General features: G+C 43.1%; 2 protein-coding genes across 2 annotated transcripts; one reads left to right on the top strand and one right to left on the bottom strand.

Moving 5' to 3' along the window:
• Nucleotides 1-64,885: 64,885 nt before the first annotated feature.
• LOC309415227 (F-BAR domain only protein 2-like) lies at nt 64,886-157,365 on the bottom strand (the record flags this gene model as incomplete). Its single annotated transcript, XM_082012678.1, is given in 23 exon segments — nt 64,886-64,908; nt 65,146-65,310; nt 69,047-69,111; nt 80,162-80,361; nt 83,351-83,483; nt 85,793-85,948; nt 86,559-86,670; nt 90,537-90,666; nt 92,175-92,278; nt 94,323-94,344; nt 94,346-94,764; nt 94,767-94,853; nt 102,043-102,137; nt 102,773-102,815; nt 103,635-103,659; nt 104,674-104,841; nt 109,050-109,124; nt 117,540-117,564; nt 126,478-126,550; nt 126,875-126,919; nt 138,857-138,953; nt 140,342-140,440; nt 157,306-157,365. Coding segments are annotated over 23 exon segments (2,421 nt in total).
• Nucleotides 157,366-157,745: 380 nt separating this feature from the next.
• LOC309415226 (transportin-1-like) lies at nt 157,746-217,040 on the top strand (the record flags this gene model as incomplete). Its single annotated transcript, XM_082012677.1, has 22 exons — nt 157,746-157,779; nt 159,428-159,577; nt 167,049-167,155; nt 175,140-175,273; nt 186,254-186,335; nt 187,063-187,185; nt 190,803-190,921; nt 194,752-194,812; nt 195,508-195,676; nt 197,818-197,970; nt 199,122-199,347; nt 200,284-200,455; nt 201,960-202,046; nt 202,814-202,921; nt 203,156-203,314; nt 203,410-203,497; nt 204,487-204,585; nt 204,795-204,890; nt 207,743-207,818; nt 208,598-208,697; nt 213,852-213,926; nt 216,933-217,040. The coding sequence occupies 22 exons, from the start codon at nt 157,746-157,748 to the stop codon at nt 217,038-217,040; spliced, it is 2,526 nt and encodes an 841-aa protein (XP_081868803.1).
• Between the last annotated feature and the right edge of the window lie 71,318 nt (nt 217,041-288,358).

Below are 288,358 nucleotides of genomic sequence, written 5' to 3'. Positions count from 1 at the left end.
GTGGCTGCATCTTTCCGTGGGAGCTCTGTCTGGGTTGCCACATCCATTCTGGCGAGTGCAGAGGGCATGGCTTTCTGCTGGGTGGCTACCATAGCTAAGCTCCTTCTGAGAGTGTGATGACCACCAACTGAACTCACCTCTTGAGCTGGTGGGGCGACTATGCCCTCCCTGCGCACCCCTCCACGCAAACTGCCACACAAACTGCCGCGCCACGCCCTGGCTGATATGCCATGGTTTGTTTGCCCGCTCTGTTCACAGCGCTCCTGTTACCCTGTTTCAGAAAAGATCCGAAACCTAGAGATTTGTGACAGAGTGTTTATTTATGATCTCTGCTGGGTGCATATTCCTAGCCGCATATATCCACAGACTATTTGTAAGCCGAACGAAGAACTACGCACTCTTTCCATTTCACTTAAGGACCGAACAGAGAACTGCAGTGCTGGGTGTAAAAGTAGCTGCCTGCTCAACTACACCTTTCCTCTGCACCATCCTATGAGTCCATGCCACTATCCACAACAATGCAGCATGACTGCAGGCCATGGAGACAATTTTGCAGTGCCCTGGGCTCCACTCTGACTTGATGGAGGCAGCAGTGGGCACTTGTGCTCTCCGCTGCTGCTTTCAGCAGCACTAATCCTGCTGCTTTCACCTGTGAATCAGTGGCAACATGAAGGGGTTGAGACTACATTATTCTCCCTGGCTCCTTTCCCACCCAACCTTGGCCCCGTGCAGGTGCTCCAGGTGGCCTCAGGGACACAGCACTACTTTGAGTAGAGCATGAAGGGGAAAAGGTGAAGTTGCAGAGGACATCGTTGTTCCTCCTCACATCTGTCCAGTAGGATAATACTGCACTGTTCTGCCTATTTGCACAAGACTGTGAGGATATAAAATTTTTTGTTTAAAATGCAGGAAAGAGATGATTTCCCAAGCAGCAGCTGACATAAAATTTTGCATTATTGTACTTACTTATATATGCTTTTCAAAAGCATTTACTTTATTATAAACAGCAGTATAATTTTATACAAAATGCTCCATGTTTTTGTAAGAACTTCACACTGCCTCCCAGTTTATAAAACTTGCAGCATGGATTAGGTATACATAGGTCCCTCTGCTCAGATTCTGAATCATTAGACAAGAGAATTTAACTCAATTCACTTACAATGCTATCTTATTCCTTCACAGAGGTTTTTCCAAAGAGTTGTCAGACTACTCTTCAGAGAGATATGTGCCATTAAACTCACTTTTCATACCCCAAACTGATGGGATTTGTCTGAAATCACTGCCTAAGTCAGCTGAAGAGCTGGGGTGAAACCTCTTTCTTCTCACTCCCAATATGAAAAATTACAATACCTCACTGTATCAAACAGCTGTGGCTGTGCAGCCTCTTTATTTAGACTGGGGCAGAAGCAGCTAAACAAGGAAAAGAAAAATTAGGAGAGCACCCTATATCAATGTGCTCACAGAATACATTTCAATAACCAGCACATGAACAACACTCATAACTGTCTGTCGTACAAGAAGAATGACAGATAATTGACCTTATGATTATGCAGGACATGGGAGGGGTGAGGACAAAGTCATGAGAAGTTCTAGATAGTCCTGAATTTAGGGCAATGTCAGACTTTCTGACCATGATGATTGAGATAAATGATTGAGTCCCAAACAGGATTCCAATTTAAGTTTACAATTTATTAAGCGAATAGAGGCAAGCAAACAGCGCTGGGTGCGCCGGGAGTCTCCGCTCCACCAAGACGCACGCGGTACAGTTCCTGTTCTTGGTTTATATCCTGTCTGCTAATACATATTCATGAATAGGCGTGTCTTCTTTGGCGCATGCCCTCTTCTCCTTCTAGAGTCTTCTCGAATCTTCCTCAGCGTGATCCTGTCTGCTAATACATATTCATGAATAGGCGTGTCTTCTTCAGCACATGCCCTCTTCTCCTTCTAGAGTCTTCTCGAATCTTCCTCGGTGTGCCCCCAGGATGACCCCAAACTTTATGCATGCACTTTACAAGTTTCTCTTTACACAATACTATGCGGTCAGTGGTCAAACTGGTTTGAGCTGATATACCAGCAAAGTAGTTTAAGTTTCTCCTGTAAAATACCCCTTTTTATGGTGCAGGAGAAATCCATAAAAGTACAGAAGGTTACACTTCATCACACGAATCAGATGAACATATTTCACAATGATCAATGGAATAGAGGCAAAAATGGCTTGCCTTTTTTTGAACCATCTTTCAAGAACATATAGTAGGACACTGACTATATGAAATCATAGAATGTTTGAATCATAGAATCATAAAATAGTTTGGGTTGGAAGGGACCTTTTAAGGACATCTAGTCCAACCCCCCTGGGGTTCATGCAGCACGGTGGCTTCCAACTCCTCCTGTTTGTTGCCTATGCTGCATGCATTGGTGTAGAGGCACTTCAGCTGGGCTGTCAGCCATGTCACCCTCTTAGAGGAACACCCCTTAGTTCCTTTGAGGTCTTTCGCTGGTGTTTCCCTGTTTTGCTCCTATTACCTCAGGAACACCTGGCTCAGCTCCTTAAGACTGCAAGCGTGCTGCAGTGTAACCAGCATGTCTCAGAGCAACAGATGAGGGGCCTTGCTAGCACCCCGTCCCTCTAACCTTGGTGTGTCATCCCACAGCTTATCATGCATGAGCCTGATATTATCCCCCTCTCCCTTCGAGTCTAGTTTAAATCCCTGTCAATAAGTCCCGCCAGCTTGCGAGCAAAGACCCTCTTCCCCTTTTAAGAAAGGTTAATCCCATCTGATGCCAGCAAGTCAGGTGCCATGTAGGCTGTCTCATTATCAAAAAAACGTGAAATTGTGGCGGTGGCACCAGTCATGGAGCCATACATTAATAGACCGTGCCCGTCTGTTTCTTCCTATGTTGCTGCTTGTGGGCCTGTTTAAAAAGCCGTGCTAGCTTCCTAATGAAGTCCTTAACCTGGGCCCCAGGGAGGCAGCAGACTTCCCTAAGAGGAGGGTCTGTCTGGCATATTGGACCTTCTGTTCCCCTCAGAAGGGAGTCGCCTACAACTATAATCCATCCCTTCTTCCTCGTGGAGGTGGTTGTGATACAGGGGGTAGGCCTTTCTGTCCATGGCAACACCTCTGGTGTAGCTGGATGGTCATCCACATCATCCATGAACTGGCTTTCCACATCTAGTACCTTAGTACTAGATGGCCTCCCAGTACAGTTCAGGAAGAGAGGAGTGCTGCTTGCTGAATCTCTCATTAACAGCTTAGTGTAACCCAGTAACTTTAATATCTTTATCGATGATCTGGATGAGGGGATTGAGTGCTCCTTCAGTAAGTTTGCAGATGACACCAAATTAGGCGGGAGTGTTGATCTGCTCGAGGGTAGGAAGGCTCTGCAGAGGGATCTGGACAGGCTGGATCAATGGGCCGAGGTCAACTGTATGAGGATTAATAAGGCCAAGTGCAGGGTCCTGCACTTTGGCCACAACAACCCCATGCAACGCTACAGGCTTGGGGAGGAGTGGCTGGAGAACTGCTCGGCGGAAAAGGACCTGGGGGTGCTGGTTGACAGCCGGCTGAACATGAGCCAGCAGTGTGCCCAGGTGGCCAAGAAGGCCAACAGCGTCGTGGCCTGTATCAGAAATAGTGTGGCCAGCAGGAGTAGGGAAGTGATTGTGCCCCTGTACTCGGCACTGGTGAGGCCGCAGCTTGAATACTGTGTCCAGTTTTGGGCCCCTCACTACAAGAAGGACATTGAGTTGCTGGAGCGTGTCCAGAGAAGGGCAACGAAGCTGGTGAGTGGTCTGGAGAACAAGTCTTCTGAGGAGCAGCTGAGGGAACTGGGGTTGTTTAGTCTGGAGAAGAGGAGGCTGAGGGGAGACCTTATCGCTCTCTACAACTAGATATTAGGAAAAATTTCTTTACTGAGAGAGTGGTCAGACATTGGAATAGGCTGCCCAGGTTGGTGGTGGAGTCACCATCACTGGAAGTGTTCAAAAAACGTGTAGACGTGGCACTTCGGGACATGGCTTAGTGGGCATGGTGGTGTTGGGTTGACGGTTGGACTTGATGTTCTTAGAGGTCTTTTCCAACCTTAATGATTCTATGATTCTGTGATTCTATGAACTCTTCACTGCAATATTTCCCAACCAGACACTGCTCCACACTAAATCCATTTAAAGTTGAGACTAACAAGACCGCAGTCCAGATTTCTGTATTTGCCTGTTTCAATACACAGTGTGATCAGCATCTTTCTGTGTTATTTCAAGAAACATGGCAATATGTAAAAAGATCAAAAACTGTTCACCCTGCACCTGATATATTCAGAAACCATACCAGTGGCAAGGTATAAAACTGAAAGCTAAGTACAATTTTACCAAGATGGTGAGTTTTATTGTAGGCTACACTTAGAGACACTTTTAACCTGCAGTCAATTTGCTGTCCCTGTTTGCTCTCCCTGTTCTAAACAGTTTTGTAAAGTAAAAAAGAAAAGATGGAAAGACCATTGTCTCTATCTTCAGTGTGAAGTAAAGTTCCCTGTCCATGATACCTGCAAATATTTCCAGTTAATGTAATCAATGATAGAGAGACTGACAGATATATTTGATTCTTGGAATGAGAGAGTGAAACATAATTAGTTGCCTCAAATAACAGTTTCAACAGATGGGTAGGAGAGTAATGCTTCTAATGAGCCTTCTTTTGACCCGGGGAGGTTGGCAATTGCTTTTGCTCAGTATTGAGGGCATCCTGGAGATGAGCTTTTGATAAATGTGTTTATGCAGTTTGTCAAATAAGCACATTGTTGTGGTTTAGCCCCAGCTGGCAACTAAGCACCATGCAGCCGCTCACTCACTCCCCCTCCCCCAGTGGGATGGGGGAGAGAATTAGAAAAAAAAACTCGTGGGTTGAGATAAACACAGTTTAATAGGACAGAAAGAGAGAAAGAAACAACAATGATAACAACAATAATAATACTGACAAAGGAATGTACAAGAACAAGTGATGCCCAATACAGCAATTGCTCACCACCTGGTGATCGATAGCCCGTCCCCGAGCAGCGATTCCCACCCCCCGGCTAACTCCAGTTTATGTACTGGGCATGACTTCCTATGGTAGGGAATATCTCTTTGGCCAGTCTGGGTCAGCTGTCCTGGCTGTGTCCCCTCCCAGCTCCCCGTGCACCCCCAGCCTGCTTGCTGGCAGGCCAGCACAAGAAGCTGGACTGTCCTTGACTGCTTAGCAACAACCCAAAACACCAGCACATTATCAACAGTTTCTCATCCCAAATCCAAAACACAGTCTCACACTAGCTTCTGTGAAGAAAACCAGCTCTATCCTGGCTGAAACCAGGACACACATTTATGACCAGCGCTTTTGTGGTCATTCCCAGAAAAGAATCACAACAATCAACTAATTGCTATGAGCCACCTCTCACATTTCGCCTAAGACACAGGTGTATGGCATCTTTAATTCCCAAATAAATGCTGTACACCACCTCCTGTGTATAGAGGTTTAGCTGTCACCTTCCTCCTCTCTCTTCTCTGTGCTCTTTCCCCTCCTCCCTTTGTTCCAGTTAGACTACCATTTTTTTAGAGGATCCCTTGTCATTTCAGAGATGCATTTACAAAAATTCCTTACTTTTTCCATATCTTACAACTTTCTTTTTGCTACTTGTCTCAAAGGCTTCACAGGGTCCAAGCAACATTTAAAGCCAGTTGGCACTCAGAATTTTCATTTTACAGGCTGTAGTGAGACGTCAAATTTTGTTTCCACAGAATTAGTAAAAATATATGTTTAAAATTCCCTGAGAAACAGAAATGTAAAAATATTTTAATTAAAATTTAAAAATTTTAAATTAAAAAATTAAAAAAATTGTTGATTCTGTATTATTTTGAGTGTCCTATCACTTTCTTTATTTTGCTTTATTTCATACTTGTCATATTTTTACAGAATAATAATAAAAATATTTTATTGTATCTTATTTTTAAATACACTAAGTGAAGCTGCTACATAATGCAGACTGAACCATCTTATCTTATCTTATCTTTAGATCAAAGTGTCTCCAGTTCATGCAGTAATGGTAAATTTTGACACTGATATTTTGACATCTAGAACAAGAAGATAAGCATCCGGTGCACTAACAGGAGAAACAGCTGGTTTCAATGTCTTTGAATAGTTTTCTCTAGGACACCAAAAACTAACATAGCAACATCTATCAATTGAACATGCCTGCAATAATCTGCTTTCTAGGTTCTAATCTACAGCACATCATCACTGCAGGTGATCATAAATGACTTCAAATTCAACAATTATTTCAGAAGACATGCTCAACCACTTCTAACAACTGCATTTAAAATGCTGACATCTGCTAAAATGATTCCAATAGGATTGAGATAAAAGGGCAAAAGTCATCATATGAACTATTTTTTGTGATTTTTCATGCAGTTAGCTATATCTTCGGGTTCCTTTGTCATGCTTCTACAAAAACATTTGCTGGACACTGAAGTCAAAGACTGAAAATGTAAATAGAAATAATGCAACTGTGTGAATAATTTCCTATTGTCTACTGGAAGAAGTTTTGCTTTCCCAGTCCTGTAGGTCAATTGGCACTGGTTTTGCAGTCTTGAAACTATTGTTATCAGTACAGTTGGGCATTTCTTTCTGGATTATGGACTATTAGAAACAGGGAAAGTGTTCTCTCATCTTGAGATAAATGAAACATGACACACATAAATGACAGATATGCAACTTAGCTAAAATTCAAGCATACAAATATTGCTTTTTCATATTAACTGTGTCCTTGACCTTAAGTTATATCACTCTCCAGTGTTTCAAGTGAAAGTGTCTGAAATATACAATTCATTGAAAAGATTTGCCCAAACTCAACTGAAGACAAACATGTCATGCTATGGCTTCAGCTAGGAGCCTGCAAAGGGAAAATAAGGTATTTTCCCCCTAGCGCATTCTACAGAATATATATTCTATTTGGGAGGGTTGTCTTTTTCACTTGTCTCTGAGATGATTGGTCACAGCTGGAGGCTGGAGTAAAGTCTGGGCTGGTGCTCTCAAGTAGCACAGAGAATGTTTTTCCTTTGAGCTGTTTGCTATCGGATGTTTATTGTATGCCACCATTTCAGATCCAGAGGAAACTGTCCTCAGGTTAATTTGGCAGGCATATTAAAACTCTATCCCTTGCTTTTCTGCAGGGAGTACGAATTGCCAGGTCTATGTAAGAAAGTCAAAGCTCAAGTTATGGCTTGTGACAGACCCCCCAAGCCTGTGCTCCAGCCTTTAGGCCAGGGGTGAGCACCATCCCATATGACAAGCTGTATGTCAGGATCTTCAGGGGCTGAGAGCCTGTGGTGGACTAAGGCAGACTTGTGCAGACTTGTTTTCTCAAACACCACCCGTGCAACACACATTTTCACTCGTATCCTGTTTTGGAGATAGCTTTCTGCCACCAACGCACCCAGCGCCAGTCGCGTGTGGTGGGAGGGGACAGAGGCGCGTGCTACCCAGGGCACATTGCGATCGTTGCATGGACACTGAGGAACGTGTGAGACGTGCCATTTCCCTGGGCAACTTGAGTAAAAAGGCGGGACTGAAAAGGTATAAAAGGTGGTGTTTACCGTGGCTGGGTGAAATTCCCCCCCACCAAGAGAAGACTGCACAGGACCCTGCGAGATGTCCCTCAGATCCATGGTGGTGACTATCCTCTGCTTAACATCTATCTTTGCTATCTTTTTCCTTTCTACCTCTCTCTCGCTCTCTCTCTCTCACTCCTTTTTTCGACAATAAAGCTTGGAGCCTTCCAAACGGATATATAACCTCGTTTGTGTTTTAATCTCCACCTGGGTGTTCATATTGAACTCTAAAGGTCCAGGCTCTTCCGGATCCTTACAGAGCCGAAAGACATATATCACATGCTTCTGAAGAGAGGGGAACAGAGAGCACCTGAGATATGGCAAAGGCTACCTGAGGTCCCACTGCTCCACTGGGAGACATGGCTAGGCCTCATATGAAGCTGTATAACAAAATGACCTGATGTTTTTATACTCTTCAACCCCTATTGTCTTGCAGTTCATGGGTGTCCTGGTTTCAGCCAGGATAGAGCTGGTTTTCTTCACAGAAGCTAGTGTGAGGCTGTGTTTTGGATTTGGGATGAGAAAATGTTGATAACGTGCTGATGTTTTGGGTTGTTGCTAAGCAGTCAAGGACAGTCCAGCTTCTCGTATTGGCCTGCTAGCAAGGAGGCTGGGGGTGCACAGGGAGCTGGGAGGGGACACAGCCAGGACAGCTGACCCAGGCTGACCAAAGGGATATTCCCTACCATAGGAAGTCATGCCCAGTACATAAACTGGAGTTAGCCGGGGGGTGGGAATCGCTGCTCGGGGACGGGCTATCGATCACCAGGTGGTGAGCAATTGCTGTATTGGGCATCACTCGTTCTTGTACATTCCTTTGTCGGTATTATTATTGTTGTTATCATTGTTGTTTCTTTCTCTCTTTCTGTCCTATTAAACTGTGCTTATCTCAACCCACGAGTTTTTTTTTCTAATTCTCTCCCTCATCCCACTGTGGGAGGGGGAGTGAGTGAGCAGCTGCATGGTGCTTAGTTGCCAGCTGGGGCTAAACCACGACAATGAGGGATTTGGGATAGCCACAGCTAGCCACTGATCATGAGGCATGGGAGCTGCACTCACTGCTTACAAACTGCACAGAGTTTGAGCGCCACAGATTCCTCACTGATAGAAAGCCATTAGTTTCCAAGGTGTCTCTCGGTGGTTCAGGCTATGTAATAATCTTAGACAATTTGATGACTGTGACCTCCTCCCTTGCTTCTAAGTTCTCATACCTGTGGGTATGGAAGACTTGGTGCAAACATTATCTTGATTTCAAAGCTGCACCAGGATAATTGTGTGCTCAAACGTATTTCTTTGCCTAATCCAGCTAGCTGCACAAGCTTGCAAAGTCCAGCCCCACTTGCTCTTATTCAGACAATCACTCAGCACTTGCCAGGGCTGCGTTCTCAGGCAAGGCATCCCATTCTGCTCCCACATGTGCCCAGGGAAATTTGCACAGGTGTGTTTCGAAGATGTGGGGTGAGGGGAGAACAAGGTGTACTATAAAAGAAAAAGTAAGGATGGAAATAAAATGTCAGAATTCAGACAAACAGTTCAATAAATATTGCATCCATTAAAAAAAAAAAAAGGAAAAATGTCTCCTACAGTCCTGGTGATTTTAAACTTAAAGTGTATGTCATCCTCCCAGCTTTTAAAAAGGAAAAGTCTGCTTAGCGCTGTTAATCACTGAACAGGTTAGAATGCATCTCTAAGAAAGCAAAGGCCCTCGTGGTGACAAGTTATTCAAAACATCAGCCAACGAGTAAGATTCCTTTAAAGAAATCCTTTAAACATGTGTTCTTGTTTGTGTCTGTGTCCATCTGTGTATGGCCACTTAATCCAAGCTTCTGCCTCTGCAAAGAATACCTGATCCTGTACACATTACTCAGCACATTAGCAAGATAACACGCAGTGTGCCAGAATGAACTAAGTACCCAACATAATATCAGTAAAGGATCTTTTAGCCACTGAGTGATGTCTGAGACCATTAATTGTTGTGCATCTTAACTTGCCTTTGCCTATATTTTTTTAACTTCATTAAACTCTACTGGCCAGCATTTCTTTCCCTTACAGTATTTGTATGCAATTACTCTTTGTGATTTCTTCTCTGTGACTTGCGGCACCTGCTACAGGCTGGAGCATTTTTGCTTTTGGCTCTCATAAGCCATAAAAAATGGTCTGCTATAGAAGTCCACTCTTAAGTGTTTGCAGTTTTCCTTGAGCTGATTTTTTTTCAATTCCTGCTACAGTGTATCAAGATATACAGAAACATAATTATCTTCCCTGGCAAAACTTTTGTTAAACAAGTAATAACACTCCCAATCTTTATTTAAAAAAATAAAATTGTTATTAAAAAACAAATGTAAGTTGAAAAACAGAATTAACTTCTAGCTAAAAAAGATTTAATGCTTGGCAACTAGGTTCCAGATACCAACAGCTTGCTCTCTCTCCAACATCATATAGTAAGTACTTGACACAGCATGTATGGTAACTATTACCACTATTTTTCATCCTTTGATGGTAATAAATGTTGAAAATAATTACAGGGACCAATGGAAATATTCACAAGTAAGTAGCATGTATAAAAATAAGGACTGTGGGATTTGGCCCATATAGTACTTTCACATAAGAGCTCCCCTTTATTCCTGCTGAGCAACAATCGAAGTCTAATTCTACATGGTCTAGTTATTGCTTTGAAGAATTAAGCATTTGTTAACCTATGACAAAGAATAATGCAGTGGAGGGGACTGGACTATATACCTATGTGTATTGTGATTAGATGGCAAATTTGTATGAGAGAAAATAGTTATAGTGATGTTGGTTCCTGCTACTTAAGAGTTGGACAGAAATACGCTGGAACTCTTTGGGTTGGTTAATCAACCTCTGTGACCAACAGTGATCCTGTGATGTGTGGAGTTTATCTGGGAAATATCTGAATAGGAAATATTAATACAATCTCCTTGCTCTAGGGAACAAGGACTCTTTTGCTGAGTCTGGAGAGTGAGAAGTAAGACTCTGGAAGTCCTGGTATGAATGGTATGGAGGTGCATAAATGGGAAAGTTATTTTTATGTCATAAATTTTGGCCAGAGGCTGCTAGAGCCAAAACTCTTCCACATATCAAGACCACAGAAGCTGCTGAGCCAAAATACCTTTCTGATCCCAAGAACCTCAGAAGCTCCATCAGTATATTGGATACTGGGGGTCTCTCTCATTTGGTGAAAGACAACATCTGCCTCAGATGTTAGTCTGTGACCATGGCTGAGAGTTGGTGTGCAGCAGCTGCCGTTGGGACTGATAAAGATGTTGCTTTTATACCATGTTTCCACCACATGCTTGTTGGATCCAAGTGCTGCTTCTCACTGAGTATATAAATTTGTAGGTCTTTGGGGCTGAAACCATCCCTTTAATTTTATAAATTGGACACACGCTATTTTATGTGGCAAACTCTAACTGTTTGGGACTTGCAGGCATTTCTGAAGTAGCAATGACTAATGAAACAGCCTTGGCCCCAGGTGCCTCTTCAGAGTTGTCAAATATATATAAAGTCACTCTATTCTATACACTCTAACTATTGCAGGTTTCTTTCATCCTATGTAAGCTATAAAATCCACATTGCAGCTGTTTGCTTCTACAGAGAGTATAAACTCTACAAGTACATTCTTCCTGACAAGCTTTGCAACAGTTTAGTGATGACTGAGGCACTTCACCAAAGAAGAAGAGATCTTGTACATTGTATAAATTCTACTGAGATCCTGCACAGCCTGTGAACTCTCTAGGATCCCTTGCAGAACACTCCAGCAATCAAAACAGTCAGAACAAGTAGAGCTATTATTATTATTCCCAGCTTCTTCACAATACTCACAGGCCCAGGCAACAGTAAGAACTGAATAAGCCAAAACATGCATTTTGCAATTCCAGTTGTTGTTGAGATACTGTTTAACAAAAACAAACAAAAACCCTACCAATTTTCAACTTAAAAACATATTTTCCAATTACTATCAAGCCTCCCACTAAACGATTTGCTGGCAAGAAACATGATATGATACAAGCTGAACGGATCCCAAACAACTTGGATTTTTGTGGCAATTTAATTTCACTTCAAAAGTAAAGGTTACTGTTCTGGCACATATACTGTCTGTGCAATTGTACGGGCAATTGAAGTTTAATCATAACATTTTAATAATTATACCTCAAACTTCTAAATAATAATAATTTTTTTAAAAGATTACATATTTGTGTTCTGGCAAACACTTGTAGGCATTAAAAATTACTGAGTTCAAGGTCATGGAGGTTTCAGTAAATTACATTGGCTCGAGCTTGGATCAGGAGCTGGGAACGCAAGGCATACCAGCAGAACATACTAAAACCAGCAATGTTTCCTCACATGTAAAGACTTTAAACAAAGGACTTCAAATACATGGAACATTATTGGAGAGAAAAGGCAAATGTAATAAAATAGCAATTTGAAAAACTGACAGTCCAAGTAGTGTGACTACCAGCACTCAGTGAACACTTCCAACAGTCCTGTACCCAGGCCTCCTCCTACAACTGGAGCATTGGCCAAGGCAGCTAGCTGCAATGCCTCCATAGGTTGTTGTCTAGGCTTATGACAATCCAACTCCTGGCCAGGCTGATCTCTTCCCTCTAAGGCAAGTTTCCAGGTGTTTTCCCATCAAGCCGTTTGCCTATTACCATATTGCTGCTACTTCCACTGCTGCTTCATTACCACTGCAGGCTACAGTGTTGGAGAGGGTGATCTTTTACTGTTGGCAACTCTAACAAAATCCTTTTATTCATATATTTCATTTATTCATATAGCTCCTGTTTAAAGAGATCTCATCAAGATTTCTGCTGGTCTTAAATATTACCTAGCTTTTCTCACACACACACACATATTCATGGCTGAAAGATCCATATAGCCCTTAGCTTTTCTGTGCATCTCCTCTCTTAATTATTTTTTTATATATGTAAGGGGGTGAATTATTGAGGAAATAACATTGAAGCATGGGTCCTTGGATTGCTATTGCAACCCCCACAAAAGCAAGAAGCAGATACACGAAAGGAGACTGCAGAAGAACAGGATTTATCTTGTACTGACCTGAGTGTTTATGGAGTTATCCTCTGTGGGATTAAGAAAATTTTCCTCTGGCTTCCCTGTAGTTGTCTGGCCAATGTTGCTCATCACCCCTGTGTGCATGGGTGTGTATCTCAGAGAGGATTTTCTGTTTTCCTTCTCCCATCCCTGCCAGTAATTAACAACACATAGTACCAGGGAATGAAGAAGGAGGGAGAGCTCTAAAGGGGCCTACCACCAATTCAGTAGTACTTTAACAGCTCCAAGTCCTTTGAAAACATTTTGCCAAGAAAAGCTTGCTATCAACATGTATAATCTCTTATCAGAGGCCATTGAAAGCCCGGGCTCCGAGGTTAATTCTCCCATCCTAACGAGTTTCAGTCAGTTTAAAACTCACATCGAGATGAAAGCCACGAAGCCTTCACGCCTGGTTTGCCCCGCAAAACCCACTGAGATAACTGACTGTGGAGGATTAGGGCATGCTCATTTTAGCCTTCCACAGTTAAAAACAGAACCACATCTATTGTCCCAAAACTGTCTCTAAACAAATGCGCATTCATTTATAAAATCCAGGGTGGACCAGTGCACAGAGATCCCCTAAGTCATAAGAGCAGTGGGAGCAGACAACTTTTACTTTCACACTCGGGTTTTTTCAAAGTCCTCATTCTGAGACAGAGGAAGAGAAAGTATTCATCCAAATGTCGCCCAAATTCTGTAACTACGATGACTCTTCACTGAGATGTGTAATTCCAGAGTCCAGGACACAGGCTCGAGCAGGTCGAGCAGGTTCAAAAGAAAAACAATAATTATGGATAATTGCTTGTGTCCAAACACAGGCATTAAAGCCCTTTTCCCCTTCGGTACTTTGTGAGCTGGAATGAAAAAGACACCGCGTTTTGACAGCTGGGCAGGCGAGCTGAACTAGTGACAGATGAAGTGAGACGATTCCCAGGCATCCGCGGCGCAGCGGAGCAGGCCCGGGCGGGCTGAGGCCGGGCGGCTGGGGCGGCCCCGCCTTCACGCCCTCCCTTCCGTGGGTGGAGCCCTGGGATGGCCGCTGTCTTGGGCTGCCTCATCCCGAGGCGTCGCGCACCGTCCCGGTGGTGGTGCCGTTGCCCCAATGGCTGTAACGTCCGCAGGTCTCGGCGGCGCCGGGACCCCAGTACCTGGGCAGTCCCTGGGAGAAATTAAATTCCCGCTGCGTGTGGGGTGGCGGCCCTATAAAGGAGGAGACTAAAGCAGAAAACACGGGTTTAAGTATTCTGCGCCAGAGCAATGCTGCGCTGCCAGTCCGGCGGGACCGCAGGGCCGGGGACACTCGGCTCGGCTTCGGAGGGGCAGGGCTGACCGATCCGGGCAGGCGCTTGAGGGCTGCGGCAGGAGGTGAAGACGGGGCAAGGGAGGCCAAGGGGCTAAATTCTAGCCGAATGTCTCCGAGCGCCCGGGGAACGGCAGGTCCCACCTCCGGTCCCCGCTGCCACGGGAAGTGACGCCTGGCGGCCGTAGCCTGCCCGAGGTAGAAGCAGCACGTTGCACCTTTTCGCCGCAGGCTCTGCTCCGGGCGGGCTCGGCCCGGCCGGAGGGGGGCGCCCTGGCCGGTGGCGGGGGGCGGGCAGCCAGAGCCACACCAGGCGCCGGGAGGGGGATGTGCTCGGGGCCGTGGGGAGCCGGTTATCGGGACTCCTATCTTGTACGCTTAATCGACAAATGCAAATCAGATGGGAACAGTAAAGCACTTCAACTGACTAAAATCACGCTGTAATGTATACAGCGGCATGAGTGATTAATTAGGGAAACCCACATCCGAAAAAAAGATTTTTGAAAGGAATTTTGGAAAACACTGCAAGTACAGCTGGGATCCAGATTAATATACTTGACGTGCGGAAAACAGACTCCACAATCTGTAAGATTGTAAAGTAGGTATGTTTATTCAGCGCTGGGCAGCACGGGGGGGTAGTCCCACCAAAAACCGTGCGCACCCAACGCGGCACTTACTTCCAATATATACAGCAAAGTGTTGCATATACATAAAGTTTAGCAATATACCTATACGTATGCACGATCTGTCCCCGCTTCGTATTAAAATGAGTTCTCCTCCCATTTGCGCTTGCGTGTTGCCTCCTGGTGGTGGTCGTCGGGGGTCGTGGGGATGAAGGCCGGTGGTTCCTCTTCGTCACCGCTACTAACCTTTTGCCTTTGCCCAGGCTCCGTTGTTTTTTGGCTTCTATCCAATCCGCAGGGTCAGTTTTAGCTAGTTTCTTGAGGTAAGTTCTTAATTCTTATCAGGGACCGTCCTTGTGAGGAGCCACAAGTCTTCTTGCTCCTTTCAGTTTATCAGGACCTGTCTTTGGGAGGAACTACAGTTCTCCTGCTTTAACTACTTCACACAATAGCTAACAAGATTTCAAACCTTATCTACTAATTAACTGCTAAGATTCCCTTAACCCCTTCTCTCAGTCCCCCCTTTTCTAAAAAGTTAGTAAATTCTTTTACTATGCCTGTTTCTAATACAGTGTTTCCTTATCCAGCATCTTTTCAAAATACTTGTTGGACTCAAGCCTGCGTGGTAACTGGTTCCTCTTCCATTCGCTGTAGGAGTCCCCTGTGTTTCGAAAACACCACAGGGCACATTGAACTATAACACAAAGCGCTATGGATAGAACCACAATAATTATTAGAGTAACAAATAATCGTTTTAACCATGACAGGTTTGGTAACCAAGAGGTTAACCTTTCCCACAGCACAGAAAACCTTCAAAAGGTGTCATCTTGAGTTACTTCACGTAGGATTTTTGATTCACCCACTTTTGTCTACATACATGCAACAGCTGACATTGATTACTGTGCACACCCTTCCCTGTGAGGTTAATAATAAATCCAAAGCTCTACGATTTTGTGATACTATTTTCAATAAACTAGTAGTTTCTTCTTGGAGTGTCCTGATGGCATCTATAGTTTTATTCTCGATTAACTCTATTACAGCCGAGATGTTTATTATAGTCTTTTCTAACTCCCAGAAATGGGATTAGCCACCGCACAAAGCTATGATAGCTTGTCGGCTTTTCTATTAAGGGGTTACTCATCTTTCAGTTTCTGCTTAAAGTGGCCTTCCATTTTCTTCTCACGGGATTCTGTGTTGTTTTATCAATAATAGTGATGCTGGGGACCAGGGTGTCCAAAGTACATGTTCTCCGCCACTCCAGAGGTAAAGTTTTCCGAGCTGCTGTACCACACAACCAGTGTAGTTCCCTAGCGGAACCAGGAGGCTAGTATAATTAACTGAAATGCTGGATTAATAGAGACAAAATGTGGTCCTCTATTGGACTTCTATATGTCAGAGGATATAGTTGTTGGAATTCCAAAACGTGGTATTATCCCTTGTACCAATGCTTTAGCTACCTCCCGAGCTTTAGCTGTTCTGGTTGGGAATGCCTCTGGCCAACCTGAAAAGGTATCAGTTAACACCAATAAATATCGATACCCCCCTTTTCTTGGAAGTTCTGTAAAATCAATCTGCCATTGTTGCCCAGGCCCATTGCCTTTCCCAATCTGGCCCATTTCTGGCTTGGGGGTATTCTTGGGATTAGTTTGGAGGCAAAGATCACATTGTTGAGTAACCTGTCTCACCATAGTATATAAATTTCTGGCCAGAATTTCTCTAATTAAATGTTTATATAGAGCCTCCATCCCCCAATGCCTTTCCCTATGTTCTTCTCTTACCAAATGCCATATTAGGCAGGAGGGAATAACCAGTTTTCCTTGTGGGGTATAAGCCCACCCTTCTTCGTTATATGATCCTTCCAGATCTGTGATAAGTTTTTGATCTTCCTTGGTATATTTTGGCTTACCTTCTAGGGAAATTTGCCCGTCAGGGACTAAAGCCCCTTCTGTTTTTACCTCTGCTTTGGCTACCTGTTTTGCCTCTCTGTCCGCTAGCTCATTTCCTCTCTCCAATTCTGAGCTCACTTTCTGGTGTGCCTTAATATGTATAAACGCCACCTTCTCAGGAAGTTGGACTGCTTTCAACAGTCTCAAAATTTCTTCTGCATGCTTAATATTTTTTCCCTTGAGAGCTCAATAACCCTCTTTCTTTCCAAATTGCTCCATACGCATGTACAACTCCAAAAGCATATCTTGAATCTGTATAGATATTCACAACTTTGCCTTGGGCCCATTCCAAGGCACGGGTCAGAGCAATTATTTCTGCTTTTTGTGCAGAGGTATTTATGGGTAAAGGTCTTGACTCTATTATTTCTTGACTAGTGGTAATGGCATATCTCGCGTGTCTTTTACCACTTAGGACATAGCTGCTTTCATCTGTGAACCAGTTTTCTCCGCTTTCCATAGGGCTGTCTTTCAGATCTGGGCGGCTTGCATACATTGCTTCAATAGTCTCCAAGCAGTCATGATGCACTGGTTCCCCCGTGTTTCCACTGAGGAAAGAAGCTGGGTTGACAATGTTAGTAACTACGCATCTTGTTCTACCAGTATAGCTTGATATCTCAGGAATCTTTGTGGGGAAAGCCAATGCCCACCCTTCGCTTCCAGCACTGCGGATACTGTGTGAGACACTAAAACAGTCATCTTCTGGCCTAGAGTAAATTTTCAGGTTTCTTGTATATTCAATATTATAGCTGTAATTGCTCTCAAGTATCCAGGCCAACCCTTCGCAGTTGTGTCTAACTGTTTGGAAAAGTAGGCAACTGTTCGTCGATAGGGGCCCAGATCTTGTGCTAATATTCCCAGAGCAATTCCCTGTTTCTCGTGGGAAAAGAGAAAAAAAACGGTTTACTCACGTCTGGGAGCTCTAAGGCCGGAGCTGACATCAAAGCTTTCTTTAGTAGCTCAAAGGCTCATACGGTCTCCTTGTTCCATTCAAGGTGTTTCGTCCAGATCATACAATCGTCCTCTGTTTCAGTGGCGATCAGGATATCATCCACATATTGTAACAGTTTCCCTTTTTCAGACGGGGCTTCCCAAGATTCCAAATCTTTTGCGAGCTGATTACCAAAGATGGTAGGACTATTCTTGAATCCTTGTGGCAACACCGTCCAAGTGAGCTGAGTCTTGCGACTGGTTTTGGGTTTTTCCCATTCGAATGCAAATAATTTTTGGCTGGCTTCATGGAGAGGGAGGCAAAAGAAGGCATCCTTCAAATCTAAGACAGTGAACCAAGTTAGTTTAGGTGTCAATACAGTCAACAGGGTATATGGATTCGCTACTACGGGATAAAGGTCTTCAGTTATCTTATTTATAGCTCGTAGGTCCTGAACCACACGGTATGACCTGTCAGGCTTACGAACAGGTAATATAGGTGTGTTAAAATCAGATTCACACTCTTTTAATAATCCTAGTTGTAAAAACCTTTCAATTACTGGCCAAATTCCTTTCCTATCTTCTTTTTTTTAGGGGGTATTGCCTAACCCTTACCGGTTGTTGGCCTTCTTTGAGTCTAACTTCAACAGGTAGTGCATTCTTTGCTCTTCCAGGTACATCAGTGGCCCATAGCCCAGGATATACCTGATTTAAGATTTCTTCCCTAATCTTTCCTTCTACGGAAGGACTGGTTAAAATTAAACTTAGGATCTGAATAGATTGCTGATCTTTTACTTCTAAAATAATTTATCCTTTTTTAAATATAATTTTTGCACTTAATTGTTCCAACAAATCTCTTCCCAAAAGGGCCTTTGGGGAGTTGGGCATATACAGGAATTTGTGGATACCCCATTGTTTTCCCAATTTATATTTCAAAGGCTTACAAAAATATGCCTTTTCACTTTGGCCAGTCGCTCCTTTTACCATGATATAGTCATTTCCCAGGGGCATCAAGGCTTGATTTAAAACCGAGTATGTTGCCCCTGTGTCAACCAAAAATTCTACTTCTTGTTGTTCCTTCCCTACCTCATTATAACCAGTGAATCCGCTAGGGTAGATTCCCCAGGTCCCTGTCAATCCTTTTTCACATGGGCTACTATTCTTCCTGTCTGGTGGCTTCGCCTCTTTTCCTTGTTTCTTGGACATTCTCCTTTCCAATGACCAAATTTCTTACACAACGCACATTGATCCTTACCTAATCGAGACGGTTCTCGTCTAGGCCTCCTTTCCTCCTCTTCCCTGACAACTGCCATCATTCTTCTTTGCCCTTGTCTATATTCTTCCTCTCTATTACTAAATACTCTCCATGCTTCATCCAGCAACACTTCCAGATTTCTACCTTCTGTAGGGCGCAGCTTCTGGAGTTTGCGCCTAATGTCCCCCGTGGACTGACCCAAGAACAGGGAGACTATTTGTTGGATTCCTACCTCTGACCCAGGATCCAGCGGTGTGTTACGGCGCATTACATCTCTCAACCGATCTAGGAATTCAGATGGGGACTCGGAGGGGCCCTGTTTGACTGCATACAAAGCTGATCAATTTATTGTTTTGGGGATAGCTCTTTCCATTCCTCTCAAAATCCATTCCTGATACCCCTGCAATCTTTCCATATGTGAGGATCTGTTAGGATCCCATTTCGGATCTTGGAGAGGAAAATAATCTTTGACGTCCCTTCCTATAATCTTACAATGATCTTCGGCTAAATGCCCTGCCGTTTTTTTAATCGGTTGTTTTTCTGTCTCAGTCATATATTCTAATAATAACTGTATATCTTTCCAGTCAGGGTTGTGTTGTTTCACAATAAACTGAAAATGTTTAGTTACATTCACCGGGTCGTTTCTGTAATCCTTTGCAACCTTTTTCCATTCTCCCAAATCAACAGTAGAAAAGGGTACTTTAATTAACAACGTCCGCCTTCAGGACCTGCCGCCTCCCGAAGGGGTGCCTGTAAGATTGCTGGAGCCGATTTCTTTCTGGTGCGGGAGGATATGGGGCTATCTGGGGCAGTGGAAGCTCCATCCGAGCCCACATCCCGTTCCTGTGGTCGGGGGGGGAGATCTGAACAGATCCGCTAGATCTGGTTCTGGCGCCTGGTGAACTTTGTTTAATTTAGTACACCTTTGTCCAATACTACATGCCAAACAACGCCGCCTCAGTTTACCCTTAAGTTCCTTATTATTTTTTTTTCACTTAAGTGTGAGTACCATAGGGTCCTGTGGTGGCACCATTCCACAGTCCCTTTGCCACTCCGGATGGTTTCGGAGGGTAAAAAACATATCTGCATATGAAACTTCATCCCACTTCCCTTCTCTCCTTAAAAAAAATCAATTGTAAAAGAGTGTTATAATCTATAGATCCATTAAGTGGCCACTTATCTTCACTCTCCAATTTATACAACGGCCACCATTGGTTACAATACTTAATAAGGGTCTTTTCATTTTCTGTCCCTCCAGTTCCAACAATGTTTTTCCAATGAGCAAGCACACAGCCCAGGGGGCTTTTCTTCAAAACTCCTTTTTGAGTGTTACCCATTTTGCAAACCTCTCCTATTACTTTAGTTTCTGATATACTTTTCAATAAGTTTCCACATAAGTCGTTTCTTACACTTCTTTATGGTTTCTTCCCAGTTCTTTTCCCACACTTCCCAAATTTCCGGGATTAGATTTTCCTTTCCACACACAAAACAGGGAATTACTCCTATTTGTCCACCAACACTGGGATTTACAAAAAACGTCTGAAGGTTGTTCCCAATCTGAGGCCGCTTTCCACCCTGCAGGAGTCACATACGCTCCTCAGATAAAATTGTACATTTCCCCTTTTTATCCAATGTCTTCCTTCATTTAGATATCCCCAAGGTTCGAGCCCAAACCACTGAAGGAGTAATTCCCTTTGCCCCGCTTCTTCATTAACATATAAAGGTATTCACAATCTTTCTATACATTACACACATAAAGACAAAGACTTTTAACATAAAATTCCCGGGTACTTAATTTATACATTCATCGCTCCAGGTAACACCCATCCAGCAGCTGCAAATATATAAAATAATAACCCTACCGCAATTGCGAGGAGGTCCGCTTACCCTTCTCCTGCTTCTTATATACCAGTCATTAGCAGGTCCATCCTGGCTCCCGACACTGGGATGTAGCGGTGACCTCGGATTTGCTCGATCTACCCTCAAGATCGCTAGCGGCCGCCCTATCGGTCAGCAAATCCCCTTATTCCCATACAGGGTACCCTCCTCCTACGGGGTACCCTTCTCCCATACGGGGACTCTGCTGCACGCCAGACGTCTCTGCGCGATTTACCAGCTGCCCCGGCCACGCGTACTCATCTAGCAACTGCAAATATTGAAAGATGACCCTATCGCAATTGCGAGGAGGTCCGCTTACCCTTCTCCTGCTTCTTATATACCAGTCATTAGCAGGTCCATCCTGGCTCCCGACACTGGGATGCAGCGGTGACCTCGGATTCACTCGATCCCCTTATTCCCATACAGGGTACCCTCCTCCTATACAGGGACTCTGCTGCACGCCAGACGTCTCCGCGCGATTTACCAGCTGCCCCGGCCACGCGTACGACTTACAGGCTCCCCTCATAAAACATACCGTTTTCTTCCGCGGCTTCAGGAGGTTGTTGTCTGCTCCCGCGGCGAGCGGCTGGCAGCGGAGTCCCCTCCGAGGAAAGTGCTCGAGGCGCGCCCAGGGGCGTCCGCTCCACAGCTGGTCCCACGGTTAAGCAGAGAGCCTCCTGCCTGGCTCGCCAAAACTGACGTGCGGAAAACAGACTCCACAATCTGTAAGATTCTAAAATAGGTATGTTTATTCAGCGCTGGGCAGCACGGGGGGGTAGTCCCACCAAAAACCGTGCGCACCCAACGCGGCACTTACTTCCAATATATACAGCAAAGTGTTGCATATACATAAAGTTTAGCAATATACCTATACGTATGCACGATCTGTCCCCGCTTCGTATTAAAATGAGTTCTCCTCCCATTTGCGCTTGCGTGTTGCCTCCTGGTGGTGGTCGTCGGGGGTCGTGGGGATGAAGGCCGGTGGTTCCTCTTCGTCACGGCTACTAACCTTTTGCCTTTGCGCAGGCTCCGTTGTTTTTTGGCTTCTATCCAAACCGCAGGGTCAGTTTTAGCTAGTTTCTTGAGGCAAGTTCTTAATTCTTATCAGGGACCGTCCTTGTGAGGAGCCACAAGTCTTCTTGCTCCTTTCAGTTTATCAGGACCTGTCTTTGGGAGGAACTACAGTTCTCCTGCTTTAACTACTTCACACAATAGCTAACAAGATTTCAAGCCTTATCTACTAATTAACTGCTAAGATTCCCTTAACCCCTTCTCTCATACTTATCTAATAAAGCTGTTCCCAGTCGCTTGGTCCTGTCTCCTTCTGCCTCACATTAGGGTAGGCTTAGCCAGCACTCACTGCCTAACCAGACAAGATAAATTTTTTAACAAGAGATTATATTTGTATGTTAATGGTCAATATAGCGTTAAGACGTTGGACATTAAAAGTCCGTGAACAGGCAGTTGCTTTCATATGCTTTGCTTTTCTATTTGGGAGGTAAAGCAAGGTTATAATCTCTCCTCTGAAAGTGGAGATAAAAATGGAGCTATATTCCTCCAGAAAAATGTGACATAGCGAGTATGCTTCATAAATGAGATCTTTAGCAGCAGCATCACTACTGTGGCAGCAGCACTTGCTAAAATTAAAAAAAAAGATGTAATTTTGGAACTGTTCCAGGTTAGATGGTGTGATACTAATGCGGACTAAACTATAATAAAAATTATAATACAAAACTGGTCTGAAGGGTGATGGATAAAACGAGGCATGGAAAATGGTAACATATGTAATTCCAGCAGAGCAGACTCCACTGCTAGAGCTCACTTTGTTTAAAAAAAAATTTTAAAAAAATTATTTTTTTTTACATCTCTCTAAAATCCCAGACACCCAGAAGCTAGTTGACTTCAGAGTACACCAAGGAATAAAATGAATGGGAGTGTTTTAATCTCCCAATCTTATTTTATATTATTATGACAACCTTACAAACAATAGCAGCTTTTTTCACATTTATTCTGGACTTTAATAATTTTTAGCAGCTAATCTAAATCTACCTATAAAGTCAGACTGTCTATACTTTACATAGAGTTTTTTTAACATATATAAAAGTGTTAATGATATAGATATTTAAAAATTACAGTGTGTTTCCATAGCTCCAAAACATAGAACAAATAAGTTGCCTGTGTTAGTGCTCCAAGTTCCTCCAAGCCGAGACAGGCACAGCACTAGGCTGAGCAGGCTGTGTGTCTCTCCTGCATTTGGCTACGTAGTCCATGCCAGGAACGCCAGGAGACCCTACCCTGCCTCCCAGGACTCGGAGAAGTCTACCGAAATCTTTTATTATGTTGTTGTACTGTGGTGTTCTGTGGTGCTGGATCGATATATTTTATTGGTAGTAGTCACAATATTTGTGGTTGTAATCATCATCATTGTTGTCGTCGTCAGTGAGTTGATAAACATCGTAGTTCGTTCTGACAAATTCCTAGAATCACAGGTATAGTTATGAAAAACCCAAGAACAAATAATGTGCTAAACTACCTTTCTCCAGATACTCCTGGAGAACCTTCCTAACTACTGCAGGATCAAACCCAAAACAAGAAATGTTTAACTTCGGTGTGGACGGTAATCTGAAGTTTGAATGAGAGGTGCCATCTCAGTCTACTCCAAAGTAGCCTGCAAGCACGAATGAGAGGACACCATGGGTTTGTTCATTTAGCTCCTCTTTTCCTAAAAAACTCCTGAATCAATCAGTAACAAATTAAAAGCGTGGAGGACATACCATGTACGCTGGGATCAGATTTGTCTTGTGCAGGCATAATTCTCTTTCGATCTTGTTTTACACATTGCAAGTATAGAGAGGGGTGGAAAGAGTCCTTTAAAATGAAATTTGAATGGGTACTTTTACATTTTCTTTGAAAATGAGGTCACACATTCTTTGACTACAACTGCGTGACAACCTACCGACGCCAGACGCCTGCACACATTTGATTACAAATATGCGAATAGGAACCGTAGGCTGACTGCGACCAGCATTTTTTTACACACATTTTTTTACACACATTTATTATGTGTGTTACACTTTGAAGTTTACATTTCCATTTGTCTAATACAATTTATGCCTGGCGGTTTTCTTTCAAATTAAGCAAGAAACCCTGATCACTGCAAAAATTAGCTTGTGTCAAGTTTTAGGTGGAAAAGGGTATTTGACAATGCCACAGCTGAACATTTCAACAGCCATTTTCCACTAAAGAGAGAAGCTTCCAGAATTATATAACTTGTAGCACAGTTCATAAAGTTGATTTATGATGAAACAGTATTACTGGGTTTTACTGCTCTGGCCCTCCTAGCTGGTAAGAATTTGACTGCAACGTGTGGGATTTACAGTGAGCGAAAACAGCATTATATCGAAAGCTTCCTCTGTATATGTGATCCCAGTCAACAGGTAATGGAAAACTCTGTGTTGCAAAAATACACACGTATTCAGAACCAGATTTTTACGGTCAGGTGGAACAGACGAGGTCTGCATGCTCCTTCACTCTGGGATCTTCCTGGTGCCGCAAGTACAGCAAAAGTGCCCCGTCGATGCCTTTCAAGGACCAGAGGAAGCCCACACCAAGGATCCGACTTCCCGGGCCCGGGGGCTGCCGTGGGCGCTGCGACGGGAGCAGCAGAAATGAAGGCAGACAGTGGGGAGTCGAAATGGTGACTCTGCTCTCGGGTGCGCACACGTGGCAAGAGGCGGCCGAGGGGAAAGTGCAGGCGCTGAATTTTCAGGAACAAATCTTTTCCCGAGCATCTGTGGTTGTCTCGGTGCAGTCGCAGGGTTGCAGATCGGGGGGTGGGGATATTTGTGCCAGCTTGGCATGCTAATATTTGTGCTTGAAATAAACTGTCGATGCATTCACGTAACCTGGTGTGTTTTCATACAATAAGACACTGGACAATATGCACTATTTGGTATAAATCCTGATCTCCCGGCTCGGTCCCCTCATAAAATCATAGCCTGGTGCAATGACACCAGAAAGGACGAGCGTGCTGTAACGAAAGCATTATTTATCAAACGGTTGAGAAATCAAAATGCTGCCCCGTAGGGATACCTCCACAGTCCCGCACCCTCCTGGGGGGTGCACGGAGCTCTGTGGCGTTTGTAGTCGCTCTCCCTGTGGAGCCTCTCGCACCCTCAACCCCGCTGTTACCGGTTGCTCCGCCAGCCCTGGCGCGCCGCGGCAACTGCCACGGCCCTGCGGGGACACCGGTACCAGCGGCTGGCAGGGAAGGGAGCCCCCAGCCCGGTGCCCCTCTTCCCCACCCCACAGCAAGGGGAAGGGCCAGGGCGAGGAGTTCGGCTTTCCTCCAGCTTGACCCCGAGCTCTGGGACGGCAGATGCTTCAGGAGACCTCTCTGCTGCGGAGCTTTGGCTGCTCGTGGGCACACCCCTGCTTTTTTCCTCCTTGGACCCTCTCTTTTATTCCCACGGACCGCTCTGCAGCCCTCTCCAAAAATATGCTGCGTGTTACTGAGGCTCTTGGCAGAGGGCTACCTCTCCTCTCTCACCAGGCAGAAAAGTTTTCGAGCCTGTGTGGAGGACATGGAGTGGCCCAGGCGAGTGGCTTTCACTGCCCTCCGGAACGCTTGTACCCTGGAGGGGATGCGGCCTTGCGGTGGGACCGGGAGCCTCTGGCACAGCCCCATTCGCCCGCCAGCTCCAAGCACCACGAAGAGACACCCAGGGGCATTTTTGTGGGTGATTTCTACAAACCCATGGAAAGCTCAGGAGAGGGAGGGAGGGGAGTAGATTTGGGAGAGTGCAAAACCCATGCTGGAGAGGGAGAGCTCGGCTTTGGAAGTACGGAACTGTATCTTGCTAAGGTGATAACTAGAAAAATATCTCTGCAAGCCAGCATTTCTATAGGTTTGGCTTTTTTCTTTTTTTTTCTTTTTTTTTTTCCCCTGGTGCAGCACAAATTCACATAAGCTTTTGACAGCTAAAGTCATCAAAGTTTCCATCCCTCATCCAGAAAGCCACTAATCTGAGTTGCTTTTACAGTGGGTATTTACAGCCAACTAAAGGATAGGCATATGTTACCAAAAAGCAGGAACGAGTATGGTCTTTCATCCCCTTTCATGCTTTTATTTAAATAGTTCTCTCTGTTCGTGCACACTTAAACATTTTTATGTTTTACTTGCTTCCAAAGCCCCTTGCTTAAAAAGAATACTGCCATACTATAGGTCTTAAAGATTATTTTTTTTTACTGCAGTCCTCTCTGGGCTAAATGAAAGGTGATGGTTTCACTTTAGACCATTCAAACACTGGCAAGAAGAGTCAAATAATGATTAACTAGCGTATTTCACTGAAGGGGGTCCCAGGGAAGGGGAGGTTTTGCTGCATGGCCGGCCGCAGGCTGGGCTCCATGCGGCGGCCAGGTCTACACATCCCCCCCACCCCGGCCCGCTGGATGGGTGCTCATAGACCATGGGAATGTCGCAGGGGAGGAAGATACTGTGGAAATAAAAGGTGGCTTTATTATTATTATTATTAAATTTGCTGAGAAGCAGTAATGTAAACAGGCACTCCCAGATGGAATAGAGCAACTTCTAGTTTCAGTGGTTTTGTGGGATATATAGCTTCTCATTTGGTCTTGGTATTTTAATTGTTGCTCCTCTTGCTGTAGAGATTCGGTCTTGACACAGCTGAGTTGTTAAATCAAGAAGCCAGCAAGAGACAATCACAGACAGGGCTGTCTCCTTCGCTGAGAAATAATAACTGAACACATTGTAAACCGAACGTTATAAACTCAGCAGCATTTTAACTCGTGCTCACCAGTGCTCTTAGCATAGAGACCCTATTTATAAAAGTTTCTCTGTAGCGAAATCGTTCGTTTTCATTTGAGTTCTCTATGCGTGCCATTTCCTGATTTTCTGTGGTGTACATTCTTTGTTTGGAGTTCATAAAATTAACAAAACTGGATTTTAAAACTCCTTAATAATACCTTTCTGAGAATAAGTATTGTGTTCTCAGGCTAATACCTGTCTAGGGAACAGGATATCAGGCAGCTACTCTTTGTAGCGACATGGGGGAGAGGAGAATCCCCCTTGATAACACTACCGTGAATGATGAAGACATTCAGAAAGCCTGATGATGCATTTGTGTTTCATTTTTTATCCGAATCTCAGTAACTATCCCCTTCCCATCCCATTTCTCCACACCTCATTTTTTGCTCTTTTTCTCAGCCCAGCCTAGCTTTCCCTTCTCTAGACCCAAAAGTTCCTTTTCCCTTAAAGCTCTTGAAATCACCTCCCTCTTTTGCCTACACACCTTTAGGACCGTCTTCGTCATTCCTTAAACATGCTCAGTATTAGGAGACATTCCCCCAGGGCGGTGCATTCTGCCTTGACCGCAGACTGTGTGTCTCCAGTCTGACACATTGGCAAGTTCTTTAGTCAAGAGGCACACTGGATGAAGGTCCAGATCACAAAGTAGACAATCCAAACAACGCTGCAGTTTGAGCTGTATTGTTTCCCCCTTCTTTCTAGAATATTTAGTGAAGACAACAGTTCATTAATTGGAGTAAGTATAGCTCTATTTATGCCAGTGGTATACCACACTTTATAGCAATTACAGATCTGTATCACAGCCAAATGTCAACCTAACAGAGGCAAACACTTCAATAAAGAAGAAAGCCTGTTATGGGATTGGAGAGGAAGGGACTAGAACTGGAACTTTTTCAAAATCTAAAAAAGAAGGCAAATCTGATTCCATTTGAGGTTTGTGCCATTTCTTATTTTATCCTTGTGGTTCACCATTTCCTTGCTAAACAATAATAGATATTCCTACAGAATTTGATATTTAGCCATTAAAATGATTCAACATGTTCTATACATAATTTAATTAAGAACCCACCTTGAATCAAGTGCCCGTGTATAGCAAGCATAAGTCTAATGTGGGACAATTGTTCTGCTGCTTTGAAACCCTGGTGTGGTGTGTGCCCATGTAATGTGGGGCAATTCCTGGGATGTTTGCAGCTGGTCCCTGTGGATCTGGGCCTTTCCCTTTGTTAGACATCTGTCATGTGATCCCTGCAGAGGACTGAAAAGGGCAGCCTTGTAACAACATTATTTCATGAGGATAATAAGTAGCCATCATAAATTCCTTTTTTAATAGTTTATTGCCAGTTGCAGTCTATTGACAGTGCCTGTTTGATAGCATGGAGGAAAGCAGTTCCTTGTTGGTACTAGTCACTAAAACTGTTTGACAGCTCTGTCCCTTTTTAGTGCCTTCAGAGAAAACCTAGTGTCATGAAACGAATCATAAATAGCTGAGTTGAAGTTGAAAAAAAGACAAAAGGAGGGAGGAAAAAAAACAATCTTGCACTTAATGAAATATTTACTTTGAATGATAATCTATTAATTAAACAAAGATACTTTAAGACTTGACCTTGTTGTCTTAGCTGGAAAAAAAAATTCCATGAGGATTGTCTTGGACCTTTATAAGAAGACTGTTTAGCAAAGACTGTCTTTCTTTTATCTCACAGAGTAATACATACAAAACTGTAACTAGACTTCACCTTTTTGGAAGCAGAAGCAACATAGTCTAATGCTTAAAGCTGTCTTGTCATCACTGTCCTATTGTGTAACATTGGACAATTTATACAATCTCTTGGGGTAGGTGTCCTGGTTTCAGCCAGGATAGAGCTGGTTTTCTTCACAGAAGCTAGTGTGAGGCTGTGTTTTGGATTTGGGATGAGAAACTGTTGATAATGTGCTGATGTTTTGGGTTGTTGCTAAGCAGTCAAGGACAGTCCAGCTTCTCGTGGTGGCCTGCCAGCGAGCAGGCTGGGGGTGCACGGGAAGCTGGGAGGGGACACAGCCAGGACAGCTGACCCAGACTGGCCAAAGAGATATTCCATGCCATATAACGTCATGCCCAGTACATAAACTGGAGTTAGCCGGGGGGCAGGAATCGCTGCTCGGGGACGGGCTATCGATCGCCGGGTGGTGAGCAATTGCTGTATTGGGCATCACTTGTTCTTGTACATTCCTTTGTTGGTATTATTATTGTTGTTATCATTGTTGTTTCCTTCTCTCTTGCTGTCCTATTAAACTGTGTTTATCTCAACCCACGAGTTTTTTTTTCTAATTCTCTCCCCCGTCCCACTGTGGAAGGGGGAGTGAGCGAGCGGCTGCATGGTGCTTAGTTGCCAGCTGGGGCTAAACCACGACAGTAGGATACAATGAAATACATAGGGCTGAGAAAGAACTGAATGCCCACTGGGTCCCACAAAATCCCAAACTTGGCTGCTGTGTAACTCTCCAGATGTTTATATTTACAGTCCCTGCCCTGAATCATTTTACTCTGAACCCTAAGACCATCACTCTTATTTAAGTCTGTTCAAAATTCAGAAATCTAGGTGTCCCAGTCAATGATGGTCTTAGCCGGCCTTTCAGTCTTTATGGGCACCGTTGTATAATTTTGCTAGAGATTACTGCCCAGTCTTTCTCTCTTTCTTCCTTCCCTCCCCAAGGGTTGATGAGTGCAATGTGGATCATGAGACTCCAGTTTCAGCCTGAAATATTCATTTCATTTTTTGCCAGTTTTGTCCCTAACCAGTCCTTCCCTATGTGGCCTGACTGAGCAGGTGACTTTTAAGCTCACCTAGGAAACACCAGGAAGATCTGACTTTGGATCAAATTTACTTTGGATTAAATGTACTGCCAGCTGCCACCTTGAAAGACAGGACTAAATGATGGAACCCACTGTTTATATAACACTGAGATAGAAGTGAGAGACCTGGGTTCAATGTCCTCCTCAGCCTGAGAGGCTACAAGAGGAATGAGGAATGTCTATGCTTTTAGGGATCAGATAGATGCAGGTGTAAGCCACCAGCCACTGGGCTGAGAGGATAGGAAATGAAGCCATACTTCCCTCTTCCAGAGAAAATGCTGTAATCCACTTTTTTTTTTTTTTTTTAACTATATAGCTAATGGTAACATTTCCTTCACCCAAGATAAACCCCTTGCTCTGTGTGGACCATATGATCCAGAGTGGGTGCTGGGCTGTGTTACTCATGTTGGTGAAGACAGCTTCCTACACAGATATCCATCAGGTACTTAAATTGCAGGTCAGACAGGATTTCAGATGCTCCCCTGTGCCTAACATTCCTTGTTAGCCCATTCTGTACATCTCTGTGCTCCATCTCATAACTGTTTGGGACCTCTTCTCAGATGTGTATGCACTGTATAGGAAGCTTGGGCACTTTAGGCTGAATTCTGAATTCCAGTCCAAACCTAAATTAGGTGTTGCCTCTAATTTGTGACAGCTTTCGTTCCTTATTGTATTGCAGTCTCATGATTTTTTGAGGTAAGAATCTGTGATTTTTTTTCCAAGTAGGCTCATGTTGCTATAGTTATCCCTGCCTTGTTCATTTCGGGATTAGATTTCTCTTGAACTCTCTTTTTGGACACTCCTCCTGAACATCATCCATGTCCATGAGACAACATTGTGCCTGTGATTGGAGATTTGCAGTGGTTCTCAGTTTTGTCCTAGGGCCAACCTAAAGCATTGGCCTTGTTTGATGATCTGAAATCTTGTCCCAGTAAATGCCTCCCTCCTCATATGATCTCTTGACTGTTGGCATTGGCTGAGGAAGAAGATCTAACATCTAGTTTCGGTGGAGGGAGAGAGGTGCCTTTCTTTAAAAACATTTAGTGAAGAGACATGATGGTGGAAATTGCTTTACCCCCTGTGATATGATCTGGCGTAGACTTCTCTGAGGAGTATACAGAGTCTGATCTGTTACAGAATGTCTTGGAAACCTGAGGAAGGGATAGGGAAGTCCAAGCAAAAGTTAATAATAAATAACAGATCACTCCTTCATTTCTGGCACTAACATTTTTTATTTGTGTCATGATATGAGCCGGCAGTGTGCCCAGGTGGCCAAGAAGGCCAACAGCATCCTGGCCTGTATCAGAAATAGTGTGGCCAGCAGGAGTAGGGAAGTGATCGTGCCCCTGTACTCGGCACTGGTGAGGCTGCACCTTGAATACTGTGTTCACTTTTGGGCCCCTCACTACAAGAAGGATGCTGAGGTGCTGGAGCGTGTCCAGAGAAGGGCAACAAAGCTGGTGAGGGGGCTGGAGCACAAGTCTTCTGAGGAGCGGCTGAGGGAACTGGGGTTGTTTAGTCTGGGGGAGAGGAGGCCGAGGGGAGACCTCATTGCTCTCTACAACTACCTGAAAGGGGGTTGTGGCGATGAGGGCGCTGGTCTCTTCTCCCAAGTAACCAGCGATAGGACGAGAAGAAATGGCCTCAAGTTGCACCAGGGGAGGTTTAGATTGGATATTAGGAAAAATTTCTTCACCGAGAGGGTGGTCAGACATTGGAATAGGCTGCCCAGGGAGGTGGTGGAGTCGCCATCTCTGGAAGTGTTCAAAAAACGTGTGGATGTGGCGCTTCAAGACATGGTTTAGGGAACATGGTGGCGCTGGATTAATGGTTGGACTTGATGATCTTGAAGGTCCTTTCCAACCTAGTGATTCTGTAATTCTGTGATTTAGCCCCAGCCAGCAACTAAGCACCAAGCAGCTGCTTGCTTGCCTCCCCCCCAGGTGGGATGGGGGAGAGAATAGTGAAAAAAACTCATGAGTTGAGATAAAAACAGTTTAATAGGACAGCAAAGGAAGAGGAAACAACAATGATGATAATAATAATAATACTGATAAAGGAATATACAAAAAACAAGTGATGCCCAATGCAGCAAATGCTCACCACCCGATGATCGATAGCCTGTCCCTGAGCAGTGATTCCCGCCCCCCGGCTAACTCTAGTTTATATACTGAGCATGATGTTATATGGTAGGGAATATTGGTTAGTCACCGAGGGGAGCTGCTCCAGAGCCGGCCCGGCCCAGCCCGACCCGCAGCAGCAGCAGAAGATCCTGGCGCACAGGGGGATTCCTGAAGCAGGGAAACACCAGGGCAACGGAGAGACCCACCAGGAGCCGGCAGCTCTCGAGGGAGACGCTGACAAAGCCTGGGTGTTGCCAGAGCAACGGCGGCCCACCCCCACGCCTGTAAAAAGCAGTCGGAGGAGCACTAGCGACTAGAGTGTGGTGTGGCAGTTTGTGTAGGGAGGGCGTAGTGGCCCCACCAGCTCAAGAGGTGAGTTCAATTGGTGGTCATCATCCTCTCATCATCCTCTGTTTTGATTTTTTTGCATTCTTTATTCACGACACCGGGAACACGGGTGATAGCTCCTCCTAAATCGTGTTCGTCGATCAGTTCAAAAATCAAACATTTATAGGCAAGATTAATACATATTCATCAAGTGTCCATACAATGATTGGTTAAGTATTCCTCGCCTACCATGTAAATGACCACGCATGCTCACTCTAATTTCTTGGGATTTTACTTCCTTAATCTTTTGAGTCGGAGGGTTTCTTGAGTGGGTGGTCTCTGAGTCGGTGGTCGCGATCTCCCCCTGCCGGAATTACCTTTCCCTCTAAGTTCATTTAAACTTGGCAACACTAAATACATCTTCACGGGCTATCGGTCCAATATGCAATCATTCACCCCACAGGCCTTTGTTTTAAGACAAGACTATAGAATGAATAATTACCTACCCACCGGACCGTAGAACTGACCAAGGTGTTCCTTCTTTCTGACTACTTGTTATTAGAACAAAACATAATACCATGATCACAATGTTACACTTTAACTCCTTGATAATTAAATCAAGATGGGAAGGGTTAGGTGGGTTCTCGAGCAGCATTGCTGGTGCATAATGTTCTTATATTTACAACTTGCTACAAATTCATAAACCTATTTTCTAACCCTATTTTATTTTAATTCCCTACCAACTTGGTTACAATACTAAATCCAAAACACAGCACTATACCAGCCAAAACCAGGAGAATGGTCTGCTACACACAGCCCCAGTGAAACCAATGGGACTCAGTAACTATGCAACTGTTTGCATGCAACAGGCTGCAGGGTTAGGGTCACAAGTCCTGATTTGCACACAGTTACACACAGGTAACTTTGCATTGATGAATGGTTTCCTTTATTTTTACTGTCTCTGAGGCAGAGATAATTGTCTTCCTCATTTCATTTATGTTGTAAATGTGAAGTTGCTTGTTATCTTTCAGAGCTTGCAGGATCCTGGCCCACAGGAATAAAATAAATAATTTGGTTTATGTTGTGGGTTTTTTTAAGGATTCCAGTCACCTGTGAGCATCTGGTACAACAGCCCAGTTTTAATTAGTGTGCTCTACTTTTCTTTCACTTCGGTTTCAAAGTCCACTTTCTAGATAGAGTCAGCAAATCTCCTCTTTCCACTGTCATAGGGCAACTACAATTTTTAGAAGCCTGCAGAAATCTCTGTGCATGGAGAATGAGTATAGTCTCTTTTTTCCTGTGAGATACTCCCCTTGACATATTCCAATGTAACATTTTTTTCTTTCCTGATGGTTCATTCAGTATTTTATTTGATATAAAGTCTTAATCCTTTTCCCTCCAGCTTTTCCTCATGTCTGTGGGACATAATAAGTTGTGGAAATGCTGTGCGATATTGACACCTGCCAATATCTGTCTGGAGATCACTAAGCAACTTACCAGTGTCTCCTCATGACCTTACTCTTCTACAGGGAAGAAAATCCTCTTGATTTAAGCAACAGTTGGAGAAGACAGGCAGATATGTTGAGGTCTTCTGCCTTTTTCTCTTAAAAAGATTTTTTTTTTCTTCAAATGTGGAAGAGTACAGAAGTCCTCCAAAACAAAGAGAAACTAAGACTCATCGAAGCAAAATACATATGCATCTAATCATTTTAGTGATACATTACTTTACCTAATCATTAACTTAAAATGCCATATAAGAATTTGTAATCCACAGTAAATAATTTGGTAAGAATGATTTAAATGTACTGCTGACTAATATAAAACAGTCTAGTTTCCACACTCAGTTGGCTGCCAAACATTGTTTAAGAAAAAGGGGGTATGTGTGATCCAACTTGACATAAGTTATATCAGATATAATGTTCCAATACAGTGGTGGTTTGCAGATTATTTGGTTTAAGAGCTAGGAAGAAGATGACACATTAAGTACCATGAAGATTGCCAGACCTCTTTTGTGACTTAATTAGGATACTTTGCAACTCTACATTTAATTCTTCTCAAAGCCTGCTTGGAAATGCCTTTATAACCATCTTATCTGCTAGAGAAGTGAAATGCTGGTTAATTTACTAACAAAACAGCAAAATACAGAGGCTACTTCTATGGTAGATGCACAAGGTTGCTCTTCTTACTCTAATGACAGAATTTTTAAAAAACAATTAAATCAAGCATACTCTGCTGAAGTGCAGAAGGAAATAAGAAGCAGTGATATGAGACACTTCAAGTGGATACATTATTGAGGAGGGAGACTGGGAACGGCCTTGGGCTTAAAGAACGATGATATGAAATGCAGCAAGCAGTAGTAAGCAGCGAGTGTGAGGGAGACATCTTCTCTATCCCCAAGTTTTTTAATTTAGAGTTTTCTTTGAAATAAAGGAAAAACCAAAGATATACAAATACTGATTTTAATGTAGACACTCAACACTTGTTTCAGTAAAGTGCTTTCTATTCACTGTCTTGTAACAGATATATTATTTTTGCTGTCACAATCATAATCCTTTATAAAATGAGCCACTTCTGGATTGGCTGGCATGTTATATCTTTTCTCTTTCCTTAGACTAAGATTATATCAGCACTACAGCAGTGCAAGGAGGGTTGAGGAGGTCTGCTCCACAGTCACTGCAATGTCATGCAGCATAGCTGAAAATCAGCTTTGATACTCTTAGTAGTCTAGCTGTAGCATCATGGGTGAACTGTTTGAATATGTACTCAGCTTTTCAAACAGTTTGTTCAGCAGCATGCTGCCCCCGCTATATGATTGCCAGTACCCGAGGCAACTAGCTCTAGCCTCACTGGCACTTCTGCCTCTTGCATTGCGGCCACAGCAGTGCAGTAGATCCCAGCAATCTGGGCAGGGTGCCTATGATCTCACATCCTTTTGGAAAACATCTATGCCATGGCACCTGCCTGCAAATAACTGTCACATCTTTGCTGTTGTGTGAGGTATGAGAACATGTTCCCAGCAGAGAAATGACTGGAGAAATTAGCTCATTCTGCACAGTCACCATGCAGTTCCTGCTGACACCCCCCTAATGCTCTTTTTAAAAATACATCATGATCAAATGGGTATAAGTCTTCTAGACATTCTACAGAGAACAGCCTTTGCAAACTCAAGTGTTAATATGCCAGACAGAATCAATGGGTTTACAGAAAAGCAGAGATTAACATCAGGAACACTGCATATAGGAGTATGCAAAGCAAGGGTATTCCCTAGGAAGTTAAAAAAATCCTTTTAATTCATATATTTTATAGCCTAAATATCCATAGGTGACTAATGATTTCTGAATTCATTGGTTTTGGAGTACCTAGCTGTAACACCTTAAAGCTATGTGGATTTCTGAGTGTTATTAAGTATTTTCTGACAATTTGTCTGCTTTTAGGCAAAAGTACTCAAAAAGCAGAGGTATCTAAAATCAGCATTAGAAGGGAGACAGCGAAGAGGGGATGAGGCTTGTCAGAATATGTTCAAGAGTAGGTGATGTTGAAGGGGGAGGGAGGATTTTGTGCAGCAGGAAATAAGCCAGCCAGGCAATTACAGTGAAACTAAGAGAAAACAACAATTTCAACAGAACTATTTGAGCTGTTCGGACCTACTTTCTCCTGCTGCTAGCACCAATCAGCATTAATATGCACAGGTTAAGGGGTAGCTTACCTCACACATGGTGCAGCACTTAGTTTTGTGGAGCTCCCCCCCCCGCCGCAAGACTTGCTTAACATTAGGTTGGTTGTGGCCATGGATGAAGTAGCAGAGCCCTGTAAAAGCAGAAACAAACACAATGACCCCACCTGCAATATCAAGAGCTGTACCTGGACACAGGGAGGGAGCATTAGGTCAGGTCCAAAGGAGAAGACAGCAGAAGACAGCCACCCCTGCTTTTATGGCATTTATGTGTCAGGTCAGACCCACTGGTGTATGTGAGCACCAGTCTCGTTGAGTGGGAGAGCCAGTCACTTTTTCCTCTCCTTTGGGCACTGCACAGTCACCTGATCAGGAGCTGGGGGGTAAATGTCACCTGCAAAACTCCTGACTCGCATGTTAAAGTGTGAACTTGCTGGCAGAGTTTCGGTGCTATTGCCTCTCCTCTCTCTCTTCTACCCTCCACAGGTGATGATGCAGCAGAGCTCTGATCTTGGCTAGGCTAAAGCTGGCCAATGACATTTGATAGGACCTCGAAGGTCAGGAATTGGGCATCATCTCTGTATGCTCCTCATGACTGTAGAGAAATGGTGTTCAGTAGGCATGCCAGCTCTCCCTGAAGCAGAAGAGCAGAGAGCCTGTCTTCCACCCTGGAGCATCAGCTCGGGTCCCTTCAGGCATCTTGAGGTCAGGGTCTGCAGCTGCCTCCCACATCATCCCCTCAGTCCCTTTAAATCCTTTTTTTCAACACTTCTGCAGCTCCTGGCTCAAAATGAAGCCATCTACATATGACAGCTTCAAGGCTCCTCTGCTTGAAATTCTTACCTGTCCTTTTCTGCCATTTCCTTTCATCTCGTAGCTGAACCTGCTGTAACCTCTAGCAGCATTCCTGACTTTGCCCTTTGAGGTCCCCCTTCCAGCCCCCTATATCATACAAGTGCTTGGCCTGTCCCAATGGTCTGTATTCTTACCACTGAGGGGAGAAAGCCCATCAAAAATGGTACTCTGGGACACAGTTTTAGCTATGACAGAAAGTCTTGCCTACTCAACTGATAGCCTTGCTACCTATGACAAAATTAATGCATAAAAGAGTCATATCTGCATGTGTGTGCACATCACTATTTCATCTAAACAGCGACATCTCCTGACACCCGAGCTGCAGCTGTGTTAGTGGGTTACTACTTCAATAAAGTTGTTACACACAGTAAATGGCCTCCCAATGGCCACCCTTAACAAGAACCATGTCTGCTCCTGTGTTCCATTCACAGAATCACAGAATCACTAAGGTTGGAAAGGACCTTCAAGATCATCAAGTCCAACCATTAACCCAATGCCACCATGTCCCCTAAACCATGTCCTGAAGCACCACATCCACACGTTTTTTGAACACTTCCAGAGATGGCGACTCCACCACCTCCCTGGGCAGCCTGTTCCAATGCCTGACCACCCTCTCAGTGAAGAAATTCTTCCTAATATCCAATCTAAACCTCCCCTGGCATAACTTGAGGCCATTTCCTCTCGTCCTATCACTGGTTACTTGGGAGAAGAGACCAACACCCACCTCACCACAACCCCCTTTCAGGTAGTTGTAGAGAGCGATAAGGTCTCCCCTCAGCCTCCTCTTCTCCAGACTAAACAACCCCAGTTCCCTCAGCCGCTCCTCAGAAGACTTGTGCTCCAGACCCCTCACCAGCTTCGTTGCCCTTCTTTGGACATGCTCCAGCACCTCAGCATCCTTCTTGTAGTGAGGGGCCCAAAACTGGACACAGTATTCAAGCTGCGGCCTCACCAGTGCTGAGTACAGGGGCACAATCACTTCCCTACTCCTGCTGGCCACACTATTGCTGATACAGGCCAGGATGCTGTTGGCCTTCTTGGCCACCTGGGCACACTGCTGGCTCATATTCAGCTGGCTGTCAACCAGCACCCCCAGGTCCTTTTCTGCCGGGCAGCTCTCCAGCCACTCCTCCCCAAGCTTGTAGCGTTGAATGGGGTAGTTGTGACCCAAGTGCAGGACCCGGCACTTGGCCTTGTTAAACCTCATACAGTTGACCTCTGCCCATCGATCCAGCCTGTCCAGATCCCACTGCAGAGCCCTCCTACCCTCCAGCAGATCAACACTCCCACCCAACTTGGTGTCCTCTGCAAACTTACTGAGGGAGCATTCGATCCCCTCATCCAGATCATCAATGAAGATATTGAACAAGACCGGCCCCAGAACCGAGCCCTGGGGAACACCGCTTGTGACCGGCCGCCAGCCGGATTTAACTCCATTCACCACAACTCTCTGGGGTCAGCCATCCAGCCAGTTCTTTACCCAGCAAAGAGTGAACCTGTCTAAGCCACGAGCCGCCAGTTTCTGCAGGAGAATGCTGTGGGAGACGCTGTCAAAGGCTTTACTAAAGGCCAGGTAGACAACATCCACAGCCTTTCCCTCATCCACTAGGCGGGTCACCTGGTCATAGAAGGAGATCAGGTTGGTCAAGCAGGACCTGCCTTTCATGAACCCATGCTGGCTGGGCCTGATCCCTTGGTTGTCCTGCAGATGCCCTGTGAGCACTCTCAAGACCAACCGCTCCATGATCTTCCCCAGTATGGAGGTCAGGCTGACAGGCCTGTGGTTCCCTGGATCCTCCTTCCGGCCTTTCTTGTAGATGGGCATCACATTGGCAAGCCTCCAGTCTTCTGGGACCTCCCCTGTTAACCAGGACTGCTGATAAATGATGGAGAGTGGCTTGGAAAGCTCCTCCGCCAGCTCTCTCAGTACTCTTGGGTGGATCCCATCAGGCCCCATAGACTTGTGGGTGTCCAGGTGGCTTAGCATGTCCTTAACTGCTTCCTCCTGGATTATGGGCGGGTTATTCTGCTCTCCATCCCTGTCTTCCAGCTCAGGTGGCTGAATACCCTGTGGATACCTGGACTGGCTATTAAAGACTGAGGCAAAGAAGGCATTAAGTACCGCAGCCTTGTCCTCGTCCTTGGAGACAATGTTCCCCGCCATATCCAGTAAGGGTTGGAGATTCTCCTTGCCTCTCTTTTTGTTGTTAATATATTTGTAGAAGCATTTTTTATTATCCTTTACAACTGTGGCCAGACTGAGCTCTAGCTGGGCTTTTGCCTTTCTAATTTTGCCCCTGCTTGACCTAACGAGATCCTTGTACTTTTCTTGAGTTGCCTGCCCCTTCTTCCAGAGGTGATAAACTCTCCTCTTTTCCCTGAGTCCCAGCAAAATCTCCCTGTTCAGCCAGGCCGGTTGCCTTCCCCGCCAGCTCTTCTTACGGCACATGGGGACCGCCTGCTCCTGCGCCTTTAAGATTTCCTTCTTGAAGGCTGTCCAGCCTTCCTGGTCCCCTTTGTCCTTCAGGACTGTCTCCCAAGGGACTCTCTCAACCAGTGACCTGAACAGGCCAAAGTCTGCCCTCTGGAAGTCCATGATAGCAGTTTTGCTGACCCCTCTCCTTACTTCACCAAGAACTGAGAATTCTATCATGTCGTGATCACTAAGCCCAAGACGGCCTCCGACCACCACATCTCCCACCAGTCCTTCTCTGTTTGTAAACAGCAGGTCAAGTAAGGCACCTCCCCTGGTGGGCTCACTCACCAGCTGCGTCAGGAAGTTATCCTCCACACACTGCAGGAACCTCCCAGATTGTTTCCTCTCTGCCATGTTATACTTCCAGCAGATGTCCGGTAGATTGAAATCCCCCACAAGAACAAGGGCCAGTGAATGCGAGACTGCCGCCAGTCGCTTATAGAATGTCTCATCTGCTTCTTCGTCCTGGTTGGGTGGTCTGTAACAGACTCCCAGCAGGATATCTGTGTCATTGGCCTTCCCCCTCATCCTTACCCATAAGCACTCGTGTGGGTCTTCACAATCATTGAATTCTATGCAATCAAAACACTCCCTAACATACAGGGCCACCCCACCACCTCTCCTTCCTCGCCTATCCCTTTGGAAGTGCTTATAACCATCCATTGCAGCACTCCAGTCATGAGAAGCATCCCACCATGTTTCTGTGATGGCAGATATCCCAGGAGGAGGATTTCCAAATTTTAGATGCTATGCAAAAAGATCCCTAAGCAGGGAGTGGGTTCCACAGAAAGAGACTCTGCCCATATGGGTTGACAAAATGATTGTATCTGCTCACAGTATAAGAAGAGCAACACTATGCTTTTATTTATAACTGTTGCAGGTGGGGCAGGAATAAATGCCTGCAGAAGTGCTTGAAAACAGCTACAGTAGGAAGTTCTAGGAAACAGGATGTATCCTGCCAGTCTCCAGACACATGTGCGCCAGGGATCCTTCTCACCACAAAATGGCAGTGACAGGGTTTCTGACCTGTGTCAGACATAACTACACTCCTTAAAGAAGCTGCCAACTACTGTTCCTGCAGGCTACAACAGAAAAATGGCTAGAGTAAAAGCTGATCTACAAATGTTCCCCACTCCCTTTGTCAGGAAAGAGTCCTGACACTGATGCCATGGTTGGATGCGAGGACCCCAAAAGGCTGTCTGGCCACAGAGAAGAGCTTGCAAAGCACACTTTGGTAACCAATTGGTTGGGTGCCATGGAGACAACTAGAACAGGATCCCAGATTCAGCAACAGGCTCTGAAGGGTCCCAGGTGGGTGGGATGCTTTTTACACAACACAGTGCCAGCACACAAGAGCTGGGGCAAAGCAGCTCTCATTTTCTGGAGTACCTCAGGGAGACTGAGGAAAAGATGAGGCTCATGCACACAGTCAAAACCAGAGCTGACTTCTTCAAACAGGTGATGCAAGACAGCAATTTCTTGCAGGTTCTGGGAGGGTCTGTCCCACGGGGTTGATGTACTGCAAAGTGGCAAAAAGCGCAGGCAAAGAGACTTACAGATCTTTGAGAGGACACAACTGTGATCATCAGGAAGATGTAGGACACCAAAAGCTGCCCAGAGCCTTCCTGTCCCAGTTACTTGAGGTTGGCCTGGGGCATTAAAACACAGCCAACTCATAGACTATGGCAGACCAATATGCGGTTTCTGTCTTAAACATTTCAAGGTTCCGAGGAACTCACACCTTTTTCTTGGTACAAAAGCTTGAACATGCCTCCATACTGAGTGGACCCCAGAAAAGACCGAGATAAGGTGCCTTTGCCTGATTGAATACTGGGAGGAGACACCAAGAGGTGCCATTGCCTGATTGAATACCGGGAGGAGACACCAAGAGGTGCCATTGCCTGATTGAATCAGCCTGCACAATGACTGGGAGGAGACACCAAGAGGTGCCATTGCCTGATTGAATACTGGGAGGAGACACCAAGAGGTGCCATTGCCTGATTGAATCGGCCTGCACAATGACTGGGAGGAGACACCAAGAGGTGCCATTGCCTGATTGAATACTGGGAGGAGACACCAAGAGGTGCCATTGCCTGATTGAATCGGCCTGCACAATGACCGGGAGGAGACACCAAGGCCTGCAGAGGTGCCATTGCCTGCGGGAGAAGGATGGACTTCACAACTCTATGAGAGTTATATTCCGAAACCGTTTATTGTCCTGTCTGGCTCCAATATATATCATAATCTTTGTTTAGTCACTGCGCACACACTCATGATTGGTTACAGCTTGTTACACACATTATTGCAATTGGCTATATACAAAATATCACGCGCTGTCCACGCGCCTCTCAGACAGTCAGGATTCGCTGCTTGCAGGTGTTCCTGTTTTCCTCGCTTCTTCTTAGTTGTTTACCACAGCTCCTTCTCCTTAAGGTCGAGCTGTGCAGGGTGATCCCAACATCTCCCCCTTTTTGTTTATCTATAAACAAAACCTGATGGATCATTTGCAACCCAAGGACTGTGAGGAAGATGGACCATCTGTACATTCTTGTATCGTCCTGTGCCGTGAACTCAACCTAGCAGTCGGTAGGTGCCAGCTTTACGTGGGCGTCCCCACGGAGGCAACGGTGGCCTTGCCGTACACCGATCCCCCTGCTCTTCGGGAAATCCCGGTATTTATACGTTTGCCAAGGAACGAGTTTCGACACACGTGGCCAGTGAGCGTTGGAATATGCCTCGGTTGCCACCTCTCAACACAGGGAGCCTATGGCATATGTGCCCGCTGGCCAGACGTGCTGCACGTGCCACAGCCGCCCCGTCTGTTGGTTCGTAGGCTTTGTTCACATGGCATCTTACCATAATCCAGCAGTCACATATCAACTATGCTTAAATTAATAGCAGAATGTTACAAGGCAAACAATTCTAGCTGTACTACTCCTAGCGATAGAAGCTACTTCTAGTGATGGAAAAAGTGCTTGTATAAAGCTATGAAAACCAATATTATATCTTACCAAAGGATTTGTAGTTATAGAGCGGTTTGCCCTAAAAGCTTTCCATGTTTCTCTCATGATACCGCTAATTTCAGTGTGATTTACCCATACATTTTTTTTTGGCTGGGGTGGCATCCAGATTGCGATGACACCTGTCCTGGTTTCAGCCAGGATAGAGCTGGTTTTCTTCACAGAAGCTAGTGTGAGACTGTGTTTTGGATTTGGGATAAGGAACTGTTGATAATGTGCTGATGTTTTGGGTTGTTGCTGAGCAGTCAAGGACAGTCCAGCTTCTTGTGCTGGCCTGCCAGCAAGCAGGCTGGGGGTGCACAGGAAGCTGGGAGGGGACACAGCTGGGACAGCTGACCCAGACTGGCCAAAGAGATATTCCCTACCATCCGACGTCATGCCCAGTACATAAACTGGAGTTAGCCGGGGGGCGGAAATCGCTGCTCGGGGATGGGCTGTCGATCACGGGGTGGTGAGCAATTGCTGTATTGGGCATCACTTGTTCTTGTACATTCCTTTGTTGGTATTATCATTATTGTTCCCTTCTTTCTTTCTGTCCTATTAAACCGTGTTTATCTCAACCCACGAGGTTTTTCCTAATTCTCTCCCCCGTCCCACTGTGGGAGGGAGAGTGAGCGAGCGGCTGCGTGGTGCTTAGTTGCCAGCTGGGGCTAAACCACGACACACCTGATAGTGTCAAGATGTGTCCGACGACGACGATGGTGACTGTTTCACCCATGGTTTTACCCATTTTGCGGGTACCCAACAGGTTCCAGAATCTGTAATGACACAAGCATAACCTCGTCCCCAGGTTAGCAGTTGAAAAGGTCCTTCCCACATATCCTTTTCCAAATTTTTAACTTTTACTTGCACATTTTGTGTTAACTCAAACAGACTTCCTGTCATTCCTTTTACATGTTTCTCCTTCTGCTAGATGGAAATAATTTAACACATATAAGGCTTTATTCAAACATTCTTGGGGTGGTGTGGTAGCCTCTCCCCCTTTTTGTTTTTGCAATAAACACTTCAGGGAATGATTCATTCGTTCAACAATAGCTTGTCCAGTTGGGGGATGTGGTATTCCAGTAACATGCGTCACTCCCCATTGAGCAAAAAATTGTTGGGTTGACTGGGCTACATAACCAGGACCATTATCGGTTTTAATTTGTAGGGGTATACCATGGGCTGCGAATGCAGCTTTGAAATGCTTTTGTACATGCCTACTAGTTTCTCCTGTTTGTGCAGTGGCCCAAACTACTGCAGAATAGCAATCAATTGAAACATGAACATATTTAAATCTTCCAAAGTCAGCAACATGTGTCACATCCATCTGCCATAGTTGTAGCGAATGCAGTCCTCGGGGACTAACTGTAATTGCGACTCCTGGGCCTATTTGTTGACAATCAGCACAAGTCTGTATAATAGCTCTAGCGTCACCTGCACTTAGATTAAATTGTCTCGCTAAAACTTTGGCAGATTGATGGAAAAAGACATGAGAGCCTTGTGCTTGACCTAAACGGTCCGGAGCAGGTCCAGCCCATACTGCGGCAGTCAGCCGATCAGCTCTTGCGTTACCTTCCACCAATTCCCCTGGAAGGTTGGTATGGCTGCGTATATGCATAATGTAATAAGGTTGTCGTCTTTTCTGCATTAAAAACCAAAGCGTTCTAAATTGTTGATATAGCTGTTCCTGTTGTACTTGTCTGAGGATTGAACCTTCCAATCTTTGGAGTATTCCAACTACATATAAAGAATCAGTAATTATATTCACAGGTTCTTCAGACCATAATTTAAAGGCTTCAATTATTGCCTGTAGTTCTACCTTTTGAACTGATCCTGGCACGACAAGTACCCGTTCTTTCCATTCTCCGTGCTCTCGCCATACTATTGCTGCCTTGCCTGTTTTCCCACCACCATCCGTAAACACTGTAGCACCTTGAACTGGATATTGACTACACTTTGATTTTTCTTCTACTTCATGTTTTTTGTTTTGTGTTTATTTTTTTAAAGGTAAACATTTTGTGTGATGGATAATGAATCTAAATGTCACCCTCAAATTCTGCTAATGCAGTTTGCAAGGGAACAGAGTGCTGCAAAGCCCAAGTCAAATATTCTTGTTGTAATGGTATTAAAATCATTTTTGAGTCCTTTGCCGATATATCAATAATTCTGTTGCACCCTTTCATAATCAAATCTGCAAAACACTCTACTTTATACACCTTATTCAAAGCATCTCTCAGACGATCAACAAAAGACATATATGGTTCATCTCTCCCTTGTCTAATTTGAGTATAAGATGGTTGCCCCTTTCCCTCCTCAGGGACTGTTCGCAACGCATTCAATGCTAGTCGCCCAACTAATTGCAAGGCTTCTAAGGGCAGCCGAGCTTGCAATCTAACATCCACAAATGGTCCCTGGCCTGTCATTTGTTCCATAGTAATGTTCTGAAGTGCATCGCCGTCTTGACGCTCCAGGTTTCTCAGGGCTTCTTGCATACAGAGTTTATACCATCTGTCTGCCCACAATAACCTTTGGGTTGGTGTCAACAACATATCTATCATCTGCCGACAATCCCATGGTGTAAGAACCATTCCCGTGAATATGTTATCTAATAAAGCTTGCGTGAAAGGTGATTGCAAGCCATAATTTTGCACTGCCTTCCACACTTTCTTAATCAAGTCCCAATGAAATGGGTCCCAGCGATTGGGCCCGTGAGGCTGTACACTAACGGGAAATGCCATCAGTAACTCCGTTTCCTCGTCTTTCATTGCTCCTAAAAAAACATCTTCCCACCGCTCCCTAGGGTCGCCTTTCATCCTAGGCTCTTGCCTCCCTATAGTCTCTACAACAGGCTCTTCTTCATCGTCACTGCTATCAGGCAACGGGGGCCGTAAAGGTGGCAGGGGCTCGGCTGAGGGCTTCAAAACTACGGCTTTCGATCGATTAAGTCTGGGTGGTTTTGGGGGTGGTGAAGCCCGCCCCATCAATCTTTCACATGGGCACACAGGGGAACATTGAGTACATTGTTCTGGGCAGCTTTGTCCCGTCTTGCCCTCACATACATCATTGTAGATCTGTTTCTCTGACTTATCTAATGCAGCCGGTTCACCCGGTACATCTGGCACCTCAGGAGGTGCAGTCGGAGTCGCTGAAGGTCCTGGACCCTCTGACTCGGTTAAAAAGGGATTGGTTGAAGGCGGTTTAACAGCCTCCTCCATATCAGCTGCAGCTTTTCTCTCTGCCTTTAAGGCTTTTAATGTGGTTAATATCAACTTCCAAGCCGTCACTAACTCTGCGGCGGTTTTCTCAATATGTTCCCATAACATTTTTCCTATTCCTCCCACGTCTCTGCCTTAAACACCACAGACGGATCGGGGGGGTACCCTTTCTTTCGGCTCCAAATTAGAAGCCTTCTAAGTGTATATTCATCATATTTCAGTTCTCTCTTAGAGAGCATATGCAGCAGGAGTCTGACTATCGCCCCTTCTTCATGCGATGTGTTCTGCCCCATGCCGCCCCGGTTGCTCACCTCACCTCACTGGGTGCTTCTCCGTTGCAACGTATTCCTTTTTCTTTTTCCTTGCGTCAGTCCCGCTGACTGCAATTCTTCCAACCGGGCTTCTCCCGCGGCGTCCTCTGTGCTCGACCGGTGTTCAACGATGAGATCCCATAGATTGTATCACGTCGGGGTCACCAGTTGTGGGAGAAGGATGGACTTCACAACTCTATGAGAGTTATATTCCGAAACCGTTTATTGTCCTGTCTGGCTCCAATATATATCATAATCTTTGTTTAGTCACTGCGCACACACTCATGATTGGTTACAGCTTGTTACACACATTATTGCAATTGGCTATATACAAAATATCACGCGCTGTCCACGCGCCTCTCGGACAGTCAGGATTCGCTGCTTGCAGGTGTTCCTGTTTTCCTCGCTTCTTCTTAGTTGTTTACCACAGCTCCTTCTCCTCAAGGCCGAGCCGTGCAGATATCCAGCTGTTTACCAGCTTCTCAGTGCCACAGCTCCTTCTCCTTAAGGTCGAGCTGTGCAGGGTGATCCCAACAATTGCCTGATTGAATCAGCCTGTTCCATATGCATGCAGCCTGTTGTATATGCATGCAGACGGAGATTGTGGGACTCGGACTGTATAAAAAGGACACCATCAGAAGCAAAAAAAAAGAGGGACCCCCACCACCAAGGAACATCAAGAGGACCAACAGGATGCTGCTGGATCCACGGGTGGTGATATCTTCTTTGCTGCCTTTCTCTCTCTCTCCTCTCTCTCTGTCTCTCTTTCTCTCTCCTCTTTTTGTCAAAATGTAAAAGTTGTACTGTAGGGGACTTGTTTGTTTAGTTGAATTACTTAGAGTAGTTGCCATTGAGTCATTTTATGTAACCTCATGCCTTGCATTTTGTATTATTAAATTGTTAAACTGGTTGGCTGGTGTCGTTTCACCTTAATTCAGTCCAGGGGGATCACCAACTTGGTCGTTGGTCTCACGGGGAAGGAGGTCGTCCTAAACGACTCCTTTCGGGCCGCGACATAGACAAGCAATTAAGCTCTACTCAATTTGGAAAAAGCAACATCCCATGGAGTACCCCTCCTCATGCACCAGCCTGTCAGGCATGCTCTCTTCCAATTCACTGCAAGGCTTCACGTGATGGACAATGCCCCGAAAGCACGGCTCCCATACATTGTGCTAGAGCGAGGAGCAGGGCAGGGGAGCCCATCCACCAACTCCCTGTGAGACAGTGGCACCCAGACCATGCAGGGCCAAACCAACCTCCCCAGCAAGAGCCTCCTCACTAGTGCCTTCCCAGCCATACGCCACCAGCAGCAACTGGAGAATTAAACTGACGTGCGGAAAACAGACTCCACAATCTGTAAGATTGTAAAGTAGGTATGTTTATTCAGCACTGGGCAGCACGGGGGGGTAGTCCCACCAAAAACCGTGCACACTCCAACGCGGCACTTACTTCAAATATATACAGCAAAGTGTTGCATATACATAAAGTTTCGCAATATGCCTATACATATGCATGACCTGTCCCTGCTTCGTATTGAAATGAGTTCCAAGACGTTATTTCCATGAACTCCTCCCATCTGTGCTTGCGCAGTGCTTTCTGGTGGTGGTCACTGAGGGTCGTGAGGATGAAGGCCGGTGGCTCCTCTTCGTCACCAGTAGTAACCCCTTGTTCTTACGCAGACTCAGTTGCTCTTTGGTTTTTGTCCAAACCGCAAGGTCAGTTTCAGCCGGTTCTTGAGGCACTCTCCTGGTTCTTATCAGGGACCGTCCTTGTGAGGAGCCACAAGTCTTCTCACTCCTGTCTGGACAGCCAAGCTCAGAGAGTTGTGCTGAACAGAGTTAAATCCAGTTGGTGACCAGTCACAAGCGGTGTTCCCCAGGGCTCGGTTCTGGGGCCATTCTTTAATATCTTTATCAATGATCTGGATGAGGGGATCGGGTGCTCCCTCAGTAAGTTTTCAGATGACACCAATTTGGGTGGGAGTGTTGATCTGCTGGAGGGTAGGAGGGCTCTGCAGAGGGATCTGGACAGGCTGGATCGATGGGCAGAGGTCAACTGAATGAGGTTTAATAAGGCAAAGTGCCGGATCCTGCACTTGGGTCACAACAACCCCATGCAACGCTACAGGCTTGGGGAAGAGTGGCTGGAGAGCTGCCCGTCGGAAAAGGACCTTGGGGTGCTGGTTGACAGCCAGCTGAACATGAGCCGGCAGTGTGCCCAGGTGGCCAAGAAGGCCAACAGCATCCTGGCCTGTATCAGGAATAGTGTGGCCAGCAGGAGTAGGGAAGTGATCGTGCCCCTGTACTCGGCACTGGTGAGGCCACACCTCGAATACTGTGTTCAGTGTTGGGCCCCCTCACTACAAGAAGGACGTTGAGGTGCTGGAGCGTGTCCAGAGAAGGGCAATGAAACTGATGAGGGGTCTGGAGAACAAGTCTTATGAGGAGCGGCTGAGGGAACTGGGGTTGTTCAGTCTGGAGAAGAGGAGGCTGAGGGGAGACCTTATCGCTCTCTACAACTACCTGAAAGGGGGTTGTGGTGAGGTGGGTGTTGGTCTCTTCTCCCTGGTAACTAGTGATAGGACGAGAGGACGTGGCCTCAAGTTGCGCCAGGGGAAGTTTAGATTAGATATTTGGAAAAATTTCTTTACAGAGAGGGTGGTCAAGCATTGTAACAGGCTGCCCAGGGAGGTGGTGGAGTCACCATCACTGGAGGTGTTCAAAAAACATGTAGACGTGGCACTTTGGGACGTGGTTTAGTGGGCATGGTGGTTTTGGGTTAATGGTTGGACTTGATGATCTTTAGAGGTCTTTTCCAACCTTAATGGTTCTGTGATTCTGTGATTCTGTAATTTTCTTCATAGAAGCTAGTGTGAGGCTATGTTTTGGATTTGTGATGAGAAAATGTTGATAACATGCTGATGTTTCAAGTTGTTGCTAAGTAGTCAAGGACAGTCCAGCTTCTTATGCTGCCCTGCTGGCAAGAAGGCTGAGGGTGCACAGGAAGCTGGGAAGGGACACAGCCGGGACAGCTGACTCCAACTGACCGAAGGGATATTCCATACCATATGACATCATGCTCAGCATATAAAGCTGGGGGAAGAAAGAGGAAGAGGAGGATGTTCAGAGTTATGGTGTTTGTCTTCCCAAGTAACTGTTACGCATGATGGAGCCCTGCTTTCCTGGAGATGGCTGAACACCTGCCTGACAATGGGAAGTAGTGAATGAATTTCTTGTTTTTTCTTTGCGTGCATGCACAGCTTTTGCTTTCCCTATTCAACTGTCTTTATCTCAACCCATGAGTTTCCTCACTTTTACTCTTCTGATTCTCTCCCCCATCCCACTGTGGGGGAGTGAGCAAGCGGCTGCGTGGTGCTTAGTTGCCGGCTGGGGCTAAACCACGACAGAAGTGTAGAAGGAAGACCCTGGTAATTACAGGCCTGTCAGTCTCACTTCAGTGCCTGGTAAAATTATGGAGAAGGTCATTCTGGGAGTTATTGAGAAACACTTGAGAGACAGCACAGTCATTGGTCATAGCCAGCATGGGTTCACGAGGGGAAAGTCCTCCTTAACCAACTTCATTTCCTTTTGTGTCAAGGTCACCCATCTAGTTGACCAAGGGAAGCCAGGAGATGTGGGGTTTTTGGATTTTAGCAAAGCTTTTGATACTGTCTCTCACAGTATCCATCTGGACAAAATGTCCAGCACACAGTTAGACTAGTCCATAATACGTTGGGTGAGCAACTGGCTGACCGGTCGGGCTCAAAGAGTTATAGTTAATGGGGTTACATCAGACTGGTGGCCAGTCACCAGTGGGGTTCCCCAGGGCTTAGTTTTAGGGCCAACGCTCTTTAATGTTTTCATAAATGTTCTGGATGCAGGAATCAAATGTATGTTAAGTAAGTTTGCTGATGATGCTAAAATAGGAGCTGTGGACTCCCTCGAGGGTAGAGAGGCCTGACAGAGAGATCTGGATAGACTAGAGAGCTGGGCAATCACCAACTGTATGAAATTTAACAAGAGCAAGTGCCAGATTCTCCACCTGGGGCAGGGTAATCCTGGGTATATATAAAAACTGGGGGAGGAGGGGCTGGAGAGCAGCCCCGCAGAAAGAGATCTGGGGGGTTGGGTTGATGGCAAGTCAAATATGAGTCAACAGTGTGCCCTGGCAGCCAAAAGGGACAACCATGTCCTGGAGTGCATCAAGCACAACATAGCTAGCTGGTCGAGGGAGGTGATTGTCCCACTCTGCACTGCACCAGTGCGGCCCCACCTCAAGTACCGCGTGCAGTCTTGGGCACCTCAATATAAGAAGGACATCAAACTGTTGGAGTGTGTCCAGAGGAGGGCAACCAAGGTGGTGAAAGGTCTCAAGGGCAAGACTTATGAGGAGCGGCTGAGGTCACTTGGCTTGTTCAGCTTGGAGAAGAGAAGGCCGAGGGGTGACCTCATCGCAGTCTACAACTTCCTCAAGAGGGGCAGAAGAGGAGGAGGTGCTGATCTCCTCTCTCTGGTGACCAGCAATAGGACACGAGGAAATGGGATGAAGCTGCATCAGGGGAAGTTCAGACTGGACATTAGGAAAAGGTTCTTCACTGAGAGGGTGGTCGGTCACTGGAGCAGACTCCCCAGGGAAGTGGTCATGGCACCAAGCCTGTCAGAGTTCAAGGAGCATCTAGATGACACTCTTAGTCATATGGTTTAGTTTTAGGTAGTCCTGCGAGGAGCAGGGAGTTGGACTTGATGATCCTTATGGGTCCCTTCCAACCTGAGATATTCTATGATTCTATATATTCTCTCTCTTTTCCTGTTATGTAAATGCTTTTTTTCCTTTTATGCAAATAATTCTTGTACCAAACCTAACACGTCTTAAGAATGTCACTTTTCCTTTTCTTTTTTTTTTCTTTAATTTACAAAAAAAAGTCAGTTTTCTTGACAGAAGTTGCCACATTTGTTGGTTAGCATCTATATGCAAATGCTTTCTCTCTCCAAAGCTTGGGTTTCTTGTAGTGTTGGGCTTCAGGATTTGACACCAATGATGGAAGAAGGGATTGTAGGGATATCATTCTTCAGTTTGTGAGATTCTGAACCCAGAACTACCAGAAAGTCATTGCTTTTGAAATTATTTCTGGGGTCAGTCAGTAAGACTGTGAAGACACTGACAAGACATATTGCCATTTGGAATGAGCAGAGAATATAGTTGTTGATATTTTATTGGTTGGGCATTAGTCAAGGCTGTTGTGATGGAAGCTACTGTTGTCTGAAAAGGCGGATTCGTTACCTGGTGTGCAATAAGCCAATTTCACACACAGAGACAAGATATTGGTTTATAAAAAATCTGCGCAGAGCTGGGTGCTAGTTGGGTAGTAGGTCCACAAAGCTAGCACACCTAGGGTCTTTTCATGACGCTGCTTATACACATTCTTATCTATAGCCACTACCTTAACTCAGCCCCCTTTCACACTGATTGGTCAGTAAATTTACATATGGTTACATAAACTTTTCTACATACTACGCATGCTTGGGGGTGGGAGTCTGACCCGGGATGGGATCTTCTTGACCTATGGGTGTGATTTTTAGTATTATAATGAGGATAGTTCGCTTAAGGATACAGTTCAATCACGCATTTGGCTAACAATTCTAAACTTACTGAATAACCACAGAGTTAGTTCACTCATGCTTTGGGATGTTCCCATCTTGATGGACAAATTTGAGGCAAAACTGAGATTAGAAATTCCTTCACTATCCAGTCCTGAGAAATTCAAGGACTGAAGCTTGTTCCCAGGCAAAGAACACACCTCAGCTACGTCCACATTTACACATATACAGATTAACTCTTGGTTGCCTTATAACACTACTACTTAAAGCAATAAACTGATCAAATATAAATGAAAATTAATAACTTTGTACTTGGTTGGGGTGTTTTTGGGGGTGTTTTGTTTGTTTGCTTGTTTTAAATTAGTAAACATGATTATAAATAGTAAAGCCATTTACGGGGTGTGGATTGTTTGCCTAATCACAGAATCACAGAATCACTAGGTTGGAAAGGACCTTCAAGATCATCAAGACCAACCATTAATCCAGCGCCACCATGTTCCCTAAACCATGTCCTGAAGTGCCACATCCACACGTTTTTTGAACACTTCCAGAGATGGCGACTCCACCACATCCCTGGGCAGCCTGTTCCAATGCCTGACCACCCTCGCAGTGAAGAAATTTTTCCTAACATCCAGCCTGTCCAGATCCCTCTGCAGAGCCCTCCTACCCTCCAGCAGATCAACACTCCCACCCAACTTGGTGTCATCTGAAAACTTACTGAGGGAGCACTCGATCCCCTCATCCAGATCATCAATGAAGATATTGAACAAGACCGGCCCCAGAACCGAGCCCTGGGGAACACCGCTTGTGACCGGCCGCCAGCCGGATTTAACTCCATTCACCACAACTCTCTGGGCTCGGCCATCCAGCCAGTTCTTCACCCAGCAAAGAGTAAACTTGTCTAAGCCACGAGCTGCCAGTTTCTCCAGGAGAATGCTGTGGGAGATGCTGTCAAAGGCTTTACTAAAGGCCAGGTAGACAACATCCACAGCCTTTCCCTCATCCACTAGGCGGGTCACCTGGTCATAGAAGGAGATCAGGTTGGTCAAGCAGGACCTGCCTTTCATGAACCCATGCTGGCTGGGCCTGATCCCTTGGTTGTCCTGCAGATGCCCTGTGAGCACTCTCAAGACCAACCGCTCCATGATCTTCCCTGATACGGAGGTCAGGCTGACAGGCCTGTAGTTCCCTGGGTCCTCCTTCCGGCCTTTCTTGTAGATGGGCATCACATTGGCAAGCCTCCAGTCTTCTGGGACCTCCCCTGTTAACCAGGACTGCTGATAAATGATGGAGAGTGGCTTGGCAAGCTCCTTCGCCAGCTCTCTCAGTACTCTCGGGTGGATCCCATCAGGCCCCATAGACTTGTGTGTGTCCAGGTGGCTTAGCTGGTCATTAACTGCTTCCTCCGAGATTATGGGAGGGTTATTGTGCTCTCCATCCCCATCTTCCAGCTCAGGGGGCTGAGTACCCTGCGGATACCCGGACTGGCTATTAAAGACTGAGGCAAAGAAGGCATTAAGTACCTCAACCTTGTCCTCGTCCTTGGAGACAATATTCCCCGCCATATCCAGTAGGGGATGGAGATTCTCCTTGCCTCTCTTTTTGTTGTTAATATATTTGTAGAAGCATTTTTTATTATCCTTTACAACTGTGGCCAGACTGAGCTCTAGCTGGGCTTTTGCCTTTCTAATTTTGTCCCTGCTTGACCTAACGAGATCCTTGTACTCTTTGTGAGTTGCCTGCCCCTTCTTACAGAGGTGATAAACTCTCCTCTTTTCCCTGAGTCCCAGCAAAATCTCCCTGTTTCAGCCAGGCCGGTCACCTTCCCCGCCAGCTCTTCTTACGGCACATGGGGACCGCCTGCTCCTGCGCCTTTAAGATTTCCTTCTTGAAGGCTGTCCAGCCTTCCTGGACCCCTTTGTCCTTCAGGACTGTCTCCCAAGGGACTCTCTCAACCAGTGACCTGAACAGGCCAAAGTCTGCCCTCTGGAAGTCCATGATAGCAGTTTTGCTGACCCCTTCCTTACTGCACCAAGAACTGAGAATTCTATCATGTCATAGTCGCTAAGCACAAGACGGCCTCCGACCACCACATCTCCCATCAGTCATTCTCTGTTTGTAAACAGCAGGTCAAGTGAGGCACCTCCCTTACCAGCTGTGTCAGGAAGTTATCCTCCACACACTCCAGAAACCTCCCAGATTGTTTCCTCTCTTCCGCGTTATACTTCCAGCAGATGTCTGGTAGGTTGATGTCCCCCACAAGAACAAGGGCCAGCGAATGCGAGACTGCCGCCAGTCGCTTATAGAATGTCTCATCTGTCTCTTCGTCCTGGTTGGGTGGTCTGTAACAGACTCCCAGCAGGATATCTGTGTCATTGGCCTTCCCCCTCATCCTTACCCATAAGCACTTGAATTGGTCTTCACAATCTTTGATTTCTATACAATCAGAACACTCCCTAAATATACACTATATTTATATAGTAATATATACATGTTGGGATCACCCTGCATGACTCGACCTTAAGGAGAAGGAGCTGTGGCATTGAGAAGCTGGTAAACAGCTGGATATCTGCACGGCTCGGCCTTGAGGAGACGGAGCTGTGGTAAACAACTAAGAGGAAGCAAGGAATACAGGAACACCTGCAAGCAGCGAATCCTGACTGTGTGAGGGGCGCGTGGACAGCGCGTGATATTTTGTATATAGCCAATTGCAATAATGTGTGTAACAAGCTGTAACCAATCATGAGTGTGTGCGCAGTGACTAAGAGAAAATTATGATATATATTGGAGTCAGACAAGACAATAAACGGCATTGACCTGATCATATTGGTCATATACGTCGTGTCCAAGACTTCTGTGTCAGGTGGTGCCCGAACAGGGACCCTCTAGTCGATGCTTCCCGGAGCAGGAGAGACAGCAAAGGGGGTGCGGAAGCCAGCCGTAGCAGGTACTGCCCCGGTGCCTGGAAGTCGCTAGCGTAACCGAGGAAACTGTTGGAATCTCGCCCTGATCAGGTGAGCGGCTGGGGAGGAGAAGGGGTCCACGCTAACAAAAGAGGAAGAAGCAGTGGTTAAGCTCCTCCAACTAATCCTCTCTAAGAGAGGTGTACAGTATGAGGAAGCCGGCCCAAAAAGATTATTGGTATGGGCGCGGCAAAAAGGACTAATCCCCTCAGTAAGTGCAGCTTTTGAGATCCCGATTTGGGAAGGAATTGGTGCAGCACTGAGGAATGAAGTCAGCACAGGCAACAAAGACAGTATAAAATTTACGACGCTCTGGAGGTTGATCCTAGAGACATTAAAAGAACTAAAGGCAGAACGCATCGCATGAAGAAGGGGCGATGATCAGACTCCTGCCGCATATGCTCTCTAAGAGAGGACTGAAATATGATGAATATACACTTAGAAGGCTTCTAATTTGGAGCCGAAAGAAAGGGTACCCCCCCGATCCGTCTGTGGCGTTTAAGGCAGAGACGTGGGAGGAGATAGGAAAAATGTTATAGGAACATATTAGGAACGGAGATAAAACTGCCGCAGAGTTAGTGACGGCGTGGAAGTTGATATTAACCACATTAAATGCCTTAAAGGCAGAGAGAAAAGCTGCAGCTGATATGGAGGAGGCTGTTAAACCGCCTTCAACCAATCCCTTCTTAACCGAGTCAGAGGGTCCAGGACCTTCAGCGACTCCGACTGCACCTCCTGAGGTGCCAGATGCACCGGGTGAACCGGCTGCATTAGATAAGTCAGAGAAACAGATCTATGATGATGTATGTGAGGGCAAGACGGGACAACGTTGCCCAGAACAATGTACTCAATGTTCCCCTGTGTGCCCGTGTGAAAGATCAATGGGACGAGTCTGGAAAGGAGATGGGCAAGCAGTGGAGCTAGCAACAACGTGGCGACTGCTATTTGAGACTGTTTTGAAGAGCCAGGGGCTAGCAGCAGACTCTGCAACAGCTTTTGAGTTACCTACCTGGGTGAAAGCAGGGAAATTGGTGTTTGAGGCAGCCTCTAAAGAGGATCATACGGCTGCGAAAGTGTTAACAACCTGGCGATTAGTCAGAGACTCTATAAAGGCGATAAAATCAGAGCGGACAGCGGCGGCAGCAGCTGCCGTTGCCACAGCCTTGGGAGAGAAGGGAGGCCAAGCTGGGAATGATGAGAACGAGCGACCCCCGCCTGCGCCCCCCACCCGCTCCCCAATCCCACCCCTAACGCAACCAACGGAGGTGGCGAGTCCTCCTTGGCCCCCGCCTCCTGACCCGGAACATGAGCGCTGGTCGCCCGTGCCGCAACAGGAGGGGGCTGCCTGGGGTTATCCTTCCCCCAAGTCGAGATACGACCCTGCCCAACATTGGCGAGGCATGAGACAAGAGGCCTCGGCAGAGGGGGAGGGGACGGAGCGAAGTGGGTACCAGCCAGGTCGGTACGGCCGGCAGTAAGACCAGAAGATCCCGTCACACATCCCACGGACGCAGTCAACTCCGACGTACCACCAGCTGACGCTTTCACTCTTTTGTATGCGGAATGATGGCTCATTGACCGTTTCAGCGGCACTCCCTGGACGGTCAAGAGCAGGAACTTCAATATGCCATATTTGTAAAACGGTGTTGTGGGTTTGTTCTATGTCGTTGTAATTATTGTCACAAATGTATCATTTCTTTTGCAGGGAATCAAAGAGTATATTTCAATTGCTTTTTTACCATTCCCTTAGCAGCTGAGGATGCAGAGAAGTTTGCCTTTACGGTACCATCGGTAAATAAAGGAGAGCCAGCAAAGAGGTATCATTGGGTAGTGTTACCACAAGGAATGAAAAATTCACCTACGATGTGTCAGACATTTGTGGCATGGGCTCTAGAGTCGGTGCGGAGAAAGTATCCAGATTTAATAATGTATCATTATATGGATGATATAATAATAGCAGGGACACAATTGAATGCAGACCACATTTTACAACACTTAGGGCATGATTTAGAAAAATGGGGTTTAAACATAGCGCCGGAAAAAATTCAGAAGAAGGGACCATGGCAATATTTGGGCTGGATTATTACCAGTGGAGCGGTCCGCCCACAAAAGGTAAAGATTAATTCGAAAATAGAAAATCTTTCTGATGTCCAAAAATTAATGGGGGACATACAGTGGGTTCGAAATATTTGTGGAATTACTAATGATGATCTGAGGCCGTTGATGCCGCTCCTGTGGTCTTCGGTGGAGGCTCCAGAGCGCCGTCAACTGGACGAGGATCAACACCAAGCTTTGCAGAAAATTACTGAGAAGATAGCAACAGCCTATGCTCACAGATGTTCACCTACTGAGAGTATCTCACTTATGATAGTTAATTCAGGAGGGGAACGGAAACATCCACTAGGACTGATCGTGCAGTTAGGAAAGATGGCGGACAGTTTGAAAGTGTTGCAATGGGTTTTTCCTCTCCTATCAACCCAGAAAAACCGTGGTCACCAGATATGAATTATTTGCACAACTCATTATTAAGAGAAGACAAAGAATTGTAGAAATATCTGGGTTAGAACCTGTAATAATTTATGTTCCTGTATCTCAAAAGTACTTAGATTGGTTGTTGGCCAGTTCTCTGGAGTTTCAGATCACAATCTCAGATTTTTTAGCACGCGTTACAAATAGCTATCCGTCCGATAGATTATTGTCACTGTTGGCTAGTCAACAGTTTGAAGAAATGCCTATGTGATCGGAGACCCCAGTGAACGGGGTGACAGTCTTTCCTGATGCAGGACGCAAATTCCGTAGAGCGGCTGTCACTTGGCAGGAAAATGACAAATGGAAGCATCAACTGTTACCTGGGGTGCGTGGAGATTCTTTACAAACTATGGAACTTCAGGCAGTTCTTTGGGTATTCGAAACATGGTCTCAAGAGGCTGTTAACATTGTGTCGGATTTGCAATATGTGGTGGGCACGGTACAGCAACTTGAACATGGCATGGTTAAAGCAGCCAAAAATCCGATATTATATTCCTTACTGCTGCAGCTGTTGAGATATTTAAACCAACGACAGCAACCATATTTTATTACGCACGTTCGTAGCCATCAGCACTGTGGGGGCTTAGCCATAGGAAATGCCCGCGCTGATCACCTCGTAGCTTCAGCCTGGACTGCACCTGCGGTAAAGACATTTGAACAAGCTAGGCTATCAATCACATGAGTTTTTCCATCAGTCAGCAAAGGCGTTGGCAAAACAGTTCCATATTCCCGTAACAGATGCTAGGGGCACTGTTCAGTCTTGTCCCAGCTGTCAGAAAGCAGGAATGGGCATTGGTATAGGGGTTAATCCCAGAGGGCTATAGTCGTTACAGTTATGGCAGATGGATGTGACACATGTTCCGGAATTTGGAATAATGAAATATGTCCATGTCTCGATAGACACCTTTTTGCATGCCATTTGGGCTACCGCACAAGGCGGAGAAACAGCACGACGTTATCAAGCATATGCATGCTGCTATTATGGCCTTAGGAGTACCTTTACAGGTAAAAACAGGGCCTGCGTATGTGTCTCGAAAATTTTCCCACTTCTGTCAGCTTTGGGGGATTTGACATATTACAGGGATTCCTCATTCCCCTACAGGGCAAGCTATCGTGGAACGGGCGCATCAAACGTTGAAAGCGCTTTTGCAAAAACAAAAAGGGGAAAGCGTGCTTGACACGACAGAACGACTTGCAAAGGCGGTGTATGTGCTAAATTATTTGCGTTTTACGGGAGACAGGGAAGACCCTCCAATGGTGATTCATGCTTCAAGTCTACAATCTGGGGTATCCCAGATTGGGAAAAGAATTTTAGTACAGTACAAAGATGTGGTCACTGGAGAATGGAAAGGACCAGCGGAGTTAAAAATGACTGGTCGAGGCTATGCTTGTATTCTTACAGATAGCGGAGTGAGATGGGTTCCAAGTCGATGGCTTCGACCATGGCGAGCGCACTTCTCTCCACAAGCGGAAGAAAGTTGTTCGTGAGTCTGATAGTCACGTGTTTGATATGCCAGGGTCAGGCATGGGTTTCTGTTCAACCAAGAAAAAATATCTGGGTTACACTAGCCAATCAAACGGGCCAAGGCCACCTTTGCTTATCTATATCCACCGCTGAGAATCCGTTTACAACATGCTTGGTTGGTCTGCCATTAGGGGACTATGATTCGGCAATGGTAGTAAATAAGACCGCCCCTGATCTAGCCTTGTTTTTAAACATAACAAACACCTCTGCAGCTATGGATAAGTGGGACGGATGGATGGCACACAGACCACAGGAGTTGTTGGAACCACAGGAGTTGGATATTTTAGGAAGCATTACAGCCCCTACCTGTTTATATTTTAATTATACAGGACAGGACGATACGAGGTCACAGGATGTAAGCCCCACGTTGGCCGTTTTTCAGAATGCTACCAATTGGTGTAATTATACGGTGAGCAACACCTCGCGCTCAAGTATTGTCCCAATAAGACTCCCTAAAGGAATATTCTTGATTTGTGGTGATCGTGCATGGCAAGGCATTCCCTCCCGTTTGAGAGGTGGTCCTTGCACATTGGGGTGTCTGACATTGTTAACTCCCAACACTTCTATGATATTAAACCTTACCTGACGGCATAGAATAAAACGACAGATTCAAAAATATCAGGAAGGGTGCAATGACCAATTGGATTTTTGGAACGCGGACAAAACCATACTAGCCTCTTTCCTTGCCCCGGGCTCGCTGCTGCTCAAGGCTTAACCACCTTAAATAGATTGGGATGTTGGCTAGCGAAACAAACCAATGCTAATTCTGCAACACTCAGTGCTTTGTTAATGGAAACTGACTCAATAAGGCATGCAACGTTGCAAAATAGGGCGGCCATCGACTTCCTACTTTTGGCCCAAGGGCACGGGTGTGAGGAGTTTGAAGGCATGTGTTGTATGAATTTAACAGATACCTCACAGACGGTAACTCAACAATTGCGAAAACTGAAGGCGTTAATGGACAAGTTAAAGACAAGTTCGCTAGGCCTCGAATCATGGCTGTCAAGTTTGGGCCTAAGCAGATGGTTACAAGACTTAGTTAAAGGGGCAGTTGTTATATTACTTGTTATCTTAATAATAATGCTTATTATACCATGTTTATTACACTGTCTACAAGGCATGGTTCAAAAGGTATACAAGGAATGGTTCAAAAGGTAATAAGGAATGTTTGGCTAGCTAATAATTCAAACGAGTGTCTTACACACCCAATGAATGAGCTTTGTTAGATAATCACGCTCAAAACAAAAAGGGGGGGAAGCTACCACACTACGCCAAGAACGTTTGAATAAAGCCTTATATGTGTTAAATTATTTGCGGAAGGAGAAACATGTAAAAGGAATGACAGGAAGTCTGGTTGAGTTAACACAAAATGTGCAAGTAAAAGTTAAAAATTTGGAAAAGAATGTGTGGGAAGGACCTTTTCAACTGCTAACCTGGGGACGAGGTTATGCTTGTGTCATTACAGATTCTGGAACTCGTTAGGTACCCACAAAATGGGTAAAACCATGGGTGAAACAGTCACCATCGTCGTCGTCGGACACATCTTGACACTATCAGGTGTCATCACAACCTGGATGCCACCTCAGCCAAAAGAAAATGTATGGGTAAATCACACTGAAATTAGCGGTATCATGAGAGGAACATGGAAAGCTTTTAGGGCAAAGTGCTCTATAACTACAAATCCTTTGGTAAGATATAATATTGGTTTTCATAGCTTTGTGCAGGCACTTTTTCCATCACTAGGAGTAGTTTCCATCGCTAGGAGTAGTACAGCTAGAATTGTTTGCCTTGTAACATTCTGCTATTGATTTAAGCATAGTTGATATGTGACTGCTGGATTATGGTAAGATGCCGTGTGAACAAAGCCTACAAACCAATAGACGGGGTGGCTGTGGCGCGTGCAGCACGTCTGGCCAGCGGGCGCATGCGCCATAGGCTCCCTGTGTTAAAAGATGACAACCGAGGCGTGTTCCGACACTCACTGGCCACATGTGTTGAAACTTGTTCCTCTGCAAATGTATAAATACCGGGATTTCCCGAAGGGCAGTGGGCCGGTGTACGGCAAGGCCACCGTTGCCTCTGTGGGAACGCCCACGTAAAGCTGACACCTACCAACTGCTGGGCTGAGCTCGCGGCACAGGACGATACAAGAATGTACAGATGGTCCATCTTCCTCACAGTCCTCGGGTTGTGAATGATCCATCAGGTTTTGTTTATAGATAAACAAAAAGGGGGAGATGTTGGGATCACCCTGCATGGCTCGGCCTTGAGGAGAAGGAGCTGTGGTAAACAACTAAGAAGAAGCAAGGAATACAGGAACACCTGCAAGCAGCGAATCCTGACTGTGTCAGGGGCACGTGGACAGCGCATGATATTTTGTATATAGCCAATTGCAATAATGTATGTAACAAGCTGTAACCAATCATGAGTGTGTGCGCAGTGACTAAGTGAAAATTATGATATATATTGGAGTCAGACAAGACAATAAACGGCATTGACCTGATCATATTGGTCGTATGCGTCGTGTCCGAGACTTCCGCATCATATACACACTTAAGAATATACAGAATATACACTTAAGAAGGAGAAAATACATGTTGACAGCGTGTCCTTGACTGAGTTCAATTAACTTTTTAATGTAAATGAATAAGTGGCCCCAATCCAGGGGAAAGGACTCCAAGGGTTGAGTGTTCATTTCTAGGCCACAAGGTCAGACTGCTTGCTTTCTGTGACCTGGAATTCTTGTGTTTTGGTTTGCCAGAGGTCTGCATCCATGTGGTTTTGTCCTCCCATCCTATTATACTCTCCAGAGCTGTAGGTGCTGGTTTTGTATTCACGTGAATTACAGTAGAGTTTGAGTAGAAGAGAAACCTTGAACTTCTCAGACTGAGGGCAGGTCTCAGATGGGAAGTTATTCGCAGGTGAGGATGCATTTGGATGTACACAATGAGATCTGCCATTTTGAGGTTTGAACTGCTGAAAAGTCTACTTGTGTTGGGTGGTCAGAATGTGGTGTTTGACATCTTGGTGAAAGGATCAATATTTATACAAGAGAGATGGCTGTATCATCAGTGTGTGATATCAGAGCTAAGGATGCTATACTTAGCCCTTTTGGATTGACACATGAATGAGAAATAACATCTCTTTTAAGGTTATAGGGCAACACTTTACCAGGTTGTGTGCCAAATATTATTGGCTTGATAAATATTTTGAGCACTCCTTTAATCTTCCTTGGTTAGTATTAACCAAAATTACTTTCTGAGTACAGTTTTGGAAAATACTTTTTGCATTCAAACGTTCAAGTGGTGATGCATAGCTGGTGATATCGTACTCTGTTTCTTCTTCTGTCATTAGAACGTTGAAATTATACCTATTGACTAGATAAAATTGCCTCTGTAACATATACCTGTACAGCTTTCTGGCTAGAAAACCATTTGCAAAGGTAAAATTTTGTGTTGTGGTATGAAAAGTGTAGGACTTATTGTTTGTAACGCATTGGAGGCTTTCTGCTCATCTGATGCATTTTCTTTAGCTAAGAATATATCACAGAATCATAGAAACTTTGGCTTGAAAGGGACCTTTTAAGGTCATCTAGTCCAACCCCCCTGCAATGAACAGTGACATCTATCTTCAACTAGATCTATTGGACACAAAAAAATAGTGCATTTAATATGATGATTTGATACTGCAACTTGAGGAAAGACAAGCTTCCTGGAATGTAAAAACTTTTTCCTGGGGGAGGGGAATAACAAGTCTTAATGAATTGTGCTTAGTTCAGCAGTCTTTTTTTCTTAATATTTGTAATGAAGTCGCATTTCTTTTTAGATGGAAGTTGCCAGGCTATTAGATCATCAGCTTTTATTAATTTTACCATAGCTGCCTGTACATTTTCCATCTATATTCTCATTATTTCAGTGTCTAATCAGTTCTTTCACTTTCTAAACAACTTTTGTGTTCTAAGCATCCTAGGTGATACTTAGCTTTGTTTAGATAGTTTCATTCATATGGTGGAGGGGAAATCCCTTTGAATTTGGTTTCACTTCTCTTGAAGACTGGGACTTGTATATATTTGAAAAGATGAAACTAGCTAACACTGAACTGTGGATGGGCGAAGTAATCAGGTTGTTGTTACTGTTGAAGTTGTGTCATAGAAACATAGAATCTTTCGGTTAGAAGGGACCTTTAAAGGTCATCTAGTCCAACCCCCCTGCAATGAGCAGGGACCTCTTCAAGTGGATCAGCTTGCTCAGAGCCCCGTCCAGCCTGACCTTGAACGTTTCCAGGGATGGGGCGTCTACCACCTCCCTGGGCAACTTGTGCCAGGGTTTCACCACCCTCATTGTGAAAAATTTCTTATATCTAGTCAAAATCTGCCCTCTGTTAGTTTAAAACCATTACCCCTCATCCTATCGCAACAGGCCCTGCTAAAAAGTCTGTCCCCATCTTTCTTATAGGCCCCCTTTAAGTCCTGGCAGGCTGCAATAAGGTCTCCCCGGAGTCTTCTCTTCTCCAGGCTGAACAACCCCAACTCTCTCAGCTTGTCCTCATAGGAGAGGTGTTCCAGCCCTCGGAGCATCTTCATGGCCCTCCTCTGGACATGCTCCAACAGGTCCATGTCTTTCCTGTACTGATTATCTCTACTACTTATCACTTACAAACCAATTAACACTTTAAAAATGTTCAATACAGGGATAGTTTTGTTCTATTATTGCTTAGAAGCTCTGTGGGACTAACTGCGAAAGTATAAGCAATATAAATCAGTGTTTAATGTATATATTATGTGTTTATTACAGATGCAAAATGTTTTTGAAATTTATATTTTATGAAAAATCAGAAGTACTTACAATTTTTGTTAGGTAAACTTGCATGCTCTAATTTACAGTCTGATTTAGTAACAAACCATAAAAATTCAGATCCTTTAGAGTTGTGTTTACAAATTACTTTTCTTAGGAGGCAGCTACAAAGGATAGTGCTGTATACATAAGCAAGAACCAGCTTGCTACATATGGTTTTCTTATCAGACACATGTACTTTTTACATTGCTTTTTAATTTCTTTACAAAAAGTCTATATAAACTTGTATGGCTTCAAAGCTGTAACCTGCACCCAATGCAAATGTATTTATCATCACCTAGTTTAAAAGTGCTGAAACAGAACCACTTAATTGAACTAAGAAATTAAAATAATACTTGATTAAATACAGCAATACAGTTTTGGGTTTTCATTAATAAAATATTGTCATGTTAAACAGTTTGATTGTAAAGCAGATTACAATTAAGATTCTAGTAAAAAGACTGTACCATTTTATATGAGTTAGAAATTTATCATTCAATAAAATTAGCAAGTTAAGAACCAAATATACTCTTCCAATCAAATCTACAGTAGAGTATATGCTTAGTGCTAATAATGGAACTCTTATCTGCAAGTGTGTAGTATACATTAGAATTTATGTAGCCTCTACAAAGCTTAATTTATTGTAAAGCTTCAGCAGTCCAATTCATTACTGTTTTTTCATTAATTAGTTCAAGCAAGTTTTATTTTTTTAATAGAGAATTTAAAATAGATACTGGTATTCAAAATGGTCATATAAAATTCCCACTTGTAGGTTATTGAATTATTTTGCCCCAATACTTTTGATTTCAGCATTGAAAAAACACTTGATAATACAAATACATAAAAGAATTTCTAAAATAGTGACTTGCTTTAAAAAACATTACTAATGTGTCACTTCCCTGTGCTAAGGCTGTGGCAAGCAGATTAGATGACAATATAAATATTAAAATTGGTGAGTTTAGATAAAATTTAAACAAATAAAAATGGCAGTACTTGTCAACCCGCTGCTATAAAATACCCTTCTAAAATGCTATTCCTCCCAAAGTACTATGTTTACATTTACATCACACAACCCTCAAAGTACTTAAATTCCAAAAACTTGCAGTCAAAGTGAAAGGAAATGCTGTTTGCTTTTACCAACTTCTGTGATTTTTCAGGATTTTCATCTTTGGTGAGGTTAAAGTTACTATCTGAAACAAAGTTTTGAAGTCCTGCATGATGCATCTCCCTTTACTACAGCTGCATTTATTGCAATTACCCCATGAAGAAATAACCAGTATTTTAAACCTCTTTTAAAACAATCTCCAGTTTTGCAAATCTGCCTTCTAAATCCCAGTCAAAGGAATTTTTATAAAGTTGTATGTAATATACAATCACCATGCTTTCTTGATGAAGAGCCAAACTTTGAAAAAGGAATTGAGGCATGTGAATAACAAAGTGAGTAGGCACAGTTGTTTTTTTTTAAAAGGCACAAATGTTATGCAATTCATATAAAAATATATTAAATCTACAGCATTGATTCAAACAATCACAACACCCATAACATTTACTAACTGCAGAAGTAAATATTTTCTGTCTTTTGCAATTTTGTAACACATTGCACTTAGAAAAAAAAATATAAAACAACTTACATGTTAATAATATATGATACACAGGCATCAAGTTACATTTTTTTTTACATCTCTAACTCATCTGGTTTTATGGCACAAGTGGATGGAAGAACTACATGACACTGTCTCTGTTTTCTTTAAAAACTGGCAATTAAAGAATCTGAAAAATTAATATTACTTATGGAAAGCTCAAATATTTCTTACTTGCTTTCCTACATTTTTAGGTTTAATGGTTTAAAGGTTTAAACAGTATAACATAAAATTTCATACTTTCATTGCAACTATTGATTATTATTTTGACTTAATCTACTAAAATTTCAACAAATTTTTCCAAATATTGCAGATGATCATTTACAGTGTTGAAGTTAACTTCAGTGCTATTATAAAGTAATAAGAGTTTGCAAAATGACTTTTAAAAGTGCATTTTCTGTTCTGTAGTTCAGCCTCAAAGTAGGTCAACGTTTTAATGAATGCATGTTAAAAAAGTATTTGAAAACTAGAGAGGGCAGAGTGAGTTTCTTGCACTCCTTTGATCCAATGACTTCCACAGGTTCATCAGCAGTCTGCCATATACCGTCCTGAAAAATAAAGGTAGTTTTTTTTGCATTCAGTAGATACAACAGATTTTGTCAGTATTTTCCTGGGAGCAGTGACTAACTGTGTAAGAACAAATAAACAGTGAAACATTTTTCAGCCATGTTTTTGAGAAAAAGTAATTATTTATGCATCACTTATTTAACAGTTTCATATTTTATAATTTAGCACTATAGAATATATCATATTAATTTGAATATATAAGCATGTTGGTGTCTTACCAGTAGCAAATCTCTTCTTAAGGAGGGAAAGTCGATAGCCAGTGCCTACTAGCTCTACATCTACTCCTGAAAGGGTGCTTCCTTCACTAATGAATTGCACTGCAAGTGTTGCTGGTTTACTGGGTCCTTCTGAAAGTTCAAATTTTGCCCTGAGGGATCCAGAACCTATAAAAATAACAAAACTGATAAGGCTGGTTGTTTTGCAAGACCAAGACGATTTCCCATAAGTTTTAGTAGTAAGGAGTAGAGCTAACATGGTGATGTTTAAGATCTATTCCTAGTGGCATTCCTATATAAGTTTTCAGAAGAGATGAGAGTACAACTCCCTTTTTTCCAATACTCTGTTTAAGACAGTGACTAGTGAATGATTTAGAGACAAGCAATACACATTTCTACAAGATTATACTCATAAAAGAATGCGTGTATCAGACAGCCTGGTAATTTCTTATTACATTAAATACCTGATTGTTCCCTATTATCATCATTTATGCTTGCTGGTCTGTCTTGTTGTCATGCTTTAACTCCAGATGACAACTAAGCCCCACGCAGCCACTCGCTCACTCCCCCACAGTGGGACAGGGGAGAGAATCAGAAGAGTAAAAGTGAAAAAACTCACGGTTTGAGATGAAGACAGTTTAATAGGGAAAGCAAAAGCCACGCATGCAAGCAAAGCAAAACAAGGAATCCATTCACTACTCCCCATGGGCAGGCAGGGGTTCAGCCATCTCCAGGGAAGCAGGGCTCCATCACACATAATGGTTTCTTGGGAAAACAGATGCCATCACTCCGAATGTGTCCCCCCCTTCTTCTTCAATCCAGCTTTATATATCGAGCATGATGTCATATGGTAGCGAATATTCCTTTGGCCAGCCTGGGTCAGCTGTCCCGGCTGTGTCCCCTCCCAGCTCCCCGTGCACCCCCAGCCTGCTCGCTGGCAGGCCAGCACGAGAAGCTGGACTGTCCTTGACTACTTAGCAACAACCCAAAACATCAGTGTGTTATCAACATTTTCTCATCCCAAATCCAAAACACAGCCTCACACTAGCTTCTGTGAAGAAAATTAACTCTATTCCAGCTGAAACCAGGACACTTGTATGTAGTACTTTTCATTAGCAGATTTGAAAGTACATCAGAATATTTAAATGTTGTCATGATCTGCCTGGATGAATGTACATGAACAAAACCATTGGAAGAAATGCAGCTGAACAGTAATGTACCCAGAGCAGAGAAATTCTTATTTTTCTAATAAAGACAAGGCCTGACTAAATAAATTTCCCCAAAAACTTAACTTGATTTTTCATAGACAGTGGTGAAGTCCACTTCAGTGTCATTATAAAGTAGTAATAGTTCAAAATTACTTTAAGTACACCTTCATAGTCAACGCAAGACATTTTAAAAAAAAACAACATTATTGCTGGTCTCTTTTTCTAGTTCTTAAACAAGTCTTTTCTTGTTCTTACAAAATATGCTGGGGAAAAAAGAGATTAAAATAATTAATTAATGGAATAGTGAAAGTCAAGTATTTTTTACTTATAAAACAACTAGTCAGTAGGAACTGCTAAATGAGGAGGAAAGTTAGTTACTGAAATGTTACTAGGGTAAAAGCAGGAATTGATGAATGAAACTGTTTTATGCAATGGCTTTCTTGTGTAAGAAACCTATAACTTTAGGACTATAGATTAGATTATGGTTTAAGACAAATTAGATTGATATTAGATTTTAGTTATCTTGACCAAATAATGTCAGAGCTGCTTCAACAGGCCCGGAGTATGCTCTCAGCCTGCTCCTTGTACAGCCCCAACCCAGGGCTGGTTTAAAACCCAGTCAAGCTAATCAAGTAGAGACAGTTTAAACAAAAGATGATTAATTAATAAAATGCAGGTGCTTTATTAGATAAAGAGACTGTAGAAATGGAAACTGTTTGTTTTAACTAAGTTTTTAATAGAACATCTTGAGGTCTTTCTCAGAATTATCCAAGGCAAAGATTAGTGGAAGAAGCAATAAAGACGACGATGACCCGAGGATGGCCCTGAAACTGAATTGGAACTAGAGGAGAAGAATTCAGCTGAGACAGGGGATTGTGGTGGACTGTAATAAATGATGAAGTTTGGAGAACTGAGAGGTTGAGTGCAAACTTACAAAGACTTTGGACTTTAGGTAATAAGTTAGGAAAGGTATATAAGCTGTATAGATGCTTTGATTATTTGCCATTCATTGCAGTGGTGGCCCAACTAAAGCAAATCTAGAGATACCCACATCTGGTAAATTCATTTCCTTGTACATTGTTCTTGATAAATTTGGCTTAAAGTCCATTTCATTTCTTTAGTAGATCTGTCACAGTTTGGGTAAATCAGAACTTCTTTCCACTATAAGTATGGAAAATCATATATTCAAGTGCTTTGAAAGTTTGTTCTGTGTTTTATCTCTGTCTGCAACTGACAGCTCACATAATGTGCTGGAACATAAAAACCCAAAACATTTTACCACCCTGTGCACCAGAATAAGGAGGACTTCAAGACATTTGTCCTAATATTTAAGAGTGTTTATGCAACTTCTCCCTTGTTTCCATAAGTGTAAGACTGGCATATTATTACTTCCTCTTAAACACTGAACTGTGAGTACTAAGTGTTTATACTCAAAGAAAAGGGGAAGATGGTGGGAAGAGAAGGGAACATAGCAGAAGCAGAGGGATATGTGCAAGTCTACTGAACACACACAAGACATGATCTGCATCACTGGCAGCCCATTTTATGCTGATCTGCAGGTGTGCAGTAGCTCTTTATCTGGTTGCATTTGTGTTTTAATATGATTTTTTCTTTTAAAAGAAGCTCTGCAGTTTGGTAAAGGAAAAAAGAGAAGGATATCCCTACATAATCATAATGGAAGACAGATGGCAAAGAACTGCGAGGACAGTGAATTATAAAGTACACCAGACTACAGCAATAACCTCTATCAGATTATCTCTGTTATCAAATTATCAAATTATTAATTATCTGTTATTAATTATCAAATTATCTCTGATTTTGTTTGAATGACTACCATAGCTTTGCAGCCTTTGCAGCAATAGAAGAGGTTTTCCCTTCCCAGGCTTGTGGTTCCTATATGAATCCAGTCATATTTATAAGCAAATCTGTGCTTTCATAATTCTCTTCACTAAATTCTTAACAGGGCCAAAAGCTTTTCTGTTACACTGCAAATCCATTTCTCCACAGAGGCTTTGTGGATGAGATGCCTCCCTTTGGCTTCTGTTTTTCTGCTTCAGAAAAACATTGCATCTGCAAAGGCTGCAAGGGCTGTGACATCAACTGGACCTCAGGGAAAGGCAGCTGGGCAGAGGACAACTATTGGAACCTTACAAAATGCTATATAAATTACCACTCTGAGCAGATGTGAATAGATTTTTTTTTTCCTGGAGTCATATATGGTCAAAACAAAAACTGTCAAAATGTTTGTCAAGAATCATCTATATTTGAGCCTATCTCAGCACAGGACTTCTGGATATTTTTTTTTCTTTCCCCCAGTTCTTCCACTTACCTCTTTCTACTTCATCTCAATTGCCAGTGTGTGGAAAAACAGAACACAGCTATTAAACGTATTTTCCTTTGAATAACTGCTCATTTCCAAATAGCACTGATGTAATAATTTCCTTGCCCAGTCTAAACTCTATTTTAGTGGTACTAGCTGCTTTCAAGGGGCTTCACTATTTTTCTTTTTATAATTAGTTAATATTTTTACATCTCACTATTAATGGAATCTCTCAGGAGGAATTTAATTGAGAAGAAGGTGAACTGATAAACAGGATACAGCAAGTGTCAACAGACATGAGGACAGAGAGGCTAAAATGATTACCTTTTTACTGTTATCATTTTTCTGTACAAGAAAACAAAAGAGTTCAACTTGCCTCCATTCTCAGACTTCTCTGAAATGCTAGATATTTTCCAATAAGCTTTCATCTGGTCTGCATTCCTGTAAGAGAATGGTAGGTTAGTTATAAGCACCAATTTTTAGAATATTATTTACCTAGATTTACACTGGTACCTTGCAGATCATGCACATATAAACTACACCTCTCAATGGAGCTTTGTAAAAATAATTGATCATTTTAAGGTGAGTTTGTGGAAAAACTGTAGAAAGCAAACAGGAAAACAGAAGCGTGTGGCTGCATTGCCCCGAGCTTGCAGCAGAGCTCAGATGTACATACCACCTTTTTATACAGTTAACACTGTCCTATGCCCAGGTTATGGCTCCACTTCACAACTCAAAACCCTCTGTGGTCCCACAGGGTAAGGAAAGGCCAAACATATTGGAAGCAGTTTGAAAGCTGGTCTTTATGCTTCATGACGATGGTATGAGGGGGAGCAATACTGATTGCTCTCCCCTATATGAGACTCCTGGCTGTGTGAATTTTATTCCATTTCCATTCTAGTAAATCTAGTTGGCAGAAGTGATTCAGGGTTTAACCTGACTTCTGATGTTGTAAAGGGGCAGAAAAGCAAAGGGAACCGAGCACCATAGTCTCTAAGCTGACAGGGCATTTTAACTCTTCGAGCACTTTGCAGCTGTTCCACCAAAGGAAAGTCAACAACTTGGCAGGCCTCATTGAGAGGGCTTTAAACTAGATTTGGAGGGGGGAGGGGATAAAACCAGGCTCACTAGAGTTGAGCCTAGGGGTGGCGTGCCAGAGGTGAAATCGATAGCCTAGCTCAGGTGCATCTACACCAATGCACGCAGCATGGGCACCAAACAGGAGGAGCTGGAAGCCATTGTGCAGTGGGACAGCTATGATGTAGTTGCCATCACAGAAACATGGTGGGATGCTTCTCATGACTGGAGTGCTGCAATGGATGGCTATAAGCTCTTCCGAAGGGATAGGCAAGGAAGGAGAGGTGGTGGGGTGGCTCTGTATGTTAGGGAGTGTTTTGATTGCATAGAAATCAATGATTGTGAAGACCAAGTAGAGTGCTTATGGGTAAGGATGAGGGGGAAGGCCAATGAGGCAGATATCCTGCTGGGAGTCTGTTACAGACCACCCAACCAGGATGAAGAGACAGATGAGGCATTCTATAAGCGACTGGCAGAAGTCTCGCATTCGCTGGCCCTTGTTCTTGTGGGGGACTTCAATCTACCGGACATCTGCTGGAAGTATAACACAGCAGAGAGGAAACAATCTGGGGGGTTCCTGGAGTGTGTGTAGGATAACTTCCTGACGCAGCTGGTGAGTGAGCCCACCAGGGGAGGTGCCTTGCTGGACCTGCTGTTTACAAACAGAGAAGGACTGGTGAGAGATGTGGTGGTCGGAGGCCGTCTTGGGCTTAGCGACCACGACATGATAGAATTCTCAGTTGTGAGCGAAGTAAGGAGAGGGGTCAGCAAAACTGCTATCATGGACTTCCGGAGGACAGACTTTGGCCTGTTCAGGTCACTGGTTGAGAGAGTCCCTTGGGAGACAGTCCGGAAGGACAAAGGGGTCCAGGAAGGCTGGACAGCCTTCAAGAAGGAAATCTTAAAGGCTCAGGAGCAGGCGGTCCCCATGTGCCGTAAGAAGAGCTGGCGGGGAAGGCGACCGGCCTGGCTGAACAGGGAGCTTTTGCTGGGACTCAGGGAAAAGAGGAGAGTTTATCACCTCTGGAAGAAGGGGCAGGCAACTCACGAAGAGTACAAGGACCTCGTTAGGTAAAGCAGGGACAAAATTAGAAAGGCAAAAGTCCAGCTAGAGCTGAGTCTGGCCACAGTCATAAAGGAAAACAAAAAATGTTTTTACAAATATATTAACAACAAAAAGAGAGGCAAGGAGAATCTCCATCCCCTACTGGATATGGCGGGGAACATTGTCTCCAAGGACGAGGACAAGGTTGAGGTACTTAATGCCTTCTTTGCCTCAGTCTTTAATAGCCAGTCCAGGTATCCGCAGGTTATTCAGCCCCCTGATCTGGAAGACGGGGATGGAGAGCACAATAACCCTCCCATAATCCAGGAGGAAGCAGTTAAGGACATGTTAAACCACCTGGACACCCACAAGTCTATGGGATCCACCCGAGAGTACTGAGAGAGCTGGCGGAGGAGCTTGCCAAGCCACTCTCCATCATTTATCAGCAGTGCTGGTTAACAGGGGAGATCCCAGAAGACTGGAGGCTTGCCAATGTGATGCCTGCCTACAAGAAAGGCCGGAAGGAGGATCCTGGGAACTACAGGCCTGTCAGCCTGACCTCTGTATTGGGGAAGATCATGGAGCGGTTCGTCTTGAGAGTGCTCACAGGGCATGTGCAGGACAACCAAGGGATCAGGCCCAGCCAGCATGGGTTCATGAAAGGCAGGTCCTGCTTGACCAACCTGATCTCCTTCTATGACCAGGTGACCCGCCTAGTGGATGAGGGAAAGGCTGTGGATGTTGTCTACCTGGCCTTTAGTAAAGCCTTTGACAGCGTCTCCCACAGCATTCTCCTGGAGAAACTGGCGGCTCGTGACTTAGACAGGTTTACTCTTCGCTGGGTGAGGAACTGGCTGGATGGCCGAGCCCAGAGAGTTGTGGTGAACGGCGTTAAATCCGGCTGGCGGCCAGTCACAAGCGGTGTTCCCCAGGGCTCGGTTCTGGGGCCGTTCTTGTTCAATATCTTTATAGATGATCTGGATGAGGGGATTGGGTGCTCCCTCAGTAAGTTTGCAGATGACACCAAGGTGCGTGGGAGTGTTGATCTGCTGGAGGGTAGGAGGGCTCTGCAGAGGGATCTGGACAGGCTGGATCGATGGGCGGAGGTCAACTGCATGAGGTTTAATAAGGCCAAGTGCAGGGTCCTGCACTTTGGCCACAACAACCCCATGCAACGCTACAGGCTTGGGGAGGAGTGGCTGGAGAGCAGCCCGTCGGAAAGGGACCTGGGGGTGCTGGTTGACAGCCAGCTGAATATGAGCTGGCAGTGTGCCCAGGTGGCCAAGAAGGCCAACAGCATCCTGGCCTGTATCAGAAATAGTGTGGCCAGCAGGAGTAGGGAAGTGATCGTGCCCCTGTACTCGGCACTGGTGAGGCCGCAGCTTGAATACTGTGTTCACTTTTGGGCCCCTCACTCCAAGAAGGATGCTGAGGTGCTGGAGCGTGTCCAGAGAAAGGTAACGAAGCTGGTGAGGGGGCTGGAGCACAAGTCTTATGAGGAGCGGCTGTGGGAACTGGGGTTGTTCAGTCTGGAGAAGAGGAGGCTGAGGGGAGACCTTATCGCTCTCTACAACTACCTGAAAGGGGGTTGTGGTGAGATGGGTGTTGGCCTCTTCTCCCAAGTAACTAGTGATAGGACGAGAGGAAATGGCCTCAAGTTGCGCCAGGGGAGGTTTAGATTGGATATTAGGAAAAATTTCTTCACTGAGAGGGTGGTCAGGCATTGGAACAGGCTGCCCAGGGAGGTGGTGGAGTCACCATCTCTGGAAGTGTTCAAAGAACGTGTGGATGTGGCGCTTCAGGACATGGTTTAGGGAACATGGTGGCGCTGGATTAATGGTTGGACTTGATGATCTTGAAGGTCCTTTCCAACCTAGTGATTCTGTGATTCTGTGAACTTAAAGCTGTGAGAGGCATGAAGTGCTGATAAGTTTGAAACTGTCTTTGGCAGTGGTGTAGCAGGAGTGAAATGCTCACACTATTAGCGTAGATGGTAGTGGTTACTTGCAGGAGGTCGAATTATAAAACATTTATCCTTAAAAAAACCCAAAAACCCACCACCCAACCCACTAGACCAAACATATAGCAGGAGACACATACTAGAGCTGCCTGGGCCATGACTGTATTTTTTTGTCAGCTTTCAAGGCTCAAAATTCTGGCTTTGGGTAGTTGCCTAGGTGAAAGAGAGAATACCTGGGGCTTGAGTCCCTTACTCTGATGAATCTGTGATGAAACTGTCACTGTTTTGAGTCTTCCTACCTAACACTGGGTGTTCTGGGTGGGCATTCCTGCTCTCACTCAGGTTTCATTACTGAGGGGTTTGTGGAAGAAGCCTGAGCAGGGAGGGGGGAGACTGGCTTCACCAAAAGTTCTAGTCAAGTTGTGCAGGCAGGATACCAAACCTGCCCTTGCTCAGAATAAGCTTGAGGAGATTTGGTTAAAAGTATTGCTCCCTTGAAACACCAAGTCAAGAAAGATTCAGTCTTGCCAGGATTTTTTCCACTTAAAATGATACTGTATTACCACTTTGTCCAAATAACACATTTAAATGTCTTGCCTCCAGAAAAATCAGAACCCTTCTGATGAATACAAAAGGTTTATTTTATTTCTGAACCTTGCTTTATAAACTGATCTATAAGTAATAAGGTTAACAAAGCCTGACTTCCCTCAACTTGGTGTTCTTTGCCCTCTTAACCTTCATGTTAAAAAGACCCTCTTGTCCCTCTTGGAAATAAACAGTCACAGAGTCATAGAATCATAGAATAGTTTGGGTTGGAAGGGACCTTTAAAGGTCATCTAGTCCAACCCCCCTGCAATGAGCAGGGACATCTTCAACAAGACCAGGTTGCTCAGAGCCCTGTCCAACCTGACCTTGACTGTTTCCAGGGATGGGGCATCTACCACCTCTCTGGGCAACTTGTTCCAGTGGTTCACCACCCTCACTGTAAAAAATTTCTTCCTTATATCTAGTCTGAATCTACCCTCTTTTAGTTTAAAATCGTTACTCCTTGTCCTATCCTTGTCCACCTGGGGTACTGCATCCAACTCACTCTGGAGCCCTCAGCACAACAAAGACCTGTTGGAGAGGGTCCAGACGAGGGCCACAACAATGCTGAGAGGGCTGGAACACCTCTCCTATGAGAACAGGCTGAGACAATTGGGGTTGTTCAGCCTGGAGAAGAGAAGGCTCCAGGGAGACCTTATTGCAACCTTCCAGAACTTAAAAGGGGCCTATGAGAAAGATGGGTACAGACTTTTTAGCAGGGCCTGTTGCAGTAGGACAAGGGCTTCTTTTGCTGCAGCCCAGGACACGGTTGGCCTTCTGGGTTGCGAGCGTACATTGCTGGCTCATGTCCAGCTTTTCATCCACCAGTACCCGCAAGTCCTTCTCGGCAGGGCTGCTCTCCATCCCTTCATCTCCCAGCTTGTATTGATACTGGGGGTTGCCCGACCCAGGTGCAGGACCCTGCGCTTGCCCTTGTTGAACCTCATAAGGTTCACTCGGGCCCATTCCTCGAGCTTGTCCAGGTCCCTCTGGATGGCATCCCACCCCTCAGGTGTGTCAACCGCACCACTCACCTTGGTGTCATCTGCAAACTTGCTGAGGGTGCCCTCGATCCCACTGTCTATCTCACTGATAAAGATATGAAACAGGACTGGTCCCAATACAGGCCCCTGAGGGAAACCATTCGTCACCAGTCTCCATCTGGACATTGAGCCATTGAACACTGTCCTCTGGATGTGACCATCCAACCCATTCCTCATCCACCCAACAGTCCACCCATCAAATCCATATCTCTCCAATTTAGAGAGAAGGATGTTGTGGGGGACGGTGTCAAAGGCCTTACTACAGAAGTCCAGATAGACTACCCACTACTGATTTTCCATATGGGTGGAGAAAAAGCAGCAATTTGTAGTACACAATCAATTAAGAGAGAGTTTAGGGGACGGTTAGTGAGAGAATCTGGGGCACAGGTTATTTTTTAGTCCCTCCTTCCAGTTGAAAGCAGTGACGTTGGAAGGTACAGAAAGATCCGGGTGCGGTCACAGGGCCATGATATCATTGCAATCACGGAGACATGGTGGGATAACTCGCATGACTGGAACGTTGTCATGGATGGCTACGTCCTGTTTAGGAAAGATAGGCCAGGAAGGCGAGGTGGTGGTGTTGCCCTTTATGTACGTAAACAACTGGAATGTATTGAGCTCTGCCTAGGAGGGGATGAAGTACCTGTTGAAAATTTATGGGTAAGAATCAAGGGGCAGACTAATACGGCCGATATTGTTGTGGGTGTTCACTATAGACCACCAGACCAGGAAGAAGAAGTAGATGAAGCCTTCTACAAACAACTAGAAGTAGCCTCAAAATCACATGCCCTGGTGCTTATGGGTGACTTCAATCACCCAGATATTTGTTGGAAAGGCCACACAGCTAGGCACACACAATCCAGAAGGTTCCTGCAATACACTGATGACAACTTTCTGACGCAGGTGGTGGAGGAGCCAACGAGGAGAGGTGTGCTGCTGGACCTTGTATTAACAAACAAGGAGGACTGGTTGGAGATGTAAAGGTTGGGGGTAGCCTTGGCTGTAGTGATCATGACATGGTGGAGTTCAGTATCGTACGAGGAAGAAGCAGGGCGATAAGTAAGATTGCGACCCTGGACTTCAGGAGGGCTAACTTTGTCCTCTTCAAAGACCTACTTGGAGGTATCCCGTGGGCTAGGACTCTAGAAGGTAGGGGAGCCCAAGAGAGTTGGTTAATATTCAAGCACCACTTCCTCAAAGCTCAAGATCGGTGCATTCCTCTAAGTAAGAAATCAAGTAGAGGAGGCAGGAGACCCCCATGGATGAGCAAGGAACTGTTGGAAAAACTTGTATGGAAGAAAAGAGTTTACAGTAGGTGGAAAAAGGGACTGGTCACTTGGGAGGACTATAGGAATGTTGTCAGGATATGCAGGGATGCAACAAGGAAGGCCAAGGCCCTCTTGGAACTAAATCTGGCGAAGGGAGTAAAAGAGAACAAGAAGGGCTTCTTCAAGTATATCAGTGGTAAAAGGAAGACTAGGGAAAATGTGGGACCTTTGGTGATAAAGTGGGAGCCCTGGTGACAGAGGAGGCAGAGAAGGCAGAGTTCCTGAGTGCCTTTTTCACTTCAGTCTTTACTGCTAAGTCTACTCCGCAGGAATCCCAGACCCTGGAGATAAGCGAAAAAGCCTGGAGGGAGGAAGACTCTCCACTGGTCAATGAGGTCTGGGTTAGAGATCTTTTGGCTGAACTGAACACTCACAAATCCATGGGCCCTGATGGGATGCACCCGCGAGTGCTGAGGGAGCTGGCTGATGTTGTTGCAACATCTCTTTCATTTTTGAAAAATCATGGAGAACGGGAGAGGTGCCTGAGGACTGCAGGAAAGCCAATGTCACCCCAGTCTTCAAAAAGGGCAAGAAGGAAGAGCTGGGAAATTATAGACCGGTCAGCCTCACCTCCATCCCTGGGAATGTGATGGAACAGCTCCTTCTGGAGGCCATCTCTAGGCACATGGATGAAAAGAAAGTTATCAGGAGTAGCCAGCATGGATTCACCAAGGGGAGATTGTGCTTGGCCAACCTGATAGCCTTCTATGATGGAGTGACTAGCTGGGTAGATGAAGGGAGAGCAGTGGATGTGGTTTACCTTGACTTCAATAAGGCTTTGACACTGTCTCCCATAACATCCTCATAGTGAAGCTCAGGAAGTATGGGTTGGATGAGTGGACTGTGAGATGGATCAAGAACTGGCTAAGCAACAGAGCTCAAAGGATCAGCGACGCAGAGTCCAGTTGGAGGCCTGTAGCTAGTGGTGTTCCCCAGGGATCAGTACTGGGTCCGGTTTTGTTCAACATCTTCATCAGTGACCTAGATGAAGGGTTGGAATGTACCCTCAGCAAGTTTGCTGCTGATACAAAACTGGGAGGAGTGGCTGATACACCGGGAGGCTGTGCTGCCATTCAACGGGATCTGGACAGACTGGAGAGTTGGGCGGAGGGGAACCCCATGAAATTTAACAAGGACAAGTGTAGAGTTCTGCACCTGAGGAGGAACAACCCCACGCACCAGTACAGGTCAGGGGTTGACCTGCTGGAAAGCAGCTCCATGGAGAAGGACCTTGGAGTCCTGGTAGACAATAAGTTCTCCATGGGACAGCAATGTGCCCTGGTGGCCAAGAGGGCCAATGATATCCTGGGGTGCATTAAGAAGAGTGTGACCAGCAGGTCGAGAGAGGTTATCCTCCCCCTCTACTCTGTTCTGGTGAGGCCTCATCTGGAGTATTGTGTCCAGTTCTGGGCTCCCCAGTTCAAGAGAGACAGGGAACTTTTCGAGAGGGTTAGGGTTAGGGTTAGGTTACTGTCCCTTTTCAGTAGTGCCCAGTGATAGGACGAGGGTCAATGGGCACAAACTGGAGCACAGGAAGTTCCACCTCAACATGAGGAAAAACTTCTTTACTGTGAGGGTGACAGAGCACTGGAACAGGCTGCCCAGAGAGGTTGTGGAGTCTCCTTCTCTGGAGACCTTCAAAACCTGACTGGACACGTTCCTGTGCAACCTGCCCTAGGTGACCCTGCCTTGGCAGGTGGGTTGGACCAGATGATCTTCAGAGGTCTCTTTCAACTCCTGCCATTCTGTGATTCTGTGATTCTGTGACATCCGTAGCTCTTGCCTTGTCCACTGATGTGGTCGCTCCATCAGAGAAGGCCACTAGGTTGGTCAGGCAGGACTTGCCCTTGGTGAAGCCATGCTCGCTGTGTCAAATCACCTCCCTGTCCTCCATGTGCCTTAGCATAGCTTCTAGGAGGATCTGCTCCATGGTCTTCCCAGGCACATGTGCTGCCAAACCACAGGCACAGTGATTGAGGCTCCAGGGATGTCCCGCTCTGCCTATCCCTGCTACCCTCTGCTTGTTTTCACAAACTTGTAGAAACATAATTATTTGAGACGTGTCACACTTTCAAGTGCTGTTGCAAATGGTCTGCAGGATTAGAAGGTGGCAGCAGGTAGCTGTGAGTCAAGAAATAATCAGCACGACGCTTGAATTGAGAGACAATGCTACCTGGCTTATGAAGAGCTCCTCAGTTACTGAAGTTTGTTTTAAAACCATTTCACTTTTCAATTTCAATTTTCATTTGCTTGACCAACCTGATCTTGCTTGATGAAACTGATCTCCTTCTATGACCAAGTGACCCGCCTAGTGGATGAGGGAAAGGCTGTGGATGTTGTCTACCTGGACTTCAGTAAAGCCTTTGACAGCGTCTCCCACAGCATTCTCCTGGAGAAACTGGCGGCTCGTGGCTTAGACAGGTTTACTCTTCGCTGGGTGAGGAACTGGCTGGATGGCCGAGCCCAGAGAGTTGTGGTGAACGGCGTTAAATCCGGCTGGCGGCCGGTCACAAGTGGTGTTCCCCAGGGCTCGATTCTGGGGCTGATCTTGTTCAATATCTTTATTGATGACTTGTATGAGGGGATCGAGTGCTCCCTCACTAAGTTTGCAGATGACACCAAGGTGCGTGGGAGTGTTGATCTGCTGGAGGGTAGGAGGGCTCTGCAGAGGGATCTGGACAGGCTGGATTGATGGGACGAGGTGAATTGTATGAGGTTTAACAAGGCCAAGTGCTGGGTCCTGCACTTGGGTCACAACAACCTGTCCTGGTTTCAGCCAGGATAGAGTTAATTTTCTTCACAGAAGCTAGTGTGAGGCTGTGTTTTGGATTTGGGTTGAAAAAATGTTGCTAACATGCTGATATTTTGAGTTGCTGCTAAGTGGTCAAGGACAGTCCAGCTTCTCGTGGTGGCCTGCCAGCGAGAAGGCTGGGGGTGCACGGGAAGCTGGGAGGGGACACAGCTGGGATAGCTGACCCAGGCTGGCCAAAGGGATATTTCATACCATACGACATCATGCTTGGTATATAAAGCTGGATTGAAGAAGAAGGAGGGGGTGGAGGGAGGTTCAGAGTTATGGCGTCTGTCTTCCTAAGAAACCATTACGCGTGATGGAGCCCTGCTTTCCCGCAGATGGCTGAACACCTGCCTGCCCATGGGGAGTGGTGAATAAATTCCTCTGCTTGTGTGCGTGGCTTTTGCTTTACCTATTAAACTGTCTTTATCTCAACCCATGAGTTTCCTCACTTTTACTCTTCCAATTCTCTTCCCCGTCCCACCGTGGGGGAGTGAGCGAGCGGCTGCGTGTGGCATAGTTGCCAGCTGGGGCTAAACCACGACACAGTCCCATGCAAAGCTACAGGCTTTGGGAAGAGTGGCTGGAAATCTGTCCGGAGGGAAAGGACCTGGGGGTGCTGGTTCACAGCCAGCTGAACATTAGCCAGCAGTGTGCTCAGGTGGCCAAGGCCAACAGCATCCTGGCCTGTATCAGCAATAGTGTGGCCAGCAGGAGTAGGGAAGTGATTGTGCCCCTGTACTTGGCACTGGTGAGGCCGTACCTTGAATACTGTGTTCAGCTTTGGGCCCCTCACTACAAGAACGATGTTGAGGTGCTGGAGCGTGTCCAAAGAAGAGCAACGAAGCTGGTGAGGGGTCTGGAGCACAAGTCTTATGAGGAGCGGCTGAGGGAACTGGAGTTGTTTAGTCTGGAGAAGAGGAGGCTGAGGGGAGACCTTATCGCTCTCTACAACTACCTGAAAGGGGGTTGTGGTGAGATGGGTGTTGGTCTCTGCTTCCAAGTAACAAGCGATAGGATGAGAGGAAATGGCCTCAAGTTGCGCCAGGGGAGGTTTAGATTGGATATTAGGAGAAAATTTCTTCACCGAAAGGGTTGCCAAGCATTGGAACAGGCTGCCCAGGGAGGTGGTGGAGTCACCATCTCTGGAAGTGTTCAAAAAACATGTGGGTGTGGCGCTTCAGGACATGGTTTAGGGGTCATGGTGGTGTTGGGTTAATGGTTGGACTTGATGATCTTGAAGGTCCTTTCCAACCTTAATGATTCTGTGATATATATGGATATATTTTTACACACACACACCCTCCCCCAATGTCTTTTAACCATTAAGATAATTTGGTGTCCAATCATGTTATTAAAAATATCTATTCTGTGTATTGGCCAAAAGAAAGCAAACATTGGAAATTTCAGAAAGGCTTGTGTTCAGAAAGGTTTGTATTATTGCACAGTTGGAATGGGTGCATATAGTCTCATTTTAGTTTATGTGATTTGGCTTTATATGATCTGTTTTGAACGAGAAAGTGTCCTAAACATCTGATACCACGCATTTTATCAAGACGAAAAAAGTGATCTGTTTCTTCCAGTGAAATGTTTTAGGCTGACACTAATGAATACACTGAAATGAATTTGAAATAATAAAAAGAAATGTGTTAATATTACCATTTTGCAGGTGGAAGTGATTGCATGTTTGTTACTCCTCCATCTACTGGTACCACAACCTGGACATTAGACAGCATACTAGGCACATTCATAGACTCTGGATTGTACTTATAATCAACTCTCACATCAGTAGTGCTAGCATTACATTTCCAGTAAGTTGCAAGATTCAAGGGAGTGGACTGGATGCCATTTGAAGATACCTGTAAAAGAATAAACCATTGAAAGAAGCTTAATTAAAATATTCCCCTTTTGGGCAGAATTAGAGAATGATGGTAATGAGTATAACTCTAAATCCTGACAAAAGACCAAAAGAACAATTTACCTCTGAGCCCTTAATCTCAGAATCCTAAAGACTGTTGTAACCTAAAATAATTCCTGTTCTTTTAATTATAAATTAAAATAATTTAAAAAAGGTTTAAACTGGCCCATGAGGCTCCTTCCTGTTCTGGCTTTCAAAGGGGGCTTATAAGAAAGATGGGGACAGACTTTAGCAGGGCCTGTTGCGATAGGACAAGGTGTAGCGGTTTTAAACTAGATGAGAGTAGATTCAGACTAGATATAAGGAAGAAATTTTTCACAATGAGGGTGGTGAAACACTGGCACAGGTTGCCCAGAGAGGTGGTAGATGCCCCATCCCTGGAAACATTTCAGGTCAGGTTGGACGGGGCTCTGAGCAACCTGCTCTAGTTGAAGATATCCCTGCTCATTGCAGGGGGGTTGGACTAGATGACCTTTAAAGGTCCCTTCCAACCCAAAGATTCTATGATTCTATGATTCTATGAAAACATTTTTGTTTGAGTCTTATGTTCTGCCTCACACAAGAAACATGCTTGCAGCACAATGACTTTATCCTTAGCAGTTGTGTGCCATACCAATTCAGCTGCCCAAACAGCCAGCAGCAGAGGGCAATACCTGTCATTGGACATCAAAACAGTTCTTACCTATTAAATGCATTATTTTCTTTCTGCAGGATGGTTGGATGCTGCTGCTTCTGTAGCTGAGCTTGTGCTATTGCCCTGATGCACCTCTACCACCTTCTGTCTGCTTGAGGAATCTTATATGCCCTGGTCTCCCCTCTCGCCTTTCTTGGCAGCCTAGATACCTTTCTATCTGCCAGGGCTTCCGCATGCCACTGCCTCATTTTTCCCCAACAGTAAAGTTCTTAAATAGATCTCATTCTTCCACAGTACTCATTTCTGCAATCCAAAGATATATTTTGTTCCTTCCATCTTTCTCAGGAATTATCTGTGTACCTAACATGCTTTTTATAGATTAAGTATGCCAAGATTTTAAACTATATTGGGAGGATGTGGAAAGCTACAATGATATTAATAGCTGCACTGATAGGTTCTTTTGTTTTTTGATGTAGAGACAGTTAGCTCCAGATGTTCAACCATCTCAATGCAGGCCTAGCAAATCCCTGTTCTCCCTTTTGAGGAGAGTCTGTCTGTCTTGAATTTTCATTAAGAATTTTTTGTTGACAGCCAGAACATCTTCTCACAGATTCACAGAATGATTGATGTTGGAAGGGACCTCTGGAGGTCATCTTGTCCAACCCCCCTGCTCAAGCAGGGCCACCTAGAGCTGGCTGCCCAGACAGCTTTTGAAGATCTCCAAGGCGGAAGACTCTATCACCTCTCTGGACAACCTGTTCCAGTGCTCAGTCACCCTCACAGTAAAAAAGTGCTTCCCAATGTTCAGAGGGAACCTCCTGTGTTTCAGTTTGTGCCCTTTCCCTCTGGTGCTGTCACCAGGCACCACAGAAAAGAGCCTGGCTCAGTCTTCTTTGCATCCTCCCTTCAGGTATTTATACACATGGATGAGATCCCCCCCCGAGCCTTCTCTTCTCCAGACTGAACAGTCCCAGCTCTTTCAGCCTTTCCTCATAGGAGAGAAGCTCCAGTTCCTTCATCATCTTTGTGATAATTTGCTGAACTCTCTCTAGTATGTCCATGTCTCTCTTGTACTGATGAGCCCAGAACTGGACACAGGACTCCAGGTGTGGCTTCACCAGCACTGAGTAGAGGGGAAGGATCACCTCCCTTGACCTACTGGCAATACTTATTTATGCAGCCCAGGGTACCATTAGCTTTCTTTGCTGCAAGGGCACATTGCTGGCTCATGTTCAACTCGGTGTCCACCAGGACCCTCAGGGCCTTTTCTGCAAAGCTGCTTTCCAGCTGAGTGGCCCCCAGCATATACTGGTGCCTGGGGTTGTTCCTCCCCAGGTGCGGGACTTTGCACTCCCCCTTGTTGAACTTCATGAGGTTCCTGTCAGCCCATTTCTCCAGCCTGTTGAGGTCCCTCTGGATGGCAGCATGACCCTCTGGTGTATCAACCACTCCTCCCAGTTTGGCATCATTAGCAAACATGCTGAGGGTACAGTCTGCCCCCTCATCCAGATCTTTAATGGTGTTAAACAGGATTGGACACAGTATTGACCCTGGGGTACACTGGCTAGTTACTGGCCTCCAACTAGACCTCATGCCACTGACCATCACCCTCTGGGCCTGGCTGTTGAGCCAGTTTTCAATCCACCTCACTCTCTGCTCATCCAGCCCGCACTTCATCAGCTTCTCTATGAGGATGCTATGGGAGACAGTGTCAAAAGTCTAGGTAGACAATAGCTACTGCTCTCCCCTCATCTACCAGGCTAGTCATTTCATCATAGGAGTTTATCAAGTTGGTCAAGCATGACTTCCCCTTGGTGAATCCATGCTGACTACTCCCGATGACCTTCTCCGTCCTTCATGTGCCTGTAAATGGTTTCCAGGATGAGTTGTTCCATGCGTTCTCATATATTACAGTTGATTAGCTACAGCATCCAAAAATTATGCAATTACAAAATCAAAATACAATATAATTACAAACTCAAACCAACCCCCTAAATTCAAGGAAAACTTAACTAAAGAAACAGTGTTTGAAGCTTGCACACATGAATTGGACTGAAATGTGAGCAAGCTGAAACAGGTCATGAATGAACAGGGAATGACATGAAGGCGTAACGTGAATGCACTCAGCCTGGGCAGAGCCTATGCATTGGAAACAGTGACATACCCAGAACTGGCCTAGATGAGGGATGACAGTTCATCTGCATGCAAGCAGGCAAAGAACAATTCTTATAATTTCTGTATAGATATGAAATCTGCCAGAGTTCGTTAAAAAATTCCAAAGGAAAAAAGTGTTTACCTGATACTTTAAAACATCCACATTATAATAGGATGCAGATGGATTCTGCTCTGATAATTTCTTGAGGTAGACAGTTATAGCTTGCATATTCATGCAAAAATCCTTAGTACTGGAGTCACTTTGTGACTGATCACTACAAAGAAAAAGAAAGGTAGGAATCAGAAGGCAACACTGAGTTTTATTATTTTGTATCTCTAAAAATTAAGACTAGATCTTTCCCCTTCACTATTTCAAGCAAGAATTTGTTCTAATGCTTTATAACACATAATCGTACCTTCCTAAATATTAAGACAAATTAACTGCTTGTTGTATCTGGTAAAAATTCTCCTTCCAGGTTGTGGAGCAATGAGTTTCCTCGACTGATGATCTGCATCACGAGATGAAGTTAATGCTGAACTTGGATTTTACATTTAATAAAACACAATTTTAATACAATCAGGTGCTGTGAGAATGTGTGGGAGGTGGGGATGAAAGTGGTCTTTGAAAAGGAATCTTATCCAATTTGGAATAAATACTAAAATCATAATTAGTTTTTGTTATGACATAGCTTCACTAATGCACTGAATTAAGATTTGTGCTGTATGTGTTACCACACTTTCACATATTTATAGAGAGTGCAAGCTTTCAAAATTTTTTTCAATTAAAAGTGATTTTCAAATTATTATAAAAAATGTTTCTCAGATACTTATAGATGCATTCAATCTTAGTAACAATTTATTATACCATTTCTATATGTAGGTAAGAGTGCACATGAATGCAGAAGCAAAATCCTGGTTGGGAGCTACTGGAGCATGGAAAGGTGTTTTGCAGATCAAGAATATTTTCAGCTCTGGTTGCATCAGGTTTATTTTTTAATAAGGATGAAGCTTTTAAGAAAACTGATTCAGAAACAAAATTCAAATCACTTAAGAATCAAAGAGCTCCATGGATCATCTGTGGCTAAATAGAGGAACTGCATCCATCCCTAAGGAGGCATGCAGAGTGTGCATGCAGAGTGAAAGCTGAAAATGAGCACCTGGAACACAGTAAATATGACTGCAATGGGTTGAATGTCCTAGAACAATGACTTACATACCAGTAGCCTGTCCAATTTACTTAGAATTTGGTTCTCAATACAGTGTTGTCATTCATGTAATTTCCATTTTCAGTAAAATATATAGATAAACATTTATCACAGAAGCCTTCCAAAATTTAAACAAATGAAACCAGCAGCAAAATCCTTCTGCTGCTCCACAACCAAGTATAATTCAAAACAGAAATTCTGTCATCTCCACAAATATCACTCACATTAAAAAGTTCCATCTCTATAAATACTAAGGAAAAGATAGTCGTTGCAGTGTATGATGAAAAGTCATATGATTACCATACAGGTTTAACTTAATAAATATCCAGTACATGCATCTTTTCTAATTAGAGGTGAAGTGTTACAGCACTCAGACAAGAATTTTCACTTTTTTCCAAAATATAATTTTTCAGTATAATTCACTGTCAGATATGGCTCTGCTAACATTTCAGTTATAAACTGTCATGTCAAAGAATGATAAATTTAATTTTGTATGAATCATTCATTACATTAAGTATGAATGATCAAAATGAAATTAAATACAAAAGAATGGATGCCTGTGGTTTGATTGTTTTAAGTTATTTCAGTAATTTAAAAAATGTAGCATCTAGAAGTGTTTAATTGGTTTTCAAATAATTCCTCCAATAAATGAAATAGCAACTGTTCAGCTGAAAGAGATATCAGCTTTTACAATTGTTTTCTTTTTTTTTTCAAGATGTCCAAATACTGCGATTTCAACAGTTATCCTACTCAACCAGCAGCTTTTTTTCTTAAGAATTCTCCTAAGCATGCTGCTATACACTTGAGAGATACAGTTATGTAATGGATCTGAGCTACCATAGAAATGATACAGCTTAAAAAATACACTAATAACTGACAAATGAGATTAGGTATAGCTCCTACTACTTGTTTTCTATTTAAGGCTACTGTTTCATAATTTAATCTTACCATTTTTATTACTGTATAAAGAAATCCATATGACAATATGAGTGTCCTATTTTTGACATCTAATTTTTCTCCATATCTGTAATTAGTCATATTGTTCACGTAGTTTGATTAGAAAAAAATGTTTGTTTGTTTTTTAAAATAATTTAAAAAACATTTTATTTATAAAATGTGTGTAAAAAACACAGGTACATTTGCAAACTATCTTTTATGGCTCCTGTTATATTCAGCATAAGTTCCAAGTCCAGTAATCACTGAAATTTTTAATGGTGGCAGTGGAGAGAAACTGAGCTAAACAAGATTAGTTCAGGAAATTAAATTATGTATAAGCAAATCAACAAATACTGTAGAGAATTCTGATTTACATATACAACAATTCACATTTTACAAATCATGTAGTTTACTAATATATTTAAAAAACTAAAATACAAAACCTGTATACAAGTTGTGCATTTGGAAGAATCTGCTCTAGTTTGCTTGTGTTTTTCACCCTGAAGCAGAGCACAGCTGGAGATGGGTTGCTGGTGAAGACTTTAATAATCCCACTTGGGAATGATACTGTCATATCACCAGTGATCTTCACAATACATCTAGAAGAGAATGAAAACATCAGTTTTATTGCAACTCATTAACTGCCTAGTTTTAATACAAATTTTAAAGCAATCTTTGTACTTTTACAATCTGATGAGCTTAATTCAAAACAAAATCAATTTCAAATGAGGGTAATGTGGCACTATGACAATGTACTATCACTTTCAACTGGGAAGTCAGATGAAATAAATAAGAAAAAAAGTTTAGCTGCTTAAGCATACAGTAGTATGGGTGGATATTTTTCAGGCTTTGAAAACATGGCACAACTATGCTTAGGCAAGGCCTCAGTAGCATAGCAAGCAATGTGACAGAGGGAATGAGGTGCTTTTAAGCTGCCCAAATTTATACATAGCACCTACCTGACTATAATAAAACCCCTTCTCATTTTCAATGTTCTCATTGAACACATTTTTGTAAAGCAGGGATATATGAACTCCTAGCAGGATGCAGGCCAATAGAGTGATAAGCCACTGCTGTCACTTATATCAGGGGGAAAAAAAACAGTGAATCCCCCTTCTAATGTATATATGTTTTACCCAAAAATATTAAAAACAGTGTGTTTTCTTATTGTAACTTATTACATTCAAAACAATTCACTATTTAACTAACTTTGTGGGATCTGCTCCTTTAAAGTAGGCGTTAACAGATTCAGTAAGGGCTACTGCAACAGGCAAGATGTCCTGGTTTCCAAGTCTGACAGGGCTGGGACCACGTGAAACACCTAGAATACATACAGTGTATAGGTTTAATTTTCAAAAAGCTTAGCAATAGATTTCAGAACAGTTGACTACACCTGTCATTTTTATAAGAGGTTACTACCATTAAGGTCACAGCAGAGTCTGAATAATTACTTGAAAAGCATGTAGAAAAATATAAACATAGTACAGTACAATCACACCATCAAAATACTGCTTAGAAGCCAAAAAAACCAGGACTATCAGTATGAAATTTTGTAAATGGACACAAGGAAATACACATGAGACAGAGGAACACTGCATTAAAATGGCTACTGATTAAACTGAAGTCAACAGATCCAAAGGAAATTAGATGTTAACTACAATACTTTAAAAAAGTCCCTCTTCTATGCTTATAGGATGGAAAAATGTATGATAAAATAGTCACAGAAATGCAAAGAATTCAGTTATGGTATGTATGAACATAAATGCACATACATTAATATTCCCCCACATAAATGAACTGTTGAACATTCTTTTAACTATTTCAGACAACAAAGATTACAGTTCCCAACCAGAAATTGTTGGAGAAATATTTTGCAAAGTTTTCTGTTTATATAGTAAAGATTCTGGGAGTTCCTTGGAGGTACCTGGAAATACATACCTGTTTAGAAGAAAAATAATTACCAGGCCTACATCAGCCTTCTCAGATGCCTGTGCCTACACAACAAAGTTCCAATGCATAGCTATAAAAATCAACTCAGACCTCAGCTAAGGCTTTTTGAAATGTATGCATATAACTAACAAAACCAGCTGTCATGGGATTTTACTTTTCAGTAGTGTTTTATATGTGTACTGAATATAAAAGACAATACTAGAAGTTCTATCTTTTTATTAGTGTGGTAGTGTAGTCGAGACCATCTTACTAATTTTTTGTACCACCGCTGAAACAGCCTGTATTACATGCTTGCTGTGAGCTCTCAGAGGGACGGGATGTGCCAAGGTGGACTCACTGTATCTCAGTCTGCAGTCCAGCTCACGGGTCCAGTTCTAGGACCTTCAGCAGCACCAGCAAATATGTCTTTGATGCCCTGCCACCTGCCTCAGTCCCAACCACTGCTAACAGCCCTTCATCTGTGCTGACTCAAGAGCTAATGACACAACCATTGAGGCCGCACCTTGAATACTGTGTTCAGTTTTGGGCCCCTCACTACAAGAAGGATGCTGAGGTGCTGGAGCGTGTCCAGAGAAGGGAAACGAAGCTGGTGAGGGGGCTGGAGCACAAGTCTTATGAGGAGCGGCTGAGGGAACTGGGGTTGTTTAGTCTGGAGAAGAGGAGGCTGAGGGGAGACCTTATCGCTCTCTACAACTACCTGAAAGGGGGTTGTGGCGACGAGGGTGTTGGCCTCTTCTCCCAAGTAACTAGTGATAGGACAAGAGGAAATGGCCTCAAGTTGCGCCAGGGGAGGTTTAGATTGGACATTAGGAAAAATTTCTTCACCGAGAGGGTGGTCAGGTATTGGAACAGGCTGCCCAGGGAGGTGGTGGAGTCGCCATCTCTGGAAGTGTTCAAAAAACGTGTGGATGTGGTGCTTCAGGACATGGTTTAGGGGACATGGTGGCGCTGGATTAATGGTTGGACTTGATGATCTTGAAGGTCCTTTCCAACCTAGTGATTCTGTGATTCTGTAACCATGCAAACAGTTGCATTGACACACTCAAGGAAGTTGCTAAACTGCAGAATAAAAGACCACATCATTGGCCATAAAAAGGGCAAATAAATAAGTCTGACCAAATGGTTTTAGTTCAGTTTAAGAACAACAATTCAGGCAATTTTAATATTAGCTAATCTGCTGTCATAAAAATAAAATGTATTTAAAATACTATCTTTATTATCTGTATCTTCAAAGCTTTGTGTTATTTAGAAATATAGAAACAATTTTATCTACTTGTCTCATGAGAATAAGGATTGTCACAGTAAAAATATATTCCCTTTTCTTCCAAGAAACTGAAGAAACAAGACCAATTTTCAGCTTGTTTGGGGAGGGAATAGATGGAAGATTATGTTGTATAAAAGTGGTTATATCAAGTTTTGGTGACTTCAGCAACATATAACTTGTTAAGTAGTTGAGCTTTCAAGCTACTTGTATCTGCCAGACACCAGAAATAGCTGGAGAAATTTGTACAACATTATTAGCTGTAGTGCATTAGGATGATTAGTTAACATGTAAATCTGCTTCTAGTACAATACCTGGTGGTGTCTCACAAAGCTTTTCAATTGTAGGAAGTGTTCCAATCAAAAGATCATCTTCTATTATGTTTAAATGAAACAAAACATTGCAAGAAAACAACACATTTCAAGCAAAAATAGATGTTAAATAATTTAATATATAAAAATACTTTGCAAATTAAAACAAGGCTAAAGCATAAAAGAAATTCAGTTATGCATGCCTACAAGTTCACTTGGAACAATATAACTATAGTCAATTCTCCATTATTCAGAACAAATGGGATAAGGGAAACACTGGGTTGTGCAAAAGCCAAAAGAATACAGACAGTAGTGCAGAGTATATCCTCGTGCCCCAAAATCATTCAGCCATCTGCACTGCCCTTCCCAGCTCTCCAGGGCTATTTAATTCATATAATCAGCAGATGGAAGTGGCCTTGTTTATTTTTGCTAGGCCAGATTAATAACCATGTCAAACCTCGGTGTCAGCACACACCTCCTCCCTCACCTCATGATTTCACTCTGTCACTGTCTCAAATAACACACACACAGACAGCTGGGGCTATTGATGCTGCTGTCACCAACTTCTGGTTCCTTGGCACCAGTGCTGAGGCCTGAGGAAGTGAGCCTGGATGGACTCTGGCAACCAAAATATCAGTTATCTTTCTATGGTGTTTCTCAGCATTTGGGAAACTGGTGGACACTGAACTGTGCCAGCACTGCAGCAGCTGAGGCTAGGCAGACCTTACTATCTTTGGTCCTGCACAGGGTGGAAACAGCTGCATTGCTTTCAATGCAGAACTCCTGCTAGAAGCTGTGCAGATGCTCTTCTGAGGTGCTGAGCCTGGGTGACGAATCCTTGGCATCAGTAACATTCATAGATAACTGAGTGTTAACTCAAGAGTCTGATTTAACTTGGGACTGAAGTGGTAATAGTGTTCAGGAATGAAATACTTCAATTCTGCTACAGAAACAAGTTAAAATGTCTTTAAAAAAAACCCCACAAATACCCCCTCCAAGTCTCCTTGCTATTTTGTTATTTGTTATAATCAAATATCATAAGTGAAGGACTTGACTTTAAAAACACAAGAGAACCTTCTGAAATTAGTGGCAGCACAGGAAGATTGATTTGCTTTTCATCTTCATCTTGTTTGGTTGGTTTTGCTTTTACTAAATACCTCTGTTTAGCTTATATACTTCACTAATTTGAAGAAAAAGATGCATTAGTTTAATTTTTTTGGGAAACTGCAATTACAGGATAACAAACAAAATAAAAATAACATAAAAAGAACTCAATTTTGTGAACATTTATATTAATTCAAATTTATCAGTATCCCAAAATATTTCTGTACATATACAATAACATCTTCTGAACAAATACATGATGATGTTGTGCTTGATGGATATACAAGCACACCAAATATGAATTAATGGAATATTTTAATTTTGAAAAATATTTCACTAAGGAACATGCCATAATTGGATCTATGTTCTAATCTAGTCAAATCCACTGTCCTGTCTCTCAGTGTCATTTAGAAGCAGATATTGCAAAGGATGCTTGAAGTACCTAGACTTGGACTCACATATGGAACAACTAACTCCAAGGAATGGTTTTCCTAACAGGTGGAACTCAGTGGCAGAATTATACCATTTCTAAAATGAGTTAAAATCGTTAATTTAACTTACCAAATGTAGGTGTGTTTGCTGCACTGAGGGAAGCAGAAGAGGATATTGAGGAAATGTTCTCTGCATGTGCCAAGGGAGCTGTAGGTGGCGGATTTGAGTTAGAGGTCAATGGAGGGCTGAACGGCCTAGGCTAAACACAAGAGATCACAAGAGTATTACAGACACAGAAAGTGGTTTTAAAAAGATGAAAAGAGACGGTAGAGTTTTCATTTCATTCCCCAATCAATTTCATAGTGTTTCTCAACATATTTCTTTTAATGCTTTATCTATCCTAGTTTTTAGTGTAAAACAGAGGACCCACATTTTCTATGGGGATCAATTCCATTATTTCATAGCTTATCATTATTAAATTTTTTGCTTGGGTAGTTAAGTCTAATGTATTTGATTATGTAACAGCCTGTCAATAATTGCGCTATAACACAGTAGCAGAACCTAAGCCTATAGCCCTGTGTATGTGTGCAGCAAATGTGGATTTTCAGAGCTAAAGGAGAGCTACTAACAAACTGGAAGTGAGTCCAGCAGAGGGCAACTAAAATAGTTGAGGACTGGAGGACATGAGAGAGAGGGAGAGGCTGAAAGACCTGTTTTTTTTCAGCCTGGAGAAGAGAAGCCTAAGGAGGGATCTACTAGCAGTCTTTCACTAGCTACAAAGAAGATGGAGTCAGGCTCTATTCAGAAATGCAAGAGCTATAACAAAGGTAATTTCAGTTGAACATAGGGAAAAAATTCCTTCTTGTAACCTTGTGGTTAAGTCCTGGGACAGGTTGCCCAAAGAGGTTGTGAGATCTCCCTCCCTGGAGATTTTCAAAACTCAGTATGTCCCTGAGCAACCTGATGCAATTTTGAAGTCGAAGTTTGAATTTTGAAGCATAAGCATTTTTTCCGTAATGAGAACATGGTGAAAGTATCTTGTTACTTTGAAAGACAGTAAGGGGATCTTACCATGGTAAAATTTTTCCAAGTCAGTAAGTCAAACAAAACCCAAAGAATCATAATATTCATAGAAGAGATTAAGCATGGTTTGGTCTGATATGCTGTCTGGGTATTTGCATTCTTTGCCACATTCCTTATCAGCAGGTGGACCTGCACTGCAAGCAGTGAGCAGAGATGCAGACAGCATGCAACATCTCATTATTACGATGGGCAGCTGCTGCAATCTGCCACCTCCTTTCTCCACCAACCAGCACCAAGGGCAGGGCGAAATCACAAGCAGGGCTAGTTGTGTCAACACACAACTGATAAAGATCTACTAAATACCACTCATTCCCCAAAGCTTTGATGATATCCCTGAATCAATGGAGTTTTGTTAATAACTTCACTAGTATTTCACATTTTGAAAACTTTAATCCCACACGTATGCTATCCTTTAATTTTCAAGTTATTGATTTTTTTCAATTAAAAACATTCAGCTGATGTAAAATTTATGTTTTGGACCTTTTTAGTTCAGTTAAGAATTATTTTGTTATAGTAACATGTTTATCATGAACAACTTCCTTGCCTATCCAGCAATGGTGCAAATCTGAGTATGTGATTCCTTGAACATTGGCTGGAAAGTAACTCCACTGTAACAGTGTAAATGATATATCTGAAATTGAGTTACAAAGGAGAATTAAAAAAACCACAACAATCAATACATACTATTTCATTAATTCCACTAAGTTTCCCTGTAGACAACTTTGGTCTTGAAGCAGGCCTTGGAGGGGGTACAATGGTGCCCACAGAAAGAGGAGTTGTGGGCCTTGCTGAAAGAAAGCAAATTTAAAGAAATCAGTATTAGAAAGGTCACACAGAAGATAAATATGTACTCACTTGAATAGAATAACTGGAAGTTATGCTTCTATTAGAAGTTCCTATTTTACAAGCTCCATTTTGTAAGATTTACCACTAATCATAAATGTGTTTAAAATAGGGCCATGTGATACACTGAAAAGTGACTCCAAAAATGGCATCATGGTCTTTCTCATTGCTCTCAAATGATTTTATACTAACTATTCTCAGAGGTTTGTATGTAAAAAGATGGTTTTATCTGAGTTCCCTTTTGTGTATAGTCTATATGGATTCAGCATATAGGACAGTCTTTCATGTCTCACCATGTCGTGGTTTAACCCCAGCCGGCAACTAAGCCCCACGCAGCCGCTCGCTCACTCCCCCACGGTGGGACGGGGAAGAGAATTGGAAGAGTAAAAGTGAGAAAAATCATGGGTTGAGATGAAGACAGTTTAATAGGGAAAGCAAAAGCCGTGCATGCAAGCAGAGCAAAACAAGGGATCCATTCACCACTCCCCATGGGTAGGCAGATGTTCAGCCATCCCCAGGGAAGCAGGGCTCGATCACGCGTAATGGTTTCTTGGGAAGACAGACACCATCACTCCGAACGTCCCTCCACCCCTTCCTTCTTCTTCGTCCCAGCTTTATATACCGAGCATGACGTCATATGGTATGGAATATCTCTGGCCAGACTGGCTCAGCTGTCCCGGCTGTGTCCCCTCCCAGCTTCCCGTGCACCCCCAGCCTTCTTGCTGGCAGGCCAGCACGAGAAGCTGGACTGTCCTTGACTACTTAGCAAAAACCCAAAACATCAGCACATTATCAACAGTTTCTCATCCCAAATACAAAACACAGCCTCACACTAGCATCTGTGAAGAAAATTAACTCTAGCCCAGCTGAAACCAGGACACACCACAAATGGAAAATTCAGTGGAAATTCATATTTGGTCCTGGCTGACAATGGCATAACTCTGTTTACATAAAATTATGCCCCCTGAAATCCCACTGACTTCAATAAGTATACACCAGTATAACAGATAAATTACTTTGTTGATTGCAAGAACATAGTAACTCCATATTATCTCTTAGCTGAGTTATCAGAAGCAAAAAGCAGTTAATACTGCCCTCGTGTCCTCCTAAACCTAACAGACACAATTAACAGATGGTGGCAGCAGTACAAAGATGCCACTTTTACATAGTCACTTTTCCGAATAGAACTATACTTCAAAATAAATGTTAGATGCCATCCAATGAGTATGCCAGATCTAAAATTAACTTCAAAATAGACTGAAAACCTAATATTTGACTGTGTCATTGCAGCACATCCTATCATCTCCCTCAAATGATTCTGGATGGTTCTTTTTTTATTAAATCAGTTAATGTTATTTAAAAATGTAACCTTTAAGTATGGAATTTTCTCAGGCATTCAGCATAACTCTGCCATCATTGAAGTATGGGAGTTTCATCACTGACCTGGGAAGAAAGAAATTAGGCTAATACTGACCACATCCACATATCAGTCATTCCTTTAAGACAGTGCATGCTAAACATTGTGTAGTCTGCTGCAATATCACAGGTATTCAGTGAGTCATGGCCCACTTGCCCAAATGCACTTTTCCTTTGCCCTCTTAGTATGTAGCATTACCACGATATTGTCCACACTTCAAAATACTGGGTGTTAAAAAGGAACAGTTTTAAATCAAATTTTTTTAACTTTATTTAATCTGAAAACATCTATACATTCCTATTTCTAGAAAAGCAAAGCCCTGCACAGTTAAGAAAATGCAATGCCTTTAATTAAATAATTTGAACTTTTCTTCTTATTTCAAGCTGAATATTTATTTCATTGTCCTAACTTTGAAGGAAGTTGGTGCTAACAAACAGTTTAGTACATTCTAAGAAGATGAGTTAATTTTAACATCAGGTGAGCAATAATAACAAAAAGAAAAATCAGTCTAAAGCTTGCTTTTTGGAGTCAGTTATTAGCAAAGAGCAGTACACAATGCATGCTTGCCATACCCTTATTTGTATGAACACAAGAAGGACACTAAACTATAATCCAGTAGTGATGAAGATGACGTGGAAGAAATTTCAGCAGCAGTACCAGTTTCTTCAATGAATAATTGTTCATGGCATAGAGTATTATTGAAAAGGTCACTTTGATCCTCAGAAGCACAGCTATTGGAAGAATTCCTGAGCAAAGCAGAAGAGGCAAGGCAGGCATTTTCAGTTTTAAAATGCAGTCTTCCTGCAATTCCTGCATTCCTGCAATGGGGCTCCTTCTTGTCTGTGCTTGTGTGTCTAATTGTAAGAAGTTCATCAGCAAAGGAAATCCACTGAATCTGAGACGATGAAACAGAGGATAAAGTAATAGTACTCCCTGATGGTGCTGCTGTAACACCAGATTTGCACAAAGTGCTAATGGTAAACTCTGGTGAAGATGGGCTTCTAGACCCAGAAACTGGTGTCCAAGCAAAGACTGAGATACTCTATAGGCAGGCAAATCAGTGGTAGATGAGGAGGAGCTCCTATTATGCTCTTTCAGCGTAGCTGAAGGAAAAAGGAAGAATTGAAACTAGGAGCAACACTAAAATGATAAAAATTTCAATATAAATTCAGACTTCAAAAACATATTCAACATCCACTGCATGAGGATTACTAGCCAGCATGAAAAATAACTGCTCTACTAGGCTAAAAATCACACCGCTTACAAATTAAAGAAAAAGCCCCAGCCACATATCACATGTACTTCATTCATACTGTCAACCATGTCATTGCTGGGGGAGGGGAATGTAAATCCATCCCACTCCTACCAGTTTGATGCCAGTGCCAGCAATAGATGCCCAGAGCCTGGAGAAGGATCACAGGTCAGCAGCAGAGCACCTGAAGAGCAGCACAAAGGAATTCCAGCCACTCCAGCCAGTAAGTCAGCTTCATTGGGGCCCAACTTAAATGCCTCTGTGCAAACGCATGTAGCATGGGGAATAAACAAGAGGAGTTAGAGATGTGCGCACGCCTGCAGGGCTATGATCTTATTGGCATCACGGAGACGTGGTGGGATCCGCTATGACTGGAGCGTTGGAATAGAAGGATACAGGCTCTTTAGGAAGGATGGGCAGGGGAGACGAGGAGGGGGTGTCGCCCTCTATGTCAGTGACATGCTGGAGTGCATGGAGCTCCACCTTGGGATAGATGAGGAGCCAACCAAGAGCTTATGGGTCAGGATTAAAGGTAGGGCAGGGACAGGTGACATTATAGTGGGAGTCTGCTACAGACCACCCAACCAGAAAGACTGAGCGGATGAGGCCCTCTATAGACAGATAGGAGCAGCCTCACATTCATGAGCCCTGGTCCTCATAGGGAACTTCAACCACCCCGATATCTGTTGGAGAGACAACACAGCAGGGCATAACCAACACACCTCTCCTGTGAGGACAAGCTGAGAGAGTTGGGGTTGTTCAGCCTGGAGAAGAGAAGGCTCTGGGGAGACCTTATTGCAGCCTTTCAGTACCTGAAGGGAGCCTACAAGAAAGCTGGAGAAGGAATTTTAACAAAGGCATGTAGTGATAGGACAAGGGGTAGTGGCTTTAAACTGAAAGAGGGTACATTTAGATTAGATAGAAGGAAGAAATTCTTCACTATGAGGGTGGTGAGGCACTGGCACAGGTTGCCCAAAGAACTTGTGGATGCCCCATCCCTGGAAGTGTTCAAGTCCAGGTTGGATGGGGCTTTGAGCAACCTGATCTAGTGGAAGGTGTCCCTGCCCATGACAGGGGTATTGGAACTAGATGATCTTTAAGGTCCCTTCCAACCCAAACCTTTCTATGATTCTCTGATTGTATGATTTTGCATTTTTTAAGTAAGCCAAGCAATTTATTGTGTTTCTCTCCCCTTTAGGCCCTACTTCTCATGACTTTCCTTACTCCTCTAACTTCTTCCCTGTCATGGTTTCACTTTCTTTCATCTTTGTCTTTTCCTTCTTGTGTCCTACTCCATGTTTGTTTCCTCTCCACAGCTTTCTGCTTTTAATTTCTTTCAGTTATTTAATCAAACCTACCTTTCTCTGTTCCTTCCAAACATTTTTATCCTCTCACCCTTAACATCTGTAATGGGAAGGCCCAACATAAATTGCTGTCCAGTAAATGAATGAAGACAATGCAGTCATGAGATCCTGTATGATATTCTTCTGTCTGTATCAATCTATATCTAGTAACTGTATGTATGAGGCATGTATGTATGTATGCCCTAGTTTTTTTCCTCTCTTACCCTAGAGTCTTCAGGCTGCTGGAAAACAGTTTTCCACAAGTATTCCCTGCACTCGGCTGTTGCCTGTTGCAGTAGATGACAACAGAAGCAGAAAACGCAAGGTTAGTCATTTCTCAACATCTTGCAGATTGGCAAAGCTAGGAACAACAGCAGAGTGGCATTCAGAATTAAAAAGATAGAAAAGATCAGATCAAAAGTATAGGTGTCCTCTCTATAGTTGTCCTTTTGTCATGAACAAGTATATTCTCCAAGCCCAAATAAACAGAGATTTAACACAGCTTTTCCTTTCTAACAGATATTTTAAATATCATTCAAAGGTTTTTAAATACTACTATGAATCCTAAACAAAAGCAATGTGGAAATGTACAAGACTATTTTAAAAATACACATGGATGAAAATGAGGAAGATAAAAGGAAGCTGTCCTTGTTTCAGCTGGGATAGAGTTAATTTTCTTCCTGATAGCTGGTATAGTGCTGTGTTTTGGATTTGGGATCAGAATAATGTTGATAACGTACTGATGTTTTCAGATATTCCATACCATATGACATCATGCTCAGTATATAAACTGGGGTAGTTGCTGGGGAGACTGCGACTTGGGAACTGAGCTGTGCATCACTTATTTGTATATTCTTTTATCATTATTATTATAATAATTATTATTCTTTTTTTTCCCATCCTATTAAACTGTCTTTATCTTAACCCACGAGTTCTACCTTTTTTTCCAATTCTCTCCCCCATCCTGCTGGGGGTGGTGGTGAGCAAACGGCTGTGTTTGTTTTAGCTACCTGCCAGGTTAAACCATAACAGAAGCATTTTTATAATATCAATAGCTGACTAAAAAACATTTGTTGTGCTTGTTCAAGATAACAAAGTTAGCTTAAACTTCTAATAAAGCAGGATTATTCACAGATGACCAAAGTTTACTTCTGTGCTGCATAAACCACTGTCTCCTCAAATACCATGATAGTTTAGGTGTTCAATGATTAACTCAGAGTTACAAAACAATATCTAAAGAAATGTTTTAACAGTAAAAAGAAAAAAGTATCTGTGCTAGATCATGATATGTATATATTCTGGATACAAAATAAGTAATTTAAGTAATTTTGGATTGAGATTTTCAAAAACTTTAAGCATCAGCTTACCTGTATTAGCCTTCAAGTTGAAGGTAAAACACTGATTTCAAGGAAAATACAATCAGATCAAAGCTGTCTATTTTTTAAAGTCTTCATAAGTAAGCTGCAGGTTAGTGTGCATCAGAAGCTAATTTGATTTAAACAACAGTATGAAATACCCCAATTCAGCATTTTTTTTTCCAAACATATTAGTAATTTGTTATACTTTAGAACATTTTACAACACTCAGATTCCATGGAGCATTTCACAAATGTACAGAGCTTAGTTAACTCCTAGAACAACAATGCTTTAAATAATTATTTAGCATATAAAGTTTGCCAAGGCACAGATATTTCATAACTAAAATCTACTTATGCCCACAGGGCACTATATTCCACCAATTTCAATGAAATATAGACCTCTGCATAAGTCACTTTCAGGTATGAGGCCTCAAGTAGATGACTCCCCCCCAGATATAGCTACAGAGGACGTTACAGATCCCAATTACCTGTCACTCCTCATCAGCCAGAGGCTACTATCTCCACAGTTCTGCTGACAGGAGGGACTGTATGAACATTTCCTAACCTGGTTTGGCCTCCTGTCCAGGCATAGTGCCCTGGTTTTGTCTGGGATAGAGTTAATTTTCTTCCTGGTACTTGCTATAGTACTGTGTTTTGGATTTGGTATGAGAATAATGTTGATAACAAAGTGATGCTTTAGTTGTTGCTAAGCAGTGTTTACACTAAGTCAAGGACTTTTCAGCTTCTCATGCTCTGCCAGCAGGGAAGTGCACAGGAAGCTGGGAGGGGACACAGCCAGGACAGCTGACCCAGGCTGGCCAAAGAGATATTCCATACCATATGACATCATGCTTGGTATATAAACTGAGGGAGTTGGCCGGGGACTGCTGCTCAGGAACTGGCTGGGCATTGGTCGGTGTGTGGTAAGCAATTGCATTGTGCATCACTTATTTTGTATATTATTTTATCATTATCATTACTGCTATTATTGTTATTATTATTATTTTCCCTTTGTTTTCTGTCCTATTAAACTGTCTTTATCTCAATCCACAGATTTTACTTTTTTTCCCTGATTGTCTTCCCCATCCCACTGGGGGGGAGTGAGCAAATGGCTGTGTGGTGTTTAGTTGCATGCCTGGTTAAACTACAACATGTAGCAATAAAGAAATGGATACATTAACAACCACCAGTACAACAAATTAAGTATCCTTTGCCTTCCTCTACAGACTCCAACACCAGATCAAAGCAATAATGCAGCTAGCAAAACAGATTATTTTGAGAAAGCACAACTTCTTTTCAGCATATTCATAGAATCACAGAATCATTTAGGTTGGAAAAGAGCTTTAAGACCATTGAGTCCAACCCTTAACCTAACACTGCCAAGTCCACCACTAAACCATGTCCCTAAGTACCACATCTACATGTCTTTTAAATCCCTCCAGGGATGGTGACTCAACCACTTCCCTGGGCAGCCTGTTCCAATACTTGGCAACCCTTTCAGTTGTCCTGGTTTCAGCCAGGATAGAGCTGGTTTTCCTCACAGAAGCTAGTGTGAGGCTGTGTTTTGGATTTGGGATGAGGAACTGTTGATAATGTGCTGATGTTTTGGGTTGTTGCTGAGCCGTCAAGGACAGTCCAGCTTCTTGTGCTGGCCTGCCAGCAAGCAGGCTGGGGGTGCACGGGGAGCTGGGAGGGGACACAGCCAGGACAGCTGACCCAGACTGGCCAAAGAGATATTCCCTACCATCCGACGTCATGCCCAGTACATAAACTGGAGTTGGCCGGGGGGCGGAAATCGCTGCTCGGGGACGGGCTGTCGATCACGGGGTGGTGAGCAATTTCTGTATTGGGCCTCACTTGTTCTTGTACATTCCTTTGTTGGTATTATCATTATTGTTCCCTTCTTTCTTTCTGTCCTATTAAACCGTGTTTATCTCAACCCACGAGGTTTTTCCTAATTCTCTCCCCCGTCCCACTGCGGGAGGGGGAGTGAGTGAGTGGCTGTGTGGTGCTTAGTTGCCAGCTGGGGCTAAACCACGACATCAGTGAAGAAATTTTTCCTAATATCCAATCATCTAATCTCTTATGGAGCAGATCACCTTGAGTGCCATCACATGGCACATACAGGACAACCAGGTGATCGGGCCTAAGTCAGCATGGGTTTATGAAAGGCAGGTCCTGATTGACTCACCTGATTTCCTATGGCAAGCTGACCTGCTTAGTGGATGATGGAAAGGCTGTGGATGTTGTCTATCTGGACTTCAGTAAAGCCTTTGACACTGTGTGCCACAGCATTCTCCTGGAGAAACTGGATGCTCATGGCTTGGACGGGCGTATTCTTCGCTGGGTAGAAAATTGGCTTGGATGGCTGAGCCCAAAGAGTTATGGTGCACAGGGTTAAATCCAGTTGGTGGCCGGTCACAAGTGGTGTGACCCCAGGGCTCAGTTTTGGGGCCAGTCTTCTTCAATACCTTTATTGATGATCTGGATGAGGGGATCGAGTGCTCCCTCAGTAAGTTTGCAGATGACACCAAGTTGGGTGGGAGTGTTGATCTGCTGGAGGGTAGGAGGGCTCTGCAGAGGGATCTGGACAGGCTGGATCGATGGGCAGAGGCCAACTGTATGAGGTTTAATAAGGCCAAGTGCCGGGTCCTGCACTTTGGCCACAACAACCCCATGCAACGCTACAGGCTTGGGGAGGAGTGGCTGGAGAGCAGCCTGGCGGAAAGGGACCTGGGGGTGCTGGTTGACAGCCGGCTGAACATGAGCCAGCAGTGTGCTCAGGTGGCCAAGAAGGCCAACAGCATCCTGGCCTGTATCAGAAATAGTGTGGCCAGCAGGAGTAGGGCAGTGATTGTGCCCCTGTACTCGGCACTGGTGAGGCCGCACCTTGAATACTGTGTTCACTTTTGGACCCCTCACTACAAGAAGGATGTTGAGGTGCTCGAGTGTGTCCAGATGTCCTGGTTTCAGCCAGGATAGAGCTGATTTTCTTCACAGAAGCTAGTGTGAGGCTGTGTTTTGGATTTGGGATGAGAAACTGTTGATAATGTGCCCATGTTTTGGATCGTTGCTAAGTAGTCAAGGACAGTCCAGCTTCTTGTGCTGGCCTGCTAGCAAGAAGGCTGGGGGTGCACAGGAAGCTGGGAGGGGACACGGCCAGGACAGCTGACCCAGGCTGGCCAAAGAGATATTCCCTACCATATAACATCATGCCCAGTACATAAACTGGAGTTAGCCGGGGGGGCGGGAATCGCTGCTCGGGGACGGGCTGTCGATCACCGGGTGCTGAGCAATTGCTGTATTGGGCATCACTTGTTCTTGTACATTCCTTTGTCGGTATTATTATTGTTGCTATCATTGTTGTTTCCTTCTCTCTTGCTGTCCTATTAAACTGTGTTTATCTCAACCCACGAGGTTTTTTTTCTAATTCTCTCCCCCGTCCCACTGTGGGAGGGGGAGTGAGCGAGCGGCTGCGTGGTGCTTAGTTGCCGGCTGGGGCTAAACCACGACAAACACACATACCCACTCACATGCTATTTTTCCTCCCTCTCCCTCACTGCCTTTTGAATGTAAAAATCAATATTGCCTATTTCTGCAGACTTCCCCCCCTCAAAGACCAAGTTTCAGGAAAGCTTGCCAGTGTCCTGCCCACATTAATATCCTCCAAAATCCTACACCCAAAGTTCCCACGCAGTATCTGCCCCCTCCACCTCCCATACTCCTTGGCCCACCCTCTTCCTCACAATATGCCTACTCTCAGGTGGTGCCAGGAACTCCCCCTTAATTCCAGTCTCAGTCCTGCCATTTTTCTTCTGCTCCCTTTGGATTATGCCACACATCTCCTAACAGTTTCATGGTTTCCTACAGGAATCAAGTTCCTCATAGCAAAGCTCCACAGTGGCTTTGTACTACATAGCTCAACAGGCTTTCCTGGAAAGAAGAAACCCATCCCTATTCACAGTGCAAGCTCAGCATCTCAGGTGCTGTGACAACCTCCATTTAATTTCCCAACTTTACCAACTGAAAAAATAGTGTTATATTCTTCCTCCAGCATAGATGATGACCATTTTATGTAAAGGGAGAGAAGGAGAGAAAAAAAGACAAAAGCAAGATGGAATTTTCCTAAGGTTTCTAGTGTTCCCTCTTCCCCCTTGCTCCCTAGCTTGAAAGCCTGACATACTGCACCCTGAGTTGTGTATTACTCATAACAGGATACTGCTTTACAAAATTCTTTCATTTCAATAGTCAAAGCACATCCCTTTGCAATGACTAAAAAAGCAACAAGAGAACATCCTGAATAATATGCAGAAAACATTGTCTACTATAAAATATTTTACCTGAGGAGGATGAGGATGCCAAGGAAGCTGAAGAGGAAGATTCAAGAGAACTGCTAAAGAGTGGATCCCATGCCAGAAGGTCACTGTTCCCCTTTCTATAGTAAGAGTTACAATTGGAATATTAACAAAAGATGTATATAATCATAAAAATAAAATTACAACTTTGGTAATTCATCTTCTGTATTAGTCTTTGCATCTAAAACTTAAAAGTACTTACAAATTGCAGGTCAAAGAACTGATTTACACATAAGGAAATTATCTGAACTGATACCTTGGTGCAAGTTTGTGTGTGGACATATTTCATAATGTCAGTAAATTATTTTAATTTTCAACAAGACATACGTCTACAAATCAATTTGTTTCAGTATATACATATATGAGCAATGTATATAGACCTGTCCAAATATGGGGCTTTTAATCTTAAACACTTTACAATGGAACACTATATGATGGAAACTAAATCCATCTTATTTAAAACATGACATTTTAATAAAAATATATTTTGTAATCACACAATTATAAATATCAATTGAGACAGATCACAATGAAGCAAATGCATTAGAAGAGGAAAACAAGTGAATAGAAATCTCCTTAACTCTTATGATATAATAGATGCCTGACTTAAACTAGCAGTCAACTGATATTTCCAATGAGTCTCGGATTCTTAGATCAAAATAAGACCAAATTCCTCGAAAACTACACTTGACATAACTTTAAAAGTTGAACTTACTCATTAGCTGGAGTAGAAAGCTTTGATTTTGTTAACTCTTCATCTAAGCAAAAGACACAGTATTATCACCACTCTAAAATAAAAATCTTTCAGCTTCATTATAAAAAGACAGTAAATGATAACAGTTGCAGTTCAAAACTAATTATGAATTATTAAAATGGAAAAGAGAAAATGCATTATCTCTGATAATATAAATTCAGATGCTCCTGAAATGCCTTCTGAAAGGAGAGGACTAAACAGAGCAATGCATTTCAGGAGGAAGTGTTCGTCACTTGAAATTTCTTCCTTAAATTATACTGTTTGCATCAGTATTACTCTTCAGGAAACCTGGCTTGGTTTCCTACTGAAAAAAAACCTAAAGGGTAGAGACTAATGCTCTGTCCTCTATCTCCATGGACATATTTTGTGGTTTTGACTATAAAACAGAGAGAGAGTGCTTTGCTGTTTTGTGGACAATACTTGAGTGGGTGGAAGGGTTTTAAGAACTTACACAAGAGTCATTTCCATGGGATTCCCCCCCCACCGCTGCCTTTGGCTCTTGGACTTGTTCCTCATCACTGTCACAGACTCATCTGTTTCCCAAAACAGGGAACAGCTGAGTATACAGAAAAAGAAGAGGTCTTTGGGTGGCTTCTACCAGCTGCACTGAAATGTTAACCAAATAACTTAATTTTGTCCTTTGAATTTACTGTGAGTAGTTCAAAGGTAAATATAAAGATACCTAGAACTGACAAGAGAAATATTTTTTTCTACTTAAATTACAAATACTTAATATGTTTTTTTCTTCAACAATAAAAAAAATATTTTCATGCTATGTTAAAAAACTAACATAATAGACTAAAAGTTAAATATTCACACTTACTGGATGAATTTTGATTCGTTTGTGCCTGAAACAGAAAAAAAACCAAACCCATAAGAATAAATTCTTTTAACAACTGTCAAATAAAACACTTAATAGTTGTAGGGTTCTTATTTCCACTCAACTTTCAATGCAATATTTTGCTTTCAATGCCAGGCAGAACATTCTGGAGCTTGCAGAAGACCAGAACATGAGCCAGAACAGAGCAACTAGTGCATGCCCGTCACACCGGTAAGAAAAGGCAGAAATGAAGACTGCAGAGCTGACAAAGGCAATGATATGACTAAATCCCTTGACAGGCTGGGCGAGTAAAATTAAACAGCTTTTATATCACATGGTATGCCTGACAGGTAATAACAGAAACATTCCTAAGGTTTTCCCAATAACTTCCTCACATACTACACTTACTTGGGTTTAATCTGAAAACGTGAATAAAAAACCATTCTGTACTTACAGAACTGTGTTTCTGCTTTCAAAACATGGGGGGGGAAAAGAGAAAAATCATTAATATTTTAATATGCATAATATTTTCCTTAAAATCAGAGCCATACATATTCTGATCTGAATACTGTACTAGCATACTTTAATACTATTTATTTGTAATATCATCCCACAGTATAAAGGATCATTCTGTGGTCTGGCAGAATACATACAATAAAGCTGCACTGTAAAAGTTATATGCATCCGCATTATATGTTCTGTTTTAAAGTTTTGTATATTATTGAATATGTATTAGTAAACTATGTTAAAAGCCATGCTCAGCTAACTCCACATGTATTCAAATGTTTTGTGGTGGCAACAGTAGAAAGACAAGGACTGAGCACTCCCAAGACTCAAAGTAAAGTTAAATCTGAGAAGGGAGAATTACTTAACATAACATTGCAATAAAGTGTATCAAAGATGACCTAGTGCATAAAAAAAAAAGAATCATTGAACTTGAACCTAGAATAAATTCTGAACAGTAAAATATATGTTAACACTAAAGATTCCTTACCACTTTTCTTCTCTACTCATTAAAAATACAAGGAACAAAATTACTCACAGATATTGCTGGAGAAAGAGCAATGTTCCCTATAGATACTTTTAATTCATCCAAGGAAGGCATGGTATATTGAGAGCTATTATTTGACTGGACAGGTTTTATTTCTACATGGAACCTCCTGGGTTCATCATCTTCAGAGTCAGAATCACTGGATGAATAGAAATGGTTCTCTTTGGTATGTTTTTCTCAGTTAAGGTGGAAATACTTCAAATTCATCTGTTTAATCTATTTCATAATTACTCTCTATAAAACGCTCATATTAAGTAGACACCACGGATAAACAATGCTAAGCTCTTTATGCACTTATACAGACACTTCAATTATATCCACTGTCCAAAATTCACAACTCAGAGTTAAAATTTAGTTTTTATATTCCATTCATCTTCATAATGGTATTCTGTTATCAGAGACATGATGTCATATAACTGAACAACTGCATATTTGAAAGGATCAGGATAAATGAAAGATTCTGCAGTAGCAACAATTCTGTATGTTAAATTTATGATTTGTAAGACTCAAGGAAGGATTCTAATGCATGTATGAAAAATGTATGCATTGTAGAAGTCCTTTTAAACCCAGTGAGGGAAAGTCCTAGCCTTTTTAATTAGCAATGAAATGCCCATGGTACCGGCACCAAGCATAACAGTAGAAGAAGCAGCAGCCACCATTACTTGCCCTTTTTGCAGAGGCACTGAAAATTTTGCAATAAAGGATGCTAGTTACACAGAAGGCTTCACAGTAAACTAAACCCCATCAGCTGCTTAAAGCACCGTCATCCTTGGCTAAAAAGGAATCACAATGACAACTCAGCCCTCAAAATAAGCAAAATATACAGATGAATTTAGCCTTGGTTCTTTAACTGCACTCAAAAAAAGCTCTGAAAGGCCTATTCTAAGTCTTAAAAGATGCAGTTGTTTTGACAAGAAACAAGTTGAAAATTTTCCTCTGCTGAAACATAGAAGTGTCTTGCCACCAAGGGGGAGCATACATATTCTATACCTCACTTCTGTTATTTTCACTTGGTAATATGCCAGCCATTTGAATGAAATGCAAAGAGTAAAGTCAGGACCCTGAATTTTAGGAAAGCAACCTTCCAGCTCTTCAGGGTGTTAGTCAATAGGACCCCCTGGGAAACTGCCCTCAGGGACAAGGGGGCAGAACAGAGCTGGCAGGTCTTTAAGGATGCTTTCCATAGAGCACAAGAGGTCTTGATGCCCAGCTGTAAGAAATCAGGCAAGGAAGGCAAGAGACCAGCATGGCTGAGTGGAGACCTGCTGGTCAAACTAAAGGGCAAGAAGGAAATGCACAGGCACTGGAAGCAGGGACAGGTATCCTGGGATGAGTACAGGGACACTGCCTGGTTGTGTAGGGATGGGGTCAGGAAGGCCAAGGCGCGTCTGGAGCTGAACTTGGCAAGGGATGCAAAGAATAACAAGAAGGGCTTCTACAGGTGTGTCAGCCAGAAAAGGAAGGTCAGAGAAAGCGTATCCCCCTTAATGAGCAAGACTGGCAGACTGGTAACAACAGGTGAGAAGGAGGCTGAGGTACTCAACAACTTCTTTGCCTCCGTCTTCACTGGCAGTGTCTCTTCCCACACCTCTCAAGGGGATGGACAGCAAGATGGGGACTGGAGGAGCCAAGTCCCTCCCGCTGTAAGAGAAGATCAGGTTCGAGACCACCTGAGGAACCTGAACATGCACAAGTCTATGGGACCTGACGAGATGCATCCCAGAGTCCTGAGGGAATGGGCTGATGTAGTTGCCAAGCCACTCCCCATGATATTTGAAAAGTCCTGGCAGTCAGGTGAAGTCCCTGGAGACTGGAAAAAGGGAAACATTGCACCCATTTTGAAAAAAAGGGTCGAAAGGAGGACCCTGGGAACTGCCAACCTGTCAGCCTCACCTCTGTGCCTGGGAAGATCATGGAACAGATCCTCCTAGAAGCTATGCTAAGGCACATGGAGGACAGGGAGGTGATTTGGGACTAGCCAGCATGGCTTCACCAAGGGCAAGTCCTGCCTGACCAACCTAGTGGCCTATGATGCAGGGACCACATCAGTGGACATGGGAAGAGCTACGGATGCCGTCTGTCTGGACTTCTGTAAGGCCTTTGACATGGTCCCCCACAACATCCTTCTCTCTAAATTGGAGAGAGATGGATCTGATGGGTGGACTGTTGGGTGGATGAGGAATGGGTTGGATGGTTGCATCCAGAGGGCAGTGGTCCATGCCTCAATGTCCAGATGTAGATTGGTGATGAGGGGTGTCCCTCAGGTGTCCATATTGGGACCAGTACTGTTTAATAACTCCATCAATGACATAGTGAGATCAAGTGCACCCTCAGCAAGTTTGCAGATGACACCAAGCTGAGTGGTGCGGTTGACACACCTGAGGGATGGGATGCCATCCAGAGGGACCTGGACAAGCTCGAGGAATGGACTCGTGTGGACCTCAGGAGGTTCAACAAGGCCAAGTGCAGGGTCCTGCACCTGGGTCGGGGCAACCCCCAGTATCAGTACAGGCTGGGGGATGAAGGGATTGAGAGCAGCCCTGCCGAGAAGGACTTGCGGGTACTGGTGGATGAAAAGCTGGACATGAGCCGGCAATGTGTGCTCGCAGCCCAGAAGGCCAACCGTGTCCTGGGCTGTATCAAAAGCAGCGTGGCCAGCATGTTGAGTGAGGTGATTCTGCCCCTCTACTCCGCTCTGGTGAGACCCCACCTGCAGTGCTGCGTCCAGCTCTGGAGCCCTCAGTGCAGGAAAGACATGGACCTGTTGGAGAGGGTCCAGAGGAGAGACACAGAATCACGGAATCACAGAACCATTAAGGTTCAAAAAGAGCTCTAAGATCATCAGGTCAAACCATCAACCCAACACCACCATGCCCACTAAACCATGTCTTGAAGTGCCACGTCCACACATTTTTTGAATACTTCCAGTGATGGTGACTCCACCACCTCCCTGGGCATCCTGTTCCAATGTTTGACCACTCTCTCAGTAAAGAAATTTTTCCTAATATCTAGTCTAAACCTCCCCTGGCACAACTTGAGGCCCTTTCCTCTCGTTCTATCGCTAGTTACTTGGGAGAAGAGACCAACACCCGCCTCACCACAACCCCCTTTCAGGTAGTTGTGGAGAGCGATAAAGTCTCCCCTCAGTCTCCTCTTTTCCAGACTGAAAAATGATCACACAGAAACGATCAGAGGGCTGGAACATCTCTCCTATGACAAAAGGCTGAGGGAGCTGGGGTTGTTCAGCCTGGAGAAGAGAAGGCTCTGCAGAGACCTTACTGCAGCCTTTCAGTACTTGAAGGGGGCTTATAAGAAAGATGGGGACACACTGTTTAGCAGGGCCTGTTGTGATAGGATAAGGAGTAATGGTTTTAAACTAAAAGAGGGCAGATTTCATCTAGATAGAAGGAAGAAATTTTTCACAGTGAGGGTGGTAAAACACTGGCACATGTTGCCTAGAGAGGTGGTAGATGCCCCATCCCTGGGAACATTCAAGGTCAGGTTGGACAGGGCTCTGAGCAACCTGATCTAGTTAAAGATGTCCCTGCTCATTGCAGAGGGGTTGGACTAGATGACCTTTAAAGTCCCTTTCAACCGAAAGATGCTATGATGCTATGATTCTATGATTTTATCTGTAGTCACCAGAAAAATCATTGAATACATTTCCAAAAATTAGCTATTGATAACATATTAGTCTTGCTTAGACCTACGGCAATTATTCCCAGGTCTTAAGTAGAGCTTCTCTCTATTTTTGATGGTAGAAAAAAAGAGGAAAGAATCTTTGTCTTCAAAGGAAGAACAGAGAATATAATGAAATCTGTAAAAAATGACTCATAACAAAAACGGATTCAGCATGTCAAAACTATCATTAAAAATACAATAAAAGCTAGAAGCACTAATTAGAAACAGCATGATACTTCATTAATTAACAGAAATTCTATTTCTAGACTGCTGGAGCTCCCAGTCTTTGTAATGGTGTTATTAAAAAGTGTGGAGGGCGCAGGTATAGAACAGAAAACCATTCAGTATGCTTAAAAGAGTTTAAACACTTTACAAACTCTCTGAATGCTTTTCATGGAGAAAGATCTGTATGGTTACCTAAAAGCTTTGTTCAGGCTTTCTTTTCTTTTTTACTTTCAGACAAAAAACATCTTCTTAAAGTTCCTAAGACATGTGATCTATCCTTTAACATTTACACACACACAAAATCTAAGCTAGACAATATTTTGTGCATTTTGCAGAAGCTATGAGCATAAGACTACAAGGTTGCAACATAAGCATGAATGTCATTCATCTTCCTTGACTTAACACTTTAATGAGTACTTCCCCTCCCCAAATAATTGTAATAACAGGAAATAACTTGGCACAATAATAGCAAAAAAGATATCCTGTGATGCTTCTGGTTTAATGCTGTATCCTTCATCATCTACATCAGGAATGTTCTAAAAAAAACAACAAAAAACATGGTATTGACAAATAACTAAAAAAAAAAAGTTGTTCTTACATCAGACTGAATTTTATATCAATGACAAATTAAAATTTGATTACAGCACCTCATGAAAGTCATTGTTATTCATTATTAATGATTACAGTTATCTCAAGTTATGTTCTATAGTTCAGAAGCAGTGTGACAGATAAGATACCTCAGGAACATAATGCAGCAAAATAACCTAATTTCCTACAAAAACTGGCAAGTTTTAATGCATCTGCTTTTACTGGTATTTTATCAAAAAGGTCAGAAACCAACAGAAGCATCTTAACTTTACTACTGAGTGTTAAATATGCCTACAATCCTCTTAGTCCCATATATTTTCCCAGTTTCTACTTCTAATTCTTTCATCTACGCCACTAGAGGCTCTGATGGTGCAGGAGCATAATCTTTCCTAAATACTAGTCAGTATTTTAATATGTGAGTAAAAGCATTCCAGGTCATACAGGCTGCAAATGCCTCTCTCCCCCTTGAAAAGACAGCAAGCCTGTACTGTTGCTTTAACAAAGGATATCCACATTAATTAAAACGCATGGATGAAACTTAAAATACAAGTGCTCAAAATTGGGTTCCAAAGTTTTCATTTATGCATCTCCAGCACCGTCCTGGATTTTTAAAGGTAATAAGCATCTGGGAACTTCAAACTAGTTCAGTTTTTCAGTTCTTGCAGGCAATTAAATATTAATTGAAGAGAATTATGTTTAAAATCGTTTAGAATTCTTAGCTAAGCACTTAGTTTCATATAAGTGCTTTGGGACAGAGAGAATCAAGTCTCTAATATGATCATCTAAATTTTAAAAATGTGCAAAAAAACAGTCATGTATATTATATATAAAGGGATAGACTTGGATACACAGATACTTTCCCCATTTAAAATAGAAAAAGAAAAGCCTGCTCATGACTTTGCATGCATAGTCTATGTGAACTGCTGAGATGCTACAGTAAGTTCATTACAAAAAACACAACCCAGATGTCTTCAAAATTTCACCAGTTATAAATTTCTTATAAAAATTATGAAGGGTGGAAGAGATACTTAATGTACTTTTGTATTGACAAATTGTGTCACATACAGGCAAAATGGTACCTCAAAATCTTACTTAAAGTAGTAATTTCAAAATATTGTTTTCAATATTTGGAACAGTTGGACAGTTCTGCTTTCTGAAACATCAGAATTTTATTTACTAATCTACATTTTGTAACAGCGGTAGAAGACATAGCCCTTCTGGTGAGATACATAATCACAGATCTCATGTTAATGAAGGCATTTACATTTACTTGACAATTCTTACTCCCTTCTCCACACTCCTACAAAGACAGAACTATATGCTATGTGGTGGATCACAGTGCATCTTCTAAGCACCAGGAAAACAATGCAGACAAGACCTGATTTGCGTACCACGCTGAACAGAGGAAAACCCCACAACCTTTCTGTATATATGTATCATTTTTGAACTCCAACACAGGGGAAGGTCTTTGCAAATTTTGGGTTTCCATAAGAAGTAGTTATTAATATGATTGGGGATGAAGGTCTAGCCCCCTACCCAAACATGTTATTTGTAGTATTTATTTGCAGTAAAAATAAGCTCAGTATGGATGTGACTTGAACTCTCTGGAAGTCACTGGAAAGGTGGACCTCCTTGGAAGAAGGTTTCACATTCTCAGAGGTTCTATCAAGCAATTAAACATATAATGATAAAACCCCACAGTTTTCCCTGTGTTTGCAGATGTAATACAACACATTATAGATTAAGGTATTATATAATTTTTAACTATACATTAAAAATGTAGGGTTTATAACTCTGCCTTTGCATTAGTATGTTCTACAAACTTTCTGGGGTGAATAATTTTTTAAAGAAATAAAACATAAGGACATAATAAATAATGAAGCAAAATTGCCTATACAAAAAGCACGAGGACTGAGCATTCTATTCCTACAACTTATCTTTAGAGTTTCAGGGAATACTTTGACTCTTTCATTGCCAGAGATGGAGAAAGAAAATCAGGTATTCAAAGTGCTCCTGTCTTGTACTGTGACTACAAAGCCTTGTACCCTGTATCAACAGCAGCTATTCATAATATCACAGAACTAAATATTACAAAATGCAAATTAAAAAAATATTTAATTTCACTAAAGGTTACACTTGCGTTCCACAAATTAGACTTTGAAAGTTCCAAGTTCAATCAGTCCTTAGCAATAAAAATAGTGTATAATTCCATATAACCTTAATTATGCTACACTCATATGTAGAGTGAAAAGCTTATGAAAAGTTTTGAATGCCTCAAGATATTTGTTTGCATTCCAGTTTCCTATGATGTTGTGGTTTAGCCCCAGCCAGCAATTAACCAGTTCGAAACCAGGACATATGACAAAAAGGTTCAGCACCTCTCTCAAAGTGGGAAGAGGGTCATTGCCCAAGAGATAGTGGGGCTGATTGACAGGGCTTTAAACTAGATGCAAAGGGGGAGGGTGATAATAATATCAAGATTGTCTGTGACAATCGATCGACTCCCTTCCTGAAATGCCTGTACACCAACGCATGCAGCATGGGGAATAAACAGGAAGAACTAGAGATCTGGGTGCGGTCACAGGGCCATGATATCATTGCAATCACGGAGACATGGTGGGATAACTCGCATGACTGGAACGTTGTCATGGATGGCTACGTCCTGTTTAGGAAAGATAGGCCAGGAAGGCGAGGTGGTGGTGTTGCCCTTTATGTATGTAAACAACTGGAATGTATTGAGCTCTGCCTAGGAGGGGATGAAGTACCTGTTGAAAATTTATGGGTAAGAATCAAGGGGCAGGCTAATACGGCCGATATTGTTGTGGGTGTTCACTATAGACCACCAGACCAGGAAGAAGAAGTAGATGAAGCCTTCTACAAACAACTAGAAGTAGCCTCAAAATCACATGCCCTGGTGCTTATGGGTGACTTCAATCACCCAGATATTTGTTGGAAAGGCCACACAGCTAGGCACACACAATCCAGAAGGTTCCTGCAATACACTGATGACAACTTTCTGACGCAGGTGGTGGAGGAGCCAACGAGGAGAGGTGTGCTGCTGGACCTTGTATTAACAAACAAGGAGGACTGGTTGGAGACGTAAAGGTTGGGGGTAGCCTTGGCTGTAGTGATCATGACATGGTGGAGTTCAGTATCGTACGAGGAAGAAGCAGGGCGATAAGTAAGATTGCGACCCTGGACTTCAGGAGGGCTAACTTTGTCCTCTTCAAAGACCTACTTGGAGGTATCCCGTGGGCTAGGACTCTAGAAGGTAGGGGAGCCCAAGAGAGCTGGTTAATATTCAAGCACCACTTCCTCAAAGCTCAAGATCGGTGCATTCCTCTAAGTAAGAAATCAAGTAGAGGAGGCAGGAGACCCCCATGGATGAGCAAGGAACTGTTGGAAAAACTTGTATGGAAGAAAAGAGTTTACAGTAGGTGGAAAAAGGGACTGGTCACTTGGGAGGACTATAGGAATGTTGTCAGGATATGCAGGGATGCAACAAGGAAGGCCAAGGCCCTCTTGGAAGACCCGGGAAATTATAGACCGGTCAGCCTCACCTCCATCCCTGAGAAGGTGATGGAACAGTTCCTTCTGGAGGCCATCTCTAGGCACATGGATGAAAAGAAAGTTATCAGGAGTAGTCGGCATGGATTCACCAAGGGGAGATCGTGCTTGACCAACCTGATAGCCTTCTATGATGGAGTGACTAGCTGGGTAGATGAAGGGAGAGCAGTGGATGTGGTTTACCTTGACTTCTGTAAGGCTTTGACACTGTCTCCCATAACATCCTCATAGTGAAGCTCAGGAAGTATGGGTTGGATGAGTGGACTGTGAGATGGATCAAGAACTGGCTAAGCAACAGAGCTCAAAGGATCAGCGATGCAGAGTCCAGTTGGAGGCCTGTAGCTAGTGGTGTTCCCCAGGGATCAGTACTGGGTCCGGTTTTGTTCAACATCTTCATCAGTGACCTAGATGAAGGGTTGGAATGTACCCTCAGCAAGTTTGCTGCTGATACAAAACTGGGAGGAGTGGCTGATACACTGGGAGGCTGTGCTGCCATTCAACGGGATCTGGACAGACTGGAGAGTTGGGCGGAGGGGAACCCCATGAAATTTAACAAGGACAAGTGTAGAGTTCTGCACCTGAGGAGGAACAACCCCACGCACCAGTACAGGTCAGGGGTTGACCTGCTGGAAAGCAGCTCCATGGAGAAGGACCTTGGAGTCCTGGTAGACAATAAGTTATCCATGGGACAGCAATGTGCCCTGGTGGCCAAGAGGGCCAATGGTGTCCTGGGGTACATTAAGAAGAGTTTGACCAGCAAGGTCGAGAGAGGTTATCCTCCCCCTCTACTCTGCGCTTGTGAGGCCTCATCTGGAGTATTGTGTCCAGTTCTGGGCTCCCCAGTTCAAGAGAGACAGGGAACTTTTGGAGAGGGTCCAACGAAAGGCTACAAAGATGATTAAGGGACTGGAACATCTCTCGTATGAGGAAAGGCTGAGAGACCTGGGGCTGTTTAGTCTGGAGAAGAGAAGGCTGAGAGGGGACCTTATCAATGCCTATAAATACCTGAAGGGTGGCTGTCAGGAGGATGGAGCCAGTCCCTTTTCAGTAGTGCCCAGTGATAGGACAAGGGTCAATGGGCACAAACTGGAGCACAGGAAGTTCCACCTCAACATGAGGAAAAACTTCTTTACTGTGAGGGTGACGGAGCACTGGAACAGGCTGCCCAGAGAGGTTGTGGAGTCTCCTTCTCTGGAGACCTTCAAAACCTGACTGGACACGTTCCTGTGCAACCTGCCCTAGGTGATCCTGCCTTGGCAGGGGGGTTGGACCAGATGATCTTCAGAGGTCCCTTCCAACCCCTACCATTCTGTGATTCTGTGATTATTTTCTTTGCATCTGTGGCTCCCTTCTTAATTACTTTTGGACTTACTGGACAATTTCAAATGGATTTGACAGACAAAACAGAGGACTCAAAGATAATAACATTACTACAGTCTTCATGAAAATAGGCAGTCAAGTAGAAGAGAGATCTGCAAGTATCCCAACGAAGGGAAGGGCTGCAATCCAAACTCAGATCTTACTGGATACAAGTGGAACCTTGTAAATGCTTCCCCAGAATAAAAGTTTCTACTAGAGCTCGTATCTTCCTAGAGACCATCCCTAGAGACATGGCAAACCCATGGGAAACAAGACAATTAGTTCTGCCCACAGAGCAACTTGCTAGGTAATAAACGTACACAAAGACAAACTTCAGTTGCTATCTCTTTCTAGTGTACACACAGTTAATTTTCTATTTTTCTTAATTATCAAGGCTTAACTTAATGGAAGTTACATGTGTAGACAGACATATAACAGCATAGGAATTTTGAATCTCATGACATACTATAATCTATATTTAAACAGAGACTGCTTATTCAGGCGGTCAACTTTTTTAACAAATACCATTTCTCAGTTCACATCTGCCTTCCTACTCATGATCACACAAGAACCCCTTCTTGACAGGAAATAGCAATTTATTCATATGCATTAAAACCCAATATATATAATCTGGTGGCTCCAAAAAAGAGATGAGCATAAGCAGATAGCTTGCCAAAGATAAATTTGAGAACTTCTATTTTGGTAAAAAAGACATTTCTTAGGACCATCTCACTGCTTTGTTTTCTGAAAACAGAGAATACAAGTTAGAACACACTGCATTGTACATTTTGGACAAGTGAGAAGGCCCTAATGGTATTGGCTACATACTATATGTTGAAAGATCCACAATATCACATAGAACTGGTAGATAAAGTATTGAATTAAGTTCTTACCAGATCCTTAATTTCTAAAATTTCAATATATTTACCTCAGTGCTTATAGCTATAAATAATTGTAGAGTGGTTTTCTCTTACATTCCTTTCACACAAGAGAACAACAATTAAAATTCTTGACAAATAAACAAAAGGCACATTTTAAAAAAAGATCATGTAATAATATAAAAGCCAGACATAGAGATTTTCTGTGAGTGACCACAGCTGACCAAAATCATAATTGGGACACCTTAAATAAGTTGAATTTTCTGAGGGCTGGTCCTTGATATTTTCTATCAATCAAACAAAAATGACAGTTGCTTTATTTTTTTTTTCAATAATACTTTACAGAGTTCAATTTCTTGAAATGTGTAATTTATTGCACAGATGCATACAAAATGAATCCTCATAGAGATAACAATATAGATGGCTATAACTATTAAGAACAAGTTTGAAAAATGAAAGGAAATCTTAAAGTAAAAGACAAGAAAAATGAAAAACATTTGAAATGGGACCTTCTAGAAGAGGATGCCAGCCTTAAAACGTAAAAGCACTCTAGGGTGCTTGTTTGTAAGGGATGAAATTAATCTCATCTATGGTATGCTGCATCATTTTTCATGAGGAGGACAGTAATACCTATTAAAGCATTCTACCATTTGGAATAATACTGTTGCTTGTGAAAAGCAGGAAGAAATGATAGACCACATTTTAAATTCCAAATGCATTCATAAAATGTTGGGCATAAAAAAAGAGAATGCAACAAAAGTATTAGTTTTGTTGTTAGACACTATGAAAGTTAGGTCTTTTTTTTTTAACCATATATAGATTACATCTGGACAGAACAATTAAATGATCATATGGTGTGCCTCATGCAGACAGAAAGAATGTCAGAGAGGTAATGGGCTGAGATACAAGCAGGCAGAGCTGGCTGGGGGGTTACCCAGAGGGCAGGAGCACCACGAGAAGTGGGATCCTACTGCTGTACCTGCCATGGCAAATGGTCAGTGTGGGGCTTGTTGGGGGCAAACAGCATTCTCGAGGTGTTTCTGTCCCTGTGGTAATCATTCCGCCAGCACCTGCTTCAGCCAACCTTGTGATGGTTTGATTTTTTCATACCACAACAACTTCCCATCCCAATGATTTCCCATCCTGCTGATGATCTCCTTTCCTCAATGATGATTTCCCATCCCCACGATGTTTTCCCATCCCATGACAGTTTCCCACCCCAATAATGAAGGGGAGCTGTCACGAAAATTTGGCAACTGGCCCGTGCCGACCGAGGAGAGAGGCTGGGATGCAAAGTATAGAATTACAAGAGGCATTATTTTATTCATATGCATGAGGTGCCCCATTCCAACTGGAGCACCCCAAATGTGGTTTTACACATGGTTCTTCTTTCTTTCAAGCATTGAGGTCCAACACAATTTGACCAATCACTACTTAACTCACATACACATGCTGCTGTTTTGCAAAGCAGCTCTAATTCTATGGCGTTGTCATCCATCTGCTGCTTTCTTGATCTAGATGTCCCTGGAGTCGGTCTTGCTGCAGTTCCTTATCTATGACGCCAGATAAAGGGAGGGTTTCACAGAGGTGCCAGAGGGGCTGGGATGCTGGTGTGATCTGGGTAGTTCAGGGGTAGCCTTTATTCTTCAGGGTGGGGGCTGTTGTCATCCTCCTTGCAATGAGCTGGGGTCCTTTAGTCATGCTGACTTAACCATGACTGTGCAGTATACAATGTAAACTATATGTATATCTATCTATTTGTCTTAAGAAACTTGATCCAATTTCATACTCTCACGACTAATTGGTACAATAGTTATGTATTATGAGATTTTTCATAACAGAGTCCCTGAGGTGTCCCATTGTGTGGGTCCCTGGGAGGTACTTGTGGGGGTTGCTCATAGAGGGATGGGAGATGCAGGTACTGGGGGTGATGGGTGATGGTAGCAGTGTGGGGTGGGGATGCTGTTCCTATGGATGCCAGTACCAGCCTGAGGTGGGGACGGTGGTGGTGGGGATGTCAGTAGCAGGATGGGGTAGAGATTGCAGGGGGGTTGGACTAGATGAGCTTTAAAGGTCCCTTCCAACACAAAGACTCTATGATCCTATGATATTTTAAAAAGTATATTCCTACACACTATTGCCAGCGATCACGCAGAACCCCATTATTATTAGAAGGCTTCTCCAAAGAGACAGTAATAAGCAGAGGAATGTGATGATGCAAAGTTGGGTCCTCTGAACCTTTTTTTTACTTAGAATCTATTAGTCAAGCAATTTAAACTATTAACTTGAAAAACACTGTAGCAAATAATTGCAGTAAAAATACCTTGTTTAAAACCTAAGCTTATTAGGAAATATAAATGTATTACTGATGCATATTTGTATATCCTGCAAAAGATTATGTTCTGAGCAAAATTAACACTTCAAATATGTTATCAAAACATTAAATCCTCTATCACATAAATAATACATTGCAGGTACAGTATATCAGTCAAGTTTCATCAGATTGTAGTGCTTGACCATGTTAGCATATACATTTGTGTTGAAAATAAGTCTACTTACAACTGAATCTATATCTGGACACTCCCTATAAAAAAAAGAAAGAAAATATACAATTATAAAATGCACAAATGATTTTATTCATACAGTTCTGGTACTTCCTTTAATATTTTCAATTAATTGGAAACATTGCATTTGACCCATTTGCCTTTCAAACTCTGTTAGAATTTTCATTGCAAATAAACCACATTCAACTGAATGAGATTTAAATAAAAGCAGCTGAAAGTTTATAAAAACACTGCAGAAGAAAAATTCATAGTAAATGCTGAAAAACCAAACTCACATCATAGTGAAAAAAGAAATTTTAAAAAATCAAGGGAAGTCTGGAGTATCACACTGTATTTTGGATGAATATACTTTAAGAGTCAGGTCTCTATGGATGATGTGTATAATAAATAAAAGTCACCAATCCTAATGAAATAGTCTACATGCAATTGCAAAACATTTTGCACAATAAGAAGTTCTTAAAGCAATTAAGAATATTCTTAAAGGAATTCAGAGCTTCTCTCTTGGAATTTCATTCTTTGAGTTTGTCAAGTACAGTTGCAGTCAAGCACCAGAAGATGCTAGAAAAATAATAGAATACCCTCTTAAGAAACACTTTAAAAAAAAAAAAGTTGTCAGCAGAAAGGCAGTGATCACAAGCACATTATTTACAAGTGTTAGATTTTTCTGCTATAACTTGAACTTAAGCAGTAATATTTTAAAAAATGAATGACGCTGAATCTCTGCAAAAAGCAGAAGCAATTACATTTACAGTATGTGGAAATACTTGAGTAGCATACAGGTCCTCTCTAATCTGCACCCTGACAAATAAAGCCATAAGTGCCAGTGTAACTGAACAACAGTGGTTTTATATAGTCAAACTGAACATCTTAAATGTGTACTTATTAAAAAAAGAAAAAAAATTAAATTTGTAGCACACTAAATCATCTTTTCTAAAAGGCTAAATGGGTTAAATGTAAAAACTACAATGTCTTTAAAAACAGATATGAAAACTTGCTAACATGGAAGCATCAATACAGAATCCAGTACAGGCTGTTAAGAAATTGACAGCGAGATGAAGGATCACCACACAAAAGAAAACACGTGTGACCAAGTTTCTAATTGACTTAGGTCTTATCTCCCTCTGCTGACTAAGCTGAATTCACAGCAATAGAAACAGCTATTTTAAAAGCTATTTTACAGAACAAAGAGACAACATATTAGATTTCTCTCAAAAGGTATAACAAACAGATGTTATGACATCTGCTTTTAAAAAGCATCTGTACTCAAGCAAGACAGCCTGAAGTCCATAAAAGTTAAGAAATGTGAAAGATGTGAGGCGAACTACAATGAAAGTAATTCAGCTCATATTGAAGGTTTTCAAAATTAGCAAGCTAATAGATCTCAAAAAGTAATAGCAGATCTAGCATCATTCAGAGGATTGACAGCACCTCACAGGATCCATTCTCAAGAAAGCAAGCAAAACTCAATAGTCTGCAAATGCTGGTGAAGTGAAAAATGAGGACATCAGGTTTTAGATGGATATGCTTTTACATCGCTAGATGCATCATCTTTCTTCTAAGATTAAAGAACTATGTCATGCTTCTACTATAAGGTAACATAGCTCAGCAAATGGGGACTCTGTAAGGGAATTTAAGCATTGTAGCTAAAAACTAAAACAACCAAATCATGCAAAGCGATGATTAGAAAAAGAAGTGAAATCCTTGACTGAACCTGTATAGCAATATGTAACAGAATACAGTGTAAGGTATTTCCCTGTGTAAAACCGTTACTAGACACAATATCCATTTCAGATGTCAACACTTTAAAAAACTGTATTGATAAACTGAAAAGCCTACAAAACATGAGTTTTTCTTGGTGTGGAAAGCCTGCCCTACACAAACTAAACAAGCTTACAGCCTAATTTAACAGGAGATTAAGAAAGGACTTGACCTTTATGTGTAGAGAAGTTTCTGATGATACGGAGTTCTATCATGTAAAGCCTATAACAAGATCATCAGCTGAAGATGAAGTCAGACAAAATTTAGACTAGCAATAAAATTTTTAGAGAGGTCATAAATAACTATTATAATATTTTACTTAAGCACACAATGGATCCTCTATTATTTGAAAACCCTACATTAAAATGTGATGTTCTAGTTAATTTAGAAGTTATGGATTAATGCAAGAATTTCTGTAAAAGCCTATGGCATGAGTTACATAGGAGATCAATATCATGCAGTCATACTTCATTTTTCTGACCTCAGCATCTATTAATTTTTGTATTGTGTATAAATATATAAAAAAATTATATAATATAAATCAACTTGTTGAAAGCAAGTCAAATTATTTTCCTGTTTCAGAGTGGCTGCACTGATTTATATTTTCTGATGACATCATTGTGCCATGAAAACCAAAATTTCTTCTAGAAAGAGACATCCATCCGGCTGAAACCAGGACACCATATTATCTTTCAACATTAAATAACATGTCTTTGGGAAAAGACAGCGTTTAGAAAAGTTTTCAGATCCAATAGACAAGCATACAAAGGTACAAAGTGTTTCACATAGTATAGAAGCCAGTTTTCAGCCCTCAGTGCCTGAGAAAATTTTCTTTCTCTTACAGGTCAATGAAAAACATGATCTCTGAGCAAGAATACATTGAGTGATACATCTGGGAAGAGTTAATTTGGACATTCCTGGCCTTTACTGTCTCCAGAAAACTACTATAAAGAGCCCTGAATCTTTGCTGGGACCAGATTGCATTTCATCATCTGCCAAAGAATGGATGGAAGGAGATGCCTGGTTTGCAAGCAGGTTAATACCATGACATGAGACTAGCTTGAGTAATAGCCCACGTGGTGGCAAAATATTTTTTTTGGCTGGACAAGAAAAGCTGACAGCTACAGAACTCAATGTGCCGCTTTTGACTAGGATAGAGCTAATGTTCTTTGTAGTAGTTAGTATGGGGCTGTGTTTTCAATTTTTGCTAAAACAGTGTTGATGATAATACAGGGATGTTTTCGTTGTGCTCAGCAGTGCTTACACAGTCAAGTGTAAGCACTTTGCTGCTTCTCACCCCACCACACCAGCGAGAAGGCTGGGGGTGCATGGGAAACTGGGAGGGGACACAGCCAGGACAACTGACCCAGGCTGGCCAAAGGGATATTCCCTACCATATAACATCATGCTCAGTATATAAAGTTGGGACTAAGAAGAAGAAGGAAGGGGAGACATTCAGAGTGATGGAGCCCTGCTTTCCTGGAGATGGCTGAACGCCTGCCTGCTGAAGGGGAGTAGTGAATGAATTCCTTGTTTTTCATTGCTTGCGTGCGCGGTTTTTACTTTCCCTATTAAACTGTCTTTATCTCAACCCATGAGTTTTCTCACTTTTACCCTTTCGATTCTCTCCCCCATCCCACTGTGAGGGGAGTGAGCAAGTGGCTGTGTGGGGCTTAGTTGCCAGCTGGGGCTAAACCACGACACTCAGTCATACAACAGTACTCAGTACTATCAAAATCACTACTTTGCAATTAAGTAAGTGCAAGAAACAAAAGGCAAATGATCGAACATACTTTTTTGCAGCTATTTTATACTGCAATAGCTTTGCATCACAAAAAAAAAGGTATAGTAAATAACTTTCCAGAGAGAATGGATCACTTTTCAAAAAGGGACTAAAACTATTTAAAATACTAATATCATCAAATATTTGTAACATTGTAATTTGAATATTTTAAACTACATCATCATCAGAAAAAATAATTCTTTGTAACAGAATACTACTCTGAGATTAATGCTCACGAAAATCACACTATATACATTCCTCTCACCATTTACTTCAGCATAATAAAGTACAGAAGAGAGAGTGGGGGAAAGATTAAATGACAGAAAGAACAGAAATAGAGAGGAATGAGAGGGCTTTAAACTAAATTTGAAGGGGGAAGGGGATAAAACCAGGCTCACTAGAGATGAGCCTAGGGGTGGCATGCCGATGTTGGGGGTGAAATCAATAGCCCAGCTCAGGTGCATCTACACCAATGCACGCAGCATGGGCACCAAACAGGAGGAGCTGGAAGCCATTGTGCAGCACGACAGCTATGATGTAGTTGCCATCACAGAAACATGGTGGGATGCTTCTCATGACTGGAGTGCTGCAATGGATGGCTATAAGCTCTTCCGAAGGGACAGGCAAGGAAGGAGAGGCGGTGGGGTGGCTCTGTATGTTAGGGAGTGTTTTGACTGTATAGAAATCAACAATTGTGAAGACCCACTCGAGTGCTTATGGGTGAGGATGAGGGGGAAGGCCAACGAGGCTGGGAGTCTGTTATAGACCACCCAACCAGGATGAAGAGGCAGATGAAGCATTCTACAAGCAGCTGGCAGAAATCTCATAATCACTAGCCCTTGTTCTTTTAGGGGGCTTCAATTTACTGAACATCTACTGGAAGTATAACACAGCAGAGAGGAAACAGTCTAGAAGGTTCCTGGAGTGTGTGGAAGGTAACTTCCTGACACAGCTGGTAAGGGAGCCTACCAGGGGAGGTGCCCTGCCTGACCTGCTGTTTACAAACAGAGAAGGACTGGTGGGGAGATGTGGTGGTCAGAGGCCGTCTTGGGCTTAGCGACCATGAAATGACAGAACTCTCAATTCTTGGTGAAGTAAGGAAGGGTGTCATCAAAACCGCTACCATGGACTTCCGGAGGGCAGACTTTGGCCTGTTCAGGTCACTGGTTGAGAGAATCCCTTGGGAGACAGTCCTGAAGGACAAAGGGGTCCAGGAAGGCTGGACAGTCTTCAAGAAGGAAATCTTAAAGGCGCAGGAGCAGGTGGTCCCCATGTGCCGTAAGAAGGGATGGCAGGGAAGACGACTGGCCTGGCTGAACAGGGAGATTTTGCTGGGGCTCAGGAAAAAAAGGAGAGTTTATCACCTTTGGAAGAAGGGGAAGGCAACTCAGGAAGAGTACAAGGATCTCATTAGGTCATGCAGAGGCAAAATTAGAAAGGCAAAAGCCCGGCCAGAACTCAATCTGGCCATGGTCATAAGGGACAACAAAAAATGTTTTTACAAACATATTAACAACAAAAAGAGAGCCAAGGAGAATCTCCATCCTTTACTGGATGTGGGGGGGAACATTGTCACCAAGGATGAGGAAAAGGCTGAGGTACTTAATGCCTTCTATACCTCAGTCTTTAATAGACAGACCAAGCATCCTCAGGGTATTCAGCTCCCTGAGCTGGAAGACAGGGATGGACAGCAGAATAAACTCCCCATAATCCAGGAGGAAGCAGTTAATGACCTGCTATGCCAGCTGGACACCCACAAGTCTATGGGGCCTGATGGGATCCACCCAAGAGTACTGAGGGAGCTGGCGGAGGAGCTTGCCAAGCCACTCTCCATCATTTATCAGCAGTCCTGGTTAACAGGGGAGGTCCCAGAAGACTGGAGGCTTGCCAATGTGATGCCTGCCTACAAGAAAGGATGGAAGGAGGATCCTGGGAACTACAGGCCTGTCAGCCTGACCTCGGTACTGGGGAAGATCATGGAGCGGTTCATCTTGAGGGCGCTCACAGGGCATGTGCTGGACAACCAAGGGATCAGGCCCAGCCAGCATGGGTTCATGAAAGGCAGGTCCTGCTTGACCAACCTGATCTCCTTCTATGACCAGGTGACCCGCCTAGTGGATGAGGGAAAGACTGTGGATGTTGTCTCCCTGGACTTTAGTAAAGCCTTTGACAGAATCTCCCACAGCATTCTCCTGGAGAAACTGGTGGCTCGTGGCTTAGGTGTACTCTTCGCTGGGTAAAGAACTGGCTGGATGGCCAAGCCCAGAGAGTTGTGGTGAAAGGAGTTAAATCCCGTTGGTGGCCGGTCACAAGCGGTGTTCCCCAGGGCTCAGTTTTGGGGCCAGTCTTGTTCAATATCTTTATAGATGATCTGGATGAGGGGATTGGGTGCTCCCTCAGTAAGTTTGCAGAGGACACCAAGGTGCGTGGGAGTGTTGATCTGCTGGAGGGTAGGAGGGCTCTGCAGAGGGATCTGGACAGGCTGGATCGATGGGCAGAGGTCAACTGTATGAGGTTTAACAAGGCCAAGTGCCGGGTCCTGCACTTGGGTCACAACTACCCCATGCAACGCTACAGGCTTGGGGAGGAGTGGCTGGAGAGCTGCCCAGCGGAAAAGGACCTTGGGGTGCTGGCTGACAGCTGGCTGAACATGAGCTGGCAGTGTGCCCAGGTGGCCAAGAAGGCCAACAGCATCCTGGCCTGTATCAGCAATAGTGTGGCCAGCAGGAGTAGGGAAGTGATTGTGCCCCTGTGCTTGGCACTGGTGAGGCCGCATCTCAAATACCGTATTCGGTGTTGGGCCCCTCACTACAAGAAGGACGTTGAGTTGCTGGAGCGTGTCCAAAGAAGGGCAACGAAGCTGGTGAGGGGTCTGGAGAACAAGTCTTATGAGGAGCTGTGGCGGACCGACGCGCAGACTTTGTCTTAAACATTTCTTGGTACGGAGGCCTGCAGAGCAGAGCCATGGCGCAGGCACAGTGGTAAATACGGCACTTGACGAGGGCGCCTGACAACTAATGACCCCCCCAAGCATGTGAGACACAACACGGTTGTCATGTGGGCGCCAAGGAACATGAGACGTGCTATTTCCTTGGGCAACCAGAGTGAAAAGGCGGGACTAAATAGTATAAAAGGCCGTGCTCACAGTGGCTGGGGGGGACCCCCACCACCAAGGAACAACAAGAATCAAGAGGACCAATGGGACACCGCTGGATCCGCGGGTGTTGATATCTTCGTTGTTTGTCTCTCTTTCTCTCTGTCTCTTTCTCCTCCTCTCTTTGTCAAATTGTGAAAGACATGTTGCCCGGGACTTGTTGGTCTAGTTGGATTGTTTAATTAGAGTAGTTGCCATTGAATTATTCCATGGAACCTCATGCCTTGCATTTTGTATTATTAAATTGTTAAATTGGTTGGCTGGTGTCATTTCACCTTAATTCAGTCCAGGGGGATCACGAACTTGGTCGTTGGTCCCAAGGGGAGGGAGGTCATCCTAAACGGCTCCTTTCGGGCCGCAACAGGAGCAGCTGAAGAAACTGGGATTGTTCAGTCTGGAGAAGAGGTGGCTGAGGGGAGACCTTATCGCTCTCTACAACTACCTGAAAGGGGGTTGTGGTGAGGCGGGTGTTGGTCTCTTCTCCCAAGTAACCAGCAATAGGACCAGAGGAAATGGCCTCAAGTTGCGCCAGGGGAGGTTTAGACTAGATATTAGGAAAAATTTCTTTACTGAGAGAGTGGTCAAACATTGGAACAGGCTGCCCAGGGAGGTGGTGGAGTCACCATCACTGGAAGTATTCAAAAAACGTGTGGACGTGGCACTTCGGGACATGGTTTAGTGGGCATGGTGGTGTTGGGTTGACAGTTGGACTTGATGATCTTAAAGGTCTTTTCCAACCTTAATGATTCTGTGACTTAAAAAAATAACACCTTGGAGCCCTAATGGTATCATGACAGAGAGAAGAAAAAGCATTGTTTAGAAGCATATCACTATTAAAATCAAACACCAAAAAAAAAAAATATATAAGGCACTTTGTACGTGCAAATAATTAGCATCTGCAGTTCTTAGGTCATTAATTTTTCAGCACTATATTAGAAAACTATGTCTGGCTAAAAAATTTAATCAAAAAACAATGTATACAGATGTTGCCACTGATAATATTTCTATATTGCTAAGTTTCTGTTAAATTTAAAGCTATTTTCTGTTAAATCAAATACTTCTACCGAGAAAACATGTCTAGAAATTATGAACAAAATATATTGAAATATAGTAACCATCATTACTAATACATAGAATGCTACCAATCCAGCTAAGACAGAGAGTGTGCAGTGAATAAGACAAAGGGTATAGGTAGGACATCAACCATGAGTTAGAATGATGGTCTTTCAGAAATGAATGTGCACATGATTTTCTGAAAAAAAAATCAAAATTTTTTTGGTGCTTCTATACAGTACAGAAAAGTTATTCTAACAAAAGAATAACTGAAGCTGCAGTTCTGCAAATGCAGACATACAGTACTTTTTCCACATACAGAGCTACTGTTTTGTTAGGAGTACACATGAGAATCAGATTTTCTACAATGTTCAAATGTAGAACGAGGGAGAACTACTTACCTATACAGAGGTGTCCTGGTTTCAGCCAGGATAGAGCTGGTTTTCTTCACAGACGCTAGTGTGAGGCTGTGTTTTGGATTTGGGATGAGAAAATGTTGACAATGTGGTGATGTTTTAGGTTGTTGCTAAGCAGTCAAGGACAGTCCAGCTTCTCGTGCTGGCCTGCTAGCAAGGAGGCTGGGGGTGCACAGGAAGCTGGGAGGGGACACAGCCGGGACAGCTGACCCAGACTGGCCAAAGAGATATTCCCTACCATCCGACGTCATGCTCAGTACATAAACTGGAGTTGGCCGGGGGGCGGGCATCGCTGCTCGGGGACGGGCTGTCGATCACTGGGTGGTGAGCAATCGCTGTATTGGGCATCACTTGTTCTTGTACATTCTTTTGTTGGTATTATTATTGTTGTTCCTTTCTCTCTTTCTGTCCTATTAAACTGTGTTTATCTCAACCCACGAGGGTTTTTTTTCTAATTCTCTCCCCCGTCCCACTGCGGGAGGGGGAGTGAGTGAGCGGCTGCGTGGTGCTTAGTTGCCGGCTGGGGCTAAACCATGACAAGAGGAAAGGATGAATAATGAGTAGACTACTATGAATACATTTATATTATTTCCTTAAAATCCTCAGTTACAAAAACCTTAAATATCTGTTTAAGATGTTTTTATATTCATGGCATTCATCCAAACTTCTGTTATAAAACCGTTCTTTTGTTAAACATCAGCTAATGTTCATCTCCATACATTTACTAGTTTTCATACAAGACAAGGCTTCAAGCTGGAAATATACTTACACAGACTCAGTATCTTTTTCTTTTTTCATTATTCCTGATAAACCAAAAGGCTTCCTCTTCCGTGGCTTTATCCCTATGAAACAAATACTTTTCATTTAAAGATCAGAGAGATGAGTATATATTTAGCAACATTAAACACTAGTGCATACCAATGCCAATACCTTTTAGATGCTGCCATGACAAGTGATACAAAAATCTAACAGTGGAGGTAGGTATGGAGCCAAACTAAGGGAAGATTATTCCAACATGTTGTTCAGTAACACAATGTGCTGATTTTGGCTGGGATAGAGTTAAATTTCTTCACAGTAGCTGGTATGGGGCTATGTTTTGGATCCTTCTCAGTTTCAGGTCCTATCCACAGGATTATTAGGTAAATAACTATGCTACAACAACTCACCTTCAACTGCACTGGATGCATTACATTCTTCAAATTCAATAGCGCCTTAAAGAAATGACAATGAAGATAAACATTAGGTTAAATGAAGGTCAAACCCTAAGATATTTTAACAACTATTAATATTTCCTGAAAATACTAAATAATCTAATTAAAAATTTGGGTGGTAACTCAAAACCACAATTACTCTGCCAGTGGTCAGATTGCAACATCATATGGCCCACCCCCATGTCTATAAAAAGCAGTCTAGGGAGTGCTAGGGACCAGGAGAGCTGTGAACAGAGCGGGCAAAAAGAGTGTGGCACATCAGCCAGGGAGTGGTGCGGCAGTTTGCGTGGAAGGGCACACAGGGAGGGCATAGTCACCCTACCAGCTCAGGAGGAGCTTAGCTATGGTAGCCACCTGGCGGAAAGCCCTGTCCTCTGCACTTGCCAGAATGGATGTGGCAACCCAGACAGAGCTCCCACAGAAACATGCAGCCACCCAGGTCTCAGGCTGCAGAGAGTGCCAGAGCCTCTCACTGGTAACGGATGGCAGTAGTGGGAACAGCTGTGTGAGGTGTGACCAGGTGGATGATCTGCTCAGCCTGGTGGCAGAGCTCCAAGAGGAGGTAGAGTTTAAGGAGCATCAGGGAGTCTGAGAAAGAGATGGACTCGTGGAACCATGCTCTGCCCTCCCTGAAACAGAAGCAGGAACAGCCACCAGAAAAAAACCAACAAGATCAAGGGGGTCCTGTATCCTCCCACGGCCAGGCTGAAGGCAGCTTAAAGGAAAGGAGTGAACGGAGGCAAGTAAATGCTCGGGGCGACTCCCTTCTGAGGGTAACAAAGGGTCCAATATGCCGGACAGACCCTTCTCTTAGGGAAATCTGCTGCCTCCCTGGGGCCTGGGTTAAGGACATCAACTAGGAAACTTCCTAACCTGGTATGGCCCTCAGACTATTACCCACTCCTGCTCTTCCATGTGGGTGGCGATGAAGCTGCAACTCATAGTCCAAGGGCGAACAAAAGAGACTTCAGGGCCTTGGGATGGTTGGTAAGGGAATCTGGAGCACAGCTTATTTTTTCCTCTCTCCTTCCAGTTGCGGGCAGCGACATAGGAAGACACAGACAGGCCCAGTCTCTTAATACATGGTTCCATGACTGGTGTCACCACCACAATTTTTTTTTTTGATAATGGGATGGCCTACATGGCACCTGGCTTGCTGGCATCAGATGGGATTAACCCTTCTAAAAGGGGGAAGAGGGTCTTTGCTTGTAAGCTAGTGGGACTTATTGACAGGGCTTTAAAACAGACTTGAAGGGGGAGGGGGATAATATCAGGCTCATCCGCAACAAGCTGTGGGATGACACACCAAGGTTAGAGGGACAGGATGCTAGTGAGGCCCCTCAGGCAGCTGCACCAGCAAAAGACCTCAAAGGAACTAAGTGGTGTTCCTCTAAGAGGGTGACATGGCCGACAGCCCAGCTGAAGTGCCTCTACACCACTGCACGCAGCATGGGCAACAAACAGGAAGAGTTGGAAGCCACCGTGCTGCTAGAAAACTACGACCTGGTTGCCATTACTGAAACTTGGTGGGACGAACCCCACAACTGGGGTGCGGCTATCGATGGCTACAGGCTGTTCAGAAGGGACAGGAGAGGAAGGAAGGGCGGAGGCATTGCCCTCCACGTCAGGAAATGGATAGAGTGGGAAGAGCTGTCTCTGAGGAAGAGCCACGAGCAGGTCAAAAGCTTATGGGTAAGAATCAGGGACCGAGGCAACAAAGGGAACCTTGTGGATGGTGTCTACTACAGGCCGCCTGATCAAGGGGAGTCTATTGACGAAGCCTTCTCACTCCAGCTACAGGACGCATTGCGCTCACAGGCTCTCGTCCTGCTGGGGGACTTCAACCACCCCGACATCTGATGGAGAAGTAGCACGGCAAGCTGTGGGCAATCCAGGAGACTCCTGGAGTGCATGGAGGATAACTTCTTAAGCCAGGTAATAGACAGCCCTAGCAGAGGGGATGCCATACTGGACCTGTTGGTCACCAACGCATGTGAGCTAATTGGTGACGTCAAGATTGGAGGCAGCCTGGGCTGCAGTGATCATGCACTGGTGGAGTTCGCAGTCCTGAGGGATATGGGGCAGGCAAAGAGTAAAGTCAGGACCCTGAATTTTAGGAAAGCAAACATCCAGCTCTTCAGGGTGTTAGTCAATAGGACCCCCTGGGAAACTGCCCTCGGGGACAAGGGAGCAGAACATAGCTGGCAGATCTTTAAGGACGCTTTCTATAGAGCACAAGAACTCTCAATCACCAGCTGTAAGAAATCAGGCAAGGAAGGCAAGAGACCAGCATGGCTGAGTGGAGACCTGCTGGGCAAACTAAAGGGCAAGAAGGAAATGCACAGGCAGTGGAAGCAGGGACAGGTGTCCTGGGATGAGTACAGGGACGCTGCCTGGTTGTGTAGGGATGGAGTCAGGAAGGCCAAGGCACAGCTGGAGCTGAACTTGGCAAGGGACACAAAGAATAATAAGAAGGGCTTCTACAGGTGTGTCAGCCAGAAAAGGAAGGTCAGAGAAAGCGTATCCCCCTTAATGAGCAAGACTGGCAGACTGGTAACAACGGATGAGGAGAAGGCTGAGGTACTCAACAACTTCTTTGCCTCCGTCTTCACTGGCAGTGTCTCTTCCCACACCTCTCGAGGGGATGGACTGCAAGAAGGGGACTGGAGGAGCAAAGTCCCTCCCACTGTAAGAGAAGATCAGGTTCAAGACCACCTGAGGAACCTGAACATGCACAAGTCTATGGGACCTGACGAGATGCATCCCAGAGTCCTGGGGGAATTGGCTGATGTAGTTGCCAAGCCACTCTCCATGATATTTGAAAAGTCCTGGCAGTCAGGTTGTTCAACCTGAAGAAGAGGAGGCTCCAGGGAGACCTTACTGAAGCCTTTCAGTACTTGAAGGGGGCTTATAAGAAAGATGGGGACAGACATTTTAGCAGGGCCTGTTGTGATAGGACAAGAGGTAATGGTTTTAAACTAAAAAAGGGCAGATTTCGACTAGATAGAAGGAAGAAATTTTTCCCAATGAGAGTGGTGAAACACTGGAACAGATTGCCCAGAGATGTGGTAGACGCCCCATCCCTGGAAGCATTCAAGGTCAGGCTGGACGGGGCTCTGAGCAACCTGATCTAATTGCAGATGTCCCTGCTCATTGCAGGGGGGTTGGACTAGATGACCTTTAAAGGTCCCTTCCAACCCAAACTATTCTATGATTCTGTGATTCCATAGAATCCACATGCACAGCAAATCATTAAATATTTTCACTCTTTCATACTGAAAAATTAAAATACTTGTGCACACTGTCTAAATACAATTGAATTGCCTATGTTATTACAACCAACATGAAACATTTTCAATTTGTTTCCTCTTCTAATTCAAAATTGTATCTATAATATAGTGTAAGGCTTTTGAGTTATCTTCTTTTAATGAACAAGAGATATCTAAAGAAAAATCAAAAAGGAAAAAAGCATAGCTGTAGCCCTAATTTTGAGATTCACACTTTTTCTTACTCTGTATTGTTAGTTCCCCTGTTTCCTCTTCATAGCCAATTACCTGGACAGTTAAAAGTGATGTGCAGCATATTAAATATAGTCATAAAGAAGATAAAAAGCTTTTTAAAAATCTTTAAGACTAAACAGGAAAAAAAAGCAGAGAGCACTGGTTAAGTGCCATATCTAAATAAATTCAGTATTATGGCTTCTCATTATAGTTGTGTGACGGATGCACTTGACTCCTTGACCAAACTAGCGGCAGTTTGGTGCAGGTTCCAAAGGAGGTAAAGACCTAAGTGGTAACCAGGCCAAGAGCTTCTCTAGTTCCAATCTGTCCTCTGAAAACCCACACAGGAACAGGGTTACACAGTGAGCATTGATGCATATGAGTTTGGAACACCGATCATGCAATTGACACATGAATAGCAGGTGGTTCTCCCAAGATTCATTTATCAATGAACGAAGGAAGTTGTGGGTACAAGGAGCCTCATGCATACCTTTTCCATCACATCTAATTTGACTACGAGCCAACCACTTTATTCCATAAATATGACAGCCTAAGTGAGCCGCCTTTGAGCTCTCCCTCCTAAGCAGCTGGCTGCATGGCAGTGATCTCCCCTTGAGCTGGGACACCCCTCAAGGTTGCTCCTCGAGGCAGAGAGACCTTTTACCAACGGTAGAACAATAAGTGACTGATATCACACATAACCTTGTATTATAGTGCACTAAGATCTTGTCTTGGTAACTTTGATTCTGTCTTGGTAACTTTGATTCTGTCTTGGTAACTGAATCATTTTTATATCCTTTGTGCAGTACAGTAATAGAGTGAACCTTGCCATCAAACTTTGTTAAGTCACACTTTTACAACATCATATTACAATAAAACCACTTTTGCCGATACCTTTGACAGTGGTTCTTTAAGCGGTCTAAATCACCCATTCACGACAAATTGGCATAGTCGGCAGTATCCTAAATCAGGATTCACGACAAGTTGACACAAGGTAACAGTCAGTTGTCATTGCAAAGGGCAGTCCTAACCCTCATTCTTTCAATTTGGCTAGGTCTAGAATTTATTTAACCGTGCTATGAGCTATTTTAGGGAGCAAGCTGGCAGAAAAACAGTGATTTTCCATAAGACCTTGTTCAGTGAGTTAAAATGGCAGAATCACACCAGCACTTGTACAAACACAAAGAAAGCAGAAAGCACATGCAAACAGGTACCATTACTTTCAGCCCCTACTAAGAATTAGCCCCTTGGCCCGTATTTGAAACGGTAACTTGCAACTGAACCAACAAAAGTAAAAACAAAGTTTAGCATGTTAGCACTGTGACACAGGGGTTATTACTTATCTTTCTGTAATCATTTTGATGGAATATACACAAGTGTCCTGGTTTCAGCCAGGATAGAGCTGGTTTTCTTCACAGACGCTAGTGGGATGAGAAAATGTTGATAACGTGCTGATGTTTTGACTTGTTGCTGAGCAGCCAAGGTCAGTCCAGCTTCTCATGCTGGCCTGCTAGCAAGGAGTCTGGGGGTGCACGGGAAGCTGGGAGGGGACACGGCCAGGACAGCTGACCCAGAGTGGCCAAAGAGATATTCCCTACCATACAACATCATGCCCAGTAGATAAACTGGAGTTAGCCGGGGGGTGGGAATCACTGCTCAGGGACAGGCTATCAATCACCAGGTGCTGAGCAATTGCTGTATTGGGCATCACTTGTTCTTGTACATTCCTTTGTCGGTATTATTATTGTTGCTATCATTGTTGTTTCCTTCTCTCTTGCTGTCCTATTAAACTGTGTTTATCTCAACCCACGAGTTTTTTTCCCAATTCTCTCCCCTGTCGCACTGGGGGAGGGGGGAGTGAGCGAGCAGCTGTGTGGTGCTTAGTTGCCGGCTGGGGCTAAACCACGACAACAAGTTTATATATACACACGTTAAAGATAAGACGGAGGAAAAAACCCCACAAAACTGTTCCCAGTTCTATACTCTAAGGTAGCCAAACTACCCCTCCCCCATTGCACCTTCTCCAACTACTTCATGTGAGAGATTGAAATCTTGAAAATTTCAATTACAAGCAACTGGAAGGAAATAGATTGTGGAAACCTCAAATACAGAAACTACTTTCACTCCTGCCCCAAAACACATGCGCTACTAAGTACTCTGATTTATCTTTATTATGAAATTACAATTATTCTAGAGCATCCACCATAAAACCAAGAGCTGTGCAATTTTCAGGGTGTTTTCACAGAAGATAAAAGGTGTACTTGCAAGCATTTTCCAGTGCTTTCACGTGTACTCTTTTCAAAATGAATATGTCATACTCGTAGTCTTAAAAGAACTAGGTGATATAAACAGATCTTAGATACATGGAGACTACAAGATTCAGTTTGTTTTTAAATAGTACAACATAGCAATCTGAATGCGACCATCCCACCAATACCTCATCCACACAACAGTCCACCCATCAAATCCATCACTCTCCAATTTCACAGAATCACAGAATCACTAAGGTTGGAAAGGACCTTCAAGATCATCAAGTCCAACAATTAATCCAGCCACCATGTTCCCTAAACCATGTCCTGAAGCGCCACATCCACACATTTTTTGAACACTTCCAGAGATGGTGACTCCACCACCTCCCTGGGCAGACTGTTCCAATGCTTAACCACCCTCTCAGTGAAGAAATTTTTCCTAATATCCAATCTAAACCTCCCCCGGCGCAACTTGAGGCCATTTCCTCTTGACCTATTGCTGGTTACTTGGGAGAAGAGACCAACACCCACCTCACCACAACCCCCTTTCAGGTAGTTGTAGAGAGGGATAAGGTCTCCCCTCAGCCTCCTCTTCTCCAGACTAAACAACCCCAGTTCCCTCAGCCGCTCCTCAGAAGACTTGTGCTCCAGCCCCCTCACCAGCTTCGTTTCCCTTCTCTGGACATGCTCCAGCACCTCAGCATCCTTCTTGTAGTGAGGGGCCCAAAAGTGAACACAGTATTCAAGGTGTGGCCTCACCAGTGCCGAGCACAGGGGCACAATCACTTCCCTACTCCTGCTGGCCACACTATTTCTGATACAGGCCAGGACGCTGTTGGCCTTCTTGGCCACCTGGGCACACTGCCAGCTCATATTCAGCCGGCTGTCAACCAGCACCCCCAGGTCCCTTTCCACCAGGCAGCTCTCCAGCCACTCCTCCCCAAGCCTGTAGCGTTGCATGGGGTTGTTGTGGCCGAAGTGCAGGACCCAGCACTTGGCCTTATTAAACCTCATACAGTTGGTCTCGGCCCATCGATCCAGCCTGTCCAGATCCCTCTGCAGAGCCCTCCTACCCTCCAGCAGATCAAAACTCCCACCCAGCTTGGTGTCACCTGCAAACTTACTGAGGGAGCACTCGATTCCCTCATCCAGATCAACAATAAAGATATTGAACAACACTGGCCCCAGAACCAAGCCCTGGGGAACACCGCTTGTGACTGGCCGCCAGCCGGATTTAACACCGTTCATCACAACTCTCTGGGCTCGGCCATCCAGCCAGTTCCTCACCCAGCGAAGAGTAAACCTGTCCAAGCAACAAGCCGCCAGTTTCTCCAGGAGAATGCTGTGGGAGACGCTGTCAAAGGCTTTACTAAAGTCCAGGTAGACAATAACCACAGCCTTTCCCTCATCCACTAGGCGGGTCACCTGGACATAGAAGGAGATCAGGTTGGTCAAGCAGGACCTGCCTTTCATGAACCCATGCTGTCTGGGCCTGATCCCTTGGTTGTCCTGCAGATGCCCTGTGAGAATTCTCAAGACGAACTGCTCCATGATCTTCCCCAATACAGAGGTCAGGCTGACAGGCCTGTAGTTCCCAGGATCCTCCTTCCGGCCTTTCTTGTAGGCGGGCGTCACATTGGCAAGCCTCCAGTCATCTGGGACCTCCCCTGTTAACCAGCACTGCTGATAAATGATGGAGAGTGGCTTGGCAAGCTCCTCTGCCAGCTCCCTCACTACTCTCGGGTGGATCCCATCAGGCCCCATAGACTTGTGGGTGTCCAGGTGGTTTAGCATGTCCTTAACTGCTTCCTCCTGGATTATGAGTGGGTTATGGTGCTCTCCATCCCCATCTTCCAGCTCAGGGGACTGAATACCCTGTGGATACCTGGACTGGCTATTAAAGACTGAGGCAAAGAAGGCATTAAGTACCTCAACCTTGTCCTCGTCCTTGGAGATAATGTTCCCCGCCATATCCAGTAGGGGATGGAGATTCTCCTTGCCTCTCTTTTTGTTGTTAATATATTTGTAAAAACATTTTTTATTATCCTTTACAACTGTGGCCAGACTGAGCTCTAGCTGGGCTTTTGCCTTTCTAATTTTGTCCCTGCTTGACCTAACGAGATCCTTGTACTTTTCTTGAGTTGCCTGCCCCTTCTTCCAGAGGTGATAAACTCTCCTCTTTTCCCTGAGTCCCAGCAAAAGCTCCCTGTTCAGCCAGGCCGGTCGCCTTCCCCTTCAGCTCTTCTTACAGCACATGGGGACTGCCTGCTCCTGCGCCTTTAAGATTTCCTTCTTGAAGGCTGTCCAGCCTTCCTGGACCCCTTTGTCTTTCAGGACTGTCTCCCAAGGGACTCTCTCAACCAGTGACCTGGACAGGCCGAAGTCTGCCCTCCAGAAGTCCACGGTAGCAGTTTTGCTGACCCCTCTCCTTACTTCGCTCACAGTTGAGAATTCTATCATGTCGTGATCGCTAAGCCCAAGACGGCCTCCGACCACCACATCTCTCACCAGTCCTTCTCTGTTTGTAAACAGCAGGTCCAGTAAGGCACCTCCCCTGGTGGGCTCACTCACCAGCTGTGTCAGGAAGTTATCCTCCACACACTCCAGGAACCCCCCAGATTGTTTCCTCTCTGCTGTGTTATACTTCCAATAGATGTTCAGTAGATTGAAATCCCCCACAAGAACAAGGGCCAGCGAATGCGAGACTTCTGCCAGTTGCTTATAGAATGTCTCATCTGTCTCTTCGTCCTAGTTGGGTGGTCTGTAACAGACTCCCAGCAAGATATCTGCCTCGTTGGTCTTCCCCCTCATCCTCACCCATAAGCACTCGAGTGGGTCTTCACAATCGTTGATTTCTATACAGTCAAAACACTCCCTAACATACAGAGCCACCCCACCGCCTCTCCTTCCCTGCCTATCCCTTCGGAAGAGCTTATAGCCATCCATTGCAGCACTCCAGTCATGAGAAGCATCCCACCATGTTTCTGTGATGGCAACTACGTCATAGCTGTCGTGCTGCACAATGGCTTCCAGCTCCTCCTGTTTGGTGCCCATGCTGCGTGCATTGGTCTAGATGCACCTGAGCTGGGCTATCGATTTCAACTCTGGTATGCCACCCCTAGGCTCATCTCTAGTGAGCCTGGTTTTATCCCCTCCCCCCTCCAAATCTAGTTTAAAGCCCTCTCGATGAGGCCTGCCAGTTCATAAGCAAGAATCTTTTTGCCCCTTGGAGTCAGTTGCACTCCATGTGCTGCGAGGAGGCCCGGTGCCGTGTAAACTGCCCCGTGGTCAAAAAACCCAAAATTCTGATGACGGCACCAGCCCCTGAGCCATGTGTTGATCCGGTGTGCTTTCCTGTTCCTTTCAGCGTTCTTCCCTGTCACTGAAGGGATTGATGAAAACACTACCTGTTAGAGAGAAGGATGTTGTGGGGGGCCATGTCAAAGGCCTTACAGAAGTCCAGACAGACAACATCTGTAGCTCTTCTCTTGTCCACTGATGTGGTCACTCCATCATACACCTGGGGATCAAGAGCTCTTGCACTCTGTGGAAAGCATCCTTAAAGACCTGCCAGCTTTCTTCTGCTCCCTTGTCCCTGAGGGCAGTTTCCCAGGGGGTCCTACTGACTAACACCCTGAAGAGCTGGAAGTTTGCCTTCCTAAAATTCAGGGCCCTGACTTTACTCTTCACCTGCCCCATATCCCTCAGGACTGCGAACTCCACCAGTGCATGGTCACTACAGCCCAGGCTGCCTCCAATCTTCACGTCACTCATTAGTTCACTTGCTTTGGTGACCAACATGTCCAGTATGGCATCCCCTCTGGTAGGGCTGTCTATTACCTGGCTTAAGAAGTTATCCTCAGTGCATTCCAGGCGTCTCCTGGATTGCCCACAGCTCACCGTGCTACTTCTCCATCAGATGTCGGGGTGGTTGAAGTCCCCCAGCAGGATGAGAGCCTGTGAGCGCAGTGCCTCCTGTATATACTGAAATAATCTAAAATACTTTGTTATCCATTATACTTTTAGTTTAAGTTTTTAGTTTATTTTTTTCTCAAAATTCAGTATTTCAGAACGCAGCCCACCAACTAATTCAATATATTAGCCCAGAAATAATACGGGAGGGAGAAAGCCTACATAGTTCTGGGGATCTTTTAAAGTATTTCCTTCAAATATATTTAGGACTGGACATCTTAAGCAACAGTGATGGTCGTAAGACATTCTTTCTACATTTGTCTTGTACACCAAGTCATTATCATTTTATATGCTGAATACTTAGATTTATTTGAGAAGCCATTTCCTTCTCCACCCTAATTAGTAAATTCACACCACAGAAAGACTTCTAACATTTGCTCCATGAGTTGAAATCTATTTTTATTAAGAACAGTTCTGAATTGCAGAAAGGTATTTTTTCCCTCCCACATTGGATGTTTCCATTTCATTCCTAGAAGACTGATACCTCACTTTGCCTTCCAAATCTTTGTAATTGTCAAAGCTGTATGATTAATATAATAAAATGAATATAATAGAAGCAGTAAACATAATTAACAGCACTAGCAGTCTGTGTTTCTAGTCTCCTATCTTTGACACTTTGTGACTTCTTGTGAATTTGTATTCTTTTGCTGCTGAATTTGTCTATGCTTTCCTCTGCACCATGACTGCTTTACAAAGTTGATATCAATACAATAATTTCACTCCGTAAAAAAAAATTCAAGGTGCATACATTTCCACACTAAAAATGTAATCTTTCCCTAAAATAGTTGTAGGATTGAAGAAATGAATGGCAAAAAGCTTTTATTTGACCCCAGAGAATACAAATGGGATTTGAAGAACTCTGTAAAGCAGCAAATAAGTACACAGTGTGTATAACTTTCCCACTAAATTAAAAAATATTATTTTTCTTATGATTACTATGTTGTCTAGCAAAAAAACACACTAATAATGTGGATGACCTGAAGTGCACAGTACTCTAGGATACATTAGCAAGGGTCTTTGTAACCTAGGGAGTCAGGATCCTAAATGCAAGATGGAGATCCCTAGGCATGACATCTCGGCAATAGCTAATCAAAGAAGTCTGAACACTGAATTTTCACATGTGAAATTTTTACCTGACTTTACCCTGACTTCAGATCAACTGAACTTGAACCCCTGAAGTTCATACTTTTTCTTTCTTACTCTTTATTGAAAAATTGTAGAATATACAGGAAACATTCGAAAATCGTTCCATATACAATCTTACCTCAGCCCACTCACGTATCAGCATTAGTGGATCACAGAGAGAACATGAAACAATGCTATGTTAAAAACACCTCACAGAGGCACTGTAAGACACCTAGTAACCATATTTAACAATTTAATGTAAATTCTCAAGATCTAGTCTGCTATATACATCCTTGCTCTGAAAAAAATTTTGTGCTTCTGTACTGGGAGGCAGAGGTGCTAGCCAGGACTCCCAATGCTCAAAGAAAAACGATACTACTGAATTCCTGTACTCACACACCTAGTGACCATGTACTCATGCCCAAATATTAAAGTAAACTCTACATTTTTCCTATAATGTTAGATACACGGTACTGTGAGACTCTCTTTTTATGCCAGCCCAGGAAAGTCTTATACACCACACCCAACAAGCAGTACTTTCAGAAAGTACTATTCAATTTGCTGCTTATTAAAGGAAACAATCTACATATAATCTATTAAAATGCATAATTTTGTAAGCTAACCAAATAAACTGATGCAACTGTTCCAACAGTTCTATAAGCAGCTTTATAGACATTTGTTCTGAATATATCCATAAATTTATATTAAATAAAGTTTGGAAATATCATTTACACAGAAGCACATGGCAGAGGTAAATCTGTGCAAGGAACTAACTAACTTCAGTTTCTTGACAAATTGCACTGATGTACCAAGGAGCAGTATAGTTTAAGAGCTTCCTCGAAGGTCTACATAGAGGGACTCAGAGCTATAAAATGCTATGCTTTATGAACACATATACTAAACTTACATAATAAATTGTGTTAAATTTATAATAACCATTTCATATCAAAGCTAATGACTTCTGAGAATTTAAAATTGTAAGCACATTACCACTATAACACATTAACAAATAGGGTTTGACCTTTTACTAGGAGTGGAAATCTACAGTTTTTAAATTAACATTTCCTACTGTGTTATTTTTAATCTCTTACCAGGTCTTTCCTTGCCAGTTCCTTTCGACTCAGCAAATTTCTGTATTAAACTCTCAACTGTAGTATTTGTCATGTTATTAATAAACTCTTCATGCACCTTCAAAAAAAACCACACCACATAAAAAGAATTTTAAAACCAGTAATTGAAAGAATGTAATTAACTTTAAAATGTGTTTTTCTCTAGAGTTAAGATTCAAAACACTTGCCTCTCAAATATATTACAGGGCTTCCAAATTTTACTAAGGAAATCCCTTCTTTGCTTTAGTATTACCAAGTGTATGTATGATACAGATACAAATGAGGAATGAAAAAATACAGCTTGATGACAGGTCTAGGATTTACTTCCATTTCTTCCATCTAAACCACTTTTGTAATCCATAATTTTCTGAATTTGTCAGCAACATGTCCCACTATAATGTCAGGAAGACAAGCAGTCTCTTAAGACAGCACTAGTTAAGGGTGTGAACTGTTACCACTGTATTATCACAGTTCCCACCTACTTGAGTAAAAGCATTACTGTTGTAATGTTTTTTTGTCTGACATAGGAACAACCACACATTGTTAATAAGAAGTTTTTCCAACAAGCCAGTATGCATATGCTTTAGAAATAAATAGCATGACCCTTGTGACCACCATTCATTAGCAGAAAACCTCAAAACCGAGGAAAAATAAAACTATATTTCAGAACATCAAAAAATTAAGGACTACTTATAAGGGTTATTATTTAAACAAACTTGCATCTAAAGAAAAGATACTATAAAAGCTTCTTTTAACGCTGTCACTGAAGGTCTTTTGCTCATAAAAACCAGAGTGTATAAAAAAATTGGAAGCTTTTCAGACTGATATAATTTCAAGTTTCAGTTAAAGAAAAGTACAACTATCCTGAAATGTGTGAAATGGGTGCCAAGTAATATCTAGGGAACAGAACTTTGAAATACACTAACAATTCTCCAAATTGTCAAAATATTTTGTTTTGTGTTAACACAAAATTTAACAATTATTCAGTCTTATTCTGTAAAATTTGTGATACTGAACTTATAAATACAACAGTAAAAAAATCAGCTTATGTTGAATTTAGATATAAAAAAGATTTCCAATACAATGAAAAAAATTAGAGGATGATCCATTTAGTAAAAAATTTCAGAGAGGCTTAAATAACAAAAGAGAATACACATACAGAAACATCACAAAAGACCAAAAATGCAATTTAGTAGATGTTCAAATCTCCTTCAAACAACTCATAAACAAGTTCAGTACTCGCATAACGTTTGATATCTGTGGTAAAAAGAACCACATCTGCTTGAAAGTCTTTTGAATTCTGTGGATCACTTCTGTTTATCTCCTTCTACTCATAGTGGTTTAAAAAGTTACCATCATTTGAAAGATGTGATCTTGTCATTCTCACAAACACAGTAAGAAATGTTTCATTTAATAGTTAAGAAAAATATGTAGCATGATCCAAACAAACAATAATATAAAAATTACCTCTCCTATTTGTAAATGAATTTCTTTTATGGTATTTGACAATGATTCTATAATCTCTTTCATATGAAGAAGGTGTGTTTCTTCAATGTCTTGAAAATTCTGTAAACCAATACAAGCAATTATTCCTAAAGAAAATAATATTTGAAATACTAAACTTTAAATTTTAATAATTATATAAACTAAACAGAAAAACACTATTTTTTGCAGACCTTGATCATTGTAATTACAGTGTTTAAGAAAGGAAGGTGCAGAATTCAGTTATGAAATAATGTACTTTATAATATCCTTTTAGAACCATTATCCAACTTTTTTACTTACTCTTTAAACCTTCATCTATCTTAATTTTTTAAAAAGTCTGACCTATTTCTACCAAAAGAAAATAGAGTTAGAAGGTGTTTAAAAAGACCACTTTTTTCACCCTTTTCACCCTCTCTTCCTGCTCACAATATACTCATGCTTTCTCTTTCTCTAGTTAAATCTATATCCTTTGCTTCTTTAAATGTGATTCATTTGTTTGATCTTTAAACTCACTGTATAAAAGCTTTGCAGTTTGTCTGGAATTTGTCCTCCTTTTCCATCTTACCCAGGCTTCCACCTGACACCGATTTAAAAAACATTTCCAATGTCTCTAATAACCCCTTCCTAGCCAAAGATGAGAACTAAAAATGTCCTCATCCTCCCCAACAGTCAGCCATAATCATGTTGAATCTTGACTCCTGCTCTGTCCTGGTTCTCTTCCTACTTCTGTAACTGTCCAAACTTTGGAGCACCACTTAATCCTCTCTCCAATTTTTTGCAGGGTTCTCTGAAGACCATTTCTCCACATTTCACACCTCCTGGTACTCTGATTCACAAACAAGTACAACTCCATACAGACAAGTCAAATATCTCTTAACTTTGAAACTCTCAATCTTTCTTTTGCCATACTTCTATGCCTCTCTAGCCATCAATCAAGCAGATTAAAATTAATTTTTTTTCCTCAAGCAGCCTCCCTCTTAATTACAGAGGATATGGTCATCCTCTGTAGCCTATCCTATGATGCTACTTCTTTTACTGACTCCCTGATTACATAAACTATATTATTTTGCTTTCAAAGCTACCTATGGTCCATCTCTATAATATCTGCTCTCAATCACTATCAGGGTGTCAACACCCGTACGCAATGTGATCTTCCAGCCTGTTTCCATTACCTAATTTTTATGTAAACTCAAAGTCAACTTTTGAGATTATGCCAATGCCATTTCCTTTGTGTTTGGTTTGAGCTCCCTATAAAACTCTGCAAAACTCTTCTCTATAATGGATATCAAAACAGCTGGCCATTCAGAGATATTTTTTTTTGGTCTCATGTCAGTGGACAGCAACCCCTTCCTCTCAATTGTTTCTTTATTTCTTGTTTAGTTTTATACTTAAGATTTAAGGTCTTTGAAGTAGAAGCCACCTTGGCCTTGTACAGTACATAACACAAAAGAGTCTGATCAAAGACTAAAGCTATCTCGGTACTATAATACAACCACATCATTCATATCACAGATATAATCATTAATCAAATTGTTTACTTTCACTTTTGAAAGATCAGTCCATTTTGAAAAGATGTACTGAAATTAATCTGTAATATTAATGACCCAACAAATGCAAGTCAATTCTTAGCACTTTAAGCTACAAAAAAAAAAAAAAAGAAAAATCACCAACAGGATCTTTATCTATCCAACTCAGCATACACAGTAAAGTAAGCTTTATTCCTTTTTATAAACATGTACATTTTCCTGTAAGTTTTAAAATGTGAAGAATTATTACTCATTCTTGAACTATATTTATATGCAGACTGCTCAACAGCACTTATCCAGTCAACTGCACTCAGGCTATCGATTTCGCCCCCAGCTCTGGCACGCCACCCCATGGCTCATCTCTAGTGAGCCTGGTTTTATCCCCTTCCTCCTTCAAATCTCGTTTAAAGTCATCTCAGTGAGCCCGGCCAACTCATGAGCCAGAATCCTTTTCCCCCTTGGAGATAGTTGCACTCCATCTGCTGCCAGCAGGCCCAGTGCCATGTAAACCTCCCCATGGTGAAAAAACCAAAATTTCGCCGATGTCACCAGCCTCTCAGCCACATGTTAACCAGGTGTGTTTTCCTGTTCTTTTCAGCGTTCCCCCTGCCACTGAAGGGATTGAGGAAAACACTACCTGTGCTCCTGATCCATCAACCAGTCGCCCCAGCGCTCTGAATTCCCTTTTAATTGCTTTTAGACTTCTTTGCACAACCTCGTCGCTGCCAACCTGCATAACCAACAGCGGGTAGTAATCAGTGGGCTGAACCAGACCAGGGAGTTTCCTGGTGACATCTCTCACCCGGGCCCCAGGGAGGCAGCAGACTTCCCTGTGAGTTGGGTCTGGTCGGCATATTGGGCCCTCTGTAGCCCTCAGAAGGGAGGCACCTACGACAATTACCCTCCTTTTTTTCTTAACAGAGGCAGTCGTAATGCGTGGGGTTGACTGACTCACCCTAGGCACCCCCCTGGATGGACTTTCATCAAGGTCCTCATGTGCCTGGCCCTCAAGTTCCAGAGCCCCATATCTGTTGTGTGAGGGCAGCTGGGAAGGTGAGGGAGGCCAGGAGGGGATTCGCCTGCTGCCCCGAGCAGGGACCTGCTTCCACTCTCCCCCATCTCTTAGGTTCCCTCCTTCTGCCTGATGGCAAGAGGACAGGGGATCCCCTGCTGCTTGTGGAGCCTCCACCAGCTGCCCCTGCCTCAGGGCCACCAGGGTGTGGCTCCACCAATCCATCTCCCTCTCACACTCCCTGATGCTCCTCAGCCTCTCCGCTCCCTCTTTCAGCTCTGCCCCCAGGCTGAGCAGGTCGCTCACCTGGTCGCACCGCACTCAGGTGGTGTCTCTGCTGCCCTCCGGCACAAGCGACAGGCTCAGGCACTCCCTGCAGCTGGACACCTGGACAGCTGCGTGCTTGAGTGGGAGCTTGGTCTGGGTCACCACATTCCTTCTGGCCACAGCTTGCAGCCGAGTGGAGACCATGGCTGGGCCTCTTCTGGAAGGGTGATGACTACTCGTTGAGAGAGCCTCTAGTGCCGTGGGGTGGGGCTGCGCCCTGACGAATGCCTTCCCTGCACACCCTGCCTGCGCGAACTGCCGCGCAAACTGACACTCTACGCCCTTCTGATGCGCCACGTCCTGTTTGCCTGCCGTGGTCGCCACGCTCTGGGTCGCTCGTGCTCCCTGGGGCTGCTCTTGTACATGAGGGGCTTTGGCCGCTGCTGCTCTTGTTCCCGCCCACGCTGAGCCAGAGCTGCCGCTCGTCAGGAGCCCGCTCTGCCGGCTCGGAGCAGGGGGGGCTGAGGCACCCTCTCTCTCCCTGCGCTTTCGCCTTCATGGTTTTGCCGCTTTAGGAAGGGTCCCCTGGCACAACTCTCCGCTCCGGAGCCCTTCGCCTTGGTGGCTTCGCCGAAAAAGATAACACACTGAAACTGTTCTGACATCATCCTAATGTGTCACAGCAAGTGTGCTTTTTGAAAAATCTGGAAAGAGGTGGTGATGTTGCTTCCTAGGAGCCATCACAGCCTAGATCAGACACCAGCACGTAACCTCATGAGTAGGAGATGCCATTTTTCAGCTGTTACTATATAAAGAGTAATAAACACTAATACCTAGCTGTGTGACATCTTGTCATCTCAGGTAGGATGCTACTCTAACATCATGGCACTCATGTCTCCTTCTATGGATATTTTACTGATCAGGATAAGAGACTATGCATTACTTTATACAGTGAAACACTTCATATGTTTTCTGTATTCTAGCCTTTTTTTCTTAGATCACCTGGACGTCTGGGTGAGCTACAAAAACCTTGTTGCTGTCGCATATGCACCCTATGTCATACAAGCCCTGATTAGGGGGAATATGGCTGAGGGCACACTCTAGTTCTGAAAAGCACTACAGTAGCCTTAGATAATTATCTGTTTAATACAGGTATGTGTCCTTTTGCTCTGTCTGTAAGCCATTAAAATCTGGAACTAGTATTAGTCTTGCAACAATTGAAAGCTTATTGAGGACCGAATGTTATTAGCATGATATGGTTTTATTATAAAGTGAGGCAATGCAAGAGGGGAATCTTCTACTGAACTTATTTGGCACCAAAGATGATATCAAATCCCAGAGGTCATCTTCACTTTCCTTCTTTTTCTTGCACTATATGTTCTTGTCAACTCTACTTCCAGGTTGACTGAGATAGGAGGCAAGACTGTGATCTCTTTTGATGGCTGAAGCATATGACTGTCAGAACTTATCACAAAATCTATGAAGACTAAAGAGTGTCTTGCCTCCTAGACCATCTGCCTGTAATCTTGGTGTTACAGCAAGGACTCCATCCAGACCTATATTACTTTTGACAGTGTAGCTGTTATGTTGTTAAACAGCCTAGATTCCATAAATATCTTTGCACAGTCAGAAAAATTTTTCTCAAACTAAGATCTTTGACTATGGTGTGTTTTTTAAAAAATGCCCGAGTATCAGATTCTGTGCTGCTTCTCAGGCTCAAATGGTTAGTGTTTGTTTAGCACTAAGTCCATCTTTGTGATATCTGCTTGTGTCGTAGTTTAACCCCAGCCAGCAACTAAGCACCACACAGCCACGCGCTCACTCCCCCTCGGTGGGACGGGGGAGAGAATTGTAAGAGTAAAAGTGAGAAAACTCTTGGTTTGAGATAAAGACAGTTTAATAGGTAAAGCAAAAGCCACGCACACAAGCAAAGCAAAACAGGGAGTTCATTAACTACTCCCCATCGGCAGGCAGGTGTTCAGCCATCTGCGGGAAAGCAGGGCTCCATCACGCGTAATGGTTTCTCGGGAAGATGGATGCCATCACTCCAAACGGCCCTCCAACCCTTCCTTCTTCTTCGTCCCAGCTTTATATACCGAGCATAACATCATATGGTATGGAATATCCCTTTGGTCAGCCTGGGTCAGCTGTCCTGGCTGCGTCCCCTCGCAGCTTCCTGTGCACCCCCAGCCTTCTCACTGGCCGGCCAGGATGAGAAGCTGGACTGTCCTTGACTACTTAGCAACAATGCTGAGGTCAGCTATATGAGGTTTAATAAGGCCAAGTGCCGGGTCCTGCACTTTGGCCACAACAACCCCATGCAACGCTACAGGCTTGGGGAGGAGTGGCTGGAGAGCTGCCCGGCGGAAAGGGACCTGGGGGTGCTGGTTGACAGCCGGCTGAACATGAGCTGGCAGTGTGCCCAGGTGGCCAAGAAGGCCAACAGCGTCCTGGCCTGTATCAGAAATAGTGTGGCCAGCAGGAGTAGGGAAGTGATTGTGCCCCTGTACTTGGCACTGGTGAGGCCACACCTCAAATACTGTGTTCACTTTTGGGCCCCTCACTACAAGAACTACTTTGAGGTGCTAGAGTGTGTCCAGAGAAGGGCAACGAAGCTGGTGAGGGGGCTGGAGCACAAGTCTTCTGAGGAGCGGCTGAGGGAACTGGGGTTGTTCAGTCTGGAGAAGAGGAGGCTGAGGGGAGACCTTATCGCTCTCTACAACTACCTGAAAGGGGGCTGTGGCGACGAGGGTGTTGGTCTCTTCTCCCAGGTAACCAGCGATAGGACGAGAGGAAACGGCCTCAAGTTGTGCCAGGGGAGGTTTAGAATGGATATCAGGAAAAATTTCTTTACTGAGAGAGTGATCAAGCATTGGAACAGGCTGCCCAGGGAGGTGGTGGAGTCACCATCACTGGAGGTGTTCAAAAAATGTGTAGAGATGGCACTTCAGGACATGGTTTAGGGGGCATGGTGGTGTTGGGTTGATGGTTGGACTTGATGATCTTAAAGGTCTTTTCCAATCTTAATGACTCTGTGATTCTGTGAACTCAAAACCTCAGCACATTATCAAAATTTTCTCATCCCAAATCCAAAACATAGTCTCACACTAGCTTCTATTGAGAAAATTAACTCTATCCTGGCTGAAGCCAGGACAGCTTGTCACCTCTCAATATGGTGATAATTGTTTTTGCTTTTTGTTTTTAATATTTCTCCTTTTTCTTGTTTCTTTACTTCTTTTTCGTTTGGCTGAGATGTGACTTTTACTATGAATCCCTTGGAAGCTTTGTTGCAACTCTGTGGGATAAACACTTACTATGATGAACAGTCTTTCTGTTTTTATTTTGGCTATAGGAATGGATTTAAGATGTTTCATGCCACAGTGTCCCATAGGATAGTCCATAAAGAAAAAACAGTGCTGAAGTTTCACCTTAATAAGCCCTTCACTTTTATCTAAACCAGCTGGCTAATCTGCCTATTTCTGACACGATGAGCTTAATAGTATCCGTATCTTTGCTTGGTTAAACTGAAGCTGTTGCTTTGTCTCTTTTGTGATCGTAGCTATGCGTTCTAAAGGTTTTGTACTAGATTTTATACTAATAATGGCTAATGATGTGCCATATTCTAATCAGACCTTGGTTGGAACTCTGACTTCCTTCACCCCCCACCCCAAGAAGATACTGCTGGCTGATACAGAATGAGTAACTTGTACTCTCAGTCGCCGAGGCGAGCAGCTCCGGTGCCGTCATGATCTGCAGCGAAGCACTCTAGCGTGGTGCACAGGGGGGTTTCCCGAAATGGGCGAACCTCAGGGGGAGCCGAGAGAGCCACCAGGAGCCCGCAGCTCGTGCGACAGTGGCTGACAAGACCTGGGCGGCGCCAGGAGCAACGGAGGCCAAGCCCCCCCATAAAAGAAGCCCCTGAGGAGCGCTAGTGACTAGGGCAGGCAAACAGGGCGTGGTAGGGCATGCAGAAAGACCGCTGAAGCTCTGCCAGCTCGACCAGGGAGCAATGGTTTCCACCCGGCAGAAAGCTATGGCCTCTCTAAGCTCTGCACCTGCCACAAGTGACGCAGCTTCCCAGACAGAGCTCCGGTGCTGGAACATGCTGCCACCCAGGTGTCAGGCTGCAGGGTGTCCCTACTCTTATGCAGCAGTGAGCACACCTGTGGGAGGTGTGCCCAGGGAGAGGAACTCCTCTGCTTAGTGACAGAGCTCTGGGAGGAGGTGAGTAGGTTGAGGAGTATCAGGGAGAGCGAGAGAGAGAGATAGACTACTGGAACCGCACCCTGCCTTCCCTGGGACAGGCCCAACAGGCAGACAGGATGCATCATATGGAGGATTCCCTATCCTCTCTCCACCTGGCTGAACACGGTGACTTGAGGGATAGGGGGGAATGGCGACAAGTTCCTGCCCGGCGCAGCAGGCGCGTTTCCTCTGTGGCTACCCCACCTTCCCAGGTGCCTTTGCATAATAGGTACAAGGCTCGGCAAGTGGAACTGAACAATGACGAGGACAATGGTTCATCTAGCTTGGAGGTGGCACCAAGGTTAAGTTGGCCTATGCTCTGCATCAAAACTGTTTGGTTTTAAATAGTACAACATAGCAAATCATTTGCTGCAATTAGAGATGCCACAATGAAAGTAAAAACTAATTTAGCTGTGAATTAGCATTACACAAGTGGGATTAACTGCATGAATCAAACACAAAGTACCTCAAATGTTTCTATTTGTAATGTAACCCCCAACATGTATATTTAACTCTTGCAGTGTAAATCTGTGCTCAATTCAGTATAAACGCTACATTTTGATAGCATTTCTTGAACTGCAAATGAAAAAAATTATGCTTACGTCAAACAAATAGAAAGATGATTGAGAATCTGATGATGTAACTTGATACTCACTGATGTTAAACAAATTTAATTATTTTAGACATTAGGTAAAATCTACCAAATATTTTCTTTGAAAATTTGCAGAGATCTAATGGTTTTTTTTTTAAAAAAAAGGTGTGCTCAAAGTAATGACTTGTATTTATTGTAATTAAGACCAAATCTGCAAAATTTTCCCTGCCAGTAGAAAAAACCCTGTGTGCTTGTAAAATCAGCAGCAGGATGAGAATCTAGGAATAGAACCCATCAATATCCCATTTAGCATAATGTAATTGTTTGGCCTCCAAATGAAGCTCTTGAGAGCAGAATATCAAAAGGCCAATCTCAAATGGCAGTCTTAAATGCCCTTTAAGTTTCAATTATTAAATGACTTCAAATGCAAGTCTAATTATTCAATATGACAAGATGAAATACAAATCCCTAACAGTGGTCCCATTCTACTACATATTGTAAATACATGGACATTTTAAGCTGCTCTTCCAATCCCTTCTCCTTTGCTCTCCATTAAATTCACAGTAAAACAAAGTCAGTGTGCTCCACAAGTCAGCAAATCTGTGTGTCTTACAAAACAAAAAGCAACAACAAAAAAACCCCAGAAAAACTAATTCAGGGAATTGTAGATTTCTACATCCTCACACATATTATTTTAGGTATTTAAACTCTATTGTTCAAAATATATTGAGCAAAAAATTAAGAAAAATACCATAAAACATAGAAGCTGAAGAACAAATCAGTTGCCTCTTTCGCACTACACTTCAGACAATACATTTTCCATCAGTTTGCTAAGTATTCAACTACTTCTGTTCTTGCTTCTACACATATTCCCATTTGGACAGGAAAAAACCAAAAGCCAGACCAACCACAAACACTCATCCCCAAAACAAAAACAGAAGGAAAAAACTGTACACAACAGAGGCTTAAACATATTTTAAGAGAAAAACAATACTCAAGCTTTTTCAGAATACCATCTTTCTTTACCCTTCCCAGCTACTAAGACTGATCCCCAGACCTTTACGACTTTTACACTAATGATTAAAATATATAAATATTCAAGGCTCAAGTAAAACTCATCCTTACTTCAGATCAGTATCTTTAACCTTCTCTTCTAAAACAAGCAGAAAGCAAAGATTTTCTTTAACAACACAAAGTTTCTGTATTTTGTCCATCACACTTTCCTAACACTTGTCTTTGAGGATGGTTTTTTTACAGCTTGATAAGAGACAAACATTCATACTTAGTACTGAAACACACACAGATATGATGATCAGATTAGTATTTTTAATTTGATTTAACAGAAGATGGCTTACTCCCCCAAAATTCACATCACTCTTGCAACAATGTGCTCTTTTCTCATAGGGAAGGCTATAAAATGCAATATGAAAAACTCTGAGTTACTGAAGAATTGGCAGAGATAGTAATGAGATGGAAGCTGCGCAAAAAATTTCAGTAGACAGGTCCCACTTCTCTCTGTAAAGTTAACTTGGAAATTTTAAACACACTTTCCTCTTAATTATACCTATCAGCTTATTTTACGCTTCACAAAATGGACAGAGTTAATAAACAAATCCCTCCTCCCCACACACGCTCTCTCCTTCACCTGATCTACTAGCTGCTTTACTGGAAGAAAGATAAATAACAACCATGAAAACAGCAATCTCTTGCAACAAATTGTTGAAAGAGAAACCGCTTCCATAAAGAAAGAAAGATGGGTCATTGTCATAGGAGGCTCTCTCCTGAGGGGAACAGAAGGCCCAATATGCAGACCAGACCCACTTCTTAGGGAAGTCTGCTGCCTCCCTGGGGCCCGGGTTAGAGATGTGAAGAGAAAGCTTCCTACCCTGGTACGGCCCTCAGATTATTATCCATTATTGATTTTTCAGGTAGGCAGTGATGAAGTTGCAACAAGAAGTCCAAGGGCAATCAAGAGAGGCTTCAGGCCTTTGGGACGACTGGTGAAGGGATCAGGAGCACAAGCAGTGTTCTCCTCTATCCTTCCGGTTGCAGGGAATGATGAGGGAAGAAACCGGAATTGCCAGCAGATCAATACCTGGCTCTGAGCCTGGCATCACCAGCAGAATTTTGGGTTTTTTGATCATGGGTTGGTCCACGCGACACCAGGTGAGAGATGGGATACACCTGTCTCAAAGTGGGAAAAGGATCTTTGCACAGGAGTTTGCAGGGCTCATTGAAAGAGCTTTAAACGAGATTTGAAGGGGGAAAGGGAGAAAATGAGGCTTGCTGGAGATAAGCCTGGGAGTGGTATGCCAATGTTTAAGGGATGGTATGCTAGCAAGGTCCTTCGGTCTGCTGTCTCAGTGGAGGTAGGGGATGGCGATCCATGCGGCAGCAAAGACGCAAGGGTTATTGATGTGTTAGAAACCACAGAAGCGCCTGAGAACGGTCACGTAGGAAGTAGGGCTTCTCCACCAAAAAAGGTGGTGGGATCAATAGCCCAACTGAAGTGCATCTACACCAATGCACGCAACATGGACAACAAACAGGAAGAGCTAGAAGCCATTGTGTAGCAGGAAAACTATGATATAGTCACCATCATGGAAACATGGTGGGATGACTCACACAACTGGAGTGCTGCAATGCATGGCTATAAACTCTTCATCAGGGATAGGCCAGGAAGGAGAGGCGGTGGGGTAGCCCTGTATGTTAGGGAGTGTTTTGACAGTCTAGAGCTTAATGATGGTTGAGTGTTTATGGGTAAGGATCAGGGGGAAGGCCAACAAGGCAAATGCCATGGTGGGAGACCACCCAACCAGGATGAAGAGACAGATGAAATATTCTATAAGCAGCTGGGAGAAGTCTCAGAATTGCTAGCCCTTGTTCTCAAGGGGGACTTCAACTTACCAGATGTCTGCTGGAAATACAATACAGTGGAGAGGAAACAGTCTAGGAGGTTCCTGGAGTGTGTGGAAGGTAACTTCCTGACACAGCTGGTGAGTGAGCCAACTAGGGAGGGCACCCTGCTGGACCTGTTGTTTGCGAACAGAGAAGGACTTGTGGGTGATGTAGTGGTTGGAGGCCATCTTGGGCACAGCAATCATGAAATGATAAAGCGTTCGATTCTTGGAGAAGTAAGGAGGGGGGTTTAGCAGAACTGCCACCTTGGACTTCCAGAGGACAGACTTTGGCCTGTTTAGGCTCCTGGTTGACAGAGTCCCTTGGGAGGCAGTCGTGAAGGGCAAAGGAGTCCAGGAAGGCTGGACATTCTTCAACAAGGAAATCTTAAAGGCGCGGGAGCAGGCCGTCCCCATGTGCCAAAAGACAAGCCCATGGGGAAGAAGACCAGCCTGGCTGAACAGAGAGCTTTGGCTGGAACTCAGGAAAAAAAAAACCAAACAGGAGAGTTTATGACCTTTGGAAGAAGGGGCAGGCAACTCAGGAGGACTACAAGGATGTTGTGAGGTTATGCAGGGAGAAAATTAGAAGGGTCCAAAGCCCAACTAGAACTTAATCTGGCTGCTGCCGTAAAAGACAATAAAAATGTTTCTATAAATACATTAGCGACAAAAGGAGGGCTAAGGAGACTCTCCATCCTTTATTGGATGTGGGGGGAAACAGTGACAAAGGCTGAGGAAAAGGCTGAGGTACTTAATGCCACCTTTGCCTCAGTCTTCAATAGTAAGACCAGTTGTTCTCAAGGTACCCAGCCCCCTGAGCTGGAAGACAGGGAATGGGCATAGAATGAAGTCCCCATAATCCAAGGGGAAATGGTTAGTGACCTGTTATACCACTCAGACACACACAAGTCTTATGGGGCCAGACGGATCTGCCCAAGGGTGCTGAGGGAGCTGGCAGAAGTGCTCACCAAGCCACTTTCCATCATTTATCAGCAGTCCTGGCTAACCGGGGAGGTCCCAGTTGACTGGACATTAGCAAATGTGACACCCATCGACAAGAAGGGTGGAAAGGTGGATCCAGGGAAACACAGGCCTGTCAGTCTATCCGCAGTGCCGGGGAAGGTTAAGGAGCAGATTGTCTTGAGCGCCATCACACGGCACGTACAGGACAACCAGGTATATCAGGCCCAGTCAGCATGGGTTTGTGAAAGGCAGGTCTTGCTTGACTAACCTAATCTCCTTCTATGACGTGACCCACTTAGTGGATGAGGGAAAGGCTGTGGATGTTGTTTACCTGCACTTTAGTAAAGTCTTTGACACCATTTCCCACAGCATTCTCCTGGAGAAACTGGCGGCTCATGGCTTGGAACAGGTGTACTCTTTGCTGGGTAAAAAACTGTCTGTCTGGATGGCCAAGCCCAAAGAGTTATGGTGAACGGAGTTAAATCCAATTGGTGGCAAGGTACAAGCGGTGTTCCCCAGGGCTCAGTACTGGGGCCAGTTCTGTTTACATCTTTATAATATCTTTGTTGATGATCTGGATGAGGGGATCAAGTGCACCCCCAGTAAGTCTGCAGATGACACCAAGATGGGCAGGAGTGTTGATCTGCTGGAGGGTAGGAAGGCTCTGCAGAGGGATCTGGACAGGCTGGATCGATGGGCCAAGGCCAACTCTATGAGGTTTAACAAGGCCAAGTGCCGGGTCCTGCACTTGGGTCACAACAACCCCATGCAACGCTACAGGCTTGGGGAAGAGTGGCTGGAGAGGTCCCGGCGGAAAAGGACCTGGGGATGTTGGTTGACAGCTGGATGAATAGGGGTGTTGTGGTTTAGCCTCAGCTGGCAACTAAGCACCACGCAGCCACTCGCTCACTACCCTCTCCCCCAGTGGGACGGGGGAGAGAATCGGGGAAAAAACTTGTGGGTTGAGATAAAAGCAGTTTAATAGGACAGCAAGAGAGAAGGAAACAACAATGATAGCAACAATAATAATACCGACAAAGGAATGTACAAGAACAAGTGATGCCCAATACAGCAATTGCTCACCACCCGGTCAGTGATTGATAGCCCGTCCCTGAGCAGTGATTCCCACTCCCCGGCGAACTCCAGTTTATCTACTGGGCATGACGTTGTATGGTAGGGAATATCCCTTTGGCCAGCCTGGGTCAGCTGTCCTGGCTGTGTCCCCTCCCAGCTTCCTGTGCACCCTCAGCCTTCTTGCTAGCAGGCTAGCATGAGAAGCTGGACTGTCCTTGACTGCTTAGCAACAACTCAAAACATCAGCACCTTATCAACAGTTTCTCATCCCAAATCCAAAACACAGCCTCACTCTAGCTTCTGTGAAGAAAACCAGCTCTATCCTGGCTGAAACCAGGACAGTGCTGGAAACAATGGTGGTGATAGAATCACAGTATTATAGAATAGTTTGGGTTGGAAGGAACCTTTCAAGGTCATCTAGTCCAACCCCCTGTGCCATAAGCAGGGACATCTTCAACTCAATCAGCTTGCTCAGAGCCCTGTCCAACCTGACCTGGAATGCTTCCAGGGATGGGGCATCTACCACCTCTCTGGGCAAGCTGTGCCAGTGTTTCACTACCCACACTGTGAAAAATTTCTTCCTTCTATCTAGTCGAAATCTGCCGGTTTTTAGTTTAAAACCATTACCCCTCGTCCTATCGCAACAGGCCCTGCTAAAAAGTCTGTCCCCATCTTTCTTATAGGCCCCCTTTAAGCACTGGCAGGCTGCAATAAGATCTCCCCAGAGCCTTCTCCTCTCCAGGCTGAACAACCCCAATTCTCAGCCTTCCTTCATAGAAGAGGTGTTCCATCCCTCTGATCATTTTTGTGGCCCTCCTCTGGACCCTCTCCAACAGGTCCATGTCTTTCCTGCACTGAGGGCTCCAGAGCTGGACGTAGTACTCCAGGTGGGGTCTCACCAGAGTGGAGTAAAGGGGCAGAATCCCCTCCCTGGACCTGCTGGCCATGCTGCTTTGGGTGCAGCCCAGGATACGGTTGGCCTACTGGGCCATGAGCGCACATTGCCAGCTCATGTCCAGCTTTTCATCCACCAGTGCCCCAAGGTCCTTTTCTGCAGGGCTGCTCTCAATCCCTTCGTCCCCCAGCCTGTATTGATACCAGGGGTTGCCCCAACCCAGGTGCAGGACCCTTCACTTGGCCTTGTTGAACCTCCTGAGGTTCACACAGGCCCATTTCTTGAGCTTGTCCAGGTCCCTCTGGATGGCATCCTGTCCCTCAGGCATGTCAACTGCACCACTCAGCTTGGGTATCGTCTGCAAACTTGCTGAGGATGCCCTCGATCCCACTGTCTATGTCATTGATGAAGATATGAAACAGGACTGGTCCCAATATGGATCCCTGAAGGTCACCGCTCGTCACAGATCTCCATCTGGACATTGAGCCGTTGACGACTACCCTCTGGATGCAACCATCCAACCAATTCCTCATCCACCCAACAGTCAATTTAGAGAGAAGGATGTTGTGGGGGACCGTGTCAAAGGCCTTACAGAAGTACAGAGAGACGACATCCGTAGCTCTTGCCTTGTCCACTGATGTGGTCACTCCATCACAGAAGGCCACTAGGTTGGTCACGAAGGACTTGCCCTTGGTGAAGCCATGCTGGCTGTTTCGATTCACCTCCCTGTCCTCCATGTGCCTTAGCATAGCTTCTAGGAGGATCTGTTCCATGGTCTTCCCAGGCACAGAGGTGAGGCTGACAAGTTGGTCGTTCGCAGGGTCCTCCTTGGTACCCTTTTTAAAAATGGGTGCAGTGTTTCCCTTTTTCCAGTCTCCAGGGACTTCACCTGACTGCCAGTGACATGCGGAAACAAACTTCACAACTCAAAAGAGTTATAAAGCAGGTATGTTTATTACGGCGCCGGACGCATGGGGGATATCTCCTCCTAACATGCATGCGCTGAAACAAAAGTTCATCCTTTATATACCTTAAAAACATGAATATTCACACATCTTCCGAGAAATCACCGCCTCCTTGCTTATCTATTACATTTACATAATGCTGGCGTTGCAAATCTACACTACGCATGCGCGGGGGTCTCGGGTGGCCATCGGGGGTCGTTTGGGGAGTTAGCCCCCTCCTCCTTTTTCCCTTTTACGGTCACGGGTCTCCTGAGGATAGTTCCTTCTCCTTGGATGTTTGCCCCTTCTGTTGTCTAGCCAAGCGGTTCCTTCTTATCATCCTTGTTTGAGCACTCCTGCCAGTCTGTCCCTACGCTCAAGGTTAAGATATCTTCTCTGTTCTCCTTAATCTCTCAGTCCTTGCTCTTAACTCTTCTTTGTTTTAATTTTCATGAGGCCTGCTTTAGTCGTGATTAACCGTTTACACATAGTTACAATGTTAGCATTGAGGAAATACAGCCTAAGGACTATGAGAACAGGCCGTTAAACATAATCACATAGTTATTAGGCTAAGGAATTCTATACCAAAGTTAAACTAATCATGTAATCAATAACCTTCCATATATTAAGGAATTTGCAAAACTTAACAGTTGATTAGTGACACATGCTAAAACCTTATAATTGTTTTAGATCCTTGTTTCACCAGGACTTTTCAAATATCGTGGAGAGTGGCTTGGCAACTAAATCAGCCAATTCCCTCAGGACTCCGGGATGCATCTCGTCAGGTCCCATAGACTTGTGCATGTTCAGGTTCCTCAGGTGGTCTCGAACCTGATCTTCTCTTACAGCGGGAGGGACTTGGCTCCTCCAGTCCCCGTCTTGCTGTCCATCCCCTTGAGAGGTGTGGGAAGAGAGATTGCCAGTGAAGACTGAGGCAAAGAAGTCATTGAGTACCTCAGCCTTCTCACCTGTTGTTACCAGTCTGCCAGTCTTGCTCATCAAGGGGGATACGCTTTCTCTGACCTTCCTTTTCTGGCTGACACACCTGTAGAAGCCCTTCTTGTTATTCTTTGCATCCCTTGCCAAGTTCAGCTCCAGACGCGCCTTGGCCTTCCTGACCCCATCCCTACACAACCAGGCAGCATCCCTGTACTCATCCCAGGATACCTGTCCCTGCTTCCAGTGCCTGTGCATTTCCTTCTTGCCCTTTAGTTTGCCCAGCAGGTCTCCACTCAGCCATGCTGGTCTCTTGCCTTCCTTGCCTGATTTCTTACAGCTGGACATTGAGAGCGCTTGCCCTCTATGGAAAGTGTCCTTAAATATCTGCCAGCTGTGTTCTGCTCCCTTGTCCCTGAGGGCAGTTTCCCAGGGGGTCCTATTGACTAACTCCCTGAAGAGCTGGAAGTTTGCTTTCCTAAAATTCAGGGTCCTGACTTTACTCTTTGCCTGCCCCATATACCTCAGGACTGCGAACTCCACCAGCGCACGATCACTGCAGCCCAGGCTGCCTCCAGTCTTGACATCACCAATTAACTCACATGTGTTGGTGACCAACAGGTCCAGTATGGCATCCCCTCTGGTAGGGCTGTCTATTACGTGGCTTAAGAAGTTACCCTCCATGCACTCCAGGATTGCCCACAGCTCGCCATGCTACTTCTCCATCAGATGCCGAGGTGGTTGAAGTCCCCAAGTTGGACGAGAGTCTGAGAGTTTAATGCGTCCTGTAGCTGGAGTGAGAAGGCTTTGTCAATAGACTCCCCTTGATTGGGCAGCCTGTAGCAGACACCATCCACAAGGTTCCCTTTGTTGCCTCGGTCCCTGATTCTTACCCATAAGCTTTTGACCTGCTCGTGGCTCTTCCTCAGAGACAGCTCTTCCCACTCTATCCATTTCTTGACGTGGAGGGCAATGCCTCCGCCCTTCCTTCCTCTCCTGTCCCTTCTGAACAGCCTGTAGCCATCGATAGCTGCACTCCAGTTGTGGAGTTCATCCCACCAAGTTTCAGTAATGGCAACCAGGTCGTAGTTTTCTAGCAGCACAGTGGCTTCCAACTCTTCCTGTTTGTTGCCCATGCTGCATGCAGTGGTGTAGAGGCACTTCAGCTGGGCTGTCAGCCATGTCACCCTCTTAAAGGCACACCCCTTGGTTCCTTTGAGGTCTTTCGCTGGTGCAGCAGCCTGAGGAGCCTCGCTAGCACCCCATCCCTCTAACCTTGGCGTGTCATCCCACAACTTGCCATGGGTAAGCCTGATATTATCCCCCTCCCCCTTCAAGTCTAAAGCCTTGTCAATAAGTCCTGCTCACTGGTGAGCAAAGACCCTCTTCCCCCTTTGAGAAAGGATAATCCCATCTGATGCCAGCAAGCCAGGTGCCGTGTCGGCCATCCCATTATCAAAAAACCCAAAATTCTGGCAGTGGCACCAGTCACAGAGCCATGTATTAATAGTCTGGGCCCATCTGTTTCTATGTCGCTGCCCAAAACTGGAAGGAGAGAGGAAATAAATAACCTGTGCTCCAGATTCCCTTACCAAGCGTCCCAAGGCCTTGACGGCTCTTTTGATCACCCTTGGACAGGGTTGCAGCTTCATCGCCACCCACATGGAAGAGCAGGAGTGGGTAATAGTCTGAGGGCCATACCCAGTTAGGAAGTTTCCTAGTGATGTCCTTAACTCGGGCCCCAGGGAGGCAACAGACTTCCCTAAGAGAAGGGTCTGTCCGGCATATTGGACCCTCTGTTCCCCTCAGAAGGGAGACGCCTACAACTGTAACCCATCTTTTCTTCCATGTGTTGCAGGGTCGTGTTGCAGGGGGTAGGCCTTTCTGACCTTGGCAACACCTCTGGTGTAGTTGGACCGTCGCCCACATCATCCATGGACTGTGCTTCCGCATCCAGAGCCCTATATCTGTTGTACAGAGGCACCTGGGGAGGCGAGGCGGGTAAGGAGGGGGTTCGCCTGCCACCCCGAGCATGGACCTGCCTCAGTGCTTAAATGCCTACCGAGGTTAAACAACATCATATGCTTCATACATAAAAAAAATTCAAACAAGTGGTTAAAATGGTAATTAAAATTAGTTTCATGTGCTGATTAGGATTGCTGTAAACTGTAAATTTAAATTTTCTTATACTATAAACTAATCCTTTCGATGTAGAACATCCGGATTTCACTTTCCGCATGTTTCAGAAGTAATACCAAGTTACTCATGCACTTGGTTTAAGAACTAAACATGAGTCTGCTGCAGTATAACTGAAATATCTAGGCTGTTCTTTTTCCACTACTCCCCCATCCCAATAATTTAGAGGAATTTGCAGGCAAAAAGAGCTCAGTGAAGAGAACTCAAACTGTTGCCTAAACTTAAATTATTACTCTGTTTAGGTCAGTTCTGGTGGCTTTTTTCTTATTGTTCACACTATATAACTCTTACCTATTAACATTGTTTAACGCCTTTTTTCTTCTCCCTCTAATTATTAACTTAATAGATTAATAGAACAGCTGGTATCTGAAAGGAGTACAATACTTTATTTTGTAGAAAAATTGAATACTATTTTCGTGGGAGTAGGGGGCGGTGGACTTACTGCATAGTCCCTGTTAAGGCAGAAGCCGCTGCCTGAGCATTCACACACCACTCAAGGAGTCGCACACACACCACCCGAGACTTTAACTGCTGGGACCGGCGTCCCTTTGCAGCGGGCAACTCCAGTGAGCTGATGGGTGCCCCTTTCGGCTCCTCACACACACACACTGTCGGGTGCTTCCTCTTCCCTCAGGCTCGGCCCTAGGCTTCCCGAAGCAGAATCTCTGACATGACGTATGCCAGACGAATTTATTAGGTGGTACAGCGGTGTAGAACAGCTCAAGCTGGGTGCCTCCGGAGAGGGACCCTGAACAAAAGAATCTCTGGGCAGTTATACCCTTACAATCCAAGTTCCCCTCCTGTTGCGAGATGGTTCGGTCCAATAGTAGTATTTGGGTCTGGGGTCTCCTTGTTCCTCATTGGATCCTTTCACTGTCTCCAGGTGGGCCGTTCTTTTTGTTTTCTCGAGGAGGCAACTTCTGATGGATGTGACTATCTTATCTTTCTAATTCACACTGGTTTCGGGGCCTCCCCTCATGTAACTAAGTAAGAGTTCAGTATATGTTCATCAGTATCTAGGTGAAAGATCACAGCTTGCGGCCTAAGGCTTTTTACTAATGCCGTACAATGGCTTCCATTTGAACTAGGAAGTGACTCCTATAACAGTCCCTACCTCATTTCTAGGTCTTACTATGGTGAAAGCTGGGTTGTCATCTGTTTCGTACAGTAATAGTGCTACAGCAAGCCTGTCAGTATAATCAGAATGTCTGAATGTCTTTGGTTGACTAATCTCTTTCATGAGTCTCCTATACCCCTTGAGTTCAGATCTATTCCTTGCTTATATCTATACAAAACTTTCTTAAAATGTAGAATTTGCAATATTGATATTCTAATTTTGAATAAATAGAAATAGTGAACTCTGAAACTAAAAACTTTGCTACATGAATTGATGGGTGTATTTGGAAGGAGAGATAAGGAAATGAAGATTAATATCTCTCACTATAATCTTTGATCTTGTTGCATTGTTCTGGAAATCTGCTTTATCCTAAGTTTGGATGTAATTATTTTTTGTTGTAGATGAACCGACACGTTCCTTGAGTGGTCTCATTTTGAAGAACAATGTAAAAGCACATTTTCACAACTTTCCAAATGGGGTAACTGACTTCATTAAAAGTGAATGTCTGAACAACATTGGTGATTCCTCCCCCTTAATTAGAGCTACTGTGGGTAAGTTTACTCTTATTGCTGTCTTCTGCACACTAAAAATGTTACTGATATAAGTGAGAGCTGCACTAGTGAGAGTTATTAAACTCCTAAAACTGTTTGCTGCTTATAATTGTTACAACTACACCATGTTTTGATGCTGATATTAATCTTCAGTGGGAATATATGAAAGTCACACTTATTTTTGCTTCCTATTCTCTTAAAACTGATTTAGCAATTCAGTTCATATGTCTTGAAATGTGACTGAACATAGTTTACTTGAATCTACTAAAATTCACCTTTCTGCCAATTTTTATACCTAAAAACAGGAACAAGGTAAAGGTCTGACTTTACAAGTTTTTCAGCACTCCACTTGCATCAATGAAACACTTGCATTAGCCCATTTCCTCCCTGCTCCCCCATATGCACATGCCTTCAGGGAATCCTTACACCATGCGTGACACACATTAATGTAATGAGTTTCTGTTTTTTAAATACATTCTGTCAAAAAACAGTAGATAAAGTGTGCTGATCAGAACAGCAGCTAGAAGTGTTTTTGTTGCATAGATTTCTGATTTCCTAAATACTGTATTTTAGTACACCTCTTCCATAACATGCATATTTCTGTTATTTTTATTTATCTCCAGGTAATGTTGCTTTTCTGTCCCTCTTTGAGAATATTATTTCCCCCAGTTAGTACAATTGTAGTAATTTTCCTCATTGTATTGGGTTTGCATGGCAAGGTTTTGGTAGCGGAGGGGCTGCAGGGGTGACTTCTGTGAGAAACTGCTAGAAGCTTCCCCTGTGTCTAATAGAGCCAATGCCAGCCGGCTCCAAGACGGACCTGCCGCTGGCCAAGGCCGAGCCCATCAGCGACGGTGGCAGCACCTCTGGGATAACATATTTAAAAAAGGGAAAAAAACCAGCAATAGCAATTGCAGATGGAGAGAGGAGTGAGAATATGTGAATCAACTCTGCAGACAGCAAGGTCAGTGCAGAAGGAGGGGCAGGAGGGGCTCCAGGCGCCGGAGCAGAGGTTCCCTGGCAGCCCCTGGGGAAGCCCATGGGGAGGCCGGCTGTGCCCCCGCGGCCATGGAGCTCCACGGGGGAGCAGATCTCCACCCACACCCGGGGAGGACCCCACACCGGAGCAGGTGGATGCCCAAAGGAGGCTGTGACCCTGTGGGAGGCCTGTGCTGGAGCCGGCTCCTGGCAGGACCTGTGGCCCTGTGAGGAGAGGAGCCCCGGCTGGAGCAGGTTTGCTGGCAGGACTTGTGATCCCATGGGGGACCCAGGCTGGAGCAGCCTGTTCCTGAAGGACGGCACCTGTGGGGGGACCCAGGCTGGAGCAGCTCGTGAAGAACTGCAGCCTGTGGGAAGGACTCATGTTGGAGAAGTCCGTGGAGGACTGTCTCCAGTGGGAGGGACCCCACACTGGAGCAGGGCAGAGGGTGAGGAGTCCTCCCCCTGAGGAGGAAGGAGCAGCAGAAACAGCGTGTGATGAACTAACCACAACCCCCATTCCTCATCCCCCTGCGCCACTTGGGGGGAGGAGGGAGAGAGTTGGGAGTGAAGTTGAGCCTGGGAAGAAGGGAGAGGTGGGGGGAAGGTGTTCTAAGATTTTATTTTAGTTCTCATTATCCTACTCTGATTTTGATTGGCAATAAATTAAACTCATTTCCCCAAGTTGAGTCTGTTGTGCCCATGACAGTAATTGGTGACTGATCTCTTTCTGTCCTTATATTGGCCCACAAGCTTTTCATTATATTTTCTCTCCCCTTTCTAGCTGAGAAGGGGAGTGATAGAGTAGCTTTGGTGGGCACCTGGCGTCTGGCAAAGGTCAACCCACCACACTCATCCACTCCAATAGACAAAAGTAAAATAAATGTATATTTAAGTACAGTAGAAAAAAACAGGGGCAGGTGCAAGTTCAGAAAGGAATTCAGCTTGTATCAGTTGATTTCTGTTATAATATAATCTACCAGTTATTGCTCCTTTAAAATCCTTTCCTTTTCTATAGGATTCCTTCTCCAGACATCTGGGTTAAGGACTTTGGACTAGAGGAAAATGTCCATCTCTGCTTTTTCCTGCTGTCTCATCCTTTGTGAAGCTGCTTCACTGTGAATTTTATTAATGCCCCATTTCGTTAATGACAGTAGAGACAAGTCTTTGAGTAGCAGGTACTTTCATGATTTCAGGTTGTAGAAGAGTTGTGCTTGTTTGTTCATAGGTGTTGTCAGTGGAGTACAATGGAGCTCACTAAAGAATATAAGAATATATTACATCTGTGTTTGTATTGCTGTCTTAGGGTGGTTTGGTGGTGGTAGTGGTTGGGGGAGGGGGCGGGGTGTGGGCTGTTTTGTTTTTGAGCAGTTTGTTCTTTGATTTCTCCTAGTAGGAAACATTTGTGGATTAGTAGCTCAATTATTGTTGAGCTTTAAGTGGTCTTTGCAGGGATTATTCAAGCATATATGAACTCTGAGGATGCATACCAACTGATGAACTGTATGCTTACATAATAAGAGTTGCTATTTAGGATGTGTTTTGCACCCTTCTGTGTGAAGTAATTAAATGTTGGATTCTTGTAGGCTTCTGTCTTCAATAGTGAGGTTCGTCCAGTACTCACTGGTCTCTTGATACTAGCTAGGTGTAAATATATTGCTACCTGCCTAGGCTGCCTTGTTAGCATATGAGTTGGCATGTGCTAGTCATAGCTACTCTTTGAGATGTATACATATATTGCACTATCAACTTAATGAGCCAACCACAAATAAGATCTCTGGAATTCTTAGAGGAAGATGAGCAAATACATCAAAATAGCATCAGGGAAGCAGTAATGCAGCCTTTGTGGTCTCTGGAATCTGGTGCTAACCAGACAAAAGCTTATACCTTTTGACCAAGATGGAGACAAGCTGATTAATCCCATTCTCAGAAGTCACCTCACTGAGGACAATGAAGATGACAATAGAGTCTATTTTAGAACTGTGATTTGAGACCAAATGGTAACTATGCATTGTTGTATCCTTACTTTTCCCTGTTTTAACCCCCAAATGAGTAACAGTGAGGAACTTCTCTGTGCTGTGTGGTACGGGTTTTAAAAACCCTTCTGCCAACATTGAAATATGGATTCAAGTTCAAAAAAAGACGGCTGCATGTGTTGAGGACCCACAAACTTACCAGGAAATAAATGCATCTAATTAGGAGGTGTCTATGACTGTTCTTAAAACTTTCTGGGGATTCTACTCTAGGCAGGACCTTAGTGTAGCTCCCTACTTAAAAACAAGCAGGGGAAATAGTTTGTGTGTTTAAGAGTAGTGGCAGGACTGGAGGGCTTCATTGCAGAAAGAAAGTGAAAGTTAATGATTGCCCTATGAGGGGGGAATTTTGTCATGAAGTTCAACTTTTTAGAATTGAGTTCAGAAATCAACTTTAGGAGCTACAGAGGCAAACCACCACCGCGAAACCCCCAATCTTTCCCCTGTCCTGTTATTGGCATGAAAGTACCAGAGCATAATTGCTTTTTCTTTATGTTCAAATTTTTTATTGTAGAGTTGATACTATAAACTGGGGTTGCATGTAATTGGAATAGAGACATAAAAGATGCTGTCATGACAATTACAGTTCTGTGTTTAACAATTTCTGACATCCCTCTGGAGTCTGTTCTCTCATGTGTTTACTGCTCAATTAGCTCAACTGCTGTACTTGTTAGATTTCACATTTGTCAAGTGAAATATCAACAGATTCTGTAATACTGATTTGTAATCAAGTTAAGTTCATTACAAATCAAAGACCGCCTTTATAAAGATTTTCAGTTTCCAGTTTCTAACCTTGCAGCTTAGTATGTAGGTCAGAAAGGCAGGCCTTGTTTAACTGTCAACTCTAGCTCAAACATGTCAAAAAGCTGCAAGCTACTAAATTGATTATTTCTTTACTCTGATTATTCTTCTGATGTCCTTGTTTCTGTGTCTGTGTTGCAGAGATAGCCACAAAGGCCAGTTCCCTGCTGGCCAACTAAAGCAATAGGCATGTAGGAAATATTTCACATTTGAAAGGAGATGAAGCTCATTAGAAGCCCATGTAGATTTCTTTCCACATGAACATAAGTGCCTAAAACTTTATTTCATATGGCTGTTTCCTCATTGTTCTTAAAACCTTTTGCAGAGCTTCAAATGCTGTACCTATTGCTTCCTTAAGTTCTTGATAGTCTGATATTTGTTTGGTTGGTTGGTTGGTTTTGTCCCCACCAAAGTGTCTCTTCATGATTTAGAAAAAAAAAAACCACCAAGAAAAAAAACTAGCACAACATTAAATGGCTTCTCTGAGGACCTTTATAGAAAGCTTGTAATGACACGTATGGTCTGAACTGCATGTGTCTCTGTTGCAAGGGGACGATGGCTTCAAGTCGCTTCTTGCCTACACATCTGATAGTGTTTCCTCCTAGGTTACCCTGTTGCTGTCTAGGATAGGCCTTTTTGAATAATGCTTAAATTAGTTATCTAATAGTCTTTCCTTTAGCTGTGAAAGCTTGCACATATTACAAGTACAGACAGACAGTTTGTAATCTTCTGAAAACTTCTAGGATCTTGAAAAGATTTTAAACCAACTCTTTTCCAAAACTACCAACCCCTTTAAGACTTATGACTTCTCTCACATGTTGGTCCAGTGGAGTTCCAGGAATTTAATTCTTAAGTTTGTTTCTCAACTTGTGTTAATTCTACAAACCTGTGCCAGATCCAAGTCAGGGAGACAATTTTGCAATTTAAGTACATTGTGTAGGAGGTAAGAACAATCATTTATTTTGTTCTGTTTATGAAGTTCAGTTTATTTTTTTTAAAAAGCAGATCATTAAGATCCAGTGACAATAAAATATGTATTTTCTATTAATGTATCTGATATTCTTTGCAGGACCATAATATTCAGTAGAAATAGTCTTTAAGACTCCATAGATCTCCATAGGCTTTTGGGAATCGTTTCTATTCAGTTGCAATTATGAAGACAATTGGATACAAACTACTGGAGTTGTAAAACTGTGTTTTACCTCTGTCTTCTTTTTTGCGCTTTGTATTCTTGGGTTTTCTGGCCTTATTGCATCAAAGGAAACACGATGCAAAATATCTTTGTGTCTTGCCCAGAATGTCCTTTGCTCTGTAATGTTGTTATGTATTCTTGTATATTTAATAAGAATTTTAACATTTTATTCCAAAGAAAAAGGATATATGGTGGTTTAGCTCAATGAAAAAGGTTAGGAAATCTTTTTTTCATCACTTGTCACTTGAGAGATTACTAGTTGAGGCAAAACTGACTCATAGTCAGTCCTAGTTTATAAGCAGCCTTCCGCATTCCTGTCACCTAACTGTTTTTTCCTGGGATTTCTGTATGTGCTGGAAATGGAATTAGTGACTCTTTGGGCTGTCCTATCTGTTTCCTGAATCTGAATCAGCCAACCCCTACAGTTGATCACTGGATGACCTGCCATAGTGTGTAAGCTCTTAGTAGAATCAGAATAGTTTGAGTTAGAAGGGACCTTTAAAGGTCATCTAGTCCAACCCCCCTGCAATGAGCAGGGACATCTTCAACTAGAGCAGGTTGCTCAGAGCCCCGTCCAACCTAACCTGGGATGTTTCCAGGGATGGGGCATCTACCACCTCTCTGGGCGACCTGGGCCAGGGTTTTACCACCCACACTGTGAAAAATTTCTTCCTTATATCTAATCTGAATCTACCCTCTTTTAGTTTAAAACCATTACCCCTTGTCCTATCGCAACAGGGCCTGCTAAAAAGTCTGTCCCCATCTTTCTTATAAGCCCCCTTTAAGTACTGAAAGGCTGCAATAAGGTCTCCCCGGAGCCTTCTCTTCTCCAGGTATCTCAGTCTTAGAATGTGTCCTTAATGTTTTGTGTAAACATAGTAAAGTTGTGAACACATAATTTAGCATTGTGGTATAAGTTTATTGAATGATAGCTTCCCATATTCATGCTTTTGCATCATAATAAAGAGGAGGTGACTTGAGGTGGATACTCTATGTTTACTGGAGGTCAAAATTTGTACAGCTTTTAGTAAACTTAGAGCAGACTCTGCCCTGCAGTGTTTGGGCATGATTATTTCCTTAACTGGAATTACTTTGTGTTTCACTTCTCACATGGTATCATGAAGGAACAACCTGCCTTTGCATTTCAAAGCCCTTCAAATAGCATTTGTAATTAAATGTACTTCCTCTTTTTATGCTTGTGTGGTGGGTTTGACCTTGGCTAAATGTCAGGTGCCCACCAAAGCCGCTCTATCACTCCCCTCCTCAGCTGGACAGGGGAGAGAAAATATAATGAGAAGCTTGTGGGTCAATATAAGGGCAGGGAGAGATCATTCACCAATTACCATCATGGGCACAACAGACTCGACTTGGGGAAATTAGTTTAATTTATTGCCAGTCAAAATCAGAGGAGAATAGTGAGAAATAAGACCAAATATTAAAACACCTTCCCCCCACCCCTCCCTTCTTCCTGGGCTCAAATTTGCTCCCATTTTCTCTCCCTCCTCCCCCTGAGCAGTGCAGGGGGACGGGGAATGGGGATTGTGGTCAGTTCATCACATGTCGTTTCTGCCGCTCCTTCCTCCTCAGGGGGAGGACTCACCCTCTGCCCTGCTCCAGTGTGGGGTCCCTCCCACTGGAGACAGTCCTCCACGGACTTCTCCAATGTGAGTCCTTCCCACGGGCTGCAGTTCTGCACGAGCTGCTCCAGCCTGGGTCCCCCCACAGATGCCGTCCTTCAGGAACAGGCTGCTCCAGCCTGGGCCCCGCGGGTTCCCAAGTCCTGCCAGCAAACCTGCTCCAGCCGGGGCTCCTCTCCCCACGGGGCCACAGGTCCTGCCAGGAGCCGGCTCCAGCGCAGGCTGCCCACGGGGTCACAGCCTCTTTCGGGTGCATCCCCCTGCTCCAGCTTGGGGTCCTCCCCAGGTGCGGGTGGAGATCTGCTCCAGCGTGGAGCTCCATGGGCTGCAGGGGCACAGCCGGCCTCCCCGTGGGCTTCCCCATGGGCTGCAGGGGAATCTCTGCTCCAGCGCCTGGAGCCCCTCCTGCCCCTCCTTCTGCACTGACCTTGCTGTCTGCAGAGCTGTTTCTCTCACATATTCTCACTCCTCTCTCCCGGCTTCTGTTGCACAGTAGTTTCCCCCCTTTCTTAAATATGTTATCCCAGAGGCGCTACCACCATCGCTGATGGGCTCGGCCTTGGCCAGCAGCAGGTCCGCTTGGAGCCGGCTGGCATTGGCTCTGTTGGACATGGGGGAAACTTCTAGCAACTTCTCGCAGAAGCCACCCCTGCAACCCCCACCGCTACCAAAACCTTGCCACGCAAACTCAGTACAGCTTGCCAGCTCTTAATAAAAGAGGAAATGTCTTAACTCCTTAGATCTTTGAGAGGAGTAAAATAAGAAAAATTGATGTGAAACCTGTAAAGATATATGAGATCTCCTTTCCTTTATTCCTCTGATTCACTTAGGCATTCTGATAACAACCATTGCTTCAAAAGGGGAATTACAGAATTGGCCTGAACTCTTACCAAAGCTTTGCAGCCTGTTGGATTCGGAAGATTACAATACTTGTGAGGTAAGGAGACTTATTTTGAAATGGTTTGTCATCTAAATTTGATTATTTTTTGTCTCTCTTCATAGATACTATATATATGTATAGTATTTTTTGTGTGTGTATATGCACATATATAATCTTCACAGAACAGCGGCTCAAATTTGATACTTTTTATTTTACCTGCATTCTATGTTCTTAGTGTTCATTCATATGAATTTGTTTTCTTTGCATAAAAGCAGAATAAGACCGTAGATGGGTAGTCATAGCATCTCAGCTGAGAAGTGTCCTAAAGTTGCCCCTTTGTGATGCCCAATCTTTTAGGCATAATCAAGTTGACTCTGAATTTTCTCTTACTTAAAAGTAGTGTTGTTCATTCTTAGTATAACTTAATCTGGAAATGTGATCTGTCACTGCTATATCAGGCTAGTGTGAAATGAACTTTTTTTGTTCACTGTTTATGAAGGAAAATGAATAAATACGAGCTCAACTGTTTTAAGCTATGAGGAGAAAAAAAGTCTTGTCTGAATTATAAAAAATAAAAATCCGTGATCACACAACTTTAATTACTTGATGCTGTCTCCATATGTGTGTGAAGCATTTTGTATAAAATAGTCCTTAGAGATGTGACAGTGGTCCAAGATGTCATACTGTTATGTTGTGGTTTAGTGCTGTGTCCTGGTTTCAGCCAGGATAGAGCTGGTTTTCTTCACAGAAGCTAGTGTGAGACTGTGTTTTGGATTTGGGATGAGGAACTGTTGATAATGTGCTGCTGTTTTGGGTTGTTGCTGAGCCGTCAAGGACAGTCCAGCTTCTTGTGCTGGCCTGCCAGCAAGCAGGCTGGGGGTACACGGGGAGCTGGGAGGGGACACAGCCGGGACAGCTGACCCAGACTGGCCAAAGAGATATTCCCTACCATCCGACGTCATGCCCAGTACATAAACTGGAGTTGGCCGGGGGGCGGAAATCGCTGCTCGGGGACGGGCTGTCGATCACGGGGTGGTGAGCAATTTCTGTATTGGGCCTCACTTGTTCTTGTACATTCCTTTGTTGGTATTATCATTATTGTTCCCTTCTTTCTTTCTGTCCTATTAAACCGTGTTTATCTCAACCCACGAAGTTTTTCCTAATTCTCTCCCCCTTCCCACTGTGGGAGGGAGAGTGAGCGAGCGGCTGCGTGGTGCTTAGTTGCCGGCTGGGGCTAAACCACGACAGTCCTTTTTGGCGCCCAACGTGGGGCCCGAGGCTTGAGATAATAACGGTTACAGGTCACAATATCAGTTTATTTGATTTGCATCATGCTCTCGTCTTTGCTGTACATGTTAAGGATCGGTGTTGGTTTCTGCGGGCTGCTGTACTCTACAATGATTAGTAATGTCTCGCCTGTGAATTTTGTTTTTAGAGCACTGACCTTGAGCTTAATGTGGTATCATCTGAGCTCTGTACTAAAACCGTTACTGTATTTTGGCTACAGTCTTGTGGAGACGATTAGCAATTATACTTCTGCCTCTGAAAGGTTTTTTATGGAGGAAATGCAGAGTGGTACCTTTGCTACCCTCTATCATAACATTTCCTCCTTCATCACAATAATTTTTCAGTATTTTGAACACCCTTGGGTAGTTAAAATACCTCTATTGCTACTTCTGGGGAACATTGTTTCGGTTTTGTCTAAGGTTGGCAAGCGATTTAAGAATATCACCTGGAGATCTGCCCCAAGACTGGATAGTTATGAATGGCAGGGTGTGTGGAACAGCATGGGCAAATGCCTGGGGCGGTGGGCACCTCCGGTGTTTTGGAGCTTCACTCCCGAACAAGTGCAGAATCCTGATAAACTAGCAGAATATTTGGAAGAAGTATGCTGTCAGCCTGGCAGCTCCAAGGAGACACAAATCATTGCCATGTGCTGGGACCTGACCCATGCTTACCGAACCCTATTTAACACTATGCAAAGGGGAAAGAGGCTCTCTGGGTCTGACGGCAATGTGGCAGGCACTGTGACTACTCCAACCCCTGTGGCAGGCACTGTCACTACTCCAACCCCCACGGCGGGCACTGCCACTACTCCAACCCCCACGGTGGGCACTGTAGCTACTCAGACTGTTGCAGCTGAACGAGAAAACCAACCCATCCCGGTATCAGTTGCCCCTGTACAAAAGAAGAAATCTTGGAAGTGGAAGTCAGATCGTTTAGTAAGGGAGGAGGAAGATTCTGCTAAGAAGGAGCCAGAGGAAGAGAGTGAGGAGGCAGAGTGCTCTGAAGCAAGACCATCACAAGCACGGAAGAGGGAAGAGAGCGAGTCATCACTTGAAGAGGAGGAAGAGGAAGAACTTATAAAAGAGACGGTAACTACCCGATCTCTATCCCTGAGTGAATTGCGAGATATGCAAAAGGATTTCAGCCGTCGTCCAGGTGAGCACATTGTCACCTGGCTGCTCCGATGCTAGGATAATGGGGCCAGTAGCCTGGAATTAGAGGGTAGGGAAGCCAAACAGCTAGGATCCCTTTCTAGGGAAGGGGGCATTGACAAAGCAATTGGAAAAGGTGCACAAGTCCTCAGCCTCTGGAGACGACTCCTGTCGCGTGTGAAGGAAAGGTATCCCTTCAAGGAAGATGTTCTGTGTCACCCAAGCAAGTGGACCACCATGGAGAAAGGTATCCAGTACCTGAGGGAGCTAGCTGTGCTGGAAGTGATTTATGGTGACTTGGACAATGGACAATCATCCAAAGATCCAGATGAAGTCAATTGCACGCAACCTATGTGGCGGAAGTTTGTACGGAGTGCACCATCATCATATGCCAACTCATTAGCAGTAATGACCTGGAAGGACGGAGAGAGACCAACGGTGGATGAATTGGCTGGCCAACTCCGACAATACAAAGAAAGTCTCTCTTCCTCCCTTCGGGCCTGCATCTCTGCTATAGAGAAACTGTCCCGGGAGTTCCGGCAATTCAAAGAGGATATGCCCTACCCTCCACCCATACGGACCAGTGTCTCAGCCATTAGGAGTAAGCGCTCTTCTGTTCAAGAGAGAAGATACAGAGGATACACACCACGAACCACCCTGTGGTTTCAATTGCGTGACTACGGAGAGGACATGAGGAGGTGGGATGGAAAACCTACCTCGACCCTAGAGGCACGAGTACGCGAGCTACAAGGAAAAACAATTACAAAAGGGGGTTCAGGTTCCTCCAGAAAAATCGTCGCTCCACTTTCCAGTGGGCAGCTTCCCAGAAAGAATAGAAGAGCTGATCTCACCTCTGATCCTCTTGAAAGGACTTCTGATTCCTATTTACAAGAAGTGGGTAACGAGTACTATGAGCAGGATTAGAGGGGCCCTACCTCCAGCCAGGCGGAGGAGAGGGACAACCGAGTTTATTGGACTGTGTGGATTAGATGACCTGGCACATCAGACCCACAGGAATATAAGGCTTTAGTGGACACCGGTGCACAATGTACCCTGATGCCATCAAGCCATATAGGGGCAGAGCCCATCTGTATTTCCGGAGTGACAGGGGGATCCCAACAGCTGACTGTGCTGGAGGCCGAAGTGAGCCTAACTGGGAATGAGTGACAGAAGCACCCCATTGTGACTGGCCCGGAGGCTCCGTGCATCCTGAGCATAGACTACCTCAGCAGAGGGTATTTCAAGGACCCAAAAGGGTACCGGTGGGCTTTTGGTATAGCTGCCTTGGAGACGGAAGAAATTAAACAGCTGTCCACCTTGCCTGGTCTCTCAGAGGACCCTTCTGTGGTGGGGTTGCTCAGGGTCAAAGAACAACAGGTGCCGATCGCTACCACAACAGTGCACCGGCGGCAATATCGCACCAACAGAGACTCCCTGATCCCCATCCATGAGCTGATTCGTCGGCTGGAGAGCCAAGGAGTGATCAGCAAGACTCGCTCACCCTTTAACAGCCCCATATGGCCAGTGCGAAAGTCTAATGGAGAGTGGAGACTGACAGTAGACTATCGTGACCTGAATGAAGTCACGCCGCCATTGAGCGCTGCCGTGCCGGACATACTAGAACTTCAATATGAACTGGAGTCAAAGGCAGCCAAGTGGTACGCCACCATTGATATTGCTAACGCGTTTTTCTCGATCCCTTTGGCGGCAGAGTGCAAACCACAGTTTGCTTTCACTTGGAGGGGTGTCCAATACACCTGGAATCGACTTCCCCAGGGGTGGAAACACAGCCCTACCATTTGCCATGGGCTGATACAAACTGCACTGGAACAGGGTGAAGCTCCAGAACATCTGCAATACATTGATGACATCATCTTATGGGGCAACACAGCAGAAGAAGTTTTCGAGAAAGGAGAGAAAATAATTCAAGTCCTTCTGAAAGCTGGTTTTGCTATAAAACAAAGTAAAGTCAAGGGACCTGCACAAGAGATCCAGTTTTTAGGAATAAAATGGCAAGATGGACGTCGACAGATCCCAACGGATGTGATCAACAAAATAACAGCTATGTCTCCACCAACTAGCAAAAAAGAAACACAAGCATTTTTGGGTGTTGTGGGTTTCTGGAGAATGCATATTCCAAATTACAGTCTGATTGTAAGCCCTCTTTATCAAGTGACCCGGAAGAAGAACGATTTTAAATGGGGCCCTGAGCAACGACAAACCTTCGAACAAATCAAACAGGAGATAGTTCATACCGTAACCCTTGGGCCAGTCCGGGCAGGACAAGATGTTAAAAATGTGCTCTACACGGCAACCGGGGAGAATAACCCTACCTGGAGTCTCTGGCAGAAGGCACCAAGAGAGACTCGAGGTCGACCTCTAGGGTTTTGGAGTCGAGGATATAGGGGATCTGAGTCCCGCTATACTCCAACTGAAAAGGAGATATTGGCAGCATATGAAGGAGTTCGAGCTGCCTCAGAAGTGGTTGGTACTGAAGCACAGCTTCTCCTGGCACCCCGACTACCAGTGCTAGGCTGGATGTTCAAAGGGAGGGTCCCCTCTACACATCATGCGACTGATGCTACGTGGAGTAAGTGGGTCGCGCTTATTACACAGCGGGCTCAAATAAGAAATCTTAATCGCCCGGGAATCTTGGAAGTGATCATGGACTGGCCAGAAGGCAAAGATTTTGGAATATCACCGGAAGAGGAGGTGGCGCGTGCTGAAGAGGCTCCACCATATAATGAACTACCAGAGAACGAAAGGCAATATGCCCTATTTACTGATGAGTCCTGTCGTATTGTAGGCAAACATCGAAGGTAGAAAGCTACTGTATGGAGCCCTATACGACGAGTTACAAAAGTGGCTGAAGGACAAGGTGAATCAAGTCAGTTTGCAGAGGTGAAAGCCATCCAGCTGGCTTTAGATATTGCTGAACGAGAAAAATGGCCAGTACTCTATCTTTATACTGACTCATGGATGGTGGCAAATGCTCTATGGGGGTGGCTGCAGCAATGGAAGCAGAACAACTGGCAACACAGAGGCAAGCCCATCTGGGCTGCTGAATTGTGGCAAGATATTGCTGCCCGACTAGAGAATCTCGTCATAAAAGTACGTCACGTAGATGCTCACGTACCCAAGAGTCGGGCCACCGAAGAACATCAAAACAACCATCAGGTGGATCAAGCTGCTAAGATTGAAGCGGCTCAGGTCAATCTGGACTGGCAACATAAGGGTGAATTATTTATAGCTCGGTAGGCCCATGACACCTCAGGCCATCAGGGAAGAGATGCAACATATAGATGAGCTCGGGATCGAGGGGTGGACCTGACCATGGATGCTATTGCACAGGTTATCCATGAATGTGAAACGTGTGCTGCGATCAAACAAGCCAAGCGGTTAAAGCCCCTCTGATATGAAGGACGATGGTTGAAATATAAATATGGAGAGGCCTGGCAGATTGACTATATCACACTTCCACAAACTCACCAAGGCAAGCGCTATGTGCTTACCATGGTGGAAACAACCACCGAATGACTGGAAACATACCCTGTACCCCATGCCACCGCCCGGAACATTATCCTGAACCTTGAAAAACAAGTCTTATAGCGACATGGCACCCCCGAAAGAATTGAGTCAGACAATGGGACTCATTTCCGAAACAACCTCATAGACACCTGAGCCAAAGAACACGGCATTGAGTGGGTGTATCATATCCCCTATCATGCACCAGTTTCCGGAAAAATTGAACGATACAACGGACTGTTAAAGACTACACTGAGAGCAATGGGTGACGGGACATTCAAACATTGGGATAAACATTTAACCAAAGCCACCTAGTTAGTCAACACTAGGGAATCTACTAATAGAACCAACCCTGCCCAATCAAAACTTCTACGTACTGTAGAAGGGGATAAAGTCCCTGTGGTGCATGTGAGAAACATGCTGGGGAAGACAGTCTGAGTTACTCCTGCATTAGGAAAAGGCAAACCCGTTCGTGGGATTGCCTTTGCCCAGGGACCTAGGTGCACTTAGTAAGTAATGCAGAAGGATAGGGAAGTCCGATGTGTACCTCAAGGAGACTTGATTTTGAGTGAAAACAGTCAATGATTTGAATTGTATTATGTTAATTGTTCAGAATGACATTACTACGATGGCTGCTATCTACCATATCAATGGTATTATAGTAAGAATCACCCAGACTGATGAAGAATGAGCTTCACTGAAACCAAACAACGTGCAGCAGTGATGAAACCAGAACTGGCTTCAGCAGCTTGCGCCCAACAAATCCCTCGAGATCGACATCTTCGACCTGCAGATCATGGACATGGACCGTGCCAGATAACAATCCAACACCACATACCATCTCCCCTGCCCTGAAAGACTGCTATGATAGATGAAACCCAGAGTCATAGACTAACTGAACTCCATAAACATTTTAAAGTGATGACCCATAGACTAAGAAAGTGATATCTGTGTGTATATATTAAAAGACAGGAAGAGTAATAATGAATAATTAGAATGTATTGAAAAGTATAGGACCTGAGCATGACGTAAATGGTATGCAATAAGGGGTGGATACTGTCCTGGTTTCAGCCAGGATAGAGCTGGTTTTCTTCACAGAAGCTAGTGTGAGACTGTGTTTTGGATTTGGAATGAGGAACTGTTGATAATGTGCTGATGTTTTGGGTTGTTGCTGAGCCGTCAAGGACAGTCCAGCTTCTTGTGCTGGCCTGCCAGCAAGCAGGCTGGGGGTACACGGGGAGCTGGGAGGGGACACAGCCGGGACAGCTGACCCAGACTGGCCAAAGAGATATTCCCTACCATCCGACGTCATGCCCAGTACATAAACTGGAGTTGGCCGGGGGGCGGAAATCGCTGCTCGGGGACGGGCTGTCGATCACGGGGTGGTGAGCAATTTCTGTATTGGGCCTCACTTGTTCTTGTACATTCCTTTGTTGGTATTATCATTATTGTTCCCTTCTTTCTTTCTGTCCTATTAAACCGTGTTTATCTCAACCCACGAAGTTTTTCCTAATTCTCTCCCCCATCCCACTGTGGGAGGGAGAGTGAGCGAGCGGCTGCGTGGTGCTTAGTTACCGGCTGGGGCTAAACCACGACATGCTGCTTTCTTAAGAAAAAGAAAAAAAAAACTTTAAAATGAAACTCAAATTGACCATTATGTCCAGAGTTCTGTTTTGCCCTATAACAAACCATTAAAGGAAATAAAATCATATATGAAATTAAATTGGATGCTTCTGCAACTTGTCATTTATTTTTCAAATAAGATCTTGCTTTTAAGCATATTTAAAAATATGATTGAATAAATGAGCACTGAATGCTAAAATTAAAATTGCCACTTATCTATCATAGACTCATCCAGCTTGAGAGCTTATAGATGACAGTATAAAGTGCTCAAGTAAAAAGCCTTTAAGGATGTTTTAATTTAAATCCATATGTAGTTAGCTACATTTACTTTGTTAATTAGCTACATTTACTGTGGTGATGTGCTAAAATTGCCTGTTCTGTACAAAACCTAAAATGTTGCTTTCTTCAAAATGTAAAAGTACAGTTTTGGGGGGTTTTGTTTTTGTTTTTAACAGGGTGCATTTGGTGCTCTTCAGAAGATATGTGAAGATTCTGCTGAAATTTTAGATAGCGATGTATTGGACCGACCACTCAATATCATGATACCTAAATTCTTGCAGTTCTTCAAGCACAGCAGTCCAAAAATAAGGTAGGTTTAGTACTAAAAAAGTACTAAAAAGTCTGTCCACATCTTTCTGAAAAGCCTCCTTTAATACTGAATGGCTGCAATAAGGTATCCCCGGAGCCTTCTCTTCTCCAGGCTGAACAACCCCAACTCTTTCAGCCTGTCCTCATAGGAGAGGTGAAAATTAAACTGTTTCTTTTAAGTTTTTGCATATTATTATGAAAATGTCAATGCTATGTTTAAAATTTCACATTCTGATTAGAAAGAACTATCTTGCATTCATTTTGTAATGACTGCAGCAATAGGAGAGTAAAAAACTGATTGCTGATAATAGTTTCCGAGTTCTTGCAGAAAAATATTTTTCTGCTTTAACTGAACCCAAACTTAGAAAGCTCTTTATCTTTCAGCTGGATCAAATGAAATGGGTTCATCTTTTTACTTTAATACAGTATTAATCTCTCCAAAGTAACAGAAGTATAGGATAGAAGAAAAATTCCAGAATTAACTTGTTATTGCTAATATTTATCAACAAGAACAGTAGCTTTTACCCTGAAATGAGCCAGCAATGTGCCTTTGCCACAGAGAAGGTGAATGGTATCCTGGGCTGGAGGGTTGCCAGCACGGGAGGTGATCCTTCCCCTCATCCTCCAGGTGAGGCCACACAGAATCGCAGAATCACAGAATCATTAAGGTTGGAAAGGACCTTCAAGATCATCAAGTCCAACCGTTAACCCAAGACCACCATGTCCCCTAAACCATGTCCTGAAGCGCCACATCCACACGTTTTCTGAATACTTCCAGAGATGGTGACTCCACCACCTCCCTGGGCAGCCTGTTCCAATGCCTGACCACCCTCTCAGTGAAGAAATTTTTCCTAATATCCCATCTAAACCTCCCCTGGCGCAACTTGAGGCCATTTCCTCTCATCCTATTGCTGGTTACCTGGGAGAAGAGACCAGCGCCCTCGTCGCCACAACCCCCTTTCAGGTAGTTGCAGAGAGTGATGAGTTCCCCCCTCAGCCTCCTCTTCTCCAGACTGAACAACCCCAGTTCCCTCAGCCGCTCCTCAGAAGACTTGTGCTCCAGCCCCCTCACCAGCTTCATTGCCCTTCTCTGGACACACTCTAGCACCTCAAAGTAGTTCTTGTAGTGAGGGGCCCAAAAGTGAACACAGTATTTGAGGTGCGACCTCACCAGTGCTGAGTACAGGGGCACGTTCACTTCCCTGCGACGAGCGAGGGAAGGCAAGCAGTCAACTCAATATGAGTGATAAAGCAAGCTTCAACTTTATTGCAAAACCTTACACATATTTATACACTAAGTTCTACTTTATGCATACTTGTCTTACAATCATTGGCTTAGCTCTAAAGAGTGCATTATCATACTCCTCCTACTTGCGCTTACTGCTACGTGGTCCGGGTTCCATCCTGTTTTTCTTATACAGTGCTGCTTCTTAGCTGTTTACCACAGCTCCTTCTCCTCAAGGCTGAGCCCTGCAGATGTCCAGCTGTTTACCAGCTTCTCAATGCTGCAGCTCCTTCTCCTTAAGGTCGAGCCGTGCAGAGTGATCCCAACATCTCCCCCTTTTTGTTTTTGTATAAACAAAACCTGATGGATCATTCGCAACCCGAGGACTGTGAGAAAGATGGACCCTCTGTACATTCTTGTATCGTCCTGTGCCGCGAACTCAGCCCAGCAGTTGGTAGGTGCCAGCTTTACATGGGCGTCCCCACGGAGGCAACGGTGGCCTTGCCGTACACCGGCCCACTGCCCTTCAGGAAATCCCGGTATTACACATTTGTAGAGGAACGAGTTTCGACACACGTGGCCAGCGAGTGTCGGAACTCACCTCAGTTGTCACCTTTTAACACAGGGAGCCTATGGCGTATGCGCCCGCTGGCCAGACGTGCTGCACGCGCCACAGCCATCCCGTCTATTGGTTTGTAGGCTTTGTTCACACGGCATTTTTTCATAACTCAGCAGTCACATATCAACTTATGCTTAAGTCAATAGCAGAATATTACAAAGCAAAACAATTCTAGCTGTACTACTTCTAGTGATATAAACTACTCCTAGTGATAGAAAAAAGGTACTTGTATAAGGCTATGAAGACCAATATTATATCTTACCAAAGCATTTGTAGTTATAGAACGCTTTGCCTCAAAAGCTTTCCACGTTCATCTCATGATACTGCAAATTTCAGTGTGATTTACCCCTACATTCTCTTTTGACTGAGGTGGCATCCAGATTGCGATGACACCTGATAGTGTCATGATGTGTCCAACGATGACGATGGCGACTGCCGCACCCATGGCCTCACCCACTTCGAGGCACCTGCAAAGTGGGTAAAACCATGGGTAAAACCATGGGTAAAACAGCCACCACCGTCAACCTCGTCCCCTGGTTAGCAGTTGAAAAGGTCCTTTCTCCTTCCGCAAATAATTTAACACATATAAGGCTTTATTCAAACGTTCTTAGGGTAATGTGGTAGCCTCTCCCCCTTTTTGTTTTGAGCGTGATTATCTAACAAAGCTCATTCATTGGGTGTGTAAGGTACTTGTTGGAGTTATTAGCTAGCCAAGCATTCTTTGCTACCTTTTGAACCATTCCTTGTAGACAATGCAATAAACATGGTACAATAAGCATTAGTATTAAGATAACAAGTACTATAACAACTGCCCCTTTTATTAAGTCGTGTAAGCATCCACTTAGACCCAAACTTGACAGCTATTAACGTGGGGTTCAAGCATGTTTTAAAGGGCTCAGTTGCCGTAGCTGAACTCAGGCAAAAGTCTGTCGCCCCAGTTTTATTCGCCCACGCCACCCATAAGTTCGTACGGTCAGGTAACAGTATCGCTGGGACCAGTACGAGTAGAACTACGCTGATCATCATCAGCAATGGCAGCTTTGGTCCAGCGGCTTGGAATCCACTTCGGCCCTGTGGGAGTAAGTACACACATATAACCTCTACCCATATACTTCACTTCTGCTGGACCTTTCCACAGTCCGGTTGCTGGATCTCTATACATAACAAAAACTGGCTTATCATCCTTATTTTCTTTAGGATAGCTATGCACCCATGCTGGTGGCTCTTTCTGGTCTACAAAAATACATAAATGATTTAACACAAAAAGAGTCTTAACAAGTCTTTCTTGTACATCTGAGATTTCCCTAAATTTTTGCAAATATTGTTTCAGCGTTTGATGTGCTCTTTCAATAATAGCTTGTCCCGTGGGTGAGTGTGGAATACCAATAGTATGTCGCACTCCCCATATTTGGCAAAAACGTTTCATCTTGACGCTTATGTAGGCAGGGCCATTGTCAGTTTTTATTGTTTGTGGTACTCCCATAACTGCAAAACAACTAGTCAAATGTCGCATTACGTGGAGTGCTCGTTCCCCTGTCTGTGCCGTGGCCCATATAAATTTGCTATAGATGTCAATCGTAACATGTACATATTTCAATCTGCCAAAGTCAGCAACGTGAGTCACATCCATTTGCCACAATTCTCTGGCCTCGAGTCCCCTGGGATTCACACCGATCCCGAGACCGGGCCCATGATGGCTACACGTAGGACAGGCCCGCACAATCCCCTTGGCTTCTTCCATGGTGATACTGAACTGTCGGTGCAAACCTCGCGCATTTTGGTGAAAAGCACTGTGTGCCTCCCGTGCCTTCACAAACTCATTCAGGGGAGCCGCCATGGACACGAGTTGGTCAGCACGTGCATTCCCTTCTCCAAGTCCCTCAGACCACTTGTGGCTTCTGATATGTATGATACAATAAGGTAGTGTGCGTTGCTGTATGGCTGATTGCAGTTGTCGAAGTAGCTCAAACAGCCGCAGGTTCTGCACTTCCTTGATTTGAGCGTCTTCAATGCGATTTACGATACCCGCTACATACATCGAGTCAGTTACTATGTTCAGTTCCTTGTGCATCCATTGCAGGAATGACCAAACAACAGCAGCCAATTCTAATGTTTGTAGGGAATCACCTGTTTCTGCTTGAAGGAGTTGATGTTTCCACTGACCATCTTCGTGCCACGTTGCTGTCGCTTTTCGTGACCTTTTTCCTGTGTCTGTGTATATCGTAACAGCATTTGATAGAGGTCGTTCACTGCGTTTCGGCCGCTCTATCCAATCATTATTACTAATCCATTTTAACAAAGGTGCTTTTAGTGACTCTACCTTAATGTCTAGAGCTTCACTCAGTAGACTCAACTGTAATGCCGGCGATCTTTGTAGCCACCACTCTAGATCTTCTCTACGTATTGGTAAATACACAACATTTGGTTCTGTTCCGGTAATTTGTAAGATGCGTGATCTCCCTTTCCGGATAATTTCCGCTAAATTTTGTGTCTTCTCTTCAATTGTAGTCTTTGGTTGCATTCCGGTAAAGATCCATTCTAATACTCTCACAGTCTCCCCCTTTTTCTTTTTGCATTGCGTGAGTGCACCAATAAAATGTGTGGGGCCGTGCAAAACGGTTAAGTCCACAGGTAAGTCAGGGTCAATACGATCCACTGCTCGGTCAACGATGTGGGCACTGAGTTCTCGAATCATGGTTTTTTGTGGCTCTGTCAGTGTGACGACGCTGGCTGGATTGGTTCCTTTTAATAAGGGACGTAAGACCTCTAACTCATCATTTGCAATTCCTGCCACAGGACGCAGCCATTGTAAGTCACCCAATAGTTTTTGTGCATCATTTAAGGTGCGAATCTCTGTTCGTATGGTTAATTTTTGTGGGCTCACTTGTGATTCACTGATGTTCCAGCCAAGGTATTTCCACACTGGAGACCGCTGGATTTTCTCTACTGCTATCATGAGATTTTTAGTTTGAAGCTGCTGTTGTAAAAATGTTTCTTGTTGCAGCAAAAAAGGTCGCTCTTGTGCAAACAAGATATCGTCCATATAGTGATAGATAGTTGTTTGGGGCCATGCCTCTCGAACAGGCTTTAAAGCTGCATCAACGAACAATTGACATAAGGTGGGACTATTTTTCATGCCTTGAGGTAATACAGTCCACTCAAACCGCAAATCAGGCCCTTCTCTGTTGATGGCTGGTAAGGTAAAGGCAAATCTTTGAGTGTCATCGGGGTGCAGCTGAATTGTAAAAAAAACAGTCTTTCAGATCAATTATTAAAAGATGCCATCCTGTGGGTAACATGGCCGGATTTGGAAGGCCTGGTTGCAGGGCTCCCATAGCTTGCATTTGTTGATTCACTGCTCTTAGATCATGAAGTAGTCGATACTTTCCGGATTTTTTCTTGATTACAAATATGGGTGTATTCCAAGGACTGGTAGAAGGTTTGAGATGACCTTGCATCAGTTGCTCTTGCACCAACAGATGTGCTTGTTGCAGACTTTCCCTTTTCAACGGCCACTGCCTGATCCATACAGGCTCGTTTGTTAGCCACTTCAACGGGATCGGGAAAGTCCACGTGGCAGTGACCGTACCTAAAAAGGTGGTTCTGTAGTAAGAATAACTCCTAATTGATTCAGCACATCTCGTCCAATAAGTGCGTTAACTCCTGTTGGTAGGGGCATAACTGTCACATAAATTGATGCAATTCTCCCATCAATGACAATGTGTATTCTTTGTTGACTGCGCTGAACAGATGCCGTTCCTCCCACTCCTTCTACTCCCCCTATTGCATTCTGTAAAGGCCAGTGATTAGGCCACTGGTTGTTGGCGATGATGGTAATGTCGGCACCCGTGTCTAAAAGTGCTGATAGCTGTTTTTTATCAGTTCCATGTAAAAGTGTGACGCGAGCGAGTGGGCGCTGGTTCATTGGTACAGCTAACATTACCAGTCCTCCTGTAGATCCAAATCCACTTGATCCACGAAATTGAGCGGTCTCCGCTGCCATCTGTTGAGTTAATTGTTGAATCGGTACAAGTTGGGCGATGCGGCTTCCCTTTGGGATATGAACTGGTGGGAAGTTTGTTTGTACAACTATATAGATTTCTCCTGTAAAGTCACAATCGATAACTCCTGGTAATATAAAAAGTCCTTGGAGACCACTGGATGATCGCCCTAACAACAACGCTCCATGAGATTGTCCATTGATAACTATGGGTCCTTTAATTCCTGTAGCAATTTTTTGCGGCCGGTCGTCAATTAGCGTGACATCTACTGCTGTCGCCAGATCCAGTCCGAGGCTCCCCCTGGTTGCTGGTCGAAGTTGGGTTGCTGGTCGAAGCTGGGCAATGGCGTCTGATTTCTCTGCACTGTTATTTGGTTGGGGGCTGCCATTGGTCTGAAGGTGACCGGAGCCGCAATTGGTGTCGGCGCGCTGCGGCTCTTGGCGCTCAGTTTCCCGTTTCCCGAACGCCGGCAGGCTGTAGTATTATGATTGTTCATTTGACAGTTCTGGCACCACACTTGTGGCTCCCAACATTGTTGGTGCATATGTCCTGGGCGGCCACATCGGAAACACTTATACTCTCTTCGGCCAGTCGTCTTGCTTTGGTGGGCATCCGGAGGCTTCAGTGGGGCAAGGGCTGCAAACGCCTGTCCCTGCGCTTTGACTAAATTTTCCCCTAGTTCTTTGATTGTCTCAACTAACATGGCTTGAGCTCCTACAGGAACTCTACTCATTCGCTCTAACATGACTTCTATGCTGGCGTCTAAGGGTAAGGTGACAAGGATGCCCTTCGTGTAAGTATTACAATTCTCTAATACACACTGTCTCAGCAAAGGTCCTTTCATAAAATCTGCCATATCTGCGTGGTTAATAGCGTCTGTGACTATCTACAAAAGATGCAAAAGGCTCCTCTCTCCCTTGTTTAATTGACATATATGAGGGAGTAACTGGTGCAGTTTTAACTTTCTGCAAGGCCTCTCGCGCTAACTTCATAGATTCTAACAACACGTCTGGGCCAGTTTGCATCTGTATTTCTACAGAGGCAAAAGGACCTATACCCATTAGCTGTTCTACAGTTATTCCAGCCAAACGATCATTTGGGGCTCGAGGCGAGTGCGCAGATATTTCACAAAGTCTTTGCCAGTGGGCTTGCCAAAGTAATTGTTGTGATTGCTTCAAAATAAGTCTCATTATGTTCTTAATATCTTCTGGACATAGCATCCCGCTACCCCAGATATAGTTTAGCATTTGCCTTGCAGGCTCGCTATGCACTCCCGACTCATTAACTGTGTTTCGTAATTGATTTAATATTTTCCAATCTAGGGCCTCATGCACCCCAGTCATAGCCCCCGCATTATCTACCTGGTAGATTACCGGGAAGGCTTGAGGGTTAATTTGATCTAATAAATCAAAATCTTTTTGTTCAACAGCTTCTCGTGCTATTTTGTCCCAACCAATCCCCACTAAACACAGCTGTCGATGAGCTTGGGATGGTTTGGGGGTGGCCTTTAGAAGACTATCAGCTTGAGCAGTCTCCTGACCGCTACTGTCTACCCTCTCTTCCTCTCTTGGACCTCCCCTCTCCCCCTCCCTCTCCCCCAGCAGTGCGGAGGGACAAGCCCTTTCTGTCGGTGGATCAGGAGGGGGATGAGAGGGTCGGCGAACGACGGGAACAGGAATTCCCGAAGGCGGAGGTGAAAAATAGTCACCCCCTGCTGTGAGACGTCCAGCGGCAGGATCGGACTGCTCGAGCCGATCAGAGGCAGCTGTAGCTATTCGCTTTTCAGCTTTATATCTTTTCATGCAATTAATAACATCTCTCCAAGATTTCATTAACTTTTTTGCTGATTTATCATCATCGATTACTAGATCCCACAAACAATCTCCATAAGAACGCCACTCGTCTACTTCAAACATACTTTCAGGGTCTTTAAAAAACCCTTTCGCTTTCCCTAACGCAATTAACCCAGCCAGATCTTTTAATTGGCTTACTCCCCGCTTTTCTAAAAAGCATTTTAAGATTTCGAATGCTACCTCTATTTCCATTGCGTGCTACGTTGACCTTCTTAATTATCCGGTCAATTATTTTTGCAGCCTTTTCCCTTGGGTAGCCTTCTTTCGGACGGCGAACCCCTTCTTAATTATCCTGGGTTCAAGCACGGATCAGGCGCGCCGCGGCAGCGTCCGCCGATCTTCTGCTCCCTGGTCGCTGCTACCAGTGCTTCTCCGATCTCGCTGTCCGGTGAAAAACAAGGATGGGGGTCCCTGTTCGGGCGCCACTTGCGACGAGCAAGGGAAGGCAAGCAGTCGACTCAATATGAGTGATAAAGCAAGCTTCAACTTTATTGCAAAACCTTACACATATTTATACACTAAGTTCTACCTTATGCATACTTGTCTTACAATCATTGGCTTAGCTCTAAAGATTGCATTATCATACTCCTCCTACTTGCGCTTACTGCTACGTGGTCCGGGTTCCATCCTGTTTTTCTTATACAGTGCTTCTTCTTAGCTGTTTACCACAGCTCCTTCTCCTCAAGGCCGAGCCCTGCAGATGTCCAGCTGTTTACCAGCTTCCCAGTGCCACAGCTCCCTCTTCTCAAGGCCGAGCCGTGCAGATATCTAGCTGTTTACCAGCTTCTCAATGCTGCAGCTCCTTCTCCTTAAGGTCGAGCCGTGCAGAGTGATCCCAACACTTCCCTACTCCTGCTGGCCACACTATTTCTGATACAAGCCAGGATGCTGTTGGCCTTCTTGGCCACCTGGGCACACTATTGGCTCGTGTTCAGCCGGCTGTCAACCAGTGCCCCCAGTTCCTTTTCTGCCAGGCAGCTCTCCAGCCACTCCTCCCCAAGCCTGTAGCGTTGCATGGGGTTGTTGTGGCCAAAGTGCAGGACCCTGCACTTGGCCTTATTAAACCTCATGCAGTTGACCTCTGCCCATCGATCCAGCCTGTCCAGATCCCTCTGCAGAGCCCTCCTACCCTCCAGCAGATCAACACTCCCACCCAACTTGGTGTCATCTGCAAACTTACTGAGGGAGCACTCGATCCCCTCATCCAGATCATCGATAAAGATATTGAACAAGACCGGCCCCAGAACCGAGCCCCGGGGAATACTGTGTCCAGTTCTGGGCTCCCCAGTGCAAGAGAGAAATTGAGGTACTGGAGAGAGTCCAGCGAAGGGCCACAAAGATGATAAAGCGTCTGGAGCCTCTCTCCTATGAGGAAAGGCTGAGAGAGCTGGGATTGTTCAGCCTGGAGAAGAGGAGGCTCACCTGAAGGAAGGGTGTAAAGAAGATGGAGCCTGGCTCTTTTCTGCCCAGTGACAGGGCAAGAGGCAGTGGCAAAAACTGAACCACTGGAAGTTCTGCCTTAACATCAGGAAACACTGTTTTTTTACTGTGAGGGTGATCAAATGCTGGCACAGGTTGCCTAGAGGGGTTGTGGAGTCCCCATCCTTGGAGATACTCAAAAGGCATCTGGATGCGGTCCTGTGCAACCAGCTCTAGGTGGCCCTACTTGAGCAAGGGCATTAGACAAGAAGACCTCCAGAGGTCCCTTCCAACCTCAACCATTCTGTGTGATTCTGTGAAATGTGTTTTTGAACTCCTGTTTGAAAATTATATCGAAAGATTCTACAACTTGGAGGCGGCAATTGTTGCCAACAGTAGTAGATGGTGAAGAGTAAAAGGAAGAGTATAACTAGGAATATATCGTGATAGGATTTAAATAAGATTTAGAAACTCACCTAAAATAGATGCACACTAAGAAAAATATATAACAAAGCATGAACTTGCACTTGTGGAAAGATAAGCTTAATCATAGAATCACTAGGTTGGAAAGGACCTTTAAGATCAAGTCCAACCATTAATCCAGCGCCACCATGTCCCCTAAACCATGTCCCGAAGCGCCACATCCACACGTTTTTTGAACACTTCCAGAGATGGTGACTCCACCACCTCCCTGGGCAGCCTGTGCCAATGCCTGACCACCCTCTCAGTGAAGAAATTTTTCCTAATATCCAATCTAAACCTCCCCTGGCGCAACTTGAGGTCATTTCCTCTTGTCCTATCACTAGTTACTTGGGAGAAGAGACCAATACCCTCATCGCCACAACCCCCTTTCAGGTAGTTGTTGTCCAATACTTCATTGGAGCTGAGAAAGATGGCAAAAAACCTTTTTTCCTTATCACATTAAACAGAGTCTTTAATGTTTTTGTATGCTGTGATGTTTGTGGCTTTGATATAGATAAACCAGTTTCAACTTTAAAGCAGATCACCTGCTGACCCACAGCCTGGTTTCAGTACATAATGCTGAAGTATGAAGAATATTAGTAGTGTCAGTTAAATACTTTATATTTAAATCTGATCTGTCAAGAGACAACTTTTGAACACTGTTTTATGAGACTGTCTTCCAAGAAATGTCTGAACAGACTAGACGTTTGGAGTTACATTAGTAAAAATACTTGAATGGATCTTCAAAGGCTTTTAAAGGTAGTTTTGCCTTGTGCCTTTACTTATGTAATTTGGCTTTTGTATCTCTGAGAATGAAAAAGACTTGTAAGTAATGGCTTTGCATGAAGTAGAATAGAAGAAACAATTCTTCACTTTTAGTATGTTTCTACCACAAGTGTTTTAGTACGTATCCTAATGCAAGTGTTTATTTGTTCTAAGCTACAACTATATTACTGATACATATTGGTCTCATTAAATACTAAAAATATTGCAAAGGTAGTTGGATGCTTAGCAATGAAGAAGGGCGTGCTAAAATTTCACCATGTCGACTTGTATGGAATTGGTAATATCAGAGAAGATCAATAATCATAATATACTGAAAAAGAACATCCTTAAATACTGTTCGGAACAAATGTGCCAGGTATAGTCATCCTGCTCTGGTTTTTATTTACTGAATACTTTATTTTACATTATTTATTAGATATATCAGAGTATAAGGTGGTACTTAAAAATGTGGTTTAGTAATTTTTCTTGGTACCTATAGATGTACAGATTTGTTCCCTCTTGCCTCTAGAAGATGCTTGGACAATGTGTTCTGCTTCCTAATGTTTTTGATGCCTATGTACAGTTTAGGAAATGTATAAGTCATGAAAAATGTATATTTTAACTGTTCCATTTGTAGGTCTCATGCTGTTGCATGCGTCAATCAATTTATCATCAGCAGAACTCAAGCTCTTATGGTGCACATAGATTCTTTTATTGAGGTGAGTATGCATTCTTGGTTGGGGGGGTTAAATCAAATTACATCATAATCTGATTTATGAAGAGCTTTGAATAATGTCTTACAACCACCACTACCCCTAAACTCCACATTGCTGGCTTCCCATTCTTAGCTTCAATCCCCATGGACTGAAGTTCATTCTGTATGCTTATGCTCCAATTAGTCTAAGCACTCTCCCAGCCCAAGAAATACTATTTTGAAAGATGCTTCCTTTTCATAAATAGAGGAAACTCTTGTTGCATAAAGGTACTGACAGCAGTCTGTCACTTACCTGTGATGGAGAGTTCAGTACAGGGATCATCATGTCACTGAGTCTGGATGATGGGTCTCTCTGAATACTACTACTGAATGTGAATTAGAAGGGTGATATTTTGGGTTATCTAGAGTATTTTATTTACTGCTGTTATTTACTGAAGGAGTTTTCTAGCTTCAGAACTTCATTAATGTTTAGGGAAAAAAAATAATTCAGGAAATAATGTTTTTGTGTCTAATTTACACATGACCAAAACACTGGGTAACAATACACACTGAGAGTCTGAAGAGTTCATTTGCTAAACTGTATGTCTTTAAGAAATAATATGGTATTCTGAGGTGTGGGGTGGGAGGGTACAGAAGTACGTTTGCATACTTTAGTTTGCCAGTAATGTCAATTTAAATACAAGTTGAACTAGATGAATTGAGGCTTTTCAACTGGTATTACTTTCCAACAGAATCTTTTTGCACTGGCTGGTGATGAGGAGCCTGAAGTACGCAAAAATGTTTGCCGTGCTCTGGTAATGTTGCTGGAAGTTCGAATGGATCGCCTACTTCCTCATATGATTAGTATAGTTGAGGTGAGTCTCATTTTCCAGGTGCTGAAACACGTTTGGGGTTGCAGAAATAATATCAAATTAAAAGCATTCAACAGAACAGGTATGTTTACTCTTGCGCTTGCCTATTCTTCGTTTTACTCTTGCACTTGCCGACTCTTCGTTTTCCTTCAAGATTGAGGTTGTGAAAGTTTCTTTTTAGCTAATTGCCAACTTGACATTGTATTTGACAAACAATGCATATGGCAGTTGTTCATTCTTCATTAAGTTAATTGATCCTGAAATGGCCAGGATCAGCTATACTATGGAGCAGCCAGGCATTGCTTGACCACAAGTGAGAAGATCATGTTAAAAATCTTAGTTCTAGTGCTGATGCTGCTACAGTTTACACATTGAAGCTGTCACCTTTTTTGGATCTTTTGACCAAGGATAAGGAATGTTATTTTATATAGCTCTTTGAGCTACTAACGAAGCTGCCTGCCATTGCATTCAGTTGTAGAGGTTAGTGTCATTTGATAGTTCCTTTATCATTCTAGATTAGTGCAGGCTTGCCTACCAGAGGACCAATCAGCTGTTTTTTGTCTGCTCAACTGTTTGAGTTGCAATTTCCATGTTTCTGGGAAATACTGGCAGTTTCTAGGTAGCCTTTACATACACTACTTGCTAGTCTGGAAATATAGTGAAGATCAGTGTTTCTCATGCAGATTTCATGTGAACAGGTGGGTTATAACCCAATGTCAAATTCCATAAGGGCTAGGTCCAGACAACATGAAGAAGGTGTTAAGTTTTTTTTGCTCCTGGACAAAGGCATTAGAGAGGCATAAAACTGAGGTGACCTGTGACAGCCTTGGCCTGCTGTCTAGTCTTCCTGTGTGTTGTCTGGAATTCCATGACACCAACCCTGGCAGACATGTTCTCATGTAACACAGGACAAGTAGGGATTGTTAGTACTTGAGGTGGTGCTTTTTTCTTTTGTTTGGTTGGATTTGGCGTTTGAGAGAGAGAATAAAGCTTTGGAGATTATATTGTCAACAAGTGATAACTTCTCTGGCTCTTCACCCTCCTAAGATTAGTAAGGAACTTCTGGATTTTGCAGGTAGAAATGATGTCACCAACCAGAAGAAGATCCAAGGTTGTATTCTCATTGTATCCAGTATTTTGTTGTTGGGAAAACTATTACTAAGCTTCTTCTCTACAAAAGACAGTAGTAGTGAACTTTTGTTCTATAACAAAGTTTAGACTCCCTCCCTCCCCCCCTCTTGTTTTGGGACTACTGCGTACTGTTACTGATTTCCCCGGTTCTGTATACATATTGGTATGTGCAAACATAATGTCCCAGAACTGACTATTGTTCAACATTCAAATTAGTCTGGTTTTGCCCCTTTGATTCTTGAATACCTCCAAGCTGAATGCTGTTGATGGTGGCTGCTCTAACTGAAGGAAGTCTTAAAAAGAGAGAAACGTATCCATATGATGGTTTTTTATGCTTATGGAGAATCACTTTTAAAGTAGTTAAGAATATTAATGATCCAGTAGTAATTCTAAGACAGAAGGTCTTGGCCAGCATCATGCTTTTGAAGCAGACAGCTTTAGTATTAACTTTCTTGCCAAGTACCTGGAGCATACAGGAATGGTTGAGTTTGGATTTCAGTGGGGTTTTTGAGTGTGTACTTCCAGGTGAGCAGAAGCAGATGCATATTTTTTTGTTGTGGGTTTATTGTTTTTTTTCTTATTCCTTTGTCTGAGAACATGACAACAGGATATGTCAGGAGTAGACTGACCTAACAGATTTCAGTTACTAGATTGCACTTCTATGTTCATAGAGCATATTTAACCAAACACATGGCTCCTAAGGTCTTTCTCAATAGAAGTCCTGACTTTTTATTATACAGTGCATAATGAGATTATTTGTAATGAATGAATAGTGTATTGATGTTACAAAGATATAACACAGAAACTCAGCTTGTTGCTGAAGTCATAAGATTGTGTGCATCCTGTTGCTTTCTTCAGATAAAGATGTCTGTTACTGCTCAGAGGATGTGTTCTTAATGCTTTCTGCATCACGCTATTCTTTACTTGATGGTTTGACATAACAAGACTAACACAACACTGTTAAAGAGTACACAAACCAGTTCTGAATAATCTTCCTATGCTATTTTGTAATTTATTGTTATGAAGCAACTATTTCCATTGCCTAAAGTCAGTAGAACTTTATAGCTTATCATTAAAAATACTTATTAAAATTTGGCACAATAATATTAAAAAAAAAGCCTTCAAATACTCTTCCCACACTTTACTTTGTTACTGGTATCGCTGTTCTTACTATGGGGGCCTACAGGAAAGATGGGGAGGGACTCTTTATCAGGGAGTATAGTCATAGGACAAGGGGGTAATGGTTTTAAACTGAAAGAGGGTAGATTCAGACTAGATATTAAAAAGAAATTCTTTACTGTGAGAGTGGTGAGACACCGGCACAGGTTGCCCAGAGAAGCTGTGGATGCCCCATCCCTGGAAGTGTTCAAGGCCAGGCTGGATGGGGCTTTGAGCAACCTGGTCTAGTAGAAGGTGCCATTCAATTGACATTTTTCAATTTTCCAAGCTGTAATCTGTTGACAACTCAGAACAGAGCAGTATTTCTGTTACTGTGAATTCTTAATCACAGTAGCGACCCTTTAGGAAACACTTGCAATTTAGGTTTTAGTTCTGTAGGAAGGTGTGTGTTTGTGGCAAATATTGCATCCCTGAAATGCATAAGGATAATGTAGGTCACCCCATTCTATTTAATTTTGAGAATAAAATGGTATTCTGAAGAAGGATTTCCTTTGCTTGTTTTAAATCCATGTGTGAGGAAAGGTAGCTGCATGGACTTCCATGAGGCTTCTAAAATGAGTGAAAGAACCAACTGTTTCAGAAATAAGGGCTGGCATGGAAGAATGCAGAAATTACTATTTTGGAAGTTGCAAGCATCTTCCCTAAATTGTATTGGCAGCTGTGTATAAGAAACTGATGTAACCGTGGTATACATAAGCTTTCTGTTTATGCAGGTATTTGATTATTTTTTGTTTAAGGGGGATTAAATTTTACCAGTAAGCTTAAAGATTTGATACTGAATCTCTGAATTGCCATTCATGCTAGAAAAAAGTGAGGCTTTTTTTTCCCCTGTTATGGGTTCTACTTAATTGCATCCTGTCAGGTAATCAAGATTTGAAAGGGAAGCTTTTTTATGGTACTGGATATAAAAAGTATTTCCATCTTACTAAGTGTATAGTTGTACCTTTTTATTCAAAAGGACAAAGGGGGGCTGGTAAAATAATGATTTTAAAAAAACAAACCTGTTCTCAGGAAACTGCTGTTTATTATCTTGGGTCTCTGTCTATAGTTTCTTCGTAATAATGTTCTCACTTAAGCAATGAAGAAACTTAGAATCTGAATCATCTAGCATTAAGAAATAAGTTTCTTCACTTATTCTCACTGTAGCCTGAAGTAGTCTCTTATATCTGTTTCTTCCCCTCGCCCCAAAGAAACAAAATTACTCTGATAGCATAGTCTGTTTTTGCAAGCATGCTTTGCAATGTTGATAGCTTCTTCTAGGCACTTAAAACTTATATCTTATACAAGTAATTTTTTTTTATATTGTGTAGTATATGCTTCAGAGGACCCAGGACCAAGATGAAAATGTGGCTTTGGAGGCTTGCGAGTTTTGGCTGACTTTGGCTGAACAGCCAATTTGTAAAGATGTATTATGTCGGCATCTTACTAAGTAAGTATTAAGAATTACAATTCCTAGTTATTTTGAAATAGTAATCAGTTGACTTGTTCCTGGTTACTCTTATAGAGACTGTATCTAGTTTCCTGTAGCTAGTTCTTTTGCATATTAAAAATGGCTGTAGCACAGAGATCACTGAAAAGACTTCTGAGGATTTCAGACTCAGCTCCAGAAGCAACCTAAACTGTGTCACTGGTGCTTTACCTAGAGCTTAACAGCCTGTTAAGCATCAGATGGATGCAAAGTTAAACTAATGTGCGCATAAGCTTAAACAAACATCTCCACGTGACATTACACATATCTGGTGTACCATGAACACATTGTCTTGACAACTGCTATTGTGAGCATCTCTGTGCAATGCTTCTATGTGCATAGTCATGCCAAGGGTTCCCCATCTTTATGAAGAACATAACAAAATGACAAGATCATTTAGATTTAGAAATCAATTTCATATCAGTTGCCACTGCAATTTAAACTTGAAGAAAGCATGTATAATGTGTTTCTTCATACTTCTTCAGACTGCCAGTAGTTTTTTAAGTTTCAAAACCTTTTGTTTGTAAGTTTCAAAAAGTTATCCTAAGCCTTAAAATGTAGATCCTTGATTGAATGGGAATGAATATCCATGTTTGAGATTTAAACATCTGCATGTCTGCATCAGTGCTCATAACTTTTTTCCAGACTAATCTGAAGACTTTTGCAATAGGAAACAAATTCTTCAGTGTTCCCAGTAAATGGAGACTCTGTTTTTGACATATGCATGGAAGGTTTTTGAAAATACTAGAGCAGTTCTGTCTGTGATTCTGTTCTTCCAGTCAAGATGTTGAGAGAAGAGATGCATTCTTTTCAGCAATTTTAGATGTAAAGCAATTTTAAAAAAAAAAGGAGGGGTGTCAAAATTTCAGTTTTCATAAGCAATTAGAAAAGAGAGAATTGAGATTAAAACACCAACTGTAGCAATACAGGAATAGGAGTTGAAAACAGGAGAACCAATGTTATGTGAAATGATTTTTAATTTTTAAAATGTTTTTACATAACATACTCTTATAGCTCAAAAGACAAAAGAATGATAGCACAGTTCTTGATTTACCTACCCCCTTCCCAATACACATATTAATACTAGTCACCTTCTCAGTATAAAACTTAAACCTCTTCTGGCCTACATGAACATTGACATTGCAGCAGCTTCATCCTCGGTTGTTGTGATTTTTTTAAGTTTTTTAATTTCTAGAGAAACAGATAAGAGTAACATTACATATCTCTCATCTTTCAGCATCATATTTGTTGAAAGCAACTTGATTGTTGGCGAGTTCTTTTTGACTAGGGAGCTATATAAATTTGCCAATACTTGATGAGAATCTTAAATTTTTTATATTAGATTAAGTGGGACAAGATCTTCTAAAAAACTGTTTGTTTAATATCTTGTTCCATTTTGCTCCTGTAGGCTTTCTTATAAAATATATAGCTCTTGCATACTTCATAAAGTATGCTGCAGAAATGCCAATGAATGGGTGTTAATCTGAATACTTACTATTCTTTCATTAAAAGTTCAGAAGGTAACATTCCATTGAGATGCATGAATATTATTGCTGGCCTGCATACCTTCAGAAACAATACTCCTCAGCTGCAGAATATACAGGGATTGAGTCTGTCACTGGTTCTGGGTCAGTCCATGGTGATATCAGTATTAGCTTGATTTGGCTTTTAATGCATATTTTTATTTTTATGGATTTATTTTTGTAGTGAATGTGTTTTTATGTGAAGTATTTGACTTTCTTCCTCTGGTACTTTTTCTTTTTTTTTTTTTTTTGCCATATATCAGTACCATTGGAGTCCCATGGCCATAAACAGTTTAATAACTAAAGTTCTAATATAAACTAATGACTTGACTAATGTGAAGATCTCTGCAATGTTGGGGACTTGTCTTAAGGGGTGATACTTGAAATAATCACAAAAGGATAGGAGGGCTTAATGTAGTTAAACTTCCATCCTTATTAAGAGTAGTGAGGTAGAGTCATCAGCCACAGGTAAATAAAGTGACAAATACTATTCGTGAGCGCCAACTTAATAACTTGTTTATCAAGCATATTTTGGGAGTTTGAATTCTTACTGAAAAGCTTTAGACTTAATTTCTGAAAGGTGCTTCAGAATAAATTTCATCATCTAGAAGAATATCCTGTTTTTAAAGTGTAAACCTCGGTTGTGCCATCTGATTACCTCTAGTCAGAAATTAACACTTTTTCAGATTACAAAGTATTGATGAACCTCATGAAATGGAGTATGGTTAAGGTACTAGCTTTTGTTATCAGGCTAAGTTTTTGTTTGGGGGATTTTTGTTTGTTTTTTGTTGGGGGGGTGGTTGCAACCAAAATTATGGCCCAGGTAACTGAAAACCAGCTTGCTTTATTTATGTGTTATTTTGACATAGAATCATAGAATACCTCGAGTTGGAAGGGACCCATAAGGATCATCGAGTCCAACTCCCTGCTCCTTGCAGGACTACCTAAAACTAAACCATATGACTAAGAGTGTCATCCAGATGCTCCTTGAACTCTGACAGGCTTGGTGCCATGACCACTTCCCTGGGGAGTCTGCTCCAGTGACCGACCACCCTCTCAGTGAAGAACCTTTTCCTAATGTCCAGTCTGAACTTCCCCTGATGCAGCTTCATCCCATTTCCTCGTGTCCTATTGCTGGTCACCAGAGAGAGGAGATCAGCACCTCCCCCTCTTCTGCCCCTCTTGAGGAAGTTGTAGACTGCGATGAGGTCACCCCTCGGCCTTCTCTTCTCCAAGCTGAACAAGCCAAGTGACCTCAGCCGCTCCTCATAAGTCTTGCCCTTGAGACCTTTCACCACCTTGGTTGCCCTCCTCTGGACACACTCCAACAGTTTGATGTCCTTCTTATATTGAGGTGCCCAAGACTGCACACGGTACTTGAGGTGGGGCCGCACCGGTGCAGTGCAGAGTGGGACAATCACCTCCCTCGACCAGCTAGCTATGCTGTGCTTGATGCACTCCAGGACATGGTTGTCCCTTTTGGCTGCCAGGGCACACTGTTGACTCATATTCGACTTGCCATCAACCCAACCCCCCAGATCTCTTTCTGCGGGGCTGCTCTCCAGCCTCTCCTCCCCCAGTTTTTATATATACCCAGGATTACCCTGCCCCAGGTGGAGAATCTGGCACTTGCTCTTGTTAAATTTCATACAGTTGGTGATTGCCCAGCTCTCTAGTCTATCCAGATCTCTCTGTCAGGCCTCTCTACCCTCGAGGGAGTCCACAGCTCCTATTTTAGCATCATCAGCAAACTTACTTAACATACATTTGATTCCTGCATCCAGAACATTTATGAAAACATTAAAGAGCGTTGGCCCTAAAACTAAGCCCTGGGGAACCCCACTGGTGACTGGCCACCAGTCTGATGTAACCCCATTAACTATAACTCTCTGAGCCCGACCCATCAGCCAGTTGCTCACCCAACGTATTATGGACTTGTCTAGCTGTGTGCTGGACATTTTGTCCAGATGGATACTGTGAGAGACAGTATCAAAAGCTTTGCTAAAATCCAAAAACCCCACATCTCCTGGCTTCCCTTGGTCAACTAGATGGGTGACCTTGTCACAAACGGAAATTAAGTTGGTTAAGCAGGACTTTCCCCTTGTGAACCCATGCTGGCTATGACCAATGACTGTGCTGTCTCTCAAGTGTTTCTCAATAACTCCCAGAATGACCTTCTCCATAATTTTACCAGGCACTGAAGTGAGACTGACAGGCCTGTAATTACCAGGGTCTTCCTTCTTGACATGTATCAATATTTCTTTGTAGACTGATACCTGTGCTGGTAAATGGTATGAAATATTCAGAGATCGATATTATTCTGTTGAAGGTAAGCACTGATTTCTTTTATATTCAGTAAGAATATCTGGTTAACTCCTGACTCGTAAATCAGAATGATTTAGCTGGTAGGCCAGATTTGGTCTGCCATCTGTTCAATGGAGATTTAGCTTTCTGGGGCAAGGTGTGCTGTTCCAAAAACTAAATGCAACTGCTGCCATGTTTGTTGGAAAATAATCTATGGGCTTTCCTGCTTTGCCCCTGTCCCCTCCCACCCAACTTTGGCAAAGCTGGGATACTTTTACCCATTAATTACTGCAGCAAAGCAGCCAAAAAAAAGTTATCAGAATTAATTTTAATGCCCTTCTAGCTTGAACTATGCAGATTTTTCTGTCGCATTTTAGAATGTGTCTGTGTACTAGAATTTCTCTCTCTTCTTCCTTCTAATTCCTTCCCATCAAGAGTAATTTCTTAACAGGAAAGATACTTTGTGCTTTTGTGTGAGCTTACCTCTGTCGCTTCTGTTTTCCTGTCATTTTTCTGGTAAATACTGTAGCAGAATGCAGGAACAATGGCATTTTTAGTTAGCTGGGCAGCACAAGTGGGATGTGAATCTTTCATATGCTTGAAGGTCCTTTCCAACCTAGTGATTCTGTGAAAATCTTGAACTAAAATTTACACTACATTCTTAACCTCCTTGAGCAATGTAGTTGCTCTAGTTTATCTGATAAAACATTTTGATGACAGGGGGATGTTGAAGAAGATGAAACTATTCCAGATAGTGAACAGGACATAAGACCTCGTTTTCATCGTTCACGGACAGTAGCTCAGCAACATGAAGAAGATGGTATTGAAGATGATGACGATGATGATGATGATCTTGATGATGATGATACTATTTCTGACTGGAATTTAAGTATGTCAAAGTAATGTGTAAAATGTTTTAAAATATAGCTACTTGCATAATACAAGAACCACAGTAAGAAGAGGAGTTTGTGTATAGGAATACTGAGGCTTTGCTTCTGAATAGAAAAAGATCTGCTGATATAATTGGTGGTGGGGGCGGGGGGCAGCCTTTCAGGTGATGTTTTGGCTATGTAACTGTACTGACAAAAGCTAGCCATCTGTAAGCTTGTTTTGAATACGGACGATAGAGCTTCAAACATCTACTGGATGCAATTCAACAGAAGCTTTGGATTTTGAATTTTAATTCTACAAGATAATACAAATCATGGATCACCTGTTTAACTTTATAAAAAAAAGTCTTACACATTGTTCTTAGCTTGAGGAAGCTTAATGCTTTCTTTTACTTCAGTCTTCCCTCTAAATCTGGTTTGTGTGTTTGTTTGTTTGATTTTTTTTTCCCCTACATTTGAACGTGCTACTACTCACAGCCATTACCAGTAGTTCAGATGTAATACAGATGAATGTACCTTGAAGCTTATGGATCAAACAACTTTGAGACATATCTAAACTTTTAAAATTATTATTGTTGTTGTTGTTATTTTAGAAGAAAATAAGCACAAATATGCTTGCTTTTGTAAAGTATCTTTTTTTTAATAGTTTTAAATTCATAATGCTGTTCTTGTAGTCGTTGTGTGTAGAGACTGCAGAATTAAATACATATTTTCTGAAAAACATAGCTGAAATGACAGATGGCGCCCTGTGGTCCACAGTTTTGGTTAAGATGGTGAGGAAGCTAAAGCTGACTAGGAAAGAGAGAGAAAAGAACAGTTAACAAATATGTTTTGATGTATGTCATCTGGACTTGAGAGAATTTGGATTATCTGAAATTCAGAATTGTGTGCCCTATTTCTTATCCAGTGTTCTATATTTGACTTCCAATTTGAACAGAGAGGAAACAGAACAGCCTGACAATTAGCAGCATTGCTTACTAATGAGACCTGGTAACTAAATATGGGAGCCTGCCTTTTTTTCCTCTAGTAGAAAGCTTAAACAGTCTTAGCTGAAAGCAGCAGGTGCTGGTCTTGGGGGGTCTGTGCTGTTTATTATTGCTTTGCAGTGGAGAACTGCTCTGAGTTGAGGGCTCATGTTTTGTTTTATTCAAACCTGTTGGACATCATCTAGGAGCAGAGCAGAAAAAGTTTTGTATTTGGTATCTATTCTAGTAGTTGCTACCTCCCAGCTGAAAACTTATCTGTGTCCTCTTTGGGTCCACTAGCAGTTTAGGTCCAGTTCAGGATTTTTGCATCTTACATTTGCTACATATATTTTGCCTGATTACCTGTCTTGTATATACTTTTGTTCCAGTTAGGTCATTTCTGACAGATTAAGAAGGAACTGAGATCATAATAAGCAAAAAAAGTGCAGTATAAATTCCGTAATATAAGCATTCTTTATAAATACATCTTAGCATTATTTTTCTAGACATGACAGCACCACAGCAGAAAACCAGAGTAAGGATTTCTGAATCATGTTTTGAAGTTGTTCTTTTATGAGCTTTTGTGTGCTAAAAATATGTGATTAAAAACTTTCAAACAAATTTCAAGTTGGTGTTCTTTGTATTGGTGCATCACAGAATTAGGAGTAAGATATAAAAGCTCAGAGCAGAAGTCAGCAAATTTCTTTCAGTCTGTAGAGATTGATGATTTTACCTTTTTTTTTTGCTTTGAGACATGGATCATGTTTAAACATTTTCTTTTTAAACAATTGCTAATATTTTTAGGCTATTTCTTCTTTCTCCTTAGCTTCTCCAGTATGTTACATTCATGTCACAGACCTTCCCTCTTCTGTAGTGTTACACCATCCTGAAATTATGTAGTGTATATAATGTTGCAATATAATGGTGTGGTTCCTGTCAGTGAGTGTTTTAATATCCCCAGTGTATAAGTCCTTTTCGTGGTTATAAAAATGATGCAAAATTTGCTTTCTAAGAGCTGTGGCTTTGTACCAGAGCACAGTGGATCTCTGTGTATTTTAATGAAATGGAAGTATATTTTCTCCTAATGCCCTGGCAGCTCAAAGATAAAATGAGGATTATGCTAGCTACAACTGCTTGTATAATAAGCAGAGATTAACACTGTTAATTTCCCTCAGGGAAATGTTCTGCTGCTGCTCTAGATGTCCTGGCTAATGTATTTCGTGATGAACTTCTGCCACACATCTTGCCCCTTTTGAAGGAATTGCTCTTCCATCCTGAATGGGTAGTTAAAGAATCTGGTATCCTTGTTCTTGGAGCAATTGCTGAAGGTAAGGCATATCAGGTTGCTGAATTTTTGATTGGTTCTAAAGCAGCTCTGTGGTTCCTTCTAGGTGAATTTACTTGTGCAAACAAGTATACATCCTTAGCTGATTTGGTTTTAGTGATTAATCTCTACATCTACTAGCTGGTGACTGCAGTTATTTGTTTAAATTTTCATTTTCAAATCTATGCATGTTTCAGAGGCTAAATAACTTAAATAATGTCTTTTATTCTTCCTTTTCTTAATTCTGCACCATATATTTATTGGTATCTCATGAAGTACTACCTTGATTTGATAAAACAGGAATATTTAATAAATTTGAGCCTTACATTTCATTCAGTGTTTTCAGAAATGGAGGAGACTGGTCCTGCGACTTCAGTGTGCTGAGCTGCTTTTTGTGGATGGTTCACTGATTTAAATGTGATAACTTCCATTTCTTTGTATTTACTCATAGGCTTGGCTTTTTGCCTGTATTTCCAGTATCTCTGTCCATTTTGCAAACTGTAGGAATATGTTTGGGTTAATCTATGGATTATCTTTTCCTACAGTGCCTAGTGAACATACTTTTTCTTTGTTGCTAGAAAACTTTTTTGTTGGTTTTGATTTCAAGTCAAGCAAGGTAAAAGTTAGTGCTTCTATCAAATCTCAGTATATTACTGCCTTTGCTGACTTGAAGTGTTGTAGCTTTTATTGCTGGCCAGTATTTGTGTGATATTAGGAGAAAACAAGAAGAAAATTAAATTTCTTAAGGCATCCTTTTTAATGATATGATGATTTTTATCAAGGCCTAATCTTTCTCTACTTATTGTCTTGGTCACTCTGAGTAGACTGGCACAAGACTTCCAAGTTTTATAAACTAATTTTATTTGGATGTTCTTGCTATACTCCATTTAATAAAGCAGAATTTCGGGGCATTGTGGAAGCACTGAAGTAGAAATGTAGTTGAAATGAATGTAAATTTGATTGGGGATTTTAATTATTGTTTATGGTGAGGTTTCTTTTTAGGACTTAACATAAATTAGGTAGACTTGCTTTGTATATTGTTAAAATTTATTACTATGTGATAGGGGATGAAAATATGTCCCTTCTAGGAAATAAAAAAAAGTTCTATTACGTTTTCTAATTCTCATACTGTAATAGCTATATTTTTCCTTCTAGGCTGCATGCAGGGTATGATTCCATATCTTCCTGAGCTGATCCCTCACCTTATTCAGTGCCTCTCTAACAAAAAGGCTCTTGTGCGCTCCATTACATGCTGGACTCTTAGTCGCTATGCACACTGGGTAGTTAGTCAACCCCCAGACACATACTTGAAGCCATTAATGACTGAGTTGCTAAAGCGTATTCTGGATAGCAACAAGAGAGTACAAGAAGCTGCCTGCAGGTGAGCCAAAAGCTTAAACAAAAAGCACTGTCCATGACAATGCTTTTTCATGGGAAACTATTTTAATGCTTTTATCGATGAATGCATGACTCCATTTCTAGTTCTTAATGTTTGGGGTTTTTTTCCTGGAGTAGGTTCAGCTTCTTCTGAAGTAGTCACAGATTACTCTAAATTGTAATAAAATAAAATCAGATAATTTGTATTTCTCTTGTCCAGCTTGTTTTCAGAGTATATGAATCACCAAACTAAACAATCTATTGCAGTAAAAGAAATTATGTGTATGTGACACCTGCTTATTTTCAATATTTGAAGTTTCATTGACCAGAAATCTGGCTTTTATATGCCTATGAACATGGTCAATACTGATGACAAAGGAAAACTATCCTATCATTGCATTAGTGATGTTGTTTATATTTAGCTCAGGATTACCAAAACATTTGGGTTACAATTATTTCAAGGGATATTCCCTTTCTCTTGAAAGGAGATAAAATTTTCCTTTCTCCCCCCTGTCTGCTGATATTAAAAAAAAATATTAATTGACACACCATTAATGGAATGGGTACACCACTTATGCAGGAAGGTTAGCAAATAAAGCTTTTATGTGTCAATTTGTGTGGGGCAGGAGTGTACACATCAGACTGCCAAGAAAGTTTCTTCATAAAGCAGAATTAGATCTGTAATATGTATACATAACAGGTTTTACAGGAATATTTTTAAATTTTGCTCATCACAATGTAAGAGCTGAATCTTTGTGTTCAATCAAAATAGATTGGGTTTGAGTAATACCATTTTGAAAACATACCTTGGATGAATTTGAGGACTAAATACAGTTCTATGTTTAAACAGAAATGGGTAGTGTGGGGCATTTTGGGGTGGTCTTGTTTTTTGTTTCAAGATACTGACTGACGTGTTTGGGGTGGGTTTTTTGTCACTCAGTGCCTTTGCTACTCTAGAAGAGGAGGCTTGTACAGAGCTTGTTCCTTATCTTGCATATATACTTGACACTTTGGTCTTCGCATTTAGTAAATACCAGCATAAAAACCTGCTCATTCTGTATGATGCTATAGGAACTCTAGCAGATTCTGTAGGACATCATCTAAATAAACCAGTGAGTATACCTTATGTTCTGTAGAAGCACTTGTCATATATTGAAAAACTGATTTGGTGTTTTTTGTAACACGCTTTACATGTTATAAAACAGAAATGCTGACCTTTCTGTGTAGATTTCAATAATAACAAATATTTACATGTAAAATACATAGACTGCATGTAATTTTCCCACTACACAAATACTCCCCATTTTGAATAAACGTGTGTATGGTGGCTTGTGAAATGTGTTTCTCATTATCATGACCTTTTTTTCCTCATTCTCAGAATTTTTCAGCTCAGAGGAGATATGTATATCAATATAGATATGAAATGGGACTTTAAAGAAATTGGTGGAATGTGTGTGCTAATTTCTAATGACTGGGGTTTTTTTTAAATTTTTTTTTCTGTAACTACTTTCAGTATAGCTAAGCTGCTCTGTGTGTCTTTCCAATGTATTGGAGTACATCATCATTAGAAATTGCTTTATCAGAGAGTGGGATAGACATGCATTTTATATATAAAAACACAAAATCCTTTGGACAAAGCAGAGATAACACACAGGCAAATATGTGTACATATGTTCATTAATAGGATATGCATACATGTCACGTGCTATGTGATGGCTATTGAATGCTATTGGTATTGATATTGATGCTATGATGGCTATTGAAATTTGCTTTATTATAGTGCTTCACATGTCATAGACACTAGAATAAAACAATTTGGGTTGTTGCCATGGCATTTTACTTGCCATCTAAGACTCCACACCATCAGAGGACATCTTTTCCAATCTCTTTCTGGCCCTGTCCAGCTTGACATTTGATGGCACCAGGAGGAAGCTAAATGGGAGCTCCTGGTGATGGTGGGACTTTCTTCAGTCACTTAGAATATTGTATCTTTGGACATAGCATTAGCTGGCAGCATCTGTTGGCTCTTTGGATACTTTCTGGGAGCAACAGTACTACAGGGATGCCTTGCTTAATGTCTTTGTGACTGTGACAACAGTGTCAGGGAAGATGCAACATCTTTATACAGAACTGGTAAGTGTGCCCTTCTGGAGGGATAGAAAATTACTTTCTTCATGGATGAGGAAGAGGTTTCAGGAACTTGGGGGGATAGGATTGTAGCATCAGGGCAGTGGGAGATGGTTGAGAAAAGCAGGTGGCAGATGCACAAACAGATTGCATTGCTGGTAAAAACATTTTCTGTAGGCCCTGAGGCAATCCTATAGATTTGTAACAACCCAGGCAGCTATTAAAAGTTTCTAGACTGATGCCAAACCTGGAGGAAAAGATTAATTCTACAAAGGTACTTATGTGCCTCAGCAAAAAATCTGAAGACATAAATTGTCAATTCTAATATTAAACTACTTCTACATATTGCAACAATGATTAGAGTATATCAATTTTCTTTTGCTGAGAAAGTAGAATATATCAATACTTAATATATCAATTTTCTAGCTTTCAAATAAACTAGTACACAATGAAGTGTTTCAGTAGCTGATGCTTTTTCATCCTAAACAGGAATATATTCAGATGCTAATGCCTCCATTAATCCAGAAGTGGAACATGTTGAAGGATGAAGATAAAGATCTCTTCCCTTTATTAGAGGTAAATGTTAAAATTTGAATATGTTTTATCAACTTCTTTTAGGAATTACCCCTTTTACTAAAGATGCTCCTGTTAGTAAGTGTGACTATAAAAGCTGACAGCATTAAGTATTTCCCATTATGGAGAAAATATTATGACTGTAGTGAGAAAATCTTGTGACTGAGGAAATGTCATTAGGTTTAGCAGGAATCTTTTAGATTTTTTTTTCTGCCATTCTTGAGTGTTTTCTTTGTGATTTTTTTTTAATTGTTCCATCCCCCTGTTGTTCTTGTCTTCTCTCTCTCCTTGCTCTCCCTTCATCCCTCCATTAAAACTATTATCAGACAGGTTGAAGGTATGAACCAGACCATGTAGTCTGTTCTCTGTACTTTCCAAGTGTGAAGCAGGAAAATGCTTCTAGAGAAATTAGTTTTGTAACTCTTGGGTAATGTTAGGGCTTGTTACATGGTCAGGATATTGAAGTTTAGCGTAAGTGCTAGCTGAATTATAGTAACTGTCTTCATATGAACTTTCTTGGCCACCTCTAAGAAGATGCTGCTTCTGAGAAATTTTCTCAACTGACATACATAGGAGAGAGTAACAATTAGCTGACAGTTGCCTTGGCTCAGCTAATCAGTACTGCCTTTCCATGTTGTTTTTACTTAATCAGTTACTTGTGGGTATACTTAAAATGCTTTTAATTTATCTCTCCCAAGTAAAAGGTACTTCAGGGACGTGAGGAAAGTTAGTGTGTCTCTCGCTCTTTTTATTTATTTATTTTATTCCAGTGCCTGTCGTCAGTTGCTACTGCCTTGCAATCTGGCTTTCTTCCGTACTGTGAACCTGTGTACCAGCGTTGTGTAAATCTGGTGCAGAAGACTCTTGCACAAGCCATGGTATTTTTCTATTGCTATTCCAATGTTTTCAGAATATCTCCTTAAACCAATGTATTAACTATGTAAAGTTAGAGGTTTGCAGGGAGATTTGTAGTATTAACCATTGAATATTTAAATGAAGCTGCAGTTCTGAAACTAATTTTTTGTTTGCTTGTTTTGTTTTATTTTTACTTTTATGCATACCCCTGAGAAAATCTAATACTCATTTTGAAAATGTGTACTTATTTGTTGCAGTTGCACAATGCTCAGCCAGACCAATATGAGGCTCCAGATAAAGATTTCATGATTGTGGCTCTTGATTTACTTAGTGGTTTAGCTGAAGGACTTGGAGGCAACATTGAACAGCTAGTGGCTCGCAGCAATATCCTGACACTAATGTACCAATGCATGCAGGTGAGATGAGTAACCTGTTTAATCCAAGGATTTTCTTTCTTAAGAGAATCGGAAACACTTCTAGAATTGTCAGGTTTTTTTCTTCCTCTCTTTAGGATAAAATGCCTGAGGTACGGCAGAGTTCTTTTGCATTGTTAGGTGATCTGACAAAGGCGTGTTTTCAGCATGTTAAGCCTTGCATCGGTATGTTTCTTTTACATATTAAATAATTAACACGTTTTACAAACTGATAAGAGGCTGGTTTAGCCATTGTTAAGTTCCCTTTTCTGTGGCTTGCCTTGTCATGGTGTTGTAAGTTTTCATTTTCCTTTATCAGAAAGATTCTGTAGTCTTTTCTCCTTTGAACTGTGTGTTTAAGACATGTTGTTCTTTTTGTAGACAGTGCAGAAGTTCATTTTGCTGCTTGATGTTTATATGTAACATGCTTCCTGTTGTGCTGGAATACAGCAAAACAGATGTACTTAGACTTCGATTAGAACAGTTGCTTTCTTTGATAAATTCTTGAATTTGTAGCTTTTTTGTTCTACTAGAATCTATTGTTACAAGGAGCATCAGTTATACACTTGCAAGATATTCACTGTCTCTTCCCTGAGATACTCTTCAGATAAACTTAACTTGACAAATGAATGCTTGGATAGGCTTGTAATTTAAAATTTATTTGGCAGATGTTATAATCTTTGTGACTAACATTTTATTAAAATTTAATCAAGGCTGTGATTTGCCTTCTAGGCTTCATTGTTGTTGGCTGTTGTGGGTTTTGGGGGGGGTGTTTTGTTTGGTGGTTTGCTGTTATTGTTGAGGGTTTTTTTGTTTGGGGTTTTTTGTTTGGGGTTTTTTTTTAGCACAGCTGAATACATAGCTATTCAGGTATGTTTTTTCTTCCCCCACCCCCGTGAAGGGGTGAAAAAAGGTTTCTAGAGTTATATAAAGGTAAAGCCTATTAGAAATATTTTTAAAACATAGTTTGAAAAGGTTTGCATTGAACTGCTTAGGTTGCAAAATACAAGTTAATCTGATATATAGCAGAAATACAGCTCTTGTTAATTCTTACAAGAATTGAAATATGCTTACACAATTTTTTAAAAACTTTTCTTTTTTTCCCCATGATCTTATAGTAATGGGACAACATGGTTGTATTGTGTGATGAGATTTTAAAATGTTGTTCTTTCTAGCTGATTTCATGCCTATTTTGGGAACCAACCTAAACCCTGAATTCATTTCTGTGTGTAACAATGCCACCTGGGCAATTGGAGAAATCTCTATCCAGATGGGTAAGATTTTTAATTTTTTTTTCTTTGAATCCTTCCACATTTAGAATGCTTTGAGTTGTTTTTTTTTATTCTTAGTGATATTTTCGTGTTAAAATTTAAATTAAATTTGATATTCTTGTCTTTGACAGTAAGTTCAATGTACCATATCTAAAAAGATAATGTATATTAATGGTCATTTTCTTCTGAATGTTTCTTTTTGGCTGTTTCAGGTATAGAGATGCAGCCTTATATTCCAATGGTGTTGCACCAGCTTGTAGAAATAATTAACAGACCCAACACACCAAAGACATTGTTAGAGAACACAGGTACCCAAAAAATGAGCCATTCATGGTGAAGGGAATTAGAGTTTTTCATTTTTTTTTTATAAAAAAGTGCATGGAACTTATTTTATTGCTATGTATTTGGCTTTTATAAGCAAAAACAACTCTGTTCTGCAGAAGCTCTTACAAGTCTCAGTCTTGCAGCAAAACATCTATCATATATCTAGATTATTAAAGTTATTGCTTTCTCACCTTTATAGCATTTTATATTTAGTTATCATCTATTTAAGAATTATTCCAATTTTATTTATGTATACAATATGACAAATGTATGCAGTAACACTTAAAGACTTAGTGGCTTTACACTGATTTTAATATATGCATGTCCTTACACATGTGTACTGTATATATATGGCTAATGTTTGAAACAAATGTAATTGGCATATATAAAACAAATAATGAACTCTTTGAATTTACAAAAAATGCACTTTTTTTTTACGATCAATTTGTAGTAACATGCGCAAAAATCTAGATCTGTGATGGCAGTTTTACCACAACATAACTGAAATTATGTATAACTTCTATTACCTGGTTGCTTAATAACAAATTTCTGAAAAGAATTCTAACAGTTGCATGTGTGTTTTTATGTTCTGGCCAGCAACTTTGCCTTCCAAATTGGGAACAGTCCCCAAATGCCTTATTGAATCAGAATTTCTGAGGCTTGTTTCTTTTGTATTTATAGAGGGCATGTTCTGGTATGAAGAGCACCTTCCATACTTCAGCAAAACTTTATTAATAATTTAACAAGTTTCTGGTTTACTATTTTACTAATTGAGAATCTTTTGACTTTTTTCTGTTCGAAAACTCTCTTGTAAGAAAAATGATAGTTTAGTCATTATACTTGACATAATTGAAAATTATACAAATTCAGTGCTACAGTTACTTTTTTGTTTTGAGCTAAGTATGAGATAAATTGGAGAGAGATTTATTTCAATGCATATTTTTCCTCCAGTATTCTCTACACCCCACCTCCTCATTTAGTATGGAAGGTGAACTTGAAGGAAAAATTGCCTAGTTGTCTGGCATATTTATAGGCACTGCTTTTTGAAAAGATAATTTTGGAGCAAATAGCTACTTGTTATGAAATACACTATGGAATAGCATAGCAATATAAATTTTCTTTCCCCCTGCCCCAACCCCCTTCGTCTGCACTGATGGATGTGTAATACCTATAACTGAGGAGCATCCAGTATTTAAAAGTTTGCTTCTATCACTGCTAGAGAATTTTTTGAAGCATCCAAACACTGACTTTTTTTTTTTTTAGTATCTTAATAGTTGCTTTAAATGTGGATGCATAACTGCAAATAAACATTGAGTGTGGTGTACTTAATTATAAGTTTGTTGTGGGATATTGTGCTGCATGCCATTGGTAAGTGCAAGAGTATTACTGTTTTCTGCTTTAGGTTGTTATTTAATGAGCTATGAAAACACTTCTATGGAAACATACAAGACCACCTTAAGTAAAAGTAGTTGCATAGAAAATAATGAGTACATTCCAAACAGTTAAGCTTTGACAGAAATTACTAGTCTTTGCACAAACTGTAGCTGTGAGAACTTGCAGATAAACCTTAAAAGTGTATTTTAATTTGAAAGTAGCATTTCAAATGCAGTTTTATGTTAGACCTACCGAAAATTTGAGACACTGCATAATGAAATTGAGTAATGTCTGGGCAAAATAGTACATTGCCAGTGAGCCACAGCTTTCCTGGAATGAGTACATTTCAAACTGCTAGTATATCCTACACTAGACTTTTATTGGAGAAAGCATCATCTGCTTTATTGCATGTTTCATTAAATTGTTCACAAATGCCTGTTAATTAGTGTTGCATAGTATGTCCCTTGAACATAGGTTTTCTTTCTCTGCTTCATATAAATCTGCTGGATTTTAGTATTAGTCGTGTATTTTGCTTCAAGTAATCCTGATACATTATTCCCTACCTTCTCCTTTTTCTAAAGATTAATCTTTTGTGAGTTGAGCAAACACCATTAAAACACATTTGAATGATGATATTTTCTTCCGTCTGTCCCTCAGAACAAAGGACCACACTACTTAATCATCCAAAGAAGCAGTTTTGCTTTTCATGTGTTCTTATGCTTCTGTATCAGAAGTCAGTTTCTTATATAACTTTTATGAGGAAGCCTTTTCTGAACAGGAGAAATATTGGGATTAAAGAATTAATTTTCTGCAGTCAGTTGCTATGAGTTAGCAACCACTTTAAATTCTCTACAAGATTATGAAGACAACAAATATTTGGTGCTCTTTGAGAAGTGTTTAATCTATTTAGCATTTATTAGATAGACTACAATGTATTCAGTGTAAAAGTATTTATAAATGTATTTTTACTGATAGATAGTAAGCCTATTAAAGTCTTGAATTCAAAATATTGAAAAAAATAAAATGTTTAGGACTACTTGATACTAAAACTGAAAAAAGTTAATTCCTTTCTGTCAAGAGTATCCATAATAGTACTTTTTATTAAAAACTTTGAAGTGTATGCTAGGTAAATTTACTGTAAGAGATGATTCTGAAGAGGGCAGAATGACTGCTTATATCAGAAAGCCTTTGGATTTTAAATTGTGTTTTTTGGTGTTCTCTCATTTTCTTCTTTAATTTTTCTTTTAACCTGGAGAGTATACCATATATGTTGCTGCCTCTTATTTAGGGGGTGGTAATAAACAACACTGGTGAAATCTTATGTTTACTATCATACACAGGTTCTGTTGGCTTCTGTTTCTGAGTTATTTGTTGTTTTTTCTTTATTTTTTCTCCTCCCCCCTCATTTGCTCATGTCTTGGTTGGCGTTTGGTGGTGTATAACCGTGATTGCATTACCTTAGCAATAACAATTGGTCGTCTTGGTTACGTTTGTCCTCAAGAGGTGGCCCCCATGCTACAGCAGTTTATAAGACCCTGGTGTGTATTATTCAATTATTTTTTTAATTCATTTTTCTTCACTCTCTTTCTTTCTTTCTTTCTTCTATCTCACTTTTAGATATATTTTCAGTTGGTTACAAAATCTCAATCCTTAATCATTGCCAACCATGTGACTAATCTTGTCCTATCAGGTTTGTGAGTTTTTAGTAGCACTGTCATGTATTCTTTATGTTGTGGCTAACTACTAATTTATGCATGGGATAAGATTGTCACATGCTTGTGTGTTAAAGCTTGACTACAAAAGAGCATTTTAAAATCCACCAGAATGATAATATAATGCATGCAAATACTGTATAATTTAAGCTGTTCATTTCTTAAGATTCAGTCTGAGGCTTGAACTGCTGTAAGGAATATGTTTCTAGACTTGTTATGTATAAAATAGCTTGCTTGCTGCTGTAAAAGTTAAATAACTGTTCTGTAAGTGGTATCTGACAATTCATACTGCTATAGTATTTTATGTTCTGCTTCTAATAATGATAGTTTCTATAAATATTTCATATACATGTTTCTTTTGTATTTAATGGAACACAGGTCACACTTTCTAACTGTATGTAGTGCAACAGGAAAGAAAGATTCTGGAGCTGATGCCTAATGGGCAGTAAAGACTGTGTGCAACAAGTATCTTCCTAAGTGTTCAAAATAGTGTTTCAGATAATCTTGTCAGTGTGACTTATTCCATCAAATACTGTAATCTAGTTCTGACTTGACTGAATGAAAAAGTAATAGAATTAGCTAAGTTTTGCTCTCCAACTTAATAGGTGCACCTCTCTGCGAAACATAAGAGACAATGAGGAAAAGGATTCAGCATTCCGTGGGATATGTACCATGATCTCAGTCAACCCCAGTGGAGTAGTCCAAGTAAGATACATAAATAGATCTTAACTTTTTTTTTTTTTGCTCATGTGAAATTTAGTGAAAGCTGTATATGGAGTATGAAAAAGTTTAGCTTGATGTTGATTCCCTGTAGTACATGCTGTAGCTGCTTTTTTGACATCAAGGAGGACAAAATGTTTATATGTAAAATGATACATATCATGATACTTCAGGATTTCTGCTTCAGTAATTATCACTTATGGAAACGAAAGGACAGTATTGTTAAATTCATTTTTTGTCTTTTACTTACAAATAATATGTAAACAATGAACCGTGATTAACTGTATTTTGATACTTCTGTCACTTTTTCATGTTGAGAATGCGTATGAAAATGCAAGGCAAAAGTTCACATAATATTTTTCAGATGCAATTTAGGCTTTAAAAAAAAAACCATAACAAAAACAATAACCACCCCTTAATTCTTAAAACTTGGGTAGGGAAGAGTCTCTTTCAACTTTGGATATATTGCTTAAATAGTCAATGTGACAAGGAAGATGCATCTCTCTAAAATAAATGATACATCTCAAGAATAGAATATCACAGAATCATTAAGGTTGGAAAAGACCTCTAAGATCATCAAGTCCAACCATCAACCCAACACCACCATGCCCACTAAACCATGTCCCAAAGTGCCACGTCCACACATTTTTTGAACACCTCCAGTGATGGTGACTCCACCACCTCCCTGGGCAGCCTGTTCCAATGCTTGACCACTCTCTCGGTAAAGACATTTTTCCTACTGTCTACTCTAAACCTCCCCTGGCACAACTTGAGGCCATTTCCTCTCGTTCTATCACTGGTTACTTGGGAGAAGAGACCAACACCCACCTCACCACAGCCCCCTTTCAGGCAGTTGTCAAGAGCAATGAGGTCTCCCCTCAGCCTCCTCTTCTCCAGACAGAACAACCCCAGTTCCCTCAGCCGCTCCTCAGAAGACTTGTGCTCCAGCCCCCTCACCAGCTTCGTTGCCCTTCTTTGGACACGCTCCAGCACCTCAATGTCCTTCTTGGAGTGAGGGGCCCAAAAGTGAACACAGTATTCGAGGTGCAGCCTCACCAGTGCTGAGTACAGGGGCACGATCACTTCCCTACTCCTGCTGGCCACACTATTGCTGATACAGGCCAGGATGCTGTTGGCCGCCTTGGCCACCTGGGCACACTGCCGGCTCATGTTCAGCCGGCTGTCAACCAGCACCCCCAGGCCCTTTTTGGCCGGGCAACTCTCCAGCCACTCCTCCCCAAGCCTGTAGCGTTGCATGGGGTTGTTGTGACCCAAGTGCAGGACCCGGCACTTGGCCTTATTAAACCTCATGCAGTTGACCCCTGCCCATCGATCCAGCCTGTCCAGATCCCTCTGCAGAGCCCCCCTACCCTCCAGCAGATCAACACTCCCACCCAACTTGGTGTCATTTGCAAACTTACTGAGGGAGCACTCAATTCCCCTCCTGGCCCCAAAACTGAGCCCTGGGGAACACTGCTTGTAACTGGCTGCCAAATGGATTTAACTCCGTCCACCACAACTCTGAGCTCGACTGTGCAGCCAGTTCCTTACCCAGCGAAGAGTACACCTAAGTCACAAGCCACCAGTTTCTCCAGGAGAATGCTGTGGGAGACGCTGTCAAAGGCTTTACTAAAGTCCAGGTAGACAACGTCCACAGCCTTTCCCTCATCCCCTAAGCGGGTCACCTGGTCATAGAAGGAGATCAGGTTGGTCAAGCAGGACCTGCCTTTCATGAACTCGTGCGGGCTGGGCCTTATCCCTTGGTTGTCCTGCACATGTCCTGTGAACGCCCTCAAGATGAACCTCTGCATAATCTTCCCCAGTACCGAGGTCAGGCTGACAGGCCTGTAGTTCCCTGGATCCTCCTTCCGGCCTTTCTTGTAGATGGGCGTCACATTGGCAAGCCTCCAGTCTTCTGGGACCTCCCCTGTTAACCAGGGCTGCTGATAAATGATGGAGAGTGGCTTGGCAAGCTCCTCCACCAGCTCCCTCAGCACTCTTGGGTGGATCCCATCAGGCCCCATGGACTTGTGGGTGTCCAGCTGGCATAGCAGGTCGTGAACTGCTTCCTCCTGGATTATGGGGAGTTTATTCTGCTCTCCATCCCCATCTTCCAGCTCAGGGGGCTGAATACCCTGAGCATACTTAGTCTAGCTATTAAAGACTGAGGGAAAGAAGGCATTAAGTACCTCAGCTGTTTCCTCATCCTTGGTGGCAATGTTCCCCCCCACATGCAATAAAGGATGGAGATTCTCCTTGCCTCTCTTTTTGTTGTTAATATATTTGTAAAAACATTTTTTGTTGTCCCTTACAGCCGTGGACAGATTGAGTTCTGGCTAGGCTTTTGCCTTTCTAATTTTGTCCCTGCTTGACCTAACGAGATCCTTGTACGCTTCGTGAGTTTCCTGCCCCTTCTTACAGAGGTGATAAACTCTCCTCTTTTCTCTGAGTCCCAGCAAAAGCTACCTGTTCAGCCAGGTCAGTCGTCTTCCCCGCCAGCTATTCTTACGGCACATGGGGACCGCCTGCTCCTGCGCCTTTAAGATTTCCTTCTTGAAGGCTGTCCAGCCTTCCTGGACCCTTTTGCCCTTCAGGACTGTCTCCCAAGGGACTCTCTCAACCAGTGACCTGAACAGGCCAAAGTCTGCCCTCCAGAAGTCCATGGCAGCGGTTTTGCTGACCCCCTTCATTACTACACCAAGAATTGAGAATTCTATCATTTCATGGTCACTAAGCCCAAGACGGCCTCCGACCACCACATCTCCCCACCAGTCCTTCTCTGTTTGTAAACAGCAGGTCAAGCAAGGCACCTCCCCAGTAGTCTCCCTTACCAGCTGTGTTAGGAAGTTTTCTTCCACAGACTCCAGGAACCTCCTAGACTGTTTCTTCTCTGCTGTGTTGTATTTCCATCAGATGTCTGTTAAGTTTAGGTTTCCCACGAGAACAAGGGCTTGCGATTGTGAGACTTCTCCCAGTCGCTTGTAGAATGCTTCATCTGCCTCTTCGTCCTGGTTGGGTGGTCTATAACAGACTCCCAGCAGGATATCTGCCTCGTTGGCCTTCCCCCTCATCCCTACCCATAAGCACTTGACTTGGTCATCACAATCGTTGAGCTCTATACAATCAAAACACTCCCTAACTGTCGTGGTTTAGCTCCAGCCGGCAACTAAGCACCACGCAGCCGCTCGCTCACTCCCCCTCCCCCAGTGGGACGGGGGAGAGAATTGGGAAAAAACTCATGGGTTGAGATAAAAACAGTTTAATAGGACAGCAAGAGAGAAGGAAACAACAATGTTAACAACAATAATAATACCGACAAAGGAATGTACAAGAACAAGCGATGCCCAATACAGCAATTGCTCACCACCCGGCGATCGATAGCCCGTCCCCGAGCAGCGATTCTTGCCCCCCGGCTAACTCCAGTTTATGGACTGGGCATGACATTATATGGTAGGGAATATCCCTTTGGCCAGTCTGGGTCAGCTGTCCTGGCCGTGCCCCCGTGCACCCCCAGCCTTCTCACTGGCAGGCCAGCAGGAGAATCTGGACTGTCCTTGACTGCTCAGCAACAACCCAAAACATCAGCACCTTATCAACATTTTCTCATCCCAAATCCAAAACACAGTCTCACACTAGCTTCTGTGAAGAAAACCAGCTCTATCCTGGCTGAAATGAGGACGCTAACATACAGAGTCACCCCACCACCTCTCCTTCCTTGCCTGTCCCTTCTGAAGCGCTTATAGCCATCCATTGCAGCACTCCAGTCATGAGAAGCATCCCACCATGTTTCTGTGATGGCAACTACATCATAGCTGTCCCACTGCACAATGGCTTCCAGCTCCTCCTGTTTGCTGCCCATGCTGCGTGCATTGAGCTGGGCTATCGATTTCTCCCCCAACATTGGCATGCCACCTCTAGGCTCATCTCTAGCGAGCCTGGGTTTATCCCCTTCCCCCTTCGAGTCTAGTTTAAAGCCCTCTCGATGAGCCCCGCCAACTCATGAGTGAGAGTCCTTTTCCCCCTTGGACACAGTTGCACTCCATCTGCTGCCAGCAGGTCTGGTGCTGTGTAAACTGCCCCATGGTCAAAAACCCCAAAATTCCACAGACGGCACCAGCCCCTGAGCCACGTGTTAACCAGGTGTGTTTTCCTGTTCCTTTCAGTGTTCCTCCTGCCACTGAAGGTACTGACAAAAACACTACCTGTGCTCCTGCTATGACTTTCTCTTTAGTCTCTGCAGCTCCAAAGTAAAGCTGTACCAATGTAATATTTTTTGTAAGAGGAAAATGAAGGTGCATTTCCCTCTCCTCTGCCTGGAATCCTTCTCCCTGAAACACAATAATTGAGCTTCTATCTTGTTTTGAATTTGTCAGTTCATTTCACTTATCCCTTATTTTGTACTTAGCATTTCCCTTTTCTGCTGTCCATTTGTTCTTTCACACAGCTTAAAGGGAGGGATTAATTAAGGACTCTCTTCATTATCCCAGCTCTCCTCCTTTGTAGTTGTTATCTTTAGTTCCTATCCAAAAACATTTGTGTTATCAACTTAATCATTAAGACTGATGTTTTAATGGTGTAGTAGGAGGTAATGCATGACAGCAGATGAACTAAATGTAGGGATTTTGGGGTGGCTTTAGTTTTAAACCTGTATGATAAACAATTTGTGTATCCCAGAAACAACTTCTGTCTCTGCTTAAAGCAACACAACAGCTTTTTTCCCATCTGGAATACATGAGAGTGAGTTGCAAGCTTGGTCTTGAGTTTTTTGATTGTTATTAAAATGATTGGTTCTCAAACTCGGTCTGTGTATTGAAAGAAGTAGTTAGACAAGTGTGGTGTGGGAGGGGAGGAGGTGTTTGTTGTTTTTGTTGGGTTTTTTTACTGTGGTTTTATTTAATCAAAAACCTGATTAAACAAAGCTATTCCTACACTCAGCTATTTCTATTTCCATACACTTAAGAATACAATAACTTACCATTGCCATTGTTGTCTGAATTAACTGGAAAATAAAGACATAAAACCAAAAGCAGTTGTGAATTAGGATCAAATACCCTGCATAGTTCATAGAACGAACATCAAGCATTGTTTTCAGATATATAAATTGAGGTTTCTAACCTATGTGATTGTTTAATCTTATAGGACTTTATTTTTTTTTGTGATGCTGTTGCATCGTGGATTAGCCCAAAAGATGATCTCCGAGACATGTTCTGTAAGGTAATGTTTCTAATATGACAGTATACCTGAACTGTGGTTGTTTTGGATCCTCTGTTTCTTTCTTGCTTTCTATTTCCACTATTAGCACTTACTGTATTTATAGTCATGAAGGCTTTCTTGCAAAGTCATAAACTTTCAGACAAAACATCATAAAAATGAAGGTTTTTAACCTATATTTTCTTACATGCTTTCAGGTTATTCCAAAATTCTTTTTAACATGTTGAAAAGCTCACTTGAGATCATACTTGAAAGGATAATTGTCCTTAAAGAGCTTTTCATAATGTCCAGCCTACTACATTTTGACTGCATTTGGAAGAACAGGGGGTTTTTATAGCACATGTAAGACTTTTTTTACTTTCTTTTTTTTTTCTTTTCTAAAAAATGATATCTGTGTGGTTCAAGACTTCCCCCCCCCAGATGCCTACTTTATTTTTAGAAATATCTAGAAAATTGCAAATGAAAAATCTTCCAGTGGTATCCTGATCTGTTTATCTTGCTTCAGCTGAAAATAAGTTTTTGGGATTGCTTAACCCTCCTCAGAATCCCTCTTGGATAAACAAGTCTTCAAGAAACTAATGTACAGTGATAGCCAAGAATGCATCCCTAGACAAAGTGTCAATAGAATTTAAGCAAAAGGACTGTTTGCCTTGTGTAAAATAAACAAGGAAAAAAACCCACCCATAAAGTAATATATTGTGTTTTGTCACTAGTGTCTTAGGTTAAAAACCAGAACAAAACAAACTTAATTTCAGTTTCATGAACAGATGCTGTTACTGTTCAGTAGTGTGGCTCCCCTCATATGGTGTAAAATGAAATCTCTGTTTTTAGGAAGGATGTATGTCAAAAGTTAATAGTCCTCTTAAAGCTAAAACAGAGCATATTTCTAAGTATGTACTTGGATCATTTCTCTTCAAGTAATGCCAAGTGTGCACATCAGAACAGAAGCTAGAACTTTTGAATCCCATCTTGAGGAGCAAAGACAAAAATCTCACTGTCCTAGTTAGGAGACCAGTTATCTGAGAGGCTTCGAAGGAACATCAGGGTCAGGAAATGCATGGCTGTGAGTATTCTAGCATCAGCAGAAGGAAACGGCAAATACAAGCTTAAAAGAAAGTCCAGGGTGCTGTCTGTGATCATTGTCCAAAGCAGTTTCAGTACATGTTTCTGTCCTGGTCCTTCAGCATTCAATACTTGCTTCAATAAGCTATGTTCCTCTTTTTCAGATTCTTTCCAGGATATCCATGTGGGATCTAATCCATTCAAACTAGACACAATGTTTCTTGGTCACTTGGCATAAAGACATCCTTCTTTTTAAAAGTGTATTATTTTGTGCTTTTTGCCATGCAAGAAAGGAGACAAAGCTTTCTTTGAGTGATGGCATGCAAATTTTTTAGATTAATTCCTCATTGGAGTGAGTTTTTATGCTAGCTGAATACATGATTACTGTAGGCCAGTTACATGTTTTTCCAACAATAATTATTCCTTTTTGGAACAATGGAAAAAAACCTTTTGTAGTCCCATGAGGTCTTTCTCTTGTTAGTTGATTATCCAGTGTTTGGTTCTGGGGGTGGGTTGGTTGGTTGGTTTGTTACTTTTGGAGCACTAGAGCTGAGAGAGAAAATACCCCTTCCAAGAGCACAGGTAGATGAGCTGCCAGTGTTGAGATCTGATACATACCCTAAGAACGGTATCACATTTTATAAAAGCAAGATAACTGAAGACTGTAGCTGAAGCTCACTTGCTAAAACTGTACTGGAAGGTGATTTTTTTAAGTGTTCCTTTTGTTGTACCTGAACATTCTTAGATTTTTTTTGGTAGTTTCTTGGCAGCTGGCTGATCAGACTCTCTGGGTTAGGAAAGAGAGGTGAATCTTCCTGTGGAAGAAAGGGAGAAAAGCAGTAAATTAACTGGTGACACTGTACTGTTATTGCTACATGCTGTGTAAGAACAGCTCTGCTTGAGAAAGTTGTGTTGAGGGTGAACTCAGTACCATGAGCTTTAACTTTGACATTGCCCTTTTTGTGAGGATGTTTTCATGACAGACTGTTCCACAGTTCAGTATCCTTGAGTTTAAAAAAGAAAAACAAACCAAAACTTTAGAGACTCTCTGCATTATTTTCTATTAGGAGGAGCTATTTCATCTGCTTTTGTTCTTTTGTATGTTTGTCTTTTAACCTGCTATATTCTGGCTAAAATACTGAGACCTTTTTGACAGTATCATTCAATTGTTAATTTATTACATTGGAGAGTCCAGACTGAAGCACGTAAGGGTTTTTTGGTTGGGTTTTTTTTTTTTGGTTTTGGGTGGGTTTTTTGTTTGCTTTTTTCCTTCTTCCCCTCTTATGCTGGCTTTTGACTGCTGTGGATCCCTGTTCTTTCAAAACACAAAAGATTTTAATAGTTTCTTTTTTAGTAATAGTTGTCTACAGGTTCCATGGAAAAAACACAGCTCTCAGGATGCTTTTGTGTTTGCTAGAAATTGACAGGCGTTCATTCTGTCAAATGCTGGTGGTGGTTCTGTCTCAGCTTTCCTCGCAGAACATATTACAGGTTTTTAAAAAAAAAGAGTGAATACAGTAATCTTAACATATAAACCATGTCAATTGACAAAATGTTTAGCATTCTAAATGGCCTAACTCTAGGTTGTAAGACACCACAGTTATTAAAAATACACACATATTTGTATTTATATTTATATTTTTATATTTTATGGTTTACATTTTTAATATTTATATTCGTATTTATATGTGATATATGTTTATATAGTTTATAATAATTTGTGTGGGTAGCTATATTCTACATGTCACCCTTAACTGAAATGTTTTTTTCTTTTAAGACATTACTAGACTTCCTTTGTTTCTTAGTATCATTTAAATATTAAACTGGGGAATTCAAATGGACAGATGCACAATCCAGCAGTTTGTGCCTTACTGCATATGTTGCTAGTAGATAATGATCGTGTATCTGCTGTTTAATGATTATCTTGACTTCCCCCCCCATTTGTAGATTCTTCATGGATTTAAAAATCAAGTTGGGGATGACAATTGGAGGCGTTTCTCTGACCAGTTTCCTCTTCCCTTAAAAGAGCGCCTTGCAGCATACTACGGAGTTTAACCTTAATGCACTGTAGCTGCAGTCACATAATTAGAGGTAAGCACATGAATTTTCCGATTCACTGGAACAGATAACTTTCCTTCCTATAAGAAGAAAAAAAAAGATTATAGTGTACCTAAATGGTGGTAGCTGTAGCAAAAGCAGTTGTCTGACTCTGTTCTTTTATTTTTACAGAGAGAGGGAGAAAGAGAGTGAGTGTGCACGGTAGTGTACCAAGATAAGGTTGGAAGTGGAGGTGTAACAAAGTGCCTGTTCAGGTTCAATAAGGAAAATGATGTTTATAATCCTCAAGCCACCATACTAAAGTCACAGGATCCCTTATATCTTATGAATTAGTAGATGGTGGATGAGGGCATTTTAGTTCTGAAATAAGTGGGTTTTTTCATCCTAATGAAGAGGAATCCAAAGTGGTAAAATTGTCAATTATTCTCAGTTTGTACTGAGGAGACACTATGGCTATCTTGTTTAAACCACCTAAAAATGAAAGTGTTAGGTCAGTAGAAGGTATGTTTAATAATCTTTCTCAATGTCATAACTACCTCATAATCTTGTACTAAAAAGGCAAAAGCTTGTTAGAATATATAGGACTGCTTTTATCTTAAATCTAAGCTTAGCCACAATAGTGAAACTGTCGGTGTAGCTTTAAAGTATATGGTGGTGTTTCATGAATAATAATTTATCTGGTATAAATGGGCTCTTTTCTTAAACAGACTTAAAAGGGAAAATCTAGGCATAAATTTGTTTTTAAGTTAAAGTTTGGCACCTACCACTTAAAAAAGGCAAAAAAGCTCTTTGTTTATGCACTGATCTGTCAGTTAAGGTTCAAGGTAAGATTTAACTATATCTTTATCTTTCTTTTACAGGTCCTTCAGTCTGGGAGACTATGAGGGAGCCTCTGCACCCAGGGAAAATATTACCCTTTACTGGGGGGAAGGGTAAACCAGTAGGGAATACAGTACAGTCCCAACCCTACTGGGAGGGGTGGGAGGGAGGTGTTACTGTCACTGTATTAAGTCGATGTTGGGAAATGTTTTAACATCTGGAGCCTTTGTGGGTGGAAATCTGTCTCCTGTTACAACTCTGCACTGGATGTGAAGAAGAAAAAAAAATTCTATTAACAAAACAGCATATTCTGGACTATTGTGGGGAATTGTACCAAAATAAGAACCATATAATTGAACCATAGGGATACGTAAAGAGTAAAACTATTTTGCGCACAATAAAGAAAACCTAAGGATGGGGGTCACAAACAGTAAAAGGCTTTCTTTTTTCTTTTATGTTTTGTTTTTTTTTAAGTAAGGGTTTTCTACATTATTTCATCCTGCTTGATGGGATTCCTAGGTAATTTGCATGTTAATGAATAACTAAACAAATTAAGTTAGTACAGTTAAAATGCAGCTTGTGTCTGTATTAGGAGCAGGCGCTTGCAGTGTACAATATAGAAACCCCATTGTAAATTAATAAAGCTTAACTTGGACAAAATGAAGCAAGCTGCCAAATGAGTCACTCCTTTCATTTTTGGGGTAAGGGGAGGGACACTTCAAAGGAAAGATTGGCATCTTAATTTTAACATTTAAATAAAATTAAAGTAGCAGATATGATTTGGTTATTGTGTTTAATTAGATTTAATTTCTGGAGTAAGGCATTATTTTTAACGTGCAGTTTAAGGTTCAGGCATGCATTCTGGTTCATAGTGATCAGAAGTAATTTAAATTAGTGGGAATGCAGCATGCTTGCATCACATAGAGTGAAATTGGTATACATTTAACTATGTTGCGCCAGTCTTGTGTTGCAGTTTACCAATTTAATATAGCCCTGCATTTAAAATTCCTTTTCTGAGATTCTGTGGATCTTATTTTTATTAAGAATATATCTATAAAGTACTGTAGTCAACAATTAGGCCTTTGAAATACCTTTTTAAAATCTGTTAAGATTAAGATTGATATTATATTGTGTGTAACCTGCACAATGTGGAAAGCTGATATAACTGTGCAAAATATTTGCCTCTGTGCTGTCAGTGTGATGTGCTTTCTGCATGGTTATATACTAGTGATTTTTAGCAGAATCTCTAAAAATGAGTAACATGGTAAGACCCATTAAAGGCTGCATAAATGTTAGTTGGTACGTAAAAACAATTGTAGAAGTTGATGACGTTTGCTATATTTGTGTTTATTCCCACTCAACATATTTATGCTTTCTTTTTGTTCACAGCATGATCTTAGAGATGTTTACGTTAAGGATGTAATGCAGGGTATCTACAATGTATCGGCACATGTTGGTGGCCCTTTGTGATGTAGTTAAATGCACAAGGGTGCAAGTTTAAAGCTACAGAGTGAAAGTTGGTTTGGATCCTCTTCATTTCATTTGTTTAGTTTTTCTGTTGATGGGGTTTTTGGTTTTTTTTTTCTCTCTCTACTTACATGTATTCCTGTGAATAAATCCTTGTTAAGTTAACCCTTTACTTTTCTTTCCATGTGTATTTTCTTACATACTGTGAACGTGAAAACCTAACTGGTACACTTGATCTTGTGTTCATCTGAAAGTGGCAGGTCTTTATTAATTTAGATTGCCTAAAGAGTATCCTATGATGATAAAGGAAAATGGAGAGATTTTTAACTCTGCTGGTCAGAGTTGAAGCCGCACCTTTCCATTTTTCAAATGCTGCATAATTCACCTGCCAAACAAAACTAAGCCATAACAGCCTTTTTATAGATTTAGTTTCTCAGCTTTGCATTGCAAAATTGGATATTGGATAACAGTTTGGGGGGGGGGTTGGTGTTTTGTGGTTTGTTTGTGGGTTTTTCAGTTTTTGTTTGTTTGGGGTTTTTGTGTTGTTTTTTTTTTAAGAGCTTGCAGGTTCTTTGCATGGTGCTGTTCTTTGAGTGTTAAATGATTTTGCCATTGCACTGAAGTTAAGCTGTATGAATGCGGACTTATAAATGCTGTTTAAAGAGTTTTGGGGTTTTTTTATAAATGACAGCATGCACATTTTAAACGTGTCCTGTTCTCCCCCCCCCCCCAATTTTTTTGGCTTTGCAAATTTGAATGGTTTATGCCTGAAGAATAGTTTGGACATGTACTGTATGAAGTACATTCAGTAATGGTAGTACATAGTATTTATTCAATTTGGTCAAAATTGCATGTGACAACTTGCTTTCAAATTACATTGCTTTGGTGTCAAATATAAAATTCCTTCTTAACTAATAATGCTGAAGTAAATTGTTAATAGTTTTAGTCACTAAAAACACTTTAAAACCAAATTCTGGATGAAGAAGAAAAAAACTTTAAAATTTAGCAAGGTAGGAAATTATTTTAGACACAAACCTGCTTTCATTTTGACTGTGTTTGAACATTAGGGAAGAGATTCAGAGAAATTACATGAAAATATTTGTAGAATAGAAAACCTACCCAAATAATACTGTAGCATTACAGCTAGAATCTGAGTTTAAGTAAACTTTTTAAATTTCAGAAAGCCCCTTTAACCAAATAAAACCACTCGACCTCGGATTAGCTTAGGATGCCACTTTTGTACATAGTATTTTAATAGGTATTTGTACAGATGTGAACTGATCTGGTATAACAGCAAGGAAAATAATTAAGGCAGAAATAAACAGTACTGACAAAATAGTCTTTTATATCAGTAAGTTCTCCCATGGTATATTTTAAAGCAAATAAACCATATTTCTAATGCATAATATAGTGCAGAGATTTGCAGAAGCCATTTAGGGTTTAATCTGAGGTAAGAAAAGTTCTGAATCAGCATTAACAGTTATAATTCAATTATTACATCATGGGATATATAAAAAGCATTTTAATTCTTGTGGTGTAGTCTTGACAGTTTTTGAATGTTGACTGAATGTTTATACTGGTAGAATTGTGAGTTTGTTACATTCCAGTGTTTCTGCCTCTTGGCATGCTAAAAGCATGGCTTTGTTCGCTCCTTACACACGGAATAAAGTGCTGTTAGTATGCTAAACTACAGAAATAGCTGCTGCTAAGTAATAGTGTAGAATTTCTACTTGAATATTTTTGTTGTAGGAACCTCAGGAGGTCGGTGTTTACTGTTTATATGCCTTTTTCCTGTTTTGAGTTTCCCTTTTTGAAGGATTCAGAGAGTGAAGAAAAGCTGCTGAGCAACCTAAGTTGGTAACAGAAAGGGTATTTGAAATCCTTATAAAATGCATCGTCTTTTTGACAGTTCTAAATTGCTGTTAAATTAGAAGTTCGGTACTAAATTTTTTTCATTACACATTCAGGAAACAGCTCTTTTCATTTAGGAAAAAAAGATTAGAATAGTTCATTATTTTAAGCAGTGCAAGCAAAAATAATCAATTTTGTAAACTTTTTCCAAAGCTTGATTATTTTCTAAATTGGTGAATATGTATATATTTAAATTGTAACAAGCTAATTCTTATGCTTTTGTTTATTGCTCCTTAAAGCTTGTACTCAAAAGATCAGTTTTGGAAGAATGGGTTTAAAATTTATAAACATAATTTTTGAAAGTTATGAAGTATAAATTTTGTAACAATATTGATACACTATGATTGTTTTTTTCTTAGGACTTTTATGTTAGCACCAATCTTAATTACTTTGCATATATTGTATAATAGTAAAATGTATATTTTAAAACTTCAAGTGGCTTTCCTCAAGTGAAACTCATTGCTACTTAGAAATATTCAAATACTAGCTTTATCTCAGGTGAATACTCTTGTACCCTTTTTGTTCAGACCACGTGCTTATAAAAATGTGTCTTAATTATATCAGTTTATGTATTTTGTATTAGGCAGCTCCTCTGTCTTAAACTTACTCTAAATTAACCTTCTACTGTGGGACAATAATGACTTTTGCTTCACCTATTTTATTCATATTGAATGTATTAACAGATAAAGGTGCAAAAACATTCTCCCCTTGAGGAGAATGCATCCATATTCAAACAACTGAAATATTTCTTGAAAAATGCTTTAAATGTAACATTGTATTGGAAATCTTTTGTTTCAGATTTTGTCAAGGAAAGAAGTTGCAACTTAACACTAATTGCTTCAATACTATCTCATGAGGATAAATGCATAAAGCTTCTATGTAGGGTTGTCGTTACTAAAGAGTAACTTTTTATCTTAGATAAAGGTTAAGCTCTACAGTGAAATGACTGCTGTAAATTGCAGAACATCCTGCAGTTGTTTCAGATAGATGCCGATGTAGTTTGCATACATATTTGTGATATGTTACGTAAGTATTTCCACTAACCTCATCTTGAGTAAATAAAGCTTGATCAGTAGCTGTATATTTCACTCGCCTATGTATTTGCCAGAATTACTTGCATCCATCAGTCTACTAAGTATTTTTCTCCAATATAAATTCTTTTGTCTGTCGCTGATGCTTACTCTTTGCACTTAATGGTTGGGGCAAGCCAGTTTTAGATAATTAGTTTAAATGGGAAACTCTGAGGTGAGTACTCTTGTTGCTTGCCTTGTAGAGTATATTCTGCTAAAATAATAAGAATATTTACTTGAATATATTTATGTGAGGGAAGTTAAAATGGCTCTATAAAAGATGAATCCCTGTGTGGTGTTGCAGTATACTTTTTAAGTAAGCCAAATCCACATCTCAAAGAATTCAGCGCTTATAGTATCATATCACTTTTCTATAAGCTGGTTCTATTGTGCTACTTTCGCCTTAGGTATCTAATTCCTTACTTTGGGTGAGCAACAAAACTGAGAAGGTCTGGGTGATTTTTGTGGGGATGGTGATTAGAAAAAAAGATGAGTATAAGCAGGTTTATTTGGCTGTTGAAATCTCCAGTGTAATACTGTCTTTTTTCATGGGAAGAGATAGGTAGCTATGTACGTCTAACTTACTAATACTAAACACTTCTAAAATTTTGAATTGGATGCAGTATATAAAATAGTTTAAAATGAAAGATGACTGATCTTTCTGATGACAACTTAGGTTGTATGAGTTTTGCTTGAAAGCTTTAAAACTGATGTTTCTGTATCTGCCACAATGTTGGAATGTTTCCTTCACACATCCTCCTGCAACCTCTCAAACTGTACTAAATTGAGTGATATTTCTTGAAGTCTGCCTATTTGCTAACAGAACTTCATTTTAAATAGAATATGGTTTTAATTTTTGATAAGCTGCTGAATTTTAAAGAGTTTTTGGGGCCACCAAATATTTTGGATCATGCAGAGAATATATATTGTACTGTAGTAATTCTGTATTTACATTTGTATGATGTGATATAATAGATGCAAATGTTAATCACTGCTTGACTATGTTAATAAAGTTCTTTAAATATAGATGTTTCATTCCAATTTTTAATGAAAGATTAAAATTTCATGTTCAGTTTGTGTTTTGCCTGACTCAGTAGGGCACTCTTCTGGTTCACACATGTAAGTTCTGGAGTCTCTTGAATAAAGAGGATTTTCATTTTATGTGAACAAAAATGATCTTTGGATAAGTTAAGGTCAATTCAGTTTAGATGTTTCATGCTGCTTGGGGGGAGATAAATGGAGGTTTACCTGAACTGAAATTAATGTTTGTTGGGTGATACTGGTAACTGCTCTACTAAGAAACGTTACATTGACTGTATTTTTGTTTGAAACAGCTGATGCTTGCTAAATCTGACCAAATGGGGGAGGGGGGGAATCATTCTCATTACTTCTGTTTATCAATAATCTGAATAAAAATAGAAGTAAACTAAAAAAAAATGAAAATTATTTGTGACCTTGAACCAAATCTTGCAGTGGTCTTAGTCTAATTTTATCTAGCTTTTATGGGGTGATAATACAAACTGTTTAAAGGTCTGTTCTTCAACTAATATAACTTCCTGATACAGGAGTCTCTAAAATGAAAGTATGAAACTAACAGTAGTAGATCTCTGGACAAAATCCACCCATGTTGATTTGAATGTTTTATGTTCACTTCCAATATTTAACAGTTGGTCAATAACATATAGACAATCTAGACAATTACATATGTCTAGCACAGGTAGCTTCTGTATTGTAATGAATAAATTCAATAAAATGCATTGTCATGATATAACTACTAAGTAATTTCATAACAAAATTTATAGTAGAAATCAATCGCTGTATACTTGGCTGAAAGTCTGCTTAACTAAGGAGTTAGATTTCTGCCTCCAGAAAGAGGAGAAGGCCATGGAATAGCTGTTGATGGCAGTGTAGGTATGTAGAGACCAAGTTGATTAGAAGAGAGATCATTTCCTGTTGGCTATAAGACATGAGTATACCAGTGACTGGGGTGGGATGGGGTGTAGTTTTGTTTTTGTCTTTCAAATAGCCCTCCCCAGTCCCATTCTGTTGTGGGGTACTTGTGATAGAGCATGCTGCTGTCAGTGGGAGGCTTGAACAAAACATCTGACTATTGACTCAGAGCCTGATCTTAAGATATGGCTTCTAATTTTGAGTCTGAGATTAATTATTACTTGTATATACAAAAAAGATGAGTAGAGTAAGTCCTAGCATCTTAAATAAATTAAATGAATGTTATGAGTAAGTTTGTGGCCAGATTGCAACAGTGCAAAGGATTGTCTTTTCACCATGTCATGCTATTAACTTTTCTTTAAAAAAAACCCCAAATTTTTGCATCTCATTTAAAGATTTACTTGAATGAAAATTAAAGCATTTCAGTAGGAATATTGTGTGCATAAAATAATTTCTTATGTATGGTAAATGCTTACAGAATAAGTGTTAGTAGCTTTTGTTATTCTGGAACGACTCATAATGAAATATACTGATTATATAAAGTATTAATATGTAAAATGCACTTCTTTCAGAGGCCCCTGTTTTGCATAAAATGAGCAATATATACCATTGAAACCTCCCAAAAGACACACAAATATTAATCTGATTAATGGCAGGCTTAAAATGAAGAGTTTTTCCAATAATCAGTCTACATTTTAAGGAAAACAGATGCAATTATGCTGCACATTTATTAACATATATATGTATAAGTGATGGCATATAAGGAATTACTTACGAATCATACAGTTTTTCAGGGTTTTCTGTGACAATTCTTTTTTGCCAGACTTTCATTTGAATCATAAAAGTAAAAATTGAGGTATTTATTTTGTAGCTTCACATATAAATCATTTTTGTCAAATCTTAATTTATATTTAAAATATGAAAATAAAACTCTCAAAGTGTTATGCTGGCAGTCTTACCCATTTTTCCTTTTCTTATTACCCCTTGGCAAAATGGATAGTCATAAATTTCCTCTGTTAAACATACAGGGGAAATTAGTCTTCCCCTGGGTTTACAGCATACAGGTTAATTTGGATGCATAACTACTGCAGTATTACTATCAATCACAGATATCAATATTTTTTCATTCTCCATTATTTCTCTGTTCCCCCAGTGCTTAATACAAATGCCAAATAGAATTTTCTTTCTCTGATAAAAGTACTGTACACAATGAGAAGCAATGTAATTTGCCAGTCCTTTTACCTTTAAATGATTGGCAAGGCATGCCCTACATGTAGGACATATTTCATTTACAGTTTTCTCAAGTTATCTTTCAGATTTACATTCATGTTGACTTCTTCAGGGGATTCTGTAACTTGCAAATATAGAAAATGAAGGGTTCCTTAGTTTGAAAATTCAAACAGTAAATGAGACCATAAAAAAAAATTAAAAAGAGGGATTTGATTTAAAACCAACAACAGCAAAAAAAAGCAGACTGTTTTACAACTAAATTCCAAAGTAGTATTTTTCTTACCAGAACTGCATCCTGACACAAGGCATCTTCAGCGCCTTCCTTTAACTTGATCATATCTCAAATGGAAATTGTGAGGCATCTTGCATATTAATTTTTTTTCTCCTTAGCACAGTGATGGTCATGGTCTTGCATACACATTTTCATTCTGAAATGTACTTCCTCCAATAAACATTTTGGAGTCATGTCCAAAATATCCCCAGGCCTGTAAATGTATGCACCTTTTCCTTCAAGCATTGGAAATACTTTGGAAAAACAGATGAATCTCACGACAAAGGCAACAATTCAAGTATCCATTTTCTTTATTTTTTTACATACCTTATGTGGTGGGTTGACCCTGGCTGGATGCCAGGTGCCCACCAAAGCCAGTCTATCACTGTACTCGATTTGTGTGGCAAGGTTTTGGTAACAGGGAGGCTACAGGGGTGGCTTCTGTGAGAAGCTGCTAGAAGCTTCTCCCATGTCCAGTAGAGCCAGTGCCAGCCTGCTCCAAGACGGACCTGCCGCTGGCCAAGGCCGAGCCCATCAGCGACTGTGGTAGCACCTCTGGGATAACGTATTTAAGAAGCAGGGGAAAAAAAACGGCAACAGCAATTGCAGCTGGAGAGAGGAGTGAGAATATGTGAAAGAAACAACTCTGCAGACACCAAGGTAACAAAGGTTGAACTACAAGTGTCTCGTTATACTTTTCTCTCCCCTGTCCAGCTGAGAAGGGGAGTGATAGAGCTTTGGTGGGCGCCTGGCATCTAGGCAAGGTCAACCCACCACACCCTCCTCAAGAGCACAGGGGAGAAAAAATATAACAAAAGGCACGAGATAAAGGACAGGGAGATCACCCACCAATTACCGTCACAGGCAAAACAGACTTGATTTGGGAAAATTAGTTTAATTTATTACAAATCAAACCAGAGTAGAGATAATGAGAATGAAAACCAAATCTTAAAACACCTTCCCCCCACCCCTCCCTTCTTCCCAGGTTCAAATACTCCCAATTTCTCTCCCTCCTCCCCCCAAGTGGGACGGGGAATGGGGATTGTGGTCAGTTCATCACATGTCGTTTCTGCCGCTCCTTCCTCCTCAGGGGGAGGACTCACCCTCTGCCCTGCTCCAGTGTGGGGTCCCTCCCACTGGAGACAGTCCTCCACGGACTTCTCCAATGTGAGTCCTTCCCACGGGCTGCAGTTCTGCACGAGCTGCTCCAGCCTGGGTCCCCCCACAGATGCCGTCCTTCAGGAACAGGCTGCTCCAGCCTGGGCCCCGCGGGTTCCCAAGTCCTGCCAGCAAACCTGCTCCAGCCGGGGCTCCTCTCCCCACGGGGCCACAGGCCCTGCCAGGAGCCGGCTCCAGCACGGGCTGCCCACGGGGTCACGGCCTCCTTCGGGTGCATCCCCCTGCTCCGGCATGTGGTCCTCCCCAGGCTGCACATTGATATCTGTTCCACCATGGACTTCCATGGGCTGCAGGGGCACAGCCTGCCTCACCATGAGCTTCACCACAGGCTGCAGGGGAATCTCTGCTCCGGCACCTGGAGCACCTCCTCCCCTCCTTCTGCACTGACCTTGGTGTCTGCAGAGCTGTTTTTCTCTCATATTCTCACTCCTCTCTCCCGCTGCAATTGCTGTTGCAGTTTTTTCCTCCGCTTCTTAAATATGTTGTCCCAGAGGTGCTCCCACCATCGCTGATGGGCTCGGCCTTGGCCAGTGGTGGGTATGTCTTGGAGCCAGCTGGCATTGGCTCTGTTGAACACAGGGGAAGCTTCTAGCAGCTTCTCACAGAAGCCGCCCCTGCAGCCCCATGCTACGAAAACCTTGCCACAGAAATCCAATACACCTTAGCATAAGGGAGTAAGATAGCTGCATCAATTTCTCCAGTACTCTGCCATGTGATGATATAGCTTATTTTAGTTTTTTTTACACAACAAAACTGTTGCCTTTGGGTCAAAACCAGATAGAAGCTAACTGGAACCTTGGATCACAGCTCTCACTTGTTGCAAAGTGTTCACTCAGCTGTGTAACTGTTTCTCGGTCCATAAAATGGCAACGTTTAACAGAGGGTTGTTACTCAATTAATTGCCCAAAGGAATAATTCAGAGCTTTGTTTGTCTAAAAGAAACTTGTCTTGGCCGAGTGCAGGGTCCTGCACTTCGGTCACAACAACCCCATGCAACGCTACAGGCTTGGGGAGGAGTGGCTGGAGAGCAGCCCGGCGGAAAGGGACCTGGGGGTGCTGGTTGACAGCCGGCTGAACATGAGCCGGCAGTGTGCCCAGGTGGCCAAGAAGGCCAACAGCATCCTGGCCTGTATCAGAAATAGTGTGGCCAGCAGGAGAAGGGAAGTGATCGTGCCCCTGTACTCAGCACTGGTGAGGCCGCACCTCGAATCCTGTGTTCAGTTTTGTGCCCCTCACAACAAGAAGGACGTTGAGGTGCTGGAGCTTGTCCAGAGAAGGACAACGAAGCTGGTGAGGGGTCTGGAGAACAAGTCTTCTGAGGAGTGGCTGAGGGAACTGGGGTTGTTCAGTCTGGAGAAGAGGAGGCTGAGGGGAGCCCTCATCGCTCTCTACAACTACCTAAAAGGGGGTTGTGGTGAGGTGGGTGTTGATCTCTTCTCCCAACCAGCTAGTGATAGGACGAGAGGAAATGGCCTCAAGTTGCGCCAGGGGAGGTTTAGATCGGATATTAGGAAAAATTTCTTTACTGAGAGGGTGGTCAAGCATTGGAACAGGCTGCCCAGGGAGGTGGTGGAGTCACCATCTCTGGAAGTGTTCAAAAAACATGTATACGTGGCACTTCAGGATATGGTTTAGTGGCTTGGTGGTGTTGGCTTGATGGTTGGACTTGATGATCTTGAAGGTCTTTTCCAGCCTTAATGATTCTATGATTCTGTGACTATGATTCTGTATTGATAGCGGGGGTTGCCCCAACCCAGGTGCAGGACCCTGCACTTGCCCTTGTTGAACCTCATGAGGTTCACATGGGCCCATTCCTTGAGCTTGTCCAGGTCCCTCTGGATGGCATCCCATCCCTCAGGTGTGTCAACCGCACCACTCAGCTTGGTGTCATCTGCAAGCTTGCTGAGGGTGCACTTGATCCCACTATGTCATTGATGAAGATATGAAACAGGACTGGTCCCAATATGGACCCCGAGGGACACCACTTGTCACCGATCTCCATCTGTACAGTGAGCCATTAACCACTACCCTCTGGATGCGACCATCCCACCAATTCCTCATCCATCCAACAGTCCACCCAACAAATCCATATCTCTCCCATTTAGAGAGAAGGATGTTGTGGGGGGCCATGTCAAAGGCCTTACAGAAGTCCAGACAGATGGCATCCGTAGCTCTTCCCTTGTCCACTGATGTGGTCACTCCACCATAGAAGGCCACTAGGTTGGTCAGGCAGGATCTGCCCTTGGTGAAGCCATGCTGGCTATCTCGAATCACTTCCTTGTCCTCTATGTGCCTTAGCATAGCTGCTAGGAGGATCTGTTCCATGATCTTCCCAGGCGCAGAGGTGAGGCTGATGGATCGGTAGTTCCCAGGGTCCTCCTTGCTCCCCTTTTTAGAATTCGGTGCAGTGTTTCCCTTTTTCCAGTCTCCAGGGACTTCACCTGACTGCCAGGACTTTTCAGATATCATGGAGAGTGGCTTGGCAACTACATCAGCCATTTCCCCCAGGACTCTGGGATGCATCTCGTCAGGTCCCATAGACTTGTGCATGTTCAGGTTCCTCAGGTGGTCTTGAACCTGATCTTCTCTTACAGTGGGAGGGACTTGGCTCCTCCTGTCCCAGTCTTGCAGTCCATCCCCTCGAGAGGTGTGGGAAGAGACACTGCCAGTGAAGACGGAGGCAAAGAAGTCATTGAGTACCTCAGCCTCCTCCTCACCTGTTGTTACCAGTCTGCCAGTCTTGCTCATCAAGGGGGATACGCTTTCTCTGACCTTCCTTTTCTGGCTGACACACCTGTAGAAGCCCTTCTTGTTATTCTTTGCATCCCTTGCCAAGTTCAGCTCCAGACGCGCCTTGGCCTTCCTGACCCCATCCCTACACAACCAGGCAGCATCCCTGTACTCATCCCAGGATACCTGTCCCTGCTTCCAGTGCCTGTGCATTTCCTTCTTGCCCTTTAGTTTGACCAGCAGGTCTCCACTCAGCCATGCTGGTCTCTTGCCTTCCTTGCCTGATTTCTTACAGCTGGGCATCAAGACCTCTTGTGCTCTATGGAAAGCATCCTTAAAGACCTGCCAGCTCTGTTCTGCTCCCTTGTCCCTGAGGGCAGTTTCCCAGGGGGTCCTATTAACTAACTCCCTGAAGAGCTGGAAGTTTGCTTTCCTAAAATTCAGGGTCCTGACTTTACTCTTCGCCTGCCCCATATCCCTCAGGACTGCGAACTCCACCAGTGCATGATCACTGCAGTCCAGGCTGCCTCCAGTCTTCATTTATTGACATATTTGAAGGTAAGTGCGTGCCTAAAACATAAGTACGCAATGTCAAATATATTCATACATCAACAATATAAATTAAGGTAGCCATTGAATGGGTTGTCACGTTCCCTTTGGATCTCTGAAATTTACAGGAAAACATACTCTGTAAATTAAATTTTAATTCATGAGCTCATTAAGAAATATAACAAACACAGCAAACAAGGGCTCAATCCCCTTTGCCAGACTAGTCTATCACATGAACTAAGTTATTGTTGTGGTTTAGCCCCAGCCGGCAACTAAGCACCATGCAGCCGCTTGCCCACTCCCCCAGGGGGACAGGGGTGAGAATTGGGAAAAAACTCATGGATTGAGATAAACACAGTTTAACAGGACAGCAAGAGAGAAGGAAACAGCAATGATAACAACAATGATAATACCAACAAAGGAATGTGCAAGAACAAGTGATGCCCAATACAGCAATTGCTCACCACCCGGCGATCGACAGCCTGTCCCTGAGCAGCGATTCCCACTCCCGGCTAACTCCAGTTTATGTACTGGGCATGACGTCGGATGGTAGGGAATATCTCTTTGGCCAGTCTGGGTCAGCTGTCCCGGCTGTGTCCCCTCCCAGCTCCCCGTGCACCCCCAGCCTGCTTGCTGGCAGGCCAGCACAAGAAGCTGGACTGTCCTTGACTGCTCAGCAGCAACCCAAAACAGCAGCACATTATCACCAGTTCCTCATCCCAAATCCAAAACACAGTCTCACACTAGCTTCGGTGAAGAAAACCAGCTCTATCCTGGCTGAAACCAGGACAGTCATTCACCCTTCAAATCATCTGGTTTCTCACTTGCAAGTTCTCTAATTCTTAACTTGCAACTCATAACGTATAACCTGTAACTCTTGACTTGTGCACCTATGAGCAAAAGAAAAGAATAATTTCCTCGCCTGACTGGCTAATAATCTACATCAAGCAAAAGAGTCTGGAAAACTTAACTATCATTGAAGAAGATAAAGGTTTCAAATAAACAGTTTCTCCAGAGTCTTTGACTTTAGATGAAGTGTATTGTTTTTAGGAGCCTGTCACTGAAACTGTAAAATTCTGTGAGAGGAGGTACTGGAGAGGGTAAGCTAAACTTTTTTAATAAAGTGCCTCGTAGTCATCAAAGGATCCTATGTGGATGGGAAGATGCTTGGTTATGGAGTCATTTGAAAAAGCATGAATCTATTCTTCTGGGTGTCAAATAATTTGCATGTATTCCAGCCTTCAGTATAGTTACTCCTTAGTGGTTACTGCATATTTTAGAGGGGTTTTTACTCAAGATTTCTGAGTCTGCCTTCTGCAAGCATATTCATATTGCTATAGAGAGCAGGGTTTCTTCACTTCTGAGATAGCACTTCTTAGCTGCGGTGGGGCCGGCTCTCTGGGCATGCGCGTTCCCCTCCTCCGCCCGGAGATGGGGAACGCTATGCGCCTGCGCAGGACCCGCGGCGCCCGGCAGTAGCTGGGCACATGCGCGGGATCGAGGGTGGTGTTGCGTGTGGAAGGAGGCAGTTGCATTGTAACGGGAAGGGTGGCGCTTTTCCGTGGCTGAGGCCGTGGAGACGTGATGATGGCTTACTTCGTGGAGAGCTTCTGGGTAGGGAAGTGCCGCGGGCAGCTTCCTCCGTGTCGCGGGTGGGACGGGCAGAGCACGGTACGGTGCAGCGCAGTCCAGCCGGCGTACTTTCCGCAGGAGCAGTCTCCACCCTTACGCCATCCTGGCGACTGGGTTTGGGCCTTGTCGAGGGGAGCGCGGCGGAGGGATGGTGGCCGCCGTCCCCTCCGCGGCACTCTGTGCCTCTTGCTGCGGCCTCCTGTACCTGTGGCGGTTCGCCTCGGCCGGGCTGGGCCATGGGGGAAGCGCCCTGCCCCTGCCTCGCGCAGTGCTCGGTGGTCCGTTAGGGAGAAACGAAGAGGGAGAGTGTTTGCTGGGCCAAGGGATGTGCAGATACGAGTGGGAGACAGCCACTGTGGTGTGTAGATGGGGCTTATACTGCAGTCTGATCTTTCTTTGTTAAGCCTCTCGTACAGTGCAGTTGTTTGGGGGAGTGGTAGTAACTATAACAACTTACAGTTGTATCATACAAAAGCAAAATTGCATCTCAGAACTTTATCCTTTTGTACCAACAACTCATTTCTATCTGCGTGATAGAACGTACAGCCTGAACAGCAGCCAGCTAGAGAAACAACAGACTTTCCAGTCTGTTTTAGAAACATAATTTGTCAGTCATCTCTGTGCAGGTATTTGTATTTTTAATTGGGTAGTTATACATGGGGAAAAACTTAAAATCTAGATTTGAATTATTGTCTTGCATGAAATTAAACTTGTTTTCATTGTGACTGTAGCTGGTCTGAAACATTAAAGTAAGTGTTCTTGTAAGTTATTAACATTATACATAGCTATGTTTTGTCACTTTGAGTACACTCATACTGGTACAGTAGAATAAAAAAAATTTGTTAACATTGACTTATACTGTTTTCTTAGCACTACATAGGAAGTGTTGCATAAGTTTTGACATAATTTTGATTTTTAAACTGACTGGTGCAGGTGATACTCTTGTTAATTGTGAGTCCATTAAAGTGTTTCAGGTCAGCCAAAATAAGCCACTTCGAAGCCAGTCAGTATATACTTGTTAATTGTTTTAAATGAATTTGATTCAGCTGTTGGAAGTTCTATGTATAGCTGAAATTGGTCTCCGTATAATGCTGTGCATGGTAAGTCTTGAAGTTCTGGGATATAAAAATGTGTGTTTAAATTGTTTTTGACAAATTCTTATTTTATCTTTTTAATCACTGGTAGATTTTAGATCACCTGTAGATTTTTGAGAATGGCTGTGAGGAAGACTCCTTTCTTTTCAAGTTCTTTTCTAATATGTAAGGTCTGGCCGTGTCCAGGGTTAATTATCTTAGCTTTGTGAAGAGGCTTGCTCTAATAAGTGTAAGACATCACATAAGTGCATATGAGAATATATGAGTGATAATGAGACTTGTGCTTCCATCTGGAGTTCCATTCACATGTTTACACCGTGCTACTCTTCTGCTTGGCATACAGTTGGATGCTCAGTTTCAAGAGAGCTGTTGTGCAATATTTGCTCAGTCTCCTCCTTCTGTGTGTGCATTTAGCATGAGTTGGCAATTTTTCATCTTTTTTGTTAAAGTAAATTAATTATGTAGATATAGATAAAAATATCTGTTCTCCTTCATATGCATAGAGCTTCTCTGGAGTTTATTTAATTTATTGAAGCTGAAAGAAGAAAATTGAAATTGCCAGGTTGTTTTTGTGTTCAAACCTCAAAACTTTCAGAACTGAAGAAGATATGTTGCCAGTGTAAACACCAGGTGACTGGTTTTTTTATGCTCTCAATTTTATGTAGCTCTTTCAGACACTTGGTAATTGAAAATTACTGTTAGCTGGCTTTCAAAAATATAACACCGTAATATTAATCAGAGGAATATTTTCATGTATATAGGGTCCATTAAATAATTGCCTAGGTGGAAAGTATGAAACACATTTATTTGAAACTGCAGCAAGCAGCAACGGTTTAAACAAAATGACAGTGATGTTTATCAGAGCATCTAAAATGAGTTGAAATTTACCTGGAGTTAGGTGAATGAAAAGAAGTTGACAATACAAATGGACAAACCATAATGACTAATATATGTCTTTCTAAGTTTGTGGATAAAGAGAAGAATGGTTTTGGTTAATATTTGGAACTTACATTTTAGAATTACAGGAATGTACACCTAGTTTCTATTGTTCTGTTGCACTAAAATTTGTAAATTTATTAAATAGGGTATCTTTTAAGCAGCATAAATCAAATCTTGTAGTTGTTGAAAAGTTTTACCTAGTTTCAGCAAATATTTATTTCACCTATATGAGGGAGCTGGGCTCCCCTCCCCCAATTAATGGGTTGTCTACAGTTATTATTTGGCATATTGGTGTAACTCTGGAATTTTCTTGATACAGACAAAATTTTTCTACCAGAAAGATTTCTATGTCATTATGACTTGACTGTATTGGGATTCTTGCATGCATAATCTGTTGGCCTGGAGTGTGGTTTTTTCATTCTCCTATCTGACAGAATAGTATGGGTAGTACTCTGGGGACAGACTTTTTAGCAGGGCCTGTAGTGATAGGACAAGGCATAATGTTCTTAAACTAGAAGAGGGTAGATATCAACTAGATAAAAGGAAGACATTTTTCCCAATGAGGGTGGTGAAACCCTGGCCCAGGTTGCCCAGAGAGGTGGTAGATGCCCCATCCCTGGAAGCATTCAAGGTCAGGCTGGATGGGGCTCTGAGCAACCTGATCTAGTTGAAGATGTCCCTGCTCATTGCAGGGGGGTTGGACTAGATGACCTGAAACGATCCCTTCCAACCCAAATCATTCTATGATACTTTTCAGTGTAAAACAAGCTGTAGGACAGCTTCTCTGGAGCTGACCAAAACAAGAGGCAAAGGATGCAAATTTTTCAGTTCTCACCCCAGAAACTGAAGCAAGTGACTCTCTCACATTCATTCTTTTCTAGGCTTTTCCTATTTAGCATTTATCTAACAAGAGGGATGGGTTTTTTGGTCATATTTCATTGATATATCATGTTTGCCATAGGCACTTGTAAGGTTTAACTAGGGTTTGGAAACTTAATTTGGATATTATCCAGTTTTCATTTTATGACAATTTGAAGTAAATTAGGGACCTAAACTTTTTATGGCTGAGTACCACTTCTAAATGTTGCAGTTTGAATATTTGTCTGCCTGTCCTGGAGAAAAAGTTGTGGGCTTGGTAGGCTATTTTAAGAAGAGGATGTCGTGGTTCCTTCTTTGGACACGCTCGAGCACCTCAATGTCCTTCTTGTAGTGAGGGGCCCAAAACTGAACACAGGATTCGAGGTGTCACCTCACCAGTGCCGAGTACAGGGGCACAATCACTTCCCTACTCCTGCTGGCCACACTATTGCTGATACAGGCCAGGACGCTGTTGGCCTTCTTGGCCACCTGGGCACACTGCCGGCTCATGTTCAGCCGGCTGTCAACCAGCACCCCCAGGTCCGTTTCCATTGGGCAGCTCTCCAGCAACTCTTCCCCAAGCCTGTAGTGTTGCATGGGGTTGTTGTTCCTGCCCTCAAGCAGAAAGGCTCTGCAGATGTTTCTTTACTTGCTGAACTTGAGGAAAAAAATAATCAAACTTTGCCTGAACTTCTCTCATCAAGCCCCTGAAGTTTGACCAAAATCAAAATGTGTTTGAGAACTTCATGTGCCTTTTTTGTCTCATCTGCTGGTTTTTTTTGAAAACGGTATTTGCAGCTGTTATCTTCTTGCTTCTCACATTAACTCAACAAGTAGTATGTATCTGACCAGTCATGGGGACTTTAGAATCAACTTAATAGTTGAGAAACACTTGTTTATATTGGGTAAAAAGAGGGTGCTATAATAGAGTATTAGCTTTTTACACTAATAGATGTTCATGTTGAACGGTTTTGGTCCAAAGTAGATAGAGCTTCCACTTATACAATTTGATTAGAAACATAGGAAATAAATACTGCTACTCTCAGAAATTTCTAGCTATTTTACCAAACATAAGTTTTAAATTTAGAATTATCTTTTATATGCAACACAGACTTTTTCAAAGTCTGTTAAGTAGTTTAGTAAAACAGAGTTCCTGTAATCTGTTTCCTGTTATGTACAAGTCATGGAAATGCTGAATTCTGGCTTAACGGTTGCTGACAGGGTTACTTTCATTTCCATGAGAAAATCGTTGTAGTTAGTTCTTGATGATGGGATATGGAAGGACTGTCTGCCCTCTTTTTCCATGACTCTTAATTTATTTTGTATGCTAAGTTGGTCAGTAATGCCTCATTGTAGGCTTATGTAAGTGAAGTGTTTACTTGTATTTGAAGTCTTGTTTCCTCTTATGACTTGCTGTCAGGAGACATCTATACTATACCCACAGAAGAGCTATCTTATGGCAGCGTAAAATGGGAAACCTCAACAAGAAAACCAGCTTCTGAAGAGAGTTTTGTTAGCTCTAGGGAAAAAGGAGAAAACTAATGAACTCCAGAGTAATGAAATGGAGCCTATATGGAGAGGGGACTGCTTACATTTTGCATTCTCATGCACAGTTTTATAGTTGTTTTCTGTTGAATAATGATGAGATCATCTTCAACAGATGGTATTTTACCCCTGAAATGACATTCAGAATGGTCTTTCAAACTGATGTGGAAGTCTCTTGCATATAACCTGATGTTATAAATGATAAAAGAAATTCCTCTTTTTCCAAGATCCAATTTCTAGAAGAATCTGCATCTGACTTCTCTGTCTGTCATAGCAGTGGATGGTAATTGCTTCTGAATGGGAGCGGAAGGTCTCATCTCCGCTATCTGCTGCGTTTATTGTTATGAAAATTTAACAACTGGCTTGTGTCGACTGAAGAGAGAGGCTAGGATACAAAGTATAGAATTCTAAGAGTAATTATTTATTCATGTGCATGAGGTGTCCCATTCAAATTGGGGCATCCTGAATGTGGTTTTACACAGGGGGCCTATACCTTTCAAGTGTTCAGGTACAACATGATTTGACCAATTGCTGCTTAACACACTACTGTTTTGCAGTGGTGTCATCATCCATCTGCTGCTTTCTTGATCTAGATGTCCCTGGAGTCGGTCTTGCTGCAGTTCCTTGTCTCTGATGCCAGATCAGGGGAGGGTTTCACAGAGGTGCCAGAGGGGCTGGGATGCTGGTGTGATCTGGGTAGTTCAGGGGTAGCCTTTATTCTTCAGGGTGGGGGCTGTTGTCATCCTCCTTGCAATGAGCTGGGGTCCTTTAGTCATGCTGACTGAACCATGGCTGTGCAGTATACAATGTAAATTATATATATCTTAAGCAAGTTCATACAATTTCATACTATAAAGAGACTAATTTGGTACAATAGTTAGGGAATGAGATTTTTCCTAACATTTATTTTTGAGTAGACTGGTACTGGGCTTTTTGTGATCCCTGCTATTACTGTTGCTATCAGGAAGGAGCAGGTAAAAACATGTAACGAAGAAAAATTGGCTAGACATACAATTTCCATGTACAGAATTTTATGCAATGTGTATGGGGAGGGGTAGTGTTGAGGAAAAACAACCAAAACACAGATAAACACTGTTGATAGCTGATGTGCACATAGATGATACATACTTGTTTTTTGTAAATTGAACTACCTTTTTCCCTCTTAGCTGCAGCATACATCCCTGTCTTTATCCTAGAGAGCCTTAACTCTGTTGCTCAGTGTATTAATAGTTTAAGCTACTCTTCATGAAAATAACTACTAAATGAAGTAGTTGTAGATAGGCCATATAGCTTTTCCTAAGCAGAAAAATATATGCTCTCTGCACTGAGATACCATACTTTGATATAGGTACATATATGTCTCCAAATGTGAGCAGAAGATAATGTAATTTATAGAATTGTCATCAGATTAATCATCAGTACTCTTCATCATGTAACTTCTAAATAATTGAACAGTTTTGAAATCTAGATGTTTGTTCTGATAGGTGGAGCCTGATATTGGTAAGATAGGCTGCACTTGGCATTATATTTGCAAGTGAAAATGTCTTTTAGCTTTGCCAAACTTAAGCCTCAAATCTGTGAGTCTGCTTTGGACTTGCTGCTTTGTTTAAGCCTTAATATATTTTTCACATAGCCTCTTAGCCTCTGATAACTACTGATAATGCATAAAAGGTGTGGCTTTCAGGAGACTTTTTAATTGAGGAAAGTATCTGTTCTGTTTCTCTTGTGCTTTCTGCTATTCAGTGTGAAGTTAAGAACAAGAGTAGGACTGATTTGAAAACTTCCTTTAAGTGGAAAAGCTAGTTTGTTTGCAGTAATCTTCAGTTACAGTTAGGGAGCAAGATGATGACGGGAATTGGTTTTTCTGGTTCATTTCATTCTGTAAAGGTTTGCAAAGTTACACTTCTGACAGATTATCAGCCCTCAGGAAGGCTGCAGCTAGAGGCTGGGTCATGGCTATGCTACCCTTCCTGTATTTCTAAACTGGCAGGAAATTTATGGAGCTCCAGTATAGAAAAGATTAAAAGCTATCCCATTATGAAAAGTTGCTTTTAAAAGTTCAGCAGCAGTCTGTGTTCAGCACGTTTTGATCAATGTGTTGGTTTAGGTAGAAGAAATACCTTGAAGCAAGGGAAAGAACACTTCATAAAGAGAATGTTATTAGTTTTTCTGGAAGAAATGCTTAACACTTAGTTGTAAAAGTTTATCTCCAAATTTGGGCTCAATAACAACTTTGGACTAGTTAAATAAGAGGGTTTTTTTGTATTCTAATTGGAAATATCAGTAAGGTCTTAATTACAGAGTTATTCTGGTGGGTTTGTAATGCAGTGGTATTCAGGGTTTATATTGAGTAAATGCAGAAAGTTAATAAGGTACCTGTTAGTGCACCAGTAGTCAAAATTATTCTGAGCTTTAAACTGGTCAGATAGGAGTAAAAGGAGAATGAAATTGTTTACTTTTTGCATTTGCAGATATCTTATTTTTAATAAAAGTGGATCTGGCTTCCTCAAACCTAATTTGCTAGCTATTAGTTCTTAATTGCATTCCCCATGCACAAAGTGTTTAAAAAAAAAAAAGTTTGTATAGTATCATATTTGTTATCATTAATTACTCCAAACAGTTTATTGAACTGTTGTGATTAGACTGGTACTTGGAATAGTAAGACTACATTTAAAAAAAAAAAAATTACATTTTGTACTAGTTGTTGTTCTTATCCTCGTTTTATTTTTCAAACATATAAAAGCCTTGCTCTGTAGATAGTCCTTTTAAAGTTTGCTGTGTTTTGGTGTATTCAATTTAGTTCTACCTGTACTTTTTACAGACCTTTCTGTAATTGCACTTAACGCTAAACTGATCTGCATTTTGATGAACTTTTTCAGGTTACAACTTACTGCAGTCTTAGGAACAGTCATTTTATAGGTGTCTTTTTTCATTTTGTTTGTTTTTTGTTTTCCCCAATGCTTGGAAGAAGTAAAGCAATTAATCCTAGTGCAGATAACGTGTCACAGAAGTGGGCCTACTACTGTGGCTGCTGCGAGGTTCCTCCATATACCATTAAGTGGCTGCTTCCACTTAAGCTGTCAGATCCCTGCCTGCTGCCGTCTCCTTGCTTCCATCTCTTTTGCTGAGCAATGTAGCTGTTCATGTCCTCATAGTGATCTGAATCACTGATCTTTATTTGCTAGATTTATTTTTCAGCTGTATAATTTCCCTGGTCAGGTGTGCCTTATGGTTGCACAATCAAATTTTTCCAGAACAAATAGGACAGAAATGATTGGAGTGGTGTCTGACCAAATCCTCAGGCTTCTTTCACTGGAGATGTGGAGCTGCCATTGTGAGAAGTCCAGGATTCTGCTTCCCATCCTTCTTTTCCTTCCAATGTGAACATGCATGTGATTTTCCTGAGGGTGTGCTTCTGTGTCTTTAGTAGCAGCAGCATTATGGATCTGAAGCTTTTGGAAGGCAGGAGGGAAATGGATAGTTTGAAAAGAAAACTCTTATAGTAGCAGTGGTGTTATGCTGTGCTTTGCCTTGCCTTCCTTTCATTTATTGTTGCTTTCTCCTGTTCAGGGGAAGTTCACCATGGTGCCAGAGGTGATAAGATGGATGAGTTTATTAATCAGTTTTTAGGGCAGTGACTCAGTTTTAACGGTGAGATATGCCTTACTGATTGGAGAGAGTTTTAAGTTTTATGACTAAACTTAAGAATACACAAAGGGAAGTTACCTGTGAGAAGAAAGAAGTTAGTGATTTTTATCAATTTTACAAAAAAACAGAGAAATATCCATGAAGTATGAAGAATTGGGGAGGTGGGATATCCAGTGATCCCAAAGTGAATTTTAGTTCAATAATGAAAGATATGAGGGAATGAAGAGGGAATGTAGTATTAAGTATGTGTTTAATAAGATGGGAAGTGAAAGAATACAAGACCCGTAGAAATCTAGAAAATAAGTGGCTTTAAATATAGTCTAGTAATATATAATCAAAGAGTTGTCATTCTAAGGGTAGTAGTGGCTGCTGAGGTGATTTTAGATTGTTTTACATATAAGGATTGAAGTGAGCTAACAGCAATTGATAAAAAGCTGAAGCATCAGAAATCATTCATTTAATGAAATTTGATCAGTTATTAAAATGCATAGGTTCTATACTTTGTTCTGTAATTGTTTTAGCATGCTGTGTTTCATAGTTCTACTTTTTATTATTAATCTTTAGGGGGAAAGGAACAATGGCTTTGATGTCCTCTATCACAACATGAAACACGGACATTTCTCAACAAAAGAATTAGCAGACTTTATAAGAGAAAGGTAAGTATTCATCCTTGCTAATCCTGGCTCTTTAATATACTGTTTGTGGTTTTTATTTAAGTTTATCATTTTGTGTTACAGTAACATGCAAAATATATAAAAATCAACAAGCATTTTAAAATATCTCTCATATCCCACACAAACATTTAGGTTTATTTAATTTGCTTAGAGCTGAATAGTGACTCCTTAAGCATCAATAAATAAGCTTCTGATTTTTAGGTTTGAATTAAAAAACAAGAGTAAAAAGCTAGCAATGTCACATTAGGTGTCTAGCAGTTTATTTAAATCCAAATTTTTCATCATGTTTGGAATAAAGGCAATAATTTAAGTAGTAAAAATTATCAGTCTTTCAAAGTTTTTGACCATAGATGTAGAATTAGGGTATTAGCAAGTTCTAGTATGATCTTAAAATATTATAGTTTTAGATTAAGATGTTGAGAAACTAGGTTGGTTAAAGAAAAGGGAGTGGTATGTATGGACAAGAAAATAATACACAGAAAATAATCCAGGTTGTTCTTTATGGGATGGAAGGGACAGAACTGAAATCTGCAAGTGTGACAACTTCCTAAGCAGATGTTCTTTATAAAAGATGACTGCTGCTGCTACTTTGAACAAAAGAATTTCTATTCTGGATGAAATTAATGCTATGTCTGCTTCAGAATTTTGTCTTACTCCATTACTGACACCAGATGACACATGGAAAAAAAATTTGCAAGAGGCTAATTGAGGACCTGTTTCAGTGAAGGCTTCACAGAATCACTAGGTTGGAAAGGACCTTCAGGATCATCAAGTCCAACCATTAATCCAGCGCCACCATGTCCCTAAACCATGTCCTGAAGTGCCACATCCACACGTTTTTTGAACACTTCCAGAGATGGCGACTCCACCACCTCCCTGGGCAGCCTGTTCCAATGCCTGACCACTCTCTCAGTGAAGAAACTTTTCCTAATATCCAATCTAAACCTCCCCTGGCACAACTTGAGGCCATTTCTTCTTGTCCTATTGCTAGTTACTTGGGAGAAGAGACCAGCGCCCTTGTCGCCACAACCCCCTTTCAGGTAGTTGTGGAGAGCGATAAGGTCTCCCCTCAGCCTCCTCTTCTCCAGACTGAACAACCCCAGTTCCCTCAGCCGCTCCTCATAAGACTTGTGCTCCAGCCCCCTCACCAGGTTCGTTGCCCTTCTCTGGACACGCTCCAGCACCTCAGCATCCTTCTTGGAGTGAGGGGCCCAAAAGTGAACACAATATTCAAGGTGCGGCCTCACCAGTGCCGAGTACAGGGGCACGATCACTTCCCTACTCCTGCTGGCCACACTATTCCTGATACAGGCCAGGATGCTGTTGGCCTTCTTGGCCACCTGAGCACATTGCCGGCTCATGTTCAGCCGGCTGTCAACCAGCACCTCCAGGTCCCTTTCCGCCGGGTTGCTCTCTAGCTACTCCTCCCCAAGCCTGTAGCTTCTTGCAGTAAAAGCTATCCAAAAAGCCAGCCTTTGTTTTCTGGATTTCTTTCATCAAAATTTCAATTTTGGCCTGAAATAGACCTCAACAAAGAATTTTCTAAAAAATTTCCTCGTCATGGATCTGGCAGGTGCTCAGTCACTGACGTTTGCATAGTTTCAAAGTGAGTTGAAGTGGAGAAAATGGTAAAAATCTTTCCACTAAGTGAAACAGGTGAATTCCAGAGACCATATGTGAATGGGCAGTCTCCTGTTGGAAGGACTGCACAAACCACGGGATGCTGTGTTTCAGGAATCCCTGATTCCAGAAAACACATTATGAAGTCAGACAGAGTTCTAGATTTAGTGGATGGATATCATGCTGTTGATGTTTAGTATGAAATGTTTAGGGCTTCACAAGCTGCTAAAAAATGATTTCCTTTTTAATTTTAATATTGACTGTTATAAAAGTTTGCCTCGTGTTATCTTTGTGAGTGCCTGGATCTTTCCTTTAAAACCTGCTTTAATTCTTGGAATCAGTCTTTTTTTTTTTTTTTTTTTTTGTACTAAGACGTCATAGACCTAAGCTGTACATCACCTGGACACATATTTAATTTTATTAGTTTTAAATCTGTTGTGTTTTGATTTATCTCTATATTTGCATAAGATGTTCGCTCGCTCACTCTGCTTCTTACTTCCTTTGTGTTGTATTCTTTGGGCATGCTCCATTTTATTCATACTGATCCTAAGGTAAAAGGTCTTATGTAAATGGGTAAAAATAACTTGATGCTATATCTGTCTTGGATTCTTTGCTTTATTACAGTGACGTAAATAAAACTTGACAGTTCATTCTACACAAAATTACCAGTAAAAAGAATGTGGCGTTCTACTTCAAATGAAGGAGCTGATAGACTGAAAAATTAAATTTTAAATGAGATGTGCCTTTACAATCAATCAATAAAACATTTGGACCTTTCTCCACATATTTAAAAATGTTTTAGCTGAAGTTTCCGCTAACTAATTCTAGCGATTTGGCAAGAAGGAGGTAATTTTTTTATTCCAAGTAAACAAGTTGTATACGGAGAGGTAAAAAGATGGAATTTTGGCCCGTGGATGAACACTGAGTGAGAAGTAGATAGCTGAGAAAACTGCAACGGAGGGGTTAAAAGATGGAATTTTGGTGTGTGAGAAAACTGAAGCTGGGTGAGAAGTAGATAACAGGCTGAGTGAGAGAAACCAGATGGTTTCCCACAGAGATAAGAAAGTTGAACAATACTAGGGGAGGACGTGGAGGGAGGAACCCTTGCAACATCTTGCTATTGGCTTAAGCATGATTGATAATATGCCATGTGTACAGACCCTATGAACCAATAGACGGGATGGCTGTGGTGTGTGCAGCACGCCTGACTAGCAGGCGCATACGCCATAGGCTCCCTATGCTGAGAGTCAGCAACAGAAGCGTGTTTCGGCACTCGCTGGTCATGTGTGTTGAAACCTGCTCCTCTGCAAATGTGTAAAAACCGGGATTTCCCGAAGGGCAGTGGGCCGGTGTACGGCGAGGCCACCGTTGCCTCCGTGGGGACGCCCATGTAAAGCTGGCACCTACTGACTGCTGGGCTGGGCTTGCGGCGCAGGACGACACAAGAATGTACAGATGGTCCATCTTCCTCATAGTCCTCAGGTCGGTAAGACAATTGCTTTGCAAGATACCCTTAGTGTAATGCATGTCTGTGGTTAATAAAACGCTTACTGCTTTTTCCTTGTAGTCTGTGTATATGTGCTTACCCTTCTTGGGAATCCTCAAAACCACCCTAGAACGTAATTGGCGACGAGGATGGTATTCCCGTAAAGGAGGAGGCACGTAGACACAAGTGGGTGGGACGCAGATAGTGGAGCCGGTAGCTATCTGTTGGTTGCGCCACTCAGGTGCGGAGGGGTTGATCAAGTAGTAGTGAATGGGAGGCTCCCCGCATGAAAGTGTAGGCATAAATCTGACAACAAGGCTTACTGCGGGACGGAGTCCTTGTTGCTTGTGTAGGAATTGTCCTTTGTTTGTTAACATAGATTGTGGTTGGTGTGGACAGCACATCTTACCCACCGACCTACTGTTGAATAAATCTTTAGGTTTCTTTTGTGTCCGTTGTGGGTGTATTATATCTTTGACCCACGGGCGAGTAGTTTATTATTAAATCTGGGACGGGTACCAGTGGGTCGGCACCCCCAGTTGAGAGATCAGGTTGGACCCTGGAACCCTGGAATACCCTTTGGGACAAGTGGGAAACCTGTACTCAGGTATGCCCAGAACCATGGACTAATGAACCTCCCATGGAGGTTTTAAGCTATTGGGAAGGGTTCGTAGAAACATCACATATGAAAGGGAAGGACCACCTTAAGCACACTGGGCGGATGGGGGGTGCCCTCCTATTCGCCTATAAAGTACAATGGGGGCGAACACAGGGACTGGAGGTGAAAGTTGCACAGCTGGAGAAACAATTGCGGGAGCTTAAAGTGACTACAGTCATACAACAAGATCTCCTTAGTGAAACAAAACAGCGGGAGGAGTTAGTGCAGAAATGTGCCAATCTTGCTACCCGTTTCGCGGTGCGAGTAGCCCACTGGAGGAAAAAGGGATCCGTACTGACGTCACGCTGTATCCAGCCTCTGGCAACTGTCTACGTTTACTATGCTTAACTCCAGTGCTCTTGGCCTGGGGCCTTGTATTACTGAACCCAACTCAGGAATCTGGACAAAGGCCACTCATACTTGGAATTAAAAATACCTCCTCGTGGGCGGTGGTCTTGCCTGCCGCCCCATGGGTTTTGGTATATCATGTCTTGAGTGCACCCCCGGTTCAAGAGACCACGCGGTGATTCACTGGGATGCAAGTATGGTGTTGGCCCCCGTTAGGACAACCAGTTGCGGCCGAAGTTATAGCCGCTGTTGACTCACAAGCTGTAACTATCGTGGTGCAGGGAGAATCTGTGTGGCGGCGCGTGCCAGCACAGCATTTAACGCGGCGGGAATAGGGTATAGGCCGTGCTTCCCCCCCATCTTGTGTTCACAGATGGACGCAGTCGTGGGTACCGCCACAACTCAAGGGAAACGTCTGCGTGACCTTGGCTAATGTGACCGGACAAGATTCCTTGTGTCTCAGTACAGCAACACCAAATAATCCCTTTTCCACATGTCTAATAGGGGTTCTGCTGTCACCTTGTTAGCCCCGAACATCACCCTTGCGATCTGGATGCAAAAAAGCCATACTGGAGGGACATGGGAAATAATACATGCATTTGCTCCCAACTGCAAGGATAACGTGGAGTTTTGGGATGCTCCATGGATTATTGCAGCATCTGCGCTCGCACCTGGGGTAGCAAGTGCTGCAGCCCTATCTCAACTAAACAAACTGGGATGTTGGCTAGCCAAATATAGTAACTCCACTAGCTTAGCATTATCTGACTTACTGTTAGATGTAGATAGTATTAGACACGCAGCATTACAAACTAGAGCTGCAATCGATTTTTTTATTACTCGCTCATGGACATGGCTGCCAAGACTTTGGACTCTGTTGCATGAACCTGAGCAACCACTCCACGTTTATTCATGCACAAAGACAGGAGCTACAAAGACCAAATCACAAACTTCTTGTAGAAACAGGTTGGAACCCCTTTGCGGGGTGGACAGGGGGGCGGCCATGGTTACAACAACTCATTTTGGGTTTTGTTCTTGTATGTCTTGTGTTTTTATGTATCATGTGTTTTGTACCCTATATTATCCAATTAACATGACAGATGATTAATACCTTGCTGCAACAACACGTCATATGAATGGTAGAATATTGTCGTGTTCCAACCACAGACCACGCGGTGGCATGTATACGGAGGGGTAAAAAGATGGGATTTTGGTCCGTGGATGGACACTGAGTGAGAAGTAGATAGCTGAGAAAACCACAGCAGAGGGGTTAAAAGATGGACTTTCGGTCCGTGAGAGCACCGCAGCTGGGTAAGAATTAGACAACAGGCTGGATGAGAGAAACCCGATGGTTTCCCACAGAGATAAGAAAGTTGAACAATACTAGGGGAGGACGTGGAAGGAGGAATCCTTGCAACATTCTGCTATTGGCTTAAGCATGATTGATACTGACTGCTAGATTATGGTAATATGCCGTGTATACAAAGACTATGAACCAATAGACGGGATGACTATGGTGTGTGCAGCACGCCTGACTAGCGGGCGCATACACCATAGGCTCCCAATGCTGAGAGTCAGCAACAGAGGCGTGTTTCGGCACCCACTGGTCACGTGTGTTGAAACCTGTTCCTCTGCAAATGTATAAATATAGGGATTTCCCGAAGAGCGGTGGGCTGGTGTACGGCAAGGCCACAGTTGCCTCCGTGGGGACGCCCACGTAAAGCTGGCACCTACCGACTGCTGGGCTGAGCGTGCGGTGCAAGACAACACAAGAATGTACAGATGGTCCATCTTCCTCATAGTCCTCGGGTTGGTAAGACAATTGCTTTGCAAGACACCCTTAGTGGTAACGCATGCTTGTAGTTAATAAAATGCTTACTGCTTTTCCCCTTGTAGTCCGTGTATATGTGTCTACCCTTCTCGGGAATCCTTGAAACCATCCTAGAACACAAGTTTAAATAACGTTTAAGACTAAAGATTAATGACCGTCTAGAACACATGAGGATCCACATGGGCACGTTATCCTTAATGAGAGATCAAGAAATGTAGTTTCTCTTCTTGTGAATAGATCAGGACATGCCAAAGAAATGTGCAGCCATCTTACAGCCTTTTTGTTAAAATATATGAAAAATTTCAGTTCTAGTTAACACACTGAGATTCACTCGAATCTTAGTACTACATTTTAATTTATTTGCTAAGGCTTCAGTATACTTCCTATAAGAACAGCTTGCCCTGGTATTGGAAAATATCTATCAGTGATGCAGACCAGCAGCAATAAGTTCAGTCTTTTCCAGTGATCTTCTCCATGTCAGATATTAAACCTAGTATTCTATCTGTTCCATTGCATTTTCTTATCTCTGAGAACTACGGGCCTGTCAGCCTGCCCTCGGTACCAGGGAAGATTATGGAGCGGTTCAACTTGAGACTGCTCACGGGGCATGTGCAGGACAACCAAGGGATCAGGCCCAGCCAGCATGGGTTCATGAAAGGCAGGTCCTGCTTGACCAACCTGATCTCCTTCTATGACCAGGTGACCCGCCTAGTGGATGAGGGAAAGGCTGTGGATGTTGTCTATCTGGACTTTAGTAAAGCCTTTGACAGCATCTTCCACAGCATTCTCCTGGAGAAACTGGCGGCTCGTGGCTTAGACAGGTTTACTCTTCCCTGGGTAAAGAACTGGCTGGATGGCCAAGCCCTGAGAGTTGTGGTGAATGGTGTTAAATCTGGCTGGCGGCCGGTCACAAGCGGTGTTCCCCAGGTCTTGGTTCTGGGGCCAGTGTTGTTCAATATCTCTATTGATGATCTGGATGAGGGGATCGAGTGCTCCCTCAGTAAGTTTGCAGATGACACCAAGTTGGGCGGGAGTGTTGATCTTCTGGAGGGTAGGAGGGCTCTGCAGAGGGATCTGGACAGGCTGGATCGATGGGCAGAGGCCAACTCTATGAGGTTTAATAAGGCCAAGTGCAGGGTCCTGCACTTTGGTCACAACAACCCCATGCAACGCTACAGGCTTGGGGAGGAGTGACTGGAGAGCTGCCCGGCGGAAAGGGACCTGGGGGTGCTGGTTGACAGCCGGCTGAACATGAGCCGGCAGTGTGCCCAGGTGGCCAAGAAGGCCAACAGCGTCCTGGCCTGTATCAGGAATAGTGTGGCCATCAGGAGTAGGGAAGTGATCGTGCCCCTGTACTCAGCACTGGTGAGGCCGCACCTTGAATACTGTGTTCAGTTTTGGGCCCCTCACTACAAGAAGGATGCTGAGGTGCTGGAGCGTGTCCAAAGAAGGGCAACGAAGCTGGTGAGGGGTCTGGAGCACAAGTCTTCTGTGGAGTGGCTGAGGGAACTGGGCTTGTTCAGTCTGGAGAAGAGGAGGCTGAGGGGAGACCTTATCGCTCTCTACAACTACCTGAAAGGGGGTTGTGGTGAGATGGGTGTTGGTCTCTTCTCCCAAGTAACCAGCAATAGAACAAGAGGAAATGGCCTCAAGTTGTGCCAGGGGAGGTTTAGATTGGATATTAGGAAAAATTTCTTCACCGAGAGGGTGGTCAGGCATTGGCACAGGCTGCCCAGGGAGGTGGTGGAGTCGCCATCTCTGGAAGTGTTCAAAAAACGTGTGGATGTGGCACTTCAGGACATGGTTTAGGGGACACGGTGGCGCTGGATTAATGGTTGGACTTGATGATCTTGAAGGTCCTTTCTAACCTTAGTGATTCTGTGATTCCGTGAAGTTCAGTACGTTTAAATACATGCTTCTCTGTCAGAGTTTCAGGTGAATGCTACTACTTTGTTTCATCTATTGATAAGAAAATTCTTTTTGCTATTGCTGTGTAGGAGAAATAAAAACATCTGCCTCACCAATAAGTGGTTATAGTTACGGTAACTTGAGAGAATAGTGAATTCAGTATCTCCCTTTTTTTCCCTCTTCTGCCCCCAAATAAAGGTATTACAAAGCAGGAAAGAAATTGTTTCAAGCTTTTGGATTTTCAAGACAGACAATTACAGTATTTGCTCAAATCTAGGATGCTTCTAAACCGAAGTTGACACTACATACTGAGTAGTGATTTAGGGTGGAAAATAAAAAGTGTGTATCTTAACCTTAATAATAGGTGGGTGTGGAAGATTGATGGGGGAAAGACTTTCAGGGGAGTCACTGCCATGATATGTTTTCTGTGACTGCTGTTCCATGGCAATTGCCCCAGCACAGGCTCTAAGGTGGAAATCTGTGTGGACCTCTGGATTTTGAATCTCCAAGAGAGAAGTAAAAATGTGGGTTTGAATGCAGGAAAACATAATGAAACTTTATGTAGGGAAGAGTTTATCGAAAAGAAATCAGAATGTATTGAGAGAAACTTCTTTAAAAATACTTATAAACAGTAGAACACAATACATTTTGTTACACATTATTTGACTGCTTTCCAAACTCAAACATTGCTATGCAAAGAACTTAAAAAAACAAAAAAAAAACCAAAAAAAACCCCCACCACTAGACAAGACCCCATTTTATTTAATATGAACAAATGATTGCTCAGTAAGCATTTAGTTTGGGGTTTTTTAATGTTTTCTTTACAAATATATTTCATTTTATTCTCTGTAAATCTCTGGTATTTAGACAGTGTTAGCTGGGTGATTGTTATGTCATTGTGTTTTGACTCTTCTCCTGGATTTGGCTGGAATAGAGTTAATTTTCTTCCTGATAGGGGGTATAGTGCTGTGTCTTGGATTTGCGATGAAAATACTGTTGATAACGTACTGATGTTTTGGGTTGTTGCTAAGCAGTCAAGGACTGTCCACCTTCTCATGCTGGTGGTGAGCAGTTGCATTGTGCATCACTTGTTTTGTATATCCTTTTATAATTTTTTTCCTTCCTTTTCTGTCCTATTGAACTGTCTTTGTCTCAACACACAAGTTTTACTCCAAAATTGTACACAAATTTAAGTGACCATCTGTGTGGTGTTTAGCTGCCTGCTGAGTTAAACCACAGCAGTCCTTTTTGGTGCCCAAGTTCGGGCACGATGGGTTGAGATAACGACAAACCTGACCAGAGCACATTAGAACAAATTTGTTCTAACAGCATTTGTTATATTAGTTTGATAGTTGCTGGTCACAATGTTGACTTATTTGCTCTCAAAGTTGTTGTGCTTGGTCTCAGGGTTGTGTCATGGAACACCTTACTGGCTGTATATGTTCCCTGTTGTGCTGTTTATCACCTCTGGGAACTGAGTCAAGGTTGTTATTTTGCTGTACTTCGTAACAGTGGCTTATGATATGATAAAACGGCTGGTTGTGACAGTAATCTGGTATCTGTACTCAGCATTGGCGTCACCTCCATATTTTGTGACCTGTCTCTTGGAAACTATTAATAATTATACTGTTTACCTTTCTCTTCTTGAAGAGCAAATTTACAGGTGAGACACCTTTCTTCCCCTTCCCTTTCTCCTCCAGGCTAGTTACAAGAGCTCTTGAGAATTTCAAATATCCTTGGGATGTTCAAACCGGCATGTACCTGCTGCTCCTACTCCTGAATGTGTTTCAGGTCTTGTTTAAAGTTAAATAACTATTTAAGAATATCACCTAGAGATCTACCCCAAGGCTGGGTAGTTATGAGTGGCAGGGTGTGTGGGATAGTATGGGCAAGTACCTAGGACAGTGGGCACCTCCAGTGTTTTGGAACTTGACCCCTGAACAAGTGCAGAATCCTGAAAAATTAGTAAAGTATTTGAAAAAAATATGCTGTCACCCTGGCGATTCCAGACAGACACACAATCACTGCAACGTGCTGGGACCTGGCCCATGCCTACTGAGCCCTGTTCAACACTATACAGTACCCTCAAGGGGAAGAGAAGGTCCCTGGATCTGATGACAAAATGACAGGCACCACAGCTCTCCAGCCCTGGTGACGGGCACTGCAGCTGAACCAGAGAACTAACCCATGCTGGTATCAGTCGCCCCTATACACATGAAGAAATATTGGAAGCAGAAGTCAGCTTGTTTAGTAAGGGATGAAGAAGCTTCTTCTAAGAGGGAGCAGGAAGAAGTGGTGGATGAGGCAGACTACTCTGAAACAGGGCCATCACGAGAACAGAAGGAAGAAGAGGAAGAACTCATAAAAGAGACAGTAACCACCGGATCCTTAGCCCTGAGTGAGTAGCAAGACATGCAAAAAGATTTCAGCTGTCTTCCAGGCACCTCATTGTCACCTGGCTGCTCCAATGCTGGGATAACAGGGCGAGTAGCCTGGAATTAGAGGGTAGGGAAGCCAAGCAGCTGGGATCCCTTTCTAGGGAAGGGGGCATTGACAAAGCTATTGGAAAAGGGGGACAAGTCCTCAGCCTCTGGAGGCGACTCCTGTCAGGCATGAAGGAAAGGTATCCCTTCAAGGAAGATGTTATATGTCGCCCAGGCAAGTGGACCACCATGGAGAGAGGTACCCAGTACCTGAGGGAATTAGCCATGCTGGAGGTGACTTATGATGAACTGGACAACGAGCAGTTATCCAAAGATCCAGGTGAAGTCAAATGCACACAACCCATGTGGCAGAAGTTTGTATGGAATGCACCATCATCATATGCCAACTCATTGGCAGTAATAACCTGGAAAGATGGAGAGGGACCAATGGTGGATGAATTGGCTGGCCAACTCCGGCAATACGAAGAAAGTCTCTCCTCCTCCCTGTGGGCTTGTGTCTCGGCTGTGGAGAAACTGGTCCAGCAACTCAGAGAGGATAGATCCTACTCCCCAACTGTATGGACCAGTATGTCACCTATCAGGAGTAAACGTTCCCTTCCTCAAGAGAGAGAATACAGCAGATACTCACCACGGGCCACTTTGTGGTTTTACCTGCATGACCATGGAGAGGTCATGAGGGCGTGGGATGGAAAATCTACCTTGACTCTAGAGGCATGGGTAAATGAGTTGCAAGGAGAAACGATCACAAAAGGGAGTTCTTCGAGGAAAATTGCTGTTCCAGTCTCCAGTGGGCAGTTTCCCAGAAAAGGTAGAAGGGCTGATCTTACCTCTGATCCTCTTGAAGGGACTTCTGATTCATATTTACAAGTGGGTAACGAGTACTATGACCAGGACTAGAGGGGCCCTGCCTCCAGCCAGGCGGAGGAGAGGGACAACCAAGTTTATTGGACTGTGTGGATTAGATGGCCTGGCACATCAGACCCACAGGAATATAAGGCTTTAGTGGACACTGGTGCACAATGTACCCTGATGCCATCAAGCCATATAGGGGCAGAGCCCATCTGTATTTCTGGAGTGACAGGGGGATCCCAGCAGCTGACTGTACTGGAGGCCGAAGTGAGCCTGACTGGGAATGAGTGGCAGAAGCACCCCATTGTGACTGGCCCAGAGGCTCCGTGCATCCTGGGCATAGACTACCCAAGGAGATATTGGCAGCATATGAAGGAGTTCGAGCTGCTTTGGAAGTAACTGGTATTGAAGCACAGCTCCTCCTGGCACCCCAACTGCCAGTGCTGGGCTGGATGTTCAAAGGGAGGGTCCCCTCTACACATCACGCGACTGATGCTACGTGGAGTAAGTGGGTCGCACTTATCACACAGCGGGCTCGAATAGGAAACCTCAATCGCCCAGGAATCTTGGAAGTGATCATGGACTGGCCAGAAGGCAAAGGTTTTGGAATATCACCAGAGGAGGAGGTGACATGTGCTGAAGAGGCCCTACTGTATAATAACTGCCAGAAAATTAGAAGCAATATGCCCTGTTCAGTGATGGGTCCTGTCATACTGTGGGAAAGCATCAAAGGTGGAAACTGCTGTATGGAGTTCAATATGACAAGTCATAGAAACTACTGAAGTACAAGGTGAATCAAGTCAGTTTGCAGAGGTGAAAGCCATCCAGCTGGCTTTAGATATTGCCGAACGAGAAAAATGGACAATATTCTGTTTCTGTACTGATGCATGGATGATGGAAATGCCCTATGGGGGTGGTTGCAACAATGGAAGCAGAGCACCTGGCAGCACAGAGGCAAACCCATCTGGGCTGCTGAATTATGGCAAGATATTGCTGCCCGATTAGAGAATCTGGTCATAAAAGTACGTCACGTAGATGCCCATGTACCCAAGAGTTGGGCCACCGAAGAACATCAAAACAACCATCAGGTGGATCAGGCTGCTAAGATTGAAGTGGCTCAGGTGGATCTGGACTGGCAACATAAGGGTGAATTATTTATAGCTCGGTGGGCCCATGACACCTCAGGCCATCAGGGAAGAGATGCAACATATACATGGGCTCGGGATCGAGGGGTGGACTTGACCATGGACGCTATTGCACAGGTTATCCATGAATGTGAAACGTGCGCTGTAATCAGACAAGCCAAGCGGTTAAAGCCCTTCTGGTACAAAGGACGATGGCTGAAATATAAATATGGGGAGGCCTGGCAGATTGACTATATCACACTTCCACAAACTCGCCAAGGCAAGCCCTATGTGCTTACCATGGTGGAAGCAACCACCGGATGGCTGGAAACATACCCTGTGCCCCATGCCACCACCCGGAACACTATCCTGGGCCTTGAAAAGCAAGTCTTATGGCAACATGGCACCCCCGAAAGAATTGAGTCGGTCAACGGGACTCATTTCCGAAACAGCCTCATAGACACCTGGGCCAAAGAGCACGGCATTGAGTGGGTGTATCACATCCCCTATCATGCACCAGCTTCTGGAAAAATTGAATGATACAACGGACTGTTAAAGACTACACTGAGAGCAATGGGTGATGGGACATTCAAACATTGGGATAAACATTTAGCCAAAGCCACCTGGTTAGTCAACACTAGGGGATCTACTAATAGAGCCGGCCCTGCCCAATCAAAACTTTTACGTACTGTAGAAGGGGATAAAGTCCCTGTGGGGCACGTGAGAAATATGCTGGGGAAGACAGTCTGGGTTATTTCTGCCTCGGGCAAAGGCAAACCCATTAATGAGATTGCCTTTGCCCAGGGACCTGGGTGCACTTGGTGGATAATGCGGAAGGATGGGGAAGTCCGATGTGTACCTCAAGGGGATTTGATTTTGGGTGAGAAGAGCCAGTGATTTGAATTATATGATGTTAATTGGTATCTAATACTGTATGTTATCACTTCTATAGTTGCTATATGCCAAATTAACAGTATTATAGTAAGGACCACCCAGAGTAATGAAGAATGAAGTTTCATTAAACTGAATAAAGAGCAGCAGTGATGGAACCAGGACTCACCTCTGCATGCAACAATCTAACACCACACACCATCTCTCCTGCCCTGAGAGACTCTTATGACAGATGGAGCTCTATGTCATGGATTAAATGAACTTAACGAACATTTTAGGGGGATGGCCAATAAACTGAGGGAATGATATCTGTGTGTATATATCTCAAAAGACAGGAAAAGTGGTGGTGATTAATTGGAATATATTGGAAAGCGTAGAACCTGAGCATGTTGTACATGGTATAGAGTAAGGGGTGTATATTTTACTGGTTTTGGCTGGGACAGAATTAATTTTCTTCCTGATAGCTGGTATAGTGCTGTGTTTTGGATTTGGGATGAAAAAAGGTTGATAATGTGCTGATGTTTTGGGTTGTTGCAAAGCAGTCAAGGACTGTCCAGCTTCTCCTGCTGGCCTGCCAGCAAGAAGGCTGGAGGTGCACAGGAAGCTGGGAGGGGACACAGCCAGGACAGCTGACCTAGGGATATTCCATACCATAATGACGTCATGCTCGGTATATGAACTGAGGGAGGGGACTGGGAAGGGACATTGCTCGGGAATGAGCAGGGTATTGGTCAGCAGGTGGTGAATATTTGCACTGTGCATCACTTACTTGGTATATTCTTTTATCATAATGTTTTTTCCTTCTTTTTCTGTCCTGTTAAACTGTCTTGATATCAACTCATGAATTTAACTTCTCCCCCGCCCCCCCCTCCCCCATCCTGTTGAGGAGGGGGTTGTGAGTGAATAGCTGTGTGGTGTTTAGCTGCCTGCTGGGTTAAACCAGAACATACTAAAGAATGTTAAAGGTAGAGGGGAACAGCAGAGAGTGTAGGAAGGAAGGAATCATCTTTTGCAAGTCTTGAGCCCTTAGGTTTTACTTGTTTGTCCCCTGCAACATTCTGGCACAGTGTGCTTAGATTATTTCTTTTAATATACCTTTCTAGTTTTGCATATAGTTCTTGAGGGGCCATTAAAATGAATCATAGAATCTTGGGGTTGGAAGGGACCTTTAAAGGTCATCTAGTCCAACCCCCCTGCAATGAGCAGGGACATCTTCAACTAGATCAGGTTGCTCACATCCCATCCAACGTGGCCTTGAATGTTTCTAGGGGTGGGGCATCTACCACCTCTCTGGGAAACCTGTGCCACTGTTTTACCACCCTCATGGTGAAAAATTTCTTTCTTCTATCTAGTTGAAATCTGCCCTTTTTTAGTTTAAAACCGTTACCCCTTGTCCTATCACAACAGGCCCTGCTACAAAGTCTGTCCCCATCTTTCTTATAGGCCCCCTTTAAGTACTGGAAGGCTGCAGGAAGGTCTCCCCGGAGCCTTCTCTTCTCCAGGCTGAACAACCCCAACTCTCTCAGCCTGTCCTCATAAGAGAGGTGCTCCATCCCTTTGATCATTTTTGTGGCCTCCTCTGGACCCTCTCCATCAGGTCCATGTCTTTCCTGTGCTGAGGGCTCCAGAGCTGGATGTAGCACTCCAGGTGGGGTCTCACCAGAGTGGAGTAGAGGGGCAGAATCACCCCCCTCGCCCTGCTGGCTACTCTTCTTTGGGTGCAACCCAGGATACGGTTGGCCTTCTGGGCTGCAAGCGCTCATTGCTGGCTCACGTCCAGCTTTTCATCCAGCAGTATCCCCAAGTCCTTCTTGGCAGGACTGCTCTCAATCCCTTCATCCCCCAGCCTGTATTGATACTGGGGATTGCCCCAACCCAGGTGCAGGACCCTGAACTTGGCCTTGTTGAACCTCATGAGGTTCACATGGGCCCATTCCTTGAGCTTCTCCAAGTCCCTCTAGATGGCATCCTGTCCATGCTGAGGGTGCACTTGATCCTACTGCCTCTGTCATTGATGAAGATATTAAACAGGACTGGTCCCAATACCCCTGAGGGACACCCCTTGTCACCGATCTCCATCTGGACATTGAGCCGTTGACCACTACCCTCTGGATGCGACCATCCCACCAATTCCTCATCCACCCAACAGTCCACCCATCAAATCCATCTCTCCAATTTAGAGAGAAGGATGTTGTGGGGGACCGTGTTGAAGGCATTACAGAAGTACAGATAGATGACATCCGTAGCTCTTCCCTTGTCCATTGATGTGGTGACTCCACCATAGAAGGCCACTAGGTTGGTCAGGCAGGACTTGCCCTTGGTGAAGCCATGCTGGCTGTCTCGAATCACCTCCCTGTTCTCCATGTGCCTTAGCATAGCTTCTAGGAGGATCTGTTCCATGATCTTCCCAGGCACAGAGGTGAGGCTGACGGGTCAGTGGTTCCCAGGGTCCTTCTTGCTCCCCTTTCTAAAAATGAGTGCAATGTTTTTCCAGTCTCCAGGGACTTCACCTGACTGCCAGGACTTTTCAGATATCATGGAGAGTGGCTCGGCAACTACATCAGCCAGTTCCCTCAGGACTCTGGGGTGCATCTCGTCAGGTCCCATGGACTTGTGCATGTTCAGGTTCTCAGGTGGTCTCGAACCTGATCTTCTCTTACAGTGGGAGGGACTTTGCTCCTCCAGTCCCCGTCTTGCTGAGAAGTGTGGGAAGAGAGATTGCCAGTGAAGACTGAGGCATAGACGTCATTGAGTACCTCAGCCTTCTCCTCATCTGTTGTTACCAGTCTGCCAGTCTTGCTCATCAAGGGGGGTTTGGGTTGGGGTTTGGTTTGCTCATCAAGGTGGGTACCACCACAGGGGTACACTTTCTTTGACCTTCCTTTTCTGGCTGACATACCTGTAGAAGCCCTTCTTATTATTCTTTGCATCCTTTGCCATGTTCAGCTCCAGTCATGCCTTGGTCTTCTTTACCTTATCCCTACACAACTGGGCAGTGTCCCTGTACTCATCCCAGGACACCTGTCCCTGCTTCCACTGCCTGTGCATTTCCTTCTTGCCCTTTAGTTTGCCTAGCATGTCTCCACTCAGCTATGCTGGTCTCTTGCCTTCCTTGCCTGATTTGTTACAGCTGGGTATGAAGAGCGCTTGCCCTCTATGGAAAGCGTCCTTAAATATCTGCCAGCTCTGTTCTGCCCCCTTGTCCCTGAGGGCAGTTTCCCAGGGGGTCCTATTGACTAACTCCCTGAAGAGCTGGAAGTTTGCTTTCCTAAATTTCAGGGTCCTGACTTTACTCTTCGCCTGCCCCATATCCCTCAGGACTGTGAACTGCACCAGTGCATGATCACTGCAGCCCAGGCTGCCTCCAGTCTTGACATCACCAATTAACTCACATGTGTTGGTGACCAACAGGTCCAGTATGGCATCCCCTCTGGTAGGGCTGTCTATTACCTGGCTTAAGAAGTTATCCTCCATGCACTCCAGGAGTCTCCTGGATTCCCTACAGCTCGCCATGCTACTTTTCCATCAGATGTTGGGGTGGTTGAAGTCCCCCAGCAGGAAGAGAGCTTGCGAGCATAATGCCTCTTGTAGCTGGAGTAAGAAGTCTTCATCAGTAGGCTCCCCTTGATCAGGCAGCCTGCAGTAGACACCAACCACAAGGTTCCCTTTGTTGCCTCGGTCCCTGATTCTTACCCATAAGCTTTTGACCTGCTTGTGGCTATTTAGAGACAACTCTTTACACTTGATCTACTTCTTGATGTAGGGAGTAACGCCCTTCCTTCCTTGCCTGTCCCTTCTGAACAGCCTGTAGCCATCTATAGCTGCACTCCAGTCGTGTGATTCATCCCACCAAGTTTCAGTAATGGCAACCATGTTTTGGTAATGGAGTCATTTTCAGCTAAGGTAGAGTCTCCTATGCTTTGCACCTTTAGAATGCATATTCATCTGTCTTCAAATATCATCAAAATTTTGATTGCTTTCTTTGATTGCTTACTTTGACAGGGCTACAATAGAGGAGGCATATTCAAGGTCAATGACAAAACTAGCCAAATCCGCAAGCAATTACACACAGCTTGGGTAAGTGTGTATAAGAGAGAAATAAGTAACTGCATACATGTTACAAATCAAGTTTGATTCTTAATATTTCATTGATGATGTTGAAGGTACCATAACATTGCCATCTTTAAAAAAGATTGTTAATTTTTCAGTTACTGTGTAGCTATGCAAAATATCATGCAGCTAAGACAAAAACAAGACAGTACAGTTCTTTATTCACAGTTTAAAAAACCAAAAGCCTAAACAAACTCAACAGCATGGAGGATTTGTCTGTTCCTCTGTGTTTAAGGTTGAGTTCTTTTCAGACATAATAAAGAATGTGACTTCCTATTTTGTTCTCCCAAGCCTATTGTAATTATATTGAAGAGAGAACATATAGTCTGCAAATGTCAGTGAATTTATTTTTATTATTTCTGCTTTCTCAGGTGTTATCTCCATCCTCAGATACGTGAAGAATGAGACTTTTCAATAGATGTATTCCATAGTTTAGTTAAAGTTTTATATGTTTTTTAAAATATGGCGTGATTAATGGATCTTGGTTTTTTTTATGCCAACAGCTCAAATTTCTTAGATGAGGCTAAAGATTTAATTTTTTTTATAGTAATCACAACTAGAAATGTGGAGAGCTTTCATCAGTGGATAATTTGATACCATTTCTTGCTGCTCTTCAAAGGTTCTGAATCTGCATGTTAGTTTGAACATCAGTGCTTTAAAGGCTATGCATGGTATTGATTTTTCAGCAGCATTGACCTGGAAACTGAGGTAGGAGTGTATCTTTAGAATAGCTGGAGAAGTCCATTCAGTATAGAAATCTGAATCTGAGGAATGACCTGTGTCCCCCCATGTCCTTTACTATATGGTTAATCTTGTGGCTGTAATCACAGAATCACAGAGTCATTAAGGTTGGAAAAGACCTCTAAGATCATCAGGTCCAACCATCAACCCAACACCACCATGCCCACTAAACCATGTCCTGAAGTGCCACGTCCACACGTTTTTTGAATAGTTCCAGAAATGGTGACTCCACCACCTCCCTGGGCAACCTTTTCCAATGCCTGACCACCCTCTCAGTGAAGAAATTTTTCCTAATCTCCAATCTAAACCTCCCCTGGTGCAACTTGAGGCCATTTCCTCTTGTCCTATCGCTGGTTACTTGGGAGAAGAGACCAACACCCTCGTCGCCACAACCCCCTTTCAGGTAGTTGTAGAGAGCGATAAGGTCTCCCCTCAGCCTCCTCTTCTCCAGACTAAACAACCCCAGTTCCCTCAGCCGCTCCTCAGAAGACTTGTTCTCCAGATCCCTCACCAGCTTCATTGCCCTTCTCTGAACACGCTCCAGCAACTCAACGTCCTTCTTGTAGTGAGGGGCCCAAAAGTGAACACAGTATTTGAGGTGCGGCCTCACCAGTGCCGAGTACAGGGGCACGTTCACTGCCCTACTCGTGCTGGCCACATTATTTCTGATACAGGCCAGGACGCTGTTGGCCTTCTTGGCCACCTGGGCATACTGCTGGCTCATGTTCAGCCGGCTGTCAACCAGCACCCCCAGGTCCCTTTCCGCCGGGCAGTTCTCCAGCCACTCCTCCCCAAGCCTGTAGCGTTGCATGGGGTTGTTGTGACCCAAGTGCAGGACCCAGCACTTGGCCTTGTTAAACCTCATACAGTTGTCCTCCACCCATCGATCCAGCCTGTCCAGATCCTTCTGCAGAGCCCTCCTACCCTCCAGCAGATCAACACTCCCACCCAACTTGGTATCATCTGCAAAGTTACTGAGCGAGAAGATGTCCTTACTGATGTAAGACAACTGGAAACTTAACTAGCCAAGTAATATTGGTTGCTTTTCATTATTCAAGTATGCACATAAAAATATTTGTACATTTTTTTCTGTTGTGGGTTTTTTTTTAGCTGCTCTTACATCATCTTTAGGAATATCATTTGTCATTATTGTGTGTTGATGATGGAGAAGAATAAGTTAATTTTGCTGCATTTTACTAATTGGAGTCAATACAGCTAGAACATAAAACACTGAAATGTTAGGTAGGATTCCAGGTACGTTTGAAACATTTGATAAGAACATAATTTATAGCAGTTGTTAGGTGTTTTGTTTGCTTCAGTTTTAGCAACAGAGCTGAAATTCTGTACATATATCAGTTATACTTTAGTACTGTTTTTAAAAAAAATTGTCACTGACTGAAAGGAAAAAATCCAGATGAGCATTACATTTTGCTTGGTTTTTTTTCCCCCTCCATCTAGGACATTTGCACCAGTTTGGGATGTTTTCAAAACCTCAACAGAAAAACTAGCAAGCTGTCACTTGGACCTTGTGCGGAGATTACAAGAACTAATAAAAGAAGTTCACAAATATGGAGATGAACAAATCAAAACTTATAAAAAGGTTCTTCATTCTTTTACACGTGTCCAATGACTTGTTAATGTTAAAATTAAAATGGTTTGGTTTTGATAACTATGTGATATTTGGCAGATGAAAGAAGATGTTTCAGGAACATTGGAAGCAGTGCAAAATATTCAAAGTATCACTCAGGCCTTACAGAAATCAAAGGAAAACTACAATGCAAAGTGTGTCGAACAGGAACGTTTGAAAAAGGAAGGAGCAACACAGAGAGAAGTTGATAAGGTAGTTCTGTAACATTTTACTTAAATTCGTTGTGTTGTCAGTTTGTAACACGTTCACCTTGTATTAGTGAAATGCTGAAAAAGGGCTAAAAGTAGTTGTGTCTTTTTCATAATGTGCATGATACTTTGAATGCCTATTTATGTTTTGTTTACACTTCCTTATCTGTTCTAACTGCACTGCAGTTCTAATTCCTTATTTTGTAATTACCTGCATCATATGATAATTTTGTTCAGTGGCTTTTGCAGAAATTGCGTATAATTAAATACCTTTGCCTTTCTCAACGGGTGAAGGATTGATCCTCAAAGCAGAGGTTTCAGCCCAGGTCCATGCCAGTCTTTGGTGACGGTCCTCTGAACTTACTGCGAACTTAAGAGCTCATAAGGTCTGAGAGACATCCCACTCAGAGATGCTGGTCGCAGCCTGCTGTGGTCCAGGAGAGCTCAAAGGGCCTCACTTGGGACCACTGTTTATAGGGTCATGAGATGATTGACTTCAGGCATCAGTGAATTTCCATCCTTGCTACAACCCAGACAGGTAATTTCTCAAGTCTCTAGTAGCACTGGTACCGGTCGTTCCAGGGTTGTCGGGAGATAGTTAGTCAGTCCTGTTCTCATTCCTTACCCTGGTCAGGCAACCGCATTCCTGGTACAATCAGTGCCATTCCCCACCTCAGCTACGCAAGAGTGCTTGGTATGGTCGAGGGGCTCTCAACCGCCAAACTCTTTGTTCAAAGGCCAAGGCTTGCCAGGCAACTGAATTCCTCGGGTTGTAGAGCGGCCCAGGAGCAAAGGGAGGGGGGGAAATGCACCACCCCATCTGGATAGATTGGAGCATTGGGCAGTGATTAATGGGATGAAATTTAACAAGAACAGCTGCTAGATTTTGCACCTGGGACGGAGTAATGCTGGACACAAGTATAAATTGGGAGAGGGGTGGCTGGAGAGCAACCCCGCAGAAAGGGATCTGGGGGTGCTGGTTGACAGCAGGCTCAATGGGAGTCAGCAGTGTGTCCTGGCAGCCAGGAGAGCAAACCGTATCCTGGGGTGCATCAAACACGGTAGAACCAGCCAGTCAAGAGAGGTGATGATCCCGCTGTATTCAGTGTTGGTGCAGCCTCACCTTGAGTACTGTGTGCAGTTCTGGGCCCCACAATTTAAGAAGGATGTGAGGGTCCTTGAATGCATCCAGAGGAGGGCAACAAAGCTGGTGACAGGGCTGGAAGGCATGTCCTATGAGGAGCGGCTGAGGACTCTGGGTTTGTCTAGTTTGGAGAAAAGGAGGCTGAGGGGCGACCTCATTGCTCTCTACAGCTTCCTGAGGAGGGGACGTGCAGAGGGAGGTGCTGATCTCTTCTCCCTGGGATCCAGTGATAGGAGGCATGGGAATGGTTCAAAGCTGCGCCAGGGGAAGTTCAGACTGGACATTAGGAAGCATTTCTTTACTGAGAGGGTGGTCAAACACTGGAACAGGCTTCCTAGAGAGGTGGTCGATGCCCCAAGCCTGTCAGTGTTTAAGAGGCCTTTGGACAATGCCCTTAATAACACGCTTTAGCTTTTGGTCAGCCCTGAATTGGTCAGGCAGTTGGACTAGATGATCATTGTAGGTCCCTTCCAACTGATGTTCTATTCTGTTCTCTTGTATTTGGGAGCCCAGAACTGGACACAGGACTCCAGGTGTGGCCTCACCTGTGCTGAGTAGAGGGGGAGGACCACTTCCCTTGACCTGGTGGCAAAACTGTAATTTTTTCTGATTTTCAGGAAACGAAATATTAGAGGAAAAAGGTTATGTTTCCTTGTCTTTAATAATGTCTTCTCTTTTAAAATCTTGATACCTCTGCCTATTTGCATTTCAGTTATCTGATCTGTGTAGGGCTCTCTTCTTGTTAGAATGATCTTAGTGCCTTTTGTGCTGCTGTCGGTGGAGCAGATAGAGTTGGTTATTGTCTTGTCACTGATGACAAATGTGTTCCTGTTGGACATGTTCTGATTGTTTTATCTTTAATATAAATTTTGCTTTTTTTCTCAACTTCTGCCTGGACAGTCAGTGTTGGGTTCTAGACAGGAATCAGAAATATGTGGGATAGCAGATGTTTTCCTGACAGTTTATTCAACATATAATTTTTCTGATTTCTTGTAAATAGATTGAAATTTTTCAGTAGGAAAAGTTGACTTGATGGAAGGCTTGCTTTTAAGATGTAACTTTGCAGTCCCTTGTCCAGTTAGGGAAAAAAAAAAAAAGTTTAGTGTGACTAATGTCTACATGCAGAAGGGAGAAAGAGGAAGCTCTATAGGCTGTGAAGGCCTTTTTTTATGGTTTTATGCATCTTCCCTAGATACTTTTGTTTGAACAATTAGGCCATAGTTGAATGCTTAGCTAATACTTGAAAAATGTGGGAGCCGGTAACTGTGACACATCTCTTCAGTCATGTCTTTATTGAAATTTACACTTGTAATTTCAGAAACATGGCGACGAAGATTATATGAATTTATTTTTCCTTTGGCAGAGAATAGGTTTATTACTTTTAGCATAACATGAAAAATGTTTTTATCAAAGTCAGAATAGCTATTTTATCAGAAAGCAGTGGATCTGCACCAATATGTTAAGAGCTTATCACTACGCCAAATATTTGGAGAAATACTTTATTGAAGAATCTGAGGAGATATGTGAGAACCTGCAGTTTTCCTTGCAGCTGAAATTTAGTGTTAACTTGTATAATTTTCCTGTTGTTCTCTGATATGTTAACTTACTCATAGTGACTTACAAAAAAGTCCTTGACTGATACTTATTCTTTCAATGACTGTAAATCTGCTAAATAGTTCTAGCAATTGCTGCACCTGAGAATAGACACACAGTGTTTTCAGAAGAGATTACTAGTTAATCATACAATGTTCATGTGCTTTATCATTTTTGTCTTGCTGAGGAGTTTTTTGTAGATGCTTCAGCACATAACACAATTCTGCTAATGGTTAAACGTGATTAGAAGAGACAGAGAAGGTTTTGTTTGTGTCAAAATCCCATGCTTGTGGGGTTCAGTTACATAATGCTTTACAAAAAGACTTAAAAAAATAAGTCTTTTAACTTGGCATTTCCTTCCTCTTCAATGATTAAGTTTGCAATCATCTTATTGCAAAGTGATCTTCTTTCTTTTTAAAACCAGGTTGTCCTGGTTTCAGCCAGGATAGAGCTGGTTTTCTTCACAGAAGCTAGTGTGAGACTGTGTTTTGGATTTGGGATGAGAAACTGTTGATAATGTGCTGATGTTTTGGGTTCTCGCTAAGCAGTCAAGGACAGTCCAGCTTCTTGTGCTGGCCTGCCAGCGAGCAGGCTGGGGGTGCACGGGGAGCTGGGAGGGGACACAGCCGGGACAGCTGACCCAGACTGGCCAAAGAGATATTCCCTACCATATGACGTCATGCCCAGTACATAAACTGGAGTTGGCCGGGGGGGCAGAAATCGCTGCTCGGGGACGGGCTGTCAATCGCCGGGTGGTGAGCAATTGCTGTATTGGGCATCACTTGTTCTTGTACATTCCTTTGTTGGTATTATTATTGTTGTTATCATTGTTGTTTCCTTCTTTCTTTCTGTCCTATTAAACCGTGTTTATCTCAACCCACGAGGTTTTTTTTCCTAATTCTCTCCCCCGTCCCACTGTGGGAGGGGGAGTGAGTGAGCGGCTGCGTGGTGCTTAGTTGCCGGCTGGGGCTAAACCACGACAGTCCTTTTTGGTGCCCAACGTGGGGCACGAGGCTTGAGATAATAACGGTTGCAGGTCACAATATCAGTTTATTTGATTTGCATGATGCTTTCGTCTTTGTTGTACATGTTAAGGATTGATGTTGGTTTCTGCGGGCTGCTATACTTGCCTGCGAGATTTGTTTTTAGAGCACTGACCTTGAGCTTAATGTGGTATCATCTGAGCTCTGTACTAAAGCCGTTACTGTATTTTGGCTAGTCTTGTGGAGACGAGTAGCAATTGTACTTCTGCCTCTGAAAGGCTATCTATGGAGGAAATGCAGAATGGTACCTTTGCTATCCTCTATCATAACGTTTCCTCCTTCATCACAATAATTTTTCAGTATTTTGAACACCCTTGGGTAGTTAAAATACCTCTATTGCTACTTCTGGGTGTTATAAATGATTTAGTCCCAAACAGGATTCCAATTCAAATAGAGGCAAGCAAACAGCGCTGGGAGCGCCGGGAGTCTCCGCTCCACCAAGACGCACGCGGTATAGTTCCTGTTCCTGGTTTATATCCTGTTCGTTAATACATATTCATGAATAGGCGTGTCTTCTTCGGCGCATGCCCTCTTCTCCTGCTAGAGTCTTCTCGAATCTTCCTCGGCGTGCCCCCAGGATGACCCCAAACCTTATGCATGCACTTTCTTTACACAATACTATGCGGTCAGTGGTCAAACTGGTTTGAGCTGATATACCAGCAAAGTAGTTTAACTTTCTCCTGTAAAATACCCCTTTTTATGGTGCAGGAGAAATCCATAAAAGTACAGAAGGTTACACTTCATCACACGAATCAGATGAACATATTTCACAATCCCCCATCTTTTTCTTTATAGTATTGTTTTGTGTTTTCATTTCCAATTGAGTACTGCGGATATCTGCATTCCTTGTAACCGAGTAGATTAATCTAGTAACAATTCCCTACATATCCCCAATACAACTATCCCGATTTTAGTAAGCCAATCACCACCCATAAAATCTCCCCAAAATCCTCCTAGACTGATTCCATTCCAAGTTTGTCTCTCAGGAGGCCATTCGTTCTCCCTAATTTATGGGTAACAGGAAAAAACTAGGTTTTATTGTTGATTACAGGTATGCGCTGTACAATTAGAAAAGGTCCTCAGTTTTTCCATTTTTCTGGGGTAAACCCCAGCTGGACTTGTTCCAATATTGACTACAGTTATTTGCCGTAGTCAGAGTCAAGGAACTCACCCCATGTAGAACTAGAAGAGGTCCGGTCAGGGCCATAGTGATCGGCGGTCACAGCCCGAAGGGGTTGCAGCCCTTGGCAGACCCTTTTTAAGACGCAACACCAGTTCCCCTCCGGTCTTGCCCTCTTCTTTCCTTTAAGGGGGTGCTTTCTTAGTACCCAAATTAATTGAGCACTGCTTGTGAAGGCCAGAGCTTTGCTAGATCAGTGGTTTGTCCAGACCTGAGCAGTTGCCCGAGCCTGGCGATCCTCTTTATTTGCAAGGCTTTATGGCTACAGAAAACTGCCAGTTAGCCTGCAACACTAATCTTACAAATACACACCACCTTCTACACAAAGGACAAATTCTAGTTCCAGCTCCTTTTTCCTGTTCTTCTTTTGCCAACAACTCCTTCCGATTATACTCGTTTGGAGTACCCATTGTTGTTTCCTATTACCCTTTCCCATTGTTTTCCAAACTTGGGGATTACTTACATTTCTCTCCATAGCTTCCCATGGCCATCATTCACCTTGATTTGTTCCACCACAAACGTAACAATTAGTTATATTCAATGACTTAGCAATGTTTTCAGCAAGATTTACAAATAGATTTTTAGCAACTGTGGGAATTTCATGTTTCACTCCTGTTTCTATTACAGGAGTAGCCGCAATAAAATTCCCACAGCAATTTAGTCAGATGTGACCTTCCACTCCTTCCCTGGACCTTTCACTCGTGACACATGTGTCCATCCTTTTTCAGCAGTTCTCACAGCTGTTTCTGTAGTTAATAAAACAAGGAAAGGTCCTTCCCAGAGGGGAGATAGGTTTCCTTCTTTCCATGTTTTTATCAGAATTTTATCTCCTGGTTCTAACTGATGAATTGCAAATCCTAAAGGTGGTGTTTGGGCCACCATGCCACTCTCTCTTACTTCTTTTAATCTTTTTCCAATGGTAATTATATATTGTTGGATACTATGATCCTCAATTACATTGTTCCCCAGAGGCATTCCTTGAAAATAAGGCATGCCATATAACATTTCATATGGCGATAATCCAGTCTCACTGTATGGTTTAGTTCCTATGTTTAGAAGTGCCAGTGGTAAACATTTCGTCCAGGGCATTTGTGTCTCAATCATTAATTTAGCCAATTGTTGTTTTATTGTTTGATTCATTCTTTCTACCTTCCCCGAGCTTTGTGGGTGCCACGGAGTGTGGTATTCCCACTGTATACCTAATGATTGACATAATAGTTGTATTATTTTAGAAGTAAAATGTGTGCCCTGGTCAGAATCAATGTACTGGATTATCCCATATCTAGGTATCAAATGTTCCAATAAAATTTTTACCACCATCTGTGCCGTAGCTCGTGCTACAGGGTAAGGTTCTACCCACTGTGTTAAATGATCTACTATTACCAATAAATATTTTATTGGCAACTTTAGTCCTCAAGGCTGCTTCCTGGGCCTCTTTATCTGCACATGTACCACTGCTATCTCCTTTGGTTCTCTTAATGCCTTTAAAATTTTTACTATTAATTCTTGATGTATTAAATTCCTCCCTTGAGTATTAATCAAACCTCTTTCTTCCCAAATTTTTCCAAAAGTGTGGACCACCCCATATGCGTATTTAGAATCTGTAAATATAGTCCCACTTCTTCCTTTTAATAATTCCAGGGCCCTACATAGGGCATACAGCTCACAAGCCTGAGCTGACCATGATGGACTCAGAGGTCCTGATTCCACAAGTTCCAAGTCCTTATTAATTATTGCATATCCCGATTTTCTCTTCCCTTCTACCACTCTGGAGGAGCCATCTATAAACAGCGCTTCTCCATTTTCCAAATCAGCATCTCTTAAATCTGGTCTCACCTTTGTCTGGGTCTCAATTACCTCTAAACAGTTATGTTGTAATTCCTCTGATGGTTCTCCAAACAAAAATTGTGCTGGACTCTGAGCAGAAGTCACCCTCAGTTCTAAGTCAGGGGAGTCTATTAGCATTGCTTCATACTTTAGGATTCGGCTGTCCGTTAACCATTTTTCCGCTTTTTGTTGTAAAACATCTTCTGACATTGTGTGGGGTATACACTTTTAAAGGAGCACTAAAGGTAATCTTCCTAACTTCCTCTATTAATAATGCTGTAGCAACCAAAGCTTGGAGACAAGCAGGCCATCCTCTGCTTACTGGATCAAGTAACTTAGAACAATACCCCACAGGTTTTTTGATTCCTGCCCAGTCTTGAGTAAGAACTCCATATGCTGTCTGGCTTGATGTATTCACAAAGAGATAGAAAGGTTTTTCTAGTTCTGGGAGGCTCAATACAGGTGCTTGTATTAATGCCTTTTTTACTTCCTCAAATCTCTGATCATCTTCAATAAACCATTTAAGTTGGTTATTAGTTAATTTTTCATATAGGAATTTTACTTTTTCACTATAATTTTCAAGCCATGGTCTACAATATCCTAATAATCCCAGTATTTGCCTAATTTCCTTTTTAGTTTGTGGGGGTCTTAAGGATAGAATCCCAGATACCCTATCAGGATCTAACTTCTTCCTTCCCTTACTCAGCCAATGTCCTAAGTATTTTACTTCTTGTTCTACAAACTGTAGCTTTGATCGGGACACCTTTAATCCCTTTTCCCCTAGAAAATTTAACAATTTAATGGTGGCTTTTCGGATCCCCTCTTCAGTCTCTCCTGCTACTAATACTTTAAAAGGCTCTCCTTTTGCTCCTACTACTGACATGTAACTCTTCCCTTTTTCCGTTCCTTTTGGAAATTTTTGAATGGTTGACTTTTCGGCCCCTGTATCCACTAAAAATAAAACTTCCTCTTTATGGGGACCAATTAATAATTTTATCAAGGGCTCTGTTGATGTTGAAGTCCCCAGAAGATAGAGCCCCTGACACCCCTAGTCTTCTTTGAACATCTTCTCATCTTGTTCCCGCTTACGGCAGTTCTTCTGAACATGTCCCCTCTTGGTACAGTAGTAACAGACGGGAATTGTAAATCTTTCTCGATAAGGCTGTCCCCGGGGTGTCTGCTCTATTCTTTTTTCCCTTTTCTCTCCAGGAGTCGTCTTATTTTTCTGACTTTCCCTTACTGCTGCTACAAAAATTTTTGCTTTTGCTTTTTGTTTTTCTTCGTCCCTCCTAACATAGACTTTCTGGGCTTCTCTAAGTAACTCCTCTAATCCTCTTTCTTGCCAATCTTCCAATTTTTCTAATTTCCTTCTTATATCCCCCCAGGATTTAGCTACAAATTGTGTTCTAAGGAGTGCGGTCCCAGCCACTGTATTCGGATCAATTCCAGAATACATTTGTAGGTTTTTCCTCAACCTCTCCAACCATTCTGTTGGAGATTCGTCTTTCCCTTGTTGTTCATTAAATGCTTTAGTAATGTTTTGCCCTCGGGGAACCGCTTCCCTTATTCCCTGTATGATTAACGTTCTCAAATCCCTCATATTTTGTCTTCCTTGGGGTTGTTGATGATCCCAGTGGGGATCCACATTTGGCCATTTCTGATCTCCCGGGGGTCCTGCCTGATTCTGTCTTTCCCAAATTCTCATTCCAGCTTGTCTAATCATTCCCCTTTCCTCAACAGTGAATAGGATCCCTAAAATGGACTGTATTTCTTCCCAGGTATAAGTATTGGGGCCTAGGAATTGGTCCAATTTTTCAGCTACTCCGAGGGGATCATCTAATGGGGTCCCCATTTCTTTCTTGAAATTTCTTACGTCTGTGGTATTTAATGGGACTGCCACAAACCCGATGCCTCCCTGATTGCCTCCGAGGGGTACTTCTCGTAAGGGATATAGAGAAGCTCCCTCAGATACAGCAGTCCTACTTCTCGTACATGCAGCCGGAGGTCGATCTAATTCCGGTGCTGTTGGTGGTGGAGATACTACGGCCACCGGAGGGGGAGCCGCCGCCGGAGCTGGATTATTAGAATATGGAGGTGGTAGGTTATCCAGTGGCTCCCATTTATCATCTTTTTCCTTTTCCTTTTCACTTTTCCCCTCTTCTTCCTCAAACTTTTTATCTGTTTTTAATGTAAGTATTGAGGCTGGAAAAGGACGTAAAGTTCTGTCCCATAATCCTGCATAATCACTTTCCTCCTGACTAAAAGGTTCCTTTGAATTAACATATATATTTAAGGCCTGGCAGACCCAGTCTTCAAAAGATCCAAAAATGGGCCAAAAGACATGTGGTCTCAAAGGTTCTTTTGGCCATTCTACCATACAATATTGAACTAATTTTAATTTACTTTTTCCTTTTCTGGGGCCCCTATCATTCCAATTTTCAATCATTATTCCTAATGGACTCTCCGGAGGTATTTCTAGTAATTCGCTCCCTTTCTTCTGGTCCTGGGTTCTCGATTTCGTCTGACCCATCTAGGAATTTTTACTGTGGCAATTCCTACAGCCCTTGGTTACCAGTAATGAACAGGCATGTCTTCTTCAGCGCATGCCCTCTTCTCCTTCTAGAGTCTTCTCGAATCTTCCTCGGCGTGCCCCCAGGATGACCCCAAACCTTATGCATGCACTTTCTTTACACAATACTATGCGGTCAGTGGTCAAACTGGTTTGAGCTGATATACCAGCAAAGTAGTTTAACTTTCTCCTGTAAAATACCCCTTTTTATGGTGCAGGAGAAATCCATAAAAGTACAGAAGATTACACTTCATCACACGAATCAGATGAACATATTTCACATGGGGAACATTGTTTCGGTTTTGTCTAAGGTTGGCAAGCAATTTAAGAATATCACCCAGAGATCTGCCCCAAGGCTGGATAGTTATGAATGGCAGGGTGTGTGGAACAGCATGGGCAAATGCCTGGGGCAGTGGGCACCTCCGGTGTTTTGGAACTTCACTCCCGAACAAGTGCAGAATCCTGATAAACTAGCAGAATATTTGGAAGAAGTATGCTGTCAGCCTGGCAGTTCCAAGGAGACACAAATCACTGCAATGTGCTGGGGCCTGGCCCATGCCTACCGAGCTCTATTTAACACTATGCAAAGGGGAGAGAGGCTCTCTGGGTCTGATGGCAATGTGGCAGGCACTGCCACTACTCCAATCCCTGTGGCAGGAACTGTGACTACTCCAACCCCATCGACGGGCACTGTAGCTACTCAGACTGTTGCAGCTGAACCAGAGAACCAGCCCATCCCGGTATCAGTTGCCCCTATACAAAAGAAGAAATCTTGGAAGCGGAAGTCAGCTCGTTTAGTAGGGGACGAGGAAGATTCTTCTAAGAAGGAGGCAGAGGAAGAGAGTGAGGAGGCAGAGTGCTCTGAAGCAGGGCCATCACAAGCACGGAAGAGGGAAGAGAGCGGGTCATCGCTTGAAGAGGAGGAAGAGGAAGAACTCATAAAAGAGACGGTAACTACCCAATCTCTATCCCTGAGTGAATTGCGAGATATGCGAAAGGATTTCAGCCGTCGTCCAGGCGAGCACATTGTCACCTGGCTGCTCCGATGCTGGGATAATGGGGCCAGTAGCCTGGAATTAGAGGGTAGGGAAGCCAAGCAGCTGGGATCCCTTTCTAGGGAAGGGGGCATTGACAAAGCTATTGGAAAAGGGGGACGAGTCCTCAGCCTCTGGAGACGACTCCTATTGGGTGTGAAGGAAAGGTATCCCTTCAAGGAAGATGTTCTGTGTCACCCAAGCAAGTGGACCACCATGGAGAAAGGTATCCAGTACCTGAGGGAGCTAGCTGTGCTGGAAGTGATTTATGGTGACTTGGACAATGGACAATCATCCAAAGATCCAGATGAAGTCAATTGCACGCGACCTATGTGGCGGAAGTTTGTACGGAGTGCACCATCATCATATGCCAACTCATTAGCAGTAATGGCCTGGAAAGATGGAGAGAGACCAACGGTGGATGAATTGACTGGCCAACTCCAGCAATACGAAGAAAGTCTCTCTTCCTCCCTACGGGCCTGCGTCTCTGCTGTAGAGAAACTGTCCCGTGAGTTCCGGCAATTCAAAGAGGATATGCCGTACCCTCCACCCATACGGACCAGTGTCTCAGCCATTAGGAGTAAGCGCTCTTCTGTTCAAGAGAGAAGATATAGAGGATACACACCGCGAGCCACCCTGTGGTTTCAATTGCGTGACTACGGAGAGGACATGAGGAGGTGGGATGGAAAACCTACCTCGACCCTAGAGGCACGAGTACGTGAGCTGCAAGGAAAAACAATTACAAAAGGGGGTTCAGGTTCCTCCAGAAAAATCGTCGCTCCACTTTCCAGTGGGCAGCTTCCCAGAAAGAATAGAAGAGCTGATCTCACCTCTGATCTTCTTGAAGGGACTCCTGATTCCTATTTACAAGAAGTGGGTAACGAGTACTATGAGCAGGACTAGAGGGGCCCTGCCTCCAGCCAGGCGGAGGAGAGGGACAACCGAGTTTATTGGACTGTGTGGATTAGATGGCCTGGCACATCAGACCCACAGGAGTATAAGGCTCTAGTGGACACTGGTGCACAATGTACTCTAATGCCATCAAGCCATATAGGGGCAGAACCCATCTGTATTTCTGGAGTGACAGGGGGATCCCAGCAGCTGACTGTACTGGAGGCCGAAGTGAGCCTGACTGGGAATGAGTGGCAGAAGCGCCCCATTGTGACTGGCCCAGAGGCTCCGTGCATCCTGGGCATAGGCTACCTCAGGAGAGGGTATTTCAAGGACCCAAAAGGGTACCGGTGGGCTTATTGGTATAGCTGCCTTGGAGACGGAAGAAATTAAACAGCTGTCCACCTTGCCTGGTCTCTCAGAGGACCCTTCTGTGGTGGGGTTGCTCAGGGTCAAAGAACAACAGGTGCCGATTGCTACCACAACAGTGCACCGGCGGCAATATCGCACCAACAGAGACTCCCTGATCCCCATCCATGAGCTGATTCGTCGGCTGGAGAGCCAAGGAATGATCAGCAAGACTCGCTCACCCTTTAACAGCCCCATATGGCCAGAGCGAAAGTCTAATGGAGAGTGGAGACTGACAGTAGACTATCGTGGCCTGAATGAAGTCACGCCACCACTGAGTGCTGCCGTGCCGGACATGCTAGAACTTCAATATGAACTGGAGTCAAAGGCAGCCAAGTGGTACGCCACCACTGATATTGCTAACGCGTTTTTCTCAGTCCCTTTGGCGGCAGAGTGCAGGCCACAGTTTGCTTTCACTTGGAGGGGTGTCCAATACACCTGGAATCGACTGCCCCAGGGGTGGAAACACAGCCCTACCATTTGCCATGGGCTGATCCAGACTGCACTGGCACAGGGTGAAGCTCCAGAGCATCTGCAATACATTGATGACATCATCGTCTGGGGCAACACAGCAGAAGAAGTTTTCGAGAAAGGGAAGAAAATAATTCAAGTCCTCCTGAAAGCTGGTTTTGCTATGAAACAAAGTAAGGTCAAAGGACCTGCACAGGAGATCCAGTTTTTAGGAATAAAATGGCAAGATGGACGTCGACAGATCCCAACGGATGTGATCAACAAAATAACAGCTATGTCTCCACCAACTAGCAAAAAAGAAACACAGGCTTTTTTGGGCGTTGTGGGTTTCTGGAGAATGCACATTCCAAATTACAGTCTGATTGTAAGCCCTCTTTATCAAGTGACCCGGAAGAAGAAGGATTTTAAATGGGGCCCTGAGCAACGACAAGCCTTCGAACAAATCAAACAGGAGATAGATCATGCCACAGCCCTCGGGCCAGTCCAGGCAGGACAAGATGTTAAAAATGTGCTCTACACAGCAGCTGGGGAGAATGGCCCTACCTGGAGTCTCTGGCAGAAGGCACCAGGAGAGACTCGAGGTCGACCTCTAGGGTTTTAGAGTCGAGGATATAGGGGATCTGAGTCCCGCTATACTCCAACAGAAAAGGAGATATTGGCAGCATATGAAGGAGTTCGAGCTGCCTCAGAAGTGGTTGGTACTGAAGCACAGCTCCTCCTGGCACCCCGACTGCTGGTGCTGGGCTGGATGTTCAAAGGGAGGGTCCCCTCTACACATCATGCGACTGATGCTACGTGGAGTAAGTGGGTCGCGCTTATTACACAGCGGGCTCGAATAGGAAACCTTAATCGCCCGGGAATCTTGGAAGTGATCATGGACTGGCCAGAAGGCAAAGGTTTTGGAATATCACCAGAAGAGGAGGTGGCGTGTGCTGAAGAGGCTCCACCATATAATGAACTACCAGAGAACGAAAGGCAATATGCCCTGTTTACTGATGGGTCCTGTCGTATTGTAGGCAAACATCGAAGGTGGAAAGCTGCTGTATGGAGCCCTATATGACGAGTCGCAGAAGCTGCTGAAGGACAAGGTGAATCAAGTCAGTTTGCAGAGGTGAAAGCCATCCAGCTGGCTTTAGATATTGCTGAACGAGAAAAATGGCCAATACTCTATCTTTATACTGACTCATGGATGGTGGCAAATGCTCTATGGGGGTGGCTACAGCAATGGAAGCAGAGCAACTGGCAATGCAGAGGCAAGCCCATCTGGGCTGCTGAATTATGGCAAGATATTGCTGCCCGACTAGAGAATCTAGTCATAAAAGTACGCCATGTAGATGCTCACGTACCCAAGAGTCAGGCCACTGAAGAACATCAAAACAACCATCAGGTGGATCAGGCTACTAAGATTGAAGTGGCTCAGGTGGATCTGGACTGGCAGCAAAAGGGTGAATTATTTATAGCTCGGTGGGCCCATGACACCTCAGGCCATCAGGGAAGAGATGCAACATATAGATGGGCTCGGGATCGAGGGGTGGACCTGACCATGGTCGCTATTGCACAGGTTATCCATGAATGTGAGACGTGTGCTGCGATCAAACAAGCCAAGCGGTTAAAGCCCCTCTGGTATGAAGGACGATGGTTGAAATATAAATATGGGGAGGCCTGGCAGATTCACGATATCACACTTCCACAAACCCGCCAAGGCAAGCGCTATGTGTTTACCATGGTGGAAGCGACCACCGGATGGCTGGAAACATACCCTGTGCCCCATGCCACCGCCCGGAACAGTATCCTGGGCCTTGAAAAGCAAGTCTTATGGCGACATGGCACCCCCGAAAGAATTGAGTCGGACAACGGGACTCATTTCCGAAACAACCTCATAGACACCTGGGCCAAAGAGCACGGCATTGAGTGGGTGTATCATATCCCCTATCATGCACCAATTTCCGGAAAAATTGAACGCTACAGCGGACTGTTAAAGACTACACTGAGAGCAATGGGTGACGGGACATTCAAACATTGGGATAAACATTTAGCAAAAGCCGCCTGGTTAGTCAACACTAGGGGATCTACTAATAGAGCCGGCCCTGCCCAATCAAAACTTTTACGTACTGTAGAAGGGGATAAAGTCCCTGTGGGGCATGTGAGAAATATGCTGGGGAAGACAGTCTGGGTTATTTCTGCCTCAGGCAAAGGCAAACCCGTTCGTGGGATTGCCTTTGCCCAGGGACCTGGGTGCACTTGGTGGGTAATGCGGAAGGATGGGGAAGTCCGATGTGTACCTCAAGGAGACTTGATTTTGGGTGAAAATAGTCAATGATTTGAATTGTATTATGTTAATTGTTACACAATACAGTATGTCATTACTACTATGGCTGCTATCTACCATATCAATGGTATTATAGTAAGAATCACCCAGACTGATGAAGAATGAGCTTCACTGAAACCAAGCAACATGCAGCAGTGATGGAACCAGGACTGGCTTCAGCAGCTTGCGCCCAACAATTCCCTCGAGACCGACATCTTCAACCTGCAGATCATGGACATGGACCGTGCCAGATGACAATCCAACACCACATACCATCTCCCCTGCCCTGAGAGACTGCTATGCTGGATGAAGCCCAGAGTCATGGACTGACTGAACTCCACAGACATTTTAAAGTGATGGCCCATGGACTAAGAGAGTGATATCTGTGTGTATATATTAAAAGACAGGAAGAAAAATAATGAATAATTGGAATGTATTGAAAAGTACAGGACCTGGGCATGACGTAAATGGTATGCAATAAGGGGTGGATACTGTCCTGGTTTCAGCCAGGATAGAGCTGGTTTTCTTCACAGAAGCTAGTGTGAGACTGTGCTTTGGATTTGGGATGAGGAACTGTTGATAATGTGCTGATGTTTTGGGTTGTTGCTAAGCAGTCAAGGACAGTCCAGCTTCTCGTGCTGGCCTGCCAGCAAGGAGGCTGGGGGTGCACGGGAAGCTGGGAGGGGACACAGCCGGGACAGCTGACCCAGACTGGCCAAAGAGATATTCCCTACCATCCGACGTCATGCCCAGTACATAAACTGGAGTTGGCCGGGGGGCGGGAATCGCTGCTCGGGGACGGGCTGTCGATCACTGGGTGGTGAGCAATTTCTGTATTGGGCATCACTTGTTCTTGTACATTGCTTTGTTGGTATTATCATTGTTGTTTCCTTCTCTCTTTCTGTCCTATTAAATCGTGTTTATCTCAACCCATGAGGTTTTTTTCCTAATTCTCTCCCCCGCCCCACTGTGGGAGGGGGAGTGAGTGAGCGGCTGCGTGGTGCTTAGTTGCCGGCTGGGGCTAAACCACGACACAGGTGTTCATAGAGCACCTTTTACTTTTGATATAGTAAATGGTGTTTGGGAAACAAGATAGGAGTGTTTTCTTCTTGAGAATTCCCCTATGGGAATGTGCAAAAGTGAGAATCATGAATTAAAATTCAGAGCAAGTAACTGATGGGTTTGATACATCCTGTTATGTCATCCTGTTGTGGTTTAACCCAGCAGGTAGCTAAAACACAGCCATTTGCTCACCTTCCACTGCTTCCACAGTGGGATGGGGAAGAGAATTGGAGGGGGGAGCGTGGTAGAACTTGTGGGTTGAGATAAAGAGAGTTTAGTAGGACGGGGGGGAAGATAATAATAATAATGATGACAACAGAATATACAAAGCAAGTGATGTACAGCACAGTTGCTTACCACCTGCCGACCGATGCTCAGTTAGTTCCTGAGCTGCAGTGCCTCCCTGGCCAACTCCTCCAGTTTACATACCAAGCATGATGCCATATGGTATGGAATATCCCTTCGGCCAGCCTGGGTCAGCTGTCCCGGCTGTGTCCCCTCCCAGCTTCCCGTGCACCCCCAGCCTGCTCGCTGGCAGGCCAGAGCACAAGAAGCTGGACTGTCCTTGACTGCTCAGCAACAACTCAAAACATCAGCATGTTATCAACATTATTTTCATCCCAAATCCAAAACACAGCACTATACCAGCTATCTGGAAGAAAATTAAATCTATCCCAGCCAAAACCAGGACAGATATATCCTGTTATGCCATCCTTAATGCCTGAAGGATCCATATTTATACAGTGAAGTATTTTCAGGTTCTGTTATGCTGGGTTTAGAGGACTACATGAGCAAGATCTGCTTAAGCTTTCTCTGTAACTGGAAAAATGGAACTGTAGCTTGGATTCCCCTTCCTTTGAAGTCCTGGTTGATGTTTCCCCAGGTGAACAAATGCTAACACTATACTGTTACTCATGATTTTCAATTACTTTTCTCTTGGAAACCGCAGAATATAATTATATCATTCCAGAGGGCATCTTTATATTAATTTGTTTGAAAGTTATAGTGGTCAGCTTTACAAGTCATTCCAAGTGAGAAATAGTTTCTGTTTTTATTGTGGGACAAGTGAAATTAATTTGAAAGAGGAGAGGAAAGCTATTTGGAACTCGAACAAATAGTAAATATACAACTGTTTTTACTGATGTCATTAACAATTCAGAAATACTTTTGAGTTACAACTGATGGGAAATGAGATAAAGTAGGCATGTTGAACACAGAAGCTAGGAAAAAAGCTTATGTTCAAGGCAAATAATTTTTATTTTAATTGGCTTTTAACTTGGAAATAGCAAGAATATCAAAGTTTTGAAAAAATTCAGCTCATTTGTCATGCTGTAAACTTTTAAAATAAGTTTTTCTCTACCGAAAACAATCACTTCATCCAGTTTTGTTGTCTGTGTAATATTGGGGTTCTCCTGTGTATCTTTTTGTCTTTTAAGAGTATTAAGCCCACAAAAAGAACATTTTGGTATATTAGCAACAAATAATGAAACAGATCAATAAATTATAAAGCCAAAAAGGACTATTATAAACAACTCTGAGCTGCATAAATCTGGCCATCAGTATGTTCTGCATTAACTTCACTTTCAGATATCTCTTAATCTTAAAATTTCCATTGATGTAAAACCTGTACTTCTGAATGTCTTTTCCCTTATATTTCTTCCTTCACTTCTAACAGAGAGCTGTGCCACCTTGTGTTTTTTACCATTAACTCTTTCAGAATTGCATTAACAACTGTTTGCTCTGTATTCTAGCCCTTCTTTCTTCCTGCTATTCTGTTGCAGATCTAAATATTTGATATGAGATAATTAGTTAACTTCAGCAATACAAATTTTAAAACATTTATTTCAAAACAAGTATAAGTTAGTCATTGCTGATAAGGGGAAGGGATTATAAATGTGGTAATTGCTTTGTTACCATTTAATGTCATTTATGTATAGCTTGGATCAGTTATTTGGTGATGAAATTTTGTTATGACACTTCACTGTTTTGATATGCCCCTGAATATTTTTATAGGTCATCCTAGGCTTTCTTTTAATAGTGATTTTAAAAGCCTTGGATCAGATTGGATGTGTGACATTTGACACTTTTTTTTTTTTGTACTAATCTATAGGCAGCAGTTAAATCGAAAAAAGCTACAGATACCTATAAACTATATGTGGAGAAATATGCTGCGGTTAAATTTGTTTTTGAACAGAAAATGACAGAAACTGCACAGGTAAGTGTTATATTAAATGAATTACCTGTAAAATAAATTAATATGTTCTATTTTATCTCTCTGAAATATGTTCTATTTTATCTCTTTTGAAAAATTGGTTCAAGATAGAATGATCTCCATTGGAAATTGGTATGAACAATAATGTCAGAAGTAATATGTCTGAAGGGCAAACATTGACCATGTGTGTTGTGATGGCAGTGTCCTTGAATGACACAGTTAAACACTAGCACTCTAGAAAGACTTTTTGAAGAAAATTTTAGGAAGAAAACAAAATGAACATTTAGAAGTATTGTAGATGCGTTGTGATCATGTGGGAAATCCTGTGAATTGCTAGAGAGCCAGAACTCATTCATAGGAGTTTTAAAACTGGGATCCATCATGGTTTTTTCATTATCATTTTGGCAAAATACTTTAGTAACAGCTTGTTAAAGTGTCTTTCCAGGGTTTATCTGAGGTGGTCAAAAGCCCCTACATCTATTCAAATTTCTGTTTGTTTTTTTTTTTAAAGCTGTTTTAATCTGTATTTCAGAGGATATCAAGTTCTCTGTATGATTGCACATGCTGCTGCTTGTTATATTTTACAGTTTCTTTTTCAAATCTGTTGATACACTTTTTTCCACTGCCTCAGACTTCAAAAAGCAAACCTCACTGTTTCTGCTTTTAGTAGTAATATTTAGTTGAGGACTGGTTGGCATATTTATTTGTATATGTTTCTTGGTTTAGTAAAGCTTTTACAAGATAGGAATTGTCTTTTTCTATTTAAGACACTTTGTTCTCCCTTAGTTTCAAAGACTAATTTTTAGGCATAGATGGATTTATTAGGGAGATGCAGTTATACTTGTATTACTAACATAAAAGTAGGAAAAGTGTTAGGGTTTTCCTTAATTCCTTGGAAATTAAGATTTTACTGTATGGGGATTATGTAGGCTGACATGTAAAAAGCTTCCCTGTCCTAAATTATAAACTGCTTTCCTACTGTCGTGGTTTAACCCCAGCCAGCAACTAAGCACCACACAGACGCTCGCTTACTCCCTCACGGTGGGACGGGGGAGAGAATTGGAAGAGTAAAAGTGAGAAACCTCATGAGTTGAGATAAAGACAGTTTAATAGGTAAAGCAAAAGCCGTGCACGCAAGCAGAGCAAAACAGGGAATTCATTCACTACTCCCCATGGGCAGGCAGGTGTTCAGCCATCTCCAGGGAAGCAGGGCTCCGTCACGCGTAATGGTTTCTTGGGAAGACAGACGCCATAACTCCGAACGTCCCTCCACCCCTTCCTTCTTCTTTGTCCCAGCTTTATATACTGAGCATGACGTTATATGGTATGGAATATCTCTTTGGCCAGCCTGGGTCAGCTGTCCCAGCTGTGTCCCCTCCCAGCTTCCCGTGCACCCCCAGCCTGCTTGCTGGCAGGCCAGCATGAGAAGCTGGACTGTCCTTGACTACTTAGCAACAACCCAAAACATCAGCACGTTATCAACATTTTCTCATCCCAAATTCAAAACACAGCCTCATGCTAGCTTCTGTGAAGAAAATTAACTCTATCCTGGCTGAAACAAGGATACCTACTTTGAATACTTCATTAGAACTTGATCTAGTTCATCTCTCAATAGATACTCAACACAGCTGTTATAGAAAGGGTACCAATTATATCACATACTAGAACTCTTCCCTCCCACCCCTCCAGTCCAGACATTTATGACAAAGAAGTGCTCGGGCATGCTACTACAAAATTTTGCCTTTAACATGACTGTTACATTAAGAGTCCTGACATCCTTTTGTTGTAGAGTTCTGCATTGGGTTGGCATAGCAAGGTTTTGGTAGCGGGGGAGGCTGCAGGGGTGGCTTCTGTGACAAGCTGCTAGAAGCTTCCCGTATGTTCGATAGAGCCAATGCCAGCTGGCTCCAAGATGGACCTGCTGCTGGCCAAGGCCGAGCCCATCAGTGACGGTGGTAGTGCCTCTGGGATAATGTATTTAAGAAGGGGAAAAAAAAAAATGGTAACAGCAACTTGCAGCAGGAGAGAGGAGTGAGAATATGTGAAACAGCTCTGCAGACACCAAGGTCAGTGAAGAAGGAGGGGAGGAGGTGCTCCAGGTGCCGGAGCAGAGATTCCCCTGCAGCCCGTGGTGAAGACCATGGTGAGGCCGGCTGTGCCCCTGCAGCCCATGGAGGTCTACAGTGGAGCAGACCTCCACCTGCAGCCCTGGAGGACCCCATGCTGGAGCAGGTGTCCCTTGGGAGTCCCTTAGGAGGCAGTCCTGAAGGTCAAAGGGGTCCAGGAAGGCTGGACATTCTTCAACAAGGAAATCTTAAAGGCATGGGAGCAGGCCGTCCCCATGTGCCAAAAGACAAGCCAGCGGGGAAGAACACCCACCTGGCTGAACAGAGAGCTTTGGCAGGAATTCAGGAAGAAAAGGAGAGTTTATGACCTTTGGAAGAAGGGGCAGGCAACTCAAGAGGACTACAAGGATGTTGTGAGGTTATGCAGGGAGAAAATTAGAAGGGCCAAAGCCCAACAACTGACCACAACCCCCATTCCCCGTCCCCCAGTGCTGCTCGGGGGGGGGGAGGAGAGAAATTGGGAGTGAAGTTGAGCCTGGGAAGAAGGGGAGTGGTGGGGGGAAGGTGTTTTAAGATTTATTTTATTTCTCATTATCCTACACTGATTTTGATTGGTAATAAATTAAATTAATTTCCCCAAGTCAAGTCTGTCTGGCCCATGACAGTAATTGGTGAATGATCTCTCCCTGTCCTTGTCTTGACCCACAAGCTTTTTGTTATATTTTCTCTCCCCTGTCCAGCTGAGAAGGGGAGTGATAGAGCGCCTTTGGTGGGCACCTGGTGTCCAGCCAGGGTCAACCCAGCACAAGTTAACAGTAGGCGTCTTTTTGTGCAGTATCGTAACTCTGTTCTGGTTGGAGGAGGGGTACTCCCTATGCTTTTCTTTTCAGTTTGAGTTAAATTTGTTTCAGTACATTATTTTTCCTCTCATTTTAAAATATACATGACTCTTAAATGTTTATTTTTTTTATTGTGTAGTTGTAAGACTGTGACGATTGCAGTTACTCAGTGGTATAAAAAGGCTTTATTAAAATAAATTCACCAAGAAAATTAATGGGTACTGTGGTCTGGGTTATAAGGTCTGTTGTACTTCTCTCTGGTGTGTTTTAAATTAGTATTGTCAAAACCAGCAGTTGTCCTCTTTCCATGCTTCTTCCTTTGTCAAGTATTTGTGCGAGCAACTACCTTGTAGAACTAATCCAACTAAACCTAATGTATTAAGGAAGGTTGGCTTTAACCCAGAAGAGACCTGGGATCTGGTTTATCAAGAGATCACACGAGCATTTGTGTTGGTGCAAAGGAAGAGGCAATGGGGTACTAAGGGTAGAGACTTGCATCTTTAAGCTGAATTAAATTGTGTGACACCTGGCCTGGACTTACTTGAACGTGGGTCCACCTTATACATTTGTATCTGTTGCCTTAGCATTTTGTCTCTCTCACTGTAACTTAAAATATTTGTGTATCAGGCAATTTGGTTGACATTGGCATGTGTGATTCCAATCACCTGAGAATTTTGGGACTAGGCAACATTTTTAAACTTAAATGTATCTTAAAACAATTCTTAGAAACAAGTATATTATAATAGTAATAAAAGAATCTTTACCATTGAAGTGTAACATTCCGCCTGGGGAGTTTTCCACAAATAAGGTGGAAGCAAACTGACTTGTGAACACATACTGCTGTTACCCAAAATGGTAACTTTTTTCAGTGTTCCTGTTAATGTAACTATTGTAGTTGCTCAGTAAGTGTTCCAGTAACTCCATCATTGTGCGGTATGGATAAATTGTAGTGCAGCCTGACTCTTGCTGTAGACTGATTCAAAGAAATCCAAACTTAAGAAATTTAAACTCAATAACATCAAAGTGTCATTAAGCAGACATCTTTATTGCAGCGCTGGACGCATGGGGGATATCTCCTCCTAACATGCGCGCGCTGAAACAAAAGTTCATCCTTTATATACCTTAAAGACATGAATATTCACACATTTTCCGAGAAATCACCGCCTCCCTGCTTATCTACTACATTTACGTAATGCTGGCGTTGCAAAACTACACTACGCGTGCGCGGGGGTCTCGGGTCGTTTGGGGAGTTAGCCCCCTCCTCCTTTTTCCCTTTTCTGGTCACGGGTCTCCTGAGGATAGTTTCTTCTCCTTGGATGTTTGCCCCTTCTGTTGTCCAGCCAAGTGGTTCCTTCTTATCACCCTTGTTAGAGCATTCCTGCCAGTCTGTCTCTACGCTCAAGGTTAAGATATCTTCTCTGTTCTCTTTAGTCTCTCAGCCCTTGCTCTTAACTCTTCTTTGTTTTAATTTTCATGAGGCCTGCTTTCCTCATGATTAACCGTTTACGCATAGGTACAGTGTTAGCAGTGAGGAAATGCAGCCTGAGGACTATGAGAGTAGGCCGTTAAACATAATCACATAGTTATTAGGCTAAAGAATTCTATACTGAAGTCAAACTAATCATGTAATCAATAACCTTCCATATATTAAGGAATTTGCAAAACTTACAGTTGATTAGTGACACATGCTAAAACCTTATAATTGTTTTAGATCCTTGTTTCAAGACCTTACCTTTTAATAGAAAGAAATAAAGTAATACCAGAAAAATACTGAACTGTTCTGTTTTATTTCAGCCCATATACAAGTGTGGCTCTTCTGGATCTATCTAGAATAATTGAAGAAGTTCCTGCCCTGTTTGTTATTTACCTTGCTCTGGCAGTTACTGAACCCCCACTGAAATAGATCCTGTGAATGCTTCTGATCCACTTCAGAGCAAGTTCAGTCAGGTTACTTTAAATCTTTATTTAGTCTCACAAAAGCTGTCTGCTGTTTATTCCTTACAAGAAAGAGACTGTGTTTATAGCAGTTGACTTATTGGTCTCTGAAACAATAAGAAAAAATTTAACAAATATGAGTTTAATAAACTGGCCTTGCTAAAATTGCACTGCAAACTTGACTCCAATGAGCAAAAAAAGCTGTGAGTGATGAAAAGGAGTTCTTGTTTAGAACTGACAGAAGATAAATGTGAAGAGTATTTGAAATGGATTTTATTGTCAGTGAATTAGTGAAGGAAAACGTAGAGGCTTTCAGCAAGCAAATTAGCTGGGCTTTTCATGTCTTAAATTCATTTGAACAATTCACTACAAAAAAAGTAACAGTTTATATCTAGAGACAGAATATGAAGATGCTTTTTGTTCAGCTTTATTTGTGTTATTAGGTAGGCATTAGGTATTTAAACCAGGCTGAGATGTAGAGAGAGAAAAAGAAAAAATCTTTTTACTATACCCAGATGTTACAGCTGAGAAAATGTGACCATGATTTTGGGCTATTTGTTTTGTATTACAAAACTGATACAAACTTACCTCTCACTAAAAACCACACTTGTGTAAATAACCTTAGTTCCTGCAACAACCCTTTTACTCAAAATTTAAATTTTCACTTAATGTCATAATGGACATATGGAAACCCTAATACCTTCCACAGCTATCCATATTGGAAATGAAAATTGGAATTCTGCCAGTATAAGTCCTATCTGAGGAATTTGTTTTAAGTATAGTGGTGTAGCTGCATCTACAGTTTGGTTGCAGGGGGGCTACTTTATTTTTCCTACCTCATGATCTTTAACAACACTCGTGGATATGTGGAAGCCCGCTTCTGAATCAGTTGCACCCTAGATTATCTTAATTTGGAGTACATTTCACTTGAAATATACTAATTCTGAAAAAAAAATAAATGAGCAGTGCGAACATTCTCAGATGTTTCAGTGCAAGAACAGTTGGCTTAAATCTGTCTTAGGCTCTTCAGATAAAATTTTTCAGAGGACGCAAACACCTTGAATTGGTGTGGCTTTATTCTAGGTAAGCATGTAGTAATGTCCTCACTTAACTGTCCTCTTAGTTAAACACCACCAATCCTGTTGCATAAATTTTACATATTTTTCCTTTTTTTGGCTATCAAAGAGATGTGGCTTGTGATAAGTGATTTTGAGAGGCTGAATTTAGAAACATGATCTTCCTAATTTTAAATTGCAAGTTATGGGGTTTTGCTGCAATAAACATGGAAGGGGTTTTTTTTTGTGATTAAAGGCATAGGAAAATATAGACTCATAGTATTGTTTAGGTTGGAAAAAACCTTTAAGATGATAGAGTCCAACCATAAATCTAGCACTACCAAGTCCACCACTAAATCATGTCCCTAAGCACCACAGCTGGACCAGGATGCCCAGAGAGGTGGTAGATGCCCCATCCCTGGAAGCATTCAAGGTCAGGTTGGACGGGGCTCTGAGCAGCCTGATCTAGTTGAAGATGTCCCTGCTCATTGCAGGGGGGTTGGACTAGATGACCTTTAAAGGTCCCTTCCAACCCAAACTATTCTGTGTTCTACACATCTTTTAAATAACTCCAGGGATGGTGACTCAAACACTTCCCTGGGCAGCCTGTTCCAATGTTTAACAATCCTTTCAGTGAAGAAATTTTTCCTAATATCCAGTCTAAACCTCCCCTGGTGCAACTTGAGGCCATTTCCTCTTATCCTGTCACTTGCTACTTGGGAAAAGAGACTGACACCCACCTTGCTGCAACCTTCTTTCAGGTAGTTGTAGAGAGAGATAAGGTTTCCCCAGAGCCTCCTTTTCTCCAGACTAAACAACCCCAATTCCCTCAGCTGCTCCTCATAAGACTTGTGCTCCAGACCCCTCACCAGCTTCGTTGCTCTTCTTTGGACACGCTCGAGCACCTCAACATCCTTCTTGTAGTGAGGGGCCCAAAAGTGAACAAAGCATTGGAGGTCTGGCCTCACCAGTGCCAAGTACAGAAGGACGATCACTTCAGTAGTCCTGCTGGCCACACTATTGCTGATAGAAGCCAGGATGTTCTTGGCCACCTGGGCACACTGCTGGCTCATATTCAGCTGGCTGTCAACCAACACCCCCAGGTGATATTCCCTACCATAGGATATAGGATATTCCCTACCATACAACGTCATGCCCAGTACATAAACTGGAGTTCGCCGGGGAGTGGGAATCACTGCTCAGGGACGGGCTATCAATCACTGACCGGGTGGTGAGCAATTGCTGTATTGGGCATCACTTGTTCTTGTACATTCCTTTGTCGGTATTATTATTGTTGCTATCATTGTTGTTTCCTTCTCTCTTGCTGTCCTATTAAACTGCTTTTATCTCAACCCACAAGTTTTTTCCCCGATTCTCTCCCCCGTCCCACTGGGGGAGAGGGTAGTGAGCGAGTGGCTGCGTGGTGCTTAGTTGCCAGCTGAGGCTAAACCACAACACCCCTATTCATCCAGCTGTCAACCAACATCCCCAGGTCCTTTTCCGCCGGGACCTCTCCAGCCACTCTTCCCCAAGCCTGTAGCGTTGCATGGGGTTGTTGTGACCCAAGTGCAGGACCCGGCACTTGGCCTTGTTAAACCTCATAGAGTTGGCCTTGGCCCATCGATCCAGCCTGTCCAGATCCCTCTGCAGAGCCTTCCTACCCTCCAGCAGATCAACACTCCTGCCCATCTTGGTGTCATCTGCAGACTTACTGGGGGTGCACTTGATCCCCTCATCCAGATCATCAACAAAGATATTATAAAGATGTAAACAGAACTGGCCCCAGTACTGAGCCCTGGGGAACACCGCTTGTACCTTGCCACCAATTGGATTTAACTCCGTTCACCATAACTCTTTGGGCTTGGCCATCCAGACAGACAGTTTTTTACCCAGCAAAGAGTACACCTGTTCCAAGCCATGAGCCGCCAGTTTCTCCAGGAGAATGCTGTGGGAAATGGTGTCAAAGACTTTACTAAAGTGCAGGTAAACAACATCCACAGCCTTTCCCTCATCCACTAAGTGGGTCACGTCATAGAAGGAGATTAGGTTAGTCAAGCAAGACCTGCCTTTCACAAACCCATGCTGACTGGGCCTGATATACCTGGTTGTCCTGTACGTGCCGTGTGATGGCGCTCAAGACAATCTGCTCCTTAACCTTCCCCGGCACTGCGGATAGACTGACAGGCCTGTGTTTCCCTGGATCCACCTTTCCACCCTTCTTGTCGATGGGTGTCACATTTGCTAATGTCCAGTCAACTGGGACCTCCCCGGTTAGCCAGGACTGCTGATAAATGATGGAAAGTGGCTTGGTGAGCACTTCTGCCAGCTCCCTCAGCACCCTTGGGCAGATCCGTCTGGCCCCATAAGACTTGTGTGTGTCTGAGTGGTATAACAGGTCACTAACCATTTCCCCTTGGATTATGGGGACTTCATTCTATGCCCATTCCCTGTCTTCCAGCTCAGGGGGCTGGGTACCTTGAGAACAACTGGTCTTACTATTGAAGACTGAGGCAAAGGTGGCATTAAGTACCTCAGCCTTTTCCTCAGCCTTTGTCACTGTTTCCCCCCACATCCAATAAAGGATGGAGAGTCTCCTTAGCCCTCCTTTTGTCGCTAATGTATTTATAGAAACATTTTTATTGTCTTTTACGGCAGCAGCCAGATTAAGTTCTAGTTGGGCTTTGGACCCTTCTAATTTTCTCCCTGCATAACCTCACAACATCCTTGTAGTCCTCCTGAGTTGCCTGCCCCTTCTTCCAAAGGTCATAAACTCTCCTGTTTGGTTTTTTTTTTCCTGAGTTCCAGCCAAAGCTCTCTGTTCAGCCAGGCTGGTCTTCTTCCCCATGGGCTTGTCTTTTGGCACATGGGGACGGCCTGCTCCCGCGCCTTTAAGATTTCCTTGTTGAAGAATGTCCAGCCTTCCTGGACTCCTTTGCCCTTCACGACTGCCTCCCAAGGGACTCTGTCAACCAGGAGCCTAAACAGGCCAAAGTCTGTCCTCTGGAAGTCCAAGGTGGCAGTTCTGCTAAACCCCCCTCCTTACTTCTCCAAGAATCGAACGCTTTATCATTTCATGATTGCTGTGCCCAAGATGGCCTCCAACCACTACATCACCCACAAGTCCTTCTCTGTTCGCAAACAACAGGTCCAGCAGGGTGCCCTCCCTAGTTGGCTCACTCACCAGCTGTGTCAGGAAGTTACCTTCCACACACTCCAGGAACCTCCTAGACTGTTTCCTCTCCACTGTATTGTATTTCCAGCAGACATCTGGTAAGTTGAAGTCCCCCTTGAGAACAAGGGCTAGCAATTCTGAGACTTCTCCCAGCTGCTTATAGAATATTTCATCTGTCTCTTCATCCTGGTTGGGTGGTCTCCCACCATGGCATTTGCCTTGTTGGCCTTCCCCCTGATCCTTACCCATAAACACTCAACCATCATTAAGCTCTAGACTGTCAAAACACTCCCTAACATACAGGGCTACCCCACCGCCTCTCCTTCCTGGCCTATCCCTGATGAAGAGTTTATAGCCATGCATTGCAGCACTCCAGTTGTGTGAGTCATCCCACCATGTTTCCATGATGGTGACTATATCATAGTTTTCCTGCTACACAATGGCTTCTAGCTCTTCCTGTTTGTTGTCCATGTTGCGTGCATTGGTGTAGATGCACTTCAGTTGGGCTATTGATCCCACCACCTTTTTTGGTGGAGAAGCCCTACTTCCTACGTGACCGTTCTCAGGCGCTTCTGTGGTTTCTAACACATCAATAACCCTTGCGTCTTTGCTGCCGCATGGATCGCCATCCCCTACCTCCACTGAGACAGCAGACCGAAGGACCTTGCTAGCATACCATCCCTTAAACATTGGCATACCACTCCCAGGCTTATCTCCAGCAAGCCTCATTTTCTCCCTTTCCCCCTTCAAATCTCGTTTAAAGCTCTTTCAATGAGCCCTGCAAACTCCTGTGCAAAGATCCTTTTCCCACTTTGAGACAGGTGTATCCCATCTCTCACCTGGTGTCGCGTGGACCAACCCATGATCAAAAAACCCAAAATTCTGCTGGTGATGCCAGGCTCAGAGCCAGGTATTGATCTGCTGGCAATTCCGGTTTCTTCCCTCATCATTCCCTGCAACCGGAAGGATAGAGGAGAACACTGCTTGTGCTCCTGATCCCTTCACCAGTCGTCCCAAAGGCCTGAAGCCTCTCTTGATTGCCCTTGGACTTCTTGTTGCAACTTCATCACTGCCTACCTGAAAAATCAATAATGGAT

This window comes from Phaethon aethereus (genome assembly GCF_964289735.1).
Source record: "Phaethon aethereus genome assembly, chromosome: W".
Taxonomy (NCBI): domain Eukaryota; kingdom Metazoa; phylum Chordata; class Aves; order Phaethontiformes; family Phaethontidae; genus Phaethon; species Phaethon aethereus.
The sequence above is the reverse complement of the archived record's forward strand: the minus strand, read 5'-3'. Positions and strand labels throughout refer to the sequence as shown.